Source organism: Pygocentrus nattereri, chromosome 25 (genome assembly GCF_015220715.1).
Source record: "Pygocentrus nattereri isolate fPygNat1 chromosome 25, fPygNat1.pri, whole genome shotgun sequence".
Classification (NCBI taxonomy): domain Eukaryota; kingdom Metazoa; phylum Chordata; class Actinopteri; order Characiformes; family Serrasalmidae; genus Pygocentrus; species Pygocentrus nattereri.
Window position 1 is genome coordinate 9,521,463 of NC_051235.1, and position 288,358 is coordinate 9,809,820.

The following is a 288,358-nucleotide window of genomic DNA, read 5'->3' on the forward strand; positions in this document are numbered from 1 at the left end:
AGAGCTTTCCTTTCTGCCACAGAGCAGCTTCCGTGCCACACAGTGATGCTGGAGCACAGAACGCTCTCCACCACACATCTGTAAAATGAGGTGAGGACTGAGCTCCAGCACACCTCAGCCTTCTGAGGAAGTAAAGGTGCTGATGTGCCTTCCTGATCAGGCTTGAAGTGTTATTACTCCAGTGTCTTGTTACTTAGGTGTACGCCCAAGTACCTATAACTGGAGACCACTTCCACTGCAGATCCTCCGATGTGTAGGGGGAGGGAAGGGATGGTATTGCTCCTTCTGAAATCCACAATCATCTCCTTTGTCTTCTTCACGTTGATGTAGAGATTGTTCTCTCTACACCAACTCTCCAGCTGCTCCACCTCCTGTCTATAGCCAGACTCATCACTATTTGTGATGCATCCAACCACAGCCATGTTGTCCCGCAAACTTTACAATATGACAGCCTGGATGGACAGCTGAACAGTCTTGTGAAAACAGTGTAAACAGGAGGGGGCTCAGCACACAGCCCTGAGGGGAGCTGGTGCTGAGGATGATGGTGGAGGAGGAGATGTTGTGGATCCTCACAGACTGCGGCCTGTTAGTCAGGAAGTCCAGGACCCAATTACAGAGAGAGGTGCTCAGTCCAAGTGTGTGAAGTTTGTAAGCCAGGGTCTGGGGAATCATCGTGTAAAGGCAGATGTGAAATCCACAAAGAGCATACGGACGTAAGAATCTTTACTCTCCAGGTGGGTGAGGGCAGTGTGGACCACAGAGGAGATGGAGATGACAAAACACTTTTGTTCAATTTTTGCAATCATGCTAGGTCATATATCAAATAGTTATTGTGATTATATTTATTAGATAATGTTATAATTTAACTCCATTTCATCTTCTTCTTATTTTGTCTTATGAACATCGTCGCTTCTTGATTTCAGTTTTATGTGATTTTTTTTTCTGTGTTTCTGGGTTCTCTGTTTTACTCTGTTTCTCTATTGTTTCACTATGCTTACATGTTTCTAAGTGTTTCTCCTCATTTCACAGTGCTTTATTTATCATTTCTGTTCTGTTTTATTTTTTCTCTTTCCTAGACACAGATTGTTTAGTCCTGGCTACTGGAAATAGGAAAGTCTAGGATTAGGCTTAATCAAGGTCTGAGCAACAGGCCCTACTTGTTTTATTATGCTTATATTCTCAGCTTATCTGCTCTTTTTGCTACAGCACTTTGGGCCTTTTAGAAATAAAACCTCCTTTAATTACTTCCTCTTCTTCTTCTTCTTCTTCTTCTTCTTCTTATTATTATTATTATAACCGACTGCTAGCTAGTCAGTGAAGTAAGTCTTCATGTTGAAACTTGTAATAAATACTATTTTTGTGGCAATATGCTTAAGGGGGCATTCGTTTGGGAATGATTCTTACCCCAAAGATCTAACTTCACACTTTCACTTCAATATAATAAAAAAATAAGTGAACAATAAGTGACAAACATTTTGTCTCCCAACCCCCATTAGTCATGTACATATTTTAAAAATTGTTCTTGTACACTCTAAAAAGTGGTGTTAAATAACAACACACTCACTTGTGTTACCTGTTTTAACCCTTTTTGTGTCATAGTGCTTTCTGATTTAACACCTTCTGCATTAAAGGTAACACAAAATGTGTTGTTTCCAACTGAGCAGACTGATGTGTCCAGGTAGAGACCGAATGTGTTGTTTTTTAACACATCTGTTTTAAGAGTATTTATATAAACACATAGATCACTGTTATCTGAGGACAAATGTAAGGGGAGCAAATCCCAGAACGTCAGACTTAATTAGACCACAGATTTTCAGTAAATGTGTGAAGATTCAATTTGGCCCTATCATTTGAGCAGGATGGAAAAAAGGGGACTTGTACTATGTTGGGCACTGCGATGGACTGGCGACCTGTCCAGGGTGTATCCTGCCTCCGCCCGATGAACTGGCACCGCCCCGTGACCCTGATGGAGAAGCGGCTTAGAAAATGTGTGTGTGTGCGTTTGTGTGTGTGCGTGTGTGTGTGTGTGTGTACTATGTTGGGGGTTTCTCCACTCACCTACAAGTTTATACAGTCTGTAGACATTTTATATTTATTTTGAGTAACTATCTACTGTAATAGTCAAATTCATTGTGAAGGTCATTTTGCTTGTTTTTAGAAGCATTGATTTATGAAACAGGCCAAAATGATCTGCTAGTGCAAACTGGCTAGAAATCAGCTGTATTATCTTTTAATATCCTTATTACAATTTCACAAGGAGACAAATGACTTATGTTGACCAGATTTAAAAGTATTTCACTCGCCAATTCATGACACTTGATGCCATTTTTGGGTACTACACTGTGTGTACTACACTGCCCTCTGCTGGGTAGTTATGGAGCTCCAATTGCATTGTTGCTGAGCAGAGGAGCTAAAGCAATAGCAGGATACCCATAAATGGACAGAGGGGAGAGTTGAGTGATTATGTTGCAAAATTTTGTATTTGCATGGAGTCAGTGAGTCAACACTATTTACTTCAGCGTGAAAGAATTATGGAGGAATTATGAAAGAAAAGCAGGATTAACGTTTAAAACAACAGTACAAGCAAGAAAACGCTACACATAATTATTATAAAACATTTTTGGGGTCATTTTGTGTAGAAACACAGCTGGATGCAAGTGTGATGAATGCTGAAATGCTGAAATGTCTGTTGAGTCTTCTTGTTTATGATTACAGTGACCAGATAGTATCCATAATAATCAGATGGGGGCCTATATTAAACCTTATTTCGCCCACATGTCCTAAACCACATCTAGGCCATTGGCAGAGTTATGGCAGTACACTGACACTGATGGAAAATGTTTTACAGCGTAACTCAACTTTGGTTTAAAAATGAATGAATGAATGACAGGGACCAAAATCATCATTTCTGCCTTCAGGGTCTTGCTGTAAAGGGCCCATATGATGCAAAACCAAATCCTCCTCACACTTTTGTAGTACAGGTTTGATGTAGTACGTAAATACTATTAAAGTTTCAAAACATACCATTCACTCCCAAGTCTACACAGTCCAAATATTAAGCTTAGCATTAGTTCAGGCAGGCCAAGAAGCGAAGCTCAGGCCCCAGTCTCAAATCAAAAGCTGTTATCAGCCGATGGCTCACCTGAACTCCTGCTATGCATACAACTGGCCAAATTTGTCATAACATTTATTTAAGCTGCTTTAGCCTGGCCATTCTTGCCCCTCCTCTGCAAGCCACTTGGCACTCTCCTGCTGGCCGGTGGTTCGTCTTGTATGGTTGTTTTGGGGGTCTTTCTTCTGCTCTCCCTGCCTTAGGCTTTCCATGTGTGCACATAGAAGGGCAGGGAGGTCCTAGAACAGAGCCATATCTTCAAATGTAACTTCCAAATGGAAACTAAATATTCTTTTTGGTAGTCCTGACTGAAATGAAAGCTACGCTGGAAAAACAGCCATGAATTCACTGCTTTTGGACAGCCAATGAAAAAAGAGTCTATTTACAAATATCAGTTTTAAAGGCACAGTAACAAAAGTGGCCGTCTTAATTCTAAAGGATAAAGAGAGCTTGGAAAATGGTCAAGTAGACATGAATTGTGACTAAACCCACACAAAGGTCATAAGATGACCTCAGAGGAAAAAATAAAATGCAAGAAAAATACATATAGGATATACATTTTCCTTTTTTGTGGCTGTGCAATTGAAACATTTTCATCTGTGTCAAAAGAGCATCCACGAAAAAGCATTTCTGCCTCAAATGTGGTAAATAAGTGAGCCAAGCATCGAGGTTATTTTTCAACGCAGTCACATTTATTGGCCTTCTCTATGCACAGTTACTAAGCAAGCCAGTTGAGCTGGCAAGAAATGGTTCAAATTTACAATGGAATTGTCACAATGTTTACTAAAAAATAAATACAAGGACCGAGAGTGTTGCACAGCTCAAAAATATACAAAGGCTTGGAATTAATGTAAACTTTGAAAACATTTTACAAAAAGAAACGACTTTGCAACAGTTTGTTTTTGTTTTTGTTTTCTTCCGTTTGGTTCGATAAAAAGATCGTATGTACACATTTATACAAAAATACAAACCAGATGCAACTCTTGGAGTGAAGCTTGTAGGCTGAGTGACACGCTTTGAGTACAGAGACTTTTGCACTATAACCCGCACTTATTCGTCCGACTTCTCGCTTCGCTTGCTTCTTTTATTGTACTTTCACACCTGTACATGTCAGAAACCCTTTGGCAAAAGCATAATGTGCTTCCCCATTCGTGCAGCGTGATAAGTGATACATGTGGTTGTTTTAGCAAAGGAAAACGCACAAAAACAGTCAACACTTCAGAGGGAAAGAAAACAACAGGAACTCTTTAGTCGAGTACGTGGTGAATGGATCATGTTGGAACAGTACAACAGTCCTAGGCTGAGGAGTCGACAGTTCAATGTAAAATGATCAATGATAAGCAAATGGGGCCTTGCATTTAACTTCCCTTTCGCAAAGGAAATGTCCACGTAAGGCCTAAACAGCATCCAGATTGGCAGTTTAGGACTATAAGATCCTAAACCAGAGCTACTGTGGACAGACAGTGGACAAATACAGGTGCATTGCTACAATATCTGAAGTTTCAGGATGTCACTAGTGTTGAAGTCAGGCTCAAAGTGGGAGCAAAACAAAGCAACCGTAATGAGATGGCAAATGGCAAGTGATACCAATGGCAACAGTGAGAGAATATGGCCTATAGGATTACGTCAGAGCACCAAAGAGAGTTGACTAGAATTGTATATCATACAGCATATATGTAAATAATGCAAAGTTTACAGCTAATTAGAAAGATTCATAAGTACAGTATCTATGTAACATCCTTGTTTTCCATTGGCTAATACACCCCTGATATGAAATATGTTCAATCATTAGTATTTTTTAGTTAAATAAAGCTTTATCGTCATTCTTTTCTACATTTATTAACAAAATAATTCTCTGGATAAAATATCCCGTAATTAAAAATATTTTCTTTTTTCTTCCTATTAAATGTTGCAATCTAATAGAGGATTTCATAGATTTCATAGTTCTATAGGTATGACCCAAAAGCAGTTGAGCACACGGAAATAAAAGTCCATATTTCTTCAGTGTTTAAAAGGAAAAGAGAAAAAACTAAGACGATGGAAAGTGTAATGTACGGCCTGTTCATAATCCTGTGTAAACGATGAAAGAAATCTTGTATCTGCTTGTAATTTAGTGAACTCTTCTGTGGAGTAATGATATATGTCTATATAGAAAAAAGTACTGTCAGGACATACAGTACATGGCAATTCAACAACAGTCCAGAAATAAAGGCTGAATTATTATCATATATTTGTTAGTCGCACAACCACATATATACAAATAATGAGCAATACGCTTTCCCGGCATCTGCAAGTCAGCAACAAGAGACGCAGCTACATAGATGCAAAACTGTCCTTCTCTTGCACGAGATTATATTCACACCTTTCTTTCTATTCCACCAGAGCAAAGACATTAGTCTAACCCTGTCCACAAACCATACCATATTTCTAGATTTCTTTCATAGCAACAGTGCTTTAAGAGATTGTCCAGTTCTTCCACATAAGGGATAAAGCTCAGTCTATGCATACATCAATACAAAAAAAAAAATGCAACTCGCACCAAAAACCTTAACATTTTGTACATCTATTGAACATAGCACATACTCAACAAATTCAAGTGATCTGAAGATGTTTTTTTTCTCTCCCTATGAATTCTAGTGTCTTATTGCATGCTGTACAGAAGACGAAAAAAGAGAAACAAAAAAAAACGTCAGTGCGCAGCAGAAAAAGGATGATCTGAAATGAAAATACGGATTCAGTTCACAGCTTATCCCCCTCCCTCTCTTCGGCACAGTGTAAGCTTGACGGATCTTGCTAATTTCTTTGAGTTCTGACCTCAAAGAGGACTTCTGTTCTTGAATAGAAAAAAACATTCACTGCAAAAGTGAACCTCTCCCACTCAAACTGAACAGTTTGCACAATTGTAAGGGTATTCATAGAATACAGGTGAAGAATTTCACTGAATATTTCCTCTGAACTCATCATTTCTCACACATTGGCCTCTGCATGTTAAAGTTGTTACATGTGATATACCTGAAAACAACGAACATACTATAAGTACCCCCATTTAAGTGCATTTAAAATATAAAATGTAAAATGATTTTTTTTTCCCTGTTGGAACAATGGACTAAATGGCAACCTGTAATGGAAAAATATGAAATCTATTGTTACATATCATGGGTAATACTATCTGAGAACTACTCTTATTTTGAAATGGATTACATGTGGCCTCAATTCGATCATAAATATACATTACAGCACTTCATTTCATACAGATCTTTTAAAGGAATTGGTTTTACCATCTTCAAAACAAGTGCAAAATATTTGCAGGTTTTGCAAACCATTTATGCATTTAGAGATCTCAGCCATTAAAAAACTGCCTATGAGACTGGAGAATTGTTCTGCATTCACAGACCTCCTGTTAGGAAAGGCCACAGTGCGATTGTCCTATGTAAGCCTAACCAAAATCCCAATTAGGAATCATTACAACTGGTAACACCATAAGTCGCTACAAACCACATCTACTTGTAATGTATATCTTTGCTGTAATCTCTCTTTGTAAACACTAGCTGCTTTTTTCAAATGGTTGTGGCCTTTAAACAGTTCCTGATTGGGACTTTGGCAGGTTTCGTGTCTAATACTATACAAGATATTTCCCTTTCACCGTTCACCCAAGATAATACACTAAAACTCATTCAATCAATTTGTAATGAAAATCTGAAAATAGAGTGTTTTCTACATTGGTAAACATGTTGCTGAAATGTATACCCTTCACATTTTGTGAATGAACAAAGAAGGACTGCCTATTGGTTAGTTTCTCCAGGAATGATGTCAAAATGTCAAGCATCCATACAATAAAATGACCACTAGAAGTTCCCTTAGCTCGTGATAAAAATTCAAGTTCATCACTGGCCACAACATAGGTTTACTCAATTAATGGAATACAAAAAGTTCAAGGTGAGCAAGGGATCTTTTTCTTCTGAAGATCTTAAGATTTGTTGGGATAAAATGATATAAATGTCTGTATATCACATATTTCAGTCAAGATATGTTTTTTTCATCATTTTATTATTATTTGTTTTTCAAATTATGAGGGATTTGTTGTTTTGTTCTGTGTTGTGGTAAGAAAAACAAAAACACACCACTAGGAGGAGCGGTCATCATGTGGGCTTCCATCCGAGTTTTCAGTCTCTCCTTCAGAGATGGCCTGCATCGGGGCAGTGTACAGCCGGCTGCGAGTGCTGTACCTGCTGCTGTTGGCTGCAGGTGGGATCCTGGAACGACCTTGTCTGGAGGCAGCAGACATGGTGAGGGTTTTTGTGGAGAACCCCTCAGTGTTAGCCTTGGGGAAAGGGCTGGGAAGGTGCTCTGCACTGGAAGGAGACTCCTGCAGCGGTGAAGGGGGTTCCTCTGGCTGCCTGGAAGCCTCCAGTAACAGTTCCCCTGGGGACTTGGGCGTGATGGGACTTTTGAGGATTTCAGTGGCAGACATGCGATAGCTGGAGTCGGTGCGACTGCCCTTCTTCAGCAGCAGTAGCTTGAACTCCTCGTTTGAGGTGCTGGATTTTTTGGCACTCCTATAAATAGGTCCTGGGGCTCGTTGGGAACCAGCAGGGGGAGTTGGAGCAGCAGCTGGAGTGGTGGGGCATGTGACAGGATTACTTACAGGGGCAGTCACAGGAGCAACACCAAGACGACTTTTTCCACTGAGCTCCCCTGAGTCTTTCCGTCCAAGAACCTTTCTCTTTGATCTGAAATATTTAAATAAAATGGATTATAATATTATAATCTATATCACAAAGAAGTATTAGCTTTCTTTCACAAAGCTCCCTGACTCTGGAACAACCACCCTGGTTTAATTCAGTTCATTCTCAGTCTTCAAATTTAGACTGAAAACCTGCTCATCTACTTACAATGGCATGTATTGTGTTCATACTATTTAATGCTCTAAAAGTAATACTAACATCATTTTATGCTCACAAGACTTTATCTATTTTCTGTTTTTCTCCCACTTTCTGACGGATTTTATTCCAGCCTGCATTCCACGAAGCTGCAGGATTTCAAAGGAGACACAGCAACTGATTCTATACTCTCCATTTCCTTCATTAAGATTAACAAACACTCTCCCTACATTTCCACCTCTCAATTCCCTAATATAGGTTCATATCCAATCATTGTAAAGCTGCTTTGTGACAATCTCTATTGTAAAAAGTGTCTACACAAGCTGAATTGAGTTGAACAGCCATGAAAAGTATTTATCAGTATCTGTGGTTCTCAAACAAGAAGCTTACCTATGGATCATGGCAAACAGGTCCTCAGTTGTGCGTAGTTTGTTAGGAGAAGGGAATATGCTATCATCATCAGGCTTTGAATCATCAGTCAGAGGAGAAATTGAATTGTCACTGGGAGTTGAGTCTGTGGAAAAAAACAAGGGCACTGTCATTGATGTGAAGCATTACTCTTATGAGACATTAAAAGCTATTTGACTGCTTACAGTGGCCCTTGTGGAGAATTTGTAGCCTGCTGTACACAAATGAGTATGTGACAAGCCAAGTTACAAGCATCTTAGCATCTAAGCTCACTTATATCAATCTGCTTACATTCAGTCAAAACAACAAATATTACACAAAGTTATACAAAGATAAACATAAAAACTTTGTATAATTTATATGGCGAGACAATGTTTGAGCCTTCATTACCTTTGCTGAAGTAGTCCTCTGTATCTGGAGTTGATCCATCCTCGCGTCCATCTTGTGAGGCACTTCTGGTAGTGACACCTGATGTCTCATACTCCTCTTTGCTTCTGGCATCGCTGATTGTGTAAGTGTGCGATGATGCTTCTGAATTTCTAGCAGGCACTTTGTCAGGGCTGTTGCACAGTACAAAGTCACTCCTGTGTATTTCACTGTAAGCAGGAGGGGACATTGTGCTGTTTAAACACAAGGAGGGTTCTGCTGGAGGAACTGGCTGGGGTGCTTCACTGCGTTCAGATTTGGCACTTTCCACTGCTAATTCTGCTTCCTCATCCGGATACCGGCTGCACTCTGGTTCCTGCTGAGCACTGTGGATCTCAAGGCTCTGGGATATTTGAGCTGACAGCTCATCGTGTTCACTGGTTGGTTCCACAGATGTTCTGAAAGCTGTCATTGCCCAATAAGTTCCTGGGCCAAACCTTTCCTGTCTGACTTTCACCCCCTCATGTGGTGTAACGATGACCTCGTTAAGAGAAAGCTGGGACTCACAGTGCTGTACAGCAGGTGGTTTGTAGGCTGGTGGTTTCCTATTATGCCTATTGTCAGAAACTGAAGTCTCTATAGTTACTGTGGGACACTTAGGCCGAGTTGATGGATCAGTAGACTGCTCCTGCCCCAGGTTCCCCTCAGCTGGTTTACCAATGGATCGCAGTTGGACTGACCTCAGAACAGTTGGAGTGATGGCCAGGTGGGTTGAGCTAGATGCTTCTGTACTTGCTGCAGCAGCAGCTGCGGCAGCAGCACGAGCCTCTGCTGCTGCAGCAGCTGCTGCGGCCGCTTTCTGCTTGTTCTGATGAAGGATGTGCATCTGGTTCCTGTGGGCAAAGGGCTTGCAGTGAAGAGCACTTAGGTCAAGGTGACTAGGAGGTATGGCCTGGGAGTCAGTATCCCTCCTGGAGGAAGACCCTGGGTCTCTAAGGGCAAGGGGCTGCTGCTGAAGAGAAGCAAGTGAAGACTTTCTCTCTGGTACTTTGGGTTTCCTCTTGCCAGTGTTTGGGGACAGTGGACCTGGAAAGAATGCAGTAGGAAAGGAAGATGTAGGCGTCTCTGACTGACTGGAATATCCACTGGAAGGGGATGCCAACCCTGCAAGCTTTTCAGGAGAACCAAGCTTAAAGTCACCCTCTGGTGGTGGAAGTGTTGGAGAAGTGGGTCTGGATCTGGGGCGACAAGCTGGAGTTTCTGCACTCTCTGGTGACTTGACGCATTCAATTACAGTTGTACCCGTAGCAGTGCTGGAGTTGGACAGTGATCTATAAGGATCGTTGGATTTCAAGTCACTGAGGAGCCAAAGGTCTGCATAGTCGGACTGTATGGCACCCTCATCCTTGAAGGAATGTGTGTCAGAGGAACTGAATGGAGAAGAGCAGTCCAGCATTTCTCGGACATTCTCTACACCCCAGGCACCAAGGGGCTCATCACAGAGACCTGCAGTATCAAGCTGCCCGGCAGAACCGGCCAAGTCCAGCTGCAGCCTCATCTCCCTGGAAGACAAAGGCAGGGGCAGCTCACTAGTAATCTTTGGTTCGTTCTGCTCTGGAACGTCCACACTGCTGTTTGCTTCCTTTAAAGAAGAGCTACGTTTTGGTGGGGGAGGCTTGGCCTTTGGTTTTCTTAAGGAGAGACACTGTCTTCCAAGTGTACTCATTACTCTGTAGTCTGGTTGAGGGTATTCACCCATTCCAGGTGCAATGTTACCACTTGGGCCACAGTCAGGGTCAATGGCTGCATAGTTGTAATAGCTTCTGCTACCTTTAAGCCCACAGTCAAAGTGCATGGAGGTGTAGAAGCCCTCAGTTTCAACGGTGTAATGTGAAGAGCTCTCCAGTTTCTCAGTTGGTGGTTGGCCACTGAAGCTCTCATAAGTTTCACCACTGGAGTAACTAGGGCAGCTTACGCCACTCTCATCTTCCCTTGAGTGCTTTGGGCTGAAGTCCTGGGGGCAAGGCTGATCCTGCTGGTCCTGGTTGCAGTTCCACTCCCCATCGCTTGCAGTACTAACGCCTGCATCATCCATCTGATCTGTGGCTGAGGAGGTGAAGGAACTAGACCTGTGGCCCTGGCCTTGTGGCTGGTCCATGTGGTAGGGGTCAATGATGAAGCCAGTAGTATCGTCAATGATATGAGACCCCGTGTTGAGGGATAGTTCTGAATCACAGTGCGAGGAGCCAGTCAGGGGAGGTGAGGCAGCTGGTGGTATTGTCTCTGAGGTCTGAGAAGGGCATGTGGAGCTGCTTCCACTCCAGTTGCCACTTGAAGACTGATGATCCTCCTTGTGGTCAATCTGGCTCCCAAGCACACCTGTGTTAGAGACAGAGTGAATAGGGCTACTGAAAGTATCTGAACTGGAAGAGATCTCACAGCTTCCCATGTCAGCTTTGCGTGGGAGCCTGGACCTGCCCCTCTCAATCCAGGAATTTTCAGGACTACCAGTGTGCTGCATCCTCTTTAGCTCTGGCATGGCTTGGTCATCTGTGCTCTCTTCCTCGTCCTTTAGAATCCTCTGCCCTGGACCTGGCAGAAAATCCTCAGCCTCATAAGGAGAGAGTTCTTCATCACCTTCATCATCATCGTCGTCATCATCATCGTCACTGTCATCGTGATCTTCATCCCGAAGTCGGCCTCCTTCTCGGGGTAAACTTCTGGAACGCAGGCGGGTGCCTGATGCAGCAGTGTACATAGTATCGGAGCGATCTGGTAAGGAAGTGATATTTCCAGTGGAATGGGAGAGGGAGGCTGGAATTCCCTGGCCCCTCTGGGCACGGATGCGCCTCCGGGATGGGGCAGCAATCAAGAAGTCATCTGTCTGGCAGCCAGAGTCTTTGGTGTTTAGAGTCCGACCACTGAGTGAGAGCTCCTCCTGGCACAGGGGCATGTGTGGATTGGCGTGGACCACTACAGTCCTCTCTCTGGCCACAGGAGATTCATCTGAGTCTGGCAGAAGTTAGGAGCAACAATAACATACATGTCATCCACAGCATTTATTAAACGCATTCCAGCACAGAAATCAGAAAACAGATTCTAATAAAGATAGATAAAACAACATAACTTATTAACTGGGTATAGTTATTGGTTCTCTCTGGTTTCATGTGATTTACACAGCGAAAAGTTAGAAGAATAGTATCAGGTAGTCATACCCATGTCTTGTTGTACTCGTCTTGGAATGCCTGTGATTGTTTTCCGCCTCCTCAGTTTCCTTCGCCGCTGCAACACTGACTGTGAGTGAACAAGTGAGCAGCGGGCACTTGCCTCCCGGTCAAATCCCACACCTGTAATCCAAGATGTACAGCCTCAGAACTAAGTGAAGGTATCCTTCATGCAACCACATGTCTGACATCAATATCAAGAAAGTCAAGGTCAAGAAGAACTTTGTCATCCCAACTACAGGATCTTACAATACAAGTCAGTGTAATACATTAGACATGTCAGACATTACAGTGCAGAGAGCTCTGAATTAGCCTATAGTCTTTGTACTGCAGACTATATTCAGTATGTGTTACATTAAGTTCTAAATCTATTACCACTCAATGAATTCACAGAGAGATTAAGATTAAGACACACAGAGCTTGCTGAGTATTAATGGCATTGCCATTTGAACTATCACTGGGGTTTTACCAGTTACGTTGATAGGGATAATGCAAGAGGAGATGACTTGAGATTCATTCTTCATTCTTTCCTCTGGAGTGGGGAGTGGCAGAGCTTTCGACCAGTTGGTCTGTTTGTCCAGTGTGGTGGGCACATTAGGAACCGGACACTTTGGCCTGTGGCTCAATGCCACCAAGTCCCCGTCTGCATTTGTATTGGTCCCAGCCTAGGCAGAATGATTGATTGACAGTTAGCACAGTATGTGTGACTGTATTTATGGATTACTATATATTTATGGCAAATAGTTAACCCATTGAAATGAATGGAATCACTAGGATTTCATGGCACAACATGAACAATCTCTGTAGATAACATGTTTTTAATTAAAGCCATTGTAAAACTAAAGAAGTATAACAACATTTCACAGCTTTGTTCATGAGCTAACAGAAAGCATTTTGCCATACTCATAAATTCATGCTACATTTCATTTTGATCACATGTGCAGTTGTGAGCCTGGGACAGACAAAGAGCAGGGGGGTGGGGGTGGGGAGAGGAAGAATAAGAGAGAAAAGTGCAGGAGAACTTGGCTCTATTCCAGCATCCATTTCATTAGAACAAATAAAGAAAAGCAGGCGAAAGTGTGAAAGAATTCACCAAGGCCATGAAACACCACAAACACCAAAATCAGTAAACTCTTGAGGACAACAAAAGCCAACTTTGAGGGAAAATCTGAAAATAATTCAAGTGTCTGTTTCCATCAGACAAAATGAGCTGGACGGCATTTAAGCATTAAGCATTCTCACAGGAAACGGTACTATTACTGAATAAACCACTGGATGAAAACACTGTTCCAAATCTAGCACATCAGGCAGATGACAGTTTCCCTCAAGCTGTTATGTGTTTTAGCCTAAGTCCAAAGCTAAACACACTAATAGAATATATCAGCCAAAAATGGCATGCATTGCTATTTTTAAATCCCAGCTAGCTTTAGGGGCCAGATGTCAACCATAGCGTTTTAGGTGAAATATTCCATTAGCATATAGATTCAGACATTAGAATTGTTTTTGGAAGGGTTACATATTTCACTTTTATATATCTCAAGTGTGAAGTAAAAACAATATTTGTGAATGCAAAGAACTTGATTACTGTTAGTCCAGTGTTAGTCCAGTCCTACAACACAGTGCTAGGAGAATTCAGATAGGGATGTTAAAAGGTAAGAAAAAACACATGGTAAGACATTTGACAAAAAGCACATCAATCAGATGGACATGATCTAACAGGCATGCTACATTTGATTTTGTTATTTACCACATAACTTTTTGAATAAATATTATTTTTACCAGAAGATACTTAAGTCTCTTACTCAAGTATATTTGTGATGAAAAAAAGCACTGTTACATTTGTCTCCATTCTTCCTGTTGCATTTTGAAATTATTTGAATTTATTGCACATTCCTTGTATTTCGTTCTTCAGGAGGTTCTTCATGCCTGACTGGTGCCCTTGATGAATCAACCACAACCAGTCAGATACATATGGTTAACTATCAGTAGGGGAACAGGGGACGTTTCATGTTTTCCACACAAGCTACCAAAACTCAGTACAGGAAGCCAAGAAGAGCTTAGCTCCTCTAAAAGACACTTCAGCTCTGTTAACAATAACATCTAAAGTTTGCTGAAAATAAAAATGCACACTACACTACAAAAAGTAGGAGTACACCCCTCCTAATTACTGAATTTAGGTGCACACCCATTGTTAACAGACATAAAGTCACTGGTCACTGGTCTTATGTTAAAGCTACAGCATACAAAGATATTTTAGACAATTATATATTATACTGCGCTTCTTATGCTGGTGTTTCTATGGTTGCTATAGTTGGTACATTATATTGTCTGTTATTGCACAATGGTCAGGCCTATTAATATTATGTTGCTGCCTTTGGATTTCTTTTTGGAGCAAATGGATGCTAACATGTCTTTACAGGGCTCTATATACACGTTTGCCCTGTGAATGAATTTACTACTTCAGCAGTCTTTTCAATAGACACGTCCTTATTTTCACTCACTTTATTTTGACTACCACTTGTACTTCTACTTGAGTTATTACTGTTTAAACATGATAATAATTGTACTTGAGTACAATTTTAGCTAGTCTACCCACTTCTACTGACAGGTTAACTATGATGAACTAGAATGAACATACAAAAAGGAAGTGTTGTGGAAAAAGAACAGAACTCTTTGACAGATGCTAATTGTTGGCTAGCCAAGACTGCGGGGAGAATACCTTTCGGATCCAGGGGATGAAGCAGCATACAGTAGGGGAGGAGGGACGTGAGCTCTCACGCTAAAACAAAAATGGCAAACACAAGACTCAACAATGGAAAAATGATGGAAACACAACAGAAAAATGAAACATGAAAAGGAACATTGGGGTTGGGTCTTTGGGTTCTCAGTAGGACAGTGTGACACCACCGGTAAATTTGGTTGAGAGTGGTGAATGTTGCTGAAGACACTCTGTTTCATTGGAAGACATAATCCATTCCCGCAGTAAGTCTGGATGTGCTTCTGCAATAAAAATGATCAAGTTAATGGGAAGCCTAAAGAGTTATCTTGAACTCCTGCCAGCTCCAGACCATAAACTGTAAGGGACGAAATGAAGGGGTTAGTCAGGGAGGAGAGACCACTGCGTTCACCAACTTGATATGTTTATGTCTAGTCCATGGCCTTGTTAATATATAACCTATATAACCTTGCAACCAAACACACTTATACACATACCTTTTCCTTAAATTCCACTCTTTTAAGGCGTTAATTTACCTTTCTCTGTGCTGGCTGAAATTCCACCTCTCTCACAGGTCTCTCCTGCTGCTTTATGGGAAATAACCAATGTACAAGAAAATTGGAACTTTTTTCTGCATTGACTGTTTTTTAACATACCCTTATCCTTGCCCTTGCAATGAGGAACAGCATTTTCAACGGGGAAGAAAGGTTGTCTAATTGACCCTGCTGTTTGCATCGAATTGTACTAATGAATTGTAGGTGATGTAAATTACAGGTTAGATAACATAACCTCTACATTTAGTTAACCTGGCTTAAAAACCAGCATAGACCAGCATGCTTGGTCACCAGTAAAACCAGTAGATATCGTGTTTTGTAAATGCCACTTTTTAGTTTAAAGAAATATCCCACAAAACACCCCATGGAGCTAAGCTGATGCTAAGCTAAATTAGCATTTTCAGTTCTACCGCATATTTTTTCACAGCCGTGTGGTAAATAAAATATAATGTAAAATATAAAGCAAAGTACTGTATTCATAGCTATTGTTATAAAAAAACATAAGGAGTAATAAATGGCAATTGAAAATGTACTGAAAGCAACAAGTAGATGGTAAACAGACATACATCTGCACTTTGCACTGCCTTTGGAACGCACTTGCTGCTAGCCTCGGTGAGCAAACTGTCTAGCTAAACAAATTTAGTTTTTTAAGAAAAAAACAAACTGTTTTATGAGAATTTGGAAGGTAACCTACAAAAAATGTGAGTGATACTGTGTCTGGCCTAAGCTTCAAGTGTAGAATGGGCATTGCAATACATTCTTTGTTGTTGTTGCTAACTCTATAGCGCTTAGCTTGCTAACTAGTACAGTTACAATGATTACAGTTCTTCAGCAGTCATGTTTAACAGATGGAGTAGTTTGCTACAAAACTCAACTTAATTGTTACAAATGAAATGTTATGGTTTTGAAATATTAAAATTATATAAAATATTTTAAAGCATTTTATAGCTATGTGGCTATAAAACAGCTTTTTTTGCTATTTTTCACACTTGAAAAGGAGATTGTAGTAGATCGTAGTAGATTGTAACAATTTCTGGGCAAGTTCTCCTGCTGAAATCTACATTTATTCTAACTTCACTTGATTTTCTGAAATGGTCCTTAAATGCCATCATGGATTATCTGTGAGGAATGGCAAGGACAAGCTAGCAGGGCAAGTTAAAAACAGTACTGAATGGCATGTTTTGAGGCAGTAGGTAAATCACAATGATGTGAAAATGACCCAACGAGATGAGGGTAAAAAATAACTCAAAAATGATTAAGGCATGCCTGGTGTTTTGCTGCAGAAGACGCTTATCATGTCTGCTAAAAACTGAACCATGCAGACCTCAAAAACACTGATGCAACATGCAACAATATAGTCATGCTCAAAGTAATTGTAGGAACAGTCACTGGAAGGAAAACACTGGTAAGAAATGTTAAGACAACTCTCACATTGAACCTTACAAATTACGAAATTATATTCATGCTTCACAAACTGACAGCATAAGCACATTAAATTCACCTGGACAACTTTCTTAGGGAGAGTCTGCATGTCTGACTCTCTGGTGTTCCTCTCCTATTGGGAGTGATGATGTACAGAGGAAAGGACGTTTTTGAACAAGTGTCATAGTTGATATCTTCATGCTCTATAATCAATAAGCCCAAAAGCAGTAGAAGCTACGGATCATATTCTTTTCTCCATAAAAAGTGTCTTTAGTGATGTTTTCAAGGCTTCCAGGCAACGGATATTGTAACAACATCAAAAGATCACAGTTATTGAAATTTATTTCAATCAAATGATCATTGATCGGATCCGAAGCATTTCACATACAGACACAGTGATCAGAGCACTGGACAGTGGTTACATGTGAATTACCTTTCTTTGCATTGTCTGATATTCAGCTCGGTCCTGCTGTACCAGGCAGCGAAAAAAGACACATCGGAAATACAGTCTATTAGAAATGTCTTAAATAAAATATGTACAGTATCTGATATCTTCCAAAAAAATTTCAAAAAGGTAACTGGTGATCGAAAAACATCCTTAATTTAATGGAGAAATGATTTATTCCAAGTAATTTTGGATGATTTCTGCTGGTTGCTCATCATGAAATTTTGACACAATACATCAAGCTCCTGGGAATTCTAAAATATGTCAAAACAAGAAAAACAACTAAAGGTTTTGTTCAACAGCAACAATATATTCCATTTTAAATTAAGCGATTGTCTATTTGGCTTTTAGTTCTGTCAACTTTCACTCAAGGTTCCATGTACTTGCCAACATAAAAATATATTTCAGATGTCATAGATGTCATTGTTTTTACAAACAAAAGTGGACAAAAGTATCTCATAAAGCTAACACCAGTAATATTTCAAGCCTACATTTTACGCATTTTAGCTTGCATGTTTTTATAGATAAGTGGCTGAATTCTGTTTGAGATCAGTTTATACACTGCTAAGTGGTACAGTACAAGCTTCTGTTATTTGTTAGCTACATTAGCCTCATATCTCCAGTGCAAAACTAAAGAAGCAAATTTAGGCTCACCACACGGGCGTGTCGGCTCCTCTGGTCCCGCCTCCTGAGGGAGTGAGGGGAGGGGAATGTGGGCATGGGTGGTGCCACAGAGATGGATATGGTGACCCGATTCCGCTCCCTGCTGGTTGAACGCTGACGCTGCTGCTGATCTGCATGAAACACATACAGTTTGTGTCAGTACTACAACTACATACTACCTGAAACCAAAGAGCAATACATTCTTCATTCATATTGCACTATTTCTGTTTTCTGTGTAATTCTGCTAGTCAATGGAAAGGCAAAAGTCCACATGACTATGAGATAAAGCCCGATGAAACATTTATGAAGCTGAAACATCTGCATTGGAGTGTTTATCATTCTAACACAAGGGGGCAGCACAGGTCAGGTATTAGGTCCAGATTTGCCTTCTTGTAAGGCTAATTGCACTGCTTCTGTGTACATATTTACACAGAATAACTGAGACAGATGATGAGACAGTACATGGTCACTTTTTCTGAAAGTCTTTGAAACGACTATATAACAGGACTGGTGTAGTGCAGGAGTAAGGATGTGTTCTGTGTTCTGAATAGGGAGGTGGTGTAATGATCACAGAGTGCCACTAGGCGGGTGTGAATCGTGTTTCATGGGTGTAGTTATTCTTTCTGCATGCTGATATAGGGCAAAACCATTGCACAAATGTATGTCAGGGAAGTGTGGGTGGTTTCCATTGGCCTAGACTTCGCATTTAATGAATATCAAATTTGTTTCATGTCATGTGAATGGACATTGCTATAAGTGAATGGGACTAAATTGAACCTAACTTTGCTTCTACTATGCTTGTAGCATATCAGCATATGTCTTTAAGTGTCACCAGCTCCCAGTACAAGGGGTGTCATGCTTTTGTTCCAGCTGATTAGTATTAGATTTGATTAAATCAATAGAGTTTTACTTGGTGTTAAATACTGGTTGAATCCACAAGTCACGTGAATTGCTCTGGTAGGTTGGCCTTTTGCGCTCTAGAGTCTAGAAAGATGAATGTATTGGCCTACCCTGAAACGGCCCAGTTTGTTTTCTCTGCTCAAACACACCTGTTTCAACTATTACAGAGTTTGATTCTTAGCTGAAGAGTTGTGCTAGAGAGGGAAAAACCCAGGACTGTGACTAAGAACCACTGCTGTACAGATCTGAACAATTAATTATGCAAAGAGGCCAACTACGTTCAATCATTGAATGGCTGGCAATATAAAGCTCACTGTTTTATGACTGATCATTAGCCAAAAGAGCCCTTTCTTAGAGAGAAAATCAAAAATCTAAACATCTCTACATCCGTTGTGCACATGCCAACTCTCAGCCTAAAGTGGTTGCTAGGAATACAGCCTTCTGATGAAAGTGTAGAGTGAGATTTTCCAGTTTAAAGACCAGGAAAATACCCTTCTGCTGGTGTATCCTGAAGGTGTGAGGGGCTACAAACTACAAGTCACACTAGCTGGCTAATGCCAAAGAAAGCAAGATGACTAATGATTGATCTGTATTTATTAGCCTCTACATCAGTAGCTATACTAGCTAGGTTTTTTTATCATCATGGGCAGGATTCCCAAGCAATAGTCATATGACATATTTGTGTAATGCATGCTGGGTATTATGGTGAAATAAGACTGATGGACAAAAACAATTGTAAAAGGATAAAAATGTTGAATTCTGTTAAAGCGACAGGGCTAAGGCATGCAGTGTTGCACTACAGAATATTGCGTAAACAACAGATAACATTACATGCTGGTTTGAGGCCAGATTGTACCTTTAAGTAGTCTGCTATCCAAGCATTCCAAACATGCAAAATCAGTAGCATTAAACTGACAAAATCGCCTATTGCTTTATAGCAGTTATACTTTAACTGATTGATCCAAATGATGGTAAATTCAACTTTTGCACTTTTCTTCACTGTTGTCACAACATGGAGTGAGTGATGTAGGTCTATATTAATGCTTGGTGAAAAGCAGAAGTAAAAAAAATGAGTTGGGTGGGAAGCTTTCAATACATCAGCACAAACTGCACTAAACTAAACTGAAAACAATAGTACAGATCAATACTGTATAAACTATGTAGACACATGACCTTTACACTTGTTTGAGTTTGCTGGACAACCCATTCTAAAACCAGGGATATTAATATGGAGTTGGCCCTCCTTTGTATCTATAACAGCCTTCCCTCTTCTGGGAAGGCTTTCCACAAGATTTGTCTGTGGGAATTTGTGCCCATTCAGTCAAAAGAGTATTTGTGAGGTCAGGCACTCAAGTTGGAAGAGAAGGCCTTGATGTTCCAATTCATCCCAGAAGTGTTCACGGGGTTGAGGTTAGGGATCTGTGCAGGCCACTGGAGATCCGTCACACCAACCCCATCAAACCATGTTTTTATGGATCTCGCTTTGCGCACAGGGGCACAGACATCCTGGAACAAGAAAGGGCCTGAAAACTGTTGCCAAACTGGCTAAAATGTCTTTGCATACTTTAGAATTAACATCACCCTTCACTGGAACTAAGGGACCCTGCCCAAATCCTAAAAAATAATAGCCCCAGGCATGTACCAAAACAGATTCGTCCATCAGAATGCCAGATACTAATGTGTGATTCATTAATGCAGAGAGTGTTTCAACTGCTATCAAGTCCAGTGGTAGCGGGCTTTACACCACTCCAGCTTGTGTTTGGCATTGCATGTAGGGACCTAAATATTTCCATTTCACAATATTACAGTTGACTGGGGCAGACCTACCAGGACAGAAATTTCTGATTTGTGGCAAAAAATTGAATCAGATGTCCTTTGCACTGATATTTGACTATAGAGGTAGCATTGGTATGTGTTTGATTATATAAACCCATTAGAAATGGGTGTGGCTGAAACCCCTGAACTCAATAATTAGGGGGAGTGTCCACATTCTTTTGGCCATATAGTGAATACATGATTGGTTCCTATCAGACAGTAATAACTGAAATATTAATAACAGTTTGCTCAGCAAAGGAATTCACATCCTTTCTTTGAATGCAATTTGAAACGTAGACAACCTTGCAAGATAAAATAACACAAAGCTGAGGGGATGCAGTATTCTAACTGAAAAGCTCCTGTCTGGACGCAAGGCCAGCTTACCTCTGTGCAGTGCCCGCAGGTTGAGCTGGGCATGGTGATGCAGCTCTTCCAGACATGGCGGCCGTGTGCTGGAGTGGAACACGTTGTGCTGCTGGTGCCATGGGGCCTGGTAGTGTGACGTCAACTTACTTTCAATGTCCAGATTAGACACCGCTATAGAAAGAGAGAGAAAGAGAAAAAGCCCAATGTGGTAAGTTTTCACAGTGGTACAGGCTTCAAGCCCTCTGGGTACTATGCACTTTATTTTCTTCCTACACCATCACTCAGCCAAGAAAACCACATTTGTAACCACACATTAATCAAAAGGCAGCCAAGAACAACCTGTGGCGAGGTCTAAATTTACCATGAACGATTGGTCTAAAATCAAAATTTCTCTCCCACCATTTCTACAACCACAACACAGGAAAGGAAAAAAAGAGAAAGACATGCTGTCTTTATTGTGAAGCAGGGAGAGAAATGAAAGACAAGGCCGTTTCATCCCCCTTTTCTCTCCAACCGGCCCCCTCTCCTTTTTCTCTCCCTCTATAAAGCAGCATCTGCCCATCAGTATGCAGCATGCAGCCGTCCCCTTGAATAGCCCAGAGTCATCCGTATCTAAGCAACCCTTCATATCTAATTTACAGTGAATTAGCAGATCCTTATCAGACCACGATCACCAACAATAACACAGGAGATGCCCAATAAACGAGAGAAAGAAAGAGAACAACAGGTTCCCTGCTGCAATACTGTCCTTAAAAATACAAAAATACATAAAAGGGTCAGCAAAATTATTTGGACAGAGAGGTACAATAATTATGATCTAAAATAACAAGACTCTTGTCTAAGCTGATGTATTGCATTGCTATGAGATATTTGCACTACTTAATATTCTACCCTTTGTAATACAAAGCACAGACAATGATGACAAACATATAAAATGTACTCCTGGGCTGTTGGAAATATATGAACATCTACTCTTCAAATGTTTCTTCTAAAATGAAGCATATTAATGGGGAGTTTGTCCCATTTGCTGTAATAATAGTCTCTGTTCTTCTGGATATGTAGATGTTTGAGCATTGCTGTGTGGATCTGATTGTAATTCAGACATAAGAGTGAGGTGATGAGTGTCTGCTCCCTTTCTACTGGCAATGCTTTTCTATGGAGATTATACAAGCTATCTGTGTGTAGCTAAAAGCTTTTTAAAAGCAGCTGAAGTCACTGATTAGAAGTGGTGTCCGGATACTTGGACATGCAACATACTAATTTTGCACCACGTACACTAGTTATTTAAAAAAGGTCAGATGCTGTGATATTATTAGAACAATGGGTATTCAAGCAGATGAAATATAGACACATCCATCCATCCATGTTCTAAGCCGCTTCTCCGTCAGGGTCGCGGGGGGTGGGGGGTGGGTGCTGGAGCCTATCCCAGCAGTCCTTGGGCGAAAGGCAGGATACACCCTGGACAGGCCGCCAGTCCATCGCAGGGCAGACAGACAGACACAGACAGTCACACCTAGGGGCAATTTAGCATGTCCACTTGGTCTGACTGCATGTCTTTGGACTGTGGGAGGAAACCGGAGAACCTGGAGAAAACCCACACAGACACGGGGAGAACATGCAAACTCCACACAGAGAGGACCCTGGTCACCCGGCCGGGGAATCGAACCTAGACCCTCCTTGCTGTGAGGCGACAGCGCTACCCACCACGCCACCGTGCCGCCCAATATAGACACATATAAAGGCTAAAATTGCTAATAGATTAGCATCCTTATATTTGAGAAGTCATAACCATATGGGCCTAAAACAATGTAAGTCTGTGAATGTGGTGTATATCATATGCTAATATCTGGTCAAAATGTAATTATTCAAACACAAAATTTATTTATTTATTTACACACTTTAAATGCAAGTAGTGTAGGTGTTTGTGTCCTATCGTTGGGGGAAATGCAAGTTTGATCCGTTTGATGCCACAGCCATCTGCGGCCAGGAATCCAGCTAAGCAAAGCCATCAAACGTGCTATGGTAGGCAATGGATGTTAGCTGTCATGATAGAATTAGCAGTTAGCATTATCCTCCAAGCCAATGATGCTGCGTTAGAAGCCGTTTGAAAGGAGCTAGTAGCTTTCAACCTCCCAGCTTGGTTATGTTGTGTGATGGGGAGACGTTGCTCATGGGTGGGAAGTAGAGAGAAAAACTCTAAAATTCCAGAAACCAACAGCAAAAATATGGAATGAAACAATAACAACAACAACAAAAAATATGGACTAAAAAACTTCTTTTGCAAATAGTGTCCTTTAGAGCGCTGCCGCTTAACATTATCTACAAAACAGCTGCTAAGTTGGCCTTAGGTATAGAAGCCTTAGCCACTAACTGACATTTCTACGTGCTAGCATTAGCAATGTAAGCCCATAAAAACACTATTCATTGATTAAGTCTGAAACTGCCTGGCAAATATTACTGCCAAACCAAATTTGATGTTACACAAAACTAATTGTAGGCTATTGAAGACAATATCAATTAATATTAATTGACAAAAAGCACTTTGACTGCCAGAAAAATACAAGTAAATAATAGTGGACCACTGGCTTAAGAAGTGAATTACAGACTGTGTGACTTACACACTACCACTTCAGTCTGTCCAAGACTCCAGTCAATAAATGAACACACGTTTCTTACATACTTGACTGACTTGTCATTGATGAAATTATTGCCGGATCAGTGCTAAGCAGGTGCTGAAGAGTGTGTAAGCTAGATTAGAAGACCAATGCTTCTATTTATCCTTCACTCAAGAACGTATTGTATGAAGATTTGAAAGCTTTACTACAAATATTTTCCTGTAATTGTTTCTTTCTTACACTCTTAGTGAGAGTTAGAGTTCTTCTTGACATTATCTCCCAACGTGTATTAGACATCTGTTGCAGGATAGTTGCAGGATCGTTTTAAAAGCAATTCACTTCATTTATGAAAGTGCAATAACTAGCGGTTCACTTTAAGTGTAGGAATAAAATGCAGGAGCAAACATTCCTACATTTGTGCCATCTCTAGAATAGCTGGCGGTGTCACCGCCACTAGGGCTGGGTTGTGATTGTTGCAAGAGACACACCACTGTCAATCAGTACATGAATAGTGTATTAAAAATAGGATGCAAAGTGTATTAGTTCATAAATATTACTTAAATATAATGCTGGTAAGCTCTCATTTCATGGCATTTCTTTATTAAAACAGTCAAAGCTAAACAAGTAAAAGAAAACAGGAGCTTCTAAAACTGGAGTTAAAAAAATGAATGAAAGATACAGAGAAAATGGGTCTGACAACCATACAAGACCTAGTAGACCACCAAAACTGTCACCATCAGACAAACAGCAGTTATAGCTTTCATCTTTGACAGATGGGAGACAATCAGATCTGAAAAAATTCACAGCAGTTCTGGCCAGTGTTCCACTGTGAGAAGATAACTTGAGATCATGGGTCTGAAAGGATGTGTATCTATCAAGAAGTCATTATTGATAAATGGAAGTAGACAAAAAATGAGAAATTTTGCAATTCATTGAAGCTCCTGGAACAATGGACTGGCCACTTTAGAGTCCAGATCCCAACATCATTCTGTGCATTTGGGATTATTTGTATCGTGAGAAGCAAAAACGCAACCAACTATTAAGACTGAACTTTGGCGGTGTGGGAAATTCTCCTTGCAGATTTCTTTTAAAACTGAAAGCAAGTGTACCAGAAAGAGTGGAAACAGTAATAAAAGCAAAAGGTGAACACAGTTAACTCTGTAAAAAAAACAAAAAAAAAAACAATATTACATTTAGTTGTTGAGACTTCAGTGTAATGTTCTGTTAAAAATGTTTCCTGCTTATTTTGCTGATGCGTAAAAATAAATAAATTGTACCATAAGATTCTAATTATGCTACTATGTCTAATCCTCTGTCTCCTTTGCCTAGATCACTCCCACCTCTCCCCTCTTCTTCACTTCCTTCTACTGGAGCACTCATCTTGCCTCCACCTTCAGCTCCTCTTTTTATTCTCTTCCCTTCTGTCCTCCTTTTCACCTAAACTTCCTCTCCCTCCCTCTACTGTCGCATCCTCTATCTCCGTCGCCCTGAATTTCTTTCCCCTGCTGAAAAATGAAAGCCAGTATTGTTTTATAAACAACTTAAGTTCTGGATTATAATTACATAGTGTGCACTACATAGTATAACGTGTCATATTCTGTCAAAAAGTTATAATGCGTCATATTCTGTCAAACTGGAGAATTTATTCTCTGCTGCATACTCACATTTCCATCACCTTCATCACTCCCCGCCCCCCACATACCTCTCCAGCTGGGTGGTGTAATGAGCGTATAAGCTGTGAGGTTGCAGTGTTTCTGAGAACGCACTCTATTACTCAGCACCCTATTTTCTGCTTTGCATCATCAAGAACCCAGCAAAGATGTGACCTCTACTGATAGTGTGCCACCTTTGCTCCCAGTGACGGACTGCTTGTGTGAAAATAAAGCCCGTGCAATGAGGAAAGAGGCAGTTTTGTGCTTGAGGGGAGGATGGGTCATTTTAATCACTTTAATCTCAGCATTTTGCCTGCAAACATCATTAACCCCTTGTTCAGCATGAATTCAACAACTACTATGAAAGTCATATGTATAAGAAAGAGGAAGGTAAGTCTAGTCTGGTCCTGAGAGTTTAAGAACAGTTTAAGAGTTTAAAAGAGCACAAACTTCATCTTCACTGCAATACATAATTTATCCCAAGTCAGCAATGAGAGCACACATCCATCACATTCAGGATTTTGAAATGCACCAGGGTTTTGTTGTGTTTTATGAGCTAAGCTACAGTATTGCTGCAGTACACTTGCACCAGAATACACAGCCATTAGAGCAAATCTCATGACTCTACTGAACGTCATTACTAGCCTGGGGCTGTTTTGTGGAAGCTATGACATGCTGGTCCTCCACCGGACCCTTCACTGGATGCTGCAGCCTGACCCCTCATCAAACATGCAGATGCCCTACCTGCAGTGTCATCTCCTGCATTTTTAATCTTCCTGTTTTCCCTCCTCTTCCTCTTCTCTAGGGCCAAAGTAGGTGCCTTTGTGTATGAGTTGCCCATTCTTCTGTGGGATAGCCAAAAGTAGCCAGTGGATGTAGCCGTCTGACTGGAGAGAAGAGAGCTGCGAGTCTGCTCTTATTGCTCTTTCTCTTTCCCTTTTGGTCTCTCTCTCTCTCTCTCTCTCTCTCTCCCTCTCTCTCTCTCTCTCTCTCCCCCTTTCGCTCTCTTTCTCACGCTCACCCTCCAGCAGGTGCATGGTCAGCACTGTGATCCACGAGCAGACTCTCTGCCAATAGCAAAGCAGACACATCAACTGACAAATCTCTCATTAAAGAAAGCTCAGAACTACTGACAAAGCTCACATTAAACTAATCAGAACTACTGATATATTCCCCATCACAATTACCAATAAGAACCACAGACAAATCAGAATGACTGATGCTTGTTTAAAACAACCAGTGAGAACTACTGAGACAGATCTCATCCATCAGAATGGAACATTCTTTCACTAACCACTAGGAACTACTGACAAGTATTTCTCAATAAAGTGACCACGCAGAACTGCTGACTGGTTTTTCATTAATCACTCAGAACTACTGACCAAGTTCTTAATAAAACAACTAATCAAAACTACTGACAAACCAAGCCTTTATTAATCACTAAAATGACTGAAAACTCATTTCAACTACCAATCAGAACTACTGGCAAATCTCTTATCAAACTATCACAGCAGAGCTACAGACAAAGCTCTCATGAAACAATCTGTACCAATGATCTAATTAATAATAAAAACACTCACTATCTGTAGTGATTTCTGACTACTGCATGAAAACAAACACCATCCCCCAGTATCATCACAAACATAACACTCATTAATTATTTTCACCTAACTATTTTCATGACCTAAAAATGGATGAGCAATGTTCTCACATCAGCTCAATCATGATATCTTGATGTTTCTCACCATTACATATGTACAAATTATGTGAAGCATTAACAGTGTGGGATCGAGGCCAAAACTCTAGAGGAAACCGAGACTCGGTTTCAAAGACAAAGACTGAGCAGAGGTGATAAAGCCGTACAGAAGTTCAGAAACGATCTTCTAACCCCAGCCGAGTCAAAGCACTGTCAATAGCAGGTGATTTCTTTCTCTATAGGTGGTGTCTTTACATAATATGAACAACATGAACAAACACTATACAGACATATACACTCACTTTATAACAAGAACCTTCTTTGGTCTTTTTTTCACTGACCACTGTATGAGCTCCACATTATAGGTCCGCTATGTAGGTGCACAATTACAAACTGTAGCAAAATTCATGCACAGTGTATTAACTCCCCTCTACCTCATTCATTGATAGTGTTGTTTAAATGAAGTGACATCATGTCTTGCAGAAGGCAGAGAGCTGGATAGTGTCGGTGTATAAGCCCCCACCGATTGTGGCACAGATGGACGTTGATATTCTCTGTCTCAGTATGTTTGTGAGTGTGTATTGGGGGCTGGGTGTGCTGTGCTACACAGCTGGCCCCTCTGCAGGAGTACTTAATACTGATAATACACAAACGCAGACATTTGTGTTTGGTATGCGCTTTGTAGTGCAGCTAGAGTATCGCCTGTAAAACACGAGATTCTGTCATGTGCTGTGTAACTCTGAAAACTCAGATACTATAGTGGAGCCTCATTTACAAAACACCTTAATTTAATGCTAAAAGAGTTATTAACATAAGTTCTCAGTATTTCTGCGCTGATCTATAAAAATGAAATGTTCAGGAACCGCACACTAGATTGCTGCACACTGACATGGCCATTCGTACGCCAGATTGGAAACTTACATTCGTCTCTACCAACGGTCACCAACCCTCCTCCTGCAGATCTACTTACCTAAAGAGTTTAGTTCCAATCTGTATCCAATGTGCTGCCCACTCCACAACCCACACTAATGCATCTGATTCAGCCCATCAAGAACTTCTTAATAGGTTAATTAGCTGGAGCAGGTGTTGCAGATTGTGGCTGGTTCTAGATTCAGCAGGATAGTAGACCTACAGCACCAGGGTTGCCAACCACTGATCTATGCACATGTTCACATTCGCATTCATTTGTCTATTTTAGATGACTTGCTGTTTATTTCTTCAATCATACATACATATTTTGGTTCCCTCTGTCTAGACAGCTATTGATTGTTTACCTGCCTTTAATTCAGCATTTATTAAATGTTTCTCTTAATTAAATATTAATTCTTTTCACATTACATGTGTATGAAATAACATAAAAATGACAAGGCAATCCTGTTGATTGCCAGCCAATGAAAATGAATGTGGAGTAAGTTGGACATCAGGAAATGAAGACATTTGACCCTGAGCAAAAAGCTCATCACTTAGTTAGCAAAATTAGAGAGGCGTCAGTAACAACGCCTGTAGTAGTGACCCAAAGCAGTATGACCTTGGCCCTTTAGCAATAGATAAGAGACAAGGCTGTGATAAGCTAAAAGCATGTCATTTGAGGACAAGGAAGAGTGTTAAGACCCTGTGGAGACTTGACCCATGGCTCAGGACAAATGAGCCCTCGCACAATCTCTAAGGCAAGATCACTGACCCTTCATCTTTCTGCTGACCACTGCAGAGCTGAGACGTGCACACACATGCCCTTATACACTGGGTAAAAGCCACAGAAATAGTGTCTGAACTCCCTGCACCAGTACCATATAGAGTACCATGTATCTGCCACTAGCAGCCTGGTACTAATAAGATACTTTTCTGGCTACTAAATCAGGGAAAAGATAATTCTGACAACATTAACTTTTTTTTGTCAGAAATTAATTTCCATGCTTTCCGATTTTCATACCGTCATTCACAATGCACCCCATCACAGAAGAGGAGAGCAAGAACCAAGGACTTTTAGGAAAAAAAACCCATAAAAGATGGGTGGTAGGAGCCCTGAATGTAGGGCATCTCTCTCTCCTTCACATATTCCCTCATTCCAGCCCGTTAGAGCCTCATGCAGATCAACTCTTAATCTAAATCCTAAACTTATCAAAAGTGCATGTTCTTTAGAGGCCTGGAAGTCCAGTGATGACCCCCTAATACATTCCCTTTTTGCCCACTCAGCCCCCCTACTGGGGGTCAGAGTCCCTATACTAGCTTACAGAAGCTAAATCCCAGTGCAGTAATGAAGTACATGTAGTTTATTACTATACCTAACCACTTTTTAAGTATCTCTACATAAAATATTTCCATTTTTGGGAGACTTTTAGTTTCACTCCAATACATTTTAAGATAAAATAAATAAAAAAAACTTGCTTTCACACCTACTTTCTGCATTGCAGGAGAAAACTGAACTGTTTAAAATATTAAAATTATACAATGCCCTTTCAAACTGAACCAAAATCAGTTCATCATTGGCTAAACCAATCTGTTAAGTTCAAACACCTCTGGTCAAATGACCCGTTTTGTTGATTTATAAGTTAACACACCCTCCACAGAGGAAAATAAAACAAATATGGCTTTTTTATGCAAATGTTATTGCATAATTTCTATTTATTGAGTTTAACACTATGAAATGGGCCATAACCTTTGCACAGGCTACAATTTATCCCCCCCCCCAATATTAAGCAAACAAAGAAATATTAAATATGTGGAAGTGTGCCTTGAATGTGACTGCAAAGTTACAAGCTTCATAATGTAACATCATATAATTAAAGAAAATAACAACAATAACTATAAAGTATTTACTATTGAAGGTCAATTTAAATGGAAAGCAACCAATTTTGTACTTCAACTGAGGTATAAATATAAATGATTCATAAATAATAAAAACTTTTACTCAAGTTATCTTTGCTTTTACTCAAGTACAGGATTTGTGTCTGCTGTCCACCAGCGTTATCAGCCTAACGCACTGCCATTCAAAGCTGACATGACCAAGGGAAGACAACAGAGTGTGTCATTGTCACCAGTGTACTGTAATTCACCGTGCCACGTTGCACTAATTTATGGCGCCTGCAACAGAATGCCACGGCATGTCAGAGAGACAGACGTAAACAGAGATGGCCAGCGTGTTTAATGGATAGAACAAATAACATCAGCACAGAGGCTCAGCAACCTATGCTACAGTAAGACACAAGATCATCAGAACCTACACAAAAACTGAGGAACCTCCAAAATAGAGGTCTTCTGACAGGACTTCCCCCAAAAACCAAAAAGTGTTAAAATCATTCTGGATAACTGTGAAACAACCAACCGAGTGAACAATATCCAACTAACCCTCAGACTGTGAGAAGGCCACAGCTGTGAAAAGTGCTCTTAAGAAAGCCGAAAACACGACAATAAAGCCAACTAAGGGCAAGTTTGATATGTGGCAGTCGTTCTTACTCATGAATGGTGTAGATGGAAACCAGCAGGGTTAAGCTAGCTACTGAACAATTAGAAGCTAACTACTTTTTTATAGCTACTTCTCCTTAAAAAATGTTGTGGCTACTTTTAAGCGACTTTTTTGAAAAGTGTGATTGTCAGAATGTTTGTGAATCTCCACCTGACACACTAAACAAGCCCAACTGAAAGTGTGAACAGGTCACTACATTTAATCCTGTGCCAGAAAGAAAAGTACAATTGAAAAGCTGCAAATATACAAAAAGATCACCAAAAAGTGAATTTAAGTGTAACCACCAATCAAACTTACACAACCAAAGGTATCCAACAAAAATTTAGACTAAGCAAAGGCCAAAAAAAAAAAAAAAAATGGATACAAACCAAACCATTCTGTGCAAAGCACTGACAACTGTTGAAATAACACTGCTCAAATTTAAAGATATTAGTAAGATATGTACAGACACGGCAGTTAAAGTCCTTTGTTAAACTTTAGCAACAGTTTAGCCTGAAAATTCTCTTCAGCGACCCTGACTCAGCACAGTACTGTTAGTAATAGTCTATTACAAAACTGCCAGGGGTCGGCAACACACAGCTCTTTTACTGCCCTGTTGCAGCTCCACAGCAGAACTAGATTTTTAGGTAAAATAACATAATCCTCCTTTGCTGTAAAATAAAGCTCTACTGATCATTATGACACAGTTCTAACGTAGTTTTCACACTAAATGGTCTTAATGTAGAACTGCTAATTCACACTTTAACCCTGAAGAATAGTATGCAGACTGTTGGACACAAAACGAGGCAGACAACCTCATCTAGCTCGTAGCTAAGGAAATGGCGAAGACAGAGATTGAAGACAAGCATTAATAATTTGGAGACGAATGGACTTATTTTATAATCACTCCAGTTGGCTTCCTGATATGTTTAATCTGCAGCAAAACTGTCAAACACAATGGCGTAAAGTCAGCTTCTCTTTCACCAGCTTCTCGTTCGAATTTTCCCGTTCCACCTTAAATGGCGCAGGAGTATATTCTGGCGCCTAAGGCACCATTTAAGGTGGGACGGGAGAACTGGAAAAAGAAGCTGACTTCAGCTCAGCGTCGCAAAAAGTTGAATGTTGAGAGACGTGCCAGAATCTCACAATGAAAAGCAGCATTTGTATTATATTTTTAGCCTGTACTAGCACATCAGCCCACACTGAGACATATTTACAGCCAAGATGGTAAATGGCCATAAAATGTTGTGGCTCCCAAGGTGGTTTCATTTTTGAACAAAATGGATCTTCTTACATTTCAGTTGCGACCCCTGAGCTTAGCCTTCTAGTAAGGGGTGATTAGCTTGAGGCTAGTGTGTGACCGTTTGCTCGAGCTGCCTGTGGCTCAGTCAGGATTGCACAGTTGCCACTAGCCCAGTTAATGACCGTGTTCTGTGGTTCAGATTTTGAGTGGAAGCCTATAGCAAAATTGTAGCTATTGTAGTGGCTACAGCTATTAGCTACAAAAAAATGTTAGCTACAAAAAGTAGTGTGCAACCTAGCTACTCCCCCATCCCACTGCAAACCAGCTATATAGGACTGTGGGCAGGAGAACAAAACGTTTAAGTTGTTTGAATACATGTTCAGTGACATTTCCAAAATATTCTATTAGTTTGAAATACTCTTACTGTAACAGAAAGAAAAGCCTGCACTGCTCTTGTTCATAACAGACCCTTACACTGAATCATTTCTAATCCCTTATAATCTTCTAAGTGAACAGAATTCAATTTTGAATCAGTTCATCAAGCTTTCAGGAGATTCTGAATATGAATATCAAGCAAATATGATTAGAGCTGCAGGAGAGTTGCCAGCAGAACAAATGCTGTACCAGTTATATAAACACTATTGCAGCAGACATTTATTTTAACAAAGTTAGTGTTGCTTTCAAACCTTTGGTCTGGACTGGACTGTACTACCATGTGCAAACAAAATACTGTCTGCATCTTCAGAAAAAGAGGACTGTATGATTTTCTAACCAAATCAATATTCAAACCACATTTCTGACTTTTAATTGTCTTGAACTTTAGACTAAAATCATTTTGCTTAAAATCCACCTTGGATTTCATTTTGTCATTACCAGAAGAATAAGACTACTACAAAACTTTTTTTCTGGTAGTGGCGCATTTTATCTCATTTTTAGCATAATTCTAAATCACTAGCCAGTACATAACCAGCAAACCCAATGTTGAAGAATTGTACATACATAAAATCATAATATTTTTCATTAAAACACAAATGTTTGTTTTCTTTAGTGACAATTCTTAAGACTACATGACTTTACATAAAAAAAAGAAAGAAATCTAATGGCTCACCATGCAGCCAGGATGGACCTGATACACAGTCTTGCTTGCTGCTCTAAAAGGCAGGAGTGTGACTAAAATAAGGCTCTGCCTACAGACTAAAACTGTTATGGTATTGACATGAAAATGTGAGATAGCATTTTTTTTTAATTTACTTATGATAAATCTAAAACTTCCAGGGCTCCTGAGTGGCGCAACCATCTAAGTGCTGGCCCTATCATCAGGAGATCACAAGTTTGATCCTTGGTGAAGCTACAGCCATCCGTGGCCAGGAGTCCAAGACAGCACAATTGGACTCACTCTCTGGATGGGTAGGATGCCGCCCCCCCACCTTCTCCCCCATCACCCAACGCAATGCTGGTCAGCGCAGGCATCTGTTAGCTGACATAACAGAACTGGCGGTTGGTGCTTTCCTCCGAGCGCATTCGGCTATCTGATGTTATTAATATCTTAAGGGTTTAAAAAGATTGTGACACAAGTAAATATTTACATTGTTCAGCAGTTTTTTTGTTACTGTGAGACCACAGAGTTTGAATCAGATAAAATGGTTTATATACAGTAAAACAGGAAAAGATTCCGAAAGAATAACATTAGGAGTTTGCAAACAGCCAAGTAGCAGCACAACATAAGCAGCACTGCTACACACTTACAGCTTCAATACAGTTACACATACAAAACAGTCAAATAAGATGCAACTAATTCATCAGGGTGTAAACAAGAAAAAAGTGTACAATACCTCTAGATCTGATTAGAACACAGCAGGCCAGAGCCATGGATCTGTCCACCTGTCTGCCAGTCTGTTTCCCATACAAAAAGTACTATGTTGAAAATGTATTATGATATGTTCTATGTTATTCATAAAACACTGCAATACATTACATCTTATACAAAATCCCCCCTTCAGCAATTGGAGTTTCAGTAATACAGACACACAAACAAGAGACACACATATCCACACACACAAGATCATCTGCAACATCTGTAGGCCTCCTCCTGGCCATCCAATGAGCCAGTCGCAAATGGTACAGTCCAGCAGCGGTTTGGTTTGTTCTTAATCCCTTCACGCACCAGTGAATGAGCTGACTGAAAAGGAGGGGGGTCCTAATCCACTGTGCAAGACCAACTCATCTCTTCTATATTGATATGCTGGTAGGAATCTTAGTGCAAACCTGCTCTGTTCAATTATAAATAACCTACAGCACTGTGAAAAATGCAGAGACCACCATTTCCAGTCAACACAGCCATTCAGTACGAGTTACTTATTTTTCAGGAGATGTTTCTGAGGAGATTAGATATAAAACAACCCACTTGCATAAAGGAAAATAAATGAAAAACTAGAAAACTGGAGCTCAATAAAGGATTAAAAGTTACCAAATAAATGAAGCAACCATGCAAGAACCTGGTAGACCACCAAAACTGTCACCATCAGATAAACAGCACTTTCATCATTGAGAGAGAGGAGAAAATCAAGCTACACTCTTACTTCAGACTTGAAAAAATTCACTAAAGTTTCTGTCCGTCCTTCCAGTGTGAGAAGATGACTCAATGAGCCTGAAAGAATGTGTATATATCAGAGGTGGGCGAAGGACACAAATCATGTACTTGAGTTAAAGCAGACATACCCAAGGTAAAATATTACTCCAGTAAAAGTAGAAGTCCTTACTCTAGACCTCAACTTGAGTAAAAGCACAAAAGTATTTGTCTTCAAATGTACTTAAGTATTGAAAGTAAAAGTACTAAAAGATTAATTATGGCTCTGATGTCCTGTTATCATTTTTGTAACAAGACTCTTTTCATGAACTCATTTTAAGTGAAAATCCTCCAGCGTCTCTCTTGGTAAACCAGTCTTTTAATAGAACGTCATTAATTAGTGATGCTGACGTCTATTAAAATGATTATAAGCACAAAACACTGAAGGCAAACAGTTTTTATCAGGGAGAACCAAGTGGCTCTGAAATCACTTTTACACACAAGCAAAGTTTCAGTTTAAGATTACTTTGTAACTTAGTTACAAGTTACAAGTTTAATAAAAACTGGCTTTAAACTCAGGATCACAAATAACTTTTCCTTTACTGTGTTGATCTGTAGGTCTCTGTTCATAAACATAAACTAACCCAAACTAATTTACTATAAAATGAAAGTGTTTGTATTCAGAAAAAAAGAAACAGGCCAGTCACGACTGCATATGTGGACATATTTCTATATTGTGGTCTATTTACACAAAGTTAGGTTAGTTCCATCATTTAGGTCGACGTATGTCCTCCCAAATTTTTACGCTGCTGCACTGGGTCGGTATGACCAACAAGTCAAAACAAGCTCAGAACAAAGTGACCGTTGTGCCCAGATTGGTGCTCTGGCTTTGCACTTCTTTTGTTTTGACATGTTACATTTTTATACACACAAAAAACAAAAGGAATGACAGATTTCTCAAAATGGAGTAAAAAGTGAGATATTTGACTTTGAAATGTAGTGGAGTGAAAGTAAAAAGTCGCCCAAAATGGAAATACTAAAGTACAGATACACAAAAAAATACTTAAGTACAGTAATTAATTACATTTACTTAGTTACTGTATATATATATATATATATATATATATATATATATATATATATATATATATATACACACACACACACACACACACTTATACACTATGTTTCTAAAAGTATTCAGTCACCCATCCAAATCATTGAATTCATGTATTCCAATCACTTCCATGGCCACAGGTGTATAAAACCAAGCACCTAGGCCTGCAGACTGCTTCTACAAAGATTAGTGAAAGAATGGATCGCTCTCAGGAGCTCAGTGCCATGATAGGATGCCACCTGTGCAATCGTAAAATTTCCTCTCTACTAAATATTCCACAGTCAACTGTCAGTGGTACTATAACAAAATGGAGTCTCCACAGAAAAGCACTGGCAATAGAATGCTCTGGAGCAGCCACACATTAGCCTAAGGTCACCATGGCCAATGCCATCAGGGTATAAACACTGGACTGTGGAGTAGTGGAACTGCGCTCGCTGGAGTAATGGAGAACCATCTACCACATTTAGGACGAGTTGAAGGGGCATTTGTGATACAAAACTCAATTCAATTTTCAATAATTCAATTCAATAACAATAACTGACCTCATTACTGCTCTTGTGGCTAATGGCAATCAAATCGTCAAGTCAATGTTCTAACATCTGGCATAAAGCCTTCCCAGAGGCTTTTACTGCAGCAAAGAGGGAACAAACTCCCTGTTAATACCCTTGATTTCAGAAGAAACGAATGAACAGATGTCTACAAACTTTTGGACACGATATATATAGGACACAATGTATGACCCACGTCCTGACATGGAATAAAAAACAAGTGTGTGTGTGTGTGAGAGTGTGCGCAAATGTTATTATTGCAAGCTCCCCTCAAATGACTCAAAGAAAAAATAACACGGCACTCAAAGCCCACCCAAGCAATCCATGCGCACATGAGCTTAGTCAATAGTGCTTAACCAGAAAAAACACAGTTCACAGTGGCCATCTTGGCTCTGTCCCAGGACCCAGCCTGTAGACGTGTGTCTATAATGGGCCGCGTGTAGAGCTTCAAGCTGCCGGCCGCAGCGGTCAGGCGTGTGTTTGTTGCCTGTGTGAGAGTAAAACACCATGGGCTGACGCTAAACACTCACCTACTGCAGGAGCCACCCGTGCCAAGGTCACAGGCGCAGTAGCGGCCGGCTTAACGGGGATTAAGAATGAGGACGGCATTATTCCAGGCTTGGAGAGCACAAGGGGTCACAAACACATGACCATTCAATTTACAGATTGGTACAGGGTTGAGTTTGTGTAATATTAATAGAGACCGTAAGGTGCTACTGTGTCGTTTTTCATGCTTTGTTTTTTCATTTAAAGTGAAAAAGTTTTGAAGCTTGCTTCTTTAGTTTTGCACTGGAGCTACAAGCCTAATATACAGTAATATACAATTTCTCTCAAACCACGTTGAGTTGCTGGAACATTGCTGTGAGGATTTGGTTGCATTCAGCCACAAGCGCATTAAAGAGGTCCGGTACTGATGGACAATTTGTTCTGGATCACAAACAGCAGTCCAGCTCATCCTAAAGTTATTTGTGCTCCATCACTCCGTAGAACTTAGTTAAACTGCTCCAGGGTGCAGGGAGGGGGAACGTAACCCTCTAGCTAACACTTGGCACTGGACACAGTGACCTCAGGCTCATGTGTGAGCTGTTGCAGATATTGGGAATGCTTTCCTAAGGAGATTATACAAATTGTGTTTATACCCATGATGACAGGCGCACCTTAAAGTTGCTGAAGCCACTAATTAGAAGGGGTGCTTACATAGCCATAATGTCCATTATGTTTAATTTTTTTTCCCCACCCCTTTCTTTGTTTGAGCTTGTCTATCTGACAGTCTATGATGCAGATAATGTGATCTGAATGAAAAAAAAAAAACCCTTCACTGCACTCGAGCATTGAGGCTGTACAGTGTGGTGACCTTAAGCTGACCTCCCATACAGTCAGTGAGCACGACAGACCTGCTATTTCCCTCTATCATCAGGCCTGACATGGATGAGGATTTCTATGGGAAAAAAAATAGTCTGGCACAGTCCACAGAGTGTTTCTGGAATGTTCCACCCTCTGCTGTTGCCCTCCTGCACCTTTGCACTCTCATGCAGACACCCACTCACGCTACCGACTGCAAACATGTTTGTTTTAGTAAATTTTCAGGAAAACGTTTATTGGAAATACTAAGAAAAACAGAGCTAAACTACAATGTCAACACACAAAATTGCCCTGACTTTCTAAGTGTGTTTGGAGGAAGGAAGTTAGAGATGCCTGTTCCATGTGGTTGCTGACCCTTTAGGACAGGGTGCAAAGTGTCATGCTGGGCAGAATTTTATCTCCTGCCATCTCGTCGAGCTTGTTGGTGTATTTGAGTTCACTGGACAATGGAAGACTGCTATAAAATTACTGAGCTTATTTATTTTACTGTATGCCATGAAAATAATATAAAGGTACAAGAAGAGTCTTGAACTAATTCTGCCAAGTTCTGAAAAGGAGATCACTTAATTCATCTGATTAAACCTGTTTTGTTAAAAAGAAAAAAACTCTTTTATAAAAACATCTGAAATGCTGCCCCCTGGTGGAAATACGTGGACATGACAGGTGGTCAGTGCTACAGAGCACAACTACTACTACTAATAATACTAGTACTACTACTACTAGTGGTGGACAGTGACTAAGTAAATGTAATTAGTTTTTCATGTATCTGTACTTTACTGAAGTATTTCACTTTGGGCCACTTTTTACTTCCACTTCATTACATTTCAAAGTCAAATATCTTACTTTCTACTCTATGACATTATGCAAAATCTGTTGTTCCTTTTGGCTTATGTGTGCATAAAAACATAACATGTGAAAATGAAAGGAGCACAAAGCAAGAACACCAATCAGGGCACAGTTTTGAGCTGGTTTTGACCTGTTGGTCATACCGACCCAGTGCAGCACACGGTTCAACATCAGTGCAGCAGCGTAACATTTTGGGAGCGTCTATTCAACATAAATGATGAACTAACCTAACTTTGTGTAAATAGTCCAAAATATAGTAATATGTACACATATGCAGTAGTTTTTGCTAGTTTATGTTTATGAACAGAGACCTACAAATGCAACATAGTAAAGGAAACTCATTTGGGAACCTTAAAGCAAGTTTTTATTAAAGCCCCAGGAACAGCAACAGAAATTAAGTGGCCACTTAAACCATATGCCTTATAGGTCCACTATATAGGAGCACAATTACTGATTGTATCTGTTGTGCACAATTTGACCCCGTTTACACCATTGATCAATGACTGTAAGTCAAACAATTGGGACAGTAGGTGAAATGTTGAACACAACAAAAATGAAACCAACAAATGACAGAAAGCAGTGATTTGTACAGGAATGCTGTGAAAGGGTCAAAAAGCATCTTAAACTGGTGATGCAATCATGCCTGGTTATAAAAGGAGCATCTAGGGAAAGCCTAATTCTTTATGTGCAAAGATGGGTGAGAAATACAGAGACTTTAGTGAGAAATGCAGCTGCAAGTAATCCAACAGTTCAACAACATACCTCAACAATGATTGATTGGCAGGGCCAAAAACCACAACTGAATGAAAATAATGCATCATGTTTTTGTACTGTTGCCAATTTAATACAAGCCAAACAGACATTACTAATCACTGCTTTCTGTTCATAGCATTTTACATACTGTCTCAATGTTTTTGGAATAGATAAAATGAAATGTATGTAATTCGCCTGCCGCAAAAAAAGGATACAATTACAATTTGGAGAAATTTGGCCAATAATATCCTTGTTTATTACATATTAACACTATCTTTGCATTATAATACCTTACTGTCTCTCACTGATTACAGTTGATTTCCTGCATCCGTGTATTTCTACACTACTGCTCATATGTTCTCAAATGTGCCCCCACAACAGTCTGAGGAACCTCAGTTCTTCCATGTTATACAGACCAACATGTAAAGATACAGGAAAACACCACAAATCTATTTAACTATCTTCTGATGGCAAATGCTTGAGCGTTCATGTCGACTGTTATATAGATTATTTTTCACAATGGTGTAGTTCTGTTTCACACCAAGAACTACCAAACACACCATGTGCAGAAGAACATCACCTTACAGCAGTGACATTCACGCACACCAGTCATACAAAGCTGTCAGTAGCCAAATATCTTTAAATTCTACCATTGCAGGGTGAACTAGTTAGCTGATAGGGTTGGAATACCAAAATATGTTCATCTGGTGTAGTGTCATCTGTATTACAACTACCCTCCACACAGCAGACAGGGTTTAGTTCACTGCTTAGGTAGCAATAAGAGTCCTTGGGCAAGACTTAACGCTTCCTTTTGCCTCTGCAACATGATTGTACTGTAATTTATGATGGATAAGTGGGTCTACCAAATGCATAAATTTAAACACAAATAACAAAAAAAACCTGAAATGTAGATGAAAAAAGCTCATGAACTAAAACTAATAAAACCGCAAGCAATGCTAGGTTACTTTACCCAATCACTTCAATATTCAGAGACATCCTGCTCAGAAACTACCAGTCACCCTCTCAACATGCTTTGCAAATAACTGCAAATTACTATAAAGCCCAGCATTTGAACTTCTTTCACAAGAAGCCTGTATTTCCCACCTTTTACAACGGTCTGTGGTATTTAGGGAATACAGTAGATAACTGTCGTGTCTCTGCTGTAAATTTACATAAACTCTTTAGAGTGCACAAGACTGTTCCTGGAGGGCCGGTGTCCAACAAAGTTTAGAAGTTTCCCTATACGAACATACCCACTTAACCTGAAACTAAACCGATAAGTGTAATCTGGTGTGTTTGAACAGGTAAATCACCAAATCCTGCTGCCACCAGCCCTCCAGGACCAGAGTTGTGCTCCCCTGGTGTAGAGGCTAATTTAGCTAACTTACCTAAGAGACAAAAACAAGTCGCCTCGCTAAATATGGGAGGCAATGAAATTTTGATAAGTAAACATTTTATTATTTTATGAGGGCTTGCACGCATGCAATCATTTAGCCACTTTCTACAAAAGCTATGAAAGATTCATTGCTATAATTTCAGGCTCTGAATTATGAAGGCATACTGAGAGGCTGAGACAAGAGCATGAGGCTGCTAACGAGCGAGAGAGGAACACAGACAGGCAGACAGAGCGAGGAGTGTGTGTGACGGGAACTGTAACCCCCCCTGAAGTGCATTCCACTGCTGTTAGGACCCCTCCCTCTGCAGACATAAAAAGGCAAACTTTAGGGCCACTTGCTGAGAGCACTATCAGTGATTTGATTGGCAGGTTTATGGTGCTGGGTCGTTGAGGGACTCAATTTGTAAAGCAAGATTTTTCACGGACCTCATAAACCTTCAAACATACAAGTGTTCAGAGGTCACCTGAGTTAGGGTGGGCCACTGCTCTGCAAGGGTGCATGGCATCATTTGTTAACTGCTATCATGATATTGACCTTTGCAGTACTGAACGCCATATTTATCACCAGCAATAAGAAAAGCAAGCCTTGATGTGATATTCGTTATTTCTCACTAGCAGCTCAATGAAACAAAACAGCGAAATTCTGTTAAAAGTGTGGATTTTAAACTTGAACTCCATACTATATTTGTAAGTACAAGAGGAGATATCATTATGATTTTAACGTACAGTGTCTTGTTTTGCAGAATAACAAGAGGCATAGCCACAGGTAGGCTATATAAATGCGAGAGTTTCTGAGACTCATTAACAGATGATAGCAGTAAAGAGCAAAACCCATACTTTGGACCACTCATAACATAGCTAGCTAAATCAGCATGCCTTAGTCCAGTTTGAATAGCTGTTCAGTGACAAGCTCCTTAGCTGGGTATATTAGAATAAGAAATCAATGATAGTTGAAAATTTTTATACTGTGTTACCAACACATTATGTCACATGTGAGGATCCAATCCTTGTGGGCCAAAGCACTGCTGACTTCAGAGCACTGCCTCATTAAACACACCTGATTTAGCAAGCCCTTCATGAACTGAATTCAGAACATTAGATGAGGGTAAACTCTAGTCTCTGCAGCACTTTGGCCCAGAAAGTCACCAGTTTGACACACCTGCATTATGTGGTACAACAAGCATAAGAAAATCCGCTGTTAATTACCACATTGGTGGTATTTGGGCAGTCGTGGGCTGGTGGTTAGGGAACTGGTCCTGTGACCGGAAGGTTGTCGATTCGATCCCCAGTGCCAAGAGTACATGACTGAGGTATCCTTGAGCAAGACACCTAACCCCCAACTGCTCCCTGGGCACCGTGGATAGGGCTGCCCACCACTCCGGGCAAGTGTGCTCACTGCCCCCTAGTGTGTGTGTGCTCACTGGTGTGTATGTGGTGTTTCACTTCACGGATGGGTTAAATGCGGAGGTGAAATTTCCCCGTTGTGAGACTAATAAGTATCGCTAACTTAGTATCACGTCACGTAATTCAGAAAACAGCAGGTCAATTTTTTGTTCATTGTATGAATAGTCTACCTTCCCGTTAGCTGGGGTTTGGCAGAGGTATATTTATAAAGTATTTTAATGCTTTTAGAGGTAATTAATCAAGGCTTTTAATCAGGTAATCAGGACCGAGATGTAAGAAGAGAAAAAGAAAGAAGCAGCAAGAGACAGAGAGAGAGAGAGAGAGAGAGAGAGAGAGAGAGAGAGGCTTTAGGCCATTTTACATATAAGTTTACTGTTGCAATTTGTTTTACCGTACGATGGTAACATTTAGATGTCAAAGTTTGCTGTGTTGTTTGTCCCTGTCTTTGCACTTCTGGTTAATAACAGTTGACATAGTTGTGCTATCGTTTTTCTCTCAGGGCAGAAGCTTTGGAAGGGTATAATGATGACCCTGCCATCGCTAGTAGACTATAGCCTGATGACACAATATTGCTGTATGTAGAGCACTTGGAAACTGTATCTACCAATTGTACCAGCATAAAACATTTATCTCTGTCACTGAGAGACATATCTTTCTTAACTTTTTTGGTCATATTTCTGTTATTGCTTAACATCATATTCAGCATATACACTCCTGTTTGCAGTCGCAAAAGGTGGCTTAACCTAAGCAATTCAGCAGACTGCTATGCTAATGAGCTAATAGGTGAATCTAGTAGTTTGGTGTTAGGTTTACTAAATGATTCACAATATATATAGAGCATAAAAGGCAAAAAAAGGTTACCTGATTGTCTGTTACAAACTTACTGCACACAGTGGTGGGAAGCAAGCTTCAGTGTTGTTAGCTTAAAGCTAACTTATAATAAAAAAATCTCATTTCCTCATTAGCACAACTTAGCATTCTCACCATGAATGTATTTGTATGTAAAGTAAGGGCTTCTACGTTAAGCGCTGTTATACAATGACTGCATGTACATGAAGATTAAATTATACAGCATCGTATATGTCTTTATATATTGGTAAAGTAAAGGTACTAGTAGGATTTTCCACGCCGTATTTTATGTTGAAGCATCTTCACAGCTCTTGGAAATGTCACGTTATGGCAGGGTTCTCAACTCCAGTCATAACTGCTAATAGTCCTCTATGATAATGACACACAGTGGGCATCATTATTTACTAATCATATTTTATTGTAAATATTGCATTAATTTATCCCTGTATAAAAATGACAATCAAAGGTATCAAATGTATAACACTGAAAACACTTAAAATGCAGTATTAATATTGTAAACGTAAAAAGGTTAGTTTATTATCATGATTTATTTTCTGATACTGGTAGCCTTCATCTAGCAATATAATCACAATATGATATTATGCTATTGTGCAGCCCTGCAGTGAGAGACTGGAGGCCATCTGCAGATGCTCTAGCGGTTAACATGCAGAGCTGTCCTTTTGCAGTGACCTGTTTAGTCACACCTGGAACTTGGGATGGCTCCATCCCTAACACGTGAACTCTGACCTTTGCTAATGTAGTTTGTCCTCTTGAGGCGCTACGAGGGGTTTATTAAAGGGTAGACTCTCTCAAAAAGGACTCCATAAATAAATGTAATTGAAGGTGATGTGCAGCCTTCTCACAGACCAAATCACCGTGCAAACATGCGCGCACACACACACACACACACACACACACACACACACACACACACACACACACACACGCAGACAAAAGCCAAGCAGATGCTGATGCTGCTATAAAGATAAGAAAATACATAAAGACAACAGCCCATGAATGGCTAGCTCCTGTACCATAGATTTTCACATAAGAGCATCAAGGGTGATCCTGGCCTCATAAATGCTCTATTTATGTTTGTGAAAATACTTACATTATTCACAAATGCTTTGTTGTGGTAGCTAGTAAAAGTTCTAAATGACAATAACACAAAATCTGTAAATTCTATTATTTCTAGTATTCTATTAATTTTGCCATACACCAGTAGGTAATATCACCATAGTCATTTCAATGTTTCTGCACTATAGTGAAACAAAACAATACCAAGACTGTGGACACATCAACCAGAATGCTGGACAAACCCAACCAACACTGCACCACCCTATAGCACCATACAGTGTCCATTATTTAGCCACAGGCACAACATTTTCCCAATGAAGATGACATAACTCAATTCAAATCAGACAGCTGAGATGAACAAAGACAAGAAAAAAACAATACAGCAAATTTAAAAACCTACCTCTAATTATCAGCAGAAGGAGCATACTGTCATGGCAGGCATGACTGTATGTTATTATATACATTTCACAAGAAGAAGTTGAGGAACATGACATTTATTGTGATAAATTAAACTAGTTTCATGGGCATGGGCAGAACTTCTAGAACACTGAACAACTATATGTGTTATAAAAACACAGGTTTAGACCAACTGCAAAAATAATAGTGTATAGAAACCACAAGATAACAAGTAGCTTATTTGGCAAATAATACATTAAAAAAACATGGCATTTGTACTTTTTATAACCTTGTAAAACTATGTTGTAACAGCCTGTAAACTAGGCTGTTTCACAATGAGCTGCACTACAACCCCCAGCATGCACTGCTACATAATGTGTGCTCCAACAACAACATGGGACAACGTATGGGACAGCGGTTACACCATGAAAAGGAAAGATGGCAGGGGTGTAGTTGAAGCCAATAGGCAGATACCTACCGGTACAATTAAGGAGGTTTAACCGTTGTATACTTATAATGTAGCGTATTGCTTTGTATAAACATTTTTTTTCTTCATTTCAATTGAATTTTGAATAGTTCATGTATTCATGTAATATTGTTAGGTCTGCTACAAGTGCCTATATTTGTTTTGGCATGTTTTGAATGAACTATGGCCAGTTCGGGTCACACCAAAATGTTTAATTAAAAAATGAAATAAAAACGTAGCCGTTCTCTGGCCAAAGGATTTGCTGAGATTTCTTAGCGTGTCCCTGTAAGTGGTTGAGTTTGACACCACTGCTCTAGTGTTTTGCTGGTTCATTGTTTCATTTGGTTTTATTACACACTTCTAGAAGTGTGAAGTCTCTGTAATTACTAAATAATAAGCTTCAGTATTTAATAATTTAACCCTTTAGGCCAGGGACTTTGATGTAAACTGGTTGAGCTATTCTCAAAGAAGTGTGTAAAAGTTCATTTATGAAGTGAATTAAGTTGAATACATTTAAAGTAACTTAAAGCCAAAAAAACAAACCCCTTTTTATGCACTTTTCTCCCATTCCAGTTTTACAACTAACTGGTCAGTTATGTCTCTATCTCTCTCTACACAGTATGTATCTTTGTATCATTAACTCATGCACAAGAGAACTAACAACAGGTCTGGAGTTGATTCTGAATGTTTCATCTGCATGTGTCTCCTAATATGAGGCCCAAAGAAGATTCTGATTGCTAATGCCAGTAAAGTCAGCCATTATGAAAAAACACAGTAAATCAGAGGAAAAGCCAGACCGCATCTGCATGGGAGTACATGTGTAAAAAGACAAATGATTTGTATGCTCTCCAAATCACACATACATTAGTGTGTGTATGCTCATACATGTTCCTGTGTTTATGTGTGTAAGACACACACCTTTGTCTGCTCTCCAGAACATACAACGCAGAACAGTTCCATGGAAGAGCAACCACGGAATAACAGAAATGAGGAAGACGTGAACAGATGGCAGACGGCGGCAAGGATCTTTGTTTTTCTGTAGTCGTTTGAGTTGGCCGAGCGAGAGAACATCCGTCTAGCACATCTGTGTATTCTATGCACTGTATTTCGAGAAGCTACAGAGTAAAAATATACACTTTTCTCAAGTAATACACCATCTCAGAAGCACAGTAGGGTGGGTAGGCTCTGCTTGTAGGCCATCAGAACTAATTATGAACTAATTATGCAGTTATTTGTACATGCTTTGGCCACATTATTAGAATCATGTGACTGTCGTCCATTTGTTGATGTACAACTGGGGTTAATCATCAGTTTCTGATCACAGAGCCACTCTTGTTTGAACATTTTCAGAGTGTGGACAACTCTCAACCTAGCAGAGACACTGATGTGTACACACACTACCATTCCACTACCATGTCAATATCACTGCTGGGCTGAGTATGGTATACCACCCAAATATCCATGTGTTGTCATTAGAGTTGGTACTGATCCAATACTAGGTACCGCACAGAAACATATTTGTGGCAGTTCTTACATTTCTACCACAACAAATACATCTTCATGTTTTGAGAGAAATTTGATTAGGTTAAAATAACTGCACTACTTCCCTCCCACTGCAGTACCCATGGCTTTTTTAAAACAATGTAAAATATCTATATCATCCTATTTACAAGTTCTATAAATGTGTCATATATACTGTGTTGCTTTGCCCCGAAAATGACTAAATGAGAGAAAGACAGAGAGATTTACTACATATTGAGACTAGCTAGTCATATGTATGTGTATGTGTGTGTGTGTGTGTGTGTGTGTGTGTGTGTGTATGCATGCCACTGCAGCGGGGCGGGGTGCAGTCTCATCGTGCAGCAGCACTGCGGAACCCATGGGGCGGACAGAAATCTTCCCTGTGTGCGTATGAGCTTGTATGTGGGGAAAGAGAGAGAGAGAGAGAGAGAGAGAGAGAGAGAGAGAGAGAGAGAGAGAAAGAGAGAGAGATAGAAAGATAGAAAGAGAGAGAGAGAGAGAAAGAGAGAGAGAAAGAGAGAGAGTGAGAGAGAGAGAGAGAGAGAGAGAGAAATTGAGTATAAGTGGAAATCTTCCCTATGTGTATGTATGGAGGAGAGAGACAGAGAGAGTATGGGGAAAGAGAATATACAGGAGAGTGAGACAGATGGAGTATAAGGGAGAGAGGAGTATATGGGAGAGAGAAGAGAGAGAGAGACATAGAGCATAAGGAAGAGAGACAGAAAATAGAAATAGAGTATAAGGGAGACAGAGCACAAGAGAGAGAAAGAATGAGTGAAAGAGAGAAATGAGAGAGAGAGAGAGAGAGAGAGAGAGAGACAAAGTATAAGGGAGAGAGACATAGTGTAAAAAAGCGAAAGAGAGAGGAGAGAGATATACAGAGTATAAAGGAGAGAGAGAGAGAGAGAGAGAGAGAGATCCTCCCCACGGTCGCTATCTTGGCTGCCCATTATCACAATTCCAAACGTCAGCACCGTCTCATCAGAGCAGCAACTGGGTGTGTGTGTGAGTGTGTGTGAGACATTTTGTGTCAGGCTTGTTGGCTAATGGTACAAAAAAGCCGTCGCCCATGTTATTTTTAACTCTCTGTCTCCATGGAAACCAGCACATATGCTGGGAGCGGTGCACCCTGCTGAGTGTGTGTGTGTGTGTGTGTGTGTGTGTGTGTGTGTGTGTGTGTGTGTGTGTTTGGATGCAGCAGCTCATCCTACTTCATTTGAAGAAGGCGTGCACACAGACACACTACTCACAGCACCACACGTGCTTGCCGCAGTGTGTATATGTGTGTGTGAGAGTGTGTCTGTATGTTTGTATTGAGGTCAGACTGGAACTGAGGAGCCTAAGTGATTATCCGTACAATACATCAACTGCTGTATAACATCACCCAGAAATCACAACAATACGTCCTTGCTTCATGCCAGTGTATAAAGCAAGATACTCAATGGGAATGAAAATATAGCAATAAAAAACTTTGCACTATTAAGCATCTTACACTGTTTTGATTATTCATAACCCATTTAATTAGAAATTGGACCAAGCAGCATAGGAAACCAGTAAAATCTCACTATCCGAAAAAACATCTCTGTCAATTCAGTCTTCCATGTCATAGTCAAACTTTCGATACACTCGATACACCGTATAGGTGTACAACTACACACTGTAGCCCATGTGTTGTAATTAGAAACAGTATTGATCCAACAATATGTACCTTACAGAAACAGCACTTAGGTACAGAAAGTGTTGTATTGGACATATAATCTGGTGATTAACATGTCAGGCCCCCTGCACCTCATTCATCATGGGTCAGCCTCACTGCTGGGTGAAACCCACAAATACAAACAAGAGTAGCTCTGTGGTCAGAAACTGATCCGTGAGGAAGGGCTAGAGGATGGCCCAACATAAACTGTCACTAATGCCATTTTCCCACTGCATATTAAAAAATAAGAATAGACCAAATGAGAACTAATGGAACCAAACGTTCTAGCTCATTTTCCACCTGTGTGAGTGACAGCTGAAGTTATCATAACCACGGTTGTGATTATGTGATTATGCCTCTGTGGTAGTACAAGTCTAAAGCTAACTCACTAACTAGTTAATGTTAGGTCAACTTGCTTAACTCATTGACTACCCTGGGTCCCAATGTCAAATAGTATACTGCCCTGTTCTGCATGCACACGCTCAACAGACAGACATGCAGTGTCAAGCAAAGCTGTGGACTGATGCATGAGCTACTTTCTTGCAGGTTAGCTTAGCCTAACTCTATTTGTGCTGACAATAAATGGTATAGTGTACTTTTCTAGGTATCTACACTCACAAGAATGTCTTTAATTATACAGAATCGTATGCAGAAGCTTATATCTTTCTCTATATTATCATCAATGCTAATAATGTTAGCATTAGCATCCTAATTAACTGTCAGTTTAGTGAACTCTTTACAAAGTCATAATCTTAAATAAGTTGCAATCAGCACATCAGTACCATTCTAGTTTATACACCTATACAGGTCCCGAAAACCATAATACTGGAACCTTAGGTGACAGGAGTAACCTAATCATCAGTCTACAGCAGGTATGTTCTAAGAACAGAGAAAACGAGAGACATGATTATAAAGTGGCACCCATTTTTCAAACCTAACCTTCCAGACAGCACAAACAACCAAAGGCTTTCTCTCAACAAAAGTACATCATATACCCCCTCTGTACAGGAGGCCCTGAACTGGAGCTAGTCCAACAAAGAAAAAAAGAGGTCCTGCTTTTCATGCTCTCCCACAGGCTCTGGTCACCAAAAAAAGAGTTTTGAATAGAGCAGAGGATGGGTAAAGATCTAAAATAGGCAGAAAGAAAACCATGGAAGGAGCATTGTGGTGTGAGTGGCACTTAGAGAAGCAGGCCGCAGGACAGCCTCAAATATGCCCACACTCTGTGTATAGTCCATGTGGCTGTTTACTCTTTATTTACAGAAAGAGTAAATAATGTCTCTGAGATCATATGACGTGAACTATGAGTGAAAGCTTAGAAATGAAAGTTGTTAGCATTCATTTGTTTTGATTATTATTTAGATTGAATTCTGTCTTTCTTACCATTATGAGTTTATTTGTTAGCTGTGATGTATAAATATCAGAGACCACTCTTTTATTAATGTAATTCCAGTCAAAATGGCCATTAAGATATTCATTGTTCAAAGTCAGGAAAAAGCATTAAAATGTTTAACCGAAAGCTACACAGAAGCTTCAACAGGACGTTTTATCGTTTTATTTTTCCCGTTTTCAGCGTCCGCTCTTTGTCTTTATTACGGCTTCCATTCTTCTTGAGATCTGGGATATATTTCCCAGTCTTACATATAGTTATATATAGATATAGTTCAGTCTTAGATGTTGGTTGTATTGTCTGCTTCTCACGATTCAAGTAATCCCAAATACAAGCCCACTACTGATAGACTTGATATGTAACTTTTCTTTAAATATATGTTTGATGCTTTTTTTCTGATGCTGAAATATGAACGACTTGAAGCTGAATACTTCGAAACTTCAAAAACTTGGACACTGAACAAAAGAAACGGTGGTCTCGGAATTAGGAACGAGCAGTGTGCAGTCAATGGTCACTTTATTAGAAACACCTACCTTTTACTTCCATTCTTTGGCCAATGTCAGAACAAAACCTTGTATCTCCATTTTTTATGTTTTTTTTGTCATAATTTTAAATGATCTGTTGCCCTTTATATTGTGTGTAAAATCATTAATAAATGGACCAAAAGAAACAGCCCAAAATGACTTGGGGAACAGTCTGGTTCCACTGACTTACATTAAAAGTAAAGTAAGTTTTTTATCATTTTGGAGATATGAGGTTTTGTTCCATATATACAGTCATATGCAAAAGTTTGGGTGTCCCTGGTTTGGTTACACTTCCTCTAAGGAGAACAGACTTCTGCACATTTTAACGCATAATTATTGTTTAATAGCTGAATTGAACATATTGGAGAAAAAAACATGAATATGACCTGCAAAAAAAGTAATATAATATTTAGTACGTTATGTTGTGGTTCTTATTTCCTGATATGTTACATTCTTCAAATAAACAGAATGTTATGTGTACTGAAATATGCCATAACATGCCAGTTTACATTTGTTAACTGTACAGGATGTGTTGACATATTTCACTTAGATCATTAACAAAACATGTATTTTGACTGGGGGTGTCCAAACTTTTGCATATGACTGTACGCACTATGTAAGTATACAGTAACAAACTACAGCTCATCTCTCATTAAGTTGCCTTCTATCCCATCATTGGTCAGTTATATTTGTTTTTTATTATTTGGGTGGTAGACCATCTCAACAGCAATGGATTACTGACAGCAGAGTTTCTGGGGTTTCGGCGCACATTAAGGTCACTGCTTGATGGTCCCTCACTCATAAATATCCAACCAAGAGCAGCTCTATGGTCAGAAACTGCCCAGTGATAAAGGCTTAGAGGACAGCTAATACAAATTGTGTATAGAAGGTGTTTCTAATAAAGTGTCCAGTAAGTGTAATGTTGACAGAGCCAGTGTCTATGAGGCTAGCTGAGCTACTAGTCAGATGCTGCCAGTCACAACATCTCTGAAGATGAGTGATTTCATTCACATGGAGCTTAAATTTAACCTTTTCTTTTTGCACAAATTTCTATATGAACCAGCCATGCAGAATAAAGGTTATAATCCACATCCTCCACCTTGACGACAGCCTTGAGGACTTCTATCTACAGTATGTCAGAGTGGAGTGTTCTCTATATGCGAAGGCAGGATTTTTGAGTAAAGTGTAGATTTCACCTCATCCAGACAGCCATTCATCTACTCCTGCATTCTGAGGTTACTATGGAAACAGCCTAAAGATTAGGGCGTCTCACGATGCTTTCGTCTTATAGTGCTTTAATTTCTACAAAAAAACCCCAAAAAACAGAGAGCTGTTGAAAAACCTTCTGCCCTTGTTGAGTTTACACACGAATTCAGTGCTCCAGATTCATTCACTGCCATGACAAGCACACAGGCAAACACGCCCACCCTCCCCCCCACACCCCCGCACCCTCTCTCTCTCATTCACCGAACCCTAATGGTACGCTGTAGTGGAGTGAGGCTGCAGGCAGCAGCCAATAGTGTGGCAACGCGTGCGTCTCTGTGACAACGGCAGGCAGTTTTATGCGAGCAGCTAGAGCCTCCTGCAGAATGTAGGTCACGAGCAAGGAGGAAACATCTACCACCACCAACAAAAATAGACCGAGCAAAGAAGACTTATGCGCATGCACACATTCAGTGCTACATGACTTAATATAATAAAGCAGAATCCTCTGTGAATCAAGGACAAACTGAAAATATGTCAACATTAACAGCAATTGCATTATAATTTGAGGTCAGAAAACATATGCTGGACTCTACTGTCTGGACGACTGAAAATAATGCATTAAATCAAACGCATGTCATTTATACTATGAGCACATATTTCTACAAATACTTCATATAGATTGAAAACCATCTCAGATCTTTCATTTAGAATGACATTTTTTTAAATATATCTGCCCAATGGCAAAAAAAAAGACTATATACAGCATACAGTCATATAATATTAGCTTAATAACAGATATTTTCTTAGTAATAGACAATGTCTTAGCTACTAATAGTACTTTCCCAAAACATCAAGGCTTCTAGAGAATTTGTATAATCATTATGTTGTATTTAACACTGCAGGTATTGTTTCATTGTTAAGGGGTTAAATTTCCTATCAAGATTTATTCTCTGTGCTATCTAGGTAGATACAGCAAAACAAGCTGTCCCATAGGTTAGGACTTCAGAAATCGGTCCGAAGCCCTAATGCGTCAGATTGTGCACCAACACAGCTAGGAAGTGATACCAACCAGGCATGTTTTGATTTACAGTGGGTGGCCATTATATTATTATTATATTATAGGCCATCTATACAAGTGAAATGTGTTCCAGTCTGATTTTAGGAATGGAAAATAGCGGTAGCTCTATACCAAAGAACTTTACTGAAGGAATCACTGTAAAATGTAGGTCCAAATAAGGCACAGAATGTCTTTTACAAGTTTCAGAAGTGTTCATGTGAATCACTGCTACCTTGGTGCTAAAATACTACTAGAATCCCAAAGGTGCCCTAGCAGAAATTAGCATTAACATAGTAATAATAGATATTTTTTGCTTATTTTTGACTGAATTTTGACAGGTATGTCCTGAAGTGAAGGCCTAGCTCCAATAGTCAGTTTACCACTACCAGGGATCATGATCTTATGAAATTCCTGGGCACTAGAGTCTTTAGAGCCCCCTTGCAACAAGATAAATTTCATGTTTATGTTTACTTTCAACAATGCTGTGCAACTTGAAATTAACTTGAATATGAAAAAACTGGCCTTTTTACCATGTTGGTTCAGGCTCCTGGGCATTTTAAGCATGATTCATTCTATCATTTAAAAGACAAAATATTTACTTTCCTGTTATCTTTGATTTAAGTGGAATGACTTTTGACTTTGAAAAACATCTTCTGAGTTTTGACGGCAATGTGCACAAGCGGGCGGAGATGGGAACATCATATTTCACCTCCCCCTCCCACCACCTCCACCTATAATCAAACAAAATGCTCTGCTACCTCAGAGAGAGAAGGGTAAACACTAACACCCCTATAATGTACATCATCTAAAACATCCCATTTGAATGGCGACAACAAAATGTTATTAGTTAATAATGTAAATAATAATATATAAGATATTTATAAAGCATAAAATGTGAGCTGAACAGAAAACCTTTCTTCATTTATTTAATTTTGACATTTGTACATATTCAAGGACTATTTGTTCTTCTAATGTTTATATCTGCAGTGGCTCATCTTGAATCTTTAAACTACCTCAAACCTTGTGGTCTGAGACCCTGCCAAGCCCCCTGGCAGTCAGAGCCCTGGGCATTGGCCCCACTGAACCTGTCAGTAATACATTCCTGAGTAAACCTGCATTGGCATTATAGTGATATTCCATTTTAATTTTAATGTTGGTCAAAATACAATTTGGACCATTTCTAATGGGAAATACAAAGGATTACTACTTTTAGGGGCAAAACGGTAAAAATGTGCTTCTGGCATCCGTTTGGACTAAATAAAGAATCTCTATTTTTCTTATAGGAAGTGCTTCACTAATGCTTGGCTAAATTTATCAGCATATATATCAGTGGCTAGGCTGCGCTAGTTAACACCACAGGGATTCTCAATGGATGTATGATATATTACCATAATGCATGCTGGCAACTGTAGTAAAGGAGCAATGATGAACGGAAACAAGGAAATGATAGTAAATGTTGACTTATGCTAAACCGACATAATGCTGCCCTATAAAATACTGAAATAACACAACTAACATAATAAACCCTAGTTTTAGGATAAAATACATCTACCAGCTTTACTGATGTTAAATATTATTCTGTGATATGTTTGCTTTATCCACTCACTACATTATAGTTATTTCGAAGGAACAAAAACGTCATACATCACACGCTTCTATTCTAGCAGTGCCGCAGTCCCTGGCTAGAGTGGGCTGCAGGGTTTATTCTGTGATGGATATTTCTACGGTGGTCCTGAGGGACACATTTCCCTTTCAACAGACCTGAAGAGGGGAAGCCTGCGCATGTCACAGCAAGGGCCGCCAGCCAATACAAACACTCCATGCGGAATCGCTTATGTGTGTGTGTGTGTGTGTGTGTGTGCCTTCTACCTCCCCGAGCTGCCACTGCCATCACATAGTGACCTATATATCCTCTCTGTCTGCCATGCTGCCATGCTTAGTTACGCTACTGCATCTCACAAGTCTTAATAATGCACTAACCTCACAAGAATCCAGTGACCGTGCTGCTAATGGAAGATTACTTACATGCCAGGTTCATATACTACCTATTTAGTAAGAAGACTCTAATGTTGGTCTGAGTACTGAGGTGATGCTGAACTGACATTTGAGGTGAAGCTGTCATTCTGTGTTCATATATTTGCATTGAAAACAACATCATTCTGTGCTTCACAGTGACTGATGGCAGCGTGAAGACCGATGGCAGCTTGAAGTAACACAAATGGTGGCATGGAAAATGGATAATTATCAAAGTGGAGACAGCTAATGTTACAGCTAGAAAGCTACATATCTTATTGCAAACATATAACTATAGCTACTGTCTTCAAATCATCATTATAATGGAGAAAATGTATCACTCAAACCACAAAAATGAGTGTTCAGATGAGGAAGACAACAAGCTAAAAGCTAAAAGTTAAGTTAGCAAGGAAGCTACTAGGGTTATCTGCCTTGCTTCAGTTTAGCTTCTTTTCTCTGGCTGAAAGGGTAAAAAGTTGTCTCTGGCACCCATTTTGTGGTGAATAAGTATAGAATTTCTGATTTCTTTACAGTTCTGTTCAACGAGGTAAGAGTTATACTTGTGGTCGTTTGGTTGTATTTATTAGCCTACGGATCAGTGGTTTGACTAGCTCAGGATAGGTTAACACTGAGAGAACAGCAAAATGGGATAAAGTAAATTTAAACCTTGGAAGTCTTGGCTATTGGCAGAGATTAGAAAAGCAGGTTGTAATTCCTTATTAATTATTCCTCAATTGTAACTTTCAATTCATACCAGTAAGTAAAAGAGAAAATTGATATTTGAATTTGAGGAAACGTTATCAATGTACTGTTGTTTTCCTCATGTTTTTAATAGTTGACATTGGACCAAATTGGGAAAAAATGCAGAATGTAAACTGAATGTAAATATAATTCCATATATTTACATTCATGCATTCCTAGATATTTTGAATTGAGCTTTAGAGAAACTTATTGATTTGCTGTCATTAGCTGGTGCAGAGAGATCAGTGGCTAGACTAGCTCAGGATAGGGAGAACTGAACAGAGATTAGAAAAGCAGGTTGCAATTCCTTAATTATTCCTCATTTGTAACTTTCAATCCATACCAGTAAGGAAAAGAGACGATTATGATTTGAATTTGAGGAAAAGTTATCGGCCTAATGTTGTTTTCCTCTTCTTTTTTAATTGTTGGCATTGGAACAAATTGGAAAAAATGCAGAATGTAAACTGAATGTAAATATAATTCCTTATGTAATCAACTAGGTTGACACACAATCTCCTGGCGATAGGGCAAAACATTAGGCCCTGTTCATAGCTGGCATTAATATACATTTTCAGCAATCCACTCATAAGAAGACAGCACTAAGAACAGGTGATCATGATCAGATGCATCTTTTTATTTCTCAGATATGTTGCCATACACTGCACATTTGGACGGTTATGTCAACGTTGAGTCATTTAACACAACAGCAAGTATCCTCACGAAGCACTGATAGAGGGCGGCTGATAAAATCATCCGTTTCTAAAAATTCATGAAAGAAACGCACATCGCCTTGCTTTTTAATTTTCTTGTTGCACGATTCCTCCTCTGCAGTCATTTAGTCATCAGACCCTTCTGTTCATATCTCTCTTTATGCATCAACAAAACCCAGAAAGACATAGAGCCGGGTGTCAATGAGAGATTCTTGTCATGAAGTTATCCTGGCCTTGAGATTGATCTTATTGATTAATTGTCTCATAAGGCCATATGTGGTTTGAACCACACAGCTGCTTTATACTAAAACATGACAACAGGACAGGATAAAAATTTCCTATCATGATACCAGAGATGTCTTCTGGTTTTCTGAGCATATCGTGGATATCATCAGTGCTTAAATAACAATGACCAACTATGTGTATCATTACAAAGACAGCCTGTTTAATTAGATTTAGTGCGGCACAATATGTGCAGCACAGTTTGTGAAACTAATGTTATACCATAACTCAGAAAAATGAAATATGGTGATGCATACCCTTAAAAAGTCTTGAATTATCGTGATGCTATATTTTTGCCTTGTTGCACGACCCCAGTCTAACCCCTTAACATTCCAGGCTTATTACATACTAAGGCTTATTACTCATTGACTACAGTGAGTTCAATGCAAACTAATGGGGTTTTTCTTAGCCTATTGAAGTGTGTATTATGGCTTGGTAAGAGGTAAGAGTTTTATACCACAATATATGCTTAACACCACCACTAACCACCCTGGTATGTCATTAAGGTGGTAGTGGTACCTCGACCTCCACACCTAATTCAGTTTCTAATGATTTCCCCTTGCATCTTCTACTTGGAAAAACCCATGCAGCAGAGGTGGGAGGTGAGCAAACCTCTTTCTAAAAAGCAATATTGGTTACTCTGGCTATGCTATTCCTTTTTAACTGCTGCCTTGTGGTGGCGTAAAGAAATATTTCAGCATTTTTTCCTACCTAATGCTGCAGCTTTATGTTATATGTTATAACACTCACACTTTTCCCTGCACTTACAAAAGAACAGCATACCTGCGAACAATTAAAAGTCGGGGACACTTGAAATAAAAGTCAACTTTCTGTACAGCTTTTCTCAGTGCCTCACTCAATTGAGCCACTGCCACTTCCCACCCACAGGCTAAGACTCCCTCTATTACACAGTGTTCCCAGGCTCGGCCGCGAGGGCTCTATTCTCCAGACTTCTGACCATAGCCAGAATTTGAACACATAAACCTCTTCGCCTGATGATCCGGCAGTTGGACAGTAACACCACTCTGAAGCCATGAAGCTATAGAAACAGACAATGTAAAGATACCAAAATGTTCAACAACACAATAAAAATCAGTTTGTATGACAAAGTTCAGAAATAGCTGATGTGGAGCATACTAACAAAAGTAACTGCCCTTTTTGAACAAGCTATCGGAAGGACACAGCATCCAACATTCCACACATCCACTACTCTCTAAAAACCTTCCTAACTGCATGAGGTCCCTCAAAGCAGAGGTGTTATACACATAAAGACAATTAAAATATCACTATATACAGGAACATGTAACACAGTGGGCGATTCATTTAGTGGGTGATTCATTCCTCAATATCCTGAAAAACCTCATGGCAGCTTTTTGTGCGGGAAAACTCATTCACACATGTTTAATCCACCATGTGATAAACGTTTCCTCCTGACCGATAGAGATTTTGGAAGGATTTCCACCCAAACTGCCTGCCAGGCTGTCCCGCTGTCCAACAAGGCTTAAACAGCATGCCTGCATATGGCCAGTCCAGTCCAGACATCATTCAGGATCTGGTCCACAACTTGCATGCAACTCTCCATCATTGTGAAACACTGCATGGTCTGCTTTGGCTAACAAGCCACAGTGCAGAGTCTGTGAGCTTCTGCTGGGGTACCACACCAGTGGTATTATGTTGGAGCGACGTATTGAGTGATGTAGGTGTATTGTATTCAAAACAGTATCGACCATGCCATTTTTCATCAACACCTGAAAGAGGGAACGGCCAGAAGAATAGTCTGGAATAGAGAATGCTAAGAGAACAAGAAGCCTAGGACTAGACAAGGACACCTGGACTATTCTACAAAATTGGTTTAAACTTAGGGCCAACAAAAAAAAAAATTAAAAAATTAAAAAGATACCTTAGATATTTACAAGAATTGTGTTATGATCTCTTTAAACCCAAGGCATTAATTGAGATAGGAATAGGCTAAATATACAAAATCATCATTATTATTATATTGTACTTTCTATTGGACTGTGGCAGTCCTAAACCATAATCCCTGAAATTTCAACAAATTTCAAAATAATACTTATTTGTTTTGGATTTTTAACATTTTTTTTTTAAAGATCTTAAGAAATGCAGTCCCACATGATCATGTTTCAAACACATAATTTTACTCTATAGGCGGACCCCTATTTTAGTCATACCCCTGCATTTTTGGGCGAGAAGTGAAATTGCATCCCTGTCCCTCATTGCCACATGGTGAGCATTTAGATCCCATTGTTTTGAAGTAAATGCACCCTGAAAATCAGCGTGAAGACTTAAGAATTTTCACTAAACACAGATTTTCTGCAGTAAAGTAAACTTTTTTATGCTTTAATAAAAAAAAAAAAAAAGATTTTATGTGTGTAGAACTGTTAGCATTAGTTAGCATTTTGAGTTATGCTCAAAATAAACTAAATGTGTCACTACCATAACATTTGGTAAGGTGTTAATATTGTTTTGGTAGTGACAAAATGGAATCTTTAATCATTTGTTTGAATAAACATAATTATGTCACATGGTCACTTAAAGGATTTTAGTCTTAGTCCAAATCAATTACATTTTTTGATCTCTGACTTTGGGTATAACTGAAATACACTAGCCAGTACATGCCTAGCAAACACAGCTTTGTACAGTTATACACAGAAAAATAAAACACAAAAGATTACTTAATTCCACTTCCAAGTCATGACCATTTTTCTTTTTATCTCTTTATTCTGACTGTTTTGTTTTACAGCTCATTCAAAAAGCATTACAGGTGGAAACAGTCCTTATAACTTCAATGTGATAAGGCTGGCTAAATTGCAGCAGGCTGAAAAGGTGGATATATACAAATGTGTTGGTTTTTTGGCAAGACAAAAAAAATTCAAAACGATATTTTCATAGCTTAGTTTCCATATATGAACTATAAGGACTGGTGTGTGAATGGTACATTTTCAAACTAAGTGATACTTTTTGTTAAGTGATACTTTTTTGATCCCACAACCGGCGAAATTCCACCTCCGCATTTAACCCATCCGTGAAGTGAAACACCACATACACACTAGTGAACACACACACTAGGGGGCAGTGAGCACACTTGCCCGGGGTGGTGGGCAGCCCTATCCACGGCGCCTGGGGAGCAGTTGGGGGTTAGGTGTCTTGCTCAAGGACACCTCAGTCATGGACTGTCGGCCCTGGGGATCCAACCGGCAACCTTCCGGTCACCTCCAGCCCACGACTGCCCCCAAAAACTAACAGTGTTTACACATTACAAGATAAATCATGTTCTACATTTTTCCTTCTGTGATGTCTCCTTATAACCAACAGAATTTAAAAAAAATGAACATAATTATTAGTAAAAATGGTTGACAAAAACTATTGTACAGTATCCTGAATGCACAGGTATGTATCTGCATGTTGAAGCACTTTTTGCACTTATTGCAGCAGACAGCCTGTAAGTAAATAAGTCTTTACACCAGGACTTAGTAATTTTATTCCACTACTCCTTGCAAAAAAATAAACCGCTTTCAAATTGCCGAGTTGTCATTGCACCATAAAAACATTTTAAATTTTAGACCAAAAATTTCAACCTTTGTTACATCAGATAGTTTTGGGTAATGTAAGATTTTTTCAAACTTAAATGGGTGATCTACACACAAGGTTTATACATCATTTTTGGCTTTACATCACAATTTTAGTAACTTCAATAATGGAGAGTAGACTTTTAATATCCACTCTTTATCCAAATATTTTATTAAAAAAAAAGAAAATTTGTCTTTATGTTATGCTGGCCCATTTCAGCCAGATAGTTTACTGAGCATTGCTTGCCCATCCAGATTTTTCCATGGAACCACAGTGTGAGTTATGGCAAATTAAACAATTACCTGCTTAACCATGATACAGTGAAGATCCAGGTCAGTACATTCAAAACCTGATCCACTGCTGTAAGGAGTGTGCCTGTTGTAAATCTGCTTGTCTGGAAGAGGGAGGAGCAGTTTAGGGATTTTTTTCTTCTTCTCTGCATGTTCCACAGCATAATATTTTGCTTTCCTAGAGCAAGGCCAAAACCACAACTGTAAATACTGTAGGAGGAACTGCTGGATATACAGTGTGGTTAGTGTAGCTTTAGTGTTTGACATCTTGAGAGAGTAAGAGAGAGGTGCAGTAAACAAATGAGTGAGCAGCATGGAAACAGTAGAGAAGGTGAAAATCTGACTGACAGTTTCATGCCCTTTCTTACTGATTTCTGGATAGGCAATCTGGTAGTAGCATTTCTTCTGGACAGGACATTTATCACACTCAGGCCTAATGAACTGAGAGTAATGGGAACCTAATGCCTCTATGCAATGCATGAAGCTTAAACCTGAAACCACAAGAGCTCTGTTATCCTATGTACGGTCACAGGGTTTAGGGTTAGAAACAAGCTACTGAGGCTTGTAAACTGACATAAACTGGCTTATACCCAGAGAGTTTCAAGCCCCTTAATAGCCACTCAGGAATCACTATAATGGCTAGTCTGTAGTGCTACAATAGCAGAATGCATCAAAAAGTAACATTGCTTGTTTCGCATAAGTGTTGACAACATAATGATATTTAAGTTACATTTTATTGACCCTACAAGGGATATTTGTAATTTTGCTGCCTAACTATGCTCAGTCACGGAGCAGCGCCATTGGGTAGTTGAGTACCTTGCCTAAGGGCACAACCAGGTACACCTGGTCAGTCTTTGGAATTGAACTTGAACTTGTTGCACCTCTCATACCAATACACTAGAACTCACATATTACAGAATATTACAATATGCTTTTCTGAGCATAGTGTGGTTTAACTGGATTTAGTACAATGCAATATCATCACTGCACCATTTGATACAACACAAACATACGCATCACTCCCTTTCTCCTGCAGCCTGACCCTGACCTCTCTCCCACTAACCAGACCTAAACACAGCATTATTAACGCATTTACTTTTCTCTTATTTGATTAAATGAATGAACAATGCAGAACTAGACGAGAAAAGTTTGTGAACAAACTATTTTGCCTAACCAAGTTTTTGCTATGAAATGCCAGGTACATTTTAAGATGTTGCTAGGGCATTGCTATGTTGTCCCAGGTGGTTGTTAGGGTATTTGAAGGCCATTGCTACAGAATTCCAGGCAGTCACTACAGTGTTAGGCTGTTGCCACGTTATCCCAGGTAGGTGCTGTAGCATTACTAGGTCGCTATGATATTCCAGGTGGTTGCTAAGATGTTGCTAGGCCATGCTATGATGTTCCAGGTGGTTACTAAGGTCTTGCTAGGATATTGCTTTAGTAAGCCAACTGAATTAACAGGCAAATCCAGGTAAAGTTGCTAGTTTGATCTAGTTGACTGTGGAATTTGTTCAAAACAGGGTGGCACTCCCACTTCCAATGCATTTGAACACAAGACAGACATACAGATGCACCACTAAACAGGTACAGATAGTATTATACCCCTACTATACGTACCATCAACACATTTATCATGCTGTCAACGCTCCAGGGAAAAAAATTGAAATAACCAAATATAGGCAACTGTGACATTTATATACACTTGTCGCTTTGGTTGTATTTTGTTTGCTTGTATTTGCAACCACATTAAACTAAATTGTGTCTAATCCTCTCAGCAGATCAATTCAGTAACAAAGTGCCAAAATATTATCAAAGCAGAAAAAACGGTGTGGTCCTCACTATTGTCTGTTCTATGAAAACATGAATAAAAAGTTGAAAAAGACTGCAAGCAGTTTTTGGCTTTAGAAGTTGGCTGTGGTTGAGGGTATGCAGATAATCTGGTCAGAATTCCACTGGCTGCCTAGAAATGTTTGAGAGGGCCACGGATATAAACACAGATTAAAAAAGCAGGCAGGGACTGCATGTAGAACATAATCCCTGTCGAGCAGATTTGAAGTGAGGTGGGGGGGAGGCAAGTGACATTACAGGCCCCTCCTTCTTTTAGACCATTTGTTTATTTTCTGACTGCCCTGAGTGTTCGCATGGAAATATTTACTTTACTGGAAGGTTTCTCGGATTAGCCTAGCTAGTCATTTGCCATATTTGTTTTGCATCTTAGCATGAGTTGTGCATGTGGGGGAGACATGTAAACGATGGACATCATTTTGGATTACAGAGAACCAGCAGTGGCTGAAGTAGCAGGGTGAGACTATTAATGAGAACTCTCAGAAAGGCACCATTAAAGACATTATGGCACATTTGTGTTCTTTCTCCAGCACTTATTAGGTCTGCCTATCTATGATCACTACACAGACACACTTAAAGTGATTGGTATCACGTTAACTCACCTCGTTCATCAATGGAGGATCCCCACAGGACCCCCAAAGAACAGGTACTATTTGGGATAAAACGGACAATGAGGGTAGATACAAAGCAGGTGTATCTGATGTAGTGGCACGTGAGTGTAGACACAATAATTAACCCTAAAAAAGGGACCACTGACAATAATAAAAACATGCTGTAAATTGATACTAAGCTGACTTTTCAAGGTAAAACTTGAGTTGCTTTATACCTACTTGAAATTAAATTGCACTTCAATTGTACAATTTAAAGTGTCCTACAACTCCCTTGAAACCCAGCTGCAACAGTTATAAACATCTCAACTCATCAGTTTTCAAAGATCTAACAAAACATCACATGCTCATGTTGACCGACATACTTTCAAACCACTGATGTCGCCAAATCTAAAGATGGTTTACTGGGCAGGTGAAAAGTAGACCCAACTTCAAGGTTGTAATTTTAAATTTGTCAGTTTCCTGAGCCATGACAACAAACGTTTCTCAGCACTAAGGTTTCTGTAGATTTTAGATTTGCTCCTCTCTAGAAGCTCTCCTTTTCATAAATCTCAGTTTCATTAGGGATCCAAAGGATGAAAACTATTACAGAAATGGACAATCAATTAATTTGTTCTTCTAGGAAAGACTGAGTGAGACATCCAGGAGGCTATAACTATAGCAGTTACTTCAGCATTCATTTTCAAAGACTTAACATACAGATAAAATATTCAAATATACAGTAAAGAACCCCAGAATGACTGATAACAGATAGATACAGAAACAAAAAACAGCAAGGAAAGCCAGAAAAAACATAAAAAGATGATAAATCTCCTTGTGGATGACTAAAGCAAGAACAATATGAGCTGCTAACTATTGTGTAAAATTTGTAATTGTCATGCTGCAAATAATTTATGTTACAGGCAACTCATGTTTCACCGTGTAAAGCCAAGCTGAAGCTCATTATTTGATATTCAGCTCATTAAAACAAGCAGAGAAATATGGTGGAAAGTGTGGATTCTAAACTGTCGACTTTCTAAGCAAAAAAGGAAACATTATGATTTGAATTTGATGGAAAGTTATTGTTGTTACAGTTTTATTAAGGATATTGGAAAGAAAAAAAAATATTTATATAATCTTTATATCATGTCATCACTGTCCAAAAATGGGCCGCCATTTTCCCCCACTTTTTTATGTTTTTTTATTATATTGCACCACTTGTGCAGAGTAACTGCCCTTTACATTGTGCCAAAATCTCAGGATGAATGGACCAATAAAAGTGATCCAAAATGACTTGGATAAAAGTCTCTTTACATTGACTAACAGTAATTTACTAATTTACTAGTAATTTACTAGTAATTAGGTTTCTGCCTTGTTTTTGTCATTTGAAAACATCACAAAGTAAAAAATGCAAATATAATGTAAATATAATTCTGCATACTGCATAACTCAATATGTGATTATTTACGTAATTATGTGAATACATTCAAATTACATTGCAAAATAGAATAACACCCAGCTAAGGGTTAACGATGATTTGGATTTCTTTTATGCAACCAGCACTGTTGCACTGAGTAAATGATGAAGTCTGCCTTGAATGTGTGAGTTTGGTGAGTGAGGGAATAGGACAGAAGCATTGGAAGTCCAGGGAGGGACAGTAAGAGGGAGAGGCAAAGAGAGTTTAAACCATGAGACAGGGAGGGACATAGAGAGATGAAGTGATAGCAACACAGACAGAGGGAGGGACATGAGAGCGGATGACAGAGAGGGTCAGTGTAAGGCAGGGTGAGGTTATAGAGGGCAGAGCTGAACACTGCTGCTCTGTCACACACTGGGCACGCTCATTTGTTCCCATGGAACCAGGGGAATCTCTGAAGAGGCTCATCCTACCGTCTGTCAGCACTGAGGGTTTGGGTTTCCCCCATACTGGACAAACATGCATATATACAGAGAGCACAGTCAGGTAGACAGTGATTATGAGAAACATTGGCATCTAAAGTGAACCATGCTACAAAACTACAGCCACCATAGTTGAACAGATGGACAGCAGACATACAGCAGACAATGGGCAGCATTGTGGTGTTCAGAGTGAAGGGTGTTAGTTTAGCACTAATCCTCATACCTCAGGGGCCACAGTTCCGACCCCATGCCACCTTTAGGGTCTGTGCAATATCATTTCCTAAAGTAGCCTAATCCATAGCATTAGGGCCTGACAAGATGCCTGTCCTCAGATGAAGACACAGAGCAGCCCTGGGTCTAAAGGCCACTGCACACTGGATGTGCTGCACAGCTCTGAAAGATGGGTGAGGAGGCAGATTTCCACTCTCTTAATATTACTCTTTAGCTATTACCACTCTTAGGCCATTCTGAGCCTGTTGTTCACAATTGGGCAATGTGGGGGAAGCATCTGAATAACCCAAACACAGCCAGTCTCACGTCAGAGGTAATCTATCATGCATTTTTGAATACAATTCAAATATCTTGGTCCAAAAACTACAAAAAATGCAAAAAGTACCAGAGCATGTGTGCCATAGTGCCTGTTCACTTACATCTGTCACAAGTTGAAAATGTTATTAGATTTTATAGATTTGATTGTATTCAGTTTTTTCTTCCGAGCCTTTAAATTGAACTAAGTGAAGCTTTGCAACATGGGTGATCCCCTTCTTTAGACAGTTTTGTGTTTAGGTCTGTCTCCCTTGCTGCTTTAAGATTACTTCAGGAAACCTGAAGTGCTTAGAATACAGGGACACAAGATGTGAACTCAGGTGTTTTGTTCTGTAAGTCATGAAAAAGTACAACCCCTGGCAAAAATGATGGAATCACCACTCTTGGAGGAAGATCTTTCAGTTTAATTTAGTAGAAAAACGTTAATCACAGAGACATGCCACAAAATGTATTTTTCAAAATCGCAACCTTCTAGCATTAAGAAGATAATGAAAAAAAGAAATAAATATAATTGTTGTGGTCAGTCACCATTGTGTTTCTAGATCAAGTAGAGGAAAAAAATATGAATGAGGAAAATATTATAGAATTGCTCTGTAATTTGCAGTTCTAAAACAAACACCTGCATCAGATTAAATCTGCTAATTAGTCTTCAGTTAAAAAAGAGCGCTTACGCCTTGGAGAGCTGTTGCAGAAAGTGGATTGACATGAATCATGGCTCCAACACAAGAGATGTCAGTAGAAACAAAGGAGAGAATTATAAAACTTCTTCAAGAAGGTAAATCATTACGGAATGTTGCAAAAGATGTTGGCTGTAAAAGGCAAGCATACAGGTAGACCAAGGAAAACATCAATGCATCAAGATAGAAAACTTAAAGCAATATGTCTTGAAAACAGAAAATGCACAATGAAACAAATGAGAAACAAGTGGGCAGAAACAGGAGTCAATGTCTGTGACCGAACTGTAAGAAATTGCCTAAAAGAAATGGGATTTACATACAGAAAAGCCAAACGAAAGCCATCATTAACACATAAACAGAAAGAACAAGTTTACAGTGGGCTAAAATGAAGCAATCATGGACTGTGGATGACTGGATGAAAGTGGTTGGTTAGTGTAGTGGTTAACACCTCTGCCTTCTACGCTGTAGACTAGGGTTCAATCCCTCACCTGGGTAAGCACCCTACACTATACCAATAAGAGTCCTTGGGCAAGACTCCTAACACCACCTTCGTCTACTTGTGTAAAAATGATCAAATTGTAAGTCGCTCTGGATAAGAGTGTCAGCTAAGTGCTGTAAATGTAAGTAATCTTCAGTGATGAATCGCAAATCTGCATTGGGCAAGGTGATGATGCTGGAAATTTTGTTCGGTGCTGGTCCAATGAAATTTATAAAGAAATTTATAAAGTCATTGATGATATCGGGCTGCATGTCAGGTAAAGGCACAGGGGAGATGACAGTCATTACATCTTCAATAAATGCCAAAGTCTACATTAAAATTTTGGACACTTTTCTTGTTCCATCAGCTGAAAGGATGTTTGGCGATGACTTAATTTTTCAAGATGATAATGCATCTTGCCATAGGGCAAAGGACGTGAAAACTTTCCTTCAAGAAAGACATATGTCAATGGCATGGCCTGCAAATAGTCCAGATCTCAATCCAGTTGAAAATCTCTGTGGGCAATTGATTAAAATGGTCAATGACAAGGCTCCAACCTGCAAAGCTGATCTGGCAACAGCAATAACAGACAGTTGGAGACGGATTGATGAAGAATACCGCTTGTCATTAGTTAAGTCCATGCCTCAGATAATTCAAGCTGTTATAAAAGCCAGAGGTGGTGCAACAAAGTACTAATGGTGCAGTGTTTTTCTCATGATTCCATAATATTTTCCTCAGAATTTAGTGATTCCATATTTTTTTCCTCTACTTGATCTACAAACACAATTGTGACTGACTGCAACAATTATATTTATTTCTTTTTTTGTTGTTTTCTTAATGCCAGAAGGTTTTGGGGCATGTCTCTGTGATTAGCTTTATTCTACAAAATTAAACAATGCAAAGATTTTCCTTCAAGAGTGATGATTCCATAATTTTTGCCGAGGGTTTTAGGAATCAATGACATCATAACTAGACTTCAGCTAGGAAGAACTAAAACATTCACTGACCAGCCATTTCATTAAGTACACCTACCTCGTATTACACTCTTTGTCCATTTTATCAGCTCCACTTACCATACAGGTGCACTTTGTAGTACTACAATTACAGACTGTAGTCCATCTGTTTCTCTGCATACTTTGTTAGCCCCCTTTCACTCTGTTTTTCAATAGTGAGGACCCCCATAGGACCTAGAGGATGACCAACACAAACCAACTAATAGTGCACCAACTATTATTTCTGACTTTACAATTACGAGGTGGAACAATAAGGTAGGTGTATCTAATAGAGTGGACAGTGAGCTCCAGCAGCTGTGTCTGATCTACTCGTACCAGCGCAATGCACACTAATATGCCACCACTACGCCAGTGTCACTGCAGTGCTGAGAATGTTCAACCATCCAAATAATACCTACTCTGTGGTGGTCCTGTGGGGGTCCTGTCCATTGAAGAACAGCATAAAGGGGGCTAACAAAGGATAAAGCGAAACAGATGGACTACAGTCTATAATTGTGGAACTGCAAAGTTCACCTACAAGGTAAGTGAAGCTGAAACAAGGAGGTGTACTTAATGAAGTAGCCGGTCAGTGTGTAAATCTCAGATTAAAATGGCTCACTTTTTCTATACTCATAGCTTTTAATCGGACACTGCTTTACTGTATACTGTGTAAAGATCTTCAAACATAATTTTTTTTACACCTTTACATGTATTTCACTGGTATTGTAGTATTAGAGTGCTGATCCAGCATCTGCCTGACCCACCCGTCTAATTCATCAAGGTATGAAAAACAGAAGTAGATCTGGGTCTGCATGCTTGCTCTGAAAGGTTGATCACTTTGAGGCCCGTGAAAGGGGAGTGGAGCAGATGACTAGCAGGACAATCCTGACTGATTGCGTCTGATTGGCTAATTAGTGACGCTTATTATTATGGTGACTCTGTGAAAGGCCAGGGAGCAGATGCTACTGAGAACTTTCATTGTGTGTGCTTTTGAGTGTGTGTGCTTCTGTCTTGGTGAGCCAAACAGCCAACTTGAGGCTGGCGTTTCTAAACTTTACCCCTTTCTTTGTCACAACTCGAACCTCAACATTTCCAAAGGTCCCAGGCAGGGCATCCCAGCTGTTGTGGGGGGGTTGGGTTGTTGGAGGAGTGGTCTGACTTCTCAGGGCCTCGAGGTGTGTAAACAAACAAGTCTGCTCAGGTGTACAACTATAAATGTGTATCTATAAATCTGTAAAAATGTGCTTTGGTGTGACATAATTACGGTCTAAACAAACAACTAAACAAAAATGAACAAATACAGGTTTATATCTATTTTCCATGTATATTTTTATTTTTGTACTGTGCAAAAGGCAACTGAGAAATGTATATTTAGAAAGCTATTTAATTGGCCAGTAACTGTTTATTCACTCTGAAAAACTCTTAGTAGAATAAGTGTACAGTGTAGTCTACATTATATAATAACTAGTATTTGTCCATGTAACCATTTTCAAACTTCTCTTTGAGTAAACCCATTATTATTTATAGCAGGGATGCCCCAAACATTCAGCCCCCTAAAACCTTTCTAAATATTTGGCTGAAAATAAAAAAAAACAAAAATATTAAACACAACAAAGCGTCCAACTTGAACACTTAACAAACCATTTGAATGCTAAAAAGCAACAAACAAATATTGGCACCTTCAAACAGTTTGAGCAGCAGATCAACAGTGAAAAAACATCAGTTGTGTGGAACTATTTCACGGTTTCTATGAAGGACATTAGATTAGTGATTTGTAATCACTGTTCATGTTGAGAATCAAGGAGGTATAGCACCCAAAAACGTCTTTACTACAGGTTTGATACCACTTAAATACACAACATTCCACTCAAAATTTCAAAACACAGCGAAACAAGCATTATTTTGTTTTAAAAAATTATGGGATTGCCTCAAATGTCCAAATGTTCTCTGTTGCTGGGGGCACTGAATTATGTGGCACATACTGTGGCCTATCCATCCATCCATCCATCCATTTTCTAAGCCGCTTCTCCGTCAGGGTCGCGGGGGGGTGCTGGAGCCTATCCCAGCAGTCTTCGGGCGAAAGGTACTGTGGCCTACACAATGTATATTTTTTAGTACGTTTATTTTATATATTCTTTTTACTTATGTCGCAGATTGATTATGTAGGTTGCAGGCGTGGAGCAGAAATCTGGATCCTATGTTCTTTTAACTACCTTCATTTTTAAAAATAAGCAACTATTACTGTATTTTACCGTATTTATGATTGCTTCTGTTTTTCCTCATGTTGTGTTTTCACTGGCACAAACACCCTTACTAAACGAATGTAATATGCCTCGGGGACTTTTGGTTGATGTAATTATTTTCAAACGGTTTCCAGAGATGCTGATCAGGGCCCAGACGTTTGTGGGATACTTCTTGTCCCAAGACCTAACACCCACCCCCTCCCCCATTGCCCTACCCTAATCCAGCCACGCCCTCTGACAGCATGCTTGCCATGTGTGGGGCCAGTACCACACAAGTCCCAACAGACAAAACAGTCTGACAATGACCTGCCCACAATTCCACTGAATGACACCCTCCCCAGACCAAAAGAATCAAGGCCTGGTGTCTGACCCACCAGACGGCGAGATAAAGAGAGAAGGAGGAGTGAAATAATAGATAGATGCTGGAGAGAAAAGAACATCTCAAGGTTCACTGGAGCTGTGAAAAGTTCTTGCGAGCATAATTGTAGCACATTGGCAGTTTATCACAAACTGTGACAAGATACACGCCGAGAACCATTCTTCATTAACACGTTGTTTTCACGTCTTCCAGCTTTGGTTTTCCAAAAAAATAGCAATTACTACTGTTTTTTTTTTGTGTTTCAAATGTCCACATTTACACGAACAGTTTTACATTCATATATACACTCACTGGCCACTTTATTGGGTGTACATGTTCAGTTGCTTGTTAACACTAACAGCTAATCAGGTAAACAAATGTCCGAAGCTCAATGCATTTAGGCATGTAGAGGTGGTCAGGACAACTTGCTGAAGTGCAGACCGAGCATCAGAACGGGGAAGAAAGGGGATTTAAGGGGCTTTGAACGTGGCGTGGTTGTTGGTGCCAGACGGGCTGGTCTGAGTATTTCAGAAACTGCTGATCTACTGGGATTTTCATGCACAACCATCTCTAGGGTTTACAGAGAACGGTCCGAAAAAGAGGAAATATCCAGTGAGCGGCAGTTGTGTGGACGAAAATGACTGGTTGATGTGAGAGGTCAGAGGAGAATGGGTAGACTAGTTCCAGATGATAGAAAGGCAACAGTAACTGCATAACTCCAATAACCAATCAAAATCTCTTAGGAATGTTTCCAACACCTTGTTGAAAGTATGCCATGAAGAATTAAGGCAGTTCTGAAGGCAAAAGGGGGTCCAACCTTTTACTAGCAAGGTGTACCTAACAAAGTGGCCGGTGAGTGTATAAGTTTCATTTGAATAGTGCTTAGAGCTAGAAAGAGGTAACGGTTTAGTGATTTATCTGTGTTTTAGGTGTATGTGAATACAGAATAACAGTAAGTACAAAATATTTTAAATTTTAATGTTTTAAATTTCCTTGTCGGGTTTTTCATCTAAATTACATAACAAATATAGCTTCTGACAAATATGTCGCGCTAAAGTCATTAAACTAGCAAAATTAACTGTTGCAAACGATGTTCCCTGTCTCCCATCCAGAACCTTCCTGTGCTTTTTACTATATGGCTAGGGAAGCCCCTGTTTTAAGAGCCTGCCAGTAGAGACAACATAGTTTAACCTCAAAGCTTGTGACTGATTCATTCTTTCAGGTGTTCAGTCGGGCTGAAAGATTAATCATTCTTATACTGAAATGCACTCAAATCACTCAACACTAAGCAGAAGCAGCCAAATAAATGGCTCACCAATAACACACCAGTTAAAGTCTGAACTGATGTAGCACATTATTAAGTTAGTAACATGGCACAGACCTGGTGTATGAAAAATGTTTGATTTAGCTACCTCAGTCATGACCATTGTTTCGTCCGGATTCAAACTCAGCTACCTGTGTAACGGAATACTTCAAGGTACTTTGTTTTAATAGGATAAATAATAATGAAAAATATCTGTTTAAGGCTACAAGACTCCCGCACAAGCTTGTCATGACAGCTAACATAAACCTTCATAAATAGTGAATATTAATAAAGACATTTTCCAATTGGCATCATTCATCATCTACCATTTATCATTTACAAAGTTGGCTAAACCAGAATTCATGACAGATAACACCTATTGGAATACACCTTTATAAACGCTCATGAAGGTGTATGTCAGTTGTCATGATGAGCTCATGTAGGTGTCATGTAGCTTCATGCAAAATGATCGACAGTAATATGTATCTAAAAAAAACTAGGCTACTTAACGGTTGGGACATAACAAACAATTTTATTTAGCAAGTTAAAACATGAAACAGCAGGAAAGATTCAATATGTACTTACATGACTGAAAAACGGCAGACTGATATTTGGAGGACGTGCTGCTTACTAACTAGATGAGATGCATAAATGTGGTATTGTCATTGTGGATTATCTTCCCATGTGGTTTTTAATGGATTTCACACAGATTTTACTGAAAACTATGTACATTTCCATAAAACGACAGCCCCATAGCTCAGCTCTGTTAGCCATTCCGCTCCAGCCCAGTGTAACCCCTGCAAAATCAGTCGTTTCTTTGTTTGAAATATTTTTCTGTACATGTATGCTGAGATCAGCAATTCTCAAACTGGTTCTCAGGGACTCCCTGATGGTCCAGATTTTTGCTCCAACCTAATCATTACATGTATGGAGTAAAAATGTGGACTGTCTGAGGTGGTTTGTGTACTACTGGCCTAAATGAAATGAAAATAATATGACTTTTTTTTCTTTCCAGGCTGCAACTATGTTCAAATAGCACCCATCCCTTTTGTTTACCCACTGCTAAACCTACCTGAGCAGGAAGAAGCCACATGGCATGGAGCAATGGCTCTACACTGCATGTTCAGTCAAAAACCTATTGGAATATTAGAATTTCCATTAATTAAGCAAATTAAGGCACGTGTACTTTGGAATAAATAAAAATGTATTATCTTGCCATTTTACTTATGGTTTTAACTGACTGTACAGTGTAAAACAGCAGAAAATGGGATACGCCCCTAGTGATAGCCCTGAACGCATCGCAGCAGGCCGCCTTAGCATGACTCCACGCCCATTATTTACCCTCTACTCTCAAACCTGCCACCAACTGAGCAGGAACAGGTTCACATGCTAAGGCGAGCGGCGATGCGTTCAGGGCTATCAGTAGAGGCGTGACCTTGTAGGGCAGTGCTCCAACAGAGACAGAGCATGCAGCCACTCTCCACCTCAAAGCCTGCTCACATGAGCAATGGACAATTAGCCTGTGACATGGACCAATCCTGTGCCTTATGCACTAAATACATAATCTGATCGGAACACTCAATCACCTCTGCCTAATCTGGAGATTAGCGGGGCCGAGGTTCAACCCACGCAGGGGCCACTAACGAGCTTAGCACCAGGGTGAGTGTGAGAGCTAATGAGGGCGAGCGGACCCTGGCGGAAGCAGGGAGAAGACAGCACTCCGGAGCACGACTTACAAAGGCTTGTCCACCTTTAGATGTGCTAAACCACAAAGCTGCGGCTAAACGGGCTTGCCCTTTGGCGGCCATATGGTCGATGCTTGTGCCGATGCTAAGTGTCCCCAAGAAGAGATGTCCGGTGTTACTTCCATTAGGCACAATTCTGGGATGTGTATTTCTACTAATGTTGATATTCAAGTGTCTCCAAGGATTAATGAATGGATAACCAATTCAATACAGGGAAGGAAAAAAAAACAACAGATTAAAAAAACAAGAAAACTGATTTTTTTGCTGACATGGAGGAGAATTTCACCATTTTCTCAAAGTTTCTGCATATTTAAATGGTTAAGATGTGGATAAAGTCATTGAGTGGCTTCATGTGAAGTGGTCTGTTGTAGAGAAGGTTACTTCCAAAGAGTTTAATGTTATTAAGAGAGTTTTTACATGAAATGGCTATGAATATACAGCATGAATCCTCAGACATTGCTTTATATGACATGAGATTTTGGACTAAAATGTATAAAATCCATTTATGGTTGAAGCAGTACATGCAGGGCACTGTAAGGCAAAACAGTCCCCAAAGGAAACTTTTTTCCCCCAAGATTTACCATTATTTGACCAATTTCACCATCACATATGAAAACTCAGCAGACACATGTCAATTCACTGGTGGTTTTATATAGTAAATAAAATGGCTTTATTTGCCATACAATATTGGATGCTTATAGGTGGATGCTGTTAACCCTTTACTGCTTCTGGACCTAGCTAATATCACCTAGATGTTAGTAAGTGTGTTAGCCTAGGTAGCGAAAAAGCTGCACTATATACATGTCCATGCTCCCTTTGCCTTCTCAGTCACATCCTTAACACTGTGGCCTTCACAGTATTAAGTATTCACATTTTGTAGTAGCAAAGAAATATGATATACATACCTGCAAATATGAGTGAACCATATTTTACAGTTCTGTTGAAACAGAAAATCAGCATTTCACTGAACTGTTGTCTGTACATTTTCTCTGTCTTTCTGCATTGAAGAAAATAGTGAATGCAATAATCACTCCAATAGTGATTTCAGTCATTTGAATTCTGGCACCTGGATTTGTTAACTGAGTACTGACTATTAATTTAGTGCTAACTCTTAAGCTACATACACAAGTGCAAAACCAAGGGGTGATAGTATTTTGGGGGTTGAGAGCTACTCTTCTGTAAAATCTCTCATACCAGTGACATTGCGCTGTTACCGCAAACTAAAAGAGACTGGCTGTTGGAGAGCATATGCATGCTAACATTTGGCTGAAAAAAGTCTCTGGCAGAGTGAATCAGCACTTAGTCAAGTAGCTAACCTAGCAGCTAACTTCACTTCAGCTAACTTCTGTTTGTTTCCAAATTACATGATTGTTGCCTGTCTAAAACATCCAGCATTGGCTTCCTGGAAAATGTCTGCAGTCTAAAGCTTAAAAAGTCTAAAGTTACCTTATATGAAAATGTATTCCAGCTTATTGCCCATATTTAGTTAGGAGATGTATTGCTTTGTGCAGGAATTGGGAAAAATCTGTTAAACTTAAGCTAAAGCCAAAAATAGATTGTTATTTCATTTATAGTCAGTAATGACAAAAAGAAAGACTTGCCATACTGTGATCATTTATTGACTTTTGCCACAACTGTTAATAGTCTGTCTTATTTCTGCTTATTATCATCACATCTATCGAAAAATTTTGCTATAATATTTACAGAAAAAGAAAAATCAGACCAAGAATTTAAGTGACACAACAGACAAAAAACTGCCATTGTAACAGGCAATAAAATTGAATCTCTAATTATCTTGACAATATGATAACTTTTATTTGATATTTGTCATCATCTTTTGATGTCTCACACACCAGTTAGTTTGTATCCATTTAATATAATAACTTCTGTGAATTACTTTCTAAAAGCATAATTAGATTTCTGATTCCGAACACCATTGCTGTGAACAATTCTGACTTAGTACGTTTCTCTTAAATTAAGCATCTCACATCAGACCACTCTGAATGACTTTGTTACCATCTTAACCGTGTAGTTATGCAGACGTTTGGAGAAATCTTTGAAATTTCCCTTTAACAGCACTGTACATTCTCTTTTACCTTCCAGTGCGAGCACACTGCATGTGCTAAAAGTGGGCTGTACAGTGCGTAAATACTTGATTTGAGACGCAGGATTAATGTCCTCCAAACCAACACCGCCAACACTGAGATCATGCATTTGTATTGCCCCTAAAAGATGGGAAACTCTACCCTCAGCCATTTAAAAATATGAATGTGAAATTGACAACATCAAGTCTAGGCCTTTTATTCACTGTTACATGCTCTGTAAGCAGAAATGGTACTTCAAAGGCCGACTGAGTAATTAAGTTCAAGTACACCTTGGTGGAGACGCAGACAAAAGCATGTTTTTCTAAATGGCTCATGAACACGTCTGAAAAGAGGGCTATGCTTCACACACAGCACCAAAAAAAAAAAAAAAACTAGCTCATTACGTGGCACAGCAGCAATTTTTAGGTTGAACTGCTACAGGCAGAATAATTATCAGCTACAGAAAAAGACGGAATGATGATTATTTATATATTATATACTGATGTCATAGTATTTCGGAGGGACCTTCAACTTCTGGTCAGGCCTGAAAGAGAAGCACATTCTGTCTCCTAAGTACTTCCACTACAACAGTGGCTCTAATAAGGGGAGTGAGAGATTAGAATAAGAAAAAGAAACAGAGATTAGGAACACACAGATTGGAAAGAAGAAAGGGAAGAAAGAAAAGAGAAAGAGAGAGGGGGAGGATCACTGACCTATTCTTTTTTCCTAGTAAAGCACACTGTCACAGTGGGCTTTAAAGGAATACTCCGGCGCTAATCTCTGTGAGCTGAATCTGTAGTGTACATTTGATTATTATGGTCAACATTCCTCTGTACTTAGCAAAGAACAGAAAACTCGTTGACTCAAAACAAACTAACAACTGAAGCCAACAGGGCAAATGCTGAAGCTGAATCACCAGCCCGCTGGCTTCTATTGTAAGTGTGGGCTGTTTTGCATCAATATTATTATCCATCACAATCAACTGTGTGTTAAAGATGTGGCAGACCGAGATTAAGTTCAAAAACACTGGAGTGTTCCTTTAAGTGCCGTGTACTGGGCCATCCTGACAGGCAAAGCAAACAGCAGATGGTGCAGCGGATAGATATAAATATAATGACCTTAGCTCCTTCTCAGGATCTCGCTTCTCGGGATCTGTTAAAACCATATGGCCCAGCCACACTTCACGCTCGGCCAGAGCCACACGCCCCAGCTCGTCATGTGGCGGGACGCGTCCCAAATCCAACGCGCTGTTCAGACTCTCGCACATACATGCTTTACTGAGGGGGGGGGTGGGGGGGGGACCCATTGAAAATTACTAGGCAAGTTAATTGCAGTTCAGCACAGCTGTAATTATTCAACTGAGTAAAAATAGTCGCCTTCAATTACTTGATCACACGGTGGATGTGGATTCGCGACTGTCAGGCGAGTGAGGCGGCCGTTTCTGCACGCTCCAGTTTTCAGGAGGTATTTAAAATGTGCAGTAGAAAGGTATAATTCTAGGGAGGCATTATTAAAGAATTTTCTCTTGGTATGTGAAAATTTCTGCTAGGAAATGTTGGTGATAGAGAAAGTGATCCAGTTTGCTAGACAAACAGGTTCAAATTTCACTCCTAGATTAGTGCAAAAAATAAAACCTGTGTTACCTCTAGGAACATGGGAAAGGATGTTGGGGGACTGCAGCCGCCCTATATTACAGCACTAGCATCAAACCACTTTTGTTAAATCTAGGCCTCACTTTGGGCCACAAATGTCAAAACTTGGCCAAAGCACGAGGTAAAACATTAGGAAAAACCCTTATTATCGGCGATGATGCTCAATTCTGCTAGTGTCCCTATGCGATTCTGTTTGTAGGTGCTAAGCTAACAGTGATTTGCATGAACATTTGACTGTTCTTGATGCTGATATTAGCAGTTTTACTTGAAGCTTTGATGCTTTTTTATAGCACAAATTTATATAATTGTTTGAGACAACTTTTGAACATACCTATATGTTTATATATATATATATATATATATATATATATATATATATATATATATATATATATATATATATATATGGAGAGAGAGAGAGAGAATCCATTAAGGTTGAAAGACTAAAACGAAAACATTTCACGAAAGTTCTGAAATGAAAGACTTGCAGTTTATACTGCAAATACTGGAAAGACCCATTACAGAAATATCAACATCGCAACTCAAAACAAGCTATACTACACTATCTATCTCTTTCTTTAAGGTGTTCTATGGCTATCTCTCTCTCTGTATGGTCACATACTAGGTGGCACAGTCAGAGTGCATTTCCTGACCACAGCGCTGCAATGTCCACTGGAGCAGCTGCACTCGCCTGCAGCCCTGCAGCGCATCTCCGTGCTGTCAGCCCGCCGCACATCAGCGCGCTCATCAAACCGTGCAAAAACACACCGCCCAGCCCAAAGCCCACGACCAGCTTTAGCTAACCTCTACAATACACACCACCAAGTCCAGGACCAGCATTGATTAAAGAACCTCAAAAAAAAAAAAAAAACACACACACATTGCAGAGTCTGACTGGTTTCCACCCACCTTCTCCCAAAAATACAGTGTGAACCAAAAAAGGTGAACCTCTGCTACAGTAACATCATACACAATTTCAGCCTCATACAGTGTAAAATTAACAGGGATGCAAAAAAAGGATTGGCATGAAGGTGGTGATTAAAAAACACAGGAATGGTGTAATTGACTACAGTAATATTCAGCAAAGTGTTAGCTCACGTTTGACCAAAACAAAACTCTCAGGCTATTGTTAAAGGTTGTATTGCTTTTTTGTTTGTTTACCACTAGTGTCTAAACTAGGGCTGGCCAAAATGTGGCCAAAGTTTGCCCATAAGAACATACATTTTGGCCCGCCAGAAAGTTACTCTAAGAGAAAACTTCATTTTTAAACTATAAACTATAACTAAGTTATATTTTAAACTATAACTTTTAAATGATTCAATATAAAAATAATTCATTATTAGCTTTTAACTGGAAATTGTAATTATCCTCTAACATAAATACATGGCATTTATAAAAATAGTGAACATAAAGGATTTCAGTGCAAACTAGTGGAGCTATTCTATAGATTATAGAAGCGTGTAATAAAAACTGTGAGAGGATAAAAAGTACTGAACTGAAACCCACTTGCCTTCTTCTTTTTTTATATTGTCTTTGTTAGTCTTTTAGGCCCATCTTTGCCCCTCCCCCTGTAGCTGTAGTCTTCCTAGTTCCTCCAGTCACATTTATATTCAGTGTATTTTTAAAAAAACACTCTGAACCAAAATTAATCAAATTTGAGATTTCCTGATGCAATACCTAAACATACAAGGTGTGAGCAGCAGGGCTTCAGCCAGCACCACTGGATGATCGCAAGGGTCAAACTAGGAAAATGTGTAAACATAATTTAACAAATTATTAGTGCTAACTTACCCTAATCCTACCCTCTCACGCAAAGAAAGAACACATTTTTAACGTTATTTTTATACTACATGCAACAATCATATTATTATAATATATTACTCCAATAAATTATATTATTTATTTTCCTTTGTCTTTAATAGTATTGAATTGTAGTAACAAAATGTTACATGCAATGTTAAAATGTACTTAATTGAAGCCTACTTGCTTAATTTATTCATACATTGTTTTGCCTTTTTAACCTTTCTGGGCCCTTCTGTGGTCCCCTAAGACAAAAAGCTGGGCACCACTGGTTTCAGTATTTTCTCCCTGTGTCAAAACAAAAAACTGAGATTTCCTGATGCAATAGGTTAAATCAATGTGAGAGATTTCCACCGTTCCTCTAAAGACATAAGTCATCACTGGTCATTTTAATGTGTAAATGGCCACTTCCACCAACACTGCCAAGGCCTGAAGGACACAACACACTCCCATGAGAGAGAGACAGAGGGTAGCAAGGAGAGTAGAGCAGGGGGAGGAGGGGGAGTAGAAGAAGCAGGAGCTTTTTTAGCCAGAGAGAGTATCCATGCTGACAGCACAGAGAGGAGGGGCTGTCTATGCTGTCCTCCTCACAGGCCAGGCTAGAAATTGCTTTAATTTGCTGTTTGTACCTCAGCGCTGAAGTGGTAACATTTAATTCCTGAGATAATGAGCCAGGCTGAGCTCTGAGCGTGTGTGTATGTGCCACAGTTTAAATTAAACGTCTTTATCTGCGCAATCATCCGCACAGCTCTTAAGACACAGTGCCTTAATGCGCTGCTGCACAGCTGCATGTACACATGAGCACTTTATCATCACTGCTGTTAAAAGTGGTCTTCTTTGACTCTTTAATATTCCGAATCTATATATTCCTTTTTAAAATATAGGGCTATCAAGCGATTAACATCATTTATTGTGATTAATCTCATTATTCAATGCAGTTAATTGTGCAGTTAATTAATCACACTTGTTTGCTGGAATTTGAGCCTAAATGCCACATTTCCTTGCCATCTGATCTGAGTCCTTTATGGATATATTTTATTAATTAAATATGATCTATACAAACTTAGAAGTGTGAAAAGCTTAAAACAGTTCATCATGATTCATCACGCTGTTTTGTATAGTTACTTGCTATTAATAGCATTTGTATTATTTCCTCAAATTTGACCAAAGGAAAGTTTTTTCCATTTAAAACACAGGATGCATTTATTGCTTTCAATAATTCGATAGTCATTTTTATCATGTAAACACAGTGTTCACATGATGAATTTTGAATTTTCACCTGAATGTGAAAATTATTTCCGTAGGATAAATGTAGTTTACAGTTATGTCCAGCGAGAGCAAAAGTGCATGCATGTTCCAAACAATGAGTGCATTTAGTATATACACTATATTTCCAAAGGTGTTCAGTCACCCAACCAAATCATTGAATTCAGGTATTCCAATCACTTCCATGGCCACAGGTGTATAAAACCAAGCCCTTAGGCCTGCAGACTGCTTCTACAAACATTAGTGAAAGAATGGGTCACTCTCAGGAGCTCAGTGAATTCCAGCATGGTAGGATGCCAGCTGTGCAACACGTCCAGTCGTGAAATTTCCTCGCTACTAAATATTCCACAGTCAACTGTCAGCAGTATTATAACAAAGTGGAAGCAACTGGGAATGACAGCAACTGAGCCACGAAGTGGTTGGCCACGTAAAATGACAGTGCGATGTCAGCGGACGCTGATGCGCATAGTGCGCAGAGGCCGCCAACTTTCTGCAGAGTCAAACGCTAAAGATCTCCAAACTTCATGTGGCCTTCAGATTAGCTCAAGAACAGCATAGAAAACTTCATGGAATGGGTTTACATGGCCAGGCAGCTGCATCCAAGCCTTACATCACCAAGCGCAATGCAAAGCATTGAATGCAGTGGTGTAAAGCGCCACCACTGGACTCTAGAGCAGTGGAGACGTGTTCTCTGGAGTGATGAATCACACTTCTCCAACTGGCAATCCAATGGGTGAGTCTGGGTTTGGTGGTTGCCAGGAGTACAGTACTTGTCTGATTGCATTTTGCCAAGTGTAAAGTTTGGTGGAGGGGGGATTACGGTGTGGGGTTGTTTTTCAGGAGTTGGGCTTGGCCCCTTAGTTCCAGTGAAAGGAACTCAATGCTTCAGCAGACCAAGAGATTTTGGACAATTTCATGCATTTTTTACAATTTTGTGGGAACAGTTTGGGTACGGCCCCTTCCTGTTCCAACATGACTGTGCACCAGTGCACAAAACAAGGTCCATAAAGACATGAATGAGCAAGTTTGGTGTGGAAGAACTTGACTGGCCTGCACAGAGTCCTGACCTCAACCCGATAGAACACCATTGGGATGAATTAGAGTGGAGACTGTGAGCCAGGCCTTCTAATCCAACATCAGTGTCTGACCTCACAAATGCGCTTCTGGGAGAACGGTCAAAAATTCTCATAAACACACTCCTTAACCTTGTGGAAAGCCTTCCCAGAAGAGTTGAAGCTGTAATAGCTGCAATGGGTGGGCTGACATCATATTAAACCCTATGGATTAAGAATGGGATGCCACTCAAGTTGATATGCGTGTGAAGGCAGATGAGCTAATACTTTTGGAAACATAGTGTATATCATATATACAGTCATATATATCATATATACAGTCCTACACCACAATAATATTGCTTTCATTTGTTAGTTTGCTGCTTGTTGACATCTCCACTGACCAGCTACTGAAGGTGCCAGAGTATTGCCTTAAAAGCCATTTAAAAATGTTGTAATGACAGGGCTATGATCACAGATTCCATCATAGTTTCAGCCTGGGTTACTATGAATATAGCAAAGTGTCAAACTAGGAAAATGTGTATGCCATATAACAAACTAGTGGTGTTAATAACTGACTGCTTCAACACACTTTTAATGCTGACAGCCCTAGTCCATGTGTTTGTGTGTGTTTGTGTACATACTTACTTATATACTACTTAAATATAAGTATTAGTTGTAGTCTTCACCCACTACCTAGTCTAACTGATCAACTCTTCATAAAATTAAATCAAGTGTGTTGATGCTGAATTGGATCAAATCTATGCCATAGCTGAGGTCGAAGTTTATATATAATGTTATAATAACTTTTTATATCCATATATTTTTTAATGCACTACTGTTTATTTGCTGATTTAACATACTGGAAAAAGTAAAGCATCATGGCACATTATGTTATGGCATGTTATTTTTTTCAATATGTCAATGAATAGGTATTATATGTTAAATAAATAGAAATTATGCATGAAAACACAGAAAAATAACATATTCAAGTTTGTTCCAGAGGATTTATTAACTATTGTCAAGCTGTCAGTCAACAAAGCAAAATTTGACTAGGAATATTGCATTTTTATATATGTATTTTTTTTATTTACATTTATATTTTATATTTTTGAAACATATATTCTGCTCTGAAATGAAACACATTTTACGTATTTTCTAAAATTGTTATAAAGAGTTTTTCACAATTACAACATTGAATAATGCTGGAATATTAGTACTTTCATTTGCTGTATGGAGTGAACACTGCACTGATGTAAAAAGGCAATGAAAGACTGCAGTTGATACTGCAGTGAAGTGTGCAGAATTAGGGCATGTCTGAATGCACATATGAATGCATGAATGCACCGGTCTGAAAACCACGTCTGAGTGAGGGATACTTTAAAAAAGTGAGATTATGGCTCTGTGAGCGCAGCATCTTCCTGGCTGCATATACACTGGAACGCAGCCCATTCTGAACTGCCATTAATTAAAGCATTCATTTTAACTTAATGGCTGTGGCTGTTCAGGACAGACCAAGAAGGTAGGTTTACCATTTTCCCACATTCTGTTTTCTGCCCAAATGATATCCAGCTTTACACAGTTAGTAGAATATAATGAGCTTTGCTGCAGGTGCAGCAGATGGCCATCTGACCATGACCTTGCTCTGCCGTAGATCACAGGTCAAAAGGTTCATACTCACTGCATTTCTTATGTTTGTATGAAGCAGATTTCACCAAGATTTTCGCATGTTTGCAGACTGTAAATATGCTAAACAAATGTCATTTGTGAAAATAACCTGGAATATATGTAGAACGTGATAAAAAGTGTATTATATGCCTAAGAAACCCAGTTCAGAAAACTGCACTACAGATCGGTGGGCTTGTCTGTGTTAACATTGACCTCCTGTCAGCCATTTTAAAAGACCCTCCTCTACACCACACTACTCCGCCCCATCTCCGTCTCCTCTGCTAAGAAAAATGTGGTAGAATCCGATTAGTGGCAGGCAGGTTCTAGTACTGTGGGGGAAAAAGCAAACGCTTTCCAAAATGGAGAGAAGCTGGACGTAGAATTAACGACTTCTGGACGTCCTGTTAACGCTATACATATAAAGAGTTCAGTGATGAAAGAAGCATTTGGAGAGTACTTGGATAGCATGATTAGATGAAAAGTCTCTCTGAATAAGTGAAATACACTTGCATGTCATCATAATTTGCCAAGTAGAATAAATCAATACCATGCAAGGAGGAGAGCACTACTGTAGCCCTCTCTTGATGCTTATAAGTTTTAGCTACACTCAGAAAAAACTTTTTTTTTTCAAAGATTCTTTATGCATTCTATTCTATTCTATTCTATTAATGCATTAATAGTTATTTGCATGGCCACGGTGACAACCCAGTGATACATGGTTCTGTAAAGAACCTTTTTAAACGAGTCAAAGAAACCTTTTTTGCGGAGAATGTAGGTTCCTGAAAGCCTGAAACTTGTCTATAGCCATCTTACTCACTGAAAAGGACTGCATCCAATGTGTTTGATTGAAATATAAGCTACATCAAGTATTTTGATCTCCACTGAAGCAGTGCTAGCATAATGACAACATTTTAAATAATGAAAGAAGGCAATTCGCTTAATAAACAACCTTCCTCACTGCTAGAAAGTGAAGTCATGATGGTCCTTCGTAATGGCAGCAACCCTCCACTTTTAGGGTCTTGATTTTTGCGCATTGTCATCGTAGTTCGCCTGTTTAACCACTTGAGGCTGAGTATCTTGACTTTTCACTAATACTCTTGAATGATGCTTATGAAACACTGCTTCGATAACAGAGCGGCCTTATGCGTACACACAAACACAAATGCACACAAACATACACAGTAGAGATAAACAATATTGGGGAAAATGTTACACGGCCATATTTTTGTGTTTGCTATATTTTAAAAACAAATAAATGACAGATTTCCAAACTGAGACAGTAGAAATGGAAAGGGTGCATTTCGAGGAGGGATTAAGCAGTGGTAATTCAGTATTCCGGTTAGGGCTGCACAATATGGACAAAATACCACGATACTGCCACACACTTTAGTAAAGCAATGAAAACTAGGGATATCTCAATCTGAGCCCATTCTGCTATGTATTTAAATATTGGATGTCAGCTTTATCAAGCCGGATTTTGTATTATCTCTGAAAACAGAAAGCTCGTGTCAGATCAGACTAGATCAATACCATCTGATATTATCTGATTAAATATCAAAGGACTCAGATCAGACCAGGTAACAAAAGACTGGATCAATACATGCGTAAATGTGGCCTGTATTACTTTTAACCATAATTATTTCTGTTTGTTGGATCGTGCGTCGCACATAGCACATAATAAAACATCCTTGTGCATATATTGTGCAGCCCTGACACACAAACACACTTTCAGCTTCTCACACACACACACTTGTCTTGTGCTATTCTATTTGTTGCTAAAAGCTAGCACTTACTCTGCTAACACCAACAGCTACATCTCTAATACACAAAACTTACCCAATGATAGTTTTTTCCCAAGACCTGTGCAGTGAAGAGAGAACACAGAAAGACAAAAAGATGATTTTTACTTGGAACAGTGCAGCTTTTCCTTTTGTTTTCTTCCTTTAGTTTGCTACTCTTCATCTTACAGACATATAGTACCACGCAAAAGTCAGAAACTGACCGTCATTTATTTTATGTTCTGTCAAAACCAGCTTCAAATGAAATTATTTTTAAAGAAAATTTTAAAGAGATAAGATATAAACTAATCCACTTGCATAAGTACGGAGAAAGACAAAGGAAACTGTTACAATCATCTTTCATCTCTGTGAGAGAGGCGAAAAGCTCCACTCTTGCTTCAGGCATGAAAAAATCCACAGACATTTCTGTCCATCCTTCCACTGTGAGAAGACAACTCAACACTATGGATCCGAAAGGATGTGTAGCAGCCAAGAAGCCCTTATTGACAAAAGTAAATGAACAAAAAAGTAGGACATTCGCAAATCAAACAACTTATCTGCAGGTGAAAACAAGACAATGCAACCAACTTCTAGGACTGAACTTTGGAGGTGTGGAAAAACAGCCCTGCAGATTTCTTTGAAAAATGGAAAGTGAGACTCATGGACAAGAATGAAAGAGTTCCAAAATCACAATGTAGTCTTAACACCCAAAGCGATCACATAGGTTACTGACCTATCCATGCTCTGCCCACAGGTGCAGTGTTTCATAGCTACTGTTGCCAGTTTGGATGAGTTTTACAGAATGCTGGCAACTTAATGAAACACTCAACTCAAAATACAAAATAACCATTTACATTTGACCATTACAGTGTTTGTTTAGAGCGACTACATAACTAGTAACTATGCAGCTCGGAAAGCACTTTGCTACCATATTAATGTAGCAACACTATTCTAACAGCATATAATACATTTTGAACTTAAACTGTAGGTATTTTGACAAAATCTGATTTGTGTGCTCCAACTGAGGTTTAATTGGATTCCTGTGAATCTTCTCCAACTTTGCAACAGTTGCTACAAAAGAACATATTTGTGGGTGGAGCACTGATAGTTCAGATGACACCTTTACACATAAAAGGTAGTAAAGAGTTTTCGGACACAGTCAGGTCCCTGTGGGAGGCGGCTTTCTCAGGGGAAAACAAACTGTCAGCGGAGAACTATTACATAACAGTGTTGCTTTTCTGGCAGCCACTCCAACCTGCGAAGCATGTGTTTGTTATTATGGGCTAAAATTGGATGAGTAAAACTTTCCCAGCCTTGGACTATAAGACAAAATTTTCTTCAGTGAACTATGGTGTATGGCTCAATTTCAGGATTTTTAATGCAGCCCTTTTTCTCCCTCCTTTATTATTGAAGCAAATGTGGGCTTTCCAAACACTTCATCTTACAAGACTGAACATCCCACCTCCAATATTCAAACCTAAATGCCAAAACCCCAAAATACACATTTCCGCAATAAATCAGTAAAAGCTGTGCCACATCAGCCCACCACACAGTGTGATGTGCCTCCAATTTGACCCTTTGCTTATGAAGCCAAAAGGGTGAGAGAGGACACACAGTCTTCTGTTTGTAGTTCTGGGCTATTTTCAGTAACCTCTTTCTTTTCTTCTTTTTGCTCGCTTTCACTCATGCATGCACACACACACACACACACACACACACACACACACACACACACACACACACACACACACACACACACGCACACACTTTCCCTTTCTCTCCATTGGGTGCATGATATAACATCAGCTGATATTTTATTCACAGATTAAAGGGAAACGTAAGACTTATTATCACTCCAACACTGCAGTTACAGTTACAACCAATAATCTGGCGACTCCTTGAGCTAGTCTTCTAATGTCACGTTCACCTGTAGGTGTAAGCTGGTGAATAAGAGTCCCAGGTTTATTACAACCTAAGTAAACAGGATACAGGGTGAATCGGCTTTGAGCTATTACTTAATATATTGAAGTGTGCAATAAAGGCCATTTAAAGTCAACATAATTATCAAACAATAATACATGTCACACATAATGTGCTTTCCATCCATACTGTGACGTACTTAAAAATAAAAATAGTCAACAAATCCAACATTTCCTCTGTTGAGATCATTGTAAGTTTAATTTAAGACTATTTACCTCATTTCTTGACATTTTTACTTGTGTTAAGTCATTTTGTTAAGTAAAATAATCTCACTATATTGGCAGATGATTTTACTTGTTGTAAGAAAAGTGCTTGAAGCCAGCAAAATGATCTGTCAGTAGAGTGACATCATTTTACTTGATAATATTACCTAAAACAAATAAACAGTGTCTAGGAATAAGCTAGATAATCTTATAATAAGAGCAGAGCCATCTTAAAATGGGAACTATAACATATGTCAACTAGATTTAAGATCATTCTTGACAAGACACCATGGTTAAGATTAACCATCAGTGTAATAACAAAAACCAATCACGTTTTTATTTCCAATGGTTAGGATCAATTTCATGAAAACAAACTTTACTCTAAGCCTTCTGGAAGTCCTAGATAAGTCACTGACTGAATACGAATGGCAGCTTAATCGATGGGTGTTAGAAAGAGAATACAATGACAGCAGCTCAATACCAGGCCTGTGTTTAATCTAGACCTACCTTTCTTGAATTTTCCATCCCAGCAGTTACATTCTGGCGCCAACAAATTTTCTGTCACACCTTAAATGCTGCAGCGGTTATAATGTGGTGAACAAAAGCACCAGAATGTAACTGCTGCACCGTTTAAGGTAGAATAGAAAATCTAAATAAGAAGGCTCATCAGAAAGTGTTCAAGCAAATGACTGTAGCAAAACTAACAAGCAAGATGCAAGCATAAAATTGAGAAATGTTTACTTAGAGTCCTAATTTCTTCTTACCCCCCCCCCCCCCACCCCCCCCGCACTAAAATTTCACTTAGGTCTTCATTGAAGTCTTGAGTTTGAGTCAAGGTGTGAGCCAGTTTAAGCGGAATCCCATCGATTTTTTTCAAAATGTATGAAGAAGCAACGTCATTCATAGAGGTTTGATGTGAAATGGTTCACTGTAGTGGAACTTACTTCACACTTACTTAAACTTGCTTTAAAAAGCACAACGTAAAATGATTAAAGTGGTGTTGGTATCACCCACAGTGAGGTATTAACACGCACACACACACACACACACACACACACACACACACACACACACACACACACACACACACACACACACATCTTCTGAGCCGCTTGTCCTTCTGGATTGCATGGGGGAGCTGGAGTCTATCGCAGCAGCCATAGGGTGGAAGGCAGCATACACCCTGGACAGGTCACCAGTCCATTGCAGGGCAGACACACAGACATATACATTCACACACACACCTAGAGGCAATCTGTGTGTCCAATTAGCCTGCCTGCATGTCTTTGGACTGTGGAATTAAACCCATGCTGACACAGGGAGAACATGAATACTCCATACAGAAAGGACCCTGGTCACCCAGCCAGGGAATTGATCCAAGGCCCTTCTTGGTGTTAGGTGACAGCGGTACCCGCTGATATTATATATCGGTTATTGTTATCCCTCCACATCGCTGCGTCTCTCCTCTGCCTCTGTCTGTGTATCGCTGTGCCTCTCTGTCTCAAGCACATGCACACACTTCCTCATGTCTTAATTACGACTATTCCCTCTGTTGTGGCTCAGTCAGCCAAGTCTCTCCTCTGTGTTTTCCCTTGCTCTCGTGCCGTGTGACAGACCCCACTCCCACATCTCCACAGCCAAACGCACACTGCTCCGTCTGTTCCTCTCATGATGGTGGCTTTCCCCCTCAGACACCAAAACGCGCAGAGTTTCCTCTCTCGAATTTACTATGTGCTGTTGTGCTACATTGTGAACTTCAGTGACTCGTTTCTCGGACAAGCATCGCAGATCATAAATTAAAATGAGGGGTGGGAGGGCGCCGATTTTTGGCTCTACATCAGCATACTGGACAGGAAATGAAACAATGACTGAGGTCAAAGTGTAGAATGTCTGATTTGATCCAAGTGTAGGTACCATAAAAGAAACACAGCCTTTTTAATAAAGTGTCACCACTTCAGTTAAAAAGACATAATACCCTGTGCTGTTTCTTGTGCAGCTGTTAGCCATTGTTGAATACCAGTGTGATGACGTGTCATGAAGCGATACTGTGGATATCGTGATAAGCCCACAAATGCAACAAAAATGCAACAAAATCCATGAATGCGTCTACAACAGGAATTCCAACAAAATCACAAACAGGCCCACCCCCAAAATAAACTAAACAAAACTAAGTATTTACATCTTAAAAATGTACAAATGCAACAAAAACCACATGTGTGTCTACATTAAACTTTCTACAAAATACAGTCATCAAGGATATAACAAAGTTATTCAGAGTGGTCTGACGTGAAATGGTTCATTGTAGAAAACTTACAGGCTTTGTTTTTTTTTACAGTGGTTGTGATAGGAACCAGGAGTTGCAGTGTCTACAACATATAGCCATGTTATTTACTATTCACCAGTGAACCTACATGAGTCAGTATATGGAACGTTGATGATGCTCAAATAGTGTCAAATCTGAAAAAAACAGACTTTGTTTACATCTTAGCCATTCTAGAGGTCTGGCCTCTATCTTTGGGGCACCTCCTACACCCTTAACATCAATCAATTCAATTCAATTTAATTGAATATACAGTGCCTTTTTATATACTGCTCAAAAAAATAAAGGGAACACTTAAACAACACAATATAACTCCAAGCAAATCAAACTTCTGTGAAAACAAACTGTCCACTTAGGAAGCAACACTGATTGGCAATCAATGTTGTGCAAATGGAATAGACAACAGGTGGAAATTATTGGCAATTAGCAAGACACACTCAATAAAGGAGTGGTTCTGCAGGTGGGCACCACAGACCACTTCTCAGTACCTATGATTTCTGGCTGATGTTTTGGTCACTTTTGAAGGTTGGTGGTGCTCATCCAGGATGGCACATCAATGCGGGCTGTGGCAAGAAGGTTTGCTGTGTCTGTCAGCGTAGTGTCCAGAGGCTGGAGGATGCTTTAGTCCAGGTCTGGGAGGAGATCCCTCAGGAGACCATCCGCCACCTCATCAGGAGCATGCCCAGCCGTTGTAGGGAGGTCATACAGGCACGTGGAGGCCACACCCAATACTGAGCCTCATTTTGACTTGTTTTAAGGAAATTACATCAAAATCGGATCAGCCTGAAGTGTGTTTTTCCACTTTAATTTTGTGTGTGCCTCCAAATCCAGGCCTCCATTGGTTAATAAATTTGATTTCCATTGATGATTTTTGTGTGATTTTGTTGTCAGCACATTCAACTTTGTACAGAACAAAGTATTCAATGAGAATATTTCATTCATTCAGATCTAGGATGTGTTATTTGAGTGTTCCCTTTATTTTTTTGAGCAGTGTATAACACTTTTTTGTTGTCACAAAGCAGCTTTATGAAAATTCAGGTCCAAGCCCAAGACAAGCAGGCAAAGGACGAGCGTGGCAAGGAGAAACTCCCTAAGAGCAAGAGAAAGAAACCTTGAGATCAACCTAGACTCAAAAGGCCAACCCACCATTCTCTAGTCCAAAACATTGTTACAAAACATAAACACATTGTTTTTAGATTAATTCATTTGTAATTGTGATTACAAGGCCCTCTGCTGGCCAGGGCCCTGGGCTACTGGGTTAATACGGCCTGGGTAAATGCAGCAGAAACTCTAAACTGTGCAATGGTGTGCCAATCCAAGACTGGATTCAGGCTGGGCTTGGTGAAGGAATGCATTTATTATTTGTCCAACAATCTGAGTCCTTGCTGTTTGAGTAATCTACATTCATTCATATCTTGCCTTGGTATGGGATAACTAACAGAAGAGAGTGGGTCAAGTGGAATGTAATATTAAGAAATATGCTAAGCGTTCAGAGAAGCGCACATCAGGAGAATTTACTTGACTTTCAGGCACAAAGCACTCCACTTCAGTAAGTTTGTCCACAGACCTGAGCGTGGTCTGCGGCTTTGGTCTGGTGGATGTTTGAGAGGAGAGAGGAAGTGGGAGAGGGGCTTTAGAAGTAATGACACACACACCTCTCACACTGCCTGTGGAACGTGGCTATATTCCGTCTGGGAAGACTGCCAAACCACAGCACATCAAGGGTATATCTACGAGTTAACCCTTCCCAACATCCAGAGAGTTAGGGTGGTGAGGGAACAGTGCTCTGAGTGTGTCTGAAAGATATAACATGTAATTCAGGCTTCATGCATAGATGAACTTGTTTTAGACCTTCTGCACTGCACGTTTCATTGTTTTCTCTGACTCAAACCACTCATGCATTTTAAAAGAAGGTGGTAGCGCAAAGAAAACACTACAGCGCTTAGAAAGTGAAGGCTTAAAGCAACAGTTCTGAAAAAAAATCTTCAGATTTAGTTTTTTTTTTGAGAACTTGAGCTACAAGGCTAATGTTGCTAACAAACACTACAAGTCAATAGTCACCCAAAGCAGCCACATTCTTTGTGTAAAAACATATCCCCAAAACTCTCAACTCATTCAAACTACATCCATGTCTTTGTTAAGGTCACACAGACTTGCTGTGGTTTGGAGCGCAGTATGATTTACTGTGAACTATAAAAATGAACAAAACCTCAGGTAGCATTTTCAGAGAATACCAGGGTTGGCATTCACAAAAAAGGACTAATGTTGTCACAAATACTGATTCTAGATCAGCTCTCCAACAACTGAGGTGGTTTGTGAATACAGATACTGGTGACTAATGTGGCTGCCTGCAGTTTTGTTCAACTTTTGTAGTTCACAGTAAGTCATTCTATGTGTTAAACCACATCAACAAGTCTGTTTTACCTTACTGGAGACCTAGAGGCAGTTTGAGGAGGCTGAAAGAAGTTTTGGTGATTTATTTTAGCAGAAACAAATAAACAATATCTATTGTGTTCTAGTTAGGGCTGCAACAACGAATCGATAATAATCGATTATTAAAAGTGTTGGCAACGAATTTGATTATCGATTCGTTGTGTCGCACGATTTATGTTTCACTCGCCTTGTCATATTAGCTTACGTCACCTGCGGCGCTTCGTCAACGCAAAAAAAAAAAGAGCGAGTTGAACATAGCGAGGCGGAGCCGGAGCGGAGGCGGATTCTTTAAAATAAGTTTAACATTAAGTTAACATTTAACATATCTTTAACATATAAATAAATTCTACAAAGGAAACATGACCGACGCAGAGAAAAGGGAGATGGATGTGCAGCAGCATGGCAGTTGCAGTAGCACCTCCACCGATACTCCAGGTGCTGAATCAGGACCTCGTGCCACCCTATTGGATTCTCTCCTTGGTTCTGATGGTGAAGACGAGGACAGAGCAAGCGAAGGGGACGATGTTCAAAACCAAGTGAGAAATGAAGTCCTCACATACTTTGGAGAAAGAAACATTGCCAAGGAACAAAATGCACTGCAGTGGTGGAAAGCTAACAGAGATAGATATCCTATATTGGCTAGGCTAGCCAAGTCCTATTTATGCATTCCTGGTACTTCAACACCGTCTGACGTCTGTTCTCTGCAGCAGGTAATATAGTTTCTAAAAAGAGAGCCAGCCTTAGCCAGGAGCATGTTGACATGCTAACATTTTTGCATTGCAATGCAAAGTTCCTAAAGAAAGGGAGTGAGTGAGTTTGTATCAGTGAGTTAGTTTGTATTTAGTGTTTGCATCAGAGATGCACTTATTTTTCTTTGTTTAATTTATTTTATTATAATTTATTAATAAATGTTATTTGATTTAATCTATTATTTAATTATTGTAAGCATTTATTTGTTCTGTTATTCAATGTTCTATTTCTGAATAAAGACATGGAAATGACCACCACCCTCCGATTCATCGATTAATCGAAAAACTAATCGCCCGATTCATCGATTATTGAAATAATCGTTACTTGCAGCCCTAGTTCTAGTGTTAGTAATGTTTGTGACTCCAGCCCGAAACTAAACAAGAAAAATTGGGCTGTGTCAGTTAATCTAAAATGACATTTTTCGTCAAATATCCTTTAAGCATCTGATTTCAGAAACATTGTCTTAGTTTATTTGTCTTTTGTCAGTGCAATTTTCTGTAAGACAAGACTTAAACAATTTGATTATTGAAGGGATCAAAGACTAATCTATCTTTAGAAATACATTCAGAGACCTTGGCTTTGTTTTTCTGCAAGAGTAGTCATCAGTGTGTGTATCTGAGTTTGCCATAACAAAATGTATTAGCATGAAGAATCTGAATTTTCTGAGTGCTACTATGTTTTCTATCACTGTATAAGTGATACTTATTTTAATCCCACAAATGGGGAAATTCCACCTCCGCATTTAACCCATCCGTGAAGTGAAACACCACATACACACTAGTTAACACACACTAGGGGGCAGTGAGCACACTTGCCCGGAGCAGTGGGCAGCCCTAACCACGGCGCCCGGGGAGCAGTTGGGGGTTAGCCAGCCCACGACTGCCCAACAAAAGAAGCATAATGCTGCCTTTACTGCTGGATGCAATGCAGCAGTGACAGTGCACACACAAATAGAATTCAGATAATTATTGTTCTACTATTAGTTTGTTTCAACTGAGTTACTTCAGAATCACACAAGAGACTATTACACATGAAACATGATGAAAGCAAGCATGAAAATGCTAATTATTGGAATGGGATTTCATCATGTTTGTTCGAAAAAATGTGACAAAGCAGCAGACAAACTTTTTCTTTTGATGTTCGTCAAAAAGTTCTATTTGCCAGGATGCAGCCATTTAGTCATCTTGGTTGTCACTATGCCAACAGCAAAGACAACCATGATTGTTCAAGTGGGCTCAGGCTGCTAGTTAAATTTAGCAAAAATCAAAATAGTTTCGGTTATTCACTGTCCAAAAAATTTTGAATGTTGTGCAAAACATCATCAGCTATACATGGGTTGAAAAAAATGTATTGCCGTCCAAATAAATCCTATGAATAAATCACATTTGTGTGTAAAGGCCTTAACAGTCACTGGAGACTAAAGTGTGAAGGACATTCCTATGTGTTTCCTTTTCTTGCTCAACATTGTTAGCTTCTGATAAATAAAAAAAAAAATTAATCTGAATTTTAATTTTAGTTAGTTCACAATCTCTACATATCAAAATAAATGTGACAACAGCATGGAGAAATCATATCATTAGAAGAGAAGAACAGAAACAGCCACTTTCTTGCCTCAGCAGCAAGTTAAATGTCTCACCATCATCATATTCTAGAAGAACTCAAACCTAAGCTGCTATGACTGAACATTTTCTAGAATATGAGAACATGAACGCTTTCCAAATATTCTTTTTGAGATATATTAGTGCAAATAACATCCAATTGTATTGTTTACACAATGTGGCTTTATGACTTACGCATCTCATCATCTCATCAGAGTAAGCATGCAGTTACACTCTGACAGGCCTGTCATATTACAAGGTGTACATGAAGAAAGTAAGTTCTCTCCTGACAGACAGGTTCAGGTCATGCTGTTTCATAATTTTGTAAGGTGTGCAACTGTAGTGATCTATGATAATTATGTAATATAAGCCTAATCTTCCTTGCTGAGACAGCAAAAAAACATACATTCATAATCTGAGTGCATCTTCATAGCAGGATATTTCGTATGAATTCTGCCATTTTTAAAGCGCTTACATTGAACAGTTGAGGCTGACTGAATCTGAGATGTTCTAAACAGTTCTGTTATTTAGGTTGATTTTCGCTGACATGAGGTTGGCCCACAGTTTTTTCAGCCCTAATCTCTGCTGGTGGCTGGGCTCCCATATGACGGATTCTCCAACAGACGATCTCTATGATGGGAAATCTACATAAGCTCCATTAGATAACAGAGCGCATCCTCCAGCCGTGCTCTTTTCACATGGCTGGTCCTTTCAGTTTTTGGCATGATTTCGCCTGATAGACTTTCAGACTAGACGCTGAAAAATTACGCCAGAAATTCTACTGCCTGTTCTGAAATGCCCAGCATAATAATTCAATGAAATATGGGGCAAATTCATCATTTCAAAGTCAACTGAACTACACAATTTTGGCCTTACACCACATGTAGTTGATTAAGCCAAGGCACATTTGTTGTCTTTGGTTTAGCTTCTTTAGTTTTGCTCTGGAGCTGTGAGGCTAATGCAGCTAATTCAAGCTTATAACCCAACAAATAGCACAAAGTCATTGCACACTCACTTCAAATGGCGTTAAGTAAGTCAGAAAGACTTATGCATGTGGTTTCTCAGATGGTGTGATGTACTGGACAAAAGTAAAAGCACAGCTGAAAACAGCAGTAGCCATTTTAGCCAGTAGCTTGTATCTAGTAGTAATTGTGCTAGCACTTTTGTCCATTAATGCATGTAATGATGTCATACACTGTCTATTTGGCATTTCGAAACAACATACTGTGCGTCAAGTGTGTGATGACTTAGGCGTGCGTGTTTGCATGATGCTACTTGCTTTCATTACTAGATAACAACAAGTGTGAAACTTGTCATGTCTGATCGACTACATTTGTGGTAAAGGGAAAATTGTTTAAATGAGATTTTTTTTCTTATTTATTGCCCTGAGTACAAAAAAAGGAACTGGCTCAGATTCACAGATGCATCTGCCTTTGTCTTTGTTCTACTCCAGAGCTGCTAAATACTGCATGTTTAAAAAAGAAGTGTCTGACAGCACAGCAGCCAACAGCTAGTCTCCAAGGACTTATCTCAGTGAAAAGCCGCTGAACTGTGCTCATCCATGACCGGAGACTGGGGACAACATCATCATCATCTTAACCAGCCCGAAATCTGTGACAGGCAGCCAGGGACGGCGTGGGTTTAAAAAATGAGCACTCAGCATTCTTGTGCGGAAAAAGTCAAGGTTTGGTGCTTTATTTCTGTGACCCTGATTTCTCTGAAGCTACCTGCATTGCAGAGGCTGCTAAGGGCCTCCCAGACGATGCCCTATTCATTATTTAGACTGAAACTTCCCCTCCATCCCCACTCTATTAGAACATTGGGTGTGGCCCACTGAGGGAACGAACGAGGTCGGGCGTGTTTTGAAGCTGTCAGAGCCTTTCAGTTTGCCTTTGCTGGATGGAAAGCATGCCCAATAAGATCACTGATGATAATTTGAGTCAAATATGTCCCCAAACATGGCGGATTTAAGATAATTGCCTATTGTGCAGTGTAGAACTGAAAGAATAGTCTTGTGTAAATATATGTTATAATTCTGCCTGAGAGTCTAAACTTAAAGCAGCTTTTCTGCACAGACAGCCTTTAACATGATGGCTGTTTTTTACTGGGGCGCTATCCAAAATTCCATATTTCATTGTAGCAAGACTTCTAAGAAAATTTCCAGGAAAAAAAAAATAATGATTTCTGCATGACTTCTATTCCCCCATTATCTCTAAAATGAGACCAGTTCCAAAAAAAACACACAATGAGACAATTGCTGCGATTACTTTGGAGCACGATTCTAAAACGGCATGAACAGTATCTTAAGTGAATAACAGCAATGACATACAGCAGGGAAATGGCTGTGACCATCCATTTTTTATCATGAGCCACATTTCTATAACAACACCAAGCCTAAAAGCACTTGAAACAGAATAAAGAATGAGGTGACAGTAGATTTTCGCGGGAAAATGTAGAATAGTCACCTCACTTTACTGGCCTTGCCTGTGAGGACACTGAGGCACCTGATGATCACAACACAGTGCAAATGCCACACCTAAATCATGCTAATGAATTACAAAGTGAAGCATTATCTGGACTTTTTATCATGCCAAGTATTTGTAAATGCAATAAAAGGAAACAAAAAATTAAGAAAAAAAATCCCAACAATAACCATTGCAGACTAAGCCTAAGGAAGGGTGATACTGCAAATATGATATGTATTACATGTATCACAGTATTTTGTCTTTTTCAGGTTTAAAACTGGTCAAACTCAAACTTGTTCTCTGGTGTTTGTGACTGAAGGGCTTTGCTAAGCTAACAATAGCTTAGTTAGCTGCTAAATGCAGTACGTTTGTTTCCACTGAGGCTAAAAGCATTTAGCATTCTAACTGATGCTAAAATGAAACCCGAACAGTAGCAGACTGAACAGTAGGCACCACTAGAATGTGTTTATTTGACCGTTCAGACATTGCATATAGATTTTACACATCATTTTTAAATTGCCTCATTATTTTTAATAACTTTTTTATTTAAATATCTAATTCCTAAAATAACAAAAACATATTATCATGTGGCCCACCTCTTCCTTGACCAAAGTGCACCTTAACTGTACATGCTCCCTTAATTACATATGCAAATATATTTTATGCAAGTCTTGCAAGTTGTCTCATATACATTCACTTGAACACCTTGTTTGGAACACCTGTATGCCTATGTATTCATGCAATTATCTAATCGGCCAATTGTGTGGCTTCAGATAATGTGCACAACATGTTAAACCTTGAGGTGGATGGGCTATAACAGGAGAAGACAACATTGGGTTCCACATCTTCCGCAGCACAAAACACCAAGCTTAGGCTGCAGTGGGCACAGGTTCACCAAAACTGGACAGTTGAAGACCAGAAAAATGTGGCCTGGTCTGATGATTTTTGCTGAGGCACACTGATGATACAGTCAGAATTTGGTGCCAACAGCATGAATCCATGGACCCAGCCTGCCTTGTATCAGTAGTTCAGGTTGGTGGAGGTGGGGTAATTATATGGGAAATGTTTTCTTGGTACACTTTGGGCCCAACAATACCAATCAATCATCACTTGAATACCACAGTCAGAATATCGTTGTTACTCTACTCATGCTGACCATGTGCATCCCTCCAACCTCATGTGCACCTGAAATATCTGCAGACACTGCATGATGTAGTCATGTCAACATGGACTACAATCTCAAAGGAATGTCTCCAACATCTTGTGGAATCCATGCCACAAAGAACTGAAGAGCAAAGGGAGGTCCTACCTAGTTTTAGTATAGTGTTTCCAATAAAGAGCTCAGTGAGTGTAAGTCGGTCAATCAAAAAAGCTCAGTAACCTCAAATTTCTGGGAAGAAAAAAGGCCATATAGATCACAAACAACACAGACAATTTCCCTGGTCTCTAATTCCAAAACCCCCGAAACTCTCAGTCCTCTCAGGGCAAACTTGACAAGAATCGACATGCCCGGAGGAAGCAGGTCCCACATCCCCAACAGCGCGGATAACGGAACGTCTGGTGTTGCTTCCAGAAACCTGTGTTAACATGCAGAGACATGTCTTCTGATAAATGCACATACAGACATATGACTAATGTGTTGATGCTATGATAATTATCACATCTTCAAAGCTTTCACTAAACTTAGATTTATTACAGTGAAGCAGAATGGTTTTGAACCAGCACTGTAATGTGTCAGAATGCTTTACTTTCACTAGCAGGTATTTCTGCACACACAGACCTAATCACGGTCTGGCACTACAGTGGGAAAAATCACGCTAGTTTAATACGGTTGAGATTAGGCGCCTACTTCGTTTAATTAGGTGAAAAAAATGCTTTCGCAAAAGGAAAAATGTGTTGTTAAAAGAGGTGTGCTTTTGGAGTGGCCAGACCAACATGGTGCATGCTGCTATTTAGCATGTCTGACAATAAAGTTTCTTCTTTTTTCTTTCCTATGGTGAGAATTTCTCTCCTCACGACCTTCTCATTCGGGAGTGTGTGAAAGGGGGCTGCAGTTTGCCTTTCCATCACGCCTGAGCATCTCTTCGACAAGCCTCGTAGAGAGCCTTGATGTGTCTCCAGTGAAAATCAAAGGGCATTAAACATTAAAAGTACTGTCAAACCCAGAAGCGGAGCGACTCGGAGGCAAAAAGTAGGGCACAGAGACTGCTAAGAGGCAGAAAAAGCCTTGACTTTACCAGGCTTACTGTGCTCTTTCATTCCAAGCTGTACTTAAATATGTAAATTACTGTACATGCATATTCAAGGGTTTTCTTTCAGTAGAAAAAAAAAGATTTTCTCTATCAATGCTGATGCCACAATAGTGGAGATTTCACATACACATTGAGTCTTCTACACTCCACTTGTCCTTGACTGGTTTATCTTCAGAGAAATGGAAGATAGCAGAGCAGATTATACCTTCCAAAACAAAGAAACAGCCAAGGTCAAGGAAGTAGTAGTATATAGTAGTAGTTATAATAATAATAAAGTAGAAGTAGTAGTAATAATAATATAAAGACTTTTTTCTGTACAAAGTAACATAATGCATTGTATTTTAAATTAATGTAATTATATTACAATTTCTGGCTTCCCAGGGTGATTACATCCTAAGGCTTATTATTTAGTAACTGTGTGGAAGACAGTGTAAACTAGTGTTATTCGTACGCTACAGGAGTACAACCTAGGATGGAAATGGAGGCCTGAACCTCTTTTAAGCAAAAAATACTGTTTATGTACAGTTTTTTTTTTTAATCAAAATTTTCTGGCTGACGTTTTCTGTAATTTTCATGCATGCACTGCCTTCAACAGCTGAGTGTATGACTTTGATTAAATATGGCTAGCATAGTCCAAAGAATGGCTGCTTTTGGTTTCTGGTGTTTAGGCTTTCAAACAGCATTAGCCAAATTCATCATATTAACCATGCATAATTGGCTATGTCTTATTCAGAGCAATAGGAGGGGTAGTAAGATGCTGTTTAATTGTTCACTGTGATTTGCCAGTGCTGAAAGGACTCTTGCTTTTCATCCTTATGCTTTCCAACTGGTAATGACACGTATAGGTATTACAGAGAAAAGTACAGAGCTGGGCATCATTCCACATTTTTCACATCAATAACATAAATACCAATGATTGATTGCTAATAGTGATCTTCTTTTAAATTACAAACCAAAAGTGCTTAAACCATAAATGAGCATGAGGTGAAGGAAGCAGGTATATTTATTGACTGTAATGATCAACCCGTGCCAATGTTAACCATTTTCATAATAGCTATAAAGTTCATTTTCAGGGGTTCCTCAGTTGTATGCCTTTTTTCTTCAATAATAGCATTGGAACACATTAATGGAAATGTGTGTGATCTACAAAAGCAGAAGTGAACTTTGTCTTTGTGGGTGAGCAAGCAAGCTAATATTTACAAAAGATGATTGCTGGATATGAAGAAAGCTGCAGTTGTGCTATCCAGAGGTGAACTGTTTTCACAGAACAGACTTCTCAACCCTCCTCTTTCAGCCCTCACTGCTGACTAGCAGCTCAACACAGAGGCAACAGCATGTCACACACAGGGAGCCACAGTGTCTGGTAGCTAATCTGAGAATATGAATCTTTATTATATTACTTCAAAACACTTAGGTTGATTTCCATTCCATCTTTGAAATGGCCACTAAGGGGCCAGCAGAAAGAGGTTAATAACATGCTTATAAAATGTTACTTAGACAGCCAATCTCCTGCCTATATTTTGAAATGTGAATGTTTATTGGCACAATGATGCTACTGGGGTGTTGAAGGTATTGTGATACTGTTATACTCTGTACTTTTGGAGTAATTTGGTCAGAACTGTAAGTATTGCATTTTGATACCCAGCCCTATCGAGGAGTATGGATTTTGAAAGTACTTAGTAAAGTAATCTCACAGTTTGATAGACGCAAACAGTAATTTGCAATAGATTTGCAACTTTTTTGAGTAGCTAGTCTAACATTGGTGATAAGGTAGTGAAAACCTTAACAAGCCAACAGTGTTCCTAAGGCATAAGACAACACCTGCTTCTAACCCCCATCCATACAGGTGTTCCCTGTCTGCATGTCAGTGAGTGGGCATGCTGTGATGTTTTATGGATGTGCTTTCAGGATGGGGGCTTTTTAAGGTGTGGGGGAAGGGGCAGGGTCTCCCCTGAGCTCCAGAACAGCAAGGCCGAGGGCAGCTAGGACATAATTTCTGGTGAATCCACAGCAGACCTGAGTGTTTCACCAAAATCCACTTGTTTATCTTTGTCTAGACCCAGTCAAAACACAGACAGAGATCACAGGCCAATAGTAAAAGCCGAAAGACTGAAGAACTCCATTTTGAATTCCTATCACTCATCTTCACTTGATCTTTACCTTGAACAGAGCATTCAGCAGAACCTCATTCACTCCATTTTCAAGCGTTTAAAAATTTAACCTAATACATGCGTTATGGCTGGGCGATATGGACAAAATGCCATATGATTATGCTGCTACATTGTGTGATTGACTTGCCCTGCATTATATTAGAACACTTTGAGGTAACAGGGATAAAGACAGGCCTGTATTATTTAGACCAATTATTGATCATTGTTATTTAGGAATATTTAGCATATTTTGTAATATTTTGTGATATACGCATTGCAAAATTCAGCGCCACGATAATGATTGCCAAATGATATACTGTGCAGCTCTTACATGAATGCTAAGATATGATCCCAAAATTGAAAAAAGTCCAAACACTTGAACCATTTTTTAAAATCCAGGGCAGCATAAATTACTTGATGTACCTTCCAAGCACAAAGAATATACCATAAAGATTCATATCACCCCTCATCCTCCTCCACCCCCACCTAGCCCAGCTTGGGTCTTCCTTTGTTAATCTCCTCAGATATGCACCTGGGCCTTAAGAAAACAAAAGAAAAAGACTGTAAAAAAAGAAAGGACTTCACACTACCCCTGCTGTTCTGGCTAATTATTCATGAGATCTGATCCTAAACTCTCTGTCATTAGTCAGCCGTTTGGGTGAGTGACAGCAGGGGGTGTGGCCTCATTTTTCAGTCCTTTCAGCGAGAGGCATTGTTGGGGTCACTGCAGACAAAGGTTAGCCTAAACATAAGGAAAGGAAGGAAAGGGAAACCTAAGAGAGAAAAAGAGACTACTGTCCCATATTCTTAATAGAGATGTGCATTCATCTAATATCGTTCCATCTAATGGTGTTGATATTCGAGAGTTAATGGATAGATATCCAGTTAACCACAGCGAAGGAAATAAAAAAAAAACAAAAAATGGCCCAAAAAAATAAAAGGTACTAAAATTCATGTAATGCTAGAGTTAGAGGCTTTACTAATTAAGTAATTATTAATTATTATATATTAATATTAATAATTATTAATATTAAGTAATATTGGTGATAGCTCTAGTGTTCAGAAGCTAAAAAATCAGTAGGTCAAAACTTTAGCAGCAAGCAGAGGAATTTTTTATAGTATTCAGTCAGTGAGTGGATGATGTGGCAACATGTTAGACTGTCAGAGAAATTTATTTCCACCAGTTTTGGACAGTGTTAACATGAGCTAGACTAGTTAGCCTAAAAACTTGAAAAAGATGGTTATTAAAGGGAGGAATACTTGAGTACACATGCATTTAATACTCTCTAATTCTGAAATACAACTGTCACTGTCATAAGAAAGCTAAATGGTAACCTTATAAAAGACCATTTATAGCTTAAATGTATATTAAAGTAATGAGATTTTATTTACACAGTGTAAAAGCCACCTGCTGTTTACAAGAACTAAAAATATTTTTTAAACAGAGCGGCTCTTATGGAACAGCAAGAAAACTTCTACATTGTATGTCTTTATAAGAAAAGGCAGTAATTTTGGATCATTTCTATCAGTATGTTCATGTGGTACTGGTATGCTTGATGGGGCTAGCATGTAAACAAATACAAAAAAATAGGATTATGCATTTTCTAATGTCAACAAAATGCATATTTCATGCAAATTTTAAAACATACTGAGCTACATTTGGTTTTAAAGTGAACAAGGGATTATAGGAGTTTGTGTCAATGTATGTCATGATGGATTGCTTGAGAGGAAGTTGTTTTAACTCTCTTTACCACCACATTGTGTTAACCCCAGTGTTAGGGCGAGCACACCTTGGGGCAAACATTAAGACAAGACATCCATCATGACCCTTTGAACTGATCCATCTGCCTGAGCCAAAAATCTGCAATAAAATATAAAGCTACCCTAGCATCAGCAACATGCCTCAACTTCGTGACACTCAGAGAGTCTGTAATTAAAGAGCCCACCAAGGTTTCGCGTTAAATTTCTCAGGGAATATTCCACGTGGCTAAGAAGATTCTGCTGCATAAAACTGAATAAAGCTGTACAGAAAGTAGTCTGCAAGAAAAAAATGTCTCCTCCACTGTTTGACCTACTGTGGCTGGCACAGAATTTTCTCTTGAAATCTGTTCAAATGTATGGGGTCCTGCAGTCAAACAAATGGCTGACACATGTTTTCTAGCTCAGTCAAAAGCACCAGTCGCCACTGTGTGAACTGCTCTTTGTAATTTAAAGACGTTCCCTGCAAAGAGAGAACAGAATAGAGATATAAGATGCTACCCAATGCTACCCATATAAATATAATCAGTACTGTACAATGCTATGGGTTACTGTCACAAATATGATAAATACTGGGACTCAACTTAAAAACAAATTAAACGAATAAAGCTTAACGTTTTCTTTTTGGGATATACAAACAATGACGTCTGGTTGAATAATTAAACATAAACCTGAATGATTTGATTAATTGGATTTCTAGTAATGTTTTAAGTCCAGGTGACCATTACAGCAACATCTGAAGATGATATATCTATACATATTTTTCTTTTAATAAGCTGAATAGTCTTTGTGGACAAAATGTTTTAAAGCCAAATAACATGCACATATTTTGCAATTTTATCTCGGTTTCATGAGAATGACCCATATAGAATAGACGTTAGGAAACGATGGATTTTATAGTAGTAACCAGTCAACAAGACTGGGTTTATGGTGTAATCTTCATACTACTAGTCTACTCCGGCTTATAGTCTTAGCCTCAGATGCTCCCACCACATGCACACATTAGTTGCTTCCTTATAGCCACAAATCTGTGTATACACACTTCCCCAAAGGAAACAGTGGGAATGCATGATAATACTGAAATCAAATCAGGGTCCGTACAAGTTTGATTTGAAAAATATATCGGCATTTCACAGATATTTAGATTTAAACTGATCTTTCAGACCGATATTTGATGTTTATTATACTCAAGAAAGACATAAAGTTTATGTGACACTGAACTACTCTGCTAAATATCTGCATTTTATTCATTTTACTGCATTTATAACCATATCCAAATAAATGCTATATTTATAATGAGATAATTTTCTTATATATTTCTCTTCTATATTCTATCATGCTTTTCTCATTTTTCTTCATAATGCCTTACAGTGTAATTCTCATGTTAAAGCTACACTATGTATGATTTGGTGATTTGGAGCCCTCTCTGGTGGAAGTGTGCAATGACTGTTTTTTAACATTGGTTGATGATTTTGAGCATGCTGAGAAAGTATTTTTAGCACTTTGATACTAGAACAAGATTTCTTTCGAACTGTATAATGTTCATTGTGCTCTTGAGACCTGAACATCAAGCCAGACCTTCATTTTGAGTGTTAAAACGTTAAGTTATTCAGTTTTAAACATTTAAAAATGTGAAGTTATGTACTGCCAGCGGATGTGTCATGTTGTGGATTTTTCTTGTAGCACCATTTAGAAAACTGCCTGCACTTTTGTATCACACAGAAGAATGGTTTGTGATTGGTTGTTTTCCATGTCAGTCGAATTCTTGTCCTTTCCTGTCAAAGTAGGTAGTCTCTTAGCCATGCTACATATGAAAGCTACCACACTTTCTGCCAACAGGCATAGGTTTGACTGTACATTCCAATCGTCCTAGATGACTAAGACCTTCTCAGGCATATTGGGTCACAATATTAATGAACAGCAGGCAACATTGTCTGTATTATTCATATTTACTTCTCTCTTCTTTACCACATGAATTACTAAAAATTTCCAGTCAGAAATCATTAAATTCTCCATCTGGTGTAAGACTAGGTTTAATCTGTGTTTGGTAAGCATCCCCTGCATGAGGACCTGTAATCAGCACACTGCAAAAACTCTTATCGAACCCAATCTAAATGTGCCAAAGCAACACAGCTATGAAATGAAGCACTATTGTTGTGGAATTAATTGAAGCATTGCCTGCGAGCTGTGGTACACTGCTTCTGCGAGGCTGTCTGTGTGCGTGAGTTAATGTGCAAGGGAATCTCTAAAAGCACTTACGCAGACGGCTGCAGTAAGCCCAGAGGCTGGCCAATCAGAGCTGGGCCCACAGAGAGGCTGTGCAGAGCTCGGAGGATGATGTGCTGTCCATAGCAACTTCACTTCCAGGTCACTGAGGCTCATGTGTGGATGATAACCGTCATAGGAACAGAATGGCTGAGAGCTGTCAGCTTCCTCTGTTAGCCATTACTAGAATAAGGCGGACAAAGTGTGTGCATGTCTGTTTCAATGCTGTTAGCATAAACTAGAGTGCTAGCATATCCCTCTCTGTCTATAGATCTGCTTGTATGTTTAGGGTCATCATGTACCTTTGAGTGAAGCTGGGCTAGTGAAACTATAGGACGATGACTTTAACTCCAGGGGCTTTTTGAGCTGAGAGAGAGAGAGAGAGAGAGAGAGGCTGCAGCAGGCCTGTTAAAAGGTTAGCCCACATTTCCCTCAGGTTTCTGTTACTAAGCAGACTTGACGTTGAGGACATGGCTGCCTCCAGGCCTCGCTCTTCCCTCTACATGGCAAAAGCAGCACACGAGAGCCAGTCCCACCATTACAGACTACACCTCAGACTAGGTGTGTGCAATATGATGATATGCTGTCATTAACATGATGAATCACTAAATTGCCTTTGGGGTGAATAACATATCTATCTATCTATCTATCTATCTATCTATCTATCTATCTATCTGTCTGTCTGTCTGTCTGTCTGTCTGTCTGTCTGTCTATCTATCCATCCATCCATCCATCCATCCATCCATCCATCCATCCATCCATCTCTCTATCTATCTATCTATCTATCTATCTATCTATCTGTCTATCTATCTATCTGTCTATCTATCTATCTATCTATCTATCTATCTATCTATCTATCTATCTATCTATCTATCTGTCTATCTATCTATCTATCTATCTATCTATCTATCTATCTATCTATCTATCTATCTATCTATCTATCTAAAGTATACTTTGATACGCTCTTTTAGTTAATCATGGGTATCACCAGACCTTCCTGTAGATCATAACATACCAATTACACTCAAATGGAAAAGAAACACACGGGCATGTATTTATTTATATCTGAAATATATTTCATATATATTGTTTCATTTCAAAATGTATTTCAAATACTGAAGTACATTAAACAAAAAACGAGCTACTTTTAATGCAGCACTTAATTTAAAACTGCTCAGTCACTCCACTACTCCACTCCACAGGAGGAAATAGATAGCTAACATCACATCACACACTATGAGTGCTATTTCAGGACAGATTTGTTACATGATTGGATCAGATTCATATTTTTTCGCCTCTAAGAATTCTGGTAAAACCTACCTATATGCCATCTCGTTCTATTGCAAAACATGTTGAAAAATATATTTTTGCCATATTGCCCACCTTTACATCAGACACACTCCAAAATGCTCAGTCTTGCACTGTAATACTTGGTACTGCATTTTTAATAGTACAATTTAAAATCAACAACAGTAACATATTTCATAATCTCCATTCTGACACACATTTCAGCGGCGAATCTCTCACTCTAGTTCCTTGTAGTGTCAAATTCACAAATACACTGCTGTTTTGCCAGGTTATTAGCATTAGCAGCTGAGAGTACTCCCATTAGAAACGACACAACAAGTGTTGCTAAGAGTAACAAGTCAAGTGCTTCAAAGGTAATAAGAGGTGATTCTCCAGACAGTTAGTGAGCACCCTATCTTTATGGTTGATTAGAAAAATATGATATTTCTACTAATTAAAGCTGATCGGGGCAATGACAGGAGGCTAACCTTCACCTGGGGACAGAAGGAATCATTTCTATAAAGCGTGACCCTGTATCTGATCTAGGATCAGTTTTTCTTAGAAGCACACAGTACTTAAAAAAAGCCCAGATTATATTCTAGTTATAGATAAAAAAAACCAGATGCATAAGGAAAAGTTTTTTCAGTATATTAAACTCAGCAAATGAACAAAAATGATGCTCTAACATTAGCAGATAAATCCTATAGTTAAGTTTGTTCCTTGTAGACTACATAATAACTTATTTTTTGCTTAGAAATAAACACATAACTGACCAAGGGAGACCAAGGGTGTTTAAACTTTTACATGCAACTGTATATGTATGGTTGGAAAAACGTGTGTATATGGATTTCATTTGCATTGATTAACACCTCTTCTTTTTTCGAGATTTAAAATATTATACTGTGACCTCTATAGTGACCTATTATGCTATAGTAAATATTATACTATAGTAAATATTATACTATAGTGACCTCAAATGTTCCCTAAAGAGAATTGCCTCAATAAGCAAAAAAGAAGCTCGACAAGCAAACGCAACTGTGTAATAAAAAATAGAGCTGCCATGCATAATTATTTAATAGTCAACCCTCTGTTTGTTAATATAACAGAAAGGGGCGAGTTAAGTTTGCCCAAAAGAATGTGTGAAAAGGGCATGTATCCTCTGATGAAGACGCCCTTCTGCTTTGTCATCCTTTCTCAAAGCGCCTCAATCATCCTGACTTCAAATACACCATAGCCTCAAGCTAAACGGCACATCCTGAGCAGCTACACACCTCTGCAATTACCCCCTGCCTTCCCACCAGCACCATCAGGTAGACTCAAATCTTTTTGGATATTCGGAGACCTAGGGCCCCAGCTCAAGACTCTAGTTTTAGTTAAGTTTGTGATATCGAGTGTGCAGTGGGACATGCTCATCTTTTCACCTGCAGCGTATGGGTACCATTTAGGGGCCTTCACACCTCTACAAGATAAGAAAACAATACCCTGTAATTAGTAAGAAATGAATGGTCAGCATGCTAATTTGGTTACGAAAGGAGTGGACGACGGAGTGTCCGGACACATATAGAAGACTATTATGCCTACAGCAGTAAAACCAACTGACTTTACACTTGCTTTGAATATGTTGGGTTCACTCAGTGTATTTTCCATCTCACCAGATCATACAAAATGATAAAAATCCATTCGGTATTCTCAGTCATTAATTCAACTTTTAATGAGCACTTTTCACAGTTAGCAAAGTACAACTAGGTTACCATGCACTGCTCACTGTGTTTATGATCTGTCTTCTTATAAAATGTCCAAAATAAGGTTGCTAATGAATAATGATTACACAAAAGAAGTGTACTGCCCCCCCATATTCATTGATCCTTCCATGGGAAATATGAAAATATGACTTCCATAGCCATCTGAACAGTCCTTACGAAAATCTGTTCCTAGAAATACTGATGTGTAGTTAATAGAATTTGTACTCTTTTTTAAAACTACTTATACACAAATTCTAACATCTGACTAGATACACGGCCTGGCACGGGAAGCAAAAATTACAGACACGCTAAGCCTTGCCTTTTTTAAACCTGAAATCCCAGAGCAGAGACCATACACTTTAGTCTGTTTATTTTGGCTGCCAGACACAGCAAGCTCACAAGTGTCTAGTCTGACTGTGCTTATTAGGTGTTCAGATGTGAGATAACATGCACTTACACACATGCACACTTTCTGGGACCACACACTTAGTGCCATGTTCAAGAACATGTAAGCACAGGCATGTGTCTGAATTTCATTAGCAATTAATCAAACCAGCTAAGGCCAGGCTAAGGGTGACCCCACACCTTGATCATGTCAACTGACTCCTAGTACTAGGTGGCTGGTTCTTCTCAAAGCTCCACCACTGATACAATAAGACTCTTGCTAAGGAAAACTCAAGCTTCATTCACTTTCTTAGCTGCAGGAAGATTTGAGATTTCAACACTGGCATTTACCCTTCAGCTACCTCCCCAGAAGTTCGGAAACTGTTCCGCAATAGCAAGGAACAAAGAGGTGAACCCAGGATAATGTCACATTGAGCTAGCAAACAAAGGTGGTGGTCCAATTTACGGCTCCCCAGCAGCCATGCTCGTAGGTCATCCATCCATTCATATTCAGCATATGAATGCATCCAGGGGATCCTCGTACTACCCAAGTGATAAGAAAACAAATTAAGTAAAATATAAATAAATAAAATGAGAAGATTTCAATTGTTTACAGGCTAATTTTGTCATCAAAGGTGCTGAATATACTTAGAGGTGTCAACTACTTTTACAGCAGATGCCTTTAATGTTTTGGTTTTGCTCAATATGTGGCTTCTTTTGACCACCTCCCTAGACGTTCAGGTACAGTACCTCCTCAACAAGGAACAAAGAGGTAAATCCAGGCTAATGTCCCAATACATGTGGCCAAATAAAAGACTCCTGGGGGGGCCATACTTATGTATCATCTACCCATTCTCATTCAGAATATGGATGCTGTTTAGGGACCGTCAGGCAACTACAGCAGCATAAAGACAATACCATCAATTCGTAGGTCCTGACTGTTGACATGCTAATTTTGCCATCAAAGGAAGATTTGAGGGTTGCCAGGTATGTATGCTTAGAGGAGTCAACTCATTTGACATCTTCCTTTAAAAATTTACAGTGGCAAAAAAATCATATTTGGAAAAAAAAATTTGAAGTCCAAATGTTCCTGAGCTGAACACATGGCTAATGTTGCTAACAGTCATTTCTGTAAAAAACTGAAAAACTTCTCTCAATCCATGAATAAATATGAACCTTATTGTCAAAAGTGACCTCCCACAGTTTTGTTCATTTTTATAGTTTTGTAGTACAACAGTTTTACTGTCGTCGTGGCCTAAACCACGTTGAAAAGTCTGTGTGACAAATTCTCACTTTCAGCTGTTTGGATTCTAGTGTCTGTTAACAATGTTAGCCTCGCTACTTCACCTCTAAACTAAAGAAACAACACCTGGAATTCAAACATGTTGTTTGTCAGCTGATCAATCCTTACATTTTTAACCTTAACCGAACCAAAGGGTTCTCCAGAGGTTCAGGAACAATTCCTCAACAAGAAACAAATCCCAAATAAAGCCACATTGATCTTTAATCAAATCAAGTTTGACACTTTCTCCTTCTCTTAAACTGATAGCTTGGCCTAAAGTACTTCTGATCAAGTAACATCTACCCGAGATTAGACCCACATGTGCAAAGCTGCTTCTGGAAGAGCAATTATAAACAGGGAGGTAACCAATGAGTATATAAGTACTTGACCTGAAAGCAACCTTTTCCCACACCTCACGGGTGACATGCCCTTTGCCCCTCTGGGGAGACAGTAAGACTAAGACTAACCCAAAAAAAAAAAGGGGGGGGGGGCGGTGGGCAAAAAGCCCAGCCAATCTGCCAGTGTTATCTCAGTATTGCCATGCTCAGTAGGGGACTTTCAGAGAAAGGTGACCATGCTGAGGTCTCTGGTAAATAACAAAGGCAGACACACTCCACTAAATGAAGCTGGTTAGGTAGCCCAGGCCACACAATAATAAGCCAGCTAAACCTTCAGAAATTCCTGCACAGTCGCCACAAGTTGCCCAAGTCTATCGATGTTCTAGGAGCTAATTCTCAACCTGAAGGGTTGGACTGAGGGGGCAGGGTCAGAAGCAAAAGAGGAATAATTTTGCTTTTGTCCAACCCTAATAACCACTCACAGGGGGGAAAAAGAGATTATTTCAGTGGGCCTGACCTACATGGCTTAATCTTTTTCCGGTCAAATCAGTTTACTTGTGTCACCGGGGGAATGCGGACGGGTCCAAAAACACGTCTGTGTTAGACATCAGTGGAAATGTAAAGGCTCAATCATCCACTACTATGTGATATAACTGGCATTTGACTTCAAGTGAGTGGACTGTTGGTTCCTCTAGCACTGTCTTTTCATTCACATAGGCCTTAACATGGGATGAAGCCATACTGCACCTGAACAACTGCAAGAATGGCCAATCAGAACTGGACTAGATCACAGTGATTTCCCTTCAGTATAATGCCTCACTGAACCCATGAGTTATTTGCTACACTATATGACTAAAAGCATCAAGACACACTTTCTAATTAGTGAATTCAACTTCTTGAGCCTAAGGCCACCACAACCAATGCCGAGTGTTGCCAAGAGGGGTGTAAAGCCCCCCAGCACTGAGCTGTTGAGCAGTGGAACCACGTTCTCTGGAGCACCATTTCAACTTTGAAAAGAGCCTTTCTAGAACTAATCATCCAACCTGACCTCACTAACGTTCCTATGGCTTCCTTTGCAATCAAATCCTCACAGCAATGTTCCAGCATCTAGCGTAAAGCTTTGCCAGAAGAGCAGAGGCTGTTACTGCTGTAAAAGGGGGCCAACTCCCTGTTAAGACCCTTGATTTCAGAAGCAACGTTGGATGAGTAGATGTCTACAAACCTTTGGACATGCAATGTAGGTGCAGGTATAGCAGGGAAAATCCTCACAGTGTGCTGGTCTCAGGATCTCCAGAACACTTGATTTAAAGCAATAGGAACGAATCCCCTCTATATTAGCTCAAGGCACTGACACTAATGTCAAGGACTTCACACGTCTGAGTGTGATTACTAAAGTCCTTACATTAGGATGGTGCTGGCAGGTTCTGGCTCCATGGAGCCCTGAACAGCACACACAGCAGCTCCATGGCAAGCTGTCTGAGATGACTCAGTCAACACCCATTCCACGAAGGCTGCCACCATGCATCTGCAGTGTCTAACATCCTTTTAGCATTTGTCCTAATACAACCTCTACTATTTTACATAACGTGAGATGGGGACTCCTCCCAGAAACATGTTCCCTCATAAAACTCTTCCATCCAGCAGCTGCGTGAATATAACAGCAGCCTGCAACAACGCCTGGCTTTATCCAACCCTGCATTAACCCAAAAGGCCCTTATGTGCAAATAAGACAAATAAGGCTTTCCTCCCGGGGCAATGCGAGCTCCTATTTAATGCGCAAGGTGGGCACGAGCGAGAGACAGCATGGAGTCATGGCACCCAGCCCAGCAGCCCACACACCCCTCTCTCACGACCACCTAACCAATACAGACCCTCAGACCCCATCCCAGTTGCACCAGGTTGGCCATTTGCTAAGGACCCGTGCAATGCAGGTGCTGCTTACGCATGCAAGCGTGGGACACATTATAATGGAGGGCTGGGGTGGAAGGCAGGGCTCAAGGAGGGCTCTCCAGCCCAGTAACCACATCCTAACATGCAAATAACGCGTATGTGGAACAGGTGCACCGCGCGCATGTACGTTATGCAAGCCGGTCAAGCGTACTTACGCACGGCTTCCAGTTTGGGGTCGAGCGCGCTGGCCGTCTGCTGGATTTGCCCTATTTTGCTCTGCAGCGCGCGTAGCCGCTGGTTGGTGGACGCGATCTCGCCCTCCAGCTCGTGGAAGACGGAGCACGCGTGCCTGGCCAGGTCGGAGAGCTGGCGCAGGGTGCGCGACAGCACCACGTTACTGACGGAGCGCAGGTCCTCGAAAAGCAAGCCCTCGTCGTTGGGGATGGGGTGCCTGCACAGTAGCTGCGGCTCCACGATCCGTTTGGCGAACGGCATGTTTTTTCTTTTCTTTCTTTCTTCTCTTCTTGTTGCGACGCTAATCCAGATGACAGAAAAAAATCGGCGCTGGAGCTTCTGGTGCCTGTCAGGCAAAAATCCACGAGCGCGCCGTCCGGCCCTCCATCGCTGAGGGGATCACACACGGATGGTGCGCCGTTTTCCAATGACAGGCTCCCGGTCTCCTTCTGATCCTGGATGCCTTTCGCTGAGCTACTCTCTTTTTTGAAGAGGGCTTTTTAAAAGACACAGTAGAAACGCGGAACGGAGTTGGATCTGGACTGCGTAGACCGTATGGAGTCAGTAAAGAGGCGGAAAACCACGCTGTTTTTCCCCCCCCACCCGTATTCCGACAAATCTCACCTCCGGTGGTTGGATTGGTGGTTAGTGCCCCGCCTCCTGCGCTAGGATTGGCTATTTCATACTAACGGGCAGTTCGAATATAAACTACTATCCAATCCTGCACTTTCAGAAAAAAGAGGCACTACATAGGTCCAAATATAAATGTACCAAGTGGCATTTAAAGGGGAATTCCACCCATTTCTCAAAATTTATGTATAATGAAATGATTTTTAAGGTTTTAATAAAGTCACTCAGAGCAGTGATGAAAAATGCTCCGTTCTAGAGAAACTTGCCGAATCAGAGCTCTTCAAAATGGTCGGGATAGGAACCAGATGCCCATGGAGTTTAATGCTTCTGAAAGCTCCCTCACAAAAAGTTATCACATGAACTGGTTATAAATACATTGCCTGATGCCAGAGAGATTGTTTTACGATAGTTTTGAGAAGCTTATGGGCTGAAACATAACGACTCATGGTGCAGAGGTACATGCTAGATATTGCAAAGCAAAATGGTTCAAAAGACCTCTTATTTTTTCAGAATGATCACCATATTACCATAATTAGATTACATATAAAAACTCATAGGACACGGACGCCAACCGACCATTTCAGCAGCAACTTGTTCCTACACTGTCCATTTTATTAGCTTCACATCCCATACAGGTGCACTTGTAGTCCTGCAACAGAGTGTAGTCCATTTTTATCTCTGAATACTTTGTCAGCCCCCTTTGTACCTGTTTTTCAATGGTCAGAACCCCCACAAAGCAGTGATTATTTGGGTGGTGGATCATTGCCAGCACTACAGTGACACTGACTTGATGGTGGTGTGTTAGTGTGTGTTGTGCTGGTACGAGTGGACAGCAGTGCTGCTGGAGTTTCAGAACAGTCCACCAACAATATCCTATGACCAACACAAACTAAGCAGCAACAGATGAGCTATCTACAAGGTGGACTATAGTCTGTAATTTAAAAACTATAAAGTGCACTTACTTGGTAAGCAGGGCTGATAAAGTGGACAAAGAGTGTCAATACAAGGTAAGTGTACCCAATCAAGTGGCTGGTCAGTGTGGAGTCACTCTTCATTTCTTTATATAAAAGAAATAAAGCCTGGATCCAAGACACATACCATTATATTACCTACTGAAAGGTATGTAGTCTTGAGGGTGCCACCCGAATGACACAGTGACAGCATTTTTGCCTGGAAGGTACAGTTAATACCCTTTTCCCTGAGCATGTAGAACAGAAGCATAAACTATTAGCCCATCACTGTAAAAATGGCTTGTCAGTTCAAGCTAAAAATAACAATTAATGTGGTAACAATGGTTTTGTTCAACTCAAACATTTTCCCTGAAAGAATTCAAAGCAAAACTGATTTTGATAAGGAAAAGGAAAGATTATTTTATGATTCAAAACCTCAAAAATACTTCAACTTCTGCCCCACATCCAGTCCAATTCTACCATAATAAAAAGTGAGGGAAAATATTTTGTGTGAAATGCAGTATTCAGTGGCCAAATAATGTATAACAAATAGTCAATCAGACGAAGTGCTGCAGTGTGCATTACTATTTAACAGATTTGTTATAAACGTATGAATACTACCTAAAACCTTAATTTTGCCAACATTATTCTAAAAACTCACTGAATGTTATACAATATATTGCCAAAAGTATTCATTCATCCATCCAAATCATTGAATTCAGGTGTTCCAATCACTTCCATGGCCACAAGTGTATTAAACCAAGGGTCCAGGCATGCAGACTGCTTCTACAAACATTAGTGAAAGAATGGTTCATGTGGCCTTCAGATTAGCACAAGAACAATGTGTAGAGAGCTTCATGGAATGGGTTTCCATGGCTGGGCAGCTGCATCCAATCCTTACATCACCAAAGGCAATGCAAAGGATGTGAATGTGTTCTCTGGAGTGACAAATCACGCTCCTCCGTCTGGCAATCCAATGTATGAGTCTGGGTTTGGTGTAAAGTTTGGTGGAGGGGGGATTATGGTGTGGGGTTGTTTTTCAGGAGTTGGGCTCGGCCCCTTAATTCCAGTGAAAGGAACTCTTAATGCTTCAGCACCAAGAGATTTTGGACAATTTCATCCACCCAACTTTGTGGGGACAGTCTAGGGATGGTCCCTTCCTGTTCCAACATGACTGAACAACAGTGCACAAAGCAAGGTCCATAAAGACATGTAATTTGGTGTAGAAGAACTTGACTGGCCTGCACAGAGTCCTGAACTTAACCCGACAGAACACCTTTGGGATGAATTGGAGCAGAGACTGCGAGCCAGGCCTTCTCCTCCAACATCAGTGTCTGACCTCACAAATGTGCTTCTGGAAGGACGGTGTGCACTGATGGACGAGAAAGCCTGGCTCGCAGTCTCCACTCCAATTCATCCCAAAGGTGTTCTATTGGGTTAAGTTTAGGACTCAGTGCACATGAAGTTTGGAGTTCTGTAGTGATTGACTCCGAAGAAAGTTGGTGATCTCTGCACGCTATGCACTGACCCCATAATTTTACGTGGCTTAACACTTTGAGTCATTCTGTAAACAGTTAACTCCATGTTTAAGATGAAGTTGAAACTCTAGTAGCACAAAGTTTATGTTTTGTTGATCAAGTTTTTCCTAATTTTTTCATGGAAATCCACAACATGCTCTTGGTTTAGCGTAACTCTAACAGCATTTAGCATAGAATGGCCCCACATATAGGGAGTCTTATTTGCTTCCTTAAGCCTTTACAGGCTTTGTTCAGCCTTTTTTGGCCTCCTGTGCTTTCAAAAAAGAAGGACATATAATCCTATATTGCATGATGTTGCCTTACTGTAATAAACTGATTTTACTCACTTCATAATGACAGGATGCATATTTAATTATAAAGAAATGGTTATTAATGAAAAGAGGAGTTTGAATAAACCAGATAAAAGCTTATGCTTTGTCCACCTGTCTTCTGGCATTTTAAAACCTCTTCCTATGTTGCAGCTTGCGGACAACATAGGACAACATTTCTGCTTTGGACGTTTTTTTCATCAATCCAAAAATACAATTCACATATGTTACAGTGACAACTTCATTTTTTATACTCAGTATCATATAAATTATTTTGTATGTTATAACAAAATTCTTAAATATATATGTTGCCTACAAGCAACATTGTGCAACAGCACAATTTATAAACCTGTAGCAAGTGATGTGTGGCTACCTCAGAAAACACTGCATGTTATTAGAATCTATTGTTTATTCAGAATTATTTTAGTAGTTTTAGTTTAGTTTTAGTTTAATAGTTTTGGTTTAGTTTAGCTACTTGCCCTGCGATGGACTGGCGACCCATCCAGGGTGTATCCTAGCTTCCGCCCGAAGACTGCTGGGATAGGCTCCAGCACCCCCCCGCGACCCTGACGGAGAAGCGGCTTAGAAAATGGATGGATGGATGGATAGTTTAGCTACTCAGTTTCATTCCAGATATTTTTATTCAAAATTCTTTTGATACTTTACATCATTTTTTACTATTGTCTCACAATGTTGCCTCAAGGCAACATACCTCAAAAGGAACACAATCACACACACACACACACACACACACACACACACACACACATATATATATATATATATATATATATATATATATATATATATGTATATATATAAAATTCTCCTAACTCTAACGCTAACTGCTAATGGGTAATCTATCAAAATGTTCTAACGTGGTCAGTGCCATGTGGAATGACTGCATTGATTTGGCATTGATCTTGGTTTGGTAGCCTTACTACTTCCTCCAATGACGGCCTATATGACAGAGCCCTTGGTCAAATTACATGTTTTGTTGACTTTTCAAGTGAAAATAAGAAATAAAAAAAATCCTCACACAGAACACACGCCTGCACATTTTAATGCAAAATGACTGTTTTATTACTGAATTTAACAACATTTTGAGAAAAATGCCATATTTATGTTTGTTCCCTTTAGAGGATGTGTTAACTAAAATCAACAACACATATAATTTGACCAGAACTGTTAAGCATATGATTGTATGTTTGAATTTTTCAGCAGGGTCATTCTCCTCACTGAAGAGCCCTGCCTCTTGTTGCCTGATTGAGCAGCTCATTGAAGTTCATTCATATTTGCTGAATGAGTAGATCATGAAATCCTCTCTGTTGTTGGCAGGGGGATGAAAAGGTGACAGTCTAAGCTGGAGCTCGCACCCTGGTTGGAACTGCAGAGGCTGCAGAGTGGCGTCAGGGCGCCACTTTTCTGACAGAGGTTTAGTGGGAAGCGACCATGGGGACCCTTGTTTGGAGAAGCCTTTATGATGTCTTTTGTGGAGGAGATTGCCTGCATTTAGGGCATGCGTCATGCTTTAAACGTGCAAGTTGAGCAGAACGGAGTGAATGATGCTGTCAGGTTTTGTATGCTGCAGAGTGTCTGATTGGTGCAATTATTTAATCCTGACCACAGGACAAACCTCAGCAGGGCTTGAACTTCAGTGAATATTTTCCAGTCTGTTGAGCAGCCTCTTGTGGTGGCAACTAGAACAGATTTTGTGGTACACTTGACCAGTCAGAATATTATACTGAAAACAGCACCACCTGGTGCTAATGCAGAGCAAGTGCTGCCTGACAATACTGCACAAATAGACAGTGGTGGAAAAAGTACAGGGAAATTATACTCAAATAAGACTTACACAAATAGAAAAGATGCACACATTTTAAATCATTAATGTGAAAACAAAATAATTCAGAGCAGCCTGATGTGAAACGGTCCATTCTAGAGAAACATGTCTAGTCAGAATTGTTCACAGTAGAATCACAGGAACCAGATGTACGAAGAGCTGCCTCATTGAAAGTTATTACATGAAATGGTTATGAATAAACGTTCTGATGTGAGAGATATTGTTTAACGATAGTTTTGAGTTAAGATTTTGGCCTAAAACACATTTGGTAAAATACATTATTTGCAGAAAGGTACTTTTGCCAAAATATTGAGCAATTACTCAATTTTTAGTCAACCTTAGATCATTCTCAGTGTCAAGAGTTCATGGCAAAAGGGAGTAGAGACTGGATTTCCCTGTCATGTGATGTCATCAAGTATTTGTCCTTTCAAAGTAAAAGACCCATTTTCCACAAAACATAGATTTTATATTACCGCCTTAAATAAACTGAGATAAAGTAACTGTTCTCATAGGGCAACACCATGCATGGTCATGTCATGGTCTAATAACCTAATAACCTAAGCTAATAACCTCCATTTACAGTAGTAGTAGTCATTATAGAGCTTGAGTCTTGTCTGTGTTTTGTACATATATATATATATATATATATATATATATATATATATATATATATATATATATCAACTTATCAACTGCCTGTTTAAGGTCCTACGACAGCATCCAAATGAGATTTACAGTTGACTAGAAATTCTTCTGCATGATTTTCAGGTAGAAAACAGAATTCAAAGTTTCATCAATTATGGCAGGTCGCTCAGCGCTCAGGCCCTGAAACAACAAAGCATCCCACATCATACTACCACCACCATGTTTGACAGTTGGTATGCTTTTCTTATTGTAGAATACACTGATAGCTTTACGCCAGTTATAATGGGACACCAGTGTGTCTTCCAAAAAGTTTCACTTCCGGCACTTCGGCCCACAGAACAGTATTCCAAAAGGCTTAAGAGTCCTTAAGACATTTTAGTTAGCCATTATGTTTCAATCACTTTCAATGCTCCAGTGTATACCGCTTTTGCCCTTTCTCTTTAGAATGAGCTGAGTTAGTCCTGCAGTTTCTTAGAAGTTCTTCTGCGATTTCCTGGACAAGCCTACGTTGTGCTCTTGGAGGAATTTTGGTAGGCCGACCACTTCTGGGATAGTCACCAATGTTCCATGTTTTTTTCATTGGGAGATAAAGGCTTTCACTGTGGTTCACTGGAGTCAAAGAGACTTAAAAATGGCTTTTTTCAAACTGTTACATTTCAATAACCTTTGTTGTCATCTCTCATTTCTTTTTGTAGCAGTGTAGTGTGTTGCTTGATGAGCCCTTTAGGGGCAGTCGTGGGCTGGAGGTTAGGGAACTGGCCCTGTGGCCGGAAGGTCCCCAGCACGACAGTCCATGACTGAGGTATCCTTGAGCAAGACATCTAGCCCCCAATTGATCTCAAAATTAAATTATACATCTGGTTAATTGATTAACTGAACAACTAAGGGGGTCATCGTATTTAAGAATAGGGCCATTTGGTGTTGGATAACCTTTTTCCTTCAATAAACGAAATAATCATTTCAAAACTGAATTTTGTGTATACTCCTGTTGTATTTGCCTTATATTACATTTTAATAGATATGAAATGATTACATATGACAAACATGCAAAGTATAATAAATCAGGAGGGGCAAATATTTTTTCACAGCACAGTACAATATATAATACAAAATATGACATCTTTAAAACTGCGTTAAGTGACCTTATATATCATTGCAGTCAGAACAAAAGCTTGTATCTCCAAAATGGTAACTTTACAGGAGAATGAAAAAACCTACTTTGCTTTTAATGTAAGTTAAAGGAACCAGAAATTTTAGCAAGTCATTTTTTAGCCATTGCTGTTAGTCTGTTCGTCATGAACTTTACATACAATGTAAAAGACAAGAGGTACTTTAAAATTATATTAAAGACTGAAAAGCATCAAAAATGGAGATATGAGGTTTTGTTCCGACAGCAGCGATATACAAAGTAGCATATAAATTGCCAGTAGAAAACCAGTACTCTGAAGTTTTGGGTCTTGCAGCAATGTGGTTGTACACAAAGGCACCTGCTATGTAACAGTATGGACACTAGATGGAAGCATCAAAGCACTACCCATTAAACTCAGAGCAATGTTTCCATAAACACGCAGATTTAGTTTGAAATTACATGCTGTGGTTAGAATATATTTTAAAAAGTTATAACTAATACAATGAGGATTCAAATATTGCAAACTATTCACCAAAATATATTTTTAGATGTTTTATTCAATATTTCAAGAATGGAATTGAATTATAAAAACTATTCAAATACACAGGTAATCTGCCTTGAGAGTTAATCTGAAATATGAACAATCATTAGGATTCTGAATATTAATTTTATTTGAACTTCTTTCTCGATGATATGCAGTTTTATTTCAGTCGTTTTAGGATCATCTTTGGCTCCGTTCATCATTTTGACAGATCTAAAATTTCTTCATTTTTATTTACAGCTTCCTAGTGTTTCCTTCCTTCCTCAATTTGAAACCTTTGAGGCTGCACAAGTTTGCTTAAAAATACTGACACCAAACTTTTGAATGTTGTGAGTAAAAGTTTTGGTGCCTCCTGGTCACATTACAAGTCAAATACAGAAGACACACTCTAATGCACCACTAATGTTTACATGATGAATGTAATGTTTTGGAGGAAAAAAGAGAACATAAACTGTGGTCTGTGTTACGACAGATTTCTACTATATTTTACATTTAATTTTGTCCGATATGTTCAAATCAGCAAGTAAATAAAAATGTGCTCTAAAATTAGCAGAAAGATGTATATATTTGTTATGTAGGTTTTTCCCTGTAGAGGATGTGTTAAATTATTTAAGCTTATTTTACGGTACACAACACAAAGAACACATATTAAGAAGAATGTCTGGAATAATTAATAATTTAAAAAGTTTTAAAAACACTTTCAGGACTAGCATTGATCAACAGATTGGACACCTCTAATCAGTTGTGTAGTGTAGCCTGCCTTCTACGCCAGGTTCAATCCCTGACTGGGTAAACACCCTACACTATACCAATAAGAATCCTTGGGCAAGACTCCTAATACCACCTTCGCCTACCTGTGTAAAAATGATCCAATTGTAAGTCGCTCTGGGTAAGAGCATCAGCCAAATGCCATAAATATAGAAAAAAAAGTCTAATAGGAGTGTAATCAAGATTGTTATCTGGCTTTATGAGACAAAAGCTGTACATCTTACAGTTTCCATCTGACCCTGAGTCAGCAATCATGATAAGGCTTGATAAGAGTTATTGTCTCTACAATAAAAGGGTTTATTTATTTAATCACCACCGTATTGTTTGAGGTTATACAGCTTAATGTCTAAGGAATAAATAAGTAAAAATATTGCAGTCACAATTACAATATGAGCAACAGGCATGTCCTGTTATAATATGAATTTAATATACAATATAACATTTCTGCATAATTCAATCAGTGTGATGTGATAAGTGTCATACAGAGAATGTAACTAGTTTATTGTAAAGTAACTTACAATCTCAGATTTCTTTACTGTGGTGGTGATAGAAACCAGAGGTCGCAATACCTACTATGTAATTATAGCCATTTTATTTACTATCCAAAACCACCAGTGAGACTATACGTGTCCTCTCAGTCTTATATGTAATGTTGATAATGGAAAATAGTGCCAAATCTGACAAAATATGTCTTCTCAGGGAACTACTTGCACATACCTCTGTGTCATGAATGTTTTTTTCTCTGAGAGGGAGATTTTAGAGGAATTAATCTTTTCAGATTGCTGACTCGCTAAATTTCTCTAGAATGTATTTCCCTTTAACCACTCTTTGTGAGTTTGTTTACATCTTATTGACAGAATTATGTAGAAATACAACCCCAATTCCAATGAAGTTGGGACATTGTGTAAAACATAAATAAAAACAGAATACGATAATCTGCAAATCCTTTTCAATCTATATTCAATCTATATTCAACGGATAAACTTTATTGTTTTTTGCAAATATTCACTCATTTTGAATTTGATGCCTGTAACACGTTCCAAAGAAGTTGGGACAGGGGCAACAAAAGACTGGATGCTCAAAAAACACCTGTTTGGATCATTCCACAAGTGAACAGGTTAATTGGAAACAGGTGAGTGTCATGATTGGGTATAAAGGGAGCATCCCTGAAAGGCTCAGTCGTTCACAAGCAAGGACGGGGCGAGGTTCACTACTTTGTGAACAACATTGTTGAGAACAATGTTTCTCAACGTGCAATTGCAAGGAATTTAGGGATTTCATCATCTACAGTCCATAATATCATCAAAAGGTTCAGGGAATCTGGAGAAATCTCTGCAAGTAAGCGGCAAGGCAGAAAACCAACATTGAATGCCCGTGACCTTCGATCCCTCAGGCGACACTGCTTTAAAAACCAACATCATTCTGTAACAGATATTACCACATGGCTCAGGAACACTTCAGAAAACCACTGTCAGTGAACACAGTTCATCGCTCCATCTACAAGTGCAAGTTAAAACTCTGCCATGCAAAGCGAAAGCCAAATATCAACAACACCCAGAAACGCCGCCGGCTTCTCTGGGCCCGAGCTCATCTGAGACGGACTGACGCAAAGTGGAAAAGTGTCCTGTGGTCTGACGAGTCCACATTTCAAATTATTTTTGGAAATTATGGACGTCGTGTCCTCCAGGCCAAAGAGGAAAAGGACTGTCCGGATTGTTATCAGCACAAAGTTCAAAAGTCAGCATCTCTGATGGTGTGGGGGTGTGTTAGTGCCCATGGCATGGGTAACTTGAACATCTGTGAAGGCACCATTAATGCTGAAAGGTACATACAGGTTTTGGAGCAACATATGCTGCCATCCAAGCTACACCTTTCTCAGGGACATCCCTGCTTATTTCAGCAAGACAATGCCAAGCCACATTCTGCATGTGTTACAACAGTGTGGCTTCGTAGTAAAAGAATACGGGTACTAGACTGGCCTGCCTGCAGTCCAGACCTGTCTGGAATGGGAAAGAATTCCACCTACAAAGCTTCAATAATTAGTGTCCTCAGTTCCCAAACGCTTATTGAGTGTTGTTAAAAGGAAAGGTGATGTAACACAGTGGTAAACACGCCCCTGTCCCAACTTCTTTGGAACGTGTTGCAGGCATCAAATTCAAAATGAGTGAATATTTGCAAAATGCAATAAAGTTTATCCGCTTGAACATTAATTATCTTGTCTTTGTAGTGTATTCAATTGAATAAAGGTTGAAAAGGATTTGCAAATCATCGTATTCTGTGTTTATTTATGTTTTACACAACATCCCAACTTCATTGGAATTGGGGTTGTATTAAAAAATCATGAAATTTTCCTGACACTTTTGTGCACTAATATAGATGGCTGCCCTTCTCCTGTGATTGGTGGCTGTGTTCCCAAAGTTAGGTCCTCTCACAATTCGTCCCCTGCCCTTTTTATAACTAAGCATTGCTACTTCCATTCACCTGCCATTATGAGAAAGTGGGAAAGTAAGATGAACTGTAGCATGCATTGCACCATGAAAGTATGTTTATTTGTGCTAGATTTTTTATATTTATTTGTGCTAGATGAATTTGAACAGCAATAGCCTGTAGCATGTACACTACGGGTGGGAATTACTGGAGGCCCCACAATACCACTTTATCACGACTCTTGAGCCATGATATCATGATTTTTAAAGATGTGTTTACTATTAGAATATGTCATATTTTAATTTAATATATCTCCAAAGGACAACCTTCTCCAATTTAATTTAGTTTTATCTTAGAAAGGCCAGTTATCCAAAAGATACTAGATCTCTTAGTTCTTGTCTCATAATCATGCTGTTAGTCAGAAGTGAGATATTCCATAAAAGAATCCCAAATTCCCAGTTCCACTGGCCCTTTGCCCCTTATTCTGGCTAACATAACTTCATATGATGTGGTATCACTCATTAGGATTTTCCACTCTTGGAGTGTTGGACATGTGGATGATTTCCAATGCCTTAATATGACTCTTAGCGGCTGTGGTTATCACCACCATCAGAACTGAACATGCCCTTTTTGTTAGAGGTGGAGTTTCTGTTTTATATCCCAAAAGACATGGGATACTCCTGCCCATGTCTCCAAAAATTTCAGTACACTGTGCCAAAATGGTGCAACCATGGGGCCTTCCAATATAAGATGCAAAAAGGTTCCCATTTCTTTTTTACACTTCCAACATGAACTAATATTTGTTAGTCTTATTTTGAAAAGCCTACAAGGTGTCCAATAATACCGGTGCAGAATTTTATATTGGATAAATTTCCCTCTAGCTTCTCTGACATATCTGCTATTTTGTGCTATGATTTGACCCCAGGCATCCTCATTAATTTCACACTTAAGGTCTCTCTGCCAAATTATTCTTAAATGATCACATATGCTAATTTTTTAAGTTTTTATAAAATATTGATGCCTTATGGTTAAAAGGGTTATCTAGATAGTCAACAATTGGATTGGCTAGTCTCTTTGACTGAAACTTTTTAATTATGCAATGTCTAATTTATACCTTTCACTTCAATGTAATTTATTATTTATGTTCAAAGTCTGCCACCAGTGAAAGAAACCCCCCCCCCCCCGCCTTTTTTCCCCCTGGACCGTCTCTTATGTGTGAGGCATGGCTAGGGAGTGTTTGGCTTGGCTTTTAGCCAGGATTAACCAATAAATGACAATTTTGTACAAAATGCTCTTTAGGAACCCACTCGTTTTGGATTCTCTTGGGAGTGTCCTCTAGTCTCTGACTAAGATCTAGGCAATACTGCGTGGTAGTTTTCCGCATTACAGATTCTCTGGCCTTATTCCCACCAGGTTAAAAAAAGACTTGACTTGTAGAAAAGCCTTGTAGACAAAGAAAATAGTGGACAATAATCTGCTGCTGTGTCATATAACAGCTTACATTGGTTTTCAACAAACTACTTTGGTATTGCCGTGTCATATATATATGAAACTTGTCATATTCATGAAAGTGGAAGTAGGGTTTTAGCAGTATCCATGCTGAGTCACTTCTAGAAAGTTTTATACTCCAGTTCGGTGCAGAATTGCAGGAATGTGCTCATCAGGGCTAAATGGTAAAGATGTGGACTTCAGGTCAACAAGGCCTTAGAAAAGGAGTAAATTCACCAGGTAGAAATTAACCAAGCCTATGTGAAGGAAAATGAAGGAACGTAAATTAAAATGAAAAATGTGTGAAATATTATGACAGTTTGGGAAAAAGAAAATGAGAAGATAGTTAAGAGATGAAAAAACCCAAATCAAATGAAAACAACGTGGAAAAACAAATGAGACTTACTGTCAGTAAGTTACTGTACAGGTGGTTACTATATTTATATTATATATATATTACAGCAGCCATATTGTAATGTTTGCTTATAGTAATAACAATGCAGTTTTAAAATGCAGCACAAAAAAACCCCAAAACAAAACAAAAATGACTATCTAATAACTAGCATATCATGCAAGCTATGACCACAAGGGCAATTCCAGTAATAGCTATACTGTGGTTGATGAGTTATTATAGCATGCTGCAAACAATAAAGAAACTCCAGATAACCAAATGTGCTGGTATAGCACGTAAGTATTGTACATCTCCTACTGTCAGACTTAATAAGCTAATGACTCATTCTGCAGCTGTTATAATCAACAATACTGCCTTGTACTTCCACTCACTGCCCACTTTATTAGAAACACCTGCCTTGTTCTCCCATTCCCTGGACACTTTATTATAAACACTTTATTTCCACTCACGTAGAAATATGGTCAGTTTATTTGAAAGGCCTGCCACGGTTCACTTTCTTAGAAACATCTCCCTAAGCAGCTGTATTTACCACTTATAGAGATATAGCAGACACAGACCTGGCTCAGTCCTGCACGTGCAGTTAGTGCAGTAAGTTGAACTTTAATTTCAGACCAATTAAGACACATTTTGTGCTGCGCATGCCCTTGTACTTGCGTCTGGCCCTGAATAGGCTTAACTCCACCTGACAGGGCTGTAAATGAAAATTGGTACTACAGTATCAGCACTTACTAATCAGTACTTTGTGCAGTGAAAAAGCACTGATAGTCCAGTCCTCTTTAATCTACAGCTGGCACGGGGGACACACCCTTATTTATAATTCTGTTCAAAAGGTACAGCCGAGAAAGCCCTTGATAAGGTAGTGAATCAGCAAAGCAACACTGTCAGTGCTGCTGAACATGGTAGGTAGCAGGATGTCTGGACGCTTTCTCTTGATTTTGGCCTTGGCCTCCACAGCCTGGGCTCAGACACTTGAGGAGAGAGCCAGAGAGTTCCTGCAGAAAATGGATGAGGATGCGTCCCGACTTATGTACCAGTATTCCTTGGCTTCCTGGGAGTACAACACCAACATCACAGCAGAGAACTCGGCCAAACTGGTGAGTGTTGTGACCCACAGGTTTGCATTTAGACATGAGAAAGAGGGAAATCACCTCTGCGTCCTACAAACCGCTTATTTTCTATGAACAAATATATCAGTGTGTGCAGTTGTACTTCCCCGTCTAAATATTTAGTCCACAAAACCACATGACTCACTCAACGGGTAGATTTTAGGTGTGGATATGATTTTTTTAAAAATAAAACTTCCTCTGCCGCTTCTATATACAAAAAAAAATTGTAAATGGATTTTAATAGAAGCTGAGCAGCTTTATTGCTATTACACTTTTATACTTTGCACAATACAATGAAATTCTTTCCTTCGCATATACAAGCTTAGAATGCTGGGGTCAGAGCGCATGGCCAGTTATGATATGGCCCCCCTAGAGCAGGGAGGATTAAATGCCTTGCTCTAGGGCAGGACAGTGGCAATTTAGCAGTTATACCTTGCGCCAAAGTCAGTAAGGTTGACTTAACTCTTAAAGCATGTTATTTGCTGACTTAAATGTACATAAAACACAGTAAGATCTAACACTGATTTGATGATTTCTGTGACTTTGATTTGTGTAGTATTCACACACACACACACACACACACACACACACACACACACACACACACACACACACACACACACACAATACCACTCACGGGGTGGGTGGTATTCATGTTCTCTAAATATTTTTACTCATATAAAACATATTTGTTTCATTTCTTTACATTATATATTTGGTGTACATTGTAGATCATAGCAAATATAATGCTTTGCTTTCTGGTGTACAGACTGGTGGCTGTCTGTTCATGCTTAGAGAATAAGCCATTCTCTAGCCTTCATTACTCTAGCCAGTCAGTTTTTGACCATACATTCTTGTTCTGTACTTCTTGGAGGAGGACCATGTTCACTCTACCAGTGGCATTGTACTGTATATAAAATTCCCACAATTTTACTTCATTTACTTTCTATGACTAAGACACAACCGCAAACATTATTGTTTTGAGACGGTCCACCACTTAGGTAATGTCAGCAGTCCTAAGGTCAGAAACTGACTAGTAAAGGGGTAGAGGGCAGCTGTTGTGCATGACAACAGATGACATAAAGACTGTAACTGTACACCCATATAGAGAACTTAGTTAGCTCAACCTCCAATAAAATGGAAGTATGAGGCAGGAACATAGTATATAAGGCAGTATACATTTCTAATAATGAGCACAGTTGTAAGTGTTGTAAATTAAGTGGTCAACGAGTAGAAGTACAGGGTAGTGGTTTCTAACAAAGTGGACATTGAGTAGTAAAAAAACTGTTTTTAATAAAGGGACCAGTGAGTGGTAATCAGGGCAGGTGTGTCTAATAAAGTGGATTGTGTGTGGAAGTACACGGCAGGTGTTTCTAATAAAATGGCCACTGAGTGGAACTACAAGGCAGGTGTTTCTGATAAAGTGGCTAGCTAGTGGAAGTTCAAGGCAGGTGATTCTAATAAAATGGCCATCTATTGGAAGAAGTAGGCAGGTGATTCTAATAAAGTGGCCAGTTAGTGGAAGCATAGGGCAAATACTTCTAATTAAGCAGCTGGAGAGTTTGGCAGGAGAGAAGTGATGATTGTAATCTACAACTAGAATGGACTGACACTGAAATGTATTTCTCTCTGTAGTCGGAACAGAGTGCTATCTGGAGTGAATACTACAATAAAGTGTCCGAGGAATCCAATGCTTTCCCTATCGATCAAATCTCTGATCCACTGATTCAGCTCCAGCTGAGGTCACTTCAAGACAAAGGGTCAGGGGCATTGTCTCCTGACAAGGCCAGTCATGTAAGTATAGTAATGTCAATGCGCAAAAATGGCACTGTGGTATTGCATACTTGGAAAGTGGCTATACATTATTGTTTTTAAGATCAAACTGATTTGCGGCCTGCGAATTGTTCTGTACTGTTCTTCATGTAAATAAGTAACGAGCGCTTTCTGCTCCTCTTTTTGTATTGCAGCTAGCTAAAGTCATGAATGAGATGAACACTATTTACAGCACAGGAACTGTCTGTAAAATTGACGACCCCTTTGACTGTCAGACTTTGGAACCAGGTACTGTCACTGGACAGATAACACGTCTCAGTTATAACCCAGTAGTGTGTTAAACAATTTCTGGGAACAAATTAGCTTCCAGTAAAGTAACAATTATGTCCCAATGATAGGATTTGAGATCAGTGGAGTGTTATGCAAATGTTTTAACCAGAAATCTTTACCAGAGAGTTGCTCTAAAGTGACATTCCCTACACCCCTCCATCTGTTGATGGGTGGGCTGATAAATGGCGCAGTCTGTAACTATAAATCTGCAAAGTGCACCTACATGGTGGATGTACCAAATAGCATGAGAAAGCACAACATACAAAACTAGTAACAGTACACAGGTTTACTGTATGCACAGGTCTTTACTAGATAATTGAGGTAGTGCTTGAGTTGTTTGGAAGCAGTTTATGTGTTTGCATAAGTTTGTATTGGACCACATTTAAAGCTGGTGCTGTAGCTTTAGGCCTGCTACCAAAAATTCAGTCAATCTGATGACTAAAACATTGGAAATAACTGAGACTTTTGCCACTTGCTTCAATGCACTGGTTTTATCAGCCTAATGGGAAACAAAGTTTTGTTAAACAAACGAAATGCTAGCAACTCACCAACTGAGCGCAGTAGCAGTACATCTAAACAGGGTGAAATAATCTGCCTACACTGCACACACAAAAATGATGATTTTATCAGTAGTCAGAGGCAGGGCCTTCGAGACTCTGTTCCAACTCTGTACTCTTTGTATTAGAGCTTTAATTCAAGGCAATAATGTCAGTTTTAATCCATCTAAATGCTTTTTTCATGCTCAAGCTAGCATGCTGTCTACTGCCTGTGTTTTCAAAAATAAACACCAGTTTGTGTATCAGTGATGTTTTTTCCATCCATCTTATTTCATTACGATGCATATATATTAAGAAAATAACAGGTTTGAATTATCACATAAAAAATCTTATTGATCATAAGAATCAACAACAACAAATGAAGTTATGAATATTTTTCCCATTAAATTGAAACACATTTTTAGCTTTTTCTTGCTTTTACAGAATGTTCAAATATTTGAAATAATATTGGATTGGATATTTGAAAACGCTTATATTAACTGTTATGTCCGGTTATCTGTAAGTATGTATCCATCCTAATGCTGGAGATACAATTCACAGGACATTTGTTTTCTGTTTTCTTCACTCTAATTATAAAGAGCTTTGCTCTTATGCACTCAACTCACCTTAATAAGTAACTGGGTATTTCTTTGACAGCATATAGTAGGCAAAAGCTCTTGTATTTATTCATGGGTTGAATGAGTCATGTTGTTTTAAAAGAGGAGTTGAATCAGGGACGTTAGACATCATTTGTTTTTCTGCATATGCAAAAAAGTTGGGCAGATAAGGTACAAGGTCAGTGATTGTTCCGCTGTAAAAGACTGTCATGTAATATTACGTTATCTTGCAGCCAAAGTAAGTTACTGTTACTGGGATTGCAGCTCATTGCTGTTTACAAGAATCCAACATGATACTGTAATAAAGTATATTATTGTTAATCAAGTGACAATAAATTACTGTGTATTGATGTTAATGTCTCCTGACTAAAATATGGTACTGCTTTATTTTTTTTTACAGCAAAATCTGTCAGCTTGTTATTAGTTACTTACTGTGCTGGGAATTATAGTGACTTACAGGCAGCCAGCAGGGTTTAAGTCACTGTGTTTGTCAAAATAAAATCCAATACCGTATATCTAGGATGCAGCAAAAAAGAAAAAGTAAATAGATGATCTGAAACCTCACTGAAAGCTCCACCTGAATCAGTCTGCACTGTTTATGTATCTTAATTGGAATTGTGCTGTTTTTTTTATTGCATAATTGAGTCATTGACAAAGTCATTCAGAGTGGTTTGATGTGAAATGGTTCTTTTGTAGAAAAATGTACAGACTCAGGCTTATTTACAGTGGTGGTGATAGGAACCAGGCGTCACAACATTAATAACACAAATATAATCATTTTATTTACTATCCAAAAGCACCAGTGAACCTACACAGGTCTTCTGAGTGTTATATGTAGTGTTTACAATGGTAAAATAGTGATAAATATGAACAAAACAAGTTTTATTGTTATATTATTTTGACTTTGAACACCATTCTTGTATTCTTCCATGAATGGATTAAAATAAACTGATTAAAATACATTTTAGAAACTAAATTGAAATATTTAACCTAAACTACTGTAAAAAGGCATCAGGTGGCATATCTATTTCATGAAATAACTTTCCATAAGCTTTTAGAGGCATTAAACTTCTGAGCTGTTTACTTCCTATCACCACCCCTATGAAAATTTCTGACTCTGCAAGTTTCTATAGAACGAAGCATTTCACACGAAACTACTTGGTTCCCTTTTAACATCATGCTCCTCATAGCACCACAAATTATGCTTACAGCACAAACTTACCAATTATACTTACAGGCCTCAAACCCAGGTTTTCTGATCTTAACACTTAACAGCAGAGAATACAAAAATGTCACCTTTTGTACTATTTCAGGGAGACAATTGCGGCCTGTCTCTTGGGGCATATTCAGGGTGAAGTCAGGGTTTTACAATGCTGTTTAACCATCAGCCCCAGTTCTGATGCCCAGGTCAGAGCCAGTTTAATAGAAGCCTGGACACTTTCTATTTCTCTCGTTTATCAAAAACATGACTGCAAAATGGCAGAGATTTATCCTGATTTGTCAGACATCTTTAACACTCTAGTTAACCCCTCTGATCTGCCATTCAAACTGATCTTCAGCGCACCGCCGATGATGATGGTCAGAGGTTTACTATGGGACGTTTGAGATGATGCTAAAGTTGCTGCTGTGAAACACCTAAGTAATGATCTACGAGTATGAGTTCTAAGATGTCAGTTGGCAGTAGAGAGTTGTGGTGGTATACCTCTTGGTCAGTTAGAATTTAATTTTAGCTCAAACAGAAGAGCAGCTGGCTGAGGATAGTGTTAGTAGCACTGATATCATGGGTTTGATTTCTCAGTAGCACTCTTACAGTGATGAAATGCATACTTTAAGCTGCATTTCCTTTTACATTTCCTTTGGAGTTGAAATTGTGATAAATATTTAAGATATTTTATGCAGGCAACCAACTGTGTAATGAATGCATTCATTTCAATTCAACTAGGTAGGTAAGAAACCAAAGAAACTGGATTTGTAGGCAACAATGTCAGGTTTATCGTAATTTTGTAAAACTTTACAAAATGGTGTGAAAGCACCAAATTAGATCAGTACTGGTGTGCATTGATGGTTGTAAATTGTTTAAAAACACTACAAACCTGTCAAATGACATTCATGTATCAAATATGAAATATGGTACTTTTACTTTATCACTAATAGGATGTTCCTAATACAGTTGGTTACTGTAAAATTAACATTAAAGTACGTCAGTATTCTGTAAATACAGTTTACAGTACAATACTGAGTAATTGAAAGTTTTTCACTGAAAAATGGCAGCAATTTTTAACAGCTATGTGCCTGGCACCCTCTTTATACCTCAGGCTTGGAACAGATCATGGCTAACAGCAGGGACTACTACGAACGACTGCATGTGTGGGAGGGCTGGAGAGTTCAAGTGGGGAAGAAAATGAGGTGGCTATATGAAGATTACGTCGACCTGAAGAATGAAGCAGCCAAACTCAATAGTATGACTCACTTTTTTGCATTTCTCTGCTGCATTTGAACGACTTCATTTGATTTTCCCTCTTAACACCCACAAATCGCTAATGTCTAAAATGTAGATTAATTGCCTTTACACAGTTGAGCCATCATGTAACAGCATGGAATAACCAAACTTTATATATATATATATATATGTGTGTGTGTGTGTGTGTGTGTGTGTGTATTGGAATTGTTTATTTAACATCAACCTGTACATCATATCTGATTTGTATTTTAATGGGGCCCTTGACACATAGTGATGTCTGGGCAGCTGTTTTTCTCTTTGCCTAGTCCAAAGACTGGCCCCTCTTAAGGATAAGGTGCATTCAAGCTGGAGTGGACTCTTTATGTTTGTGCAAATAGCCTGAGAAGTTTGTTTATTACAAAGAATATAACAAACTTATGCATAGTAAAGTTTATTATTGAGTAACTACAGGAACTTCAATGTAAACTGGTTGAACTATCAGGTGATAGAAGTGTGTAATAAAACTTTGGATCTGCCAGTGATTTAATGGGTTAAAGTTTATTTCCAAGTTCAAACGAAAAAGAAACCCCACATTTTCTAGGTGGTCTCCAACTTTTAGACCCTACTGTATATCTGTCCTTATTAGATATATTTTACTGGCTCTTGAATGTAATTGAAACCACTAATAGGCGTCATTTTTGTTTTGCAGAAATCAGCTCAACATGTGCCAAAGTAGACCAGGGCTACAGTATAACTACAGAGTATATCTGCAAACAGGAACAGGCACTTAAATAGAGATGGCACTACTTTTTCTCCATTTTAAAAAGGGATTACCTACTGGCCAACTCACTCATTCACAGCTCATTTTTTCTTAAAGATTATAAAGACTATGGGGACTACTGGAGAGCCAATTATGAGACCATAGATGAGCCCATTTATAGCTACACCCGGGATGAACTGATGACGGATGTGAGAAGCATATACCACGAGGTATGTTCAGTATCTTGTCATTAATGCTGACTTTTTTCTTTCCATAAATGAATGTAAGTAGAAACCTTCTCTCTATACATAAGCAAGTATATATACAGTAAATCTAAAAAGCTTAACTGATAGTAGACAAAAACACTCAGCTGGAACATTATTTTCACTGAACACTTTATCACTTTCCAGATCATGCCTTTGTACAAAGAGCTTCACGCTTACGTGAGGGCCAAGCTACAGGAAACCTACCCTGGGCACATCGCTTCTAATGGAGGCCTTCCAGCCCATTTACTAGGTAAGCCTACAGTATTAGACAACAAACAGTTAAAGCTAGATTAGTTTTAATGGGGAGTGGTTTTGTAATTTAATTGATTACCCACCAGACATAAGAATGTACAAAGTGGCAATATCTGTGTTTTGAACCTGACAAGTTATAATTCTAGAGTGAAATACCATGAGTGCTTCAGCGACCTCTGAGCTCCCTCCTTAATAGATAAGATAAGATGCCTTTATTGTCATTGCACAGTGTACAGCGAAATTGAGCAGCAGTCCAACGGCACTTTCTACATGCAAAACTATTAAACATAAGGCTAAAATATATAAAGTGCAAATTTAAGGAAAAAAAGTATTAAAATCTTAAATATAAAGAAAAAGGACTATAAAATATGTAAACAGACAATAGACAATAGACAAGTGATGTAGCAGTTAGTTATTGCATATTCCTGGATAGCTTATAGAGTATAATATTGCAGCTGTAGTGGTGTTCAGTCACTTCTACTAGCACAGTGTTCTATAGAAAGTCCTTGTCAGTGTGTGTGATTGGAAGTGCTCAGTTCCCGTACGGCTCTGGGGTAAAAACTGTCTTTAATTCTGTTTGTCCGGGATGAGATAGACCTAAAATGTTTACCAGAGGGAAGCAGATCAAACAGATGATGTCCCGGGTGAAATGTGTCCTTCAGGATGTCCCTGCTGAGGCAGCGGGAGCTGAACAGGTCCTCCAGGCAGGGCAGTGGGTAGCCGATAATCTTCTGGGCCATGTTTATGACCCCCTGCAGTGCTCTCCTCTCTGCCACTGAGCAGCTGAGTACCACGTTGAGATGCAGTATGTCAGCACACTCTCAATGGTGGAGCTGTAGTAGGACACCAGCAGATCTTGAAATTACAGTTCCTTAATCCACCTTTGGCTTGTGCCTGCGACCAAACTACAGCTGTGATGTTTTTTCGCGATAACACACTCCCTCTCATGTTCTATTGCTTAAATGAACACTGTGTAACGTTGACAATGACGTCATAACAATATTAACATCCAGAATTCCTGAATTGAAAAATTGTGGTGACCAAAGGAATTAAGGGCATCAAGGAATTACTATATATAAATAATTTATACGTATATTATTTATCAACACAGTGTATTATTTTTACTTCTTCCTATATTCTGTCAAAAAAATAAACACACTGAATGAGTTATAAGCAATTATTAATACGAGAAGTGATTCTAAACATAGTAGTGCACATTAAGTAAACAACTCTAGTAAATATAATGCTGCTTGAATAGTGCTTTAGTTCAGTAATCTCATGTCTCTCTGAGCTTTGTGACCTCTGACTACAGATCTCTTTATTACATTATTGTATGGCTACTGTTGTGTCTTCATAGGGATTTCTTTTCACATTGCCTCTGTGACATTATATGTACCGATGTATGAGCTGCATTTTAATATATGAGATGCAAATTGTTCTAAAAACCTGATTCATTTATTTTATGTACATTTCAAAAGCACAATGTGAAAGTGATGAACTTAATTTGAAATGCTTCATTTTAACCTCTTGGCTTTGTTGTCCTCAGGTGACATGTGGGGAAGGTTTTGGACCAACCTTTACTCATTATCTGTCCCTTATCCAGACAAGCCTGATATTGACGTGAGCTCAGCAATGGTAGCACAGGTCAGATTTTTATTTTACTTAAATGAATTCACCCATGTGTAATCAGAACCTGATTTTTATCTCTGTAATCTCTTTTCTTCAGTACAAAGGTCTACTCCATGTAGGACTGTGTGTGTTATGTGATTAATTGCACAAAATGTGTATCAGTTACAGCTTTTTGAAAGCTATAAAATGTGATAAAGAAATATTAATGGTTGATATCAGGGCTGGAAAGAACGGCAGCTGTTTGAAGAAGCAGAGAAGTTCTTTGTGTCTGTGAACATGTCGGCCATGTTTCCCAACTTCTGGAATAATTCAATGTTCGTGAAACCTGAGGGGAGAAATGTGGTGTGTCACCCTACAGCATGGGACATGGGAAATCGAGAGGACTTCAGGTATAAATCAACCTGGCTGTTTCTTAAAGAATCACAGTGACTTTCCATCTTTTTGTCATTTTGCTAACTGAGAGAAATTGAGCTCATAATTTTTACAGTTTGAGGATTATTAGTGTGTGTAAACAAGTACTTTGTTAAAAATGTTAGGACTTCACAGGCTGTTGGTCATGAGCAATTCTGCTGTCCTCCACACTGCTGTCCTCCACTGCTGTCCTAAGCATACCATGCTATACCAAAAAGTCCATGGGCAAGACAACACTATGTTTGCTTACCTCTATAATGTGATTAATCTGCAAGTTTCTCTGGATAAGACTGACTGTCAAATGCATAAATGTGCACATTCTACCTTGACTGAATGACACCAACATTACTGTTTTATCACAGTAGAGTGAACATTATCACAAAACACATTATCACCGGTGTACTTGTAATGTTTTAAGTCTAACTAGGCTGTTCATGCTGTATGGACTGTACTGTTTCTATTGTACTGGGCTCAAGATGAAACACTACGTTATAAAGATAAGCAGGAGTTGAGCTGTTAGAGTGCTTCAGTGTATCTCAGTTGGCTCACACATTGACCATGTTTCTTAAACAGTTCCATTCAGTCTATGCAAATGTCACAAAACCAAAAATTGTCAATGAGTGTTAGAGGTATCTAATTCAAAAGCATCTGTCCATCATTCCCTTTTACAGAATCAAGATGTGCACCAAAGTAAACATGGATGATTTCTTGACCGCCCACCACGAGATGGGGCATAACCAGTACCAGATGGCCTATCGCCATCTGCCCTATCTGCTGCGAGATGGAGCCAACGAGGGCTTTCATGAGGCAGTGGGCGAGATTATGTCTCTTTCAGCTGCTACTCCATCTCACCTGCAGTCCCTGGGCCTCCTGCCTGCTGATTTCAAAGAGGACATAGGTATTTAGGCATGATACTTGTACCTGAACAAGAAGCACTTCAAAGCTATTGGCAAAAAATCTAGCCCAAATGCAGTCAGTCAGCCAAGCTGGCTTCTTTAGTTTTACACTGCAGGTACAAGCTATGAATTATTAACTAATATAGCCAGTAATCGTCGGAAGTCATCATCATTGTGTGAACTGTCTAAATTATCATACACTTGCTTTAAACTGTTTCAAACCAGTTTGTGATTTTCAGTAGATTTAAACTGAATGTGGTTATATGGTTTCAGAAACATGAAATGAGCAAATTTTGGGTTTCAGTATAGCCCTGTTAGTTATGCAACTTTATCCTTCATTTAAATGTATTTTTTTATCATACCATTACATTAGCTTTATCTAACTTTGTTCACGCTTTTAGAATTTGTGACACATTGAACTGGCAAACACTCAGGTAGCCAGGCTATGACACAAGGATATCAAAATAAAAGCGTTTGGCCTGAACTATTTAATGACTCAGACTGTGGCTAAACTAAAATTAGATGCACACTTAGCTAAAGTCTAACCAAGTAAACTTATGTGTTTTTTTTCAGAGACGGATATTAACTTCCTGCTGAAGCAGGCTCTAACTATTGTGGCGACTCTGCCCTTCACCTACATGCTAGAGGAGTGGAGGTGGCAGGTATTCCAGGGTACCATCCCCAAAGAGCAGTGGATGCTCCGCTGGTGGGAGATGAAGTAAGTGAACATCTTCACAGTTTCACCAGTGTTCTGTGGTCAGGATGACAGAGTTTCCTTTTGATGCAACTTTGATGCATCTTTTTTTGTTAGAGCCCTAGAATCACACAGAAGTATCTTACTCCTGAATATGAAGAAGATGTAGCAGTTAAATAGTAAGAAGTGTATCGCAGTTCCCTTACTTGTTGCTTTATAGTAGGCATACTGACTTACTGGCTTTCATAAACTGGCGACAAAACACAATATGATAAAATAAACTAATGCTCAGAGATGAGAACAAGTCAATAAGTTACAAGTAACAAGTAGGTCTCAACACGTCCCAGAATCCCAGATCAAGAAAGTCTAGTCTTGTTTCATACAGGCAAGTCTCAAGTTGTGCCCCGAGAACTAGAGTCTTAAATAAGCAAATTTAATGCAATTTCTACACTGAATACCAAAAATCATGGTAAAGGTACTAAAAAGGTACAGACATATGACAACATTGCTGTGTGATGTTGTTACATGTGCTGCTCTGGCATCATCTACACCAGGAAACAAGCCCCTTCACATGAAACGACTGTAGAGAGCCTTTGTAGAGTTTGCTGCTAGATGCCTTTCCACGTTTCTTCCGTTTTAGGTTTTGTGTCAAAAGGCTCAGTTCCAAGTCAAAGTCCAAATCACTGGTGTTGAATTGAAGGTCAAATTCATGATTGGAGTCTGACTTGAGCAACCCTCATGTAACTCAAGTCCACACTTCAGCTAATGTTCAATAAAATTTATTCATTATTAATAATAATAACAGTAAACAATTCTTCCATCAAGGACTGTAGTCAGTAAGCTATGGTCGCCAAGCAACATGCACTGAAAGCAACATAAAGACAATTCTACAAACAACTTTTTAAAAACTTGCACATTAAACTCACTAAACACACTAAACTCAGTGTGTATATTGTGTATATGAAGGACTTTGACATTTTGTGGTTAATTGAATTCAGAACCATTAGTCAACTGTGTTTGCACACAGAGGAATTAGACCTCCGCATTTAATACATCCGCGCAGTGAAACACCCACATACAAGCACACTAGTGAACACACACTAGGGAGCAGTGAGCACATTTACCCAGAGTGGTAAGCTGCCCTATCCACAGCCCCTGGGGAGCAGTTGGGGGGTTATGGACTTCACAGTGTTATAACTGACTTCTTTATCAACTTCATTCATTAACATGAACCTCAGCAATAGAAGCTTGGGTGTCACAATGTACTTCTAATCAAAAACCAGGGATGGGTGGGGGGGGGAGAGTTCATGGATAAATTGTGAATCGTGTACAAATACTTGCATATTTGAGTCTATCATAAAGCTCCATTGGTTAATCAAGAAGAGTGAAGTTTCTGACTGATTTTCTGTGTGTTAAAAGACTCTTAAACACACACTTTGCCTTTAATATCCGGTTTCCTTTCCTTCACTACCATTTCCACAGACAGATCTCTGATCTCTAGATTAACGTAGCATAAAGCCTGTTTCACAGGCTTCCTTTGTGTGATGTAAGTGATGCAGCAGCAGCTTGCACAGGATGGCAATTCACGCATACACTGACTGGCCAGTGGTCATGAAAACCACTTCCTTTCTACACTCATTGCCCATTTTATCAGCTGCACTTGTAGTTCTAGAATTACAGACTGCAGTCCAGCTGTTTCTCTGTATACTTTGTCAGTTCCCTTCTTCCCTGTTCTTTAATAGTCAGGAGCCCCACATTTGGGTGGTGGATCATTCGCAGCACTACAGTGACACTGATGTGGTGGTTGCATATTAGTGTGTGTTGCACTGGTACAAGCAGATCAGACACTACAATGCTGCTGGAGTTTTTAAACACTGTGTCCACTCTGTTAGGCAGTACTATGTTCCTGCAAAACCTTGTAAATGTAAAGTCAGAGAAAATAGCTTTTGTGTTGCTGCACGGTTTGTGTTGGTTATCTTCTAGTTCTTCATCAGTGGTCACAGGACACTGCCCACAGGAGGCTGTTGGCTGGATATTTTTTGATCAGTCCATTATGCTTAGTCCAGCAATGTTATTTTTAAATATCCTTGACAGTCTTGAACATAAGAAAGGTGCAGTTGCCCTAGAGACACAAAGACTTTGAGTTGGCTCAGTCTTCTATAGTAGTGAAAGATGCTGACTGCATATGGACTGCATTTCCCATGAATCGTGTGTGTGCAGGGACGTAAAGTTCTGACAGTTGTGACTCTCTTTTTAAGTTGTTTATCAATCATAGATATTTAGCAATCACAGCACACTGTTAAAAAGCCCATGTTGAGAGCAAACGATGAGAGTGAAAGTCCAGTGGACTTTCCAGTGTGTATTATTAGTGTTTTTACCATCTAAAGTTGGTTCTCTTGTTCAGACAAGTACAGTACGCTGATTCCTGTTTTCAATACAGGAGAGAACTGGTAGGTGTGGTGGAGCCTTTACCCAGAGATGAGACATATTGTGACCCTCCTGCCCTTTTCCACGTGTCTGGGGACTATTCTTTTATCAGGTAAAAAGTCATAAATTTACTTGTTAGTCTTAAATAAATAAATTCATGAATGAAAAACAGCTTGGCTCCAATAGTGATTTATGGCCAAAACACAAGACAATGATGGTCTTGATTTGGTAGGAGTCACACTGTTGAGGTTGTATGACTGAGTTGCTAGCTTTTTCACAAGGCATTCAATTTACTTATCTATTCATTTTTGCACCGCACATATTGTTTATACTAGTGTGAAACTGTCCTGTCCTGTTTGTCTCTTGCATAGATACTTTACAAGGACAGTATACCAGTTCCAGTTTCAGGATGCACTCTGCAAAGAGGCTGGCCACACTGGCCCACTCTACAAGTGCGACATCACCAACTCCACCAAAGCAGGCAACAAACTCAGGTATCCAGAACGCTTTGCTTTCATGGCTTCACAGCTTAAGGAATTTCTTCTAGGGTTCATAGAGCACTGATATGTAAAGTACACCAACAGTTCATAAGATTAGAGTTTGCTTCTTTAGCTTTGCACTGGAGACTAATATAGCTAAAAGTAAAGGATGTACATTGTATGGCCAAATGTATGTGGACAACCCTCTTAATGATTGAGTTTAGGAGTTTCACACACACTCAACGCTAACAGGTGTATAAAATCAAGCATATAGCCAGTATCATAGACACTGACAGTAAAACAAGTTGTACTGAAGAGCTCAGTGGCTTTAAATGTGGCACTATCATAGGATGCCACCCTTGCCCCACATCAGTTGATGAAATTTCTTCCTTGCCAGATCTGCCCCAGTCAACTGTAATTGCTATTATGTGAAATGAAAGCATCTAGGAGCAACAATAGCTCAGCCAGGTTCATAAAGACATTGAAAAGTTTAATGCAAAAGAATTCCTGTGGGCTGCACAGAGCCTTGCTTTTAATCTCACTGAACATTTTTGGGTTGAACTATAATGTTGCTTGCAGGCCAGGCCTTCTTGTCCTGCATCAGTGCCTGACTTCACAAATGTTATTTTGACTGAATGGACATAAATACCCACAGACACCCTCTATAATCTTGTAGGAAGCCTTCCTAGTCCGAGTCCATATTGTTGTCCGTGATTTTGATGCCCATGGTTTTGGAATATGTCCAACAAACTCATATAGCTGATGATCAGGTTTCTGTATAGTTTTGGCCATACTGTCTATATGTCACACAAAATCTTTTGACTTCTAGACTTATAATATTATAAGGGCCTTATGGCTCCAACTGAATCTAAAGAAGTAAACTTCAAGTACTGGGATGAATTTAATTTGCCATAAATTTGATTAATTACTGTAAGATTCAGATATACAGTTATATGGACAATAATCTAAGCCACATCATTTTGTTTACTGACAGGCAGATGCTTGAGCTGGGTCGGTCAAAATCTTGGACACGTGCTTTGGAGGAGGTTTCCGGGCAAACCAAGATGGATGCCCAGCCTCTGCTGAGCTACTTCAGTACTCTGTACACCTGGCTCAAGGATGAAAATCAGAAGAACAACAGGCAGCCAGGATGGAGCGTGGCTGTTGATCCATGTAGGTGCCAAAATCTACTCAGGTCAAAACAATTACTTTCATGACAGGAGGTCAGCCATCTTCTTTCAACTCTCATAGGCCGTTAGCAGCAACACACAGTCATAATGTCACCCACAGAGAACCAGCAGTGTTCCGGTTAATGTGATAACAGTCATAATGTCACCCACAGAGAACCAGCAGTGTTCCGGTTAATGTGATAACAGTCATAATGTCACCCACAGAGAACCAGCAGTGTTCCGGTTAATGTGATAACAGTCATAATGTCACCCACAGAGAACCAGCAGTGTTCTGGTTAATGTGATAACAGTCATAATGTCACCCACAGAGAACCAGCAGTGTTCTGGTTAATGTGATAAAGGGGAAGGATTTTATTTGATACTTCAAATTAAAAATATCTGAGTCGATTTCTATCTCCCTGGCGGACTGGCCTCCAAGGAGCCTGCAGAAAAAAGCAGCCCGATTAAACGTGAATCATGGTGAAATAAAAACAGGTTTATTGCTGATGATGTATTTTGTCTATTCACAGACTCCAACGATGCCAGCAAAGTGAGACTGAGTCTAAAAGCTGCCATGGGGGAAAAGGCAGTATGTTTGTATTTCATATTTTTTGTACACACAGTGATTTATTTACCTTCTATGCTACTGGAATCATTGTAAGTATTTTTTTTTTAGTACACTTGGAACGAAAATGAGATGTACCTCTTCAAAGCCTCCATGGCCTATGCCATGCGACAGTACTATTTAGAAACGAAGGGAGAGGAAGTCAATTTCTTGTAAGTATGTAACAGTTTCATTTTTGTATTTCTTATTTTTGTTCGATTTTTTATTAAATTAGTATGAACTGATTTGTGCAGGTCAGAGAATATCTATACATATAAAGAAACTCCAAGGATCTCCTTTTACTTTGTGGTGACTGATCCTACCAATGCAAGCAGGATTATTCCTAAAGCTGAAGTGGAGGCAGCTTTCTGGTGAGACTTTATCTGTACATGGCTGCAGATAGCAGCAATGTGTGTAAACATACAGTAATGCAGATCTAACTGATCATAGCAGATATATTTTGAAATTTGGGTTATCCCCCAATTCAATGGGAAAATTCTTGAGGGTTGACAATTACACTAGTCACAGCAAAAAATGAGTTTGTTGGCTCACTTGATGGGACAGTTCCCCTTTATGTAGCATGGTATGTCATTCATACAGGATGTCCAGAGGACGCCTTAATGGAATTTTCCAGCTGAGTGACGACACATTCGAGTTTGAAGGTCTGCAGGTCACCTTGGCTCCCCCTGCTGAGCCGCCAGTCACCGTTTGGCTGGTTGTGTTTGGAGTGGTCATGGCCTTGGTGGTGTGTGTGGGAGTTTACCTCGTGGTCATGGGGGCAGTGAATAGAAAGAGGTAAACATTGCAGGGAAAGCACCGATAATTGTGCTAAGTGAAACTGAGGACAGAAGTGAAACGGTGTAGACAAACATACTATTTTCTATTGTCAAACTGATCTCATTTGCTTGTCATTGTGTTAAGGCTGTGGCCAAAACCAAGACAGCATGGGTTTCATTGCATGAGCCTTAACCCCTTAAGAGTAGCTCAACCAATTTCTGTTAAGGTCCCTGAAGCTACTGAGGAATAAGTCTGAATATGTACTAAGCCTGGCATTTTAAGATTAAACTTATCCATCCATCCATCCATCCATCTTCTAAGCCGCTTCTCCGTCAGGGTCGCGGGGGGATGCTGGAGCCTATCCCAGCAGTCTTCGGGCGGAAGGCAGGATACACCCTGGACAGGTCGCCAGTCCATTGCAGGGCAGACAGACAGACACAGACAGTCAAGATTAAACTTATGTTCACTTAGAATTCTAATATAACAGTGCAGAAGAGAAGCCTTTGGTGACCAGTTAGCATGTATTGCTGACTTTTTAATTACGTTTTCAGCACAGGCCCATCTGAGATTTGGTAACCCCTTATTTAAATTCTGCTACATAACACTCACAATAATGATGCCATGAACTCCTCATGGCAAATGTCATAGGCTGTGATGAGTTGTCATGAAATGTGATGTCCAGTAATATAATAGTGCTTAATATATGTTACCATTACCTTTAAATGCCATGTCAGATATGCCTCAGTGTTTTATGTTATGATGACTAACTAGAGACAAAGTACAAACTAGGGACAAAGTCCAAAAGTCCAGAATTCACGTTGGGTGGGAAGGTTGGGTTTCTGCATGTGGCGTAAGCAGCAAGCTGATTATTTCTTTTTATTGAAGGGCAGGACTTTCTCTACAGATGCTACGTTTAGCGTTCCTATTCATATTTCACCAGACCTGTCCTCCTTTATTATGTCTCTGCTAGAGTACACTTAGCAAAAATGAACATGTGACATTTAAGCAAGTGAACACCAGTGAGGGTCGAGAATAACATTATTACTGGGATTCAGTCGAAGGCACAAACTGAAGGCAACACAAATAATACATTGAGGGTTCTTTTGCTTTATATAATAGTTCTACAAAATGAATTAAAAATATAAGGCAAAGAAGCCCCGTATATGATGTCAAATGTGCTTTGATATCTGCACATAAACACAGACACATTTTTGGAGTTTGAAACTTTTATTTAAAAACATTTTCAAAAATTACAGCAAGAACAAAGAGAAGATCCAAAAATGACAATATATGACTTAATTTAAGTTACAGTATTATCACAAGGAAGCTTTCGATAAACATACAATTTGCTTATCAGTTTTTACATGTCATCAGTTGGAGCCTAAACCAACTTTTGTGAGATGCAACCTGATGTGGTATCAACTTTTTGATTTTCAGGCAAGCCAAGAAACTTGAAGAGCCTGAAAACCCATATGATGAACCACCTGAAGGAATACCTAACAAAGCCTTTGAGAGCGACAGTGAGCAAACAGGATTTTAAAGAACTGATCAGAAATGCACTACCACCCCTCCCACCACAGTGTTACTATGAAATGATTCCAACAGTTGAAAGAAAATCTACACCTATTGTAACATTCACTATATGTATAAAAAATAAAGACAATAGAAAATTCTTAAAATGTATAGAAACATGTAAATATTCTATTTTTCAGCATTATATATATTGAATATTTTTTTTACATTTTAGTAGTATCAAAACAAATGAACATTTCTCCACATTGGCACAAAAGAAGTACATTTTCAAGTTATTTTCAAAATACAAAGTGCTTTATAACTTATAGCACAGATAAAGGCTTATAAAGGTGAGTGAAAAGCAAAAAAAAAGTAAATGAATAAATTGTGGTATGATACATAACTACTTATTACTGCAATGGCAGTTAAGATTCGCACCTCAGCTCTGCCAGCTCTGGGTAGAAGGTGCCTTTTAATCTCTGATACAAAAATTGCTTTAAAAAGACCTGACCTTAACACTACTATGCAAGTTTTGTGGATTTGGAGACCTCTCTGGTGGAAATGTGTTAATTGCAAATAATGTGCAATGTACAAAACATCAGTTGTGGTGAAGGTTGGTGTCTTCTAAGGACGTGAATGATGCCGATTTTACATTTGAGACCTAAACATTGCAGTGGACCATCTTTTTAAGCCTGTGCATGTGATGTTGTGACATGTGACATCGTCTAAAAGCCTCCTACAACATCAATTTTCAATAAATATTTTCAGCTAATGTAGCATAGTGAAGCTTTAAAAGAACATTTACACCAAAAATGACAATGTATCTCATAAAGAATAATGTGAGGACCATTAATATTGACAAGGTTAACATTACTCTGTGAAGAATATCGCTGTTGTCAGAAGAAAACCTTGTATCTCCAAAATGGTAACTTTACAGGAGAAGGAAAAAACCTACTTTACTTTTAATGTAAGTGAATGGAACCAGAGTTTTTTCCGAGTCATTTTGGGGCATTTCTTTTGGTGCCTTCATTATGAAATTTATAAACAATGTAAAGGACACCAGGTATTTTCAAATTATGTCAAAAACTGAAAGTTGACAAAAATGGAGAAACAAAGTTTTCTTCTGACAACAGCAATATAAAGTATTTGACAAGTCTGTGTCAAACGGCAACTTCAACTCTTTTGCTGCTGCTAATTTATACCAACAACTGTTATAATTTCAGTCAATTCACATTTAAAGAATGAATTAATTTCAACTCTGAACCCCATGTGTACTGGAATGGTGAATTACTCTGGCCTCACTTGGACAAAAAAGATGACCTCACTATGTTCTGGAATTGAAGTAGATAAGGAAGTGGAAGCTTTTCTTCATTTGTTCTGGTCTGTTTTCCATGTCCACTGGGATATTAGCTTGTTTTGTCTGGATAAACCAACCTCTGTGTGCAGCTGACTCAAAGTGTTGCGTGCTGTCCTTTGCAGTCGTCATGTAGAAGACAAAAGGCCACGTCTCCTCGTCATCCTTACAGATTTTCTTCAGTTGTGATTTGTCACCACAGCACTGAAATATCCAATACAGTAAGTTTAGTTAGACCACATATCAAAAAAGACAAACAGCTCTCCCATACTGAGGGCTGTAAAGACTAAATGACAAAAAGTATACAAGGAATTCAACTGTGAGAACAAGTGAATGAGGAAAAGATGAAGAAGAGTTCCATGGATGTTCAATCATTCTCAATTTTTTAATCCCACTCCAGAAGCACCTGTGATTTTTTATGTTTATTTTCCTACCAGTAGCACTTTCTTTTGTTTGTGCCTTTTTGAATCTGCTCAAATGCACCTGGTTCAACTCATCATTTTGTTGTTAGATTTAGAAGGTGCTTTTGAGTAGGGAAATCGTCAAACTGTGTTGGACTCCTGGCCCCCTGAACCAGACTTTTCATTTAATAAAAGTATAATATTATTGGTTCATGTTATTTTTATCATGTGTTTTATCCTTGAGAATCACCACACACACAGCCACAGCACGCAGCACTTCAACAGCTAAAAACAGACTAAGGGTCATTTATAAGGTTCTACTCAGGATAAAGCCTGTCAGTGATCAAGACAGCAGCGTTGACTTTTTCAAGTGGTCTGAGATCTCAAAGGACCAGAAAGTCCACTTTATAGTTCGCTTATGTTGTGAACACAAAAAGAACTGAGGTCATTTGCAGTTGGTTCCCTTTCAGGTTCACTTTATCAGAACTCAATTTGGTTAATTTAAAAAGAACTATATGTGAAGACACCTTAAGACTGTATTATTAGCCACCACCAATGATTTTGGTCCTTATATGGACTTTGAACCTCCCTGGTCTGTACTGATGATTAGATGGTGGCCTAAACTGGTGAATTTAATGTTAATGTCATGAAGAATAAACTTCAAGATAAGTTGTAATAATAAGTTACTGCTATGCATGTATTTAAAGACATACAAATAAACAAATTACAACTTACCTCAATTTTCAAAACTACTTTACCATCCTCACATGTGCAATTCAGGAAGTTATTGGAGTCAGTGAAGTTTAGTACAACAGGGACACCTCTACCAAGATCTGGTAGTATATTTGAGATGTAGTAGTAGATAGTGATTTCCGCTGAAAAACAAACAAAATGCTAATGTGTCATAATGCCTTACATTATGCCCATAAAAAACACTTGTAAATGATATAATATGAATCTTTGCTGACCTGACAAGGAAGTGTGATCAGGGTTGGATCTTACAAGGCTGATCCAATGTTTTTGTTCGCCAAATTTCTTGATGTATTGCCTGGCAACTGAAGAAAAAGAAGTTCAATAGTCTCTACCACAAACATCACTAGCTATTAAAACACTGTATGTCTAGCACACAAATGTAAGCATGATAAATTTCAATTAAAGTAGCTTATACCATTTCAATGTTTAAGGATTAAAAAAATATATTTTTTGTTTTCCTTAATTTTCAAACAGCTCATTGCTAAAGTTACTCCATAGCTAACTGATTTCCATATGTTTGTTGCCAGAATTAATATTAACCTAAAACATGTACTTGTACAACATTTAAAGAGTTAAAAAAATAAAAGGAAAGAAAAATAAAAAGACAGAACGGGGATGGGATAAAGCATATTAGATGCTTGATGGCCACCCCCTCCAAATGTTACAGCCTAGTTAAAACTATTTTAAAGGAAAATTTAATCCCCAGATGACATGAACCATGATATTAAACGTTTTTTGGACCTTGGCTTTGCAAATGGGAAGAAAACACACACTATTGTCAAATATACGTCTCTGTAATTAAACTATTTTAATTTAACTTACCAACAAGTGTTTTGGTGTTGTGTATTTTAATGAACTATTTTAAGTATTTTAAGTAAAGAGCTTATGCACTTTTAGAACACAACTGTGAGGATTTACTTCCATTCAGCCCTCATGAGCATTATTGAGGTTGGGCACTGTGTCAGGTTATGAGATCTGTTCCAACTATCACAAAATTGCTAGATGGAGTTAAGGGCTGGGGCTGGCTATTTAAGTTCTTATACATATTCCAACATATTTCTAAGTACTCCAGAAGTCAGGCTTTGATGAGCTTCACACCATTCTAACTGACAAATGGCATTGGGCATGGCAGTGCTGCAGGATTTTTCTGGCCAATATTATGATTGCAATATAAATTGTTACTATCTTCTATTAATTGAGGTCCAGGCCTATTTTTGGCTATTTTTTCTGGCTTCAGGCTTGAACACAGTGTGCCACACTGGCAGTTAATTATGGTTGTGTTGTCATGTGCGTATCATGTTTAGTTGTCTTTGTGTTGCAATAAACATACTGTGTAATATTTAGAGATGTTTAATTGGTTGATTTTCGGGCCTTAACTGTCCAACTGAACCTTTGACCATCAGGTTGCTGATGATCGTCTTGACTGGGTAATCAGTTATTCACCTTTGCCTTTAGTAGTCTAAGACTTTGGTTATGAAGTCCTGTATGACCTCCAGATCCTCATATTGACAGAGCCATCTGGCATAGCGGAGCCCAAACTTGATTGCTGAGTAGGTGATTCTGCCCATGTCTTGGGCAGACAGTTTAAGCTTTGCTGAATCACAAAAGGTGATCAGACCTGTAGATTTAGCCCATAGGGATCTATGTTCTTGATCCAATTAGTTTTTTTCTTGCAGCATGCGAGTGACATTCCATTGACTCCTTCTGTTATCCCATTCAAACCAGCGTTATTTCTTCTCTGTCAGCCTTCCTTGCATTTTGATGTCCTTGCATATCGCTGTCAACATTTTCACATCTGCACAAAGACTTTGCAGAGATCCATTGCAGTTACAGTGTCACTGTGTGAAGTGGATGCTTGTGAAAGTTCTTTCAAAGTTTCATCATGGCAGTCCTTTTTTTATTGGCTTACACTTCAATCTTCCCAAAAACTCCTGGCTTTACACATTTCGTACTTCCTGAAATGACTCTTAGATGTCTTCATGTTTGGTGATTAGTTAAAATGACTGAAAATGATCGTATATTAGCAATGAGTGTGCCTAAAACAGCCAAACTGCTTTAGCCATACGGTGGAAATTGTACTTATATACAGCCATATGACCTTCAAGCTAATTAAATTGATATGATATGATATTTATTCAACAATTGAATGATATATATTCAACAAATTGCTCTCTTAACCAGGCTGTCCCAGTCACCTGATCTAAATTCAGTCATGAAGTGGACAGTACTCAAGCAAAGACAGAGAACTCAGAAGATGTGGAGATCTTCCTCAAGAAGAAATGGTCTCAGACCTACATGCGTTTCATTCTGCCAGTATAATACAGTATTATAATACCTTAAGAATTTTTCATGATACATGATGTGACAACATCTATTTTTTTCTGCTGAGTTGGAGCAGATAGTTAACAAACGCTTAAAAGAACTAATGATGCCACTTTTAAAAAAAACTATGAATGACAATATTTTTTCTGATTTGGCTGAAACGCTACACACACTGCACTGCACTAAATCCAGTTAAACAAGACTAATTATGCTCTCATTATGATGAAATATGCAGCTATTTTGTGTTTCAGATGGTAACATATTCTGCATTTTGTTGTGATTTATTACAATATCGTTAAATATTGTTATATTTCACAGCCCAAGAAGAGACATTATTTTGGTCAAGAGCATCCAGAAAGTACTAAATTTAGAGATTTGAGCACATACTGACAAAATCATTTAAGGGAAACAAATTAGTTAAATAAAAATAACTGTTATTTCCACCTTCATGCAAAAAACTGTTACAGGCTACATGTGCACCGGTTTCACTCACCATGGTGAAGGTGCTAAGAGAAGTTGACTAGGTGTCCCTTTAGGTGATGTTTTAACTCTTACCTGATGTAACTTCGCACATCTGAGCTGCCACAACAACTTCACTGAGGTTGCACTCATGAGAGCCGCAGTTGTTGCAGGGGTTTTCAGGATCACAGCCTCTTCCACTCAAAACTGCTACACTGGTTTCATTCATGGACACAAGGAGCATTTCCTGGTCATTTTCAGTGTAGTCGCTCTCCCATTCACACACAGCTGGGTCCACTCCATTTTCTTCTCCCTCCAGACTCTCCTCTCTAACCATAGCCATTCTGAAGTGCAAGGTGATCTTCTCCTTGCGGTAAGGTCGCATGGCGTCAGACTCCAGACATTCATTTATGTCTGTGTTGATGCTGGCTTCATGTATAGTCTGTGAACAGAAGAACAAAAACTTTGTAAGTTTTGATATCGCTGACCACAGTCTGAGTCTCAAAAGTGGCTTCTCTTTAAATGTCCGGTTGGGTTATGAAAAAAGGTTGTGCAAATACACACTTCAGCCCCTTTTGTACTAACTCAGTTGTGACATATGTTTCACTTCTCTGTCGTTCAGTACTTTTTTAACAGAACTGAAGTGTGTTTGCACCTGTGTATGTGTGTACGTGTGTCTGTGGTTTACGTAAACTGTTGCCTGCGGTGAGAAATATCAAAACTGTACATGAAAAATAAAAGAATAGATCCAATCACTAACAGTTGTGAATGGCATCACTTTCAATAGCATCAGCAACACAATGAAACATGCCAGCTGTCCAGTGACTGTGCAGTTTCCTAATAAGAGATTTTAAAATCCACGTTTGAACCCGACAAGAGCCTGACTGCATTTCTCAAACATGTGTTGGACTCAGGTTCACATTTCTCGTTCTCATAACCTGCCTCCCACTTTGCCCCTGTTCTACAGTGGAGCTTCAACGGGTGCCGTACATCCATGATCAGCTATACAGACAAGCCCAGAGAATATATTCATATGATATCTAATAAAGTAACACACAGACTTATCTTCACAACCTCCAAACTGTGTAAATTCACTGAAATATTGTATATAGAACATTTCTGCCATTACAATCATTAGCGACATCAACACTTTATTATTTATTTGATTTTCGTTCGAGGTGTATGGCTGCGTCTCAAACCACATATACAGACAGAATTAACTACGGAGCTCCGCGATGCCCATATATGGATGCCCATTCCTGCCAAGTGTAGGACAAAAACTATGTGTTTTGCTCTATTTCAACAGCAATATGTCAAGAGCTCGATTTATGATGACTTATGTCTTAATAATGACTTACTATGTCAAAATAACGACTGGAGCACATTAATTCAGGATTGTACTGTTTAGTGTAACCAAAAGGAAATTTATATTAATTTATATTCTTATGTATATTTACATTTTTCTGTTATTTGTTTGAAATATAAGTGGTGAGATGTTCATGTGAATAAATTCAGGTTTAGAATCAAACAGACTAACTTGCTATTTTAGCCCTGCACTTCACTAGAACAGCACATTATGAATAGCTATTCCAATTTAAAAACATTTGGGTTTTCGAAAGCATTGCTTGATGAATAAATTTGCTGGAGCAGAATTTAAATGTCATTTTGGATAGCTGATTTAAAAAAAAAAAAAAAAACATCATTCTGTATACCTGATCTAGTGCTGGCTGTTATTGTTGTTACATCGTAATTTAACCAGTGCTATGACCAGAAATATCAGGTTTTATTTGGTGCTTGGGGCACGATGTGGGGAGAATTATTCAGTGTCATACTCAAAACTTAATGATGCAGATTGTGTCTGTTTTGGACAAAAAACTTGATGCTACAGATCAGACTCAAACAGAAAGTTATGAAGCTGTTTTCAGGTTCAGTCCTGATTACTACTCTGACCTCGTTTCTTGTGTTTCTTTGTGCAACCGAAACTACTAACCAAGATGGGAGCTCCTGAACTTAACATGCTGGCGAACTTCTCCGGGGGCAAATCCTTAGTTTTCACACCATTTATCATCAGGATTTTGTCTCCCTTCCTGCAGAATGAAAAAGGTAGACAAACCATGAAGTTATTTCACCAGCTGCATTATACATGAAATCCCATAGACAGTAAAACTGGTTCTACAGAGTGTAAACTGTGAATATTGTACACCACCGGTCAACATTTGGGGACAGAGATTTTCATTTTAAGTTTATATTAACATAGTAACTCTATCGAAGTTTTACAATGTACAGAACAGGGGTAATGTACATACATCAGCCCTAAAGCCCCAGTAATGAAAACAAGGTTAAATTATGAAAAAATTATAATGAGAAAAATGAAGTAGGAGGTTTTTTGGTATGTAAAACCACACAAACCTGATAAGTGCAGAAAAAGTGGGATATGAGCTCTGTAACTCTTCTGCCAAAGAGTTACAGGACATGCCTGTGCATGAGTTAGAGTGCAAACTATGCACTCTATGCCTAACTATTGTTTTGCTTGCTCTAAAACTGCAGCCTATGTGAAAAATCACACTATTTGAAACTGTGATTTTGTTATAAAAAAACAAATAACTGTTCAGCCTTAACTAACTCACATACTGAACAAAAGTAAATAAACTACTGGACAGTAATTCACTCAAATCAATGAAAAATGGCCTGGGCCAGCAAGCCAGTCCAAGCTTCTAGTCCACATCTCTGAAACTTAAAAATAACTCAACGAGTTTACATTGTTTTCCAATTAATTACTATGTAATATCTTAGGATTAATTTAAAGGGATACAGAAATTGTGTTGAATTGAGCAGGATTGTTTACGACCCAATTAATATACACAAACGACTGACTTTGTTTCAAAGTTAACTGGCACCGAATGAGTGCCAATATCAAGATTGATGTCTAAGATGTCTCAACAGTTTAAGTGTATAAAAATAAAAGGACATAATTGCAATGCAAAGACGTTATTTGAGCACATACAACATTTATGTATCACTGATTGATGCAGCTACTCTGAATGGAAGTGCATAGTTGGTGAAATGTGCAGTCGATCTTACCTGACAAATTTACGTCGTATATCTGTCAAAACATTCTTTACTTCATAGTGATGTTTCCCATCAACCACTGTGTGAAGCAGGGAAACCCCCCCACAAAGACGATTGGCCTAGAAAACAACACAAGCACAATTCAAACACAACTCAAACGCAATGTTTGAAACAGAAGTTAAATCATTATGAAACGGAATCAATTTTATATTATGTCCAATTGTTTTAGAAAAAGACAGACAGACAGAAAGGTTGAGTCTTTATAATGATAAATAATGATTGTTCTGTACCTGTTCCATCTTCACGCCTTGGCAGATGCTAACGACTCTGGCAGGAGCACAAGACCTCACTCATATATATACAGCAAGAAAGTGGGCGGGTCCACGACTAAATATATTCAGAGTTGACCTCATCGGATTGTGAGGCATTCTCGAGGAAAGAGGAAGCAGTGCACAGTCACAGGAGAGGAACAAGTAATGATGCCACCAGCAATGGAAACAATGTACCTCTCTTTTGAAAAAGGAAGGTACGCTCTGGGTGAAAGTATATACGAAACACAGTGAATGGAGTGGGATATAAAAATGAGGATATAACACATCTGTAGTCTACTACATATGATTTCCTTATTCTTTTTTTTCACTCTTTCCTGTAATTATTACAACACCTGCAACAGGGCCACTGTGCTTTTATGAGCACAATGAGGGAAACAGTACATAACCTAATTAGGTTTACCTGAATTCTAGTGAGGAGTGGGGTGAAAACAACCCACAGAGAAAGGCAACGGAAATGTCACAGAAACAAAAACCACAAGCTCATGAGAAATTGCTCACACTTTCAGGTGAAATTCTAAGCATGAGCTTTAGAAATGAACTGTATCTGCTTCTAGATCTTTCTTTTTTCTGATCCTTTGTGGATGTTGATTTTCTACTGTGAGACAATTTTGTAATTTCTCGTATTTTAATGTACTAATTTCCGGGAATTTCCTCGGTTGTGGGATCAAAAAAAAAAAAAAAAAGAAAAAAAAAAGTATCACTTAAAAAAAAAAAAAAAGTATCACTTACTAAAGCACATCAAGAGTCTATTCAGGCTTTACCGTGTACATGAACAGTTTTAACTGAATTGTAGTAATGACAAAGCAGAGACATCATGCAGGTTCCCCCATTCATATCAAGAGAACTAGGAGTTACTAATGTAGACAAGATACTTACAATCTGATCTATTCACTGGCATGATGGTTCCAAGAACAGGCATTTGGGGGGAGTTCATTGTAAATATATAAAGTGTATGTAGTGTGATGACTGCAGATTGAAGTGTATGTAGTGTGATTGATGTTACTTGTCCTCTTCAAGATCACTGAAAAGTAGATGAAAATTGGACCTCTCTTCTGGAAGCTGGAAACAGAGAATAAAGCACATGAGACTTGTTGGAAATGGTTCAACATAATTTTGATGAGACTTTGCATAAAAGCTTGTTCTGCTACGTTATCTGTCATCATTGTGAGCAAAGTCTTGCTAAACATTAGATGAGTTCAGCTACACAATCATTTTTTTTGTTCTGAGAGCTGCGCAGCAAAGTCTTTTATGCTAATGGAAAAAAAATAACCTCTTTAAGGACTGAACAGAACTATAAAAACACTTCCCATAATTATGTATTTTATAACCTGAAATCTAACTGTCAGGAAAGAATTCCACCATTCGACCAAGATCTCAATATGACCATGATGTTAACAATGTTTACTTCTAATCTAACCGTAACCACACTAGTTCTCGTAATTACAGAAACACACACACACAGACACACAAACATACAACCACAGACCCCAGTGCAAGTAAAGTCAGCCAAAGTGAAAAAAAGGAAATGGGAGAGGAAGCAGAACATTGTCAGAGGAACACACATCATGATTTGGGCTTCCTCTATGTATTCAGCAAAGCAGTTGTTATCTTTGAGGTGTGTTTGGGGTCATTATCATGTTGGGAAACTGCAGCGTTTCTGAAAGGAGGGGATCATGCTCTGCCTCAGAATGTCACAGTACATGTTGGAATTCGTGTTTCCCTCGAATCCCCTGTGAACCACAGCTCCCCAATGCCGGCGGCACTCATGCAGCTCCTGACCATGATGCTACCACCACCATGCTTGACTGTAGGCAAGAGACAGATGTCTTGGTACTCCTCACCAGGGCGCCGCCACATACACACAGTTTTGAAATGTGATGAAAAAGAATGAGCCCTGTACTGGATGGATTTTGTGTGTAGTATTTAAATCAGCTGTGGATCAAATATTAAGTGTGCAAGTGTTCTTCCAACTACAACACAAACGTGATTACAGCAGACTTTCTAAAGTGATGCAATTTTTCACAGAGAACCAGTCATTCAAATGTGAGCGTGTATACACGGTATCATTTTATGATTACGTACATGAGCAAAGACACAAGAGCGTGTGCTTGGGGATGTCCACGTGTGTGTATGTCATTTGATGTTTAAGGAAGTCTGGAAGAACCCACACCTGCTGAACTGTGTTGATGGTTGATGGAGTCAAATAATTTCACAGAGAACCAGTCATTCAAATGTGGGCGTGTATGCATGATATCGTTTTATGATTATGTACATGAGCAAAGATACAAGAGCTTGTGCTTGGGGATGTCCATGTGTGTGTATGTCATTTGATGTTTAAGGAAGTCTGGAAGAACCCACACCTGCTGCACTGTGTTGATGGATGATGGAGTCAAATAATTTCACAGAGAACCAGTCATGTAGATGTGGGCGTGTATGCATGATATCGTTTTATGATTACGTACATGAGCAAAAATACAACAGAGTGTGCTTGGGGATGTCCATGTGTATGTGTGTCATTTGATGTTTAAATAGGACAGGAAAGAACCCACACCTGCTACAATATGTTGATGATTGATAGAGTCAAACAGACGGTTCTTGGCGAGGTAATATATACCCCAGTCACATTTACCATGGAAAAAGCACCATGGTTAAACATTACAGCTTGGAAGTGTCATTTCCTCTACAAATGAGTGGGTGGAGAATTTCAGACACCTAATTTGAACAAAGCAATATTAAACTTAAATTTGATTGCATGATGGCAACATAAGCGCAAAGGTGCTGGAGCCTATCCCAGCGGTCATCGGGTGGAGCAAATTCTGTCTTTTCCTTTCAATATTAATTGTCATATTTTTCATACTCTGTTATATGATTTTAGAATTTTATGATTGTGTTCTCTTATTTACATATAAAAATTACAAATGTATGACAGTGTTTCACATTTAGGAAAGATTGTCACAAATAGGTTAATTTATGGTTATTTTTAAGTTCATGAATAACAATACAATAAAAATTTACAACAAAATGTTGGGATAGTAGGTAAAATATAAATAAGAACAGAAAGCAATGCTTTATAAATCTACTTTACCTGTACTTAAACAAACACAGTACAAAGACAAGATATTTAGTGTTGTGTCTTATCAACCTTATTGATTCTTTGTAAAACATGCACTCATTCTGACAGTGTTGCGTGAAATACTTGTGAAAAAGATGGGACAGGGGCAATTTAACTAGCAATATTGTTGAACTGTTAAAAAAAGTCCTTTATGGTTTAAGACTCACCACTTTGCATCAGCAAAAAAATCCAGGAGTATAAAAATAATGATCCCAAGCCAGGGATTTCCAAGATTAAGATGAAGGTATTTCACCTTCTAAAGTGCATAATGAAAAGATTCAGGAAATCAGAATCAGAATACTTTATTGATCCCAGAGGGAAATTTCAGTTATTACAGTTACAACCATTTATGGATGTATAAAGGAAATTTATGGATGTATAAAAGAAAAGGACAAAAATAACAAATGAACGCAAATGACAGATAGCACTGTATTAAAACCAGTCTGTTTCTGCTATGGATATCATTACTGGGAATACTTAAAATAAAACATTGTCAATAAACACTGTTTGTTACTGTTTCCACAAAATACAAGTTATGACTGTATTATGCACAGTGGAACAGCATCCAGAAACTTCTCTGAAATTTCCTGATGTACAATAGAAATGTGTATTGTGTTGTGATGATTCAGCCTTTCAGATTATTTATGAAAATAATGGATGCATTTCTCTGGGCCACAGAAGAAAAGGTCAGGGTCAAGTTATGGGTGGTATTAGTGAGCAACCTGTGCATAGTGAAAAGTGAAAAGCACCATTAATGCTGAAAACATTTTGTAGCAACAAATTCTGCTTTTTAGGCACCGTCCATGCTTGTGTCAACAAGACAACCCCAAGTCACATTCTGCATATTACAGCAGCATGGCTGCATAATCAGAGAGGGTGGGTGCTACACCAGCCTAGCTGTAGTCGAGAACTGTCTCAAAATGAGACAATTTTTTTAATAAGCTTTAAATACAACAATAAAGGCCCTGTACAGTTGCACAGCTGAAGACTTCATAACAGAAGAATGGCAAAAAATCTGCTTTCAAAACTGGGTCAGTTTGTGTTTTAGGTCCCCAAATGTTTATGTATTGTTAAAAGTAAAGGTGATGTAACACAGTGGTAAACATGCTTCCATCCTAACTTTTTTGGAGCGTGATGCTGGTAGGGTCTCCCATGGCAAACTGGTCCTAGGTGACAGGTCAGACAAAGTGTAATCCATAATAACCCCTATGAAAAGACGAAAACAGGACTTATGTACCCTGCCCGGAACAGGGTTACCAGGGACCCACCCTGGAGCCAGGCCTGGGGGAGGGGCTCGCCAGCGAGCGTCTGTTGGCTGGGCATTTACTCATGGTGCCCGGCCGGGCCCAGCCCGAAGGAGTTACATGAGTCCCCCCTCCCATCGACCCACCACCAAAGGGAGGGGCAGTAGTAGGGGTTCGGTGCTTTGTGGATCGGGCAGTATCCGAAGGCGTGGGCCTTGGCGTTCTGATGCTCGGTTGCTGAAACTGCCTTTTGTGGCTTTTGGAACTTGGAACTTTACCTCACTGGCGGGGAAGGAGCCTGAGTTGGTGCGCGAGGTTGAGAGATACCAGCTAGATATAGTCAGGCTCACCTCAACACACAGCTTGGGCTCTGGGTCCAATCTCCTTGAGAAGGGCTGGACTTTATACTTTTCTGGAATTGCCCATGGTGAGAGGTGGCAGGCAGGTGTGGGCTTTCTCATAGCCCCTCGATTTGGTGCCTGTATGTTGGGGTTTTCTCCGGTGGACGAGAGAGTAGCTTCCCTATGCCTTCGGGTTGGGGAACGGGTCCTGACTGCTGTCTGTGCACCAAACAGCAGTTCAGAGTACCCAGCCTTCTTAGAGTCCTTGGGAAGGGTGCTTGAAATTGCTCCTCCTGGAGACTCTATTGTCCTACTGGGGGACTTTAACGCTCACGTGGGCAATGACAGTGAGACCTGGAGGGGTGTGATTGGGAGGAATGGCCTCTCTGATCTGAACCCAAGTGGTGTTCAGTTTTTGGACTTCTGTGCAAAACACAGTTTGTCACCATGTTTGAACACAAGGATGTCCATAAGTGCACATTGACAGTTCAATGATTGATTGGTAGTCGTGTCATCAGACTTGCGGCCATGTGTTTTGGACACTTGGGTAAAAAGAGGAGCTGAGCTGTCAACTGATTACCACCTGGTGGTGAGTTGGATCAGGTGGTGGGGGAAGCTGCCGGTCAGGGATAGGCTCTTGCCTCAAGTGGAGGAGTTCAAGTATCTCGGGGTCTTGTTCACGAGTGATGGTACAAGGGAGCGGGAGATTGACAGGCGGATTGGTGCTGGGTCAGTGATGCGGGCTCTTTACAGGTCTGTTGTGGTAAAGAAAGAGCTGAGCCATAAGGCAAGGCTCTCGATCTACGTTCCCACCCTTACTTATGGTCATGAGCTTTGGGAAATGACCGAAAGAATAAGATCGCGAATACAAGCGGCCGAAATGAGTTTCCTCCGCAGGGCGTCTGGACTCTCCCTTCGAGATAGGGTGAGAAGTTCGGTCATCCGGGAGGGACTCGGAGTAGAGCCGCTGTTTTTTCACATCGAGTGGAGCCTGCTGAGGTGGTTCGGGCATCTGGTTAGGATGCCTGCTGGACGCCTCCCTCGGAAGGTGTTACAGGCAAGTCCACCTGGGAGGAGATCCTGGGGAAGACCCAGGACACGCTGGCGTGACTATATCGGAGTCCTCGGAATCCCCCTTGGAGAGCTAGTGGAAGTGGCTGGGGAAAGGGAGGTCTGGGCCTCATTGCTTAGGATGCTGCCCCCGCGACCCGAACCCCGGAGAAGCGTAAGATAATGGATGGATGGATGGATGCTTTCTGTTTTTATCAGCACTTATTAATTTCTTAACCCATGTGAAGTTCCATGCTTTCAAAGAAGCAAGCTTTTGAATAAACAATAATAACCTTTTCAACATATGCAGTAGCTCATAGAGATAATGCCATGCCCCCTTCAGATGTGATAACCAGGAGTGATGTGGATTTGAATACACACATACACACTTTCTAAACTGCTTACACTTCTGGGTCACGGGGGATTTGAATACAGTCATATGCAACAGTTTGAACACTTCCAGTCAACTTACATACTTTGTTGCTTTTGTAAGTTAAAAAAGGCAAAGCTAACAGACTTTAAAATGGTATTTAAAGTAAATAAACAGTAGTTGTGCATTTATTTTGTACTTAAGTTCACTTCAAAATTCAACAAGACATGTAATATGACCAGGGCACCCACACTTTCGCACATATGAGTGTTACAGTCGATAAAGCACCTTCTGTGAATGCCTGCCTCCCTCTGGTGGAAAGGAGACGAAAAACAGTAGTAGCAAGTGCTCTTTGTAGAAAACTCACCGAGAAAACTGGAACACTGGTTACTTTACTATGGTCTCACACCTGAAACAACATTTACAAGTCTGGACATTCTTTGCCTTTCCTAGCAAACAGTGATGAAATGTAATATTGTTTTAATTATATGTGGTATTGGTAGGCACTTAATCTTGAGTTGATACTCAACCTTATTAAATTTCTGAATATTATTACAACTGAAATTAAATATTCTTGCTCCAGTATTCTCCAGTGGCACCCATTTGAGACCATGGTGTGCTCCTACCCATCTGTATCTCTAACTATCCACCAGTCATCCGAGGGCTTTTCCAAAGAGATGTATATGTTCCCCTTCACCAGACTCAGCTCTTCAGGTCTCTCAGCAGAGTAATCCAGAGCCATGACCTCTGAGGGAATGCTGCCTTCATTCTCTGTGATAGGGAGCAAAAGGATGCTCTCCCTTTGCTGGAAAAGATCTGTATTTTTTCTGTTCTTTCGGGTTTACTGGTAATTTATTCTTGTGAATGTTATACCCCGAGCTCAGGACTAGTGTAACCAGATTATTTAACCTGTAAACAGGGTGAAAGAGATGAGGCACAAAGAGCCATGGCTTGAGTTTGCAAATGCTTCTCAAATCTCTTTTAACTAAACCATCCTCTTAACACAGTCTCTGTCTTATTATTTTGTTCACTTCCTAGCTGATTGTATAAAATTAAAGATGGATATAGTATAATATAATATAATATAATATAATATAATATAATATAATATAATATAATATAATGCGTAAACACATATTAATATATAATCCCATCAACCAAACAAAACCAAACGTTTTCTTCGGTATACATTTTTGGCTCATATGCATCCCATTATATGTGCCTCATAGTAATGGAGAATGTGTGCTACAGTCCCATATATGACTGGTTTGATCAGAACACCATGCTTAGGTCTTTTCAGTATAGGGGAGGAATATCCACTTGCAACACAAAATTGGATGTGATAATTAATTAACAGAACCTTGTGGCTGATCAGTTTCTGTTTAGCCACCATATGTAATGTAACCCTTACATATACATGAAAATTTGTGTTCTCTTCGTATTCTTTATCACATTCTCACCTGTAAACATGGTGAAGGAGTTGAGACACAAAGAGCTGTGGCTTGAGTTTGCAGATGTTTCTCTAATTCCAATAATTCGAGAGGCAGAGCCAAAGGCTGCAGAAACAAACCAAAGCCCAAAGCCTACTGACTACTACTGTGTAGCAGCAGCTAGAAGACTTCAGGTGTTTCAGCAGAAGTTTATAATGTGCCATAGATAATAAAATGAAATACAATAAAATAACAAAACATATCACGAATGTGATAACTCTTTAAGCATCATGAAGTATGAAAGTTCCTTACAGGTGCCAAAATAGGGTCACAATGGTCTACTCCAGGTCCAAGAATGTTTTTGTTTTGTATGTATGTAAGAATGTATTTGGCATCTCTCTGTGCTGTGGCTAATGCCATTTACAATCTATTCGGGAGTGCAAATGTAAACATGGTAAAATTACACATTCTGCTGGGTTAAGTACATTTTGTGTCCTTTTAATTTTACACACAAGGGTCAACGATAGAAGTGTTCATATGGGAGGCTAAACTGGCCAAAAAAAGAAATTAAAATGTAAATGCAAACCTCTTTTTGCGATTTCTTTTTCCAAACATCTGTCCAAATATTGTGCCACAATTGAACATGAAATGAAATACCTACATTTGAAACTTCATTTTTCATATAAGAACAAGCCAAAAATAAATTTAAAAGATTGTCTGTGTAAACAGCTATTTGTCATTTGATTTTAGTGGTTAGTCTGGAATTTCATGGCCAAATCTAAAATGAAAAAGCTAATAGAGAAAAGAAAATCCTAGCTTTACTTTTGCTTTGGCTTCATGAAATGCAGAATACATGTCAAAACTAAAATCAAAATCAAAAATTTTTCATAGCAATAGGCTGCATATGTGACAAAATGAAAATGAAAATGCAAAATGGATAAATCAACAGCAAAGTGAAAGTATGTGATTAACTTTTCAGCGTTGACGTGCTTTAAGTTCCAGAATGAAGAAACAAATGCAAATGAACATTGGCGCACATAGAAATATCAGAAAAGATTTACTTTTTATTTGCCACTTTGCTTTTTCATTTTCAAACAGGCCAACATGCAAATATATGTTAAATAATATATGTTAAATATCGGGGAGGGGGGCATTTTAGGACATCCTCAGACCTCAGAACACCATCAATGCTCAAGCTAAATGACTTTGAATCTCAACAAAAACCATCGCCATGTATCAGATCTGGTGAAACTAAACATCAGACCAAACAATGTGAGACCAAACGGGCTCAGAAAAAGGTGGCACACCAAATGGCCTCAGAAAAAACTGTGAAAATGTAATATTGGCATTTATATTGAGAATACACAATAGTTTTCCAAATTATATTAACCAGTATACTCTTGACCAGGCTTGTGTTTGCTCTGATACCTTTTTTCTGAGGCTGTTTGGTCTGACAGCGTTTGGTCTGATGTTTTAATAGTTTAGTTTTAAATTTATTTTTATTTTACCTTTTTTTAAAATTTATTTTAGCTATTTAGTTATTTTATTTTTATTTAAATGTAGGCATTTCATTTCATGTTCAGTTTGTGTCTCACGTGAACATTTGGCTTGACCTTGCCCCCATGGCTTTCGGTGGTACTGCTCCTTTCCTCTTTATCCACCCTCACCCTTTTTTTAATAAAACACATGGGTGGAAAACATGTTTATTTTGAACAATGCAATGGTACGAAATTGAACACATTTATATTAGTCTGAGAAATGTCAGCACCACTGAACAGATACAGTATCCACATCAGTCTACACAACAGACCAGCTCAACTGAGCACATAGTCTGTTCATGCCAGCCTATACAACACATGAAGGCCAGAGTTTTACTGTGTGTGTGTTGCTTATGTATTTCTTGTACATGATGCATGTATGCTGTGTCCTTCGGTCTGTCTGTCTGTCTGTCTGTCTGTCTGTCTGTCTCTCTCTCTCTCTCTCTCTCTCTCTCTCTCTCTCTCTCTCTCTCTCTCTCTCTCACACACACATGCACGCACAATAGTTTGTCAAGATAAGAAAGACAAATGCATTGTGTAAGTAACAAATTACATTTACTCTTGTTATAGTAATTAAGTACAGCTTTCCCTGTAATGGTACTTTTTGGAGTGGAATTAAATCATAGTGCTTTTACTCTTACTTGAGTTAATTTTTTATGAAAAACTTTTACTTCGAAACTTTAATTTTCATAATGTTACAGAGTAAAAATTATGAGCATTTCAGCCCAGAAAACAGTAAGAATGAAGCACAGTTAAATAAGCTAAAAGATTCACCGATCCAAAAACAGCAGCTCTGCCAGGAAAAACACTACATAGATGATCCGTTTAGTGGAGAAGGACAGGGTCTTAACCAGCACACACAAAGAACAGACTACGTCCAAACAGTCGTCTGGATGCATTTCACATGAACTAAAGAAACCAGCGTTATTATCAGCGGCAACGTTAGGCAACGTTAGCTGAGCTAGCTGATCCAAGCTAAACAGGGCTGTTTGTGGATTCCTTTTTTCTTTTCTAATGCTTCTGTTCATTGAACTTGAAATCTGCTGTGTATATTTTATTACAAGTGTCTGTCAGCAACTTTAGGTAACAGGTGTCACCCACAGCCTACAGTTTACCTGTTTATACAGTCTAGCTTAGCTGCTGTTGTGGAGATAAACAGTCGTGAACAGCTGAGATAGAAATCTAAAACAGGCTCTTCTTAAACTACAGTGACAGACAGTGATAATGTCACACTATTGTTGACTGTCCTGATCTGATCCCTCCCCACCTCGACACCCTCTCTCTCTCTCTCTCTCTCTCTCTCTCTCTCTCTCTCACCTCCTCTCTCCCACTCTCTTTGTCTTTTGCTCTCTCTCTCCCTCTTTTTCTTCTCTCTCTCTCACTCTCTCTCTGCTGTGTAGCTGTTTAACTGTGAAGTGCAGTGATAATGTCTGATTCTGTATGATTAGCATGATTACCAGTGAAATATGGTAAAAATCTAAGCCTAAAAGCGTAAAATGCTTTTATATCAGTGAATATATATATATATATATATATATATATATATATATATATATATACACACAGTTTAAAGGCTGTGAATGTGTTTACTGTCTGTAGAAGGTAAGCTAGCGTCCAGGGAGCTGATGAGCAGCAGGACTCTCACTAAATTTACACCATTAATTCAGTTTTTTTTATCTTGAATAAAGTAAATTAAACAGTAACATCCTCTACCCAGTCTTTCAGGGACTCTAAAATACTTTTTTGAAAAAACAGATAAACTACACCTAACCATGGTATGCATGCAGTGCAATGCCTTACACAGTTCACAGAAAGATGACTAGCAGAGGGAACTGTGATCAGTCTCAGCTCTCAGAACTTTAGTTTTAGTGTTTTTCTGGAAAGATTATTTCCAGTAGCTGAGTCAGCTCAGAAATATGTTCAGTTTGTGACAGTGGGAATATGAAAAAGTAACTAAGTAACTCAATACTTAAGCAGGTTTTTAATGAACTGCTCATTTACTCTTACTTGAATACTTTTATATAAAAGTTTTCAAGTAAAATTCGAACAAGCAGCTGGCAAAAAAGTCTGACTTCAGCTTCTTGGAGAGCTGAAAGGCATGACATGAGGTTTCTCTATGTCCGTTTAACAGCTGAATAACCATAACTTATTTTTGCTGTTTCACAGAAGCAACAGGTCAGTATTTTGTCTCATTTGCTAATGTTTGTGATAGCTAGTCACAGCTGCTGCACCATTAAGGTGGAATGGAAACAAGAAGCTTAATAAGGGTAGTATTTTTGATAAGGAGTTTTAGCCTATCAAAATATCCACTTCATCAATATACATGGTAGCCCATGTGTGAGAGCATGAGAGTCAAAGATTATTCCGTTAACAGGCATTAACGATTTTTTTCCATGCCATGGCGTAGTAATACACAATTCAGTTGCTGTGAGGTAGTCATAGAACTGCTTATATCCTGAAGTTTACAATGGCTTTGAATGCAACTCAGCCAATCAGATTTTAGGACTGGAACTATCCAATTATGATAATATAATATCAATAATTATAATAATAGTAAATTAAATAGGACAATATACCAGTTCCACCTATACCCTCACCTATGGTCATGAGCTTTGGGTAATGACCGAAAGAACGAGATCGCGAATACAAGCGGCCGAAATGAGTTTCCTCCGCAGGGTGTCTGGACCCTTAGAGATAGGGTGAGAAGTTCGGTCATCCGGGAGGGACTCGGAGTAGAGCCGCTGCTTCTCCACGTCGAGAGGAGCCAGCTGAGGTGGTTTGGGCATCTGGTTAGGATGCCTCCTGGACGCCTCCCTTGGGAGGTGTCACAGGCAAGTCCACTCGGGAGGAGACCCCGGGGAAGACCCAGGACATGCTGGCGTGACTATATCGCCCAGCTGGCCTGGGAGCGCCTCGGAATCCCCCCCAGGGAGCTAGTGGAAGTGAAGAGGAGAACCTTGAACTCAACCCCACCAAACACCTTTGTGATGAACAGGTAATGGGCACAGGTTCCCCCATATACACTCCAGAAACTTGTAGAAAGCCTTCCTAGAAGTGTGGAAGCTTTTAGTGGGGGCAACTCCATATTCATGCCTGGGCTTTGGAACATGTCCTAAAAGGTCATATAGCTGTGATGGTCAGGTGTCCACATACTTTTGACCATATAGTGTATTAGCACTGAAAATCGTTTGGGGTGACATAGACTTAAATTGTACCAACCCCAAAGCACCAATAAAAAATTAAAGAAGTAAACTTCAGACACTGAAAGACTACATTTGACATAAATTTAGTGAACTATTCCTTTGTTTACTGTAACATTGTGATATATACATATAATGATCTAAGTTATAGTGTTTTGTTTACTGACAGTCTTGGACACATGCTTTGGAGGAGGTTTTGGGGGAAATCAAGATTGATGTGCAACCTCTGCTGAGCTACTTCAGTACTCTGTACACCTGGCTCAAGGATGAAAATCAGGATAGAATGTGGCTGTTGACCCATGTAGGTTTCAAAACCCACCCAGGCGAACACCTTGGGATAAATTGGAATTAGTGTTTTGTCAAAACTCTAAGTGGACCACTTTTGCGTCCTTAAATTATCCTGTAGGTTGCCTTCTGTCATAGATCAACCTAACATCCCTTTAAACCTTGGTTATGCCAGAGGACACGACTATTCATCCCTTCATCATCTATATCCTGTAAATGCCCTGCAATCTTCCTACCTATGTCTCTTAAAGCAACTCAACAAAAATCTCATTTAGACTGTTTTCCCCTTGTACCAAACTTAATTTTGCAGTAGAGCTATGAGGAAGAAACAAACATTGGACACCAAACATGTCATCAGGTGACACATAAATTATAATTCCCACCTGTTTGAGGTCCCCACACTGATCAAGGACTTAATTAGGAAAACTATACTAATCCTGTAGGGTCTCCCTTTGCTCCCAAAGCAGCCTCAGTTCTGGGAATGGAATCCACAAGATGTTGGAAACATTCTTTTGTAATTCTGGTCCATGTTAAACCTTGCATGCATCATGTAAGTCCTTTAGATGTTTCAGATCCACTTTCATGCTGTGAATTTACCACGTCCCAAAGGCGATTGATGGGGTTCAAATCTGGTGACTGAATTGAACTCATTGTCATGTTCATGAAACCAGTCTGAGACTACTTTTGCTTTGGTGCCTATCATTTGCTTTGGTATCAAGTAGCCATTAGAAGATGGGTACATTGTGGCCATGTGGCGCATGGTCAGCATCAGTATTCAAATAGGCATTCAAGCAATGATTGATTGGTATTAACAGGCCCAAAGAGTGCCAAGAAAACATTCCCCACTCCACTCCACCAGCGGGGGCCGTTGAGACAAGGCAGGTTGGGTTCTTGAATTCTTGTTGTTGGTGCCAAATTCTGGCCCTATCTTCCAGGTGCCTCAGCAGAAATTGAGAATCATCAGACTAGGATAAATATTTACAGTCTTCAAATGTCCAGTTGTGGTGAGCCTGTGCCCACTGCAGCCTTCTGAGATGCTTTTCTGCTCACCACACTTGTACAGAGATGTATCTGAGTTATTGTAGCCTTTCTGTCAGCTCAAATCAGTCTGGCCATTCTATATTGACCTCTCTCAGCAACAAGGCATTTCATTCTGCATATCTGAAACTAACTGGATTCTTTTTATTACATCAATCCAAGTAATATCTAGAGACTATTGTGTGTAAAAATCCCAGGATATCAGCAGTTATAGAAATCAAACCAACCTGTCTGGCACCAATAATCATGCCACGGTCAAAATCACTATGATCACATTTTTGCCCCATTCTGATGGTTAATGTGATCATCACCTGAAGCTGCTGGCGCTTATCTGCATGATTTTATGTACTGCACAGCTGCCACATGATGGACTCATTAGATAATTGCATGAATGAGCAGGTGTACAGGTGTTCTTAATAAAATGCTCAGTGAGTGTACATTTTTTCTTTAAGAATGTTGATTGAATCTATTTCATTTCATTTTCATTTACAAAATTAGAAGCATTAGAAATTAGAAGTTTTATTGTGTTTAAAAGGTATTTTTTTTATTTCAGTATTTGCACATATTTTTTTCTATGAAAGAAGCTGTAGTGGTGCTGTCTGTTTTATTTTGGCATGGCCAATGTTTGTGGACAAACTTTCTTATGACAGAAAGTCAGCCATCCTATTTCTATCTCTCCCTCTCACTCTTCCTATCTCTCTAGCAGCTCAACACAGTCATAACATCACACACATAGAACCACGAGTGTTCTACTTAATCTAATAAAGATAAGGGGAGATATTTTATTTGATACTAATTTAAAAAAAAACTGTAGATTTCCATTTTGCTGTAGGAATAACCTCCAAGGGACCTGCAGAAAGAAGCTACATGACTTGTGCTTTGGTAACTTTTTGAAGTCATTATACCTAATCATAATGGTAACCTGATTGAATATAGTCAATTGTTTATGTACAGACTCCAACCATTCCATTAAAGTAGTCTAAAACTGCCATGGGGGAAAATGTTTGTTTTTGTAAACACATAGTAAATATTCACCTCCTATATTGCTAGAATCATTGCAAATTTTTTTTTCTTGAATGAAAATGAGACGTACCTCTTCAAAGACTCCATGGCCTATTTATCTGTGCATTGTTGATGGATGCAGATAGCAGCAAATTGTTGCAAAAATAATTGTTTCAATTAAATGCATTGTCCTAGCAAGGGCTGTCCTGTAGGTGTGAACACAAAATAATGCTGATCTAGCTGATCATAGCTGATATATTTTGAAATATGCATTATCCCCTAATTCAGTGGAAAAATTCATGAGATGTTGCAATTGTAAACTTTGTACAAGTAGTCACTGAGTCAGTGGTTCACTTGTTGGTTCCCCTTTATGTAGCATGATATGTCATCCATACAGGATCTTGTCTTAATTTATTTATTTTTATTGATTTTTTGCCCTGCGATGTACTGGTGACCTGTCCAGTGTGTTTCCTGCCTTCTGCCCGATGACCGCTGGGATAGGCTCCAGCACCCCCCCTCGTGACCCTGAGGGAGAAGCGTTTTGCACTTTGTAGACCACCACTTAAAGACTAGTGCTACATTGACCCGCATCAAGCTCTGGTATAAACAGTCTCACTCATATCAGCAAATCCATAAATGTGTGGATCAATTTTAATGTACATAAAAGTGAAATAAACCCTGAAAACACAGTAAGAGACAGAAGGCTGAAGTTGGCGTATAACATAAGATGAACTATTCACCAGCTTGTTTAGGCTGCGCTATTTAAGGTGGAATGTGAAAACTGGAACCAGACACTGGTGAATAAGAAGCCAATTTTTGTGTATGAAGGGGCTAATCTATTGCGAATATCTACATAGATTAAGGAATGTTACCTGTAACTTACCTACAATGCTCACTCAGAATTAACAATTGTTATTAATAAGCAAATATCGTTTTATTGCCCAGCCCTTCTACTACATCAATTTAAGTTTCTACATCAATAGCCCTGTATAGGCTATTAATGTCACGATTGGCCCCTCCCATTCCTCTATGTGCTTGTGTTAACCTTTTGGTCTTGTCCATGTGCGTCCTTGTTTTGACTCTTCCCTGTCCTGCCCCCTTGTTTCCAGACTCCCCTCTTGATGGTTTTCAGCTGTGTCTTGTTAACCTTCGCTGTTTCTGCATTTAAGCCCTGTTTTCCCCTGTTAGTTTGCTGGTCTTTGTATTATATTGTTCGGCCTTCTTTCTTCTGACTTCCATGGTGTGTTTAGTCTGTGTTTCTTTTTGTCATGTCTGTTCCCCAATCTGTCCATGTTGGCTCTATGAGCCAGGACCGTTTTGACCTTGAATCTGGATTTGCCCCTAATAAATCTCACTTCTTTTCACACATGCATCCGCCTCATCATCGCTCCCCCATGTTACAATTAAGTGAAACAAGCTTAATATAAAATCAGGGGGAAAACAATTGCACCAGCAGGTTCTCTGTGCTTCACCAACCACATGGTTGTGGGGTGCTGGAGCCTATCCCAGCGGTCATTGGGCGGAAGGCAGGATACACCCTGGACAGGTTGCCAGTCCATCGCAGGGCAGACAGACAGACACAGACAGTCTTGTAACTTGATAACTATGCTTTGTAGGTACCTTTATAAACTCTAATAATGTCTAATGTGGATCTAATAATGTATAACAAATAAACACGTTGAAACACAAATAGCAGTATTCTTATATTATAAAAATATTATAAGAAATGCTCACACACACACACACATTTTTTTTAAACTGCTCATCCTTCTGGGTCACAAGTACAGTGATGTATATTTTAAGTTATACTTTATTATAAATATATTAGTAAGATTCTGTAAACTTATTTTTTAGAATGTAAACAATTAAAGGCAAAATAATTACCAAGCATTTACATAACATAGCACACATAAACACAGACACATTTCTGGAGTATAACATTTTTATTTAAAAATTGTTTAAGAAGTACAGGAAAAGATCCAAAAATGAGAAGAACAAACATAGCACTACTAACGTCACAATTTAGTTCAATACAATTCAGGTTTTACAGTGTTATCACGAAGCAACTTTTGATAAACATACAATTTGCATATTTGTTTTTATATGTCATCCATTGGAGACTAAACCAGCTTCTGTGAGTTGCAACAATGAAACCACCTGTTGTATAATCTACTGTTTTGATCTACAGGCAAGACAAGAAACTTGAGGAGCCCCTAAAGAACTGATCAGAAACGGACTACAGCCCCTCCCACAGTGAACAGTGCTACCAAGAAATGATTACAACAATTGAAAGAAAATCTACAGCTATTGTAACATTCATAAACAGATGAAGACATTTTTGTGTGAAAACCTTACAAAGCTCTAAGCTGCAGTTTCATGTATAAAAAATGAAGACAATGTAAATTTGTAATATTGTGTAGAAAGCTTATATGTAAATATACTATTTATCAGCATTACAGATATTGAAATAAAACATTTTTAAACATTTTAGTAGTAACAAAACAAATGAACATTTCTGCACAAAAGTAAAGTGAATTTTAATCCAGAATGAACTTGTTTTACAGCTTATAGCAAAGAAGAGCTCAGATAAAGGCTCTATGGCTACGTTCACTTTACAAGGCTCAAGCGGCACAAATCCGATTTTTTGCGCTAATGTAACTCAAATCTGATGTTTTCTGGGCTGTGTGGACATACGAATCTGATCTTTTCATATCCAACCTGAGTCACTTTCATATGTGGTCGTAGATTGGATACGTATCCGATTTATGGCCATGCGACCTTAATGTGAACATTCGGATTGGAATTCATGTGCTTTTTCTCACTGCCATTATTCAGCGTTACCATGGCAGCAGCGCCAAACAGTTAAAGTCAAAGTTAAAGTTAAAGGGTAGAAAAGCAGCACATCTCACCTTGTTTTCCTTTGTCTCGCTCTTTTAATAATAATGTTCTGAGTTAATTATTAAGAGATTAAGTGATACAACCGGGGAAATTCCACCTCCGCATTTAACCCATCCGTGAAGTGAAACACCCACATACACACTAGTGAACACACACACTAGGGGGCAGTGAGCACACTTGCCCGGAGCGGTGGGCAGCCCTATCCATGGCACCCGGGGAGCAGTTGGGGATTAGGTGTCTTGCTCAAGGACACCTCAGTCATGGACTGTCGGCCCTGGGGATCAAACCGGCGACCTTCCGGTCACAAGGCCAGATCCCTAACCTCCAGCCCACAACTGCCTTTGATGATGTTTAAGTTTAAGTTTAAGTGATACTGTTTTGATCCCACAACCGGGGAAATTCCATCTCCGCATTTAACCCATCCATGCAAGTGAAACACCACACACACACTAGGGGGCAGTGAGCACACTTGCCCGGAGTGGTGGGCAGCCCTATCCACGGCGCCCGGGGAGCAATTGGGGGTTAGGTGTCTTGCTCAAGGACACCTCAGTCATGGACTGTCGGCGCTGGGGATTGAACCGGCAACCTTCCGGTCACAGGGCCAGTTCCCTAACCTCCAGCCCACGACTGCCCCAAGGATGTTCTGAAGGCTTGTTCTGACCGTTAGTCTGTTTGCTGTTCTGAAGGCTTGTTCTGACCGTTGCTGATGATACATGTCACATGTGTTTCATTCACATGACTGTATTCAGTAGGATGTGCGCATGTGGGTCATTTCAGGACACCAGTTCGTTCACATTAATGGCAAATTTGAATCACTTACATAAACGAGTGTGAACCATCCAGTCAGAGAGATCAGATTTGAGCAAAAATCAGATTTGAGATTTAGAATGAGGCTTGTAACGTGATCATGGCTTATAAGACAAAAGAAGTGTTCATATAAAAAATAAAAAAAAAATCAATAAATCATGGTATGATACATATCTACTTGTTACTGCAATGGCAGTTAAAGTTTGTTCCTTAGCTCTTAACTAGCTCTGAGTAAAAGTTGCCTTTTGATCTCTGATACAAATATTGCTTAATTTATCAGAAGACTTGACCTTAAAGCTACACGACACAAGTTTTGGGTTTGGAGACCTCTGTGGTGGAAATGTATAATTGCATACAATGTGCGGAAGAACATTTTCTAACATCAGTTGTGGTTCCAGTCCTCTCTGAAAAGATGATCCGAATTAGAACTTGGTGAAGGTTGTGTCTTCTAAGGATGTGAATGATCTACTACTGTCACCATGTCTTCATTAGAATAATGATGATTTTGCATTTGAGACATAAACATCAAGCTGGACTGTCTTTTTGACCCTGTGCATGGGACCTTAATATGTAAAGACATATGACATTGTCCAAAAGCCTCCTGCAACATCCAACACCTCCGAATTTTAAATGATTATTTCAGGCTTTAACACATTTTAGCATGTTTAGTCCTTATTCTGTAAAGCAACCTAATTAAATTTTAACAAAAAATGTAAAAGAATATTTAGACCAAAATTGGTAGTGTATTTATTAATGAATGATAGCCAGTAAGAATCATTAATATTGACAAGGTTAACATTACTTTGTGAAGAATATCAAATATTATAAAAAAGTCAGTGTCAAAGGGCAACTTTAACCTTTTTTCTGTTGCTAATTTATACTAACACCTATAATATTATCAGTCACCTCTGAACCCCATGTGGATTGAAATGGTGAATTACTGCTGCATCTCTTGGAAAAAAAGGACCTCACTGTGATGTGCACTTGTATGAAATCACGAAATAGAAGCTTCCACTGATTTGTTCTGGTCTATTTTCCATAGCCACATGATTATTAGTCTCTATAAACCAACCTCTGTGTGCAGCTGACTCAAATAGTTTTGTGTCGTCCTTCAAAGTCTTCATGTAGAAGACAAAAGACAACATTTCCTTGTCATCCTTACAGACTTTCTTCAGTTTTTCTTCATCACAGCACTGAAATATCCAATATAAAAAGTTTAGTTACACCACAAATTAAGAAAGAGACTAACAGCTCTCCCATACTGAGGGCTTTAAAGATTGAATTACATCATGTATGCAAGGAATTAAAATGGAATTAAACTGTGAGAACAAATAAATGACGAAGAGACGATGAAGAGTGCCATGGATATTCTCATTCTTAAGTTATTAAATCCCACTTCCTGTGATATTTTTATTTCTCTACCAGTAGCACTCACTTGTGTTTGTACTTTTTTTGGATTACACAATGTTGTAATAATTGGGTCAATATAGGTCAATGTAAATGTTCCTGCTCTGCTGTGCACAGTGATGTAGCCAAATACTAAAACTGTAATTATGCTTTATATGGCTAGGGACAAATACTGTCAATGTAAAAAAAAGGTCAATTTTGATTTCAGGTTGATTTCAAGCTCAGTCCTGACTAATATGTAGTATAAAAATCACACCACTGGTCAGTCTTGATTAGATTGACAAGGTTGCCTAAATGCTTGAATTTAATGTTAATGTCATGTTACAACTTACCTCACTTTTCAAAACCACTTTCTGACTCTCACATGTGCATTTCAGGAATTCATTGATCTCATTTAATTCCAATACAACAGGTTTACCTATAAAAGTCTGTTTTAACTCAGTGTAGTAGTAGACATTGATGGGTGCTGAAAGACAAACAATATGCATACGTGTCATGCAATGTGCTTTATGTCATTTATCTTGAAAAACAAAAACAGAAAGAAAGAAGGTGATGTATCAGCTTCTATAGAAAATGCAGAATGTGATAAAAAAGTGCATTATTCTGTGTTTAATCTTTAGCCCTACTAATTAATGTCCTTGTGAGTTTTCAGCGAAGCCTAGATTTTGTACAGTTTAGGTAGAGCAACTCAGCTAACTACTTTCAAAGCAACAAATATCACTTGTAAAATGATATAATATGAATATCTGCTGACCTGTCAGAAAGGAAGTATTAGACAGGTGATATCGTACAAGGCTGATCATTTCCTCTTGTTTTGCGTGGTCATATTTCATGTATTCCCTGCCAACTGAAGAAACAAAAGTTGGATAGTCTTTACCACAATATCACCAATTATTAATATGTATCACCAATTATTAACATGTATTAATACATTGTATGCATAGCTCACAAATGTAACTGTGATACATTTAAATTAAAGCACCATGTACTGTTTCAATGTTTAGGAGATTTATATATAAATTTGTCTCCCTACTTTTCATACAATAAAGTTATTCCAAAGTTCCAAAGTTATTCCATTGCCAACTGATACACATATGTTAAACTGTTGCCAGAATTAATATGAACCTAAAACACTTATTTGTACAACATTTACAGAGTTAACCATTATAGACAATACAAACATGAAGAAACCTGTTCGAAAAGACAGAATGGGGACATGATAAAGACATATTAGATGCTTTATGGACACATTTCTGAATCCCATTGCTTTGATACAGCCTAGTTAAAGCTATTTTAAAAGAATCTTTAATCCACTGACGACACCAACCATAACATTAAGCTTTTCTTAGAAGCCTAGCTTTGCAAATAAGTATAAAAACACCTTGCTCTGTCAAATTTAAAATAGAAAAGCTGCACATGAGACTGACTGAGGTAAAGAAGAATAGCAGTGGTTGCATAATTTTCAGAAATGAAAAGAAAGTCAGATATCTATATCTTCATAGAGAAGTGTCTAATGAAAATATCTTCATTTAAAATTTCAACAAGTGTTGTATTTTAAGCAATGTATTGTTTTCTCACATACTTTGTGCAGCTGTTTTGCAGACTTAACAGCTGGCAAAAAACAGACCTCTAAAAAAACACAACAGCTCTTTTGGACCCACACAATGCTCTAAGAATGTCACTGCATACTGTATCATTAATATTTCCCTCCACAAGAACTAAACTCTTCGAACCATGAAAAATGGCCCCAGACCGTTATAACTCCTCCACCAAACTAGCTAACGCTATGCATTTGTGTGCTGTGCATTTACTAAACTTTGATTGATCAGTCAGACTGCCAGGTGATGCAGCATGATTGATCACTAGCAAGAACACATTTCCACTGCTCCAGAGTCCAGTTGTGGTGAGCCTCACACCATTCTAACCAATGCTTTACACTGGCATGCCAGTGAATCATGTTTAGGGCTAAAAATCTAATTGCAATTTTTCTGACCAGTATTATAATTGCAATATAAATTGTGATTATCTTTTATAAACTGAAGTCCAGGCCTGTTTTTAAACCACACTGGCAGTTAATTGTGGCTGTGTTGTCATGTATGCATCATGTGAGGGTGTAGTTGTCTTTGACTGGTCTAACTCATTAACAGACGGTTTATAAACTCAGTGTTATAAGGTTAAATTTCCCCACACACAGTTAATAAAACAAGCTAAAAAAATTACTAGAGGGCATTTAGAAAATTGCAATTTCATTAAAAAAAAACTGAATTAAACATACTGTTTAATATCCAATGCATTCTTTGAAAGTATGTTTGTTGAAGGTATTTAATTGGTTGATTTTTGGGCCTTAACTGTCCAACTGATAAACCTGTGACCATCAGCTTGCTGGTGACCATCTGGATAATTAGTTATTCACATTCAACATTTTGGCATCTGCATGATGAGGTCCATTATGGATATAGTGTCGCTGTGTGAAGTGACTGTGAGAGTACTTTCAAAGTTTCATCATAGCAGTCCTTTTTTGATTGGCTCACACATCAATAGCTAAAGTGTCATGTTAAATATGTCACAATATCTATTTCTGACAAGTTGGAACAGATTGTTAAAAGAACCAGTGATTCCACCTTTAAAAAATACTATGATTTTCATAAAATTATAAATGATAAGATTTTCACTGCACTAAGTCCAATTAAACATGACTAATTATGTTCTCATTATGATGAAACATTACGTTGTTCAGTGCTCTAGACATAGTAACAATAATGATCAGAAACGCTCAGAAACGCATTTTGTGGCATATGTTGTTATGATTGATCACAATAACAATAAATATTGTCATATTCCAAAGCTCTGGGAAAAGAAATTATTTTGGGCAATTTTGACAGATTTAAGATTTAAGCACATACTGACAAAATCTTTTAAGTGAAACCAATTAGTTAAAGAAATATTACTGTTATTTTCCCCTTCTGTCTAAAAAAAGTTTTCACAGACCACAATACAGGTGTTAAAGGAAAAGAAGCTGACTAGGTGACCCTGTTTTGTTAACTCTTACCTGATGTAACATTGCATGAATCAGCTACCACAACAACTTCACTGAGGTTGCACCCATGACAGCCGCAACTGTTGCAGGGGTTTTCAGGATCACAGCCTCTTCCACTCATAACTGCTACACTGGTTTCATTCATGGACACAAGAAGCAGTTCCTGGTCATTTTCAGTGTAGTCGCTCTCCCATTCACACATAGCTGGGTCCACTCCATTTTCTTCTCCCTCCAGACACTCCTCTCTAACCATAGCCATTCTGAAGCGCAAGGTGATCTCCTCCTTGCTGTAAGGTTTGATGCTATCACACTCCAAGCATTCTTTTATGCCTGTGTCGATGCTTGCTTGGTGTATAGTCTGTGAACAGAAGGAAAAAGCTTAATGTACGTTTAGATACCAATGACCACAATCTGTAGAGTCCCAAAAGCGGCTTCCCTTCAAAAGTCCTGTTGGGTTATGAAACAGGATTACTTGTGCCACACTTCCGTTCCTTTTGTACTTACGCAGTTGGGTCATTTATTTTACTTTTATGTCTTTCAGTAAAATTTTTTAACAGTTCACAGAACTGGACTGTGATTCTCTGTGGGCTTGTGTGTACATGTGCCTGTGGTTTGTGTATGGCATTACCAGTGGTGAAAAATATCAAAACTGCACATAAAAAATAAAGACAGAACAGATCCAATCACTCACAAACACTCACCAACAGCCACTGTTTGAAACATTCTATAAACTATGAGCTTAAAATGAGAATTTTTCGAACTCTTCACAGCCTCCAAACTGTGTAAAATCACTGAAACCTGTATGGAACATTTCCACCATTACAATTATTAGCAACATCAGTGCTTCATAAGGTTGGATTTTCAGTTCAGGTGTGTGCAAGCGTCTTAGACCACATATACAGACAGAATTAAGTACGGAGTTCCATGACGCCCATATCACATAGGAATGGATGCCTATTCCTGCCAGGTGTAGGACAAATACTGCACATTTTTGGAAGAAATATGTCAAGAACTGGAGTTGCTATCTCCATATGATGCCTTACTATGTTAAAACACATCAAAGTAATGACTGTAAAAATAAAATGCATGAAAAATAAAACAGTGAATGAATTCAGGATAGTTCCATTTAGTGCAGCTAAAGGGATGTTTGTATTTATATTTGTATGAATATTAAAATTTTTCTGTGTTCAATATATTATATGTAAGATCTTCATCTGAACAAATACAGCTTTAGAATTAAACACACAAAGGCTAACTTGATATTTTAGCCCTGCACAATTAGAACAGCACATTATGAAAAGTGCTGACACAAACTTATCACCACGTGTTAGACTCAGACAGATAGTCATCAAGCTGTACTCAAGTTCAAACCAAAATTTCAAGCCAGATTAAAGGTCTAACCTCACTTATCTGTCAGTTTGTGACCAAAACTACTCACCAGGCTGGGAGATCTTGAACATAGCATGTTGGCGAACTCCTCTGGGGGCAAATCCTTAGTTTTCACACCATTTATCATCAGGATTTTGTCTCCCTTCCTGCAGAATAAAAATGTAGAGAAACCATGAGTTATTACAACAGTTACATCATACATGAAATCCCATAGACAGTAAACTGGGTCCACAGAGTGTAAACTGTTGACACTGTACACTGTAAAGTTTGGGGACAAAGTTTTTCAAAATGTTAATCAATAAGCATGTTTTCTTTGTTCCAGTGATCCATTCTGAGATTCTGAGTCCCATCGCATGGACCATCAAATTTCTCATTTTTTAAAACATTTTTTAAAAATTTCTCATTTTTTTGAAAGTTGTGAAACACTAGGTCTTTCTCATTTGCAGTCCAGTCTCCTAGGTTAACAGGTTGACAGAAGATGCCATTTCTACGGTGCTCCACACTGTCCTACTGGACTTCCTGACTGACAGACCTGTTTATGGCTCTAACTCCATAATAAAGTTCACAAGCTGTGATAGGTCTGATCAGAGGTGACAATGAGACAGCCTACAGGGATGAGGTGCAGCATCTGGCAGCATGGTGTGATGACAACAACCTGGCGCTCAACACCCTACATCAAAGGAGCTGAGGTAGAGCTAACTTAGCTAGTGCAAACTGCCCAATACATCACGGGTACCCAGTTACCCTACATTGAGATCATTTACCGTTATCATTTATTAATATTTACACTTGCATATTTATATATACTCTACCACCCTTCGGAACTTTATATGTAAAAAATGCTGTATTTTGCACTTTTGGTTAGATGCTTAACTGCATTTTATTGACATTGACTTTGCCTGTACAATGCACAATGACAATAAAGTAAAATCTAATCTAATCTAAAACAATGTTTTAACCATTCACTTCTCTGTCCATACACTGTTCGTGCTTCAGTCCATACAGTTCATATATGGAAACTAAGGCATTTTGAATAAATTGTTTTTTGAGATGTCACCAAAGCCAGTACATTTGCATCTGCCTTTTCTGTCGACATCTGTTTAGTTTCACCCATCAACCTGAAATGCTTTTTGAATGAGACACAGCAAAGAGCAGGGCTAATTTACATATAAGTCCTAAAGACCCAGTAAAGAAAACAGCTTTCTTAATTCCAAGAAAGGTCAGAAAATGATCAGAAATATGAATTATTACTGTTTTTTTGGTAAGTAAAACCACACAAACCTCAAAAACACAAAGAAAAATGGGATGCAGACTCTTTAAATCTTCTGCCAGAGGAATTACAGCTCATGTACGTGCTCTCTGACCAGAGTGAAACATGTTAGAGTGCAGAATCAGCGCTTTCTGTTTGCTGCCTCTATCTCTGTATAAAAGATGGTCAAGACTTCCGTTTTTTTGCAGGAACTGTGATTTTTACTAGTGATCACACATTCAGAGCAGAATTCGGATTGCTAAAAGATTATTAGTGATTGTGTAATCAGAGTTACTATAAAGCATGACTAATTGATTTTTGTGGATTTTTATGGAGGCTTGACTGCTGAATGTATTGTGCCTAACTGCCATGTCACATGCTCTTAAAACTTTTAAGAGAAAGATGAATAATGTAGCATATAACTACAACTGCAGCTCATGTGAAAATCACTCTCTTTCAAACTGTGATTTCAATATGTATAAACAAGTAATAGTTCAGCATTAATACATACTGAACAAAAATAAATACACCAATAAGCAGCTAATGACTCTAAATGACTTTACATTGCAATTACTTAGTTAAATGGCCCGAGCCTGCCGGGTTGTCCAAGATTCTATTCCACATTCCAGAAACTTAAAAAATAACTCAACCACTTTACATTGCTTTCCAAGTAATTACTGTATAATATTTTAGGGTTAATTTAAAGGGATAAAATTTAAAAATTTGTGTTGAATTGAGCAGGGTTGTTTACAACCCAGTTATATATGCAAAGAACTGACTTTGTTACAAAGTCAACTGGCACTGAATGAGTGCCAATATCAAGATTGAGGTCTCAATAGTTTGTGTCATTTGAGCACATACAACATATATGTATCACTGATTGATGCAGCTACTCTGAATGGAAGTGCATAGCTGATGAAATGTGCAGTTGATCTTACCTGACAAATTTACGTCGTATATGGGCCAAAACATTTCTTACTTCATAGTGGTGTTTCCCATCAGCCATAGTGTGAAGCAGGGAAACCCCCCCACAAAGAGAACTGGCCTAGAAAGCAACACAAAAAAAATTTCCAGACCGCAGTGATGCAAGGCATCTTTTCCTTAAATATTTCACCAGTCTAAATCAAACAGTTATCAGACAAGATAACAGACAGACAGAAAGATTGAGTATTTATAATTATACACAACATATAATGATACATAATATTCATTATTATTTAAAAGTTTGGAATCACTGTTTTAAATAATATAAAACCAACTTTGTTGCAGATAAATGTAAAAAAAAGATGTACTATTTATATTGTTATTGGTTATGATTCCAAACTTTCAAACTGTTCTGTACATCTAATTAGAAAGGTTTCAGTAAATAGACTAAAATATACATAATATATGCATGAAGCTTTTCTGTACCTGTTCCATGTTGCTGTCTTGGCAGATGCTTATGACTCTGGCTGGAGCACAAGACCTCACTCACATATATACAGCAAGAAAGTGGGCGGGTCCACAATTAAACGGATTGTGAGGCTTTCTCGAGAAAAGAGGAAGCAGTGAACAGTCACAGGAGAGGAACAAGTAATGATGCCTCCAGCAACAGGAAAAAATGTCCTGTTTTTATAAAAGGAAGACACGCTCTGGGTGAAAGTATATACGAAAAACAGTGAATGGAGTGGGATATAAAAATGAGGATATAACACATCTGTAGTCTAATACATATGATTTCCTGATTCATCTTTTCACTCTTCCCTTTAATTACTACAAACCTCAACAGGCTCATGTTTTGCAGTACAGGTATGAGCTACACAGTTTCAGAGACAACGTGAAACGCTAGTGGGTTTTACGTAGTGGAGTAGAAAGTGTACAAAAAGAAACAGTACATAACCTAATTTTACCTGAATTCTAGTGAAAAGTTGGTTGAAGGTTGCCAAAAACAGCCCACACAGAAATAAATGTCACAAAAACCACAAGTTCATGTGAAACTGCTCACACTCTCAGGTGAAACTCTAAGCATGGGCTTTAGAAATGAACTGTATCTGCTTCTAGATCTTTCTTTTTTCTGATCCTTTGTGGATGTTGATTTTCAACAGTGAGACCATTTTGTACTTTCTCCTATTTTAATGTACTAAAGCACATCAACAGTCTATTCAGGCTTTACCGTGTATGGCATGGATATGAACAGTTTTTACTGAATTGTAATAATGACAGAGCAGAGACATCATGCAGGTTCCCCCATTAATATCACGAGAACAATCTGATCTATTCACTGGCGTAATGTTTCCAAGAACAGGCATGGGGTGGGGGGGTGGGGGGGGGGGGCACAACAGACAGTAGCCAGGTTTCCTTCTAAACATTTAACATATGGAACTCATGAGTCAAAACAGCAGAAATTGCTCAACATTCAAGAATTCTCTAAGAACTCACACCATATTTTTCAAAAGTGCTATAATGAATGTGACAGTGATTTTTATTCTCTTGTACAGAGTTGATAGAAACTCAGCCGTATTAAACATATTTTTGAAACAATTCAAGTTATTCCTTTGAGTTTAATTTGACCTGTGGGTGAAACACTGGTTCATGAAACCTACATTTTGCAAATGATATACAAATGCCTTGTGTAAAACTTTCTAACTTTCAAAATGTCAAAAAATGTTTGTGAGAGAAAAAAAAACAGTAGGAAAAACAAAAATCTGATACTGCTACCTTGTGCCAGCATGCTTTCATATATCTGATCTGTGGCAAACTGTAGTCTGTAGAGGCGATGGCCCTGCAACACACTCTCTGCTATACGGGCGTTATCGTAGTGCTCATAGGGCTGCTTGCCCAGACTGTACACCTCCCACATCAGCACGCCTGCATGAAAAACCTTCATCATTATCCTCCTCCTCGACGTCATAGTTAGAACCAACAACAAGAGCATTACTAATATTGAGTCACTTGCCATATGTATCACCCTGAAGATTACAATGATCAGTATCATTGTAATCACAAATAGCACAAGTAGTGTTTTTTTTAGCCTACAGTGACTTTAAATGAATCAGTACAGCTTATTCTTCTCTCATAATGAATCATCATGAATTCATTCACCAAATTCTCAGCTGAAAAAAGAATAAGGCACAGATTTAAACTCTTAAACTAGAAGGCTGATATGCCTCATGCCTTTGCCAAGAGAACTTACTTATAAAGAAAGTATGCCAGCAACCGATAGCAGGTGATTTTAAGCTGATCAAATTACTACATAGGCTTCAGAAAAGACGAATCAACAAAGAGAACCAATGAGTACAAGTTTTCATCTTCTCAATATTTATTTCACAAAATTCTGGTGGGGTACGCAGTAACAGGCTAAAATCAGACTCATCTATACATTTGGATTACACCAGCCAGTGTGACTGACCTGATACAATACACCAATAAACCGATTATGCCACACTGACATTTGGAAATCCTACCAAACAGATGGTAAGGAAAATCAGGCAGCATTTTTTTAGCCATAAAACTTTAACTGCTGTTAGTACACTGCTCAAAAAAATAAAGGGAACTTAAACAACACAATATAACTCCAAGTAAATCAAACTTCTGTGAAATCAAACTGTCCGTGTAGGAGGCAACACTGATTGACAATCAGTTTCACATGCTGTTGTGCAAATGGAATAGACAGCAGGTGGAAATTATTGGCAATTAGCAAGACACACTCAGTAAAAGAGTGGTTCTGCCGGTGGGGACCACAGACCACTTCTCAGTACCTTTCTGCTTTCTGGCTGATGTTTTGGTCACTTTTGAATGTTGGTGCTGCTTTCACACTCGTGGTAGCATGAGATGGACTCTACAACCCACACAAGTGGCTCAGGTAGTGCAGCTCATGAATTTGGTTCCAACTTTTTTTAAAACATGTTTTTTCTGCCAGTCCCCATAAAGAAATATACCTATAGTCCTTAATGACAGTTCCATCAATAAGAGATGCTGGGGCTCATTCACCAACTGTTCTTAAGAAGACATTTCTTCCTGAAACCCACTTATGCAGTTTTCATGATGATTCTGACATTCACCAGTGTTTTCTTATTTAGGATGTGTTCCTATATAAGACTAAAATCTACACACACTCAAGCACACAAAGGTGCAAATGATTCTGCAGTTTAAGAACACATCATGAATCTGATGTAAACTTTTTCATTCTCAAGAACAAATCTGAGAAAAAACTAGATATTGGTGAATGAGGCCGATTGTTGATTCCATGAAAGAGTCACTTAAGTGGTTTGGTGGCAGAAAAGATGTTTAGGGATGAGGAAAGAATGATTTGAGGGGTGAAAATCAAAGTGGGGGATCTGTGTTTTGGGGGTTGAGTTAGAACATCTGTGTGTTTATGTGGATGTATAAATTAGGTTTTAATGCCAAAAATAAAGAACATGCCATTTAGATATAAGGAGAGACGAGACCACAATATAAAAATGGAATGAGGGAAATGGAACAAACCAAAAGCCCACATGTCTGACTTGCTGCTAAACTTGGTGTAGTTCAAAACCTCAGGGGCTGACTACTTCACTGGAAACTTGGTGCCTACAGAACTGGTGTATTAATTGTCCAATACGTATCTGCAGATACGGAATGAGCACAAAAACAACCATGCATGTAGATCCCATACATCCCCGCACATGCATAGACTGCATAGACAAACAAGTTCTTAATCAGAACATTGATCTCAGATTCCTCTGTACTTATGATGGTTAACTTCACAAAAAACTGACTTTAGATTAGCACTACTCTTTAGGTAGTCTGTGAATACAGGCCCAAGAAGCTACCCAGGCCAGCTGTAGTCACCAGGTCATCATTATCAGACATTAATGTAGTCTGTCATGCTTTAGTGCACTACCCCCCAGGTCTGAATGAACACTAAAAACTGTATAATTAACTATTGTTCTAATAACACGGTGTTCCATTTAGAATATTGAAGTAGTCAGGTGGAATATTGATTATATATTATTCACATCACAATGCAAATCAGATATTGTATATAAGGAAAAAAGGGAGACAGAGTGAATGAGAGAGACAATCAGTCTCAATCAATCAGTCAAGATCTGTTTGGTGTTTTTAGATAATATGTTAATGTAGGGAAGTGTCCATAAGGCTACAAGACACATACATAAGCTTGTCATGAGAACTGACTCAAACTTACTTAAACATTTGTAAATGCTTATTCCAATAGGCACCATCTGTCATAAAGGCTCCCTTTGTCAACTATGATCTCACTTTAACATACCACCTACGTCAGATGACCAATTTTTCCTGACACTGGTTTGTATGATGACACTTTCATGGGTAAAATGACATAGCATGCTGTAACAGTTGACCTTGTAGCTCACTGTATATCACAGGGACACAATGCTGATGATGGTATATAGCTTAAATCTTATAAATGGTAACATTAAACTCACTTTACTAACTCAGCAACTAGCTGACTTAGCAAGCTATGTCATTATCTGCAAGCCACTGTGACACACATCAAGCTACAAATCCATTTCACCCCAGAAAAGGTTGTGACACAAACTAATGTCTGAAAAAAGTTGGTTTCATCTGACAAAGTTATGTCAACTTGACATCAAAATTGGTAAACACAACCTTTCTGATTAGTAATGTTAACTGGAATAAGTAGCTCTGTGTAAGCTGTGTGATGTAGGTGTTATGTAGCCTTATTGCTTAGTCTATAGACCATTTTATTACCTAGTTACATTAGTGTTGTAACTTCAGGGTAAAACTACAGATTTAACTGCAGATTTTAGACACCAACAATGCCTTGACTGACTGACTGTGTTTGGGCTAAAATGGAAACTTCATTTGCCAGTGAACCGGCCCTTTTAAAAGCCCTTTAGCCCTTTCCCAAACACTGAATTGCAGACTGGAACAAGGCCACAGATTTTTTGTTACAGAGGGAGCAGGGGGTTTGGAGAGGTGGACAAAGTACACAAATCATGTACTTGAGTTAAAGCAGAGATACCCAAGGTAAAATATTACTCCAGTAAAAGTAGAAGTCCTTACTCTAGACCTCAACTTGAGTAAAAGTACAAAAGTATTTGCCTTCAAATGTACTTAAGTATCGAAAGTAAAAGTACAAGAATATTAATTATGGCTCTGATGTCCTTTTATAATTTTTATAACAAGACTCGCTTCATGAACTCATTTCAGGTGAAAGTCCTCCAGCGTCTCTCTTGGTAAACCAGTCTTTTAATAGAACGTCATTAATTAGTGACGCTGACGTCTATTAAAATGATCATAAGCACAAAACACTGAAGGTAAACAGTTTCAATCAGGGAGAACCGAGTGGCTCTGAAATCACTTTTTACACACAAGCAAAGTTTCAGTTTCAGATTACTTTGTTACAAGTTACAAGTATAAAAACTTGCTTTAACTCAGGGTCACAAATGAGTTTTCCTTTACTGTATTGATCTGTAGGCCTCTGTTCATAAACAAAAACTAACCGAAACTAATTTACTATAAAATGAAAGTGTTTGTATGAATTCAGAAAAAAGAAACAGGCCAGTCACGACTGCATATGTGGACATATTTCTATATTGTGGTCTATTTGCACAAAGTTAGATTAGTTCCATCATTTAGGTGACATATGTGCTCCCAAATTTTTACGCTGCTGCGCTGTCACTCTACAGAAACTGCCCTCATCGCAGTGACCGAGAACCTCCAATCTACAAGATCAGCCAAATTGTCTTCTGTCCTGATCAGGGGCGTTGCCTGGGTATGTAAAGATCCGGGGCTCTGCCCAATTAATTATACATATATATATATATATATATATATATATATATATATATATATAAAATATATATATATTTTTTTAACAATACGTACCCTGATATATAATGTTTAACACTATAATATGGAGTTATATTTTTTTATTCAGCAGATTTAAAATTTAACAAAGGGTGCACAAATTCTGCAGAATGACTAGCTATATAAGTTTATTTTTCTCAAACCTTCACTACCTAAGCTATCTAGGTTAACTAGCTAGCTAATTCCGAAGCTGACTAGTGACAAGCTGCATTTTATTAAGCACACAGTGGGTTTGATCTGTGTGTTTTGATTCGGAGACGTGTGTTTTTAACCAGCTATCAGAGCTCCACAAACAATGTCATCACAGTTTACATAGTTAACTACCGTTACCTTGAAAAAACGCCGTATATCCATTTTCTTTCACCGTCAGCTTCCTGCAACCTGCTGCCAAAAATGGCTAGAGCACATGTGCGCTCCCCCACGGGGGTGGGGGTGGGCTCTCCTCCGCGCCCGCAAAACCAGCAAGCTGATTGGCTGTTTCTCCTGAAAGGCGGAACTTTATCCTTGAAGCGGCACTATGATTGGCGTTAAGAGATTTCCTATTCTCACAGCAGCATTGGCCTCCTCATTAATAGTACAGCTGAGCGAAAAGGTTCGGGGCTACTGGATAATCATTCGTCCTGGTCCTGATCCTCTTTGATATCTTGGCAGCTTTTGACACAGTCAACCATACAATCCTTCTGGACATCCTGACCATCCTCGGAATCACTGGTTATGCGTGGAAGTGGTTCAAGTCCTATCTGGAGGATCGCTCTTATCAGGTAACATGAAGAGGTTCACATCCTCTCCATGCAGGCTCTCCACTGGTGTCTCCCAAGGCTCGGTCCTGGGTCCTTTTCTCTTTTCTCTTTACACTAGGTCTCTTGGTGATGTAATATCTTCTCATGGCTTCTCTTATCACTGTTATGCTGATGACACTCAACTAATGTTTTCAGTCTCTCCCTCTGACACACAGGTTTCCAGTCGCATCTCGGCATGCCTGTGTGACATCTCTACATGGATGGCAACCCACCACCTGAAACTCAATCCCAGCAAGACTGAGCTGATATTCATCCCTGTAACTACAGGTCCTCATCATGATCTTGCCATCTCATTCGAGAACTCCCTGATTGTTCCATCTGTAGTGGCAAGAAGTCTTGGTGTGACTCTGGATGGTCAGTTATCGTTTTTGACTCACATCGTGAACCTGACTTGGTCATGCAGATATCTCCTGTACAACATCCTCTCCCAAGAGGCTGCCCAGGTGCTAGTGCAGTCTCTTGTCATCTTGAGGCTTGACTACTGCAACTCACTCTTGGCTGGTCTTCCCATGCAGACCAACAAGCCTCTGAAACTCACCCAGAATGCGGCAGCACAACTCGTCTTCAATCTGCCCAAGTTCAGCCACGTCACCCCACTGCTGTGCTCCCTTCACTGGCTTCCTGTAGCTGCACGCATCAGATTTAAAACCCTAATGCTTGTCTACAAAGCCAAAAATGGACCAGCCCCTACCTACTTGATGGCAATGGTGAAATCTCGAACTGTACCACGAGCCCTTCGAGCTTCGAGTACAGCTCGGCTTGACCTGCCACCCTTCAAGGTGCACGGAAGACAAACGTTGAGAATGTTCTCTGTATGAATGAACGTCGAGAATGTTCGCTGTCTTCAAACATAGACTGAAGACTCATCTCTTTACACAGCACTTAAATGAGCACTGAATTATAAGCTGCACTTATTTTATTGTACTGCACTGTGTATTGTAGTTTATTGTATTGTATCTTATTGTTATTGTATTGCAGTGAATGGCACAGAGTTCTGCGTTCAACTCTGTTTCTTTTTCTCTTGGTGTCTGCAGTGAGATTTTGTTTCTAGCAGTATCTGAGCTCAGGACTGTCTTTTTCTCTAAGCTATTGGTCTCTAGATTGACAATAGGCACTTCTTGTAAGTCGCTCTGGATAAGAGCGTTTGCTAAATGCTGTAAATGTAAATGTAAATGTCGTTGATCCGTTGCTGCACTGGGTCAGTATGACCAACAGGTCAAAACAAGCTCAGAACAAAGTGACTGCTGTGCCCTGACTGGGGTTCTTGCTTTGCACTTCTGTTTTGACATCTTACCTTTTTATACACACAAAAATCAAAAGGAACGACAGATTTCTCAAAATGTAGTGGAGTAAAAAGTAAGATATTTGACTTTGAAATGTAGTGGAGTGAAAGTAAAAAGTCGCCCAAAAATGGAAAAACTTCAGTAAAGTACAGATATACGAAAAAACTACTTAGGTACAGTACATTACATTAACTTAGTTACTGTCCACCACTGGGGGTTTGTAACCTAACCAATGAAATCTACCATATAATTAACATTGATGCAAGTAGTATTATATGAATAGTGTCATGATTGGCCCCTCCCAGTCTCCTCCTTTGCTTTTGTTTACCTTTTAGTCTGACCATAACCCTGGATTTGCCCTTAATAAAAGTCCCTTATCTCCGCATATGCATCCGCCTCCTCGCTCCACGTTCCAAATAGTATACATGATGTATACCTGTCCTATTACTCTGATATTTGGTGACAAAACATTCCATAACAATGACAAGACACAGGCTTTGACCGCCCTTGAGATTCATGCTGTACCAAGCCGTGCACACCTCACCTTCATGAACTGCCCCTCCTAATGATGCTGCTGCTTCTGCTGATGCTGTTGCTGCTGCTGCTGCTGATGCATGAACTCAAATTATCTAATTAACCATTGCCTGTTTTCCCCCGTTTTGTATTCTAATAGTTTATACTAATGCTGTTTGCTATCCAGTGTCGACCAGAAGAGGATGGGTACCCCTTTTGAGTCTTGGTTCCTCTCAAAGTTTCTTCCTCTTTCTCTTAGGAAGTTTTTCGAGATCTCGTCACACCCCTACACCTAGCTGGACCAGGGGAAAACCCTGTTTCCTTACTAATGGGACATGCTATTACATACATAAAGCATGTTTATATCAAACAGTGTTTTGGCTCTCTTGCTTTTCATAACCTGCATAGTTAATGAATAAAATATGCTTATTTGCTTTATGAAATAAATGTGTAGGTTCTCCCAGGATGTTCACAGACTCAAGCAGCTGATATTAGTCTGACCCACCATGTGCTGACAGAGGTTTTGACATAAGACCAAAAAGAATGAGTCCTGTACTGGATGGATTTAGTGTGTAGTATTTAAATTAGCTGTGGATCAAATATTAAGTGTGCAAGTGTTCTTCCAACTACAACACAAACATGACTACAGCAGACTTTCTAAAATTATGCAATTTCAGTGTATGCACGATATCGTTTTATGACTACGTCCATGAGTCAAGACACAGTACAAGAGCATGTGCTTGGGGATGTATATGTGTGTGAATGTATTTTGATGTTTAAGGAGGACTGGAAAGAACCCACACCTGCTGCATTATGCTGATGGTTCTTGGTGGCTGATTCACTGATTCATTCACTGACGATGGTTCTTGGTTCACTGATAATGTCACCTGGTCCCTCCACACTAAGATTATTGTGAAACCTGTCCATCCGTCTCTTCTTCCTACATAGGCTCAGGAAGTTTGTTCTGCCTCCTCAGATCCTCACCAACTTCTACCACAGAAAGCATCCTCACGAGCATCACTGTATGGTACATCAGCTGCACCGCCATTAAAGGAGTGGTGAGAATGGCAGAAGCCATCATAGGCAGCAAACTACGAGCCTTACAGGACATCTACCAGTCCCGTTACCTCAGGAAAATCGAAATGATCTGGTCAGACAGCAGTCACCCAGCACACAGCCTGTTCACCATCCTGCCATCAGGCAGGAGATTTCGCAGCATACAGGCTAGAACAACCTTCTCCACTCACAGGCTGTCAGGCTTCTGAACAAGCTGTGAAGCTGTGGGTCCTTCCCCAGTTACCATTTCACTCAGTCACTCTGTCAGTTTTATTATTATTATATCATATCACTGATATGGACAAAAACACCTTAACACTAAGTCACTTTAAAAAATAATAACACTGAGCTACTTAAGTTACTCTATAACATGTAATATTTTGTGTATATTTAATATATTTCAGTTTGTCTTTCTAAATTTTATTTTCACTTATTTACTTTCTGTAGAGTGATTACCTGAGCCTCACCCGAGCATTTCAATGTATAAATGTCCTGACATGTGCAAATGACAAATAAACTTGAAGTAATATTTGCCCAAGTTCCATTTACCTCACTGGAAAAAAATCATCATCAACATTAAATGTTACAGATTGGCAGTGGCATTTCCACTAAAGATTAACAGCATATGTGTCCATGAGTGGGTGGGGAATTTCAGACACCTAATATGAACAAAGCACCATTAAACTTGATTGCATGATAGCAACATTACTTTTATGGCTTTTGGCTGAGGCTCTTATGCAGAGTGACTTACAATTTAATCATTTTACACAGGTAGGCAAAGGTAGTGTTAGGAGTCTTGCCCAAGAACTCTTATTGGTATAGTGTAGGGTGCTTGTCTAAACAGGGGATGAACCCCAATCTACAGCGTAGAAGGCACAGGTGTTAACCACGACATAACAACCACATACAAGATTTACAAAATAAGGTCACACTGGGAACAAAAAATGGAACTCCCAGTGCATCTGAAAGTCTGTGTGTTTGCGAATGTAACCTTTCCTCTCTACTCACTCAAGTGCTTGTAGTGAAACTGTGTTCGATGCTTTTTGACTAGAATCTATGACCACGCATGAGCCCGCTTTGTCTTGCAGTATGGTCACAGAGGCAATAAGAGTAGCACATTACTCACTAAAGCCATCATGAAGTAAATCTTGTATAAGCATTTTTAATTCCATTAAGAATGATGGCATCAATGACATCAATGACTTTCTGACAGACCACACCCAGTCTGTAAGATTGGGTCTCCATCATTCCTCTACCCTCAGCACCAGAGCACCACAGGGGTGCGTGCTTAGCCTGCTTATCTATGCTCTGTACACCTATGAATGTGTCCCAACCCACTCCTCCAAAACCATAGTAAGGTTTGCGGGTGACACGACAGTGGTTGGACTTATCTCTGGAGGAGACAAAACCACCTACAGGGATGAAGTCCAGGGACTGGCTGAGTGGTGTTCAGGAAATAGTCTCACCCTAAACTCCTCAAAAACAAAAGAGCTCATTATAGACTTCTGACGGAAAGGAGCAGTCCCCACACCACTATACATCACTGGGGAATGTTTTGAAAGAGTCCCTTCCTTCAGATTCCTGGACACACACATTTCTGAAGATCTCTCCTGGATCACCAACACCATGGCAGTGGTCAAGAAGGCACAGCAGGGACTCTACTTCCTGAGAATTCTCAGGAAAAACAACCTTCAGGAGAAGCTGCTGGTGTCCTACTACTGCTCCACCATTGAGAGTGTGCTGACATACTGCATCTCAACATGGTACAGCAGCTGCTCAGTGGCAGAGAGGAGAGCACTGCAGGGAGTCATAAACATGGCCCAGAAGATCGTAGGCTGCCCACTGCCCTGCCTGGAGGATATGTTCAGCTCCCGCTGCCTCATCCTGAAGGACACATTTCACCCAGGACATCATCTGTTTGACCTGCTGCCCTCTGGTAAACACTTTAGGTCTATCCCATCCAACAACAACAAAAACAGTTTTTACCCCAGAGCCGCACGGGAAGATGTGCAATATTATATAACTATTATATAACTCTATAATCTATCCAGGGATGTGCAATAACTAACTGCTACCTCACTTGTCTATTGTCTGTTGTCTGTTTAGAATATATAGTTTTATAGCCCTTTTTCTTCATATTTTTTTATATTTAATTGTTTTGTGCGTAGAAAGTGCCGTTGGATTGCCATAACTTTTGCACAGGCCTTATTTTGTGTTTTATTTTTTCCTCAACATGTTAAATTCAGCAAATAAACCAGCCAGTTGGACTACTGTAGGTCGAAGACCATCAAAGAGGAGAGGAGGAAGGCGGGTTAGAAGGCAGCGAGAGAGAAGGAAAGGCAGGAGTGTGGAGGTTAGAGTAGGGACTCTGAACATAGGGACAATGACTGGTAAAGGCAGAGGCTTGCAGACATGATGGAGAGAAGGAAGGTAGATATTCTGTGTGTTCAGGAGACCAGATGGAAAGGAAGCAAGGCCAGGAACATTGGAAAAGTGTGAAAGACAGAAATGCGCAAGGTCAGATGGTTGTAGATTTTGCAAAGAGAATGGAAATGGCTGTGGTGAACACGTATTTTCAGAAGAGGGAAGAACACAGGGTGACATACAAGAGTGGAGGGAGGTGCACACAGGTGGATTATATCCTTAGCAGGAGATGCCACCTAAAGGAGATTGGAGATTGTAAAGTGGTCTGTAGAATGAGATTAGAAACAAAGAAGAGGAAGAGAGTGAAGACAGAGCAAAAGATTAGATGGTGGAAGCTGAAGGAGGAGGATGGTTGCAGGCAGTTCAGGGAAAAATTGCAACAGGCCCTTGGGGGCAGTGAGGGGCTACCTGAGGACTGGGAAAATACAGCTAAGGTGGTGAGAGAAACTGTCAAGAATGTGTTGGGTGTTTCGTCTGCTCAGAGGAAAGAAGACAAAGAAAGTTGGTGGTGGAATGAGGAAGTCCAGGAGAGTATTCAGAAGAAGAAGGCAGCTAAGAAAAAGTGGGATAACCACTTTTAATTAGGCAGGAGTACCGTGAACAGAGAGTGTTGAGTAGATGGAAGGAGTACTTTGAAGAACTAATGAATGAGGAAAACGAGAGAGAGAGAAGGACAATGGGGGGAGAGATAGTGGATCAGGAAGTGCAGAGAATTGGTAAGGTGGAAGTGAGGGCAGCTTTAAAAAGGATGAAGAATGGAAAAGCAGTTGGTTCAGATGACATACATGTGGAGGTATGGAGATGTTTAGGAGAGAAGGCAGTGGACCTTTTAACCAGGTTGTTTAACAAAATCCTGGAGAGTGAGAGGATGCCTGATGAGTGGAGAAGCAGTGTACTGGTCCCAAATTTTTAAGAACAAGGGTGATGTGCAGAGCTGCAGTAACTACAAAGGTATAAAGTTGATGAGCCACACCATGAAGGTATGGGAAAGAGTTGTTGAAGCAAGGCTAAGGCGAGAGGTCCAGATCAGTGAGCAGCAGTTTGGTTTCATGCCCAGAAAGAGTACCACAGATGCAATTTTTGCGTTGAGAGTGTTGGTAGTGAAGTACAGAGAAGGTCAGAAGGAGCTACATTGTGTCTTTGTGGATCTAGAGAAGGCATATGATAGGGTGCCAAGACAGGAACTGTGGTACTGTATGAGGAAGCTGGTGTAGCTGAAAAGTATGTTAGGGTGGTGCAGGACATGTATGAGGATAGTGAGACAGTGGTGAGGTGTGCAGTTGGAGTGACAAATGGTTTCAAGGTGAAGGTAGGGTTACATCAGGGATCAGCTTTGAGCCCCTTCTTGTTTGCAATGGTGATGGACAGGTTGACAGATGAGGTCAGGCAGGAGGCTCCATGGACCATGATGTTTGCAGATGACATTGTAATCTGGAGAGGTGGAGGTTTGCACTGGAGAGGAGAGGAATGAAGGTCAGTAGAGACAAGACGGAATACATGTGTGTGAATGAGAAGGAGGCAGATGGAAAGGTGAAGATGCAAGGAGTAGAGGTCGTAAAGGTGGATGACTTCAAATATCTTGGGTCAACCATCCAGAGCAATGGACAGTGCAAAAAAGAGGTGAGGAAGAGGGTGCAGGCAGGATGGAGTGGGTGGAGACGGGTGTCAGGGCTGATGTGTGACAGAAGCATAGCAGCAAGAGTGAAAGGGAAGGTTTACAAGACAGTAGTGCGTCCTGCTGTGATGTATGGTTTGGAGACTGTGGCTCTGTCTAAAAGACAGGAGGCTGAGCTGGAGGTGGCGGAGATGAAGATGCTGAGATTTTCGTTGGGAGTGACAAGGATGGACAAGATTAGAAATGAGCAGATCAGAGGGACAGTGAAGGTGGAGCAGTTTGGAGATAAAGCCAGAGAGGCCAGGTTGAGATGGTTTGGACATGTGTTGAGGAGGAATAGTGGATATATTGGGCAAAGAATGTTGGAGATGGAGCTGCCGGGTAGAAGGAGAAGAGGTAGACCTCAGAGAAGGTTTATGGATGTAGTGAAGGTGGACATGGAGATGGTTGGTGTGAAAGTAGAGGAGGCAGTAGATAGGGCAAGATGGAGGCAGATGATCCGCTGTGGCAACCCCTAAAGGGAGTAGCCAAAAGAAGAAGAAGAAAAAGTTAAATTCAGCAAATAACAGTAATTGCACATTGAATAGGCAGAAGTGTGTTCTCTGTAGAGGATGTGTACTTATTTTCACTTCAAAAATGTAATATGATCTGGGGCACCCACACTTTTGCAGATATGAGTGTAACAGTGGATAAAGCATCTTCAGTGAATGCATGCAATGTCTCCCTCTGATGGAAAGGAGAGGAAAAAAACAGTAGCAGCATTGCTCTTTGCAAAACACTCACCCTGTTTAGTGCTGCTGGGTCTCTCTTTTAGCGTCTTTCTACATATTTCACTCTTCAAGCTGGAACATGTCAGATTTTTTTATTGATATACACACACACACATTTTCTAAGCTGCTTCTCCCTCAGGGTCGTGGCAGGGTGCTGGAGCCTATCCCAGCAGTCATCGGGCGGAAGGCAGGATACACCCTGGACAGGTTGCAGGGCAATGTATGAGGTGGTCTAGACAACTTGCTGAAGTGCAAACTGAGCATCAGAATGGGGAAGAAAGGTGATTTAAGTGACTTTGAACTTGGCATGGTTGGGCTGGTGTGAGTATTTCAGAAACTGCTGATCTACTGGGATTTTCACGCACAACCATCTCTAGGGTTTACAGAGAATGGTCTGAAAAAGAGAACATATCCAGTGAGCGGCAGTTGTGTGGACAAAAATGCCTTGTTGATGTGAGAGGTCAGAGGAGAATGGGCAGACTGGTTCAAGATGATAGAAAGGCAACAGTAACTGTAATAAATAAACAAAATCTGTGAGGAACGTTTCCAACACCTTGTTGAAAGTCTGCCACAAAAAAATAAGGCAATCTGAAGGCAAAAGGGGGTCCAACCTTTTACTAGCAAGTACCTAATAAAGTGGCCCATGAGCGTATAAAACATAAATACACTAAATTCATAAGTTCATTAAAGTTAGAAAATCAAAAAGATGCAGAAAAGCAAAGCTTTGTACCTGTAGCTGTTTGACTGCTACCTCCTTTATGTAATTAGAAGGGATGTATTCTTCAGAACTATGCAGAAAAAAAAAACATACTATGGATTCTCACCTAAAACAACATATACTTTACATATGTATACATTACACTGGCATTTATGTCAAAAATACACAATAGTTTTCTAAGTTATATGAACCAGTATACTCGATGAAGCTTGCGTTTGATCTGATAGGTTTTTTCTGAGGACATTTCGTCTCATGGCGTTTGGTCTGATGTTCAGTTACACCAGATCTGAGACATGACGATAGTTTTTCTTGAGACTCAAACTTAATTATTTAAAGACCTCAATTGAAACTGCTCAATTGAAAGGTTCTTTAGGGAGAACAATTACTAAAATAATCCTGTAGCTAATTTACCTTCTGTCATAGACCAACCTGAGGTACCACTATTCATCCTTTTGTCACCTGTGTACTGTAAGTGCCACGCAATCCAATTTCCAATTCCTGCAGATTTTTCAGGTGCGCTTTCTTCCTGTGAATCTCCTGTTTTGGCACATCCCAAAGATGTTCTATTGGATTCAAATCTGGTAACAGTGGTATTCAAGCCATGATTGATTGATATAAACAAGCCCAGAGCGTGCCAAGAAAACATTCCCCTCTACACTACCTCCACCAGCCTGGACTGCTGCCACAAGGCAGGTTGGGTCCATAAATTTATGCTGTTGGTGCCAAAATCTTATCCTACCATCTGTGTGATTCATTAGACAGGGCTAAGTATTTCCAGTCTACAAACTGTCCAGTTTTGGTGAGCCTGTGCCCACTGCAGCCTCAGGTTCCTGTTCTTGGCTGAGTGGAAACCAGTGTGGCCTTCTGCTGTTGTAGCGCATCATTGTAGTTCCAGTTAAACGCAGGGTTTAAATACAAACCAGGACAAGTGGGAAATAGGTGGAAACAATCAGGGGTGGAGCCATGAAACAAGAAAGCAGGACTGAAAACCAAAACAGAAGCACATGGACAGGACTGGGAAGTAAACAACAGGAGCACATGGACAGGAATGGGAGGGGCCAGTCATTACTCTTGACCCTTTCTTAGCAACAAGGCATTTCAGTCTGCAGAACTGACACTCACTGGATGTTTTTTCTTTTTGTACAACTCTGAGAAAAATATACACTGGTGGTGATTTAAAGTTTATGACCCTTTAGAATTTACTACATTTCTGCATAAATTTGACGTAAAACCTCATCAGATTTTCACACAAAATGACATAGTAAATAGTAGTAAACATAAAAAATAAAAATAAAAAATAAAAATAGTAGAAACAAAGAATCAAATTAAACAAATGTGAACAACACTAGACATGATCATTTATTTATTGAGGGAAGTGATCCAGTATTACATATCTCAGAGTCGTGAAAGTATGTGAACCTTTAGGATCAGCAGATAATTTGAAGGTGATATTAGAATTAGGTGTTTTCAATCAATGGGATGGCAATGAGGTGTGAGTCACCACCCTGCTTTGTTTAAAGAACAGGGATCTATCACAGTCTGATCTTCACAACACATGTTTGTGGAAGTGTGTCATGGCATGGACAAAGAAGGTGTCTGAGGACCTCAGAAGAAGAGCTGTTGATGCTCATCAGGCTGGTGAAGGTTACAAAACCATCTCTAAAGAGTTTGGACCCCATCAATCCACAGTCAGACAGATGGTGTACAAATTAAATTCAAGACCATTGCTCCCCAGAAGCCACCGAGATCACTCCAAGAGCAAGGCATGTAATAGTCTGTGAGGTCACAAAGTAAGCTAGGGTAACTTCTAAGTAACTAAAGGCCTCTCTCACAGTGGCTAATGTTAATGTTCTTGAGTCCACCATCAGGAGAACACTGAACAACAATGGCATGCATGGCAGGGTTGCAAGGAGAAAGCCGATGCTCTCCAAAAAGAACATTGCTTGCCGTCTGCAGTTTGCAAGTCACATGGACAAGCCAGAAGTCTACTAGAACAATGTTTTATGGATGGATGAGACCAAAATAAATGATTTGGTTTAAATGATAAGCATTATGTTTGGAGAAAGGAAAACACTGCAATCTAGCAAAAAGTCCTTATCTCATCTATGAAACACAGTGGTGGCGGTATCATGGTTTTCACCTGTTTGCTGCATCTGGGTGAGGATGGCTTGCTGTCATTGATCGACCAGTGAATTATACCAGCAAATTCTAAAGGAAAACATCAGGACATCTGTCCTTGAGCAGATACTCAAGAGAATGTGAGTCATGCAGCAAGACAAAGACCCTAAGCACACAAGATGTTCTATCAAAAATGGTTAAAGAAGAATAAAGTTTATGTTTTGGAATGGGCAAGTTCCTTAATTCTCCAGAAATGTTGTGGAAGGATCTGAAGCAAGCAGTTTATAGGAGGAAACCTACCAACATAACAGAACTGAAACTGTATATAGGCATGGACAAAAGTTCCGATGTGCAGGACTAAACAAAAGTTACCCGAAATGTTTATTTGCAGTTATTGTTGTACAATGGAGTCACACCAGTTACTGAAAGCCAAGATTCACATACCTTTGTCACTCACGAATATGTAATACTGGACAATTTTCCTCAATAAATAAATGATCAAGTCTAATATGTTTGTCTTACTTGTTTAATTTGGTTATCTTTATTCACTATTAGGAAAATCTGATGATGTTTCAGGTCAAACTTATGCAGAAATAGAGAAAATTCTAAAGGGCTCACAAACCTTTAAGCATCACTGTAGAGACTGTCCTGTATGAAAATTCCAGAAGATCGACAGTTACACAAATCAAACCAACCTGTCCAACACCAATAATCATGCCACAGTCAAAGTCACTAAGGTCACATTTTGCCCCATTCTGATGGTTAATGTGAACATTACCTGAAGATGCTGAAGATTTTATGCACTGCACTGCTGCCACATGACTGGCTGATTAGATAATTGCATGAATGAAGAGGTGAGCAAGTTATCTTAATAAAATGTTTAGTGAGTGTAAATTTTTTCTTTAAATATGATGATTGAATCTAATTCAGTGGAAATGTATGATTTACAAAATTGGAGGTGAACTAGATATTTGTCTTTGCAGGCAAGTAAGCAAGTCAACATTTATAAAAGTGTTTTATTGTGTTTAAAAGTAATTTGTTTATTTTGTTAATTTGTTTGTATCTTTTACTTTGTGTTGACTGATCCATTCATAAGCCAAAGTGGGGGCAGCTATTTGGTAAAACTTGATCTGTACATGGTTGATGGTTGCAGATAGCAGCAAATTATTGCAAAAGTAATTGTTTCAATTATAATGCATTCTGCTGCAAGTCCAAGAATTTCATGAAGGACATCGTAAAAGAATGTTAACCTAGTCATAGCAAAAATACTTTGAAAATTGGGTTATCCCCTTAATTCAGTGGGAAAATTCTTGAGGTTTTACATTTGCGTTAGTCACTGCAAAAAGCGAGTTGGTAGTTCACTTGATGGGACAGTTCCTCTTAATGTGGCATGATATGTCATCCATACAGGATGTCAAGGACGCCTTAATGGAATTTTCCAGCTGAGTGATGACACATCAAGGTCTGCCGACCACCTTGACTTGGCCTATTGTGTTTGGAGTGGTGATGGTCTTGGCGGTGTGTGTGGGAGTTTACCTCGTTGTCATTGGGGCAGTGAATAGAAAGAGATAAGTGTGGCAGGGAAAACACCGATAAGTGTGAAAGTCTGAGTCATCACTGAGAACCAAAGCAAAACACTGAAGACAACCATATTATCTTCTTTTGACAAACTGATCTTATTTCTTTGTCATTATGTTGAGGCTGTAGCCAAAACCAGTACAGCATGTCTTTCATTATAAGGCTTAACCCTTTGAATGGATAGTGTCCACCAGTGAGTCTAATGTTTTATTACACACTTCCTAACCTAAGAACAGCCCAACCAATTGGCATTGAAGTCTCTGAAGTAAGATTAAAATAAGATTTTTAAAATATTTAATAAGCATTGGATTTTAAGGGGTTAAACTTATATTCTAATTAAAGAAGAAAAGCTTTTTTTTCATTACATTTTCAGCGCTAGCACATTGGAGATTTAGACCCAATCCCATGTCACCCCTTGCTCCTACCACTTAGCCCTTAGCCCTCTGTTTTGCGTGTTCACGTCTTGGGGGAAGGGTGTCCCAACTTTTGTTGAGATAGAGGGGTGGGGCAAAGTGTTAGGGCTACAGCGCCCTCCAAACTGAGGATTTTCAGAGGCATACTCCAAAATGTTATGAGGAAAAAAAGCTGGCGAATAGCTGACTTCAGCTTTGTATCACCAAATAATTAGGGGTGGGTCATAATAAATAATTATCTCACCCCCCCACCCTTTGATGGCATAATATTCCCTAAATTTAACTAAAGCCCAGCAGCGAGGTTGCTGAATTTTACCCTTCTCTACTATCACAGAAGCCAGGTCGTCTACAGCAATTATTTTTTTTAATTTGAGAGTTGTCCCATTTCATAGGGGAATAGTTCAAACACTATCCCTTGTAATTCAGTCCCAAGGAGCAAGGTGACACTCGAAAACAAGTGAAAAAACTATTTTCGGAAAAAAAAAAAGAAAATTTCCAGCTTCAGTACCCGGTTCCTACCTTTTGAATAGGGAGAGGCCTATAAATTCAAAATTGAGGAACAAATTACAGCTTAAAAAACACATTTGATGTTACAAAAGTTGGTAGGGCTTTGCTCAACAAAACACAAAAATGTGTTTTTTTTCAGGTTCTGGCTTCTGCGCTTATACACAATGAGGGGAGGCTTTTAACTGAAGGGGAGGACTTTCTCCGCAAACGTGGAGAGCTCTCAACCAGTGATTTATGTCCTGCTTTATAATATCTCTGCTAGACTACACTCAGCAAAAACAAATGTGGCATTTAAGCAACTGAGCACAAGTGAGTCAAGAATAACATAATGACTCATTCAGTCTCAGACGAGTGATGTAGATCAGTACAGCTGTGATTCTGTTCGTGATAACACAAATAGCAATAGGTCTAAAGAAAACTACTCTTTTTCTACAAGAGATCTGATAAGATTTTGCCTTCTTCTAGCTAAATATGTGCGAAATAAAGCTATAAAGACATCTGCATTTGGCACTTTGTCTGCATGACCACCGCTTAAATACTAATGCTGCAATGACCTGTGTTTCTGAACCATTATGTTCATGATATACAACGGACATTTTTGAAATACATTTGACTGTAGTTTTTTCGCGGTCTTCTCAGGAGTGGGAAAATGTAGGTTTGATCATTTTTAAAAGTTTATTTCGTGAGACATTAAGAGAGATATCAAACATGTGAAATATCCAACAAAATGTCAAATGTACAGTGTAAAAAACAGCTTCACTGTGCTGTGGCAGAGCCTTAAACATGGTGCAATCTCAAGCCCAGCTCAGCCTTTTCAATATTTAAAAACTTGCCAGATTAACCTGAATGTTGTTTTGTTCCAGTCAGTATTGTAAAGCATTTCTAAGCCAATCTTGTTTGCTGAATTTTACATTTATATTTACAGCATTTGGCTGACACTCTTATCCAGTGCGACTTACAATTTGATCAGTTTACACAGGTAGGCCAAGGTGGTGTTAGGAGTCTTGCCCAAGGACTCTTATTGGTATAGTGTAGGGTGACTACCCAGGTGGGTATTGAACCCTAGTCTACAGCGTAGAAGGCAGAGGTGTTAACCACTACACTAACCAACCATTCATTCTATTAAGTTCTAATTTCAGTTTGTTTAGTCGTGCTGCCGACACTGCATTTAATTCACCAACCACTCAGCACATATTAGCAGTAATGTCAGGTCAAAGTTTATTTATATAGTACTTTTTAGAACCGGTGTTGTCACAAAGCAGCTTTACAATTAAAAAAAAAAATCCAGGTTCGAGCCCCCATGAGCAGGCCAGTGGCAAAAGTAGCAAGGAAAAACATCTTATAAGAGCAAGAGAAAGGAACCTTAAGAGTAACCAAGACTCAAAATGGAACACCATCCTCCTCTGGTCCACACCAGAAAGCAAACAGTAACAGCAAAGTATAAGGTTTGACCCTAGTATATTGAAGAACCATCACTACGTGCTTCAAGCAAAGTAGCGTTTATATTTTAACTTATACCTTGTTATAAATACATTAGTAAGATTCCAGAAACTTCATTTTTATAATGTAAACACTTAAAGGCAAGCTAATTACCAAACAAGTTCACAGACACATTTTCAGAGTTTGAAACTTTTATTTAAAAAAATGTTAACAAAGTACAGCAAGAACAGTTAGAAGGTACAAAAATGACAAGGGTGTACATTGCACTGCTAACATCAATTTAGTTCAATACAATTCAATACAATTCAACAATGAAAGCCTCTAATTTATAATCAATACAAGAAACCTGAGCAGCCTGAAAAGGCGTATAACAAAGCGTCTGAGGGAATACCAAACAAGCAGTGAGCGAATATGATTTTAATGAACTGACCAAAAACAGACTACGAACTCTCCCACTACAAAAAGGGCTACCGAGAAATGATTACAACAATTGAAAGAAAATCTAGAACTGTTGTGACATTCATAAACAGATGAAGACATTTTGGTGTGAAAATCTTACAATGAGAATTTTACAAACTGCAGTTTCATGTATAAAGAAAAAGCACAGATAAAGGCTTATGAAGATGAGTGAGAAGCAGAAAATCAATAAATTGTGGTATGATACATAACTGCTTGTTACTGCAATAGCAGTAAAGATTTGCCCCTCAGCTTTTAACCAGCTTTGGGTAGAAGGTGCCTTTTAATTTTAAATAAAAAAATTGCTTAATCTATCAAAAGTTAAAGCTACACTATGTTAGATTGGGGGATTTGGTGACCTCTCTGCTGGAAATGTATAATTGTCAGTTGTGTTTCAAATCCTCTCGGAGGTCTTCTAAGGATGTGAATGCTCTACTACTGTCACTATATCTTCATCAGTAAAATGCTGATTTTGTATATGAGACCTTAACATCGAGCTGGACCGTCTTTCTGAGCCTGTGCATGTGATGTTGATATATAAAGACATGTGACATTGTCCAAAAGCCTTCTGCAACATCCAAACACCTCAGAATTTTAAATTAATACAGGGTGAGTCACAGGGTGAGTATATTTTATATTATATGCTGTCACAAGCCTCCACGATGCGGTGCTGAAGGTGGTGTTTGTTGCGGATTTTCTCAGCACACACAATTTGTTTGAGATGACCCCAGAAATAAAAGTCGATAATAAAATAAATAAAATAAAATAAAACCTGCACTGTGACTTTTGACTCACCCTGTATTTTGAACTTATATTTTAACATATTTTGTCCTGACTCTGCAAAGCAAACTAGTTCAATTTTAACAAAAAGGAACTTGGAAACTATATTTACACCAAAAATGGCATTGTATGTAATAATGAATGAAAGTAAGAACCATTAATATTGGTCAGTCATGGGCTGGAGGTTAGGGAACTGGCCCTGTGACCGGAAGGTTTCCGGTTTGATCCCCAGTGCTGACAGTCCATGACCTTGACACCTAGCCCCCAATCGTTCCCCGGGCGCCATGGATAGGGCTGCCTACCGCTCCGGGCAAGTGTGCTCACTGCCCCCTAGTGTGTGTGTATTCCCTAGTGTGTATGTGGTGTTTCACTTCATGGATGGGTTAAATGCGGAGCTGGAATTTTGTTTGTGGGATTAAAAAAGTATCACTTAACTTATTGAGGTTAACGTTACTCTGTGAAGAATATAAGGTATTTGACAAGTCTGTGTCAAAGGGTAAATTCAACCCTTTTGCTGCTGCTGATTTATACCAACAACTGCAATATTTTCAGTCAATTCACATTTGCATAATGAATTAAATTCAACTCTGAACCCCATGTGGATTGAAATGGGGAATTACCGCCTGTCTTGGAAAAGATGACCTCACTGTGGTGTGGACTTGTATGAAATTACGAAATAGAAGCTTCCACTGATTTGTTCTAGTGAATTTTCCATATACAAAGAGATTTTAGGATATGTAGTCTGGATAAACCAACCTCTGTGTGCAGCTGACTCGAAGTGTTGCGTACTGTCCTTCAAAGTCTTCATGTAGAAGACAAAAGGCCACATTTCCTCATGATCCTTACAGACTTTCTTCAGTTGGTTTTCATCACAGTACTGAAATATCCAATATAATAAGTTTAGTTAGACCACAAATCAAGAAAGAGACAAACAGCTCTCCCATACTGAGGGCTTTAAAGATTGAATTACATGATGCATGCAAGGAATTAAAGTGGAATTAAGCTGTGAGAACAAGTGAATGATGAAGGGACGATATAGAGCGCTATGGATATTCATTCGTTCTCAGTTTTTAAACCCCACTCTACAGATCACACACAATATTTTTACGTTTGTTTCTCTACCAGTAGCACTTTCTTGTGTTTGTACCTTTTTGGAGGGCCAGAATCCTGCTCAAATACACCTGATTCAACTCAGCTTTTTATTGTTAGGTTTACTATGTACTTTTGAACAGGGACATTTTCAATGTTGAACTCCCTGCCCTTCTGTGTGATGGGAGCTTGAATCATAATATTATTCATTAATATTCATTTTCCTGGTCTGCTGGTCACAGTGACATAGCCAAATAATATAATAATGCTTACTATGGCCAAAGACATGAACTGTAAATGTATAAAGGTTTTAATTTCAGGTTGATTGTAAGCTCAAAACCTCCTAACTAATATTAAGTATAACACCACACCACCAGTCAGTGTTGATGATCAGATTGACTGACAAACATTTGAAGACAAACACTTCAACAAATTACAACTTACCTCAAATTTCAGAACTACTTTGTCATTCTCACGTGTGCATTTCAGGAACTTACTGGAGCCAGTGAAGTTCAGTACAACAGGGACACCTCTATCAAGATCTGATAGTATATTTGTGATGTAGTAGTAAATAGTCATATCCACTGAAAGACAAACAATAAGCATATGTGTCATGCAATGGAATTTATATCATTCATCTTGACAAACAAAAACAGTAAGACAGAAGGTGATGTAACAATTTTTATAAGAACTGCAGGGTTTGCTAAAAAAAGTGCATTATTCTGTGTTTAGCCCTATTAATTCATGTCCTTTTGGGTTTTCAGTGAAGGACAGATTTTGTACAGTTTCACTGTGGGATTAGGTGGTACAACATGGCTTACTACTTGGCAAGGCAACAAAAAACTTGTAAAATGATGTAATATGAATATCTGCTGACCTGACAAGAAATTGTATGGTTTAAACTCTTGTACAAGCCTCATCCAGTGTTGTTTTTTGGCAGAGTTCCTGATGTAGTCCCTGCCAACTGAAGAAACAAAAGTTCAGTGGTCTTTACCACAAGATCACCAGGTATTGTAACTGTGATGAATTTCAATTAAAGTAGCCAACAGTGTTTCAATGATATGACTATATATATATATATATATATATATATATATATATATAGACAAGCAGACAAGTGTCAATGTTATATATTTAACAAACTGCTCTCTTAACCAGGCTGTCCCAGTCATCTGATCTAAATCCAATCATGAACTGGACAGTACTCAAGCAAAGACAGAAGAATCAGAAGATGTGGAGATCTTCCTCAAGAAGAAATGGTCTCAGATCTACATGTGTTTCATTCTGCCACTTCAAACATTACAAGAAGAGATATCACAAAATATAGTATTATAATACCGTAAGAATTTTTCATGATACATGATATGTCACAATATCTATTTTCTGAGTTGGAGCAGACGGTTAACAGATGGTTAAAAGAACAAATGATGCCACTTTTAAAAAAATACTATGAATGACAATGATTTTTCTGATTTGGCTGAAACGCTACACAAACTGCACTGCACTACATCCAGTTAAACAAGACTAATTATGCTCTCATTATGATAAGTTGTTCAGTGCTCTAAACATACTAACAATAATGACGATTCGCTCAGAAAAACATATTGTGACATTTTGTTGTGACTTATCACAATAACAATAAATATTGTCAGATTTCTGAGCTCTAGGAAGAGACATTATTTTGGCCAAGAGCTTGTTCTGACAGATTTGAGATTTGAGCACATACTGACAAAATCATGTAAGTGAATCCAATTAGTTAAAGAAATATTACTGTTATTTCCCTCTTCATGCAAAATGTGTACCATTTTTTAAAAACTCTTGCCTGATGTAACGTTGTTACACGAATCAGCTACCAAAACAACTTCACTGAGGTTGCACCCATGACAGCCGCAACTGTTGCAGGGGTTTTCAGGATCACAGCCTCTTCCACTCGTAACTGCTACACTGGTTTCATTCATGGACACAAGAAGCAGTTCCTGGTCATCTTCAGTGTAGTCACTCTCCCATTCACACATAGCTGGGTCCACTGCATTTTCTTCTCCCTCCAGACACTCCTCTCTAACCATAGCCATTCTGAAGTGCAAGGTGATCTCCTTGCTGTACGATGGGATACCATCAGACTCAAAGCATTCATTTATGCCTGTGTTGATGCTTGTTTGGTGTATAGTCTGTGAACAGAAGGAAAAAACTTAATGTACGTTTAGATACCAATGACCACAATCTGTAGAGTCCCAAAAGTCCTTGTAAAAGTTCTGATGGGTTATAAAAAGGATTACTTGCGCCACACTTCAGTCCCTTTAACACTTACTTAGCCGGGTCATTTGTTTCACTTCTCTAAACGGTGTGATTCCGTGTGTGTACATGTGTCTGGTTTCTGTTTGCTGTTACCGGCACACAAAATAAAAACAGAACTGATCCAATCACTCACTAAAAAGTGTAATTGACATCACTTTCATTGACAAACAAGCTGGCTGCCCAGCCACTGTTTAAACTATATATCTGAACTTCTCAAATATGCATCAGGCTTAGGTTAGATTTAAATTTCATGTTCAGATTCTCATAGCCTACTTTACCCCTGTTCTATAGTGGATCTGTACATCCACGACCAATGATACAGACTCTTGAGAATATATTCATAGAATTTCTAACACAGTAACATATAGACTTAGGAAACTTATTGTCACAGCCTGCAAACTATAAAATCACTGTAACCTGTATGGAACATTTCCACCATTACAATTATTAGCAACACCAGTCCTTCATCAGGTTGGATTTTCAGTTCAGGTGTGCGTGAGCTCCATGATGCCCATATCACATAGGCATGGATGCCTATTCCTGCCAGGTGTAGGACAAATACTCTACATTTTTGCTCTGTTTCTGGAAGAAATATATCAAGAATTTGGCTTGCTCCATATGATGCCTTACTATGTCTAAATACATCAAAATAATGACTGTAAAAATAAAATGCATGAAAAATAAAACAGTGAATGAATTCAGGATAGTTCTATTTAGTGCAGCTAAAGTGATGTTTGTATTTATATGTATATGAATATTAATTGTTCTGTGTTCAATATATTATATGTAAGATCTTCATCTGAACAAATACAGCTTTAGAATTAAACACATAAAGGCTAACTTGATATTTTAGCTCTGCCCTTAATAAGAACAGCACATTATGAAAAGTGCTGACACAAACTTATCACCACGTGTTAGACTCAGACAGATAGTCATCAAGCTGTACTCAAGTTCAAACCAAAATTTCAAGCCAGATTAAAGGTCTAACCTCACTTATCTGTCAGTTTGTGACCAAAACTACTCACCAGGCTGGGAGATCTTGAACATAGCATTTTGGCGAACTCCTCTGGGGGCAAATCCTTAGTCTTCACACCATTTATCATCAGGATTTTGTCTCCCTTCCTGCAGAATAAATGGAGAGAAACCATGAGTTATTACAACAGCTGCATCATATATGAAATCCCATAGACAGTAAACTGGGTCCACAGAGTGTAAACTGTTGACACTGTACACCGCGTATCAAAGTTTGGGGACAAAGTTTTTCAAAATGTTAATCAATAAGCATGTTTTCTTTGTTCATTCATATGTGTCAGTAACTCTGTCAAAGCAAATACCTCACCTATTTTTTTTTAAACAAGGGGCTGATGTGGTATGGTTTTACAGCACTGTTCAAGTCTCATTCCGTACAGTTTTTATATGGAAACTAAGCTGTTTCAATGTGTTGTCACAAAAACCAGCATGTTTGCTTACATCTGTCTTTTCAGCTGACAGCAGTTCAGCCCATTTATGCTAGGTATAAAGAGCCTGAACATTTCAGCCTGAAGTGCTTTTTGAATCAGGCACAATGAAGGACAGGGCTAATTTGCATATATCATTTCTAAAGGCGCAGTAAAGAAAACAGCTTTCTTAAATCCAAGGAAGATCAGAAAATGATGACGGAAATTTTAATTATTACTGTTTTAGTAGGTAAAACCACACAAATCTCAAAAGTGGATCTCTGAGGAAAAAAGAAAATATGAGAAAAAATGGCATAGAGGCTTTTTATATTTTCTGCGAGAGGAATTACAGCTCATGTACGTGCTCTCTGACCAGAGTGAAACGTGTGAGAGTGCAGACTCAGCACTTTTGTGTGCTGCTATGTCTCTTTCTCTGTATAAAAGATGGCCAAGGCTTCCATTATTGCAGGCACTGTGATTTTTCCTAGTGATCACACGTTCAGAGCAGAATTTGGACTGCTAAAAGACTATTAGTGATGGAGTAATCAGAATTATAAAACATGACTAATGTGTGACTTTTCATGTGTTAGCTTATTCAAAAATATAGTTTGTGACACTAATAAGGACGGAATGATGGGGAAAATATCCAATTGTGATTTTTCTGACTAATATTGCAATTGTTAAGTTGTTGCAGTGTAAAGATGTAATTTGAGCACATACATTGTGTGTGTTTGACTGGCATGTGGCATGGTACGGCTGGTAGAACGCGCAGGTGATCTTACCTGGCAAAAGTACTTTGTGCGTGGGTCAAAACTTTCTTCACTTTATAGTGGTGTTCCCCATCAACTACAGTGTGAAGCAGGGAAACCCCCTCACAAAGAGGACTGGCCTAGAAAACAGCATAAAAACAATTTATAAACACAACTCTTGAAACACAAGTCAAATTCATTCTGAAACTTAGGTGGTGACTAAATTAGGTGAAGGTAACTGAAGGGATACAAGACAGACAGATAGAAAGGTTGAGTATTTATAATGATACATAATGGTAGATAATGATATGCTTTGCCCTTTAAAAGTTTGGAATCACTGTTTCAAATAACATAAAACCCATTTTATGTTTTATACATAAATGTATAAAATGATAACATGATGCTACTACTCTATAGTTTTCAAACAATTTGCAGGTGTCTGTTTAAGAAATGTTCAAGGACAAACTAAACTCTAGATCACTGGTTTATGTTTATTATATATTTCCATATGCACTATGCAAGTTATCATTGAACAATATAATATAATACAACCCCAATTCCAATGAAGTTGGGACGTTGTGTAAAACATAAATAAAAACAGAATACAATGACTTGCAAATCCTTTTCAACCTATATTCAATTGAATACACCACAAAGACAAGATATTTAATGTTCAAACAGATAAACTTTATTGTTTTTTGCAAATATTCACTGATTTTGAATCTGATGCCTGCAACACGTTCCAAAGAAGTTGGGACAGGGGCAACAAAAGACTGGGAAAGTTGAGGAATGCTCAAAAAACACCTGTTTGGAACATTCCACAGGTGAACAGGTTCATTGGAAACAGATGAGTGTCATGATTGGGTATAAAGGGAGCATCCCTGAAAGGCTCAGTCGTTCACAAGCAAGGACAGGGCGAGGTTCACCACTCTGTGAACAACTGCATGATCAAATAGTCCAACAGTTTAAGAATAGCATTTCTCAACGTGTAATTGCAGGGAATTTCATCATCTACAGTCAATAATATCATCAAAGGATTCAGAGAATCTGGAGAAATCTCTGCAAGTAAGCGGCAAGGCAGAAAACCAACATTGAATGCCCGTGACCTTCGATCTCTCAGGCGGCACTATATTAAAAACCCACATCATTCTGTAACAGATATTACCACATGGGCTCAGGAACACTTCAGAAAACCACTGTCAGTGAACTCAGTTCGTCGCTCCATCTACAAGTGCAAGTTAAAACTCTGCCATGCAAAGCGAAAACCAGATATCAACAACACCCAGAAACACCGCTGGCTTCTCTGGGCCCAAGCTCATCTGAGATGGACTGACGCAAAGTGGAAAAGTGTCCTGTGGTCTGACGAGTCCACATTTTAAATTGGTTTTGGAAATCATGGACGTCGTGTCCTCTGGGCCAAAGAGGAAAAGGATTGTCCGGATTGTTATCAGCGCAAAGTTCAAAAGCCAGCATCTCTGATGGTGAGGGGGGTGTGTTAGTGCCCATGGCAGGGGTAACTTGCACATCTGTGAAGGCCCCATTAATGCTGAAAGGTACATACAGGTTTTGGAGCAACATATGCTGCCATCCAAGCTACACCTTTCTCAGGGACATCCCTGATTATTTCAGCAAGACAATGCCAAGCCACATTCTGCACGTGTTACAACAGTGGTTTCGTTGTAAAAGAGTGCAGGTACTAGACTGGCCTGCCTGCAGTCCAGACCTGTCTCCCATTGAAAATGTGTGGCGCATTATGAAGTGCAAAATACGACAACGGAGACCCCGGACTGTTGAGCAACTGAAGTTGTACATCAAGCAAGAATGGGAAAGAATACAACACCTGCAACAGGGCCGCTGTGCTGAGTTTATTTACAAGCAAAACTGAGGGAAACACCACTGCTCATGTTTTGCAGTACAGGTATGAGCTGCACGGTTTCAGAGACAACCTGAAACGCTAGTGGGCTTTACATGGTGGAGAAGAAAGCATACAAAAAGAAACAGTGAATAACCTAATTAGTTTTACTTGAATACCTTTTAAAGAGTAGGGTAAAGGTTGCCAAAAACAGCCCACACAGAAAGGAGAATGAAATCAAAGAGACAAAAACCACAAGCTCATGTGAAACTGCTCACACTCTCAGGTGAAACTCTAAACATGGGCTTTAGAAATGAACTGTATCTGCTTCTAGATCTTTCTTTTTTCTGATTTTGTACTTATTTTAATGTACCAAAGCACATCAACAGTCTATTCAGGCTTTACTGTGCACAGCATGGACATGAACAGTTTTTTTACTGAATTGTAGCAATGACAGAGCAGAGACATCATACAGGTTTAAGAGAAGTAGGAGTTACTAATGTGGACAAGATACTTACAATCTGATCTTCTCCTTGGGGGGGGGGGCGGGGGGGGGGGGGTAGTGTGTGCTTGGTTTCTTGATTATTTCTTTCTAGTTAATTGTAAATATATAAATGAAGTGTATGTAGTGTCTCCCATTGAAAATGTGTGGCGCATTATGAAGTGTAAAATACGACAATGGAGACCCCGGACTGCTGAGCAACTGAAGTTGTACATCAAGCAAGAATTGGAAAGAATTCCACCTACAAAGCGTCAACAATTAGTGTCCTCAGTTCCCAAACGCTTATTGATTGTTGTTAAAAGGTGATGTAACACAGTGGTAAACACACCCCTGTCCCATCTTCTTTGGAACATGTTGCAGGCATCAAATTCAAAATGAGGGAATATTTGCAAAAAAAAAAAAGTTTATCCGTTTGAACATTACATATCTTGTCTTTGTAGTGGATTCAATTGAATATAGGTTGAAAAGGATTTGCAAATCATCGTATTCTGTTTTTATTTATGTTTTACACAAGTCCCAACTTCATTGGAATTGGGGTTGTATAATATAATATAATATAATATAATATAATATAATATAATATAATATAATATAATATAATATAATATAATATACACTGATTCCAAACTCTTAAACTGTTCTGTACATCTCAGAAGGAACGTTTCAGTAAATAGGCTAAAATATACATAATATACACATAAAATCACTCTGTACCTGTTCCATGTTGCTGTCTTGGCAGATGCTAACAACTTGGCAGGAGCACAAGAGCTCACTCACATATATACAGCAAGAAAGTGGGAGGGTCCACGACTAAATATATTCAGAGTTGACGTTGATGGATTGTGAGGCGTTCTCGAGAAAAGAGGAAGCAGCGCACAGTCGCAAGAGAGGAACAAGTAATGATGTCACCAGCAACAGAAAAAATTTACCTCTGTTTTTAAAAAAGGAAGGTGTGCTCTGGGTGAAAGAATATACCAAACACAGTGAATGGAGTCGGATATAAAAATGAGTACATAGCACATCTCTGGTGTGATATATATGATTTATTGAACTGTTTTACAAGTAATTCACCTTTTTATTCCTTCCTGTAATTACTACAACACCTGCAACAGGGCCGCTGTGCTGAGTTTATTTACAAGCAAAACTGAGGGAAACACCACTGCTCATGTTTTGCAGTACAGGTATGAGCTGCACGGTTTCAGAGACAACCTGAAACACTAGTGGGCTTTACATGGTGGAGAAGAAAGCATACAAAAAGAAACAGTGAATAACCTAATTAGTTTTACTTGAATACCTTTTAAAGAGTAGGGTAAAGGTTGCCAAAAACAGCCCACACAGAAAGGAGAATGAAATCAAAGAGACAAAAACCACAAGCTCATGTGAAACTGCTCACACTCTCAGGTGAAACTCTAAACATGGGCTTTAGAAATGAACTGTATCTGCTTCTAGATCTTTCTTTTTTCTGATTTTGTACTTATTTTAATGTACCAAAGCACATCAACAGTCTATTCAGGCTTTACTGTGCACAGCATGGACATGAACAGTTTTTTTACTGAATTGTAGCAATGACAGAGCAGAGACATCATACAGGTTTAAGAGAAGTAGGAGTTACTAATGTGGAGGGGGGGGTAGTGTGCTTGGTTTCTTGATTATTTCTTTCTAGTTAATTGTAAATATATAAATGAAGTGTATGTAGTGTGATGACTGCGGATTGATGTTACTTGTCCTCTTCGAATGCACTAAGATCACTGAAAAGTAGATGAAAATTGGGCCTCTCTTCCGGAAGCTGGAAACGGAGAACAAAGCACACACGTTGGGCACATGTGCTTGATAAATGCCCTATTGCATAATTTCACAGACTCAGTTTAAATATGATTCAGAGAAGAAGCACAGAAAAAAGAAAAAGGAGGAAATGGATAAGAAAGAGGAAACAGACAGTAGCCAGGTTTCCTTTTTTTTTTTTTTTTTTGTATGGAACACATGAGACTCGGGAATGTAAAAATATCAGAGAGAATGGTCATACATAATCAATACCTCAGACCAGGTATTGATCAGATAGTATTTGCATAAAAGCTTGTTTTACTTGATGTTCATAATTTTTTTGCAGGTGAACAGAAACTATACAAATATAAAATGAAATATGAATCATCAAGTGTTTACATTTTTACTCGCTGTAGCAACAGAATTTAGCAGAAGGCAGTGGGTAAAAAGGAACTGATACATGATTAGGGTAGTTCACTATTAACTAAACAATAACCACAATTCTGAGTCTCAGAATTTCTTAGTAACTATGGTTTCCTAGACTACTCATATATAACCAATCAATTCTACATTAATTGATCAATACCCGAGTCTGACAAGGCTCCTGCTAAACTATTAACTAATGTAGTCTATTCCAATAGTTCCAACAGTAGTGAAATACACTATACAGTGTGCAGTCTCTACAATATGATTAATTATACCCTCTATTTCTATTCACAGAAACATGTTCATGTAGGCTCAGAGAAGGCTGGGGCATCACACCACACTGTACTGACTGGTGCCCCTCACATGTTTATTTTGATCAGAAACCCTAAAAGGCTAATCTTCATATTTGGCAGTGTGAACCAATTTGCACATCAGCTTACAAATGGGACAGCTACTAAAATATTACAATATTCAGTAGACCAATCTGCTTACCTCTCATGTTTAGAAAAGAAAACACCATTATTTTCTGCAGGAACATGTGTTCCAATGTGTTTCTTCTGAACAGTAATTCTCCTTTATTGTCCTCTTGTCCGCATGTAATTACTGTCAGTCAGATAATGAATGAGGTGTTGCTGTTTTTCATTAGGAGCTAATGATAATCATATATTTCATATAATTATTTTATTGTATTAGTGGTAGCATAAGCATATGCTATATATATTTATTTCTGTATATATTTATGCTGACATATAAAATAAGAAACATTCTTCTATTGAACATTCTTCAGTTGAATTAAATAAACTTACCTTTACCAATAGAGTTGTGGTGTTTCTGTTGAGTGCCATTGAGGTTTTTGCCAGCGCTGGTAAAGAAGTTAATCATGCGTTCTCAGTTGATTGGTTTGATAATTCTCTTCATATTATGCTGGCTTGGCCGGAAAGTGGGTGCCAGGCACCTCTTGCAGTCTACCACCTGCTTTCTGGCCTTAGTGGTGATCAGGATCACTTTATAATACTGTTCCTGATCATGATTAACTCCTAGTTAATAAATAGTGAGTTACCATGTGCCTCACTTTATAATACTGTTCCTGATCATGATTAACTCCTAGTTCATTAATAGTGAATTGCCATGTGTTTTACTTTATAACATTGTCCCTGATTATAATTTACTCCTAGTTCATTAATGATGAGTTATCATGTGTCTCACTTTATAATACTGCTCCCCATCATAATTTACTCCTAGTTCATTAGTTATGAGTTACCATGTATTTCAATTTGTACTGTTCCTGATGATCAATAACTCCTAGTTCATTAATAATGAGTTACCATTGTTTCATTTTATTTTGTTCCTGATCATCAATAACTCCTTGTTAATTAATAATGAGTTACCATTCTTTCATTTCATATTATTCCTGATTATCATTAGCTCCTAATGAAAAACAGCAACACCTCATTCATTATCTGACTGACAGTAATTACATGCGGACAAGAGGACAATAAAGGAGAATTACTGTTCAGAAGAAACACATTGGAACACATGTTCCTGCAGAAAATAATGATGTTTTCTTTTCTAAACATGAGAGGTAAGCAGACTGGTCTACTGAATACTGTAATATATTAGTAGCTGTCCCAATTGTAGGCTGGTGTGCAAATTGGTTCACACTGCCAAATATGAAGATTAGCCTTTTAGGGTTTCTGATCAAAACAAACATGTGAGGGGCACCAGTCAGTACAGTGTGGTGTGATGCCCCAGCCTTCTCTGAGCCTACATGAACATGTTTCTGTGAATAGAAATAGAGGGTATAATTAATCATACTGTAGAGACTGCACACTCTATAGTGTATTTCACTACTGTTGGAACTATTGGAATAGACTACATTAGTTAATAGTTTAGCAGGAGCCTTGTCAGACTTGGGAATTGAGCAATTAATGTAGAATTGATTGGTTATATATGAGTAGTTATTCTAAGAAACCATATTTACTAAGAAATTCTCTATGAGACTGAATAGTTATTGTTTAGTTAACAGTTAACTACCCTAATCATTAGTTCACTATTACCTGCTGAATAGTTTACTAGTAATTCTTGGTAGTTAAGAGAAGTTACTTAAGCATTAATGCAGAACTACTCTTTAGCTCCTGCTTAGTTCCTGATTAGTTACTTATTAACTAAGAAACAGTATTGTAAAGTCTTACTGTAACTAGGGCAATACATTTGCATGCTTTTTCAGACTCCACGCTCTTATTTTGTTAGAATAGGTTAGAAAAGACAAAAGCAGTGCCATGTTTAACAAATTACTATCAAAAACTATACTCAAATGGTTTGCATTAAACATTTCATATATTGTGCTGCACTAAACCCAAGTATACAGTTCAATTAGGAATAATTTTAATAATGCTGTCTTTGAAACTGAACATGCAGTTGGGGGTTGTTTTTTTTTTTAAGTACTGATGTTATCCACAATATGCTCTTAAAACCATAACGATAGGATAACAGTAAATACGATCTTATTGCCTGGCTCTAAAATATAACTGTAAAATGAATCAAAACAGCAGAAGTTCCTCAAAATTCATGAATTCTCTAAAAACCATTTTTTCTTCAAAAGTGCTATAATGAATGTGACAGTGATTTTTATTCTCTTGTACAGAGTTGATAGAAACTCAGCCATATTAAACATATTTTTTAAAACAATTCAAGCTGTTCAGTTTAATTTGACATCTGGTTGAAAAAGTGTTTCATGAAACATAGATTTTGCACATGATGCCCCACTTAAGAATTCCTCAGTTTCAATGTTTATGTTTGTGAGAGCAAAAAAAAAAAGAAGAGGAAAAGAAAAGAAGAGGAATCTGATACTGCTACCTCGTGCCAGCATGCTTTCATAACTTGGTATATCTGATCTGTGGCCAGCTGTGGTCTGTAGAGGCGATGGCCCTGCAACACTCTCTCTGCTACACGGGCGTTATCGTAGTGCTCATAGGGCTGCTTGCCCAGACTGTACACCTCCCACATCAGCACGCCTGCATGAAAAAGTCATCATCATTATCCTCCTATTCCTCTTCCTCCTTGTCACAGTCATAATCAACAACATGAGCAGTACTACTTGACCTATTTATCACCACCAAGACTGCGATGATCATTTTCATCATAATCAAACTGCACTGACAATGGGCTCCAGTGGCTACAGTGACTGTATTTCAAAATGAATCATTACAGATTATTCGTGTCTAGTGATGAATCCTCATGAATTCATTCACCAAATTCTGCACTGAAGAAAGGATATGGCACAGATTTAAACTCAGATCGGAAAGGCCTATGTCTCATGCCTTTTCCTTGAGAACTTACAATAAAGAAAGTACAACAGCAATGGATTGAAGGTGATTTTAAGCAGACCAAGTTACTGGATAGGCTTCAAAAAAAGAAGAACCAGCTAAAGAGAACCAATGAGTAGGGCTTCAATACTTTAAAGGTACCAACTGAGTCTCACGATTGTGAATGCAAATCTCACAAGTTTTCAGCTTCTAAATGTATGTATCACAAAATTGTGGTGGGCTACATGGTAGCAGCCTAAAACAAGACTCAACTATGTATTTGGATTACACCAGCCAGCATTACTGACCAATACAATCACCGTGTACTGAACACCAATGAACCGATTTTGCCGTGCTGACATTTAAAAAGCCTACCAAAACAGATGTGAAGAAAAATCTGCCAGCATCCACACAAATATCTTGGGATTTTGTTCACGAGTGAAGGAAGGATAGAGCAAGAGGTTGACAGGCAGATTTGTGCGGTGTCTGCAGTAATGCGGACCCTATACCGGTCCGTCATGGTGAAGAGAGAGCTGAGCCAGAAGGCGAAGCTATCAATTTACCGGTCACTCCATGTTCCGACTCTCACCTATGGTCACGAGTTTTGGGTAGTGACCCAAAGAACGAGTTCACGGATACAAGTGGCCGAAATGAGCTTTCTCCGCAGGGTCGCCAGGCTCTCCCTTAGAGATAGAGTGAGAAGATCGGCGATTCTGGAAAGGCTCAGCGAAGAGCCGCTGCTCCTCCACATTGAGAGAAGCCAGTTGAGGTGGTTCAGGCATCTGGCAAGGATGGCCTCCAGACGCCTCCCTAGGGAGGTGTTCCAGACATGTCCGACAGGGAGGAGACCCCGGGGAAGACCCAGGACACGTTGGAGGGATTATATCTCACGACTGACTTGGGAACGCCTTGGTATCCCTCTGGAAGTGCTGGAGGAGGTGGTGGGGGAGAGGAAGGCCTGGGCCTCTTTGCTTAGGCTGCTGCCCCCGTGACTCAGACCTGGATAAGTGGTTGAGGATGGATGGATGGATGGATGGATCTACACAATGTACAACCTGAATTTCAAAAAGGTTTGGACGCTGTGTAAAATGTAAATAAATGTAAATTAAAACAGAATGATTTGCAAATCTCATAGATTCATATTTTATTCACAATAGACCATAGAACACATGTCAGATGCTGAAAGTGAGACATTTTCCATTTCATGACAAACATTAATTCATTTAGAACTTGATGGCAGCATCTAAAATAAGTTGGGACAAAGGCAACAAAAGGCTGGAAAGCTAAGTGGTACTAATAAAGAATAGCTGGAGGAGCAATTGGCAACTAAATCACATGACCTGGTATAAAAAAGAGTATTTTAAGGATGGAGAGTCTCTCAGAAGCAAAGATGGGAAGAGGTTCACCTATCTGTGAAAAACTGCATTTAAAAAGTGTGGAACAATTGTAGAAAAATGTTCCTCTACATAAAGTTGCAAATCTACAGTACATATTATATCATCAAAAGGCTGATGGTCAATATTGGATGCTTGTGATCTTCCGGTGGCACTGCATTGAAAATAGGCATGAATCTATACTGGATGGGCTCAGGGGCACTTCCAGAAATCATTGTCTGTGACCAGAGTTCACCATGCAATCCACAAATGCAAGTTAAAGTTGCATCATGCAAAGAAGAAGCCATATGTCAACATGATCCAGAAACGCTGTCATCTTCTCTGGGCCAAAGCTCATTTAAAATGGTCTGAGGCAAAATAAAAAAAGCTGTTCTGTGGCCAGATGAATCAAAATTTTTAATTATTTTTGGAAACCATGGATGCTGTGTCCTGTGGACTCAAGAGGAGAAGGACCATACAGCTTGTTATCAGCACACAGTTCAAAAGCCTGCATCTCTGATGGTATGGCTTGCATTAGTGCCTATGACATGGACAGCTTACATATCTGGAAAGGCACCATCGATGCTAAACAGTAAATAGAGGTTTTAGTAAAACATATTCCATGACCTAGACAATTTCTCTTTCAGCGAAAGCCTTGCACATTTCAGCAAGACAATGCTAAACCACATACTGCATCCATCACAACAGCAGACCTTTGTGGAAGAAGAATCTGGGTGCTGAACTGGCCTGCCTGCAGAACTTCATCAGAGAAGAATGGGACAACATTCCCCTCCCAAAACTCCTCACTTCCCTGACATTTACAGACTGTTGTTACTGGATGCTACACAATGTCAGTGTCACAACGCTAGACAATGCCTGTCCCAACTTTTTTGAGGTGTGTTGCTGCCATCATATTCTAAATAAATTAATACTGCATTTTTCATTAAATGGAAACTTTCAACATCTGACATGTGTTCTATGTTTTATTGTGAATAAAATGTAGGTCTATGAGATTTCATTGCATTCTGTTTTTATTTACATGATTTTACATTTTACACAGCATCCCAACTTTTTTGAAATGGCTTTTTTTCGCCTCCATTCCTCCTAAAGAAATACACTACCTATAGTCATTAAAGCCAGTTCCAACAATAAGAGACATTAGGCCTCATTCGTCAACTGTTCTTTAGAAGAAATTTCTTCCTTAAACCCACTTATGCAGTTTTCATGAAGATTCTGATATTCACCAGTGTTTTCTTATTTGGCATTTGTTCTTAGGTATTGCCTGCTATGTGTGCCATCTCTAGACACTGTCAATCACCGCTACCGCTGGTGCTGGGTTGTTTAGGTTGACAGGGAGATGCCACTGTGTTTATACACTATTAAAGTAGTAGATACATTATTAGTTTACTTATATTTCATGAATATACAGTACTGTGCAAATATCTTCTATATAAAATATATATATATATATATATATAATCTATATAAATATCTGCACGATTTAAAGCCATTATATATATATATATATATATATATATATATATATATATATGCTTGAGCTTCTTGTGAATAAACAATACTATTTAAGATACATGCAAACAAGCACAAATACAGTAAAAAATAACTAAAAAAATGATTTGGTCTGGTCCCAGACTTCTCCTCATTGCACCCAGTCATTGTATAGTTCATTAAATTCCATCATGAGTGCATTTGACTTAATGTAGTGAAGTACTGATGAGTAAAATCAAGTACTGGATGACAACTACAATTAGTACTGGGCTACTTCTAGGAGAACTTTGGAAAGGGTTGAACACATTGATAGCTGTATTAATGTTATTTGTATTTATTCTAATATTGGTGTTTGTCTGAGTAGATGCTTACGGACCAGATAAATACCCTTTAAAATCAAATTTTCTCAGGTGCCTAAAACCTTTGCACAGTACTGTAACACTGGTAAACACTTTTTATAGCCTATCTTTACTATTAAAACAAAATTTTTAACATTTGAAACCATGTTGACAGGAACTTTAATATCAGTTCTTCTGAAAATCCTTGATTACATTACAATAATTTACAACTTTGAATTCAATATTTCTTGTATGTAAAGAAGATGTCAAAAAAGTATAATTCAGCTATCAGTATCAAATTATATTGATATTGATACTACAGGTAACGGTACTGAAAAAACCTGAGCAATGGCCTCCTAAAGAGATTTGAAATTTGTCTTGTGCGTCAATGTTTTTGTGAACATCCGTGTGTTTATGTGGCTGTATAAATTAGGTTTTAGTGCCAAAAATAAAGAACATGCCATTTAGATATCAGGAAAGATGAAACCAAAGTGTAAAAATGGAATGAGGGAAATAGAACAAACCAAAAGCCCACACGTCTGACTTGCTGCTAAACTTGGTGTAGTTCAAAACCTCAGGGGCTGACCATTTCACTGGAAACTTGGTGCCTACAGAACTGGTGTATTGATCATCCAATACGTATCTGCAGATAGGGAATGAACACAAAAACAACCATGCATGTAGATCCCATACATCCCCACACATGCATAGACTGGAATTAACAAACCAGTCCTTAATCAGAACATTGATCTCAGATTCCTCTGTATTTATGATGGTCAATTACACAAAAAACTGACTTTAGAGTGTTCTAACTGGACACTTCTAATAACACTATGTTTGCTTTAGAATGTTAAAGTAGTTAGGCGAATAACAGATTATTCATTGTTCACAGTACAAATCAGATATTGAATTGAAGGAGAAAGAGACAGACACAGATAGAGAAAGATGGTGAGTCAGTCAAGATCTGTTTGGTGTTGTTTAACAGTTTGTTATGCCTGTGTCCATAAGGCTACAAGACACTGATATAAGCTCATCATGAGAACTGATGCAGACTTACATTTATAAGTGCTCATTCCAATAGGCATCATTTGTTATAAGCCTGCCTTTGTCAACTTTGACATCACTTTAACATACCACTTACATCAGATGACAGATTTTTTCTGACATTGGGTTGTATGATGACACTTTCATGGATAAAATGACATAGCAAGCTATAACAGTTGACCTTGTAGCTCTGTGTATATCACAGGACACAATGCTGATGAGGTTATATGGCTTCATTCTTATAAAGGCTAAATTTAAACTCACTTTACCCAAATTGGTCAACTAGCCTGGCTTGGCAAGCTAGGTCATTATCTGCAAGTCATTGTGACACACATCAAGCTACAAATTCATTTCACCCCAGAAAGAGTCGTGACACAACCTAATGTGTGAAAAACCTAATGTATGAAAAAAGGCAATTTCATCTGACAAGGTTATGTCAACTTCATCAAAGTTGGTAAATACAACTTTCTGAAAAGTAATGCTAACTGGAATAAGTTGTGTAAATTGTGTAAATTGTGTAGGCTGTCATGAAAGTGTGTAGGTGTCATGTAGCCTTATGTACACTGCCCAGTGTTACTGCTTTTAGTCTATTCTATTACTTAGTTACTTTAGTGTTGTAACTTCAATGCAACATTACAGACTTTTTTACTGACTTTTTTGAGGTAAGAGGGAAAACTGGGTTCCTAATCACTGGGCTGCAAACCAGAAGCAGGCCACAGAGTTTTTGATACTGGGTCTTAATTTCATAATAATTCTGCAGTGAGCAGAGGGTTTGTAGTCTAATAAAACTATTATTTTACTAACATTAATGCAAGTATTATAATAACACAATTTTGTATTTAAGCCTCACTTATTATTTTGCCATTTAATTTAAAAGGCTGGGGACCTGCTTTAAGCTGTTTAATGTAGTTCAACCTCTGGCACTTTGGTCTTTGTAATCCAAAACTGTATGTGTATTAGTATGTATGTGAGTGTAATATTGTGTTATATGTTACCTAGCCATTCCAAAGTCAGACACTTTGACAGTAAGATCCTTATCCACCAAACAGTTTCTTGCAGCCTGCATGATAAGAAGAAACAAGTCATTTTGAACATCTAATCTGGAGCCCACAAACGAAGACATACATTAGTAATCTTATTGACAGAATGACCATTGACCAATGAAGCAAATGCGATATGGTCCTCCAAGTTATATAGTCCAATAGAAGACCCAACGAATGATAGCTGATACAAGGCAAGTACAACTTAGCCAGCCCTCTTCTGTCAGCTAGGTTAATTTAACTACCATTAGCTCTCCAAATTTCCTTTCTAAAGTAAAATATAATTAATATTGTACCTTTTCGCATTTGGAATTGAGATTATAGTGTGGAATTGACTCTTGGAAACAACTTAATCAACTCCCAGACCTTCAGAATTAGAATCAAACAGTCTTAGTATTAGGTGCATGTTTGCACTTACTAGATCTCGGTGAATGAACTGCTGATCCTCAAGGTAGGCCATTGCCTCACACACATCCAGGCACATGTTAAGGAGCTGTGGGGGCTGCAGTTCTTTCCCATGGCTCTTCAGGTAATCCAGTAGACAGCCGTTACTCATGAACTCTGTCACGATGTAGATGGGAAAACGCTCGGTACATACACCATGGAGTCTCACTAGCTTAGGATGCCTCAGTTTCCTTTGAGCACACACATACACACAAAAACCCATATGCACCAACAAAATAACACATTATTGTAATGAAGATGATTATGTTCATAAATAGCTGTAGTTCATTTAAAATGACATTTTAGATGTGGGCAATACAACAATATTTATTGCTATTATTTTGTCATTGCATAACAAAATATGCTTCTCTAAGCATATCAAGGATATCGCCTGTTTAATTAGATTTAATGCAGTTTAGTATGTAAAACGTTGAATAAAAATAATTTTGATAGATGTTTTTTGTTTGTTTGTTCCACATTTGAGAACAACTAAATATGCATTATACATGATATGCACATAATATATCGAGAACATATCCTATATATATAGTATATTAGAAGTATGATTTAATTAATTTATTTGCTGTATAGCCCACTCTTTTATATTTATCTGTCCGGTACTGGCTTGCTTGTGAAAAACAGGCTGCTGTCTTTAAAGTATGAAATTAAAAATGATTCATTACCACATCTCTTGTAAACATACTATTAACAGTGATGCTACAATAGACTCTGAAGTGAAATCCTCTAGTTTAACAACTAGGAAAGCCCCTTCTGATGATATATTTTGATTACAGGTGGGAAGAACGTTTGCTGAACTACAACTTTGCCCAGAATACCTGCTTGAAATGTTTTTTTTTTCTGCTGGCTGGCTACGCTGGTAACCCAAATATCACCTCTGCATTTATTAGCTTCTGTGGCAGTGACTGTGCTAGCAGTCAACATTTCTTTAATCCTGTGGGGAGTAGGGTTACGTTTATTTGTCCTGAACTGTCATGATGTATAGATGTTATGGTTTGGTGCATGCAGTAGTACAAGGAATACACAGTAGATATGGACACTGATTAGCGTAATGCTGAACCACATGTATGCACATAAGCACAAGCTTAAACTTTACCAAATAAAAAAAAATTTAAATTAGCCGCAAGCAGCGATCTGCGGGGTCCAAGCAACCAAAGAGAGCTTATGGGTTGGCTGTGGTCACAGAAGAAGCAGATTTTTGAGAAATGCTTTAGAATGCTAAGCAATATGTCCAATGCAATTTATACAGCTCTGTCCACCATCCCTGATAGGGAATCAAAACAATGACCTGTCTTCAAAGGTGGATGTTTTCATGGTGAGCCACACGTGGCCTGTGCAATGCTGCTTCCTGTGTAAATTAGCAAAGTAATTGTATTTGCAAAGTTTTAGGTCTTTATGGGGTGTGTTTTTTGGAACCACTATTGTTTTCTTACTCTAATCTCAGACAGATATAACGACATTTTAGATTTAGATAGACTGTTCAGTTCAGTTCAGAATACTTCATTAGTCCCCAAAAGGGCAATTCATTTGCAGCCTTCTTGTCCATACACGCAACTGTACACACCGATTGTTGGCACTGGATTGACCAATGCAAGGTCCACCTGAGATTAATTCAAGCCAAATTTCAAAAACTTCCTTAGCTCATTACTTTGTGCACGCATATCAAATTCATTAATTAAACTTACCTGGAAGGGCTTAATTAAGGTCCTATTTAAGGTTAAATTAATTTCACCTACCTTCCAAATTTTGTGTTTGGATGTCTTCTCCCCAGTGCTTGGAGCCCTAAAACTCCTAGCTAAAGCAATAGTGTTGCATGCACTTATAGTGCTTGAACCCCTAAAAACAGGAGGATATTTATAGGATATAATAGCACACCCATCATTCTGGTATTTGACCAGGAAATGAAATGAACCCTCTTATTTCCTCAGACACCACAGTGTAACTTGCACCCATTAAGTTGGGAAAGAAGATGGCAAATAAGACACTGTTTTCAGCTATGTACAGTGTAGGCTGACCAAACCATTTTTCCAGTTCAGAGTTCACAGCTCATGGTTAACACATGTGGAACTATCATGGATTGTGTTAAGAAGAACTATAACATTAGAAAGATTTCTTGTTATCGTGCATTTTACAGGCTGAAATCTAACTGTATTTGAGATACCTACCATCTTGCAACCCCTACTGAAAAAAAAAAATAACATGCACATTGTGATCCCTACTGAGTTATTGTACTGAGAGAACATTCATGGATGAAAACACAAGAAATACACATTGATCAGGCTGAGGGATACAATGTAAGTTACTTCAGAATATTACATAACATTATAGGTAACATTAATTGCTAGTTTTAGGTTGGAATGTCCCACACATGGCCGCATGCAACACTACATTTGAAATATGACCCAATATTACCAATGTTTACTCTAAATCTAACCATAACCACGCTAGTTCTTGTAATTACAGAAAACACACACACAAACATCCAACCACAGAACAACGTGCTATTAAAGTCAGGCAAAGTGAGCAATGAGAGAGGAAGCAGAAAAGTGTCAGTGGGACCCACATCATGATCTGGGCTTCCTCTATGAAGTCATCAGATGACATGCAGCCCTCTTTCACCATTTTAATGGCCACTTCATGCTGGCCTTTCCACACACCTAGCTGGACCACTCCAAACTGCCCACTGCCCAGCTCTTTCACCAGTTTCACGTCACTACGAGACAGCTCCCACTCACCTAAATACAATCATAACATATACTCAAACTTATGTGGAAATATACAGAGCTCTTCAATAATACAATCTACTGTAAGTGTGTGTGTGTGTGTGTGTGTGTGTGTGTGTGTCATAAAAAGCAAAGGGAAAGGGAAACATTATTGTGCAATTGTCACAGACCACCCTTTGGTATTTTAATTTTCAAATAGCCGTTAAGAACAAGTTAGTATGTTTACTCTAAATCTAACCATAACCATTCTTGTAAGCAGAGAAACATGTTTTGAGACATGCAGTTACATACATAAAGCATGTTTATATCAGTGTTTTTGTTCTGTTGCTTTTCATAAACTGCATAGACAATAAATAAAATGAGCTTATTAGCTTTGTCGAGTAAATGTGTAGGTTGTCCCAGGGTGTTCATGGGCTCAAGCAGTGGTTACTAGTCTGACCTACCGTGTGCTGATGGAGATGTGAAATCGGATCCTGTGGCTGGGTGACGCAGTCTGGTCAACAGGCCTAAAGGCATATGTTGTTAGTTTCTAAGAAGATCTAACAACAACATTGTCACATATGCTATCCCACACACGTATATGCATTCACATACAACTCCTTCCAACACACACATACACACACACACAAATAATAATGAACAAAAATAATGACACCTATATTAGATGGATTTTGTGTGTATTTGAATTATATGTAGATCAAACGTTAAGCATTCGAGTGTTTTTCCAATTACAACACAAAAGTGACTACAGCAGACTTTCTAAAATGATGCAATTTTTCACAGAGAAGCAGTCCAGCTGATGTGGGCATGTATGCATGATATTGTTTTATATTTATGTACATGAGCAAAGATACAAGCCTTTGTGCTTGGAGTTGTATATGAGTGAGGACTGAAATTAACCCTCACCTGCTGCATTATGTTGGTGGTACTCTATCATTTGGGGGATGGAGTCAAATAGATGGTTCTCGGCCAGGTAATATTTGCCATCGGCATTCACGTTGATGAGGTAATGCCTTACAGTCCCATTTACCTCACTGGCAAAACCAAAAAACATTATGCTTAAAAGTTACAGACTGGCAATGGTATTTCCACAACAGATGAAAGGCATATGTGGTGTAAGTTTAAAATTTAAATCTGGGTCCCAGCCCTCATGAGCAAGCCAATGTCAACAGTGGGAAGGAAACTCAGTGTTTCCTCATGACAACGTAAGATTACAAAAAGGACAAGTAAGGGAACTCTTGGTGCATCTAGTATGAAAGTCTAAGTCTGTGTGTTTGTGTGTGTTACCTCTCCTTTCTACTTACTCAAGCGCTCGACTTAATAGTGATACTGTGTACGATCCTTTTTGACTAGAATCTCTGACCACAAATGAGCCCGCTTTGCCCTGCAATGTGGTGACAGGGGCAATAAAAGTAGCACATTACTCACTACAGCCATCTTAAAGTAAACAATGTATAAGCACTTTAATTTAATTAACAATGATGACATTAATGACATTAATGTGCAATTCCAGCTGGGAATGTACTAAGAGCAAGTGAAAGAGGTTGCGCACCTTCTCACGTAGGAGTTGCTCAGTCTTTATTCGAGACAGATTTCTCACATACCAACTGGAAGAGTTCAAATCAGCATGCGACAGATTAGCTTGAGAAATGCATACATAATACATTGATGAATTAGCAAATTCTGTCTTTTCCATTTAATAGTGTTGGGCATATTATTTATGCTTTGTTATCTGATTTTAGAATTTTATGATTGTGTTCTCTTATTTACATATGAAAGAATGAAAATGTGTGAAGGTGTTTTACACACTCCAATGCTGATCCTCCTGGGTCACTGGTAGTGTTTCAGTGAGTATCAAATGGAAGAGTCGGGCACAAATGGGTTAATTTAAGTTAACCAACATCAACACAACAATAGTAACAATGCAAACAACAATTTACCACAACCCCAATAATAAAAAAGTTGGGATAGTAGGAAAAATGCAAACAAAAACAGAAAGCAGTGATTTGTAAATCTATTTTCACCTGTATTTGAACAAACACAGTACAAAGACATAATAATTAATGTATCTTCATTGTTTTGTAAGCATATGCTCATTCTGGAAGTGATGCCTGCAACATATTCTAAAAAAAAGTTTTAACACGAGCAATTTAAAACTTGGAATATTAAAAAAACCAGTATGTTTCTGGGATGTGCAAAGAATTCCGCTTTCAGAACTGGGTCAGTTTGTGTTTTAGATGCCCAAACATTTTTTAAGTACTGTTTACTGGCATTGGTAATGGAGTACCGAGACCTATGGCCTATACCACAAAGCAACTTCAGATGTGAAAAACAGAAATGAAAAACACCTGAGCGGTGTGGAAGGACAAACAGAGGTAAAATGCTCTTGGCAGGATCTGTAGCAGCAGTTTTTGGGTTAAAGAGCACGCTAACTGAGCCACTTACATTAATGGCTGAGCTGCCTCTTTCAGTAATCGCTTGCCTGCCGCAGCGTCGTCACAGTTTGAGTGAATCCCAGATAGCAAAGTAACATTGAATCAACGTTGATATCACGTCCTTTTCGACCATTTTCGATGACCAAAAATCAACTACAAATCAACGTTGCCATAGGTTGAATTCTTAAACCTTGTTTCAACGTTGAAAGGTTTGTTTGTTTTTTTCTTTTTCTTTTTTTTTTTAGAATATGTATTTCTAAATGTAAATTATGTCACATATATTGTTTTCTGGCCAAAAACCAGGATGTATTCCTTATGCATACTAATTTATAAGCATATGTTTAAAACAATCTGCCAACATGCTAAACACATTTTACTGTGTAAGAATTCTTGAAATGAGCAAAATAAGAAAAAGGCCACTTTTAAGAATCATAAGAAAAAAACAGCCGAATCCCCTGAATTCAATATTACCAAGTACCATCTCAAAATCATTTCAAAATTCCTGAAATAAAACCATCTAACAAGAGGCTACTTCTTTAAACAAGTTAAAAAAAGTTCACTATTGACACAACAGTGTAGGAAATCAGTGTCTTTTTGTACTTGTTTTGTTCCATGAATTACTTAAATAATAGTTTTTGGGGCTGTTTAGAAGGGTCTGCGCTCCAGATAAAGAGCAGAAGATACCTGTGTTCACAACATTAACCTACAAGCCTAATTCCAATGAAGTTGGGACGTTGTGTAAAACATAAATAAAAACAGAATACGATGATTTGCAAATCCTTTTCAACCTATATTCAATTGAATACACTACAAAAATAAGATATTTGATTCTCAAACAGATAAACTTTATTGTTTTTTGCAAATATTCACTCATTTTGAATTCGAGGATGGGGCGAGGTTCACCACTTTGTGAACAGCTGCGTGAGCAAATAGTCCAACAGTTTAGGAATGTTTATCAATGTGCAATTACAAGGAATTTAGGGAATTTCATCATCTACAGTCCATGATGTCATCAAAAGATTCAGAGAATCTGGAGAAATCTCTGCAAGGCAGAAAATTGCGGCAAAGCAGAAAACCAACATTGAATGCCCATGACCTTTGATCCCTCAGGCGGCACTGCATTAAAAACCGGCATCATTCTGTAACGGATATTCCCACATGGGCTCAGGAACACTTCAGAAAACCACTGTCAGTGAACACAGTTCATCGCTCCATCTACAAGTGCAAGTTAAAACTGCCATGCAAAGCAAAAGCCATATATCAACAACACCCAGAAACGCCGCCGGCTTCTCTGGGCCCGAGCTCATCTGAGACACACTGACGCAAAGTGGAAAAGTGTCCTGTGGTCTGGCGATCTGCTGCCATTCAAGCAATGTCTTTTTCAGGGATGTCCCTGCATATTTCAGCAAGACAATGCCAAGCCACAAGAGCGTGTTTTTGTAGTAAAAGAGTGCAGGTACTAGACTGGCCTGCCTGCAGTCCAGACCTGTCTCCCATTGAAAATGTGTGGCGCATTATGAAGCGCAAAATAAGACAGTGGAAACACCGGACTGTTGAGCTACTGAATTTGTACATCAAGCAAGAATGGGAAAGAATTCCACCTACAAAGCTTCAACAATTAATGTCCTCAAGTGTTCCCAAATGCTTATTGAGTGTTGTTAAAAGGAATGGTGATGTAATACAGTGGTAAACATGCCCCTGTCCCAACTTCTTTGAAACGTGTTGCAGGTGTCAAATTCAAAATGGGTGAATATTTGCAAAAAACAATAAAGTGTATTCGTTTGAACATTAAATATCTTGTAGTGTATTCACTTGAATATAGGTTTAAAAGGATTTGCAAATCATCGTATTCTGATTTTATTTATGTTTTACACAACGTCCCAACTGCACTGGAATTGGGGTTGTACTCAAGGGATTTCAGGCAACCTGTCAAATAGTTAAAAAATAGATTTGTTGGAATTATTTATTAGCCTAGATTGCATATTATTGCATAGACAATGCATTTCTTTACTGTTTACTGTTATAGAAACTGCTAACAGAAATAGACTAAAAGCCGTGTGAAATGCTACACTGATTAATACAGGAGTGTATTGTACACGGCACTGCATGGCGTGTCATATGTCGCAGATACCGTGTCTGATGTAGAATGGGCTTTAGCCTGGATTTAGCCTTTAGCACAGCAGCTGGCTAACTGGGCCTGTGTGTCCACCAGCCCAAGTGATGCGCCTTTGAAGGTGACCTGAATCACTCAGCAGCAGGGTCTTGCGGCTCATCGCTTCAACCAAGACAGAAAAACCCTGAAAGTTGCTGATACTGACAGCATGAACTATGGTGATATTTATGGAACTGATGCTTAGAGATGCAGCATGAGTGACCAACACACACGTATGAGACAATTGGCTTAAAAAATGTGGATGTGAAACAAAATTCAGCTCCAATTTTGAGCCACAGAAACTGCTGTGCCAATGTGTAAACACCACAGGTTTACCTCTGTACTGTTCAGTTCTGTTTTTAACTGTTTTGCACAATAAAGAAATTTTACATTTGCATAAGTTGTTAAAGATGGTTCCTTTTACTAATAGTACTAATAAGTACTAAAATATTATATTATTATATATTATATATATTATAAGTATATATATAATATATATTATAAGTACTAAAATAAATAAGTACTAAAAAATAGTACACATAAGTACTAATTATGTGCAGTAAATAAACAAAAATAAGTTTTCTTAAGCATCTAATAAATATAACCCAACAAGTAAATGCCATCTAGTCAAGCTGAGCATGTTATTTGTGAAGCAGAACATAGATGACCAAAATACAATATAAAATGATTAAATAAAAATATGTAATTATTTATTTATGTTAAATATATAATTGTAGAAATGGCAGGAGTTATAGCTGAGTTAGATTAGATAGAGTTAGTATCGGTAGCAGTACTCAGAATCGGTCAAAGCTTTTTGTTTTTATCAGCATTTTACATACTGTCTTAACCTTTTTTGGAATTGGGCTTGTAGTAGCATTGTTATTAGCATTAATTTAAATGTTTATATTCAGATTGACAGGCCATTCCCTAGGCTATTTCTGTAGTTCTGTTTATTAAAGAATGTCACCTGAGTCAAGGCCAGTAAGAAAGAGGTGAATAAGATACTCACGGATAGTCTTCTATGTTGCTTTTCTCTCGTGAGGCGTTTGAAGCTGATTCACTTGAGATTCTCATGCCGGACAAAGAAAGCACATGGACTGTTGAACTCATCCGAAAGTGTTATTCATTTCTTAACCAAAGTGAAGTCCCATTCTTTCATTCAGTGAGACATGCATTTGAAGAAACAATCATAACCAAGAGACTTTCAATTTTGAAGTAGCGACTGTACATATACTGCCATGTCCCTTTTCAAGTGTGATAACCAGGTGTGATGTGGAATTGAATAGAGTTATTTGCAAAAATTTGAACAAATTGAATTGAAAAATGACATTTTCTGCAAATATTAGCAGACAATTTATGTTTATCTATTCAAAATATTCAAAAAAAATTGTGCCGTAACTTTTACACTGGCCACATTTTGTGTTTTATTTTTTTTCCAACATGTTACATTCAGCAAATAAACAGTAGTTGTGCATTAAATGTGCAGATGTGTGTTCTCTGTAGAGAATGTGTACTTATTTTCACTTCAGAATTCAAGAAAACATGTAATATGACCATATTTTTGCATATGAGTGTAACTTCAGTGAATTCACCTTCAGTGAATTTTTTCTTATTTCTATTTTAAATATTTTCTTATTCCATGCATTGTCTCCCTCTGGTGGAAAGGAGAAGAAGAAAACAGAAGCTGCAAGTGCTCCTTGCAGAAAACTCACTGTGTTTTAGTGCTGCTGGGTCTCTCCTTTTGCGTCTTTCTACATATTTCACTCTTCATGCTGGAAAATATAAAACATGTGTTCACATTATAGTAATGAAAAGAAGAAGTCACAGAAGAGCAAGGCTTTGTTGGGAGGCCTACCTGTAGTTGTCTTTGATTGCTACCTGCTTTATGTAATTAGAAGGGACACATCCTTCAGAACTAGGTGAAAAAAAAAAACAGATAAAAAAGTGAACGTTAGTAAGAACGCCAGTTACTTTACTGCATTCTCTCACTTGAAACATCATTTAGAAGTCTTACTCAATAAGCCAACTATAATGAATTGGAGTTTACTAGCAGACAATGATGAAAAGTAATATTATATTAATCAGATTTGGTATTGGTTTGCATTGAGTCTTGAGTTGATACTCAAGCTAGATTATGATTAAAATCGGAATATTATTACAACTGAATTTGGATGTTGTCAATCTAGTAATGTCCAGTGGTGCCCATTTGAGACCATGATGTGCTCCTACCCATCTGTATCTCTGACTATCCACCAGTCATCCGAGGGCTTTTCCACAGAGATGTATATGTTCCCCTTCACCAGACTCAGCTCTTCAGGTCTCTCAGCAGAGTAATCATACAGAGCCATGACCTCTGAGGGACTACTGCCTTCATTCTCTGGGATAGGGGGCAAAAGGATGCTCTCCCTGCGCTGGAAAAGAGCCCCAAACTTTATTCTTTGTATTCCTTAGGGTTTACTGGCAATTTATTCTTGTGAACATGCATCATGAAGTATTTCTTTAAGTAATTTTTACTTACCATTGAAGATGGCACAGGAGGTAATCCAAATCTGCGAACAGATGATCTGAATTCATCTGTAGAATCTATAAAAGATAAGTCTGAGGTTGCTACACTGTTCCCCAGCTGATTACACACTTCTCTGAAAAATAAGGCAACTGCTAATCTGTTAATACATTCAGATTCAAAACACAATTCGTTCTTAACCAAAACACTGCAGACTCCCTCATTAAACACACCTTTCTGCTCATAAGCTAATATATATATATATATATATATATACACTATATTTCAAAAAGTAGTATATATGAATATATATATGAATATATATGAATTCATGCATATGAATTTGAGTGACATGCCATCCTTTGGCTTGCCAGATGGAGAAGCATGATTTGTTACTCCAGAGAACACGTCTGTGCTGCTCTAGAGTCCAGTGGCGGCGCTTTACACCACTGCATTCGAAGCTTTGCATTGCGCTTGGTGATGTAAGGCTTGGATGCAGCTGCTCGGCCATAGTAACCCATTCCATAAGCCTCTCTATGCTGTTCTTGAGCTGATCTGAAGGCCACATGAAGTTTGGAGGTCTGTAGTGATTGACTCTGCAGAAAGTTGGAGACCTCTGCGCACTATGCGCCTCAGCATCCGCTGAACCTGCCATGTCATTTTACATGGCCTATCACTTCGTGGCTGAGTTGCTGTCGTTCCCAATCGCTTCCACTTTGTTATAATACCACTGACAGTTGACTGTGGAATATTTAATAGTAGAATTCACTGAGCTCCTGAGAGCGACCCATTCTTTCACTAATATTTGTAGAAGCAGTCTGCAGGCCTAGGTGCTTGGTTTAATACACTTGTGGCCATGGAAGTGATTGGAACACCTGAATTCAATGATAAGTGAATACATATATATATATATATATATATATATATATATATATATATATATATATATACACACACACACAGTATCGTACACCTTTCTGCACATATTTCTGCAAATATTTCACTAAAGTTTTCACTCAGTTTGCAGAAAAAATTATGCATGTAACTTTGTTCTCTGTAGAACATGTGTGGTTATTTCCACTTCAACAAATTATGTTCAATTTAGATTTGTTCGATCAATTCAAAATGTGTACAGGTATTTATATTTAGTTTTTTCATTTGTGTAAAAACAACAAAAAGGACAGGGGGTGCTGCCTAGTGGTGAAACATCAGAAGTACAAATGCTGTAGTTTTGTAACTCACTTTTGTGCCACTGTATGCACCCTGGAGCATTCTTCATAGTCTGTCCACAGCACAAGAATTTTCCATCTACCCAAAATCCTTTGTGGTACTTTGCAGAGAGCTTGGCGTTACCCTTTATTACTGGAAAAAAAATAAAGAGTCTTTTCTGAGTATTTGCTTAATCCCTGTAAATATCAATCAAAGTTTTTGATCAATGACAACTTGTAAGTAATAGTATAAAAATCTTGCCATGCATCAGGGCCTCTAACCAGTCTTTCCGACTTGGTTCATCATTTGCAAACAGGTAGAGGATGCAATCATCGTATGCAATCTAATGGGAAAAAGATAAATTGTACACCCCTTACAACAGAAAGCAGTCGTCTACATCTACAATTTGACCCGTGTTTAAACAAAAACAGCTGCAGCATGGGTATATTATTGCCCATGGTATGTGTAATTTGCACATCTGTGAAAGCTGTATTAATACTGTATTAACATATACACATTTAGGAGCAATATATGCTGCCTTATTTGCATTGTCTTTTTCAGGACTGTTCACAATTATTTAAATATGACAACACCAGGCCATAGCATGGCATGTAATCAGAGAGTGCAGTCCAGGCCTGTCTCCTATCAGCAATGTATGGCCCAATTTGAAGAGCAAAATATAACAGCAAGGGCCTGGTATGGTTGCACAGCTGACAACTTTTATAATGAAAGAATGGGAAAAAGTTCTGCTACGCAACACCTCAGAAACCGCAAGAAATGTCATAGCACCTACTTAGCAACATCCTAGAAACTATCTCAGCAATTAACCTAGCAAAACCCTAGCAGTCACCTTGTCTACCATAGTAACCACTTAACAACAGATTAGCAACCTTTTATCACGCTACAGCGCCACCTGGAACACTTGGATACAATAGCAACAACCTAGCAACATCCTAGCAACCACTTGGGATAACATTGCAGCCACCTAAAGACACCATAGCAAGTTGCTTAACTGAGCAATCACTCTTCAGTTTCTTTATTTCTAGTTTTTTCTATAACTTCTATATATTGCTTGCACTGGAATTTCCTGGAACAGTACGCAAACAGTTAAGTGTTTGTGCATTGTGTGGGGTCATGCATGTGCATAAATGTATGTGTATCATGAACAAAAAAAAAAAACCTGAAAGGGAAACTCTCTTTGAACAGGTGCATTCTCTTCTGGCTCAACAATCTCCACACAGGAAATTCTCTCTGCTAAGACCACCCCTTTCTTGGCCTTCTTCTTCTGCAAGAATGAAAGTAAAACACAAGTAACACAAGTAAATTAAAACTGAACACTAAGTCCAATAAGATTATAAATTTAAACTGTAAGAACTATGGTAAATCTACTATGGAAGTTAATGTTATTACCATGCAAATGTTCTTAAAACCCCCCACTGGACAGATATCTACATAATAAATTATAAATTGGATAACTGTAAACAACAGATTGCTGATATCCTAACCCCAGTTGTCAAAGTAATGAACCTAGAAATGTGCGTTGAAAAGCCCTACCCCTTTTTCGTGTTCGTAGTAACTTAGAGCCTGACTGGTCAGAATGAAGAGCCGCTCTTTATAGTTTTTGGGCGAGATTTTCTTCTTCTGCTGAGACATCTTCAGCAGGATGCCTTCCTTAATGATCTCCTCACTCATCTGGCCAGTTGAACATATACAGACATGCACAGCCTCAGGTGGATAAAGGAATGCAGCACTGTCTAAACTTGGTGAGATTATTCTTGGTAACAGTACAAAGAACTACTATTGTATGATGTGTAATTATTCGATATCTAATAACAGTTGCACTTCATGTGTAGTTCTCATGTTTACACTTGTAAAGTGCTGCCATATACAGCTTTAGTAAACTGAGTAACTGTATCTACCACCCAGGTCACAATACTATTCATTAGAGAATGCAAAAACTGTTGTTGCGCTACCTGTAGAGTCTCACTGTAAGCACAAAGATCATCATCATAACATGGTTACCTATGTTTAACCTTGGTTTAAATAACTTCAGAATCTTATTAAAGTAAATAACATACCTGTTCAGGCAGAAAAACTATCCTCTGGCTTCTTACCTCCTGAATTCAATTAGCTGCAAAAGCCAGCTGGTGCAGTTTCCTGATAACTGCTAAAAGAAGCTGCTGGCTCACAAAGGCGTCAGTGTGGCTTCAGGGCACTGTTTGCTTATTGTATTTGCATAGCCCTGACACCTCTCAGAACAAACATTAACTTCCTTTGTGTGAAACCAAAACCTACATGGATTAATTTGTATGCTTTAGACCATCAAAGTCTCTATCAGAAAGAGGCCGGCCAGGGTTTAATACTGCAGCAATGAGAAACTTTCAAACAACAAAGTAATAACACAAAATAAAACTACTGTACTTTGTTAAGTTACAGATTCAGTTCTGGGAAAGCAATAGTGCTCTCGTGTGCAACATAATTGTTGATTCTTTTTTTGCTTTCTTTCTGAGATATGCTTTTCTATTGCACTATATATCCAAAAGTTGCTCATGTTAATCAGTGAATTCAGCTACTGCACTAATGACACAGGTATTCAGTTTTAGCAACCAGATCAATCAACATAGAAAAGCATTGACCTGTAGGACAGGAGCAGCTGCACATGGTCTAAGGTCACCATGCCCAATGCCAAGAGTAGTCCACATATAGGTATAAAACCCAGCATTAGGCTGTATACCTATATGTATAGGTATACATATAGCTCCATTCCCTTGAGTGATGGAACACCTTTCAATACCTTTGGAATGAGTTGGAGTGGCCTTTGTGATCCAGAATTATCCATCCAGCATAAGTATTTGACCTCAATGCATTGAAGACCTCCAGGAGAGCTGGCAGGAGAGCTGGCACCTGAGCCAAGAAGGAAAGAAAGCTTGGTGTGCTGCCTCCCAGTCACCAGCCCTGCTCCATGACTCGTCCATCTGGATCAAATATAAGTCAGGTGAAGTGGACTCACTGCGGGGCCAGAGGTGCTGCCCAAGAAGCTGGGCTCGGGATTTGAGCGCTGTCCACCACTCCCTCACAGATCTCATTCTCTCCCTGCTGCCGGCTCTCACAACAATTATCAGGGGATGGGCACATGGCACATTCTTTTGTGGGTGAATGCAATCAAATCCTTACAGCAATGTTCTACATCTAGTGTAAAGCCTTCTCAGAAGAGTAATGAGGCTGCCCATGATACTAATGACACAGATGATACCTTGATTCTGATAATAACACCCTTGATTTCACATGAAATGCTGCAAAATCAGGTGTCTATTTATGGGCATACAATGTACTGAGAAAAATACTCAATAGTTAACTGTTGTCATTATTGTTGTGCTTATGTTGTTGCCATCATTGTTATTTTTAACACAGATTGCAGACTGTATATTTCTAGCTGAAGAAGCTTAAAACTTAAAGCATGCTTTGGCAATAGTCAGTGTTGAGCTAACATAGCAACACCTTAATAATTTCCTTTTTCCTGGAACAAAGTGATGTAATGCATTAGATTTCTCAGTCTGGATGCGCACACATAGATGGCCTTGTATCATTTGTTGGATGGAAGGAGTCCAAACAGATGTCATGAGTGACTGGAGTGACAATGTGGGTTATAAGGGTTCTCCAGGCTTAGGAGCAGTATCCCAATGATCTCCTGTGTGCCGGGGAAGACCTGCTAAAAAGGTTTCCTATCAGCTGCTGATCAGCTGTGATATCACTCAGCGATTAGTATTAGTGCATGTTTTATGAAATGGATAAATGTGTGTTTTCTTAGATTTAATGTTGAGCTGCAAGGTGTAAATAGCACCCCAATCACTTATAATGTTAAGCATATAGTATGTATATATTTTATGCATGTAGAGATATGTGCATTGTGTCTTTTCAGTGTGACTTGTCTGCCTCTAGCTCTTCATTAGTGAACAGTTTCTGACCACAGAGCCACTCATTGTGGGCTGGAGATTTTTCATTGGCTGACTGTTATAAACTAGTTTAATACACACTATGACTGCTTTCAGTAGTCTTTAGGCATCATATTACAATTTAGTACATCTAGTAGTATAGCATATGACTTTTATTTACCTTAACTCATTAAAGTTCATTTTTGGAAATAACACTAGATTAGTACTACTCTGTGTGTATGTGCATGTATGTATGCATAAACAACGTTATTCAATGCCATTATTCTAGGATTCATAAGTAGACAAAGAACACTGAGGATAGGAAAATGAACATTTGCATGACTCTCACCAGAAACATGAACTTAATTTGTGTAGAAGTGCAGGCTGCATGCTATAATTGGTTGGTTAGTTATGGATTCACAGAGACTCAAATAAAGATACAACAATCAAAATACTAATTTAACAAAGTGCAGAGCCACGTTTTAATAATAAATGTAGGAAATGTGTTCATCAAGACTAGTTTCAGATGCAGGACTTTTTGTACATTAAAAGAAATTAAATGTTGAATTAATATTTAATACTTAAGTATCATGGTCAGTGGATAGTCATGTGTGATCAATCTGTTGGTAATTTGCTGAGAGTTACAAGCTAGTATGTGTGTCTGGAGCTAAACTGTCTCTCTGCTGTAAGGCATGGATATTTTTAACACTGACATGCAGCTCTTGGAGCCAATCGGCGTCCAATGAATCTAAAGACCCAGAACAGATAGAGTTACAGGGCTCACATACAGCCAGACAGTTTTCAAACTTTACCTTGAGCAGCAGTTCTCTTCCTCTTTATCTCTGTACACTGTGGAAACAGCTTTTACCAGGTACAGGCCAATCTCTTCTGACCTTCAGGAAAGTAATTGAAATGCATGTTATTTTACTCTTTTGTAGCATATAAATATTCCTGTGCATTCCAGGGTATCAAGTCCTATGCAGCTCTATGTGAGGTAGATTTTATAGGTATTAAATGCTTTACACATCTGGTTCTTATCACCACTGTAAAAAATCTTGATGAAGTTTATCTAGAACGGAACATTGCAGAGCAAACCGCTCTTACTTATGACTTTGTTTACATCTTAACTATTAAACTTAACTATTAAATTAAAACAAGATCTAAATGTCTACCTAATTTAATGGTTAAGATGTACACACAGTCATTCAGCGTGGTTTGACGGGTAATGGTCCATGCTAGAGAAACGTAATGAGTCAGAATTGTCCGCAGTGGTGGTGATTGGTGCCAGAAGTCTAAATCATTTAATGTAAAATTGTCTCACAGGAAGCTATTACAGTTAAGTGCTGGATGCCTGAAACATTGTTTTACTATAGCTTTTATATAAACTTTTGGCCAAAAATGTATATTTTTTAAAAGATTCTAAGTTCTAAGGCAAAATAGCCCCCAGAGTCTTTAAAGACCTACTATTTCACCTTTAGCAGCATTAAATATAAAAACCTGAAATCACAAATAAAATGGCTATATATGTGTTATATCCATCGTAACCTGTTTCCTATCACGACCATTGTAATTGAATCAAAGTTGCAAAGTTTGCTAACTTAGTATTTATATAGCCTGCAGGCCAATAGCCCTTTTCTTTACCTCACTTAAGTCTAAAGTTAGCTAGCTCACATGGTAGGTATGAGTATCTTCACAATGTAACTACTTACTGTTTCACTCTGTACATAATGTTGTTTAAATAATGCCAAATGTTCATGTTCATGAAAATCCTGTCAGGATTTCAACGGTTGTTGACCTACCTTGCTGTGCAAAGTCTAGCACCAGAGGCCACAATAATACTCCAGAGACCCTCCCCCCAGGTTTTTAGCAAATGAGGTCTGACATGATTGACCAAACCAGGCGTCGGATTTTTCCCGAACATTTAACAGGGCAGCAAAGATTATACACAGTAAGATCTAAGCAGAGGGCTGCAGAGGCTCTGTCAGCCATGCCATCACATCATATTGCTAATTTAGATAACCAGTGGTACAGTTTCATAAATATTCCTGAGGTATTTCTCAGTCTCACTGGCTTTCTCTTTCTGCTTGGTGCCTATTCTTTTATTTATTATTATAAAAGTTTTTAGATGAAGATTTTAGTCCGGCGGCACGGTGGCGTGGTGGGTAGCGCTGTCGCCTCACAGCGAGGAGGGCCTGGGTTCGATTCCCCGGCCGGGCGGCCAGGGTCCTCTCTGTGTGGAGTTTGCATGTTCTCCCCGTGTCTGCGTGGGTTTCCTCCGGTTTCCTCCCACAGTCCAAAGACATGCAGTCAGGCCAATTGGACGTGCTAAATTGCCCCTGTGTGTGAGTGTCTGTCTGCCCTGCGATGGACTGGCGACCTGTCCAGGGTGTATCCTGCCTTCCGCCCAAAGACTGCTGGGATAGGCTCCAGCATCCCCCCGCGACCCTGACGGAGAAGCGGCTTAGACGATGGATGGATTTTAGTCCAACATTTCTGACTTTGTCACAATTTTACCATACATCTCATTTTTGGTTGTAATGCCACTAAATCTCCCATTGGTAAGCACATCAGGTAATAATTCTAAGACAGGGGTCTCTAACCAGGAGTGCGGCCAAGGAGGAGGCTAGGGATGGTCAGTGTCGTCCTTGCATGACATATGACCACCCTTCTTGCCATGCCCAGTTATGCAAAGAGAGACAACCATTATCAATAAAGCAGTGACCAGAAAAAGGTTCCCCTACCTGTTGGAATTCTACATTAGGAAAGCCCTCTTAAAGGCACCTAACAAAAATTTAGTAATCAACATATTACAGTATTTTTGTTTTGTTATCTATTATGTTGTGGATCACATGATTTTAATGACAGTGTTCAGCAGCAGAAATAATACAAGGAACACAACAAACAATATTTTTCAATCATATGAAAAACTGTGTGTAATGATTTCACAGAATTCAGACGCTTGTGGATAAAGAAACACAAGAAGGCTTCAATGTTGAAGTCAGAATCCAAAGCCATTGTCAAAAACAGGAAAAAAGGTCAAAACACAAAGAACAGAGATCCAGGGCAAACAATCCAAAGGGCAAATCAAAAATCAGAGTCGGATAAACTGAGAATACAGGTCATGCACAGAATCAATGCAATAGCTAGAACGTTCAGCGGTTTGCAAACGGAACAACACCTTGCAACTGACTAAGGATAAAGCCTGGGCTTATAAGCTAAACTGGGTAGGTCACATGATCAAACATACAGGTGTTGCAGAGAATGTTGATAGGAGCGTGTGGGGAAACCGTAAGTCAGCTGATCTCCCTGTTGATTCTGGGAGATTGAGTCCCTGTGTGTAGTAGGGTTCATAAGAAGTGTCAAAATGCTTGTGACATTCGTGATTGGGTCCAGCACATCTTTCGCTGCGCATCTCCTGGAGTCCAGCAGCCTTTGAACAGCGTAGACTGACGGCCCATCTATCTCCTCCGGTGGAGGTGGCATGCCACCCAGAGTAGCCTCATCCAATGGCTCTGCAATAACAAGTTTAAGAAAAGACACATGAAAACAAATATCAGGGGGGCAAGTCTAGTTTGTCACATAATTTATTCTCTATACTATTTTGAATGGCCCTTTGCATTTAGGCTGGAGTTTCCTACTTCCCTCAAATTGATGAAAGACCTTGGTGGATAACCCCATACGGTCCCCAGGCTGGAATACAGGGTTTTCACTCCACCATCTATCAGTTTGCTCCTTGTTCCTTTTCTGTACATTCAAAACTATGCGTATCCTCCCCTACCATTTCATCATCATCCACTGTACATCTGTGGACATACCAGTCCATGGTGCTAAAGGTGGTTGATACCCCAAAATACATCGGGAGAGTGTTATCCCTGTAGCTGAGGTTGTGAATGAATTTTGTTCCATTTCTGCCATTTGACAGCTAATAACCTATACCATATTTACGTTCTGCTAGGGACAGTTTGCGTGAGTAGAAAGCTACGGGATGCAATTTAGGAGGTGAGCCTGAGCGTTGGGATAATACAGCTCCTACACTGGTCTCAGAAGCATCAACTCAGAAGGGTCTGAGTGTTTCAAAATGGGGGTGGTGGTAAATGCTTCCTTTAGTTTCTGAAAAGCCATTTCTGCCTGTTCTGTCCATCGTAGTGTCTCTTACTAACACCTTTAAGTAAAGAGGTAAGAGGAGCCACAATACTACTGAAGTTCCTTATAAATCAGTAGAAAATTGCAAAGCCTAAGAATCTTTGTAGTTCTTTTACGGATGAGGGTGTGTGCTGCTCCTACCTTTTGATTGTCCATGACTACACCTTGTAAGCTAATGATGTAGCCTAAGAATGACACTGTTTGTAAATGAAATTCACATTTGAGAATGTTGATAGGAGTGTGTGGGTAAACCAGAAGTCAGCTGATCACCCTGTGGATTCTGGGAGATTGAGTCTGTGTGTGTGTAGTAGGGTTCATAGGAAGCGTCAAAGTCATGTGATCTCTCAGAGGAATCCATTTCTTCTGCATTGCTCATGACATTCGTGACACTGTGATTTAACAGTTAATAAAAACAAGTTACTTTAATAACATAAACCTAATATAAGCTCAGAATATTGGGATTAACTGCTGTTTTATTTAGTTTTTCCTTCAGGTACTTTGCTACCCCATTAAAACCAATGGTTTTAAAATGGCCACAAAACTGTAAAGGTTTTCATTTTTTCTGCAACTAATTTATATCACAGCTAATATAAATTGTGTAGATATCCTTCATCCACCAGACACTGTGGTTGGTTACCCAACATAAGATACAGTTGAATGCCAAACCTTGAAGACTTTCGGGCAAATGTTTTGTGGATTTTCTAAGTGAAATATATAAGCGCGTCCTCTATAGGCAACTAATTTAAATATGCCATTTTTTGCAAATTACAGTGCACCATTTCTATTTTTTGCAAAGTTTAACATATTGGAAAAAACATGAAATATAAAATGGGTGATAACTGTGTAACTGCCTGTATGTCTTTCTCTCTCTTGCTCTAAGATGCTGGATGTATTGATAGTAGGAGGAGGTCCTCATGCTCTGATTTTGGCTACATTGCTCTCAAACCCCCAGCAGCATGCAAGCTCCTCCAAAGATAACATTCTTCAAGGGATACAGCTCAGCAAGAGCAGATCCAAGACTGGGCGGCCAAAGAGCAAGAAGCGTCCTCCTGGTATATTTTTCTCCTAGACCATCCTCATCTTCTAACATTCTGGCTGACTCAAGATCTACCAGGCTGGTTGTCCCAAAATTTATGCAATTTATACTGATATAACAAAGCCTAATTTAATCCAAAGAGATTCTGCTGTTCCCTAAATCATATGAATTTTGTGCTGTGCTTCCATAGGAATTTCCCTATACCCTTCTGTTCTTCTGTTTTGAAATTCTCCTGCATGTCATTTTTCCACAGGGACAGTGTTGGAGGTGCCTGAACAGTCAGAACCTCCTCCCTGTCCTCCTTTGCACTTCAAGGTGGTGGACTCTTATGGAGAATGGACTTCCCTCTGGGAGAGCCAATTCACTGCCCTCAGTATCCCTCACCTTCGCTCACACATGCTGGTGCACACAGATCCTCTCAATAAGGTAATTTCAAACCAACTGATAATGAGCTAATTATTATCTAATTGCTGACAAAAACAGCACCTTGCCATTTTGCAATTACCATGCTGTTACCATTAGGGCTGTGTTCAAAATATCGATACAATATACTGTGTATTGACATAGTGATGACTGTATTGTTTTTTCCAGCCATTTGTTTTGCAATGTTTACAACACAGATTTTTTCCCAAACAACTTATGACACATAGATACATAGCAAAAAATTTGGAGCATCTAGGGGCCCCTCAGGGCAGTTTCGAAAAACCACTGTTAGAGTTTTGCTCCTATATTGTCATTTGTGTAAAAGACTGCATTGGAGAGCTGCACTTTAGTCCCTTCTGTGCATTGCATGTTTAGTAGTTACAGAGCGTAGTGTGAAGTTCATTCGTTTATCATCTGCTGTTCTGAGGGTAAATGAGTATCACTTACAACCTGTTGTTAAGGCATGTGTGATCCTTGTTAGTTCTGTCCTAGAAAAAAATAAAAATGAAAAATGTCTTTCAGTCGGAACAACTTAGTGAGGCAAGCTAACTAGAGCAAATGCTAAGCCAACCAACTTAACCAGGCTAGCAAGGTATCTCATTTGTGGTGCAAAGGAATTTTGGTATTTTCAACAGGAAACTTTGAACCTTAAGTCATGCGTTGTTATTGGGTATGAATGAATCAATATTTTGTGATGTTATGTGCTTTCTTTCCATTACACTGGATGGGTTTGAAGGGGAATGGCATTCCTGAATTTTCTTTATGTCCTTGAGCCACCATCCACCTTTTTGAACTAACAGCAACAAATAGCCCAGCCCAGTTTCCCCAAAGTATCTTAGCAATAAGATCAGTTTAACTGGTAGAGAGAGTATTCCGTGTTATGCTTACTCTACCATATATGAATCATTTTAGTACTAAGACGCTTTTGGGAATTCTAGAACTGATCTATGTTTTTTGAAGTAGTATTTATATTTCTTTTATGGTGCTTAATTTTAATGTAATACAAACATTTTTAATGCTTTAAATTGTATTTACTGAAAATGACCATGATGTAACCATCAAAAGCCTGGTAACGCCTGTGTTTGTATGCAATCCCAGAAAGCCTTGCAGGAGTTTGTGGTGGCAGAGGATCGTGTGGCGGAGCTTCACTGTCTTCCCAATAAGATCTACATTCAGGACAAAAATGCCTTCTTTAATGATAACCGTCTGGGTAAGCGAGACAGAAAGCTCCTGAGTGCTGCTGCAGGCCTGCAGAAAAGCCTCTACTTTAGCCTGCCGGGAACTCAGCTCAGCGTGGACTTCTTCAAAGAACAGGTCTGGGGTCAGAGTGGCTTTGAACAAAGTCATGACCTTTCATAAACTGAACAGTTAACAGGTCTGGGATGTGTGTGGCATGGAAACAGACAAAAACAGGCTACTTACTGAATGACTAACAGGTGTTCTACATATAAAGCATGGAGTTTAACCATAATTCATGGAAACTGGAAAGATGGAGGATCAATTCAGCAAATCTGGATGTCAAAGTTTGTGTGCCATCACTGACACTTGTTGATGGCTAAAACATTGTGTAATGTCAGTAGTATTGGCTTTTGTGCATGGAACTTACACCTCTTTCTTTTGAAGCACTCACCAACATAAGCTTTGAGTTACCTTTATGCATTAAGTATTATTTAGTACTGCCTCAAACAGGTGCACAGGTACAACCTGGATAATGTCCTGATCAAAGGCACTGTGGACAGAATCACTCCATTTCTGTCTGAGAAGCAAAAGAAAGTGGAGTTCTTCAGAGTGACTCTAGACACCGGTGACACAGTTGATGCCAAAAGGGTCATCATGGCAACAGGACCCACGAGGGCACAGATGGCAAATATCCCCTCTTGGGTGACTGCCATTGCAGAGAGCTATCCAGAAGAGAGGTTGCAGCACACGGTGGAGCTGATGCATCTTTATTCTCGTCATAAAGTCACAGGCACTCACTTCACAGGTGAGTTCATTAGAGATTCCAAATAAGTCTTGAGGAATTCCCAGCCATTCCTTTTTGTTTTTTTTTGTTTTTTTTTTCACTTTTCCAGCACTCCTGAGCCAGGTAATTGAGGACTAAAGAAAGTCCTTAATTAGATTACATCGATCCTTTTGTTAAATCCAAATTGTATTCACTTTTCTTTCAAACAAGCTTTCAAAGATCAAACTTCCTGAAAGCTACACTATGTATGTTTTGGGGATGTGGAGACCTCTCTGGTGTAATTACACTGAATATGTAGAAGAACATTTTGTAATGTAGGCTGGGCTTTGGACGCCTTCGCTGGGCCTATGAAACTGATAATTGTGAGTGCATTGAAAAAGCATTATCTACTACTTTCTTCATATCTTTATCAGCATAATGTTGATTTTGCTTGAAAACATTGAGCCAGACCTACTTTTTACTATGTAAAGATGTCTAATCCCACCTCTGACTTATTACTTCAAGATACTCCCAGGGTCACTTACTTTTTTCTGTTTCTCAGTAATGCTATTTCTTTCATTTTTTTTTTTTTACAAAAAAATTGCATCGTGTAGCTTTAACTCCCTTTGTTAGCCATAATGATGTCAATAATGAACATCTGTAATTCTGGGTTTACTGACTGTTTTGTCAACTGTTTGTTCATATTTGTCCTGGATTGCTTTTTTTAAATGTGGTCTTGTCCCAGGGCCTCCTCCTGTGTGCTCTAGGGGTCAGAGAGTGATGGTGATTGGTGGAGGCCTGACCAGTGCCCACATAATTTCCATGGCTGTGCAACAAGGTGCAAGTCATGTGACCTGGGTCCTGCGTAAACACTTACAGGTACATAGAAAGACTGGTGAGTGTGATTAAAGAAAACAAACAACATTCATGTCATTTTAGCTCAATTGTCACATAAATAATTGCCATTAACAATTTGTTTTTTTTTTTCGGTCATTTTTTGCAACCATTAAATTACAAACCTAAAGTGGCCAATAAGCCTGATTAGCTTTCTACATTCCTAGCTGCTGGTACTCAGTAACACTTCAGGATAGTATTCACAGAAGAAAATTAAGATATGAAGAAAAGGTCAGTTTGATTGGAGATGGTAATTCATACCAAATCAATATGTTATCTCTGCTTTATGATTACACATTACTGCTCATGATAACATATTCAGACATCTATATGTACCTAAAATACTGCATAAGTCTATACAACACAAGAGCTAAAAGCATAAAAAGAATCTACAATCATTTATTCCATCTACGAAGGGTCAGTGGTACTGTGTTTCCCATCAACTCCACTAACAACTGTTGTCATGATTGCAAAAGTGAGTAATAGCAAGTGCTACTTGAAAGTTCCTGAACACTTTTACGTTATGTCAATTTCTGTATAAACTTGGCCGAGAACATCACCAGATCTTCATTTGTGATCATAACAATGAATAAAAAGAAGTGCAATAAAACAAATGATTTAAGCAATTAGATATTTTTAATTAATTTATTAAACAAAGTCATCCAATATTACAAGTATGCGAATCTCTTATCAGTTTGGTACAGTGCAGAGGTCGGCAACCTAAATGTTAAGAAGAGCCATTTTGTTCATTAACAAAAATCAAACCACCTTGAGAGCCACAATCTTGCTTTAAATATGTCTCATTATTTGCTATGTACTATTATAGGCTAAAACTATAATCTAAACGCAGATTTTGCTCTGCTTTATTTTTTGCTCTGATTTTGCTCTACATGGTGACTGAGGTGCCAGAGTGTAACAGTTGCACCATTTAAGGGGGAACGGGAAAATTCAAACAAGAAGCTGGCGAAAGAGAAGCTGACTTTAGCCTCACAACTTTTTACTGGTTGACAATTTCCTTTTGCTTTTAAATGCAAATAAGTCAATTTTTCTCCAAATTACCAATTTTTGTCTTTTCTGCATCCTGATCGATTCTGAGGTGGCTGGGAATTTTATTTATAGGTATTTTGCTGTATCCCTGTCCATTCCCCTCATGCCTGATAAAGTTCCCCTTAAAATCAAGGGAACTGATAGCCATCCTATAGACACAGATGCAATTACTGTATACAATACAATTACACCACTATTTCCTTAAAACTCACCATTGGCTTGTTTCATAATGAAACTGCATTGCTGTTTGTCATAGACTCCCCTGAAAATCCTGTAGTATTAGGATATCACTGGCTAACCACTCATAACCTCACCCTCTCTTGGTCTACTTAACATCTCACTCATTGGAGTCCTTACTACCACAGCCATTGTCTAGCACTTCCATGCCTAACCCCTTCCACAGAGATCCCAGACATGCAAAAGCAAATCAGACTCCCCTCTGAATATGCAGGCTTTACAGTAGTTTTCAGTAAATCCAAAGCTACACAATTAACCCCCCCCCCATCAACCTTGGGACTGTGCAACAGATCTGCTTCCAGGTACCACTCCTCCAAGAGCAGTGTCTATCCCCTTTCCATTTCTACAACCACTGCTATGGAAGATTACACTCAAGAGTCACTTGACCAAGGATACATCCATCCCTGTACTTCCCCAGCAGCAGCAGACCATGCATTGATTATTAGGGAATGAATGCCATTACAGTGACCCCCTCCCTTTAGTACCTTCAGCCATTGAACAATTTCACTGAACTGAACCTCTGTAGTGCCTATACCTTCTACATTTGAGAAGGGAATGAATGAAAAAAGTGTTTCTCACTGCAAGTGGGCACTACGAATATATAGTGATGTCATATGACCTGGAAAGTGCCCCTCCATGTTTCAATGGTTTATTAATGAAGTACTTCATGACATGATTAAGAGATGAGTCAAAGTTTAAATTGATGACATCCTGGCCTACTCTAACACCATAGAAGAATGCATCACTCATGTCAGACACTTCCTGAATCATCTACAATCAGTTGTATATAAAGAATCTGTGATCTTCTTTCTGGGCTACATCATCCATGTACAAGGTGCATAGCTGAAGGTGAAAGCCATTACAGACTGCCCCCCACCCTGGTCCATTAAAGAACTACAAAAGTTGATGGGGTTTGTTAACTTTATTTGAGATTCATTCAGGGCTTCAGCTCTATAGCCACACCACTGACATCATTGTTTCAAGGTAAACCCAAATCCCTGTAATGGAATGAGGATGCCGATAGAGCCTTCAAGGAACTCAAGTCCATGTTTACTACTGCTCTCATCCTAAAACATCCTGACCCTACTTTACCTTTTACTGGAGAAGTTGATGCATTGGACACTGGGATAAGGGCAGTTCTGTGTTAAAGCCATTCCACACCCACGGAAATGTACCCATATGCATTTTACTCCATAAAATTCACTTCCACCGAACGTAACTATGACGTCAGTAATAGAGATCTGCTGGTCATTAAGGCTGCATTGGAAGAATAGATGCATTGTGTAGAAGCATGTAATCCTTTCACGATTCTCAACAAACCACTGAAACTGAGCTAGACAAAACCATATTTTCCTCCTCCTGCATAGTGGTGCCTATATACTGGCACCAAATACAACAAGCGCAAGCAACTGATCCAAGACCCACCAACTGCCCCTCGTGACAGGCTCTATGTTGGAGACATTAGTGGAGACATTAATGGAGACATTAGTCACTTGGCTCGGGGCATCCTGGCAAGAAATAAGAAATACGTTTTGGTGGTCTTTGATAAACAAAGACATTACAGATTTTGTTAATGCCTGTGTTTCTGCGGTATTCAGGTTTTATGTTCTCCCAGAAGATATATCAGACTAGTGTCCTCAATTCACCTCCTGTGCATGGCAAGCTTTTTGCAAATTGCTAAATATCACAGTCAGACTGTCTTCAGGCTATCCTCCACAGTATTCCAATCATCCAACGGCCAAGTTGAGGGACTCAACCAAGAAATTGACAGATTTTTACACCTCTATTGCAGCAACTCCCAACATGACTATCGACTATCAGAAGAACATGTACAAAACTCACTAACCCATACCTCTACAGATCTAACCTCTTTTCAGGGTGTCCTAGGGTACCAACCTTCTCTCTTTCCCTGGTCTGATGAGAAATCTGAAGATCCAGCCATAGATGACTGCATGAGATGCAGTGAGCAGACATGGGAAGTTCATGTTCATCTGCAAAGGGCAACATGGAGAAAGAAATCCAGGCTGATCAACATCTCAGAGACTGCCCTACTTATGAACTGGGTCAGATTGTATGCTTGTCCAACAAGGACTTGGAACTAAAATTACCAAGTAAGAAACTCAGTCCTAGATATATAAGACCTAGAGGATCAAAACGGTTTCCTACTCACTTCAGTTGGCCCCATTATAGAAAATCTCACAATTCTCATGTTTCTCTGTTTAAACCTGTTTCTACTACTGGGACCCTTGGACTTGGATGGGCTGCCTGCAGATATGGTTCAGACCCTGACTCTAGGCGGTGCAGTCAGACCCTCCAGTACTTGGTGGACTGGAAGGGTTATGGCCAAGAGAAGCAGTGCTGGATAGGATCAGAGGACATTCTGGACCCCTCACTCATTTGACTTTCAGTGTGACCAACCTGACAGTCCAGCTCCAAGGGTACTGTCTGCAATCCTCTATCTGGCCACCAGAGGTCTCTCTCCCCTGACTACTAGCCCTATTTCTGTTTACTGAACATTTCTATTTGTTTTTTGGTATTTTGAACCTTTGCATGACTTTCTGGATGTTTTATCATCCTTTTGCTGCCCAAGTTTTTTTGGACTGTTTCTGCTATGACCCCTTTACTCTTCCTTTTTGACAAGTTCTGGATTGCCTTACTCCTAATAAACCTGCAAATGCATCCATCTTAAGTCCCAATTGTCACACTAACCAAATAAGATCATAATAGATCAACGTGAAAGCCAAAGTATCTCCCGCCTCTTACCAAATGCAGGTAAATGTCGGTGAAAGATTTGCCTCATCCACCAGGCATTCTGTCATCCACCAGTGCATTGTGAAAACTTCAAAATTAGTAAATGCAAAGACAGTGCTGCATGTGGGATAACAGGGCTTTAGCCCTACATAATGAGCAGCCTGTCAGCAAACTTCATGGTAGTAACCTGTCATACACCATGAATGACTTTTATATTTAAATATAGTCTTCTATCTTCTTACTAGTCAGATTTATATTTTCACTTGTTGGAATTATGTTTTATGTTTTATGTGTATCCTGCCTTCCGCCCGAAGACTGCTGGGATAGGTTCCGCCCCCCCCCCCCCCCCCCCCCCCCCACCCCCCGCGACCCTGACGGAGAAGCGGCTTAGAAAAAATGGATGGATGGATGGAATTATGTTTTCACTTTTTACTAGTAACAGAGTTATAACTTTGCTGGTGTCCTTTTAGGCTAAAACATCTTGCTGTAAAACTACAGAATTCATCCTTCACTTGCTGTCTACCTGTGACAAGAGCAGGAGAGCAGACTTTGTTATAGAGAGATGGCTTTGAGTTCCTCCTGTTTATTCTCGCTATCTAAAGATTCTTCTTTGCTGGCTCAGCTCTTCACTTCACCTCTCCTTACATCAGTCATCCGGGACTAAAGCATTCACTGTTTTCTGTTACAGTTGTTACTACACCCATCAACCACATTTTTTTACTAACGATGTACAAACAGTGGCTCTACAAACACTGCTGGTATCGTCGCATTCACCAGTGGTATGTCAACAATATGGCAGCGGTGACAGGTGTTACATCAGTCAGATATTATCAGAGCTGTTTTTTCTTCTTCCTTTCATAATCACTACACATTCTCTGATACCATCTACAGCAAAGTCTGTCCACTCAACAGCCATCTTGGCAATGCATCCAGGCAGTTATTTCCACTCTTACAAGACAAAGCTCTTATCTCAGAAATAAAAGCAGTTGAGAGCACAGCCAGCAATGCAGAGCAGGAGGAAAAACATTTGGAGTGCCCCTGGCATTTAAAACCGACATTATCACACAAAGTTAGAAGTACTGGTAACTTCTTATTCCAATTTTAAGTTCCACCTTAAATAGTGTAGGTGCTAAAATACCATTTATAGCATATGCAACATCATTTAAGGTGGAACAAAAAAACCTGAATAAGGAGCTGGTGAATAGGAAAGGCAACTCCTCCTCATCACCTCAAATTATAGTTTCACAGTCTGTGTAAAGCAGTAATAAATATGTGAGCTGAATTTGTCACACCACAGAAAAATGTGTCAGCCAAACTCGAACAATGAAATAACTAAAAATCATGAAAAAACAAGCAGTTTTCCCTGCACTGAAACACTCAAGCCGTGTCTGTTGAAGGCACTTAAACCACGCCCAATCGCAGGAAAGATGCAGCCTCTCTTCTGTTGTCTTTGTCAGAATGTAATTGAATGTAATTTCAGTATTATGACTCCAGTATTTCATCGAGCCATGAAGCAGTTCCCAATTCAGAACTGCTTAATTCTTTTCATGTGTTTTCACCAGTTATTTTCATGTATAATGTTGAAGATGCAAGGAGTAGAGGTCATAAAGGTGGATGACTTCAAATATCTTAGGTCAACCATCCAGAGCAATGGACAGTGCAAAAAAGATGTGAGGAAGAGGGTGCAGGCAGGATGGAGTGGGTGGAGACGGGTGTCAGGGCTGATGTGTGACAGAAGGATAGCAGCAAGAGTGAAAGGGAAGGTTTACAAGACAGTAGTGCGTCCTGCTATGATGTATGGTTTGGAGACTGTGGCTCTGTCTAAAAGACAGGAGGCTGAGCTGGAGGTGGCGGAGATGAAGATGCTGAGATTTTCGTTGGGAGTGACATGGACGGACAAGATTAGAAATGAGCAGATCAGAGGGACAGTGAAGGTGGAGCAGTTTGGAGATAAAGCCAGAGAGGCCAGGTTGAGATGGTTTGGACATGTGTTGAGGAGGAATAGTGGATATATTGGGCAAAGAATGTTGGAGATGGAACTGCCGGGTAGAAGGAGAAGAGGTAGACCTCAGAGAAGGTTTATGGATGTAGTGAATGTGGACATGGAGATGGTTGGTGTGAAAGTAGAGGAGGCAATGGATAGGGCAAGATGGAGGCAGATGATCCGCTGTGGCGACCCCTAAAGGGAGCAGCCGAAAGAAGAAGAAGAAGAAGAAGATTTTCATGTATAATGTGTTTAGAAGCAAATCCCTGAATTTACTTTACAAAGACTTTAAATCTGGCGGGTAGGAACAAAGTATCAACAGTCCTACCACGTCACTGTGGCAGATTATTTAGCCCTCATCAGATCTGTTCCTACTGCTGACTCACTTTTTCCCATCAGACTGATAAAAAACGATGCACTGAATGTTTTCTTTAAAACAGGTAGCTAATGTCAATTTGCGTTTTCTTTCTCAAATGCTTAATGTATTGAATTTATATAATTGGATTGAATATGTGCTGCTCTACCTCAATGTCTTCTGTCCCTGCAGCTGAAGCAGTTTGATGTTGGAGATGTGGAGAGTCTGATTGGTCGCTACTCACACGTGGAGCACGGCATCAAGTTGGATGGCCTGGCCTACCTGCGGCAGTTCTACAATGAGAGGAGTCTGCACAGGAGGCTTGCCATGATCAAACAGGCCCGCAAAGGAGGAGCAGTCACCCCAGAGGCATATGCACACCTGCAGCCTTTCATTCAGTCAGGACAGCTCATGGTCAGAACATACTGCCAGGTATTTCATCTGGTCAGCTCTTGATAACTAACTCTACACAATCGGTTGCCTGATTACCAAAATAGGCAGAACCTTTTTGTTCTATTATTAGTCTTTGATGAGTAAACAAAGACATGAAAAGTACAAAAACAAATATGAAATTCATGATCAATGAGAGGAAAAAGGAGTATTTATATATTTGTAAGTATTTTAAGGGGCGGTGCTGACTCCAAGTCCAGAGGCCAGTCCAGTACTGCAATAATGTGTATCTTAAAGTAAACAAAGCCATTCAGAGGGTTTGCTGTAGATGTTAAGACGATGCATAGCTTGTCTTTTATTGCAATAATGACACATGAAAAGATATGCAGCTGTCAGAATTTTATACTCATGCTGAGAACATTTGCATTTGATTGCAGTATTTTCCAGCACATCTGAGATAAAGAGAACTCGGTTTGGTACTACAATTTTATTGGTTTATGTAGGAATGAATGCAGATTGCCATTTCGGGCTACATTTGTTAACTGTTTCTTGGCGGCTCATTTTCAGTCATGACAGTACATAGTTACCAACATGAAAAAACCAACATGTCAATTTTAGCTGAAAACTAATTTGTAGCTGACTGTCATAGTTGCGGAATAAGATCATTTAAACATATTAATCTTTGGCACACAAAAAAATCCAATTATGAAAATAAACTAACATTTCCCTAGACTTGAAACTGGAAAATCACGCTCTATAGAGTACTGTGGCAGTCTCTTTTTAATTAACCTGTTAAATGTGCAACTGCTACTTTTTATTTAATATGGGAATTCACATATCAATACAACATGCAGCAATTCAGCAACGCTAATTGGGTTTTTAATAATCTCAAATCATTCAAAAAATAGACCATTGTAACAGAAAGTAAAGAAAATGGGACAAAAATTAAATGTGTCCTCTGTAATGTCCAGTAATACGATTACAAAAGTCCTCTGCACATTTCCTCTCTCCACATCAGCCGTCTCTTTTACATGTCTCTTATTTACCATCCTGTTAACAGAGCAGCGTTTTATCTATAGTTTTTTATAGGCTGATCAGTCATTCAGTAAAGCTGTTCATGTCTAAAACCAAACAAGGAATAATATTTTAAATATAAGAGATCATGCTAAAACAGAGCACTTAATCTGGGTAATTTGTGTGTTGATAGTTGACAGTACGTTGTTGGTGCTGGACTAAATATCAGGCAAGCATTTTTGCTTTATTATATCATTGTACTTAACATGACGAGTTAACAGAATGTAACACACATTGATGTTATTTTACTCATTTTAAATCACCCGGACTACCTTAACCTTAACTGTTGCCGCAGACATATTTTGCCCTGTTGCCCTTAGTTTGCTTACAATACTTTCATTAAAAAAATATTTTGTTTATTTTGCTGTTCTGACAAACCATCTTCAACTATGTAGGTTTAATGGTCGTAAATTGCCACACCTCTGAACTTTTGCTAAGCAAACCAATACATTTTTTTGAGATTCTCTCAAAAATTCATGTACCGAGCCAGAATTCCTATGTCAAACCTCTGCTATCAACTGCTTAAGAACAAAATAATACTTCTTATCATTGGTGTTATTTTTAGGTAGCTTTGCTGACTAATGCAAATAATGTTAACATTAACTAAGCCATGATATCTTACAAAGTTAAAACATGCTGTTCAGATATATCATTATACTTTTTTTTATGTCTCAAGTGAAAAGGCTACTTCATCCTAGTGGGACAAAGGACTTGGATTTATCTTGTGCTAATCTATTAGATTTTGTTGATTGGTTTTATGTTTATTTTTACTGAGAGTTGGATTGTGAGCACTGACTGCAGCAGAATGCAGTACTGAAGCACTGGATCTATTCTAGTAATTTACTCTAATTTAATTAGGTTAAAGCCTCTTGTGAACAGAGATATGGAAACTGTGAGGTAACATTGTAATCTTTACAATGAACACAACCAGCACAGTACACAGCAAACTATTTTCAACAGCTTTCAAAACACATGTTATGTGTCCCTAGAGTAAACAACGCATGTACATTCGTGAGCTTTTCTCTCGTCAGTAATATTATCTGGTTCTATTCCATCCATCCATCATCTTCCGCTTCTCCGGGGTTCGGGTCGCGGGGGCAGCATCCTGAGCAATGAGGCCCAGACCTCCCTTTCCCCAGCCACTTCCACTAGCTCCCTGGGAGGGATTCCGAGGCGCTCCCAGGCCAGCTGGGCGATATATAGTCAAGCCAGCGTGTCCTGGGTCTTCCCCGGGGTCTCCTCCCCAGTGGACTTGCCTGTGACACCTCCCAAGGGAGGCGTCCAGGAGGCATCCTAACAAGATGCCCGAACCACCTCAACTGGCTCCTCTCGACGTGGAGAAGCAGCGGCTCTACTCCGAGTCCCTCCCGGATGACCAAACTTCTCACCCTATCTCTAAGGGAGTCCAGCCACCCTGCGGAGCTCCTGAGGAGCTGGTGGTTCTATTCCAACAGGCTTAATAGGCCCTATAAGGTGTAATATGCAACAATGTGACTTTCTTTGTCCTGAAATCCTGAAACTTTCTGCTATTAAAAGCCCTGTCTTTGACTGCAGGTCACAGAGGCAAAGTGGTGCTACAATACTCAGAGTTGGAAGATTTCACTGTGTGATGGTGAACAATGGAAAGGTGACAGGATCTGGCTTGCAACAGGCTGCAAACTAGATGTTAACCATGATCCCTTACTCTCTGATGTCATAAGGGAAGTCCCTATTCAGGTGTGCTATAAAATAATGGTCTCTGCAACTGTTTCACTGGTGGAAAGCTTTGCTTTTAAGAGTTTTAGTCATCTTTCATTGTGAAACAAGATACTATGTATATTAGCTCAACATTTTATGTTTTATTGAAGAAAATCCATGTCATCTTCTCCCAGGTGCTTGAGGGCTGGCCATGTATATCAGAGTCTCTACAGTGGGCTCCTGGATGCCCGCTTTACTTGATGGGACAGTATGCAGCACTTCAGGTGATGATTTTTTTTTTTTTTAAATGATAATTGTGTAAAACCGAATAAGGGAATTATGCTTTCTTTTCAAGAATATGTGAAATGATCCCTGGCCTTCAGTAGTTATTCCTGATGTGGACAGCGCAAACACCTCTGCTCTCCACTCACTGTATCCTAAACAAGAGTGCATCACTGAAACTGCTACAGGCAGATCTTTGAACACTAAGCTTCATCTAAAGCTAATAGCAGATTTCTCAATAGTGTTATGTGCAGAGTAGCCTGTCATGGCAAATCATGCTTTTCAGTGGTGGACAGTAACTAAGTAAATGTAATTCGTTACTGTACTTTGTACTTAAGTAGTTTTTTCATGTATCTGTACTTTACTGAAGTATTTCCATTTTGAGCGACTTTTTTTTCACTCCACTACATTTCAAAGTCAAATATCTGATTTTTTACTCTACTACATTTTGTGACATGAAACACTTTCATTTTATAGTAAATTAGTTTGGGCTGGTTTATGTTTATGAACAGACGCCTACAGATCAACATAGTAAAGGAAACTCATCTGTGATCCTGAGTTTAAAGCCAGTTTTTATTAAACTTAAACTTGGCACCAAGATGTAAATAAATCTTAAACTGAAACTTTGCTTGTGTGTAAAAAGTGATTTCAGAGCCACTCGGTTCTCCCTGATGGAAACTGATTGCCTTCAGTGTTTTGTGCTTATAATCATTTTAATAGACGTCAGCGTCACTAATTAATGACGTTCTATTAAAAGCCTGGTTTACCAAGAGAGACGCTGGAGGACTTTCACCTGAAATGAGTTCATGAAGCGAGTCTTGTGTTATAAAAATGATAACAGGACATCAGAGCCAGAATTAATCCTTTTAGTACTTTTACTTTCGATACTTAAGTACATTTGAAGGCAAATACTTTTGTACTTTTATTCAAGTTGAGGTCTAGAGTAAGAACTTCTACTTTTACTGGAGTAATATTTTACCTTGTGTATCTCTGCTTTAACTCAAGTACATGATTTGGGTACTTCATCCACCATTGATGCTGTTAAGACATTACTGCTTTGTAGAAGCATCCCTGTGAAAACAGTGATGACTATATTTATAAATCTACTTTTACACGTGTTCACAATATTTCTAACATCCATCACACGGCATACTTGTACCCCAATAGTCCTTTTTTGTTTTTTAATATCATGAAAAGGCTGTGACAGAGAAGATGCTGTCCTCTGCTCTCTTCTGAATGTTTAGGAGAAAGTAATAACAGATCATTTATCATTTGCTGTTGTGTGCTAGTTGGGTATCCAAGATAGTTCAACATTCACATACGTGTTTCAGTTCACTGTTGTGGTCTACTCTGATGGCCATTAGCATTTTGGTTTCATGTTTACAGTGCTGTTAAAAACTGAACAGATGATATTCTGTAGTTAAACTCATGTTTTCATGAATATTTTATTTGCTGTTCATTTTATAGCAGATTCTCTCACACATGCATATATGTCCTCATGCATGCCCACATATTGCCTTATCTTACAAAATAAGGAAGTCCACTTCTCAGTCACTCTGTGCTGCCACCAGCACACCTGAATGAACCATACCTGTTACACAGAAACACAACATTATTTATTCAGGATCACTTATTTTTATGTCAACATTGACAAGAAATGCCTGTTGTATCTGATGTTTTGTGTCTGAGAACATACACAACTTTTTGCAGTTTAGAAACCACTGATCTATACATTAACCTACACAGAAGTAACAAAACTCCTTTTGTCTCATGTCTAGGTTGGTCCACATGCTGTGAACCTTGCAGGAGGACAAGCTGCAGGTTTACGCATTGCCAAGGATATCATAGGTCAACACAGCAGTGAGGAAGAACATCCAGAAGCTGCCAAAATGGGAAGGACTGAGGAGTACCTCTCACACATGCATGGGCTAATGTGGCTATGATGACCATCTGCTCCATCCAAGAAGCCACACAGATGCCTGAGAATCTCAGTTTTTTTAAGTTGTGTTGATACAAATTTAATTAAAAGCTTTCATACTGGTAGTAGATCAAAGTGCTCTACAACCAAGTGATCAAGGTTAGAAATAATAAATGCTTTTCTTCAATTAAATCTTACTGTTTGGGAACTGCAACATAAGAGGAACAAAAAGTTAAGAGTATTAACTCCTCTGAGGAAAATAGTTCAAAGTTAAAAAGTTGGCTAAATCTGTTTGATAATGGAAGCCATTAAAGTCTTACAGTCTGTTGCTCTTTGTTGCATTCAAACATGACTTTCAAAATAAAGCTGAAAAGGCTTTGAGCACTTTTTAGTCCCTAGTTTATAATAGCACTTGTATTCCCAGCTTATCTACAGGTACTAATCAGGCTCTGCTGTGCTTTGCTTCTGAGATCAAACCAGCTGAGAGATCCTGTGTAAGGAGGACCCTACAGGCAGATTGGAATCCACGATACCTGTTTACTCAAATGCAGAAAAACCAGAATCAGAACCAAAGACAGTCCAAAACAAAAAAAAAAAAAACACAGAAGAGCTCACAAAACACTAAAGCACCAAGGGGAGATCAAAAAGCAAGTCCAGAAAAGAGACAAGGCTTGGTATGCAGAATAAACGAGCAACACTTCACAGTGAGCCAGTGTTATTGAAGGTCCTTAAATAGGCAGGTAAATAAGCTGCAGGTGAGAGGGGTCAGGGTTTAACTAGGAGTTACGTCAGTATTCAGGTGAGGCTGACCTCTGATGGCGAAGGTGGGTATTACACCTGACAGCCAAGCAGCCAAGTTTATCCATTCTTACTGGAGAATCCTCTCCAATAAAAAGGCCCAGTTAAAGATTTAAAGATAAATCTTTATTAGTTAAAGATAAATATATATCATTCTATTCAACTCAATAAATGAAGAACTTTTGCTAGATTTATTCTTTTGTCATTCGGAATGGTTTTATGTGAAATGCTTCATTATAGAGAAACTTTGATTCTGACTCTGATGGTAGTGATGGGAACCAGGTGTTACAATGTCTTTATCACAAGTATAGAGATTTAATTTACTATCCAAATTGACCAGCGAACCTACACATCTTCTGAGTTTTAATAAGTAATGTTGAAAATAGAGGTGAATCAGGAAAAATGTTTTCATTTGAGAACTATTGTGCCCTAGAACATCCTGCATGCATCTTTCCTCCATTAATGACTTTTAAGAAATATGGCTCAGGCCAAAAGCTTATCTCCAAACTATGTTTCAACAACAAATCAGGTAGCATATTCATGACCATTTAAAGTAATACCTTGGTGCTTCATAGCTTTTTTAACACTATGATGTCTTTTTAGGCCCTTCAGATGTCTGGTTCCTATCACTATCACTGTGAACAATTTTGACTTACTACATTTCTCTAGAATGGAGCATTTTGCATCAAACCACTTTTGAATGACTTTGTTCACATCATTACCCAATGGTCACCAGCCTTCCTCCTGAAGATTTACATTTTTGCAGAGTTTAGTTCCAACCTGCATCTTACAGGCTCCCCTCCCCTGACCCAACACAAGAAGCAGGTGCAGCAGATCAGGGTTGGAATAAGACTCCGCAGGAGGGGAAATCTCCAGGACCAGCGTTGGCGAGTACTAGCCATTTTCATAAGCCAAAATGTTGTAAAATCAATATTATTCACCTTTAAATATTCATCATACAAATGTTGGTACATACATGCTTGAAAAGGGCTAACATGCCTGCTCACTGAAGTGATATTGCATGAAAGTGAAATGTTTAATACAATTTTTATTTATTACCAGTGTTATATTTCTTTCTTTTTTACTCTGAGTTTAAGTAATAGTAATTATTATCACTTCCCACAATGGGGAAATTTCACCTCTGCATTTAACCCATCCATGAAGTGGAACACCACATACACACTAGTGAGCACACTTGCCCGGAGTGGTGGGCAGCCCTATCCACGGCACCCAGGGAGCAGTTGGGGGTTAGGTGTCTTGCTCAAGGACACCTCAGTTATGTACTGTCGGCGCTGGGGATCAAACCGGCAACCTTCCTGGTCACAGGGCCAGTTCCCTAACCTCCTGCCCACAATTGCCCCATAATGCTAAGCACGTGGATGGGACCTTACTGGAGAATGAGGGCATTGATCTCGCTACCTCTCTATGCAGTACTTGAGCTCAGGAGTAGTTTTACTCATTTTTGTGCAGAATGTATCTTTGCTAGTACCTCTTGTACCACCAAAGATACATTCTCTGCTAGACAACAAAGCACTTTTATAATCTCTCTGGTTAAGTGCTGTAGCCCACTCATTATTATGCCACAACGACCTCGTGGTACAACGGTAGCACGTCTGACTCCAGATCAGAAGGTTGCGTGTTCAAATCACATCAGGGTCAAGCATTTCTTGTGGGCTGGAGGTTAGCGAACCAGCCCTGTGAGTGGCAGCCAGTTCGATCCCCTTGGCAGACTGAAGTGCCCTTGAGCAAGGCACCTGACCCCTGGTTGCTTCCTGGGCGCCGTGGATAGGGCTGCCCATTGCTAAATGTGCTCACTGCCCCCTAGTGTGCGTGTTCACTAGCGTGTATGTATGTGGGTGTTTCACTGCAGTGATGGGTTAAATGAGGTCTAATGGCTCTAAATTCTAATTACAACAAATCAAGTGTCATCTGGCCTTTATGATACACTTGCTGAACATGTTTTACCAGATTTGAACGACAGCCATATGCGCTGCAATCATGCTCGCAATTTGTTAGTCGCTGTAACTTGCTCAGTCTCTTTAAGGAGTCCAAGCCCACGTGACTTTCAGTAGCCTATCAGATCTACACCTGCGTAGCCGGCAGCCTATTAACGACGAGCAGCAGCGCTGTAAACAAAGCAACGCCTTCCTACCCCGGCAACGGTTTTGCTGTTGTTTTAAATAGAACCCGATCATTTTATTCACTTGTCAGCACTTGAGATTGAAGCCTCACCTTCATCAAAACACTACGAGGTCTGGACTTTTTGAGTCCTACGTAGGAAAACTTTGCAGAATGAAGCCGAGAAAAGTTCGTACCGTTGTCTTAAGCGTTGAGCAGTCCGAAGGAGTCGGCGCAAGAGTTCGCAGGAGCATCGGGCGAAAAGAAGTACTTGTTTTACTACTTTTATTTGGAGATTACTGTACAGGCAAGCCATTAAGTGTCAATGACATTTTGGGGGGGATGATATGGGTGGGCCATTTGTTGTTACGTGGAATAAACAGAAAGGTGAGCGCACTATGTCTTTACTCTGTAGGGCTACATTAAGTTCTGTCTGCTCTTCTTAGCTGAAGAATTTGGATCCATTTCTGATGCTGGATGAGTTTCGCGTTAGTAAGCCGTCAGGCTTTCCTGATCACCCCCACCGCGGATTTGAGACGGTAAGTACGTCTTCCTCACTTTTAGCGCTTTGTCTCTGGAACGAGAGGTGACACTTTGCCAAGCCTTCCTTTCACTCGGCGCCGGTCACGTGTGGCTGTTTCCTTGCTCGCTCATTGTGACTCAGCAGTCGTGAGGGCCTGTGTGTCCACTTACAGCCTGGAGGGGGCGCAAAGGAAGTACAAACGGAAATGTTTCATTATAGCCTTTCCACAACAAACTCTTCTAGGGGACGAAGGGATGGAGGAAATGCCAGTCAGTGATAAAGCTTGTGTATAGTGCATAAAAAAGCTTGATAATGTGACTAATCTATGAAGAGAGTTATGTGCAGTATAACAGACACTGGAACTCGAGTATAAGTTCAATTCTGGAATTCTCAAGCAATCTAGATGTAAATCTAGATGTAAAATTCCAAGATTGAGCACTTACTACACAGTTATTCTCAGCAGTTTGTGGACACTGTGCGCATCCTCAATCTTACTAAATCTTTCCATTATGTCATGACATCAGTTTTGATGACATCGGGCGGAAGGCAAGGATACACTCTGGACAGGTCGCCATTCCATCGCAGGGCAGTTTTGACCCTCTATGGATAAATCGCCCCAGAACAGTCCTAGAACATGTTACAATTTCATTTGACCCCACTTGCCAACTGCGTACCCATCGAGAACTTGATGATGAACGTGGCTTATTGTTCCTTATGACCTTATTTACCTTAAAATTCATTCAAATTACAGGTCAAAATGAACCCATTGATAATTGTTTGTTACTCTTGTGGGCTCTGGGGTCAATCTGATTGCATTTTGAGGCACATTTACATTTATGGCATTTGGCTGACGCTCTTGTCCAGAGCGACTTACAATTTGATCATTTTTACACAGGTAGGCCAAGGTGGTGTTAGGAGTCTTGCCCAAGGACCCTTATTGGTGTAGTGTAGGGTGCTTGCCCTGGTCAGGGATTGAACCCCAGTCTACAGCGTAGAAGGCAAAGGTGTTAACCACTACACTAACCAACCACCATTGAGGGCACACTGTAGAAAGCAAATGTCAGCATCAAAACAAAGCCAAATTCTGGACCTTCTAGGCAATTTAGAAAACCGAGCCATACATGTTTCTTAGGTCCCAAAAAGAGTTCAAATGTTGTGGACAAAGAGAACGTATGAGCACCCTAGAGATAAGCAAAACTAGGGCTCACAATGTCTCAACACAAGTAGCAATTTATTATCTTTTTATTTTAGCTTTTTTTTCTTTCCATAATGACCAGTAAACATAACAAATGACATTTTTTGGCTAATCTAACACCCTGCAAGTCTGCAGTTTCTCTGCAATGTCTCAGGTAAGATAATATATTCAGAGTTGAATGTATTAAACTGTTTTGACATCTGGTTCTTATCACCTTCGTGTGAACAATTCTGGTTCAGTAAGTCTCTCTAGAATGGAAAATTTCCCATCAGACCACTCTAAATGAGTTTACTTCTTAACCATTTAATAATTATTTTTAATTTACTAAAATACCACTTTAATCTAGCATTGGAGCGAGCATGGAACTTCAGATGGGCTATAATCATGATTATTCAGAGCAATCAGTGTTGCAGCTTAGTTTATTTTGAGAAACTATATGGACTGTTGAGTGCACAGTATGTGTTAGAGACATTTAACATTTACATAGTACTTTGGACACTTTTACAGTTCTACAAATGAAAGCAGTGGCAAAAAATAAAAGTAAAACATTTAAAATAATATGAAAATCATGTAAAAGTAAGATTCTGATAAAAGTAAAGAAAATAATAAAAGCTAGTCAGATTCTTCTTTCTTGGCATCTTGTAGGTAGAGTTTCACCCTTGCTGTGTTCCTTAAATGATAGAATGCAGTTTTAGTAATGTTCTTAATGTGTGGTTCAAAAGGTTACACTAAGATTTCTACCTTCAGTTTTTGTCTGTAGAGCCAGAATTCCAAGTCTGTTACAAAGATTTTTCTCTTTGATTCACTACCAATTACAAGCACGTTTTTTTTTTTTTTCAGAAAACTGAAAAACTGACTCCATGCTTTTTAATAACGTATACAAAGGAAATTAAAGTGAGGCACATACAGAGTTTTTGGGTTCACAAGCAAAACATTTACCCCAATGAAGATGGCAAATTAAAATCGGACAGCTGAGACCTATATAGGGCGGCAAGCTGGCGCAGTGGGTAGCCCTGTTGCCTCACAGCAAGAAGGGCTTGGGTTCGATTTCCCCAGCCTGGCGGACAAGGTCCTTTCTGTGTGGAGTTTGCATGTTCTCCCCGTGTCTGTGTGGGTTTCCTCCAGGTTCTCCAGTTTCCTCCCACATCAAAAAACAATGCAGAAAGAAAGGAAAGTATAGGTAGTCAAAGGAACTCAGCTCTAATGTGGTCTCATTTTCTAGTGTCTGTGTGGGTTCTCTGGGTTCTTTGGTTTCCTCCCACAGTCTAAAGACATGCAGTCAGACCTAATTGGACACGCTGAATTGCCCCTAGGTGCGAGTGTGTGTGTGTGGGTGAATGTATGCAACTGTGTCTGCCCTGCGAAGGACTGGTGACCTATCCAGGGTGTATCCTGCCTTCCACCCGATGACTGCTGGGGCTCCAGCTCCAGCTCCCACAGTGACCCAGAAGGATAAGTGGCTTAGAAGGTGTGTGTGTGTGACATATATTATAAAAATGTACATAAAAACCATACTGTCAAGCCTACCTAGCTAATTCATATTGTTTTTATTTATATAGAGTGCACTAGTAAGAAGCTTAAGCATATCTTGTAAGCTGTACTCTTCTCTTATAAGCATTACTAGAGTAGCTTCTGTTAGTGCAGCAGTCCCATGATGTTGAGCGGCACAGGTGTGTTTGGTCATGAGCGGTCATATGATGGCAAAATCACAGCTGTGTGGATAGATCACAGGCGGCTCCCGGAAGGAGGTCAGCAGGGCCTCCGGGGGACAGATGTTGACCGCTGACCCAACCTCCCACGTGTCCTGGGAAGGCCTATATTCAATTTCACTGATTCTTTCCTGAAACTTTGCAATGTGGAGTAGGATACAGGTTCAAACTATTGAACTGCTTATGATCGTGTGATGTTCTGAGCTTCAGGTGTAATTTTTACCGTTTTATGTTTCCAGTTTGTCCTTTTGAAATCCTTTTTGTCATGTGTACTCGAGCTTTTTTCTTTTAGTCTCTTTCACTGAAGCAGCCTTTGAAAAATGGTTCACCTTTCCCCTAAAACAAAACAACTTGGCCTGTTTGCCATGGTTTAAATCACAAAGAAATAAATGACTGTTCCGTGCTCAAGTATTTATTGCACAGCTTCTCTCTTTTACAAGCTGTTCTTTCTCCAGCAATAGAAAAGCTAAATGTTTATCGAATGCTCCTCTTTGCTTTAAGATAAATTAGTTTAGTGAGCTGTAGATTGTGTTTTGTGCTTGGGGCCATTATAATGAATGCCTTTGTCCTCTTTACAGGTAACATACCTCCTAAGTGGGGCATCAGCTCACGAGGATTTCTGCGGCCACTCTGGGAAACTGGAGGCTGGGGATTTGCAGGTAGCCGACTCAATGGAGCTAGACCAAAGTCTATGCAAACCTCTCATTTAAAACGGATCTTTGGCTTTGCTTACCGAAACAGATAAATCCATGAGCAAGACTCTGAAAATGAAATGCATAGCATTATAGTGTGTAAAATTAAAGTCAGTGTGCCAATGTTTTTATACTGTACTTATTTGCAAACCCCACAAACCAGTTGATTACTGTACTCACATGTACAGCATTATGTGCACACTTCACACACACAGCCTAATAGGAGATCACACTTGTGGGACATTTCCTGTGTTTCCAGTGTCGTAAAGCTGTCTCTCTCTCCTGGGTTAGTGAGGGTATGCTCCCTAATGGGCCTTTGATATATTTGTAGCCCTTAGGGCCTTCGCTTTCCTAATCCTGCCCCCATCTCTGTTGGGCTCCCTCCTCTTGTCAGGCACTTAGCAGCACTTAGCTAACTTCATGAGCAGAGAAGAAGAAGGAGTTAAGAAAGTTGCTGACTGGGTTTCTCTCCATAACTCAAACCATTGAGTCTTCCTCCACAATGCTCCAGCTTGAATGGAAATTTCCAGCAAAAGAGAGTGAAATAAAATGAGAGAAAGGCCCTGAAGGCCCAAAGGCACATTAAGCTGTGGTTGTAAAACTCCAGTGGTTCATTTTACACTGAAGTGCGTTAAACCCCATAGACCCACGCTTTGTTAGGCGTAAAGATTAGGTTTGCCGTCATTTGGTACTTTGTAACAAGCTTAGCTCAAGCAGTTGGAGGAGTTTTATTGTTGATTCCTGTAAGTGTAATAGCATTTTCTGTGTTATATTAGCTGAGCTGTGCTTCAGGATATGGGCCTGTTAATATGTCACTGAAATAACTCAAGTGGTCACTATTGAAATGGAATAGAATACTTTAGATGAATAACTTGAAAACTGCACTGTGTCATTCTCAACTCTGATACATTTGACGTCTAATTGTAAGCCCAGTTGCACTTGTGTGTGTGTGTGTGTGTGTGTGTGTGTGTGTGGTGGCGGCAGTGGATGACCGCAGGATGTGGGGTGGTCCACGCAGAAATGCCCATGTCAGATGAGCCCATGCACGGCCTGCAGCTTTGGGTGAACCTACGGAAGGCAGATAAGATGGTGGAGCCCCAGTACCAGGAACTGAAGAATCAACAAGTTCCCAAGCCCAGCAAAGATGGGGTGACTGTGGCTGTGATATCGGGAGAGGCGCTTGGTATGAAGGTGAGGCTAGAACTGCCAAGGTGGCCTCAAGATATCTGATCCTAGTTTACAGTCGCTGTTTTTAAAGTAAATTGGCTCAAGACTAGACCTAATCTGGGTCCGGAAACCCAGCCCTTAATGTCCCAGTCAAGCCCTCCCGTTTGATTTAGAGTGTGATCTTCAAGTTCATCTCACAAATCACAGCCATAAGGACATCCTTGGCCTCTCAATTATCAGACAAAAGCAGGAAATTGGGAGCAGATTTTGATGAAAAAGAGTTTAATGTTTTAAATGTGAACTGTGGCTGAGTTGGGTTGCTCGAAGGCAGAAAAAAGTAGAGTTGACCCAGTACTCAAGTTTAATGTAGGTCAGCCAGCCAGCTGTTGACTGAAACCAGACGCTTGCTGTTACTCTTTGTTAGCACATATGTTGAAGAATGGTACAAGTTGTTTTATGTTGTCAGACAGTAAGAAAGAAAAGAAAAAAACAGTGAAGAATTGAAAGCAAGACGCAAACCACTGGAGCCACCGTAGCCATTTGGGGGTGTAATTTGTTTAAGAAAACTCAATGTGGTTGAACAAGATGCACGTTTTGCTCTTTCTGTTTTCAGTCAAAAATTTATACCAGAACTCCAACGACTTATCTTGACTTCAGACTGAAGGAAGGTGCAAACCATGTGCAACCAGTACCCTCAGGTAAGAACTGGGGTCTTTTCCTATTAAGAGACATTTGAGTATCACAATCTATCAAAAAGGTTTTGACTGTATTGGAGGCATCTGTACTGACTGCACCTGGTCTTCACTGAGCTTTGTGGTAAAGGACAAACAGGAGACAGCTCGCAAAGCAGTTGTTCAGCATGGCCTTCACCAGCTGTGAAGAGGTTTGTGAACTCTTTTGTAATTATCTGGACGTCAGTATTAACAGCTCTTACAATGATGTATACATCGGGCGGACAACATGTTATTTGTCATCACGATATTTAATGTTACGTCACAATATGCTTTTAACATGGACAGCACCATATAGCACCAAATGTATGTTTTATTACAAAGAGAGCATAATTAGGCCTGTTAAAATGGATTTAAAACCCCATTTCCAAAAAAGTTGGGATGCTGTACAGAAGGTAAATAACACAGAATGCAATGATATGAAAATCATGTAAACCATATTTTTAAAGGAAAAGGAAAATACGACAAAGACTGAGAAAGACTGAGCAGACCACGCCTTGGTAAGTTTTTGGGCTAGAGTTCGGTATGGCTTCTGTGGGTTGCGAGAAAGCCGAACCCCCCCCCCCCCCCCCCCCCCATTAAAGATCAATCGCAGGTGTGGACAAGGTGAAGGAAAAAAGGGAAGGAGGTGGGGTGCGAAATTCGTCACGAGTAGGAGGAGTGAAGGACTGGTATTTATAGGAAGCTAGAATTAAGTAGGAGGCGTTTAGGCGTGGTCTTTCCTCAAACTTTTTCAAACTTTTTTGGCAATTTGATGCCAACAACTTGTTCCAAAAAAGTTGGGACGGGGGCATGTTTACCACTGTGTTTCATCATCTCTTCTTTTAACTGCATTCTGTAAGCGTTTCAGAACTGAGGAGACTGATTGCTGTAGTTTTGAAAGTGAAATGTTTTCACACTCTTGTTTGATATAGGATTTCAGCTGCTCAACAGTTCAGGGTTTCCTTTGTCAAATTTTTCAATTCATATTGTTTAACATTATAACATCACAAATGTTTTTTAGTGGTGACAGGCCTGGGCTGCAGGCAGGTCAGTTTAGCACTCAGTCTTTTAATATGGAGCCATGCTGTGTTAATACATGCAGAATGTGGTTTGACATTGTATTAATGAAATAATCAAGGCCTTCCCTGAAATGGACAGCAGAATATATTGCCAAAAACATGCATCTATCATTCAGCATTAATGGAGCCTTCATAGATGTGTCCACGTCACCCATGCCATATGCACTAATGTCATCATAAATACTTGCTTTTGAACTGTGCACTGATAACAAGCTGAGTGGTCTTTAGCTTGGAGGACTCAGTGTTCATGATTTCCAAAAAATAACTTAAAAATTTGATTGATCAGACCACAAGACACAGCTTCACTTCACCTCAGTCCATTTTAAATGAGCTTAGGCCCAGAGAAGGTTATTTGCACTTTTTTGGAAAAGGGGTTCTAGTGCAGCATGGTGTGTGAAACAATAAATCAAAGAGGTGTGTTCATGCAACATAATAGACCTACAAAAAGCAGCATTATGTTAATGATACAGTGCCTCAGCACCATTAAAGTGCTGTTGCATGATCTGAAACAGGATATTTAAGCTTGACATCCCTAAAATATACACTATAAAAACTAAAGTAGTTACATCTATAGTGATGTGTCAGTGTGACTGCTAAAAGCTGTCGGGTCAGTAGTTATGGTAAGCAGTTGGTTTAGGTAATTACTTAAAGTCCCACTACATACTAACTATACAAATCTGCAGTGGTGGACAGTAACTAAGTAAATGTAATTCATTACTGTACTTAAGTAGTTTTTTTGTATATCTGTACTTTACTGAAGTTTTTCTGTTTTGGATGACTTTTTACTTTCACTCCGCTACATTTCAGAGTCAAATATCTTACTTTTTACTCTAATACATTTTGAGAAATCTGTCATTCCTTTTGGTTTTGAGTGTATAAAAAGGTAACGTGTCAAAACGAAAGAAGTGCAAAGCAAGAGCACCATTCAGGGCACAGTGGTCACTTTGTTCTGAGCTTGTTTTGACCTGTTGGTCATACCGACCCAGTGCAAGCACACTGTTCAACGTCAGTGTAGCAGCGTAAAAATATGGGAGCACATACGTCACCTAAATAATGAACTAACCTAACTTTGTGTAAATAGACCACAATATAGAAATATGTCCACATATGCAGTCGTGACTGGCCTGTTTCTTTTTTCTGAATTCATACAAACACTTTCATTTTATAGTTTTGGTTAGTTTATGTTTATGAGCAGAGACCTACAGATCAACACAGTAAAGGAAAACTTACTTGTGATCCTGAGTTTAAAGCCAGTTTTTATTAAACTTGTAACTTGTAACTAAGTTACAAAGTAATCTTAAATTGAAACTTTGCTTGTGTGTAAAAAGTGATTTCAGAGCCACTCGGTTCTCCCTGATGGAAACTGTTTACCTTCAGTGTTTTGTGCTTATGATCATTTTAATAGACGTCAGCGTCACTAATTAATGACGTTCTATTAAAAGACTGGTTTACCAAGAGAGACGCTGGAGGACTTTCACCTGAAATGAGTTCTTGTTACAAAAATGATATCAGGACATCAGAGCCATAATTAATCTTTTAGTACTTTTACTTTCAGAAGTACATTTGAAGGCAAGTACTTTTGTACTTTTACTCAAGTTGAGGTCTAGAGTAGGGACTTCTACTTTTACTGGAGTAATATTTTACCTTGGGTGTCTCCACGTTAACTCAAGTACATGATTTGTGTACTTCATCCACCTCTACAAATCTGTATATTTTGACCATGATTGTCCATCATTGCCTTGATTGTTAAAACTTTCCAAAAATTTCCAAGTAATGATAAGGTTTACGAACATTTCTCACAACTGTCAGATCATTAAAAAAAAAAAAAGAAACACCAAACACAATGTTTGTTTGAAAACAGCATTTTTTTAAAAACATTTGAATGAGAATAAGGTTGGTCATGTGCCAAGAATAATTTCCTTCCTATATCTGGTAAGTCTGGCTTACAAAAACAAGTATTCCTCACGCCAACTTTCACATTTAGACAGTGAACAAAACCTCTGTAAACAAGCGAGTGGCTGTCCAATGTTGTGGTTTCATCAGTGTTTTGGAATGAGTAAGAGTAAGAACCTTCCTCATGGAGACCTTGAAACAGATTGTGTCATTTACGAAAGTCTGGGGTATTAGTCATATTGCTCATATGCTTTTGATTATTGCACTTACCGTAACCACAAATTCCTTCATAGGAACTAGTTTTGCACCAGAGGTAAGACTGGCCAAAATAAATTGTACATGTGAACACGTTTATGACCATTCACCATTCACAAAAGTGAAACAGATTTTTTCAAACCTTAATCTGGGTAGAGGAAACAGTGGTACAGTCAGATTTGCTAACAGTAAACAGTCATGTTTAGGCCTGTTACTGTGTTACAGTTTTGTGGTTAATCAAGGTGCACGGTTAAACAACCATAGCTTTTTGGCTTGTGCAGTGTTGTGATGGGGTGAAAGGCAAGAAAGACTAAACAATATGCAAATAAAGAAGTTGGCTGGGCTTCAGATCTTATAACATTACACTACAACCCCATTTCCAAAGAAGTTGGGATATTTTGCAGAATATAAATAAAAACAGTATAATAAAATGATAATAAATATTTGTTTAATATAATTAAATAAATTATTATATAATAAAATTATATTATAAAATAAAGTACAATTATGTGTAAACCACTTAAATGCTATATTTAATTGAAAATGGCACAAAAAAACATATCAAACATTGAAATTCAAAATTAAATTTTTAAAAATATTTGCCCATTTTAAATGTGAAGCCATGCATGCTTTGTACAGTAATGTGCACCATTAGCCTCACAAATGTTGGCTGAACTTAATTGTTTTATTGTTTAAGCCAGATGGCAAAGGGGACATGCAGTGCTTTTTGAGGGCATAAAAGATCACGGCCAGTCAAAATTAGTTTTTCGGCCATGTCCTTTGCATACAGAGACTTCTCCAGATTCTCTGAATCTTTCAATATAATGTACGTAGATGATGATAACATCATGCTCTTTGCTATTTTACATTAAGTAAATGTAAATTTACATTAAGTATTCTTGAATTGTTGCTCTATTTGCCCACGCAGTGTTTCACACAGTAGTGAACCCCTCCTCATCTTTACTTCTGAAAGACTCGGATTTGTATAGTAAGTTATGTATATAATAAAAATTTAAGTTTGGTAGGGTTAAAGTAACTTTCTGGTGAGACAAATCGCACATCCTCACAATCCAACTTTGTCTTGGCACCCCAGTTCGGAACTTTTTTACATTTCTCTACATGAATTGACCAAACGTACGATATCGCTGATTATAGAACCTGAAATTCCCAAAAAGTTTTCAGTATATAAAATCAAAGAAAAACCGAAAGATTTTGTAAATCTACTTTGACTTGTATTTAAAAGAAAACAGCACAAAGACAAGATACTTACCTGCGAGATACCCGCAACACATTCTGGAAAAAAAAGTTAAGACAAGGCAGTTTAAAGCTAAGAACATTGTGGACTGTTAAAAAAAAAAATCTTCAAAGGATAATGCAGTCATGGTTAAGTACAAAGGGATCATCCAGGAAAGTCTTTATGAGCAAAAAAGTGTTGAGGCTTGCATTTTGGCCCAAAATGCCAGCCAGTAATCCAACAGTTTCCTCAATGTGGAATTGTAAGGATTGTAGGTTTTTCAACGTCTGTGGTGCAAAGCATCATCAAAGGTTTCAGGAAATCTGAAAAAATCTCTGTGCATGAAGGGAAGGACCGAAAATGCCTGTGACCTTTGATCCTCCATTAATTACAAATCCTAGCGTTTCTGTGATGGATATCGCCATATGAATTCAGGAATACTTTGGCATCCATAGAGAATTGTACAGAACACATTTTTCATTAATCTGAATCGTTTAAGCATGCAAATGATTCCTTGAGTGTTCTTTTATAGAACCACTGTTTTCACTAAAGAACCCTTGAAGAACCATTTTGTAGATGTAGAGCTAGCTGTTTGGCTAAGTGCTGCTGGAGTACACACCACATTTTACCACCCTTTGTTTTTACATTTTCACTTAACAACAAAAACACAAGAAGAAAAAAAAGTTTCACTAAATTGTCATATGGTGAAAATGTCAAACTAGCATGCCTAATGATGTCTTTTGATCTGGATGTCGTTTTTGTATGTATTTTAGTTGAGCTGCTGTTATTATTCAAGACGCTGTCATTCAAAATACATTTAGATTATAACGCCCTTATTGTAGGCTGCTTATGTTGTGGCATTGTAACCTTATTGCTACTGTAGTAAAAATCTGACCAGACATGTCAAGTGCGATCTTTCTGATTTGATTTAAGATTCCTGAAGCTTAAATCAAAATCATCTTGTTTTGATCAACACCAGGCTTCCTTTTCAGTGAGCCAAAAGCTTGAATTGTTAGCCTAACACTCTTGTGTCTAAGCCAGGCTTTTTTACTATACATCTCATTATGTCAGCACTTTGGTTTGCACTTTAGATTATGTAATATTTTATCACTCTTTAATTGCCTGTTTTGGTTCATGTGGACCTTAGGATTCTTTGACATCCAGTGCCAGTATTGTTTTGGAGTACACTAAATCAGCCAAACATAGGCCTGAATTATTTTTTTCTAGTATGAGGCTCTTAGTGGCAAATGAATGACACAGGGACGGATGGTTTTAATAGTGTCAGGGTGGTGTGTAATGTTTGTGAACATTATGTCAGTGTGAAGGTGATCAGAGAATGACCTCAGAACAGTTAGATTTTGTCAAAGTTGGAGGAGTTTAGAAGACTCTATAATAAAGCAATTAAAGCATGAAAGGGCGCATGTTACAATGATTTACTTGGTTTTAATGGGTGTGGTTAAGCATGATGCAATGCAGAAGACTTAAAATCCCATGACTGTTCCACTAACAGGATGGACGGCATAATGATTTAATAACTTGCTACATTAATACAGAATTCTGTTGATGTGTGTGTGTGTGGTCTAGGACGGGCCAGTAGAGCATTTTACAGGCTTGGAACACTCGTTGATACAGTGAAATGCAAAGGTTTGGTCAAATGACATGTTTTGTTGATTTTAAAAATAAGTTAACACATTTATCTCACCTTTCTACAGCTTTTTGAGCACATTTTTCATTTGATGAGTACAACATATTGTGCCATAACTTTAATGGACAATATATAATATAATATGCAATGTGCCATAACTTTTACACAAGCCACATTTTTATCTATTATTGTTTTTTTCAAAATGGTCATTTCAGCAATTAAATGGTAATTCTGCATTTATAAATGCATGGAACTGTGTTCTCTATAAAGGATGTGGACAAAAAAATATAGTTTGACCAGGGGTGCCCAAACTTTTGCATAACGTTTTGCATATTTCCGAGCAAGTACATTTTTGAATAATAATTGTCTAAACCACACTTAAAAACAATAAAAACAAGCCAATTTTACTTTTCATTAGTGTGAGTGAAGTGATGACTCCATACACATCCGTTCAACTCACAGACTCCCATTTTGTGTAGTGTTCTAAACTGTTTTGAAAGTAACAATTTACTAAAATGTGATGATCTTACAATGCATGATGTAATGCATGGAGGCTCTCACAAAACATGTGATTGTGATTTTATTGCAATAAACAGACCTGCTGTCAAGTTTTAAACTTTCTATAAAGCTAGGAAAGAAAAGCTAAAAGTGGCTTCGACCTGAGTTGTAGTATGTAATATTCATTGGACGCATGGTGGTACTTGGATAAGGATCCATTTTGATGCGTTCCACTGAACCAGCTATAATTTGATTCTTTAGAACATTTTTCCATGTAATAACAAATCACTGTGATATGTAAAGGCCTTTGCTGATCAAATACATTTTAGACTTAAAATGTTGCAGCTTAAAAAAAGAAACTTTTGAACTTTTGAAAGATGAATATCAAAGTAGCAAATGAGTGCTCAAATATTTTGCCCTAGTGTGGCGTTGTGTGTATTGAATATTTTATAATGGCTTTTGAATGTTGCTCAGCCAATCAGATTTTAGTACAGTAACTATTTGTTTAAGGTTTTATTTAGCAGGGACAGTATGCTAATGCATTGGTCACAGTACTGATGACTTTATAAGGAGCTTTTCTTTGATTTTTGGATAATTCACATCTATTTAGGATATATTTGGTTTCCTCTGTTCTTCTTTCCAGGTTGGACTGCTTTTATCTACACTCTCTCGGGATTCTTGCACACGGGTAAGCACAAGCTTCCTTCAGTATTGCCAAACATGTGGAACAGACACAAGGAAACTTTTGTGTAAATCCTAGAATATACAGACACTGACGCCTCTTTCTTTCTTTTTTTTCTGGAATTCTGGTATCAGGGCCTCATCTTCTGTGGAAGTTAGAGCAGGTGCTTTAAATGGATTATTTTACACTTCCTCTTTCTCTCTTGGACTCAACACAGGCACATCAGGGGCGCTTCTATGATCTTGCTCCAATGGCAACACTGCACCCACGGCCTGAAGGGCGGCATTACAATAGCAGTGTTTGAAGCGTTGATTTATTGAGTTCGTTTTGATGATTTCCAGCTTGGAGGTGGATTTATACATGATCATTAGCTGATATATTTTCCAACCTGAAGATTTGGCCGCAATCTTTCTACCAGTGCTCCTCTTGAACTCTGTCCAGCATCCTTTTAGAGATTACATAATGAATTTATAAACCAGCCAATGTCTGTTAAAGGTTGTTCTAGTGTAACTTACTTGAACATGGGGTGAGTGATATGGCAAAAATATTACATCTTGATTCTTTAAGACATTTTTATGGTACATGATGCGCATCATGATATTTAATTTTTCTAGATCTAGTAAGTTGGAATAGACAAAATAGGAACTATTGTACTTACATGTATTATGATCATAATATACTAACTGAAGTGATCTTTATTCACTGTTTTACAAACTATACTGCATACTACTGAATCTAATTAAACAGGCCAAGCTATGCTCACTTTATAATGAAAAATGTCATTTGTCCGTGTTCTTTAAGTACTAATTATATCCATGACAGGCTCAGAAATGCAAATCATTTCCAATCATTTCCAATCATTTCCTTGTCAAGCTTAATGCAACGGCCGTGGCAGAGAGCTTTCACAGGAACTGTCTTACTGGTTGCTGTAGTGTCATATTACAGACTCTAATCCATGATCAACAATGATGAAGAACTGTAAACTTGTACTTCCCAGGGAATGTGTTAGACAATTGTTGTCAGCAAGGCAGATGTACGGTTAGTGCACTGTTGAGTCTGCATGTTTAGACACATTCAGAGTTGCGTTTTGACTGCAGGGAGTGTCAAGGGCATTGTGACATGTTGCTTTCTGGTAACTGAACTACATCATCTTTTAAACAGATGAATTTCAGCCATGCATGAGAAAAGATCTGTTTTGTTCATTCATGGACATAAGGGGTCTTTCTTTTCTCCATCTGATGCTAAGCATTCACCCTAGGGCTGTCGGTATCAATGAAATATTGAGCTGAATGAGATCTCTTATAGAGGTTATCGTAGAATTCCATTAAAGAATTATGTACTCTGTTCCCTGTATTATACTTTAGATGTAACTGTTTACAAAAGACTTGGGACATGGAAAAACTGAAGTTGCTTTGGTCTGAAAGTTGTATTGTTTGAAGAAACCACCACATTAACATTCAACCCAAAGTGCACAGCTGTGTTCGATAAAGGCGTCCCCCAAATCATTCAACATCTGAGAAATGACTGAAAATATGAATCGGACTCTATATCAAAGGGAAATATTTGCACTTGGCAGATATTTGTTTGTTGGCCAGACATTCTTCAAATTGGTTGTGGTTTGTGGATCATTTAGTCCCGGCAATCATCTACCACGCCAGTGCCGGTCATTCATAACCCATTTTTACTGGCAACTTTATGTAACTGCAGAATTGAAATGTCATGTGTGGATGATTTCAAGTGCAAATATATGTTTTCAGTGTTAAACTTACTCTCTTAGGGCCAGATGAAGACCTGAAGAAGATAGAGCCTCACCACACTGTGGTTTTGGAGGATGGCGACTGTGTCAGAGTGGAAAATAAGGTACAAATGCAGTATATTGCAATATGCTTTGGATTTTTAGCCACATTTTAGCTTGCAGTGTTCCTGATTTCTGCACAAACCCATTTCTTTTCTTTCCAGTCATCTGAAGAGGCACACTTTGTGCTGATTGCAGGAGAACCCATCAATGAACCAGTTGTCCAGCATGGTAGGCCCTGTCCCACCATATATGATGTACAAATCCTTCATATACGTATAAAACACAATGGCTGGATCTTCATTGTTAAATCAACATTGAATGTCTGTGAAATCAATGTGATATAAAGGAATTATTGGTGTAGTGTGGTGTGCTTGCCCAGGAAGGGAAAATGTGGTCTGCCCTATGGAGGGCAGTGTTAGCCACTCTGCCATACCAACCACTGACACTGATGCTGGATGAGAAGGCCTGGCTCACAATCAATGTTCCAATTCATCCCAAAGGCCTTGAGATGTTGAGTTCAGGGGTCTGGGCAGACTATTGGAATTCCTCCACTCCAGACTAATCAAACCATATCTTTATGTTCCTTTAAGGTCATGCTGCAACTGAGGGCCTTCCACAAACAGTTGCCTTAAAGTTGGAAGCATATAATTGCCTCAAATTTGTGTGTATGCTGTAACATTAACATTAGTCTTCACTGGCGTACCCCAAACCCCAAAAAACAGCCCCAGACCATTATCCCTCCTCCACCAAACTTTTGGAGTTGGCACCATGAGTTCCAATAAGTAGCGTTCTGCTAGCATCCATCAAACCCATAGTGAAGTAATTAGTCACTCCAGAGAACGTTTCCGCTGTTCCAGAGTCTAGTGGCAGCATGCAAGCAAGTTGCTTTCAGAGGAATGCAGTGTATGATGCAACGGATGACAAACTGATGTTGATGAGCTGTTGTTTTCCTTCGTTTTCACAATAATAGCACCTACAGTGCCAGGGCAGATCTAACAGAGCAGAAATGTCTCAAACCATCATGTAGCAAAGGTGGCACGACAGTACCATGTTTAAAGTCACCGAGCTCTTCAGTTCTCTCAGTGTTTATCTATGGAGATTGCATGACCTTTGCCTGTTTTTATGTTAGCAATGAGTGTGACTGAAACACCTGAACTCAGTAATTAGGTATCCACATACTTTTGGCCATATAGTGTGTGTATATATGGATTTTTGCATCTGGAAATTACTTTTGTTGTCTGCCAACCAAAGAACTGTCAGTACCAGTAAAGCAGGCTGGCTGGAAAATGCGAAGAAATCAAAGACACTCAATCATCAATAAAATCAATTATTTCCTACATTGTTATACAAGAACAGAAAGGCTGGGTTTACAATTTCTGTAAAAAAAATACTTCACCTCATATGAAAAGAGGGCGGCATGGGGTTGAATACCTGTCTCACTTGTCTAGGTGAAGACTGCAGGACGATGTATTCTGAAGTGTAAAAAAATATTTAACTGCTCTGAGCCCAGCAAGTAACTCAAAACTCAGTGGTGCATAAATTTGCAGAGCAACATGAAAAAGAGTATTGAGGTTTTCTGTGCCAGAAATTCAGTTACCCAGCCTGAACCCCACTGAGCATTTCACTTATTGAAGCCAAGACTGAAGGCAGAAAGCCCCCAAAACAAGCAGGAATGGAACACTGCTGCACTACATGCGTAAGCGTGCCAAGGAATTCACACAGCATCTGTGGATCCATTTGGCTGTGCAACCAACAATGTAAGCAATTTGATGTTGCTTTGTCCAGTTATCATTGGTCAGTGGGATATGTCAGTGAAGAAGTTCTTTATGGTGTAAATCTAGTTTGAGTTAAAGCTAAGAATGTTACATTTTTACCCAGTTACTCACAGACCGAAGTGCATATACCTGTATGTCAGTATGCAGTCGATGTATTTCTGTAATAATCCATAGCTGTCTCTCCCACTGCAGGCCCTTTTGTGATGACCACAGAGGAGGAGATAGCGCAGACCATAAGGGACTTCAGAACAGGCACCAATGGATTTGAGAGGGCCAAACACTGGCAGTCAAAAATACAATATCTCTAATCTGTTCCTATCGTCTACAAATGTATGTCTCTTGAACGACATGAACTTTAAGGGCTTTATAAATCTGATGTAATTTTGGTGTTTGAAGTGTACTCTGTATTAGATTCAACTATAAGCTACTTGTATTAGTTTGAGTTTTGAGCTACTTGTATTTATTTAGTTTGACTTTCCTGTTTACCTTTTGTCTTTGAAGTGGTTGTTCAACAGTTAATTATACTTTCTTTGAAGGTAATTATTATTACAGTAATTTCACCATTTCCCGTAAATGACCAAGCTGCTTGGAATCTCTTTTTGTAATCACATTCAATTGTGGGATAAATGTTCTTAAGAAGCATTTAAGGTGAAGTTGTGCAGTCTTCCAAGACAAGCAGCTCCACTTACCATAAAAGTGCATCAAAACTGGAGGAGGTTTTCATCTCATATTTCAAACTCGTTTTAGGGGGCTGCCTCGGGATGACATCACACACGTAGACACATGACTTGCCACGCTATGCACAAACACACCCTGCAAAAAATGAGTCAGGCTTGCCCCGCTCGTTCCCCACCCCCTTTCATTGCGCAGCAGTGTTGCGTTTGGGTGGGATGTGGACTTCAGCCAGTGTCTCCCTCTCCTTCTCCTCTCCTCCAGCCCACCCCCCAACATCACCTCATCCCCCTCCTTCTCAGCTTGCCCCGCGTGGTGGTCTGGATCACATTTAAAACCACATGTTCCTTCGGGTGAGGAGCCGAGCAGAAGAGGCTGCAGGCTCGGACAACAGTGGGACGGGACAGGTTGAGACAGAACGGACATGACAGCCTCCCTTTCTACCACCAATACACATACAGCTGCAGACCAGAGGATCTGAGCTCTGTCCAGGATTGCTCTCCATTCATCTCTTGCTCTCAGGATATCCCAAGATGTTGGACGAGGGTTGTCATCTCTAACACCAGTGCCAGATGTAGGCTGAAGAACTGATTTCTACTCAGACAGAGTGTTGAAACTACCCAGACGTGTTTTGTTTTGTTTTTAAAAGGGGAACCTCCATTTGGCTCTTGAGGTGTCTGCTTTCTCCGTGGGAACTGTCTGACGCGTATGTGTGTTTGTGTGTGAGAAAGACCGTTATAGTGACTGGGTGGGTGTGTGTGTGTGGTCTTGGAGAACTCCTCAAGGAGCATTGTACCGTGTTCGTTTACTCGTGCATGTTGTAAGGGCTGGCTCTTCACAGTAAGCGATCTGCAGACACAACCCCGGAGACACTATTGCACAATGAGGACTCTGCTTTCGATTGGGCTTCACACGCTGCTGCTTCTGTATGTCAGACTGATGCTGGCTAAGGACACCCTGGCTTCCGTCAGAGTGAGTAACTCTTACCCTAGTGTACGTCCAGCCAAGTCTTACCACAGCAGGCTCCTGCAATGAGCAAAAGCTACCACTGCCTACTCACTGATAAGAATGTGTACTCCAGTGCTGACCCGTGTCAGTACCTGCATGCTGTAAGTTCATTCAGAACATACTGTGAAAGTGGCGTGACTTGCTCCGCCCTGCACACTGACACGATTACAGGTGTGTAGATTATTTCCGTTAATGGTGTCACGTGGCAAATCAGGCCAAATATCATAGAAACTGGGTCCAAAATTATAGGTGAAGTATTACAGGATATAACCAATGTGGATAGACAGGATGAAACCAGAGCTCTGAATCTGAAGAAAGCTGCATCTGAATTGAAGCTTATAGATCATCTATTAATTTCTGTATTTTTTTGTTTTGTAGGTTAAATTTTTTTTAGATAATATTAGTGTTAATGACAGAAATAAAGCAGTGTTGGTGGCTTAAGACTGTTTATCATGCTTAGTTTGAAATAGTCATCTGCTCTCTGACTGGCTTGCTGTGCTATTATTCCAATATTATATATGAATTGTTTTCATGATATGTGTTGTTGGGAGTGGGCTTTACACATCCAAACATATCAATGCTATATTAGATTTATACCACCTTTATTGTGTTTTCTATTGTACGTCAGCTGTTACTCTTTTCAAAAACTTTCCAGAAATTTTACAAATGGATGTAGATTTTAAAATGAAACTTCACATTTATTGAAATTAGCTCTCAAGAACTGCATGCATGATGCAACCCAGAAATGAACCCTCTCTGGGAGGGTTCTACTGGAAGCTGAAGACTTCATTCTTATATGTTCTTGTGTTTATTGTTGTAATGTCAGCCTATCAATGTGTGTAAGTATGCCTATTATCTGTGTGTGTGTGTGTGTGTGTGTGTGTGTGTGTGTGTGTGTGGCTGTTATGAGAGGAGGGCAAAAGAGCATAATAATTGATAAGCCATTACAGATCCATTCCATAAAGGGCCTGTTTGTATACGTGTGTGGCCCAGGCCAAGAACGCTACCGGAGATCTAGAGCTTTCTTTTCATCTTTCTCTCTCTCTCTCTCTCTCTCTCTCTCTCTCTCTCTCTCTCTCTCTCTCTCTCTCTCTCTCTCTCTCTCTCTCTCTCTCTCTCTCTCTCTCTCTCTCTCTCTCTCAGTCCACATGACCCACCCTTCTTGCCATTAGTGGTCTCCACCTAAATTACTTGTCAGGGCAACTCCCAGCCTTTCTTCCTTTCCTTGTTTTTTCTTTTTTCCATTTGCTTTTCATGCTATTTCATTCACTCCTCTCTCAGTCCTGTTTTTGCTTCTTTCTCTATAGTCCCTTTTCCTTTCTATTTTCTTCTTTGTCTGTCTCTCTTTTTCCTCTCTTCAACCCTCTCTCACTTTAATAACCCCTCTCCAATCTCTCTCCTTCCTCCTATTTAGTCTTCTCTTCCTCCTTTCTTTCTGTCTCTCTTCTTATCTCCCTTCAGCCCTCTCTCCTTCCTGTTTTTGCTCCTTCTCTCTGTCCTCTGTCCAGCACTCTCTCTGTCCTCTGTCCAACCCTCACTCTGTCCTCTGTCTAGGCCTCTCTCTATGGCTCCCTTTCTCTCCCTCCTCTTCTTTCTCTCTCTACTTCTGTCTCTTCAGCCCCCTTTCTCTCTCTTTTCCTCCCTTTCTAGCCCTCTCAGCTACCCTTTTTACTCTCTCTCTCCCTCTCTCTCTCCCTCTTTCTCTCTCTCCCTCTTTCTTTCCCCCTCATTGCCTCATAGTGTAAAGGGTGCAGCTTTCTGCTCCACCCTGCCATATTGAGCCGATCATAGCGGCTCCACCGCAGCAGGATGAGGGTTCACACAGCTCTGCTATCGCACGGCAGGCTCCCTCCACCCACACCTCAGCTGCTTCACTAGTCATTCATGGCTTTCCTGCCTCACACATGCATGACTGTAGCTCCCTCAGCCCCGATTCTTCTTCCTCAGATACGCCCAGTGTGTAGTAAGCGTTTGAAAACAGGCCCTTGTTATTTGCCCTCTAAACTGGACGACAGACATATGAAGCCATTTGTGGCAGATGGTATTGGTTGAGAAGGGAAAGAGAGCCTCGGCCTGGTGGTTTTTGAGAGGTCATGGGGTAACTTAAGGTTGGTGGTGGTGCCAACTGTAAATTTTTGCACAGTTCATTTCACAGAGCCAGTGGCGTTTTGTTATTTAAAGAGCTGAGTGATGTCTATGGTCCAAAGACATGCCACTAGATCAGGGATTTTAATGACGTTCCAGTGTCTTTAACCCGATCTCTGTCTGCCATGTCTGTATAATGTTGTTAGCATGAACAATCACAACAATGCATTTTCTTATACATAGACCAGAAAACTTAACTGTCTGAATGCTGGCCCATTTAATCAGGAGATGAGTTCGGTTCCTGGTGATGCCACAGGCATCTGTGAGAACACAATTTGCTGTGCGCTGTCAGGGTGGATGGGATGCAACTCCATCTACCTACATCGCTCAGTGCAATACTAGCCAGCTGTTAAGTCCATTTCTCTCCAGTAACACTGCCATGAAAAATACACTCCTGTATTATTCATTGTAACCAGCCATGTGCATCACATCGCACCTAAAGCACAAAAATATGCTTTGGATCTATTTTTGATGCTTGAGGTGTGCATACTTCTCTCTGTTGATCTATAATCACTGTAGAAATACTAAAATGATAACATACCTATAACATTCCATAACATAGTAAGAAAACTAACAATGGTCACTGCAACAAGTCACGTTATTATTATGGGAAAATGCAACACAAACAGAAACTGCTGAATGTATCTGTGTCGCATCCAAAGTGCAGTAACTGTGTTGGAGTGATTCCAGCTTCATGCATGTTACACCGTATCTGTTGTGAAATCAGCTTTAGCTACTGTAACAAAATTGCCACTTAGAATTCTCCTCCAGGCATACAGTGCTGTCCACTGACATTCAAAAAAATGTGGTGGCTGGCTTCACTTGTCTTGGAGGAAGCATGTGCCAACTTTAACCCTCCAAGCTTGGCAGAATCATGTGATTGGGGGGAGACCTAACCTGCTGGTGGAATTGGGAGTGACTAAATTAGGGAGAAAATGTATTAAAAATCTGAAAAAACCCCATTGAACACAAAATTCAGTTTAAATAGAAGCTATTGGGCAGCTGCTGAAGAAAAAAAAATTAAAATATGTGACAATATAACGCAAATTAAATGAAAACTTCTAAACAGGTCTTATTTAACTTAACTTGCAAAAGCATTTGACTGAAGAATTCATGATAGCGTTTTGCAAGTTATGCGTTTTGCCTAAACATTTACTGACCGAAGCAACCACTAAATGGCTTGTGATGTAAGTTTTGAGTGAAAGGAGTTTCTTTTTCTTTTCTTAAATTATGGGCCATTGTATTCATGATGTGTTACAGATGCAACATAAAATAGCTTGAGTTTTTCTTCAGGAGTTGAGAATCTTAATTTTATATAAGATGTGGGTTAAAGTCGAAGTTTAGCTAACCTTGCAATGAACTTTTACACTTTTACACAAGGCTGAATCTCAAATAGGTAGGTAGCTTGATAGAACATTATTGATCCTGAAGAAAATTACAGCATTACAGTAGCAAGACATGTAATTGCATATATACATACATAAATAAAAATAGACATGAATTAGGTAGAAAGAAAAATAAAATGACATGACACATTTACCCATGAGAGCATATATTGCCCTCAATGATAAGACATAGTTTAAATAACAATAAGTATGAACATAATGAGGTGTGGCAGCGGTATTTACAGTCTAAAGTGTGTGGTGAAAGTATAATTAAAGCAATCATATAATATCATATATTGCACAGTATGTATCAACAAAAGCAGTGAAATGGTGATGTGAATCAGCACCGTTCAGATAGCAGGAGATCATGTCTTCCTACTCTCTACACAGTGCCCAACATAGGTGAATGAAACTATGGCTTTCTAAATCCCAATAGTACACTAAATGTTAGACAGTGAGTTTGAATATAATTGGCTTTCTATTAGACATAATTGGTTGGTGAAGACCTTATTGCCCAACCAACATTGTGCAACTTATGGAACAGGAAGCCCTTTAAATTTAATTCAGTTCAATTCTATTCAAGATTTTTTTTTATATGTTATTTTACAACAGGCATTGTCACGGGGCAGCTTTACAGAATATCTGGGTCCAGGCTTCATGGGTAGTGGCAAGGAAAAATACCCCTGGAGGAAGAAACCTGACACTTAATAGTGAAACCCATCCTTCTAGGGTCAACACGAGATAGTAAAACAAGAACACAAGTGCAATGCGATTAAAGACAAAAGATTTCACAATGATTATATAATAGTGAATGTAGAAAAAGAAAATCACCTGGATATTCGACAAAGTACTTGGATTAACCAATAAAACTGATAAGTGCTGGTAGAGACCTAGCAAATGAGCAATGTCTCTAAGAAAACCAAACACTGAGACTGACTAGTAATACTGTTAGTGTTACTGTTACAGTCACTGTTACTGACTACTACTGGAGGCCTATCAGAGTAACAATGGAGAACTAAATCTATGAAAACGTGTTACTGTTAACTTGCAATGCTGCAGTGTTACCACTGCAATCACTGTTAATGTCCCAGCTTGTAACAATGCTACAATGTTACTGTTATGGTCACTGTTACTGTCACTGTGTTACTGGTACTACTACTAGAGGCCTTTCAGAGTAACAAATGAGAAATAGCACTATAAAAAACAGTCACTGTTATGGACTGCTAGTAGTAGCTACGTTACAGTGTTACCATCACAATTATGGTTACTGTCATTGATTGCTGTTAGAGCTCTACCAGAGTAATGAATAAGCAATAGATCAGTGAAAACCACGTTTTCACTCCTGTTACAAGCACATCACAGTGAAAGGAAGTGAGATTTAAAGCCAATCGTGAGAATAGTGTAGTATGAACATGTGAGGAAGTAAAATATAAGGCAGGTGGACAATGTCTATGATTGAATAGTCCATGCAGAAACCAGTATCATTAGGAAGGTGAATAGACATGCAGGGGGCTTCATGGTGGTCTTTGAGATTCAGTCTGATGTTTTGCTGTTTTATGCAGTGAGGTTCTTTCTTGTCAATGAAAGTCTCAACCTGGAGATTCCAGTACTGTTTCTGACCCCATAGTCTGCAGCTAGCTGGCTTGATTCATTGACCACTCACCAAGATAACGGCCCTTCTCATATTAACTAAGTTTGTTTAACATTTGTCCTTAAATTGACTGCATTACCACATCAGCTTCAAAAGCGTGTTCTTCACTCACTATTTTATTGGACCATAACTGCACTGTTTAGTGCTGCCCTTGAGCCAACATACATCATTTTTTCCCTAAGCCTTCATTTAGCCTGTTTAGTTGTTGTGTTGGTTGGAGGAGAAAAATACCATATTGTGGCTGAGTGAAGAACAGTGTTTTAAAGAAGGACCAACTGTCCTTCTCTTTATTCTTTTCTGGCTGAGAGTGCTGCTGACTTTCTAAATGTTGCTCACCATTTGTTGGTAGGAGATGAGTGTTAATGACATTTGGGATTTGTGAAAACATAGAAGATCTGTAGTCATATTATATTGCTGGCTAACTTCCCAACCAGCAATCCCTGAGCTCTGCATATTAGACTTTCTCAAACTTCTAAACAGGTGGTCCATGGGAAATACGGTCCACACACTGAGCTAATACATTCATGTTCCAGCATGGATTGCATGGTCCAGCTGTTTAGGGTGGGCTGCTCCCAGGGGATGCTGTGTGTGTGTGTGTCTTGCTCCAGATGCTGACCAGTGTAGGAACGGGTAGGAAACGATCAAACTGAGCAGATCTAACTCATAACTGATGACAGAGACAGAGTATCTGTAGAAACAGCTGCAGCTGGTTCTTGGTGCACTGTAGATTCACTGTCCAGCATTAGGATAGCCGTAACAGAATCTAGCACTGAATGACAACTACAGTTAATCATATGCTGTGGCTTTTACATTTCTGGCCAGAAATTGCTACATAAAGTTGTCAGAAAGGTTTTTTGGAATGGTGCCATGGAATAACTACTTGTGGTTCCCTAAAGAACTTTTCAGTGGATGGAAGAAGAATGTCAACCCTACACATTGTAACGTAAGGGTCATGAAATACAGTTGATTTGGGGCCAAATTCTTGCAGAACTTCTTCTTTTTCTTCTTCTTCTACTAACTCATCCCACAGTTTCAGAGAAATTGACAAGGTTTCAACTCCAGAATGTTCAGTCTGATTTAGAATGGTGTGCCTGTATCCAGCTTTTTGATCTGACTAACAGTTTTCATACAGTTATTGTTAAATGACATATTGTTAAATCTTTTCTGTCAAAACATTGAATGGGGTGCAAAAGTTTGTGCACCCAACTTATGTCATGTTTGGTTGGGGTTAGTCCATTAGGAACACCCTATTAATCTTGTGGAGAATCTTAGCAACCACCTAGCAACACCCTAGCAACCACCTAGGATACCATAGCAACCTTATACCTTATCAACCCCTTTGCAACCTCTTAAAATAATATAGTCACTGTTCAGCACACCCTAGCAACCACCTGGGAACTGCTAAAGCTGCGCAGTCACTCTGCATTTTCTTCAGGAAATGCGCTTGTTTTTTAAAAATGATCTTTCATAATCGTTTTAGCAATTCAAGTACTGTAACTCTGTGATTACAAACAAAGAGCCAAACACTCATAACATGTATTGCATATCAGCAATATGAAAATTGATGTTATGAACTGGTATTTCAGTAAAGAATAGACTAAAAATGATGTGTTTACAAAGTCACTGTTCCTTAATCCTTAGCCCATTTATTTATAATGACAATCAAGTGCATCAAGGGAGCAATAATAGCTTTACTTACTTTTCTATCCCATGAAAATACACCCTTTTCTTAATAGATAGTTTTAGAATGGGGGTTTTGAACAGAACTCAGGTTTTCATTCCAACCAAGCAAGAGCAAACCTCAAATAATCCATCAATTGTTTGAAGCATAAAACCAACTGATACGAGTAGGATCAGGCATACTTCTGCTTGATTTGAGTAAAAAACCTGGGGTAGAGTCAAAGGCTTTTTTCACAGAATTGTATGTCAAATTTAGGAACCTTAATTTTTAAGAGTGAACCAACTGAGGCATTTAAATACATTACATTAGCTAAAACATACAGTGCTTGTCAGAGATTAAAAATCCTGACTTGATGTTCAATACAATACCACACTCATGCATTAAAATCTCCACATGGCCTCTGTAAGGCAGTAGTGAATGAAAACAATGACTGATAGAATTTCACTCATGAATCTGGAGGTCGATAAAGGGGGTCTGTGAAGTTATCCTGCCCTCTTGTGGTGAGAACATGTGCTTGAAATGTAAAAGTGCAGTAGTTTTCTCTTCGGTTCTGCAGTGCTTTGCGTGATTTAAGGTTTTTCTTAGCATCATTGTCATCGTCACTTTTCCTTTGATTTAAAGCTGAGTTTTTAAGTACTACAGAGTTCATTTGTACACAAGCTAACCAACAGCTGTATTTACTTGGGCTTGGGGTCAGTATGGTCATTTTACAAAAAGTCAGTCTGGAATTCTGGTATGGCAGTCTTAGCGCAGTTCAGAAAACTTTAATTAAAATGAAAATGGAAAAGTAATTGGTAAACAGCACAGTTGTCTAAATTGTGTGCCAGCCATGCATTTAAAAGAGACGTTTTCAAAATTTCTTCATAATTAAATGACTAAGATGTCAGAGTCATTCAGCATAGTTTGATTTATTGCTCTATTCTACTCTATCACTGTTTTAAACTGCAGATAAACCAGCAGAAGTGGGAGAGAGACATTAGGTCAGCTGGCAGTCTGGATGAGTTGCTTATGCTGACTGACTTCCCAGACTGGAAGCTGTGGAGGTGTCGTCTAAAGCTGAAGCACATTGACTCTACCTCCCTCCCTGAGTTCCGATCAGCTTCAGCGGGATCACACAGATCCACTCGCTTCGCTGACAACTCATACAGCCTGGAAATACTCAAAGGTAGTTGTGCCAGATAACAAGTACACACAAATATACACTCCTTAGACCTAGTATAGTAACAGTACAACCCCGCAAGGCCACACACATATTGGCTGTGTTGCATAGTAGAAGAGACAGGAAATTTGGATTTAAGGACACAGAAAAAGCAAAATATTAACAAATATTGCAATAAAACCTGTTCCCATTTGCTAAAGACATAAACATGGTGTCCAGCTGGGTTCTTTCCAAGCCACAGCTCTTCCAAATTATTTTGAATGCCTGAAGTACACTGGAATAAAAGATTGCTAAATTTACTTTTACTATTAAATTTACTAACTAAAAAGATTGATTGCATTTACTTCATTCAGCTATGTACATATTTTTTTTTGCTGAACTGCTGAAGCTTTGTGGAACATTTAGACAGCAAATTTTAATGATCAGCTACCAAAATAATTGAGTCATTGTGTAAAATTGGTAGAGATTCCCAAAAGGTTGGAGCTGTAACTATTGGCAAAGTTATGCATTCATGGTCATATTTCATTTCTCACCATTTTGTGTTTCCCAGCCATTGATGAGGAATGGCAAAAAATCCAATGTATGCCCCGGGAGACGTGTGTTGACGTGGCCAAGGAACTGGGCACTACCACCGCCATGTTCTTCAAGCCCCCTTGCGTCTCTGTTTACAGGTGTAACGGCTGCTGCAACAAAGAGGGGGTCACCTGCCGGAACACTAGCACCACCTACGTTCATAAAACAGTACTGATTTTCCCTTCTTAATTAGCTTTCTCACTTAATTGCTTCCTTATCAGAGCCCTGGCCTAAGGCATGTGTAAAATAATCCTCTCACTGAAATCATGCAAGATATGATGTTGATCCAAAGACATTTGTGAGTTTTACATGACATTAATAATGCTGAGTTCAGGCCAACTGCACACTTTTCAAAATCTTACCTTTCTACTTCTCAAATGTTCATGCAATTTTGGAGACTATCATACCCAAACATCAACCACAAGAGTGCCTAAAAAGCATAAAACTTGCTAATACTTCTTACTTTAGTTCAGTTCTGAAGTTCAGAGTAGTGCTCTTTTGAAACCCCAGCTTACAAAATGCTAACTAGGAGTCAGTCATAACTTTTATAGATATTATAAATATATATATAATTTATGGGGTATTCACATTAAGTCCCAGGAACTACTCCTCAATAGTGCTTTTTTATTTTCAATATTATATATTTCAATATTTCAATTTTTTAGTTTCAACCCTACTTTTGCGTCCATGAATTTGGAAACGTTGTACTATTATTATTATTAAATTATTTAGACTCAATATCTCACAAATGTTTGGTACACATTGCTTGCGTATACACTAATTGTATATTTCATCAGGTCCACTCACCATATTTGTTGTTCTCCATCAACAGATTTAGGCCATCAGGTTCTCTGCGTATGTTCTCAGCCTTTACTTACTCTGTTCTTTAATGGTTAGGAGCCCCACAAGACCCCCCACTGAGCATGTATTATTTGGGTGGTGGATCATTCTCAGCACTGCAGTGACACTGACATAGTAGTGGCATGGTATTATGTGTAGTGCTGGCATGAGTCGATCAGACACAGCAGTGCTGCTGGAGATTTTAAACTCTGTGTCCACTTGCTGTCCTGTCTGTTAAAAACTCCTACATTGTTGTTCCACCTTGTAGATGTAAATTTAGAGACAATAACTTATCTGCAGAGTTTGTGCTGGTCATCCTCTAGTCCTTCACCAGTGGTCAGTTTCTGGCCAAAGGATGGTGTATGCTAAATGTCACTACAGTGGTGGTCCTGACCATTAATGAATGAGGTAAAGAGAGGCTAAACACAGCCACTGTAGCATTTAGAAGCCTTGCAATGCACTGTTTATGCACTATAAAGCATCTTCTGTGTAGTTAATTTAAGATTCTTCCTCATTTCTATATTTGGGTGTGCTTTGGAATTTCTAATGATTGTTGACCATCTTCCTTGCAGCTCCTGAGCGTGATCCCATTTGAATACGGGCCAGAGCCGATACTGGTAAAAGTAGCCAATCATACGGAGTGTAAATGCCAGGAACCACAACTGATTCGGAGACATGCGCACCCCCACAGCAGTGGGTCAGTACCAGCACCACTATCTCAAAGAATATCACCTTACTTTGATCAGGGTATTGAAACCTTAGGGCTCAAAGTGTGCACAGTTCAGATCCTTTCCTTTTCCATCACAGTTAATCGTTGTGTGTCTTAAATTGAATGCAGATAAATAATTAATTAATGGCTATCTGTGGAGAAAAATGAGTGACGAAATTGGATCATAAAAGGGGAATAAATTCACTGGAACAATCCCAACAGAAAAACATGTGACCTTAGATGTAAACAAAAAATGCATGCGATCTTGGCAGCATAAAATGAAACTGTTAACTGCCTAGCAAACTAACAAATAACATCTAAAAGAAGCAGGTAGCATATTACTCATTTCAATATTTTGAACACCTACATTTAAAATGTATTGTAATTATATTTGTGATAACATATATATGAATGTTGAAAGTTTGGTGATTTCACTACCATCTTGAATGTTTCAGCTGGTTTGTGCCTCAACACACTCTAAATGACACTGTATTGGTTAGGGAACACATATGTCTCCTGCATTTTCTTGAGGCTTATGAGGAGTTAGACGATTCTATAGAACACATTCTGTAGTGGAACACCTCTAAAACGGCTGAATCCCTTGTTAGTTTCATTTATGAAGAACAACGATGGGGTTCTCCCTCATGAGAATTTGACCGTTAGAGACTTTAATGATGCCATGGTAGTTTTATCTATATTTTTATATAATGAACTTATACGAATGCAAAAAGTACAATATAATGCACCAGATTACATATATTACTGCAGTATTCAATAACTGTTCATTTTCACCAAATTGTGAAAATTATAGTTATTTGCAAAAGTCTAAATACCCTGGTAAAATGACATGTTATGTGCTTTCTTTAAAAGTAAGTTAACACATCTTCTACAAGACACAAACTTCAAGTGCACACATTCTATTTACTTGCTGGGTTTAACATAATGGGCCGCATTTATTTGATTTCACTTTATTTTATTTTTCTATCATTCATTTTTCCCCCAGTATGTTAAACTCAGCATGTAAACAGCAATTGTGCATTAAAATGTGCAAAAGTGATTTATCTGTAGATTTTGTGCTAACTTACAAAATCAACAAAACATGTCATTTGATCTGTAGCTTTATGTCTGTCGCTGGAGGCTTGATTTAAAAGGTTATAAAGGAATGAAATAAAGTGGCACGACAGTCACTTTAGCCACTTTTCCTCCACCAAAACAGATCTGACAGGGGTAAGTGGATAAGGTAATTTTATTAAGGTAGTCTGTGCCTGGAAGACATCATCTGAGCGCCTCGTAGACTGATTAAGGAAGTTAACCTCCACAACCCAGCGTAATGTCCATGATCACTCAGAGCTTTGTCTCTGAACACTGTGTATCTGTGTGTGAATTACAGGTGTTCGCCCATCCGACAGTTAGGCGACTCCAGGCGGCTTTGTGATCGAGGGTTGATATGGGACTGTATGGAGGGTCGTTGTGTGCCTTACCCTTCTAGTAATGATGGTCAGTACAGTACCTGCCAAAGCACCCAGCCTATTGAACTATTTTTGTCTTGGGTTGCCGCCCTCAAGAACTGGCATTGAGACTCAAAAACTTGCCAAGGTCTCCCTTAAATATTCATATCAATGGTGCTGATTGAAGGCCACTGAAGTTATATCTCAGTCCATTTGAATGTTAACAGTCCGTTATCCTTATGTCTGGACAGAAATTTCCCCCACCACTAAGGCAGAGGACTGTGAAATTGATGTAGAGCGTTGTGAATGTATTCCAAAAGAGACAACGCCCAAGCAACAGTCTCCACTGTGTCCTTCAAACTACACCATGTGTGCAGCCAAAAGCAGACAGTTCAACCAGACATAGTGCAGGTAATTTGCAGACTGCATTTTGTACCTGAATCTATGACTCATCCATATTCTGCTGTAGATCTAGAATATTGAGAAAGCAGCATGGTGCATATCAACCACTAGGCCTGTTAGAACAATCCCCTGAGTGCAGTTATTTAAGCTGATTGCAGTTCATTTCCACACTTTAGCTTTCACAATTGTACATTTACTTCAAATAATGTGAATTGGATGGGTTTTTGCCCAAAGGGTTGAATGCATGTAGATAAAGGGAAACAGAAAACAAATTTAGATGTCATGGGTCTTATGAAAACAAATGTTTTTACTTCTGAATTGGTGTTCTAACACCTTTAGGTCAGTAATGTTCGTTTATGTAAACTCAAGCTGTATTAGTCTTCACATGTGTCTAAGTTTTGATGGTATCAACTGATTTATCTGTTTGGAAAGGGGTCAGAAACAAAACCAGTGTTGAAAAATGTCCTTCTGCATGTTGAATGCACACATTTCTACCAGAGAAATGTCCAAATCCCCACACTGCCAAATCTTACATAGTGCAACTTTAAATGAATTATTTATATTGCCAGCTAAAATATAAAGATCATGACCAGCTTTGGTCCCTCTAACAACTTGTAACAAATAGCAACACAACAAACTACATAGCAATTTATTGTAATTTTGGCTGATACACACTTGCAGAATTAAGTGTTTTAATAATTCTGATAAAAGGCACATTTTGGCAAATCTCATCATGCTTTCTGTGCTAACCTTTTTTGTGTGTGCTTTCTTCACAGCTCAGCAAGAAAGTGAGGATGGGTGCACATGACAGGCACAACCTCCTGACAGTCTGCTTCTGCTGGAGCAGGAAACAAAAATACATTCTTATTTATTTACATTCTTATTTATAACACTGTACACAAGTATGTAACATTATATTAACCCCATTCCCACTATTAACATGACTGTGTTAATTTTTTTAACATGCAAAACAACATTCCAGTTTAATCATGTAAATAATATGTAATACGTGTTCCTATGCACTGTGACTATAAAATATAACAGTGCCTTACATTAAAGAGTGGTATACATTAAGTTATTGTTACAAAAATGCATTTTTAAACATTTGGCAACATACTTGCAGTAAACCGTGATTTGAAAAGCAAAGATTGTGGTAATTATATTATTTATGTATTGAGATTAAGTGACCCTTATTAGTCCCACAACAGGGAAATTTTAACCCATCCATGCGGTGAAATACCACATATACACTAGGG

General features: G+C 39.1%; 9 protein-coding genes across 21 annotated transcripts; 4 read left to right on the forward strand and 5 right to left on the reverse strand.

Annotated features, from left to right (window-relative positions):
• Positions 1-3,782: 3,782 nt before the first annotated feature.
• nhsb (Nance-Horan syndrome b (congenital cataracts and dental anomalies)) lies at positions 3,783-111,074 on the reverse strand. Of its 9 annotated transcripts, none has more exons than XM_037534580.1 (11): positions 110,603-111,074; positions 20,890-21,042; positions 17,782-17,921; positions 17,116-17,148; positions 16,762-16,815; positions 15,243-15,290; positions 12,460-12,655; positions 11,982-12,113; positions 8,791-11,778; positions 8,383-8,506; positions 3,783-7,842 (listed from the first exon to the last, which is right to left on the reverse strand). In XM_037534580.1, exons 1-11 carry the CDS (start codon positions 110,880-110,882, stop codon positions 7,236-7,238), a joined length of 4,755 nt encoding a protein of 1,584 aa, XP_037390477.1. In that variant the 5' UTR covers positions 110,883-111,074; the 3' UTR covers positions 3,783-7,235. The 9 variants fall into 9 exon arrangements, with proteins under 9 accessions (XP_037390477.1, XP_037390476.1, XP_037390475.1 ...); XM_037534579.1 differs by having other exon boundaries at positions 15,243-15,293; XM_037534578.1 differs by having other exon boundaries at positions 17,116-17,151.
• A 13,074-nt stretch (positions 111,075-124,148) lies between these two features.
• On the forward strand, positions 124,149-142,145 carry ace2 (angiotensin I converting enzyme 2). Its single transcript, XM_017694590.2, has 18 exons — positions 124,149-124,394; positions 126,042-126,200; positions 126,374-126,467; positions 129,978-130,121; positions 130,980-131,092; positions 131,273-131,378; positions 132,927-133,024; positions 133,229-133,398; positions 134,092-134,318; positions 134,890-135,034; positions 137,451-137,549; positions 137,809-137,931; positions 138,911-139,089; positions 139,616-139,674; positions 139,762-139,862; positions 139,944-140,060; positions 140,290-140,484; positions 141,904-142,145. The coding sequence occupies exons 1-18, from the start codon at positions 124,197-124,199 to the stop codon at positions 142,004-142,006; spliced, it is 2,430 nt and encodes an 809-aa protein (XP_017550079.2). The 5' UTR covers positions 124,149-124,196; the 3' UTR covers positions 142,007-142,145.
• A 1,375-nt stretch (positions 142,146-143,520) lies between these two features.
• Positions 143,521-150,653, reverse strand: LOC108425742. The gene is made up of 6 exons (XM_037534648.1): positions 150,627-150,653; positions 150,349-150,455; positions 149,258-149,354; positions 147,364-147,709; positions 144,702-144,788; positions 143,521-144,608 (listed from the first exon to the last, which is right to left on the reverse strand). The coding sequence occupies exons 1-6, from the start codon at positions 150,633-150,635 to the stop codon at positions 144,394-144,396; spliced, it is 861 nt and encodes a 286-aa protein (XP_037390545.1). The 5' UTR covers positions 150,636-150,653; the 3' UTR covers positions 143,521-144,393.
• Positions 150,654-168,741: 18,088 nt separating this feature from the next.
• LOC108425745 lies at positions 168,742-177,588 on the reverse strand. Its single transcript, XM_037534712.1, has 7 exons — positions 177,476-177,588; positions 177,004-177,110; positions 174,866-174,962; positions 173,440-173,785; positions 171,145-171,237; positions 170,723-170,856; positions 168,742-170,176 (listed from the first exon to the last, which is right to left on the reverse strand). Exons 1-7 carry the CDS (start codon positions 177,482-177,484, stop codon positions 169,952-169,954), a joined length of 1,011 nt encoding a protein of 336 aa, XP_037390609.1. The 5' UTR covers positions 177,485-177,588; the 3' UTR covers positions 168,742-169,951.
• Positions 177,589-199,364: 21,776 nt separating this feature from the next.
• On the reverse strand, positions 199,365-208,052 carry LOC108425746. Its single transcript, XM_037534684.1, has 7 exons — positions 208,005-208,052; positions 204,970-205,076; positions 203,777-203,873; positions 202,279-202,624; positions 201,334-201,420; positions 200,901-201,040; positions 199,365-200,244 (listed from the first exon to the last, which is right to left on the reverse strand). The coding sequence occupies exons 1-7, from the start codon at positions 208,011-208,013 to the stop codon at positions 200,011-200,013; spliced, it is 1,020 nt and encodes a 339-aa protein (XP_037390581.1). The 5' UTR covers positions 208,014-208,052; the 3' UTR covers positions 199,365-200,010.
• On the reverse strand, positions 207,352-231,732 carry LOC108425743 (cytoplasmic tyrosine-protein kinase BMX). Of its 4 annotated transcripts, XM_037534683.1 has the most exons (21): positions 231,649-231,732; positions 231,125-231,262; positions 230,751-230,855; positions 229,832-229,913; positions 229,604-229,723; positions 228,377-228,441; positions 228,088-228,269; positions 227,714-227,773; positions 227,571-227,630; positions 226,868-226,927; positions 222,824-222,878; positions 222,576-222,655; positions 222,178-222,305; positions 221,715-221,777; positions 221,112-221,283; positions 218,505-218,721; positions 218,042-218,106; positions 216,527-216,645; positions 212,331-212,491; positions 208,983-209,076; positions 207,352-207,413 (listed from the first exon to the last, which is right to left on the reverse strand). In XM_037534683.1, exons 2-20 carry the CDS (start codon positions 231,260-231,262, stop codon positions 209,008-209,010), a joined length of 2,001 nt encoding a protein of 666 aa, XP_037390580.1. In that variant the 5' UTR covers positions 231,649-231,732; the 3' UTR covers positions 207,352-207,413; positions 208,983-209,007. The 4 variants fall into 4 exon arrangements, with proteins under 4 accessions (XP_037390580.1, XP_017550143.1, XP_037390578.1 ...); XM_017694654.2 differs by lacking the exon at positions 207,352-207,413 and having other exon boundaries at positions 208,314-209,076; positions 212,334-212,491; XM_037534681.1 differs by lacking the exon at positions 207,352-207,413 and having other exon boundaries at positions 208,314-209,076.
• On the forward strand, positions 231,276-253,776 carry zgc:113276 (uncharacterized protein LOC553748 homolog). The gene is made up of 10 exons (XM_017694657.2): positions 231,276-231,333; positions 238,526-238,697; positions 238,935-239,107; positions 240,203-240,418; positions 240,794-241,088; positions 241,792-241,925; positions 248,507-248,746; positions 251,333-251,494; positions 251,650-251,739; positions 253,516-253,776. Exons 1-10 carry the CDS (start codon positions 231,313-231,315, stop codon positions 253,678-253,680), a joined length of 1,668 nt encoding a protein of 555 aa, XP_017550146.1. The 5' UTR covers positions 231,276-231,312; the 3' UTR covers positions 253,681-253,776.
• A 2,800-nt stretch (positions 253,777-256,576) lies between these two features.
• pir (pirin) lies at positions 256,577-274,139 on the forward strand. Its single transcript, XM_017694662.2, has 9 exons — positions 256,577-256,838; positions 257,018-257,110; positions 260,577-260,657; positions 261,675-261,881; positions 262,471-262,555; positions 269,818-269,862; positions 271,634-271,716; positions 271,816-271,882; positions 273,622-274,139. Exons 1-9 carry the CDS (start codon positions 256,746-256,748, stop codon positions 273,735-273,737), a joined length of 870 nt encoding a protein of 289 aa, XP_017550151.1. The 5' UTR covers positions 256,577-256,745; the 3' UTR covers positions 273,738-274,139.
• A 136-nt stretch (positions 274,140-274,275) lies between these two features.
• Positions 274,276-288,248, forward strand: vegfd (vascular endothelial growth factor D). Of its 2 annotated transcripts, XM_017694660.2 has the most exons (7): positions 274,276-275,073; positions 282,920-283,136; positions 283,681-283,871; positions 285,116-285,240; positions 286,643-286,749; positions 286,952-287,111; positions 287,879-288,248. In XM_017694660.2, the coding sequence occupies exons 1-6, from the start codon at positions 274,984-274,986 to the stop codon at positions 287,104-287,106; spliced, it is 885 nt and encodes a 294-aa protein (XP_017550149.1). In that variant the 5' UTR covers positions 274,276-274,983; the 3' UTR covers positions 287,107-287,111; positions 287,879-288,248. The 2 variants fall into 2 exon arrangements, with proteins under 2 accessions (XP_017550149.1, XP_017550150.1); XM_017694661.2 differs by lacking the exon at positions 286,952-287,111.
• Positions 288,249-288,358: the final 110 nt, after the last annotated feature.

What these genes read in the sequence shown, in the direction of transcription:
- LOC108425745 (XM_037534712.1), bottom strand. An exon ending in TAATACTTCCTTTCTGACAG is followed by an intron (nt 170,857 to 171,144) that starts GTCAGCAGATAT and finishes TTTGTCTTTCAG; the next exon opens with CACCCATCAATGTCTACTAC. An exon ending in AAGTGGTTTTGAAAAGTGAG is followed by an intron (nt 170,177 to 170,722) that starts GTAAGTTGTAAC and finishes TGGATATTTCAG; the next exon opens with TGCTGTGATGAAGAAAAACT.
- nhsb (XM_037534577.1), bottom strand. Translation starts at nt 110,882, where the DNA reads ATGCCGTTCGCCAAACGGATCGTGGAGCCGCAGCTACTGTGCAGGCAC. An exon ending in AGAGGACTACTTCAGCAAAG is followed by an intron (nt 8,507 to 8,790) that starts GTAATGAAGGCT and finishes TTTTTTCCACAG; the next exon opens with ACTCAACTCCCAGTGACAAT. An exon ending in CTGTTTGCCATGATCCATAG is followed by an intron (nt 7,843 to 8,382) that starts GTAAGCTTCTTG and finishes TAAATATTTCAG; the next exon opens with ATCAAAGAGAAAGGTTCTTG.
- LOC108425743 (XM_037534683.1), bottom strand. Translation starts at nt 231,262, where the DNA reads ATGAGTGAGGAGATCATTAAGGAAGGCATCCTGCTGAAGATGTCTCAG. An exon ending in GTGCATACAGTGGCACAAAA is followed by an intron (nt 228,442 to 229,603) that starts GTGAGTTACAAA and finishes TATCTTTTATAG; the next exon opens with ATTCTACAGATGAATTCAGA. An exon ending in AGCAACTCCTACGTGAGAAG is followed by an intron (nt 222,656 to 222,823) that starts GTGCGCAACCTC and finishes ACCACATTGCAG; the next exon opens with GGCAAAGCGGGCTCATTTGT.
- ace2 (XM_017694590.2), top strand. Translation starts at nt 124,197, where the DNA reads ATGGTAGGTAGCAGGATGTCTGGACGCTTTCTCTTGATTTTGGCCTTG. An exon ending in GGAGAGGAAGTCAATTTCTT is followed by an intron (nt 139,863 to 139,943) that starts GTAAGTATGTAA and finishes TGATTTGTGCAG; the next exon opens with GTCAGAGAATATCTATACAT. An exon ending in GAAGTGGAGGCAGCTTTCTG is followed by an intron (nt 140,061 to 140,289) that starts GTGAGACTTTAT and finishes TCATTCATACAG; the next exon opens with GATGTCCAGAGGACGCCTTA.
- vegfd (XM_017694660.2), top strand. Translation starts at nt 274,984, where the DNA reads ATGAGGACTCTGCTTTCGATTGGGCTTCACACGCTGCTGCTTCTGTAT. An exon ending in ACACCCTGGCTTCCGTCAGA is followed by an intron (nt 275,074 to 282,919) that starts GTGAGTAACTCT and finishes TTTAAACTGCAG; the next exon opens with ATAAACCAGCAGAAGTGGGA. An exon ending in CAGCCTGGAAATACTCAAAG is followed by an intron (nt 283,137 to 283,680) that starts GTAGTTGTGCCA and finishes TGTGTTTCCCAG; the next exon opens with CCATTGATGAGGAATGGCAA.
- LOC108425742 (XM_037534648.1), bottom strand. An exon ending in ATACGACGTAAATTTGTCAG is followed by an intron (nt 149,355 to 150,348) that starts GTAAGATCGACT and finishes TTCATTCTGCAG; the next exon opens with GAAGGGAGACAAAATCCTGA. An exon ending in GTTCAGGAGCTCCCATCTTG is followed by an intron (nt 147,710 to 149,257) that starts GTTAGTAGTTTC and finishes TTCTGTTCACAG; the next exon opens with ACTATACATGAAGCCAGCAT.
- zgc:113276 (XM_017694657.2), top strand. Translation starts at nt 231,313, where the DNA reads ATGCAGCACTGTCTAAACTTG. An exon ending in CACAGGCACTCACTTCACAG is followed by an intron (nt 241,089 to 241,791) that starts GTGAGTTCATTA and finishes GTCTTGTCCCAG; the next exon opens with GGCCTCCTCCTGTGTGCTCT. An exon ending in TAAGGGAAGTCCCTATTCAG is followed by an intron (nt 251,495 to 251,649) that starts GTGTGCTATAAA and finishes ATCTTCTCCCAG; the next exon opens with GTGCTTGAGGGCTGGCCATG.
- pir (XM_017694662.2), top strand. Translation starts at nt 256,746, where the DNA reads ATGAAGCCGAGAAAAGTTCGTACCGTTGTCTTAAGCGTTGAGCAGTCC. An exon ending in GAGAGGCGCTTGGTATGAAG is followed by an intron (nt 261,882 to 262,470) that starts GTGAGGCTAGAA and finishes TTCTGTTTTCAG; the next exon opens with TCAAAAATTTATACCAGAAC. An exon ending in TGTGCAACCAGTACCCTCAG is followed by an intron (nt 262,556 to 269,817) that starts GTAAGAACTGGG and finishes TCTTCTTTCCAG; the next exon opens with GTTGGACTGCTTTTATCTAC.
- LOC108425746 (XM_037534684.1), bottom strand. An exon ending in GCACAAAGTACTTTTGCCAG is followed by an intron (nt 203,874 to 204,969) that starts GTAAGATCACCT and finishes TTTATTCTGCAG; the next exon opens with GAAGGGAGACAAAATCCTGA. An exon ending in GTGTAACAACGTTACATCAG is followed by an intron (nt 201,421 to 202,278) that starts GCAAGAGTTTTT and finishes TTGTTTCTTCAG; the next exon opens with TTGGCAGGGACTACATCAGG.